Raw genomic sequence first — 266,536 nt, 5'->3', positions numbered from 1 at the left:
TTGCTGCAGATATGTATATCTTCATCTTCAGATAAAAGATATTAACCTAAAAATCCAAACCTGTAACTACCACAGCAAACTTGCCAAAGTTACTTACATAGAACCTCAATGTGCCAATATAATAAACTCATGGAATTTGCTTAGTAGTTGTTGGTTCCCTCCCCCAACCCCCCCAATTTGTATGAGCCTTGAATTATAGAGTAGTGCTAATACTTTGTCATTCTGGCTGTAGTTATTTTGGTTAGAGCAGGGGTTTTGTTTTTGTTTTTGTTTTTGTTTTTCTAAAGAGTCTTGCTTTGCTGCCCAAGCCTGATGACAGACAGCTCGTTACAGCCTCGACCTCCTGGGCTCAAACTACCCTCCCACCTCAGCATCCCAAGTAGCTAGGATGACAGGCGTGCAACTACTGCACCCACCTAACTTTTGCATTTCTTTTTTTGTAGAGATGGGGGTCCACATTGTGTTGTCTAGGCTGATCTCAACCTCCTGGGCTCAAGCAATCCTCCCACCTCATCCCACCTCAGCCTCCCAAAGTGCTATTATAGGCGTGACCATTTCTGGCCAGCTTTTTTCTTTAATCAGATCTTTCAGCACTTGCCTCCACCTTTGTAATCTCTACTGTCTCTTCAAAATTTACGTCAGTCTCAATAATAACCATTGTTTCTATTTCCTTCCAGTTTTTTTTTTTTGGTATAAGTCCATGTGGTATGAGGTGAGACACTACTTACCCTTTTATTCCAAATTGTTAAATCCCAAACTTATAAGTTGCATATGATTTACGGGAAGTCCTTTTTTAATCTTGAATTATTCTTTACTAGTAGGGTCTACTTCTAAAATATACTGTTTTCTGTGCCCATTCACCTATTTCACTGTTATAGTTTTTGTTTTAATAATTGTTAGAGCATTTTGTCACCACCTTTTTCTCTCATCAGTTCCCTCGTCTTCTTTTTCAGAATCTTATTTATTCCCACCTATTTGTTCTTTGTATGTATTTTTCCAAATCCAAAAACTATTCTCAGCATTTTTACTAAACATGCCCTCATACTATTAATTTGATAACAACAGACATGTTGACATTATTTAATCTTAAAACATAAGCTATTTATTTAAAAATTTTTAGCTTGTTGGAATTCTTCCTCATTTTTATGTTTATGATTGCTGTGGTCCATTTTGGTTCAATTTGGTGGTCAATTGGTCAGAATCGAAAATTCAGATTCAAGAAACATTTATGGAGCCCCTACTATATAAGCAATTTTACATTGGAGGTATTATATCCCTTTTATAAATCAGAACATTGATAATCTTACCATAAATTCTTGGACCCAAGACTCAAACTCTGATTTTCCTACCACAAATCCTCTTACACAAACCCTCAAGATTGCTGTCTTCTGTGCTTGCCCTCCTGCTTCCTCCAACCATCAACCCACAGGACCCACTGTTGCTATTATCAGTTTGCCATGGAAAGCATTTAGGTCTGTTCTCCTTGGGCCTAGGTATACTTCCTTATTATTACCTGGCCAAAATTCTGTATTTGCAGCCATCTGCACTAATAAGATAACCCATATGTTCCTGGCTAAATGTGTAGACTCGGTGCCAAGCATGGGCTAGGTTATACAAGTAGGACAAATTTGCAAATGTAAGTATCTTATCAAGGAAGGTGAAACAGAAAAGTCAGAGACAACAGGAAGTGTTAATAATTAAGAGAAGGCCAACTGGTTAAAGTTGGTCCAAAGGAATTTCGGCCAAAAAGCGGGTCCCATGCCCATACATTTTTAATACCAAAGGAAACAATCTATGGAAATTTACTAAAAAATATGGCACTTAATTCTGCAAGTGCTCAATGTTAATATATTTATTGTAATGGATATATTTTCAAAGTACAAAACTGAGCACTAAGTCTTATTAGATATCTTTTTTTATCACATAAAGGAGCAGTACTCCAAAAATGATTTATCTTGGCTCCCACATCACATTCAATGGATCACAGTCTTTTCACTTTTACGTGACTGCAGATTTCTACTCCTACTCTTATCTTGTGCATAGATTAACATGATAATCTTTAAATTGATCACAATTTATCCCTCATGGAACTATGAGGAAAACCTTTCTTGAACACTGATGCTGTCCATCACTGGTCAGAGGACATTGAGGATTCGCTATGATTTGGCCTCAGTCTCTTTCCAGTCCTATTGTCATAGTGTCTGCTTGCTCTTTCCAAAGCTGATTACTTGCCTCCCTGAACCTTTGTTTCTTCAGTTGTAAAAACAGTGACTAACATCTCTGGGTAGTAAAATTCACGAGGGCAACCCACAGTATATTTAAGTTTCACTGCCTATAATAGAACCTAAATAACAATGGTCTACATAAGATAGATGTTGAGGGTGTGCACCCCAGAGCTGATATGATGGTTCCATTGTCATCAAGAACCAAAGCTAGCATTTAATGACATAGAATATTCAAGAACTTCTCAAATATTTCTTTTAATATGAGCTTATTGTCTCTTAGATGTTATAAGCAGGAGTAGACAATAATCTGTTTACTTTTTGTAATGTTTTTAGCGTCAGAGTCTCACTCTGTCACCCAGACTGGAATGCAGTGGTATGATCATAGTTTACTACAGCCTCCAACTCCTGGGCCCAAGTGATCCTCCTGCCTCAGCCTCTCAGAGAGCTGGCACTACAACCATGTGCCACCAAGCCTGGCTAATTTTTAATATTTTGTAGATATAAGGCCTTACTGTGTTGCCCAGCCTGGCCTCAAACTCCTGAACTCAAGCGACCCTCTAGCCTCAGCCTCCCAAAGTGTTGGGATTACAGGCATGAGCCGCTGCACCCAGCCTATTTATTTTAACAATAGGGGAAACAACTCAAAGTTTACATCATCTAAACTGATGGCAAATTTTAAGGCTTGGCTAAAATAACAAATTTTCTCACCTAAAAAAAATCTGTAATTTTATACTTTAAAGAAGCAGAAGAGCTATTACTGAAGTCTTTACTAATAAAGCAAGATAGAATTTTATAGGAATTTTTGTTCGTTTTGGTTTGGTTGATTTTAATTCTACTTTGGTCTGTCTCATCTTTGGACAATGTGGGGAAATGTATTTCAGACAAATAAATGAACTAGCTTGCAATAAATAGAGTGTGACTGTTTGATAGACTTCCGTTCTTTCTGAATGTCTACAAAAGATAAGCTTTTTAATTTTTTTCTTTAAGCAACTTCAAAGCACTAACTCTTAGACCTAGAGATCTGTTTCCTTTTTTTTTTTTTTTTTTTGAGCTAGAGTCTCACTGTTTTTCCTAGGCTGGTCTTGAATGCCTGAGCTCAAGCAATCCTCCTGCCTCAGTCTCCCTCAGCCTTCAGAGTAGCTGGGATTACAGGCATGCAACCCACATCTAGGTAGAGATCTATTTCTATTAGAGATTCAGCTCTAATAGAGCTGAATTCTTACTGGAATTCAGCTCTGCATACTCAGAAATAAGCAAATATATGCTTGCCTCGGGGGTCTTCATTTCTGTGTGTTTCCCATAATGTCATTGTTCCACTGAGCCAATTGTGAGTCTAGTGTTTAAAAATATGCCATTTCCGTAAGACACAGTTCCCTAAACCAGTGCTTCCAACCCTTTACATGTTATAGAACACATGTAAAAAGATAAGCTTGGACTGAGTGTGGTGGCTCACGCCTGTAATCCCAGCACTCTGGGAGGCTGAGGTGGGAGGATTGTTTGGGCCCAGGAGTTTGAGACCAGCCCGTGCAATATAGTGAGACCCCCATCTCTACAAAAAAATTTGAAAATTAGGCAGGCGTGGTTGTGTACACCTGTGGTCCCAGCTACTTGGGAGGCTAAGGCAGGAGGATCACTGGAGCCCAGGAGGTCAAGGCTTCAGTGAGCTGTGATTGCACCACTGCACTCCAGCCTGGGAGACAGTGCCAGACCCTGTCTTTAAAAAAAAAAAAAAAAAAGGCCGGGCGAAGTGGCTCACGCCTGTAATCCCAGGACTTTGGGAGGCCGAGGCGGGCGGATCATGAGGTCAGCAGATCAAGACCATCCTGGCTAACACGGTGAAACCCCGTCTCTACTAAAAATACAAAAAATTAGCTGGGCGCGGTGGCGGGCGCCTGTAGTCCCTGCTACTCGGGAGGCTGAGGCAGGAGAATGGCGTGAACCTGGGAGGCGGAGCTTGCAGTGAGCCGAGATCCCACCACTGCACTCCAGCCTGGGCGACAGAGCAAGACTCCATCTCAAAAAAAAAAAAAAAAAAATATATATATATATATATATATATATATATATATATATATATAGCTTGGGAGGCTGAGACAGTGAGACAGGAAGATCACTTGAGCCCAGGAGTTCAAAACCACCCTGGGCAATAAAACCCCATCTCTACTAAAAAATTTAAAAATTTGTTTGGTGTGGTGGCACACACCTGTGGTCCCAGCTATTAAGGAGGCTGAGGTGGGAGGATCACTTGAGTCCAGGAGGTCAAGGCTGCAGTGAGCTATGATCATGCCACTACCTTACAGCCTGGCTGACAGAGCGAGACCCTGTCTCAAAAAAACACACAAGAAAAAGACTGGGCTTAGTGGCTCACACCTGTAATCCTAGTACTTTGGGAGGCTGAGACTGATGGATCACTTAAGGTCACGAGTTTGAGACCAGCCTGGCCAACGTGGTGAAACCTTGTCTCTACTGAAAATACAAAAACTAGCTAGGCATGGTGGCGCACACCTGTAGTCCCAGATACTTGGGAGGCTGAGGCAGGAGAATTGCTTGAACCCAGGAGGTGGAGTTTACAATGAGTTGAGATCCTGCCATTGCACTCCAGCCTGGGTGACAGTGAGACTCTGTCTCAAAACAACAACAAAAAGATAATTAGCATGCTGTGGTAAAAGAGAGGTGGATACTTCTGGCTGGTGACAAAACAGCCAGAAACGCGTTGCCTAAAGAGCTAGGGAAAACTGTTTCATCACTCCTGTAACCCATTCATCATAGAGTCCTACATGGGTTGGGAAGCTGCCCCCAACACAGACATCAATTACCGTATCTTGTGCCCAATCTAAGGGAGAACAAACCACTTATAATGAAAGGGGAAATTGTTATGTTGGACTTAAGGGGATAGTTAATCAGTTTTCAGCCTATAAATTTCTTTTGTTGTTTTGTTTGTTTTCTTTCAGTGAATGGAATATAAATTTCTTATGGAATGTTTAAGTATAATTGCTTTCCTAGAGAAAAAGAAATTGTGTTTTGAAACATAATATATGCATTTTTAAGGAACAACAATTAAGTGAACAGTGTGAACCCACCACAGAGTTAAAAACGAAAACAAATATCCTGCCCCTATTTTAGACAATACTACAGCCAAGCAAAGATAGTAGCTGTTTATTTCAGGAATTCCTGTCTAGGAAGATGAGGCTGTAAACCAACTAAAACAGCTAGCTCACCAGTATTTTTCTGATAATTATCTTGCTCATCAAGATTTATTTTAAAACACTTGCCTCATTTTGTCCACCAGTACAAAGCTATTATTTTTAAACTCTGCCTAATCCCAACCAGCTCCACCTTGCAATACCTGCCTTAAAAATCACCCGGCCATGTTCCAAAACTCTGTAAATACCTTTCCCTAACTTACCCCTTCTGAGAAAATATTAAGATTTTGTTAAGACGGTATTTTTTCCTTGCAGCAATATGTAAGATGTGACCAACAGATTTTTCTGGAGGTATTTTATGGGAGATTTTTACAGAGCTTTAGAAGATAACCTTACCAGTATCACTAAAGTGCACTGCCTGCCCCTCCAAATTAGATTCCTCTCTGCCACTGGTGGATTCTCCCTCCTGATTTTATGTTAGTCATTTTCCTAATTATCTCTATAGTGTTATAGATATATATCTTAATATACGATTTAGTTTTGCCTGTTTTAACCGTTATATATTTGGAATTCTATTATTTCTAATCTTTTTTAACTTAATTTTTGTAACATATTATGTTCTTGAGATTTATTCCCATTGATTAGTGCAGCTTGTGGCTCATTTTTCTTCTCTGCCATAGTCGATTCCATTGTTTGAATAAACCACAATTTATACATCCATTCAAATTATTCTTTATAAGAAAATAACACCAACTTTAGTCTCTTTTCTTTAATTTAAAAATAAATTTTCCAACATCCTTTTTTTTCTTAATAGAGATGGGTTTCACTATGTCACCCAGGCTGGTCTTGAACTCCTGGCCTCAAGGGATCCCCTCCCCCTCAACCTTGGCCTCCCAAAGTGCTGGGATTACAGACATGAGCCACCGTGCCTGGCCAGCTTTAGGCTGTACAGTTCTTTTGTTCACAATATGTGGCATATTACCCAAAATAAAGAAACATTTGAAGAGAAAAGCAACTGTGATAAATAATCAAAAGAAAAAACAGACAAGAGAAGCAGATCAAAATGATGCACTTGCAGAGGTTAGCTGATAGGCCTTTTCAAATAAGATTATAGACATGTTAAAAAATAAGAGAAGGAAATGGTGGCTTACACCTGTAATCCCAACACTTTGGGAGGCAAAAGCAGAAGGATTGCTTGAAGCCAGGAGTTCAAGACCAGCCTGAGCAACATAGGGAGACCCTGTCTCTAAATTAGTAAATAAAGGAAAACACAGAGAATTCCAAAAGAGAATTGGAATCTATATAAAAGTATCAAACGGACATTCTAGAACTGAAAAATATGAATCTGAAATTAAGAACTTATAGAGTAGTTTTAACAGCAGACTGAGTGCTACAAGTAATGAAATCAAAGGCCAATCAATTAAAAATATCGAAACTAAAGCAAAGAGAGAAAAATAATGGAAAGAACCAAGCACCGCTTGTGAGACACATGGGACAGTGTCAAACAGTCTCACACACTTGTAACTGAAGTCTCAGAATCAAGGAAAATGATAACAATGACTGAGAGTTTTTGAAAACTATTTATTGCTCACATTTTACTCCATCTGTCTTATTTTCTTTATTCCTCTTCACACACATGCACAGTACAGTTAACTCCAGTAAATTTAACATTGATGAAACTTTCATCAAATACAACTCCTAATTTCAGTGTTGTCAGTTCACTGAATAATGTCCTCCGTAGCTTATTTTCCGTCGAGTACAGGGTCCAGTTAAGATCAGGTGTGGCATGCAATTGTCATCTTAGTTCCCTTTAATCAGGAATATTTCTACAATATTTCTTTGTCATTTATGACATTTTTGAAGAAAAAAAGTTACCCCACCTCTTACCAAAAGAATATTCTTCATTTTGGATTTATATGAAACATTGAGAAAGGCAAATACATAGACACAAAAAGCAGATTAATGGTTGCCTGGGGATTAGAATGGGAAGGGAAGAGGGAGTGACTGCAGTTGGACATAAGCTCTTTTGTGGGGATGATTGAAATATTCTACCATTAGATTTTGGTGTTTGTTACATAACTTTGAAAATTTACTAAAAATCATTCATGTATATACTTTAAATGGGTGAACTTTTTGGTAAGGAAATTATATTTCAATAAAACTTTTTTTTTTTTTTTGAGATGGTGTCTCACTCTGTAGCCCAGGCTGGAGTGCAGTGGTGCGATCTCGGCTCACTGCAACCTCCACCACCCAGGTTCATGCCATTCTCCTGCCTCAGCCTCCCGAGCAGCTGGGACTACAGGCGCCCACCACCACACCCAGCTAATTTTTTGTATTTTTAGTAGAGATGGGGTTTCACTGTGTTAGCCAGGATGGTCTCGATCTCCTGACCTCGTGATCCACCCGCCTCGGCCTCCCAAAGTCCTGGGATTACGGGCGTGAGCCACCGCGCCCAGCCACTTTTTTTTTTTTTGAGATGGAGTCTGGCTCTGTCGCCCAGGCTGTGATCTTGGCTCACTGCAAGCTCCACCTCCCGGGTTCACGCCATTCTCCTGCCTCAGCCTCCCAAGTAGCTGGGACTACAGGCACCCGCCACCATGCCCGGCTAATTTTTTGTGCTTTTAGTAGAGATGGGGTTTCACCGTGTTAGCCAGGATGGTCTTGATCTCCTGACCTCGTGATCCACCGCCTTGGCCTCCCAAAGTGCTGGGATTACAGGGGTGAGCCACTGCTCCCGGCCCAATAAAGCTTTTTTTAAAAGTTAGATGCAGAGAGAAGAAAATTTCAGAAAAACTGATTAATATCCTCTAAGGTATAGGAGGAGATAATGCATTCAGGAAACAAGAACAGGAGGCTGTTGTTAAAAAAGGAACACCTGGGGACATAAAAAGAGCTCTTAGATATTGAAAACTCCAGCAGAAACAAAGAATTATACAATAAAGTTCAAGAACTTTCCCAGGGGAGCCAGGATGATGTTGAAGGGAGATCTCAAGGTGACAGGTGTAGAGTGGACCTACAGATCAACCAGTGCAGATTGGAGCTGTCCAGGGAAGAGGGTTCTCTAAGTCATTAAAATTGATAGGATACCTAGTGCGTTTGAACTTTTAAGAGGATTCCTAGGTAAAGATGTAGGCTAGATTGTTCCTAAGTACTTAGAAAACTAAGCAAGCAATAACAAAAATAGATATTTAACAATAGAGAGAACAACGTTTTGCAGAAAAGGAAAGGTAATTAAAGTATACCATATGGCTCAGCTGTTAATAAAACTTAAAAGAATTATTAGTACCATAAATGGTGAATTTTTATTATAGCAAAGTTATGATGAAGTTATACTGACTGGACTGGGGATGGAAAATGTGTTTGTGGTAGAGGCTAGGAGGAATGGGAAGGTGTGTATGAAAGATAATTAAATGGACATCTTCCATAAAAGTCAATAAGTAATGCCTAAAATTGAGAAACAAACAAAAAAAAACAACAAGAAATAGCAATATAAACATGTTACGTAGCAACATGCAGGTAATACCCAAAACAATCAGTTCAGATATGAAATGGTTGGAAGAACATGAAATATCAGTAGAAGATGGGGCTGACTGGGTGAACTGGTGTTTGGGGAACAAAACTTACAGATCTCTTAATACTATGGGCAAGGAAGCTTTAATGAAAATTAAAAAAATAGGCCAGGTTGCAGTGGCTCACGCCTGTAATCCCAACACTGTGGGAGGCAAAAGGCAGGTGGATTGCTTGAGGTCAGGAGTTTGAGACCAGCCTAGGCAACATGGTGAAACCCCATCTCTACTAAAAATACAAAAATTAGCCAGGCTTGGTGGCACAGGCTTGTGATCCCAGCTACTTGAGAGGCTGAAACACAAAAATCGCTTGAACCCGGGAGGCAGAGTTTGCAGTCAGCCAAGATCATGCCACCGCACTTCAGCCTGGGCAACAGAACGAGACTCTGCCTCCAAATAAATAAATAAATAAAAATTTAAAATAAAATTATATGAAATTAAAAATTGAACCTAGAGAAGAAAAAAGAAACACTGGTCCGTATTAGGGAAATACAGGGACATTTCTGCTTTCTAGACATCTGGCTCTGGTGATTGTTTTTAAGAAGCCAAAGAGATGTATATTTGTATTAAATTATGTACATCGAGGGTGCTTTTAATAAAAAGATCCAGTAACAGAAAATTACTAATGTCCTCATTTCTGAAATGATGTTCATAGTTCAGGAAACTTCCATTTCATGAGCAGGTGAAGAAGAGGAACCCACAAAGGAGATAAAATCTGAGTTTTAGGTTCCCCTCTGCAAGGTAGAAAAACAGATACTCACTTTATGATATTGCCAAAAGGATTTCCTTCTTTGCCAAGTTTTAAGCTTCCAAATTTTATCTTCTTTACCTCATTTTAGAAGAGAATGAGAGAAAGAAAAGGCAATGAATGGCAGTGTACTGGTGCCTGGTGAGACATTCTCCTTTTTAACTAAGCAGTTTTCCTTTCTGCTTTTTCTTTCCTCAAATCCAAATCCTTAGAGATAGGAATCCAGCATTAATAACTTTCAAGCCCCCTAGGTGAGTCTAATTAACAGTTAGGGTTGAGACCACTGCATCAATGGAAATCAGAATTCTGAAGCCAGCAAATTTGACTACCAAGATAAATCAAATATTTTCTGTCATCTTGCCTTTTTTGCCTTTTATACAAAACGTTTACAAACCTGTGATCATATACAGATACATTTCATACCCAGATATTCATTTTCAACAGGTATACAATTATTTCATTACATATCATATGAGAATTAATTTGTTCTAAGGGAAAAGTTCCAGGTGTAACACTTCTAGCTCTGTGTTCATGTACATGAAAACTGAGGTTCACAAGAATTAAATGACTTACAGATAAAATGAATATCATACCTTAGGAATCTTGAGATATGAGAATGAATACTGTCATATCTCAGGAAAGGAATAGTCACAGGAATCTAAGAATTAAGTGAAACAATCTGTCTAAAAATACCAATTTAAAAATAGCATTCATATAAGATGATTATTCCATTAGAACAGTGATTCTCAGCCAGGTGTGGTGGCTCATGCCTGTAATTCCAGGACTTTGGGAGGCCAAGCTGAGAATCCCTTGAGGCTAGGAGTTCAAGACCAGCTTGAGCAACATCACTAGACCCTGTCTCAAAAAAAATTTTTTAATTAGCTAGGTGTGGTGACATTTGCCTGTAGTTCTAGCTACTCAGAAGCCTGAGGCTAGAGGATTGCTTCAGCCCAGCAGTTAAAGGTTACAGTAAGCTATGATCACACCACTGTACTCCAACCTGGGTGACAGAGCAAGACCCTATCTCTATTAATAAAACAAAATTAATAAATTGCCTCTCTGGAGAGATTTACCAATATCTGGAGACAATTTTAATTGTCACAACAGAAGAGTGCTACTTGCCTCTAGTGTGTTGCTAAACATCCTATACAGCATAGGACAGGCCCTCACAATAAAAAATTATTGCAGCCCAAAATGCCAATAGTATTGAGGTTGAGAAACCCTGTACTAGAATACATTAATATTTAAAACACAAAATAAGTGACTTTTATATCTCAATATTACCTTTATCATCTCCAAAATTACCTCTATCAGTAAAATGAATATTCACCATATTAATAATTGGCTGAATAATTTGTTATATTGAAAGCAAAAGACATGGCTTTGAAGCAGCAGCGAGAGTTTAAGCTTGGTTTAAAGCATCAAAAGGGCCACTACTCTTTTTGAGAAGTTTCCTGGTTAGAATTTACTAAACCTAATATATTTTTCTTTACATGGGGCCCTAAGACTCATCCTATTCTTGGATGCATTACTAAGGTACTCACTCTCATTCATCCACCACCTAATGACATGACATAAATGACTCAGAATGCCCTTATGATAGAGGCAGGAGGCAGACAAATGCCTAAGCAGATAGGGACAGGTCCTCAGTGAAACCCTACCTCCAAGCAGAAGACAGTTTAAAGCCTGAAAACCAAGCTACAAGTCAAATCCATGGACCAGATTGAGAACCTGTCTTCCCATTTGACATGCTTTTCTCTGATCCCCAAGCTTCACCTATTTTACATATACCTACCCTTTCCTAATTGGTTTTCTACACTGCCATGCCCACCTTTGAGTGGTGCCTTTCTTTGCATACTCACAAACCAATCAGCATGCACTCCCTTATTTTGAGCCCATAAAAGCCCTGGACTCAGCCACACTGGGAGAGAAACCACCTGACTGCAAGGGTGGGGGACCACCCCCATGTCTCCTCCCCACTGAAAACTTTTCCATCACTCAATAAAATTCTTCTCCACCCTCTTCACCCTTCAAATTGTCAGTGTATCCTTATTCTTCTTGGATGCAGGAGAAGAGCTCAGGAACTGCCTAATGCGGGTATGAGTCATAACACAAGCAGGCCGAGTGGGCAGGGTGCCTCCAGCAGCAGGCCTAGGGCCAAGCAAGGCCCAGGCAGTTGGGGGGCAGCGCCAGCTGTGGATGTCCTCAGTCAGCAAAGTGACTGAGAAAAATCCTGCATCACTTAGAAATGGAGTACACTTTACATGGAACACTGGAGGTCAAACTCCTGCCAAATCCATCAAACCACTCAACAGGCCTGTGAGAGCCACAGCATCAAACCCAAGACTACTACATAATCTATTGTCTTGACAAAAGTAAGTAGGATGGTGGAAAGGCTACATGCTGTGTGTTAAAGACTGCTTCCTGATCTAACATGTTTAAAGTTCCAAAAATTGTTCATAGGTGCTACGTTTTATTGACATTTAACTTGAAAATGCATTTACCAGCTGGTTGTCATAACTTCCTTCCTACCCTGGAGGCAGAGGTTGTGGTGAGCTAAGATCGCATCATTGCACTCCAGCCTGGGCAACAAGAGCGAAACTCCATCTTAAAAATATATACATACATATTTTTTTTCTCAGAAATGAAACTTTCCTTTCCTTTTGGACCAATATTGACCATATTTCTTTTTTTTTCTTTTTTTTTTTGAGACACGGTCTTGCTCTGTTGCCCAGGCTGGAGTACAGTGGTACAATCATAGCTCAGTGTAGCCTCAAACTCCTGGGCTCAAGCAATCCTCCTGCCTCAGCCTCCTGAGTAGCTAGGACTACAGGCACATGCCATCATTTCCAGCTAATTTTTTTTTTATTTTTTAATTTTTTGTAGAAATTGGGTCTTGCTTTGTTGCTCAGGCTGGTCTCAAACTCCTAGACTCAAGCGTTTCTCTTGTTTCAGCTTCCCAAATCACTGGGATGATAGGCATGAGCTACTGTGCCCAGCCATGTGGGTGTTTTTGAATAATAAACGTAAAGAAACTCCAAATCAAGCATTACTTTTATATTCATGACATTGAGATTTGTATATAAAAGAAAACAGTTATAGATTATCATCTAGATATTTGTTTCCCATTTCTCCTTAATTGGGGATCTCAGGTCATTATGATTCAAAATTCAAAACATGGGAAAAATAGACAGACTTATCACATAGTGAGACCTTGTCTCTGCAGAAAATTTTAAAAATAATAATAATAAAGAAAAAAAGATTTTTTTAAAAAAGAACAAATTTTTCTGAGATTTTCCCGGGGCCCTGAAAATCCCAGTTATTAATTAGTTTGAGGTCAAAATTTAGATTTTGATTTTGGGAAGGTGTAAAAAATGTCAAAAAGGTTAAAGACTTGTTTAAAATAGAATCACAGGTCACTGTGAAAAAATACTTAGTTATCATTTAATCAAAGTAGCAACTGAAAGACTTCAAAGGCAAAATACAGAAAACTGTAGCTGTAGGAAAAACCTTACCTCTCCTAATAGAGAATGCTCAGTTTCCTTAAGTAATCAACGATTTGATAAAGACAACATGAAACGTAGAAAATTACTTTGATAATGGCTGGGCGAGGTGGCTCACGCCTCTAATCCCAGCACTTTGTGAGGCCTGGGGGGCGGATCACCCAAGGTCAGGAGTTAGAGACAAGCCTGGCCAACATGGTGAAACCCCATCTCTACTAAAAATACAAAAATTAGCCGGGCATGGTGGTGCATGCCTGTAATCCCAGCCTTTTCCTCCTGCAGCAAGCCAAGATTGAACCACTGCACTCCAGCATGGGTGACAGAGGGAAACCCTGTCTCAAAAAAAAAAAAAAAAAAGCAAAAACCTAAAAGTTAATACAAGGGGTTTTGTTTTAATACTATGTTTGATATACATGAAGTAATAGGTACTACATTTTTATTTGTACTTTTTGTGCTTAGATTCAATTTATGATTTTTATAATTTTAAATATTTACTATAGAAAACATAAGCTCAGGCCAGGCTCAGTGGCTCACACTGTAATCCCAACACTTTGGGAGGCTGAGGTAGGAGGAAGAATAAATAATATGAACAACCAATGGAGTAAGATTCCTGTGGATGAGGATGTAGAAGGGTGTAGCATAATAACCACAGGACCAGCCAAACTGATAACAAATGTCAAGTTGCCTTTTAGGTATAACAAAACCAAAAATTGCAAGTCATGCAGCCCAGGCATATGTTGGGAGAAAAGCTGAGTGTTGGCAGAAGCTGAGGCAGGGCTTGCATGTCTGACATAATGTAAAAGAGTCTTGGAATATGTCCAGGGTCCAGGATCTAAAAGCCCTTGTGGCCTTTGCAACAACAAGCTCTGTGCTGAAGGGTGGAAGGCTACCCTGATGCACCATAATCTAAGCCCAGGGCATAAAACCCCTTTTGGCTTGGATAGAACCCCGGGCTTGTGACTCTGGAATGTGTCTAGACTTGCTGGCTCCTTGCTCCTTGCTCTCCCAGGATCAATTGTATCTTGATTTAAAAGAACCTGCTCTCTATTATCTCAAGTAGCAGAGCAGATGCTAAACCGTCACAGCTGTAAATCATGTGCTTTAATGCAACACTCCCTTTTGACTCCCACATTCTCACCACCTGTTTCTTTGTTTGATCACCAATAAATAGTCTAGGCTTCCAGAGCTAGGGGCCTTCGCAGCCTCCACACTCGCGATGATCCCCTGGACCCACTTCCTCTCTCAAACTGTCTTTTTCTCATTCCTTTGACTCCGCCAGACTTCATCACCCCCACGACCTAGTGTTGGGTCTGATCACCCCAACAGGCATACACAACAGAAAAAGCTTTGACCTCTAACAACACCTGGAACCAACTATTCCTCCCCTCAAAACGAAGGATTTTCAGAAGTGAGGGGTCTCCTGACCTGGAAGACCTGGGGCTAAAATCTGCCTCAACATGCTTTACTGTAAATGGTCAAATCTGAAGCTCCCCAGTTGAATCCTGCCAAGCCAACATTCCCAAATCCTGTCTCTTGCCCTCTGATCTCATAAAACTTGCCCCAGACTCCAAAGTGGGGGACAGATTTGAGCCTGCCTTTTTGCTGCCAGTTCTACAATAAAGCCTTTCTTTTCTCAACAGCTGGTGCCATAGTTATCAGCTTCTGTGAGCATCAAGCAGTGAGCCCATTTGCTCCGTAACAGATCATACCATAAAGAGGTAATAACCACTGAGAAAGGAGATAAAGTACAGAGCAGTGAGAACGCACAATGCATGAGTTAATGAAGGGTGTTGTTTTAAGCCTCCGCATCCACAAATGCACTCATAGTCTCACAGGATGAAAGCAGGGTGTTGGTCAGGCTATAGTTCTCAAATAGGACTTGAGGAAATTTTCCAAACCCATTCAGATTGTTAGCAAAATTCAATTCCTAGCAGCTAAAGGGCTAAGGCCCCCAGTCCCTGGCTGGCAATCAAGCAAGGGCCTCTCTCAGCTCCTAGGCCTTCTGCGGTTTCTTGCTATATGATCTGCCATACACAATTTACAACATGGATGTTTGCTTTCTTTCAGGCCACCCAGAGCACGTCTCTCTTATCTCCTCTTTGACTAGCCAGGGAAAAGTCTCTGCTTTTAAAGGACTCACCTGATTAGATTAGGCCCAGCAAGGACATTTTCCTATTATTTTGTTGGGTTTGTTTGTTTGTTTGTTTGTTTGTTTGTTTGTTCATTGTTTTTTGAGACAAGGTAATGCTATATTGCCCAGGCTGTTCTCACATTCCTGGGCTCAAGGGATCCTTGGAATGGATCTCACATTCCAAGGGCTCAAAAGGCCTCAGCCTCCCAAGTAGCTGGGATGACAGGTGTACACCACCATGCCTGGATATAAAAGATGGAATCAGTGTTACTGATTTCTCTTCACTATCTTAAAGTCAACCAAAAAGGACCTTAAACAGATCTGCAAAATCCCTTTTGCTATTGTGAAAAACAAAAATTGGACAAGTAAGGATATTAATTTTAATTTTACTCAGGCTATTGCAATGGTAGAGCATCCCCAATCCAAAGATCAGAGTATCTCAGCAGGTGATTTTGCCTTAGCGTTTCAGAGAGAATGGTAATCAAATTTCAGGTGAAGTGATTTACAGTAGAGTGTTTTTGCAAGCAGGGGTAGTATCAGTTGGTTGGCTGAACAGAAAGTGTTTTTCTCTGTATTAGCTAGTTTTTCCAGGGGACAAACGATTCTAATTTCAGTAATCATGAGCCAAGGAACAAGAAGTTGAGATTCTGTGTTTGGCCTTGTCAGCAAATTCATGCAAGAGGGGAAAGTTCTCTGTTTGTCCCTGACACAGGTAAATGGTGGAGTTATCCTCAACTGTTATGGGGGTCATGAGAAAGAGTGGAAAGTGAGTCCTATCTAAGTCATGTGAAGAAAGGTGGTTATTTGCAGAAAGTCCTTTCCTGGAATGCAAAGGTTGGAGGGATTTCTTAACTTGCTGTTCTCCAAGAGCACACGACTCAGGTAAAGTTTAACACGGTCAGCCTTTTGTTCAACACTGAACAACTCAGGTGAGAATAAACCTGGGTGGGACCAAGCAAGGGCTAAGAAACAGTCTCTTGAGAACCCTCGCTGGCGCTGTTCCTGTAAAAATCAATTGAATTACCTATTGAGACGTGGTTAAAAAAAAATCAGCTGTTTCAAAGTCCTGGACATCAAGCATCTTAAAAAGGATGCCTAAAATGAAAAAGAGAAATATTAATATGAAAAGCTGTATTAAAGTAATAGCTTCAGAAGTTAAATCTGAGGGTAACCAATCCAGTGGATTCCAAGAAGTTGGTAAAACTCATTGAGTTTCTTGAGGCTAAAATGTTGATGCTCTTGGTGGTGTCCACAGTCTTAGCTACCTTTCATGTAAAGGCATGCATAACCAGTGTTTTGTCAAACTTCTTTACTGGCCTTGACAGTCACTTGTCCAGAAAGAAATTCATACTGGCCAGGTGCAGTGGCTCACACCTGTAATCCCAGCACTTTGGGAGGCAGAGGTGAGTGGATCACCTGAGGTCGGGAGTTCAAGACCAGCCTGACCAACCCCATCTCTACTAAAAAATACAAAATTAGGCGCATGCCTGTAATCCCAACTACTCGGGAGGCTGAGGCAGGAGAATCACTTGAACCTGGGAGGCGGAGGTTGCGGTGAGCCGAGATCGTGCCATTGCACTCCAGCCTAGGCAACAAGAGAGAAACTCCTACTCAAAAAAAAAAAAAAAAAGAAAAGAAATCTGTACATGGTCTGCTATGGTGATGAGTCCTGGAGTTCTTCAAGATTTATAGGAAGTCATTGGTCTTTAGCTCACAGAACTTCTTAAAATTCCAAAGAAAAAGACCCAGCGCAGCACCTGAGAAGGATTTAACTGGTCAAGTTTTAGTTCTTGGTGATGCTGAGTCACACAGAAGGGAGAAAATTTGGAAAATTTTGTTTAGAGGGTTGTAGCCAGATATTGAAGAACACTGGAAGAATTGAGCATTGGGTAATTGTTGATAATTTGTGCAAGGTAACAGGATCCAGTCCAAATTACAGGCATGTACCCAAACTGGTTTTTTCCACAAAAAGTATATAAAGTATGGGGGAAGAAAGTAACTTAAATCTGTACCAGAGAAAACAGAGTTTGCATATCCATCAATTACCTGCAATTTACAAGGAGTGCAACTAACTCAAAGGCAATGAACAGGGCTAGAGTCTGGTAACACTGTTGCAACTCAGGACTATAGTCGGAAAGAGGGGGTATAGTGCTATAGTTTTCCATTGAAACAGAAAATATCTCTCCAGTCACTCCCCTTTTAATCAAAGATGATCTTGAAGATTATCCTTGAAAACAAAATAAAGATGGTCTCATTAGATTTGACCTGATTATTTACATAGGTGCTACAAAAATTGTAATGTACCAGAGTCCTTCTTAAATGTGCTTTGCTGAAAATTTAGTAAGAAATGTCACATTAAACTTTTAAAAACTTTTTGAGCTAGGAAGCCAAGCCAAGAACTCACCATCAAATTTCACCTATAATACCTAAAAATTTGGGTGAATTCCTCACTTCTCAAAGTCCATAAAATAGCGTAATATTCACAGTCCTGCCAGGAAATGACAATCTTTACTCATTCTGTAAACCAGATAAGAGTCCAGTTTTCCTAGGTATGCTTTGTAAGCTTTACCTCCATAAAGTTAACCATAGTTCCTTAAAAGTGTCAGATCATATCTGATTAAGTAATCATTCTCAAATGTAACATTTCAAGGAAGACATTTGTTGTATAACCAATGTTTGCAATTAAATCCTGTTAACAAGGAAGACGGACTCATTGAAATTGTAAAAATAACTATATTGCAATGAAAATAAAAATAGTAAGGCCAGATGTGGTGGCTCACACCTGTAATCCCAGCACTTTGGGAGGCCAAGGTGGGCAGATCACTTGAGACCAGGAGTTCAAGACCAGCCTGGCCAACATGGCGAAGCCCCATCTCTACTAAAAATAAAAAATTAGCCAGGCATGGTGGTGCATACCTGTAATCCCAGCTACTCAGGAGGTTGAGGCACGAGAATCACTTGAACCTGGGAGGTGAAGGTTGCAGTGAACTGAGATGGTGCCACCACACTCCAGCCTGGGTGAGAGAGTGAGACCCTGTCTCCAAAAGAGAAAATAATAATAATAATAATAATAATAATAATAATAATAATAATCACTGACAGTTTCCAATTCTGGAGAAATCAGGCAAAGAGAAAAATATAAATATTTCATTGCCATTTACAAAAGCGTAATTTAATCAATTATGAGTGACAGCTTAAGAGGAGAGAGAAATGAGTTCCTTATGTTCAGAAAATATAACATTAAACATCAACAATATTCCAAATGAAAGCCACAATTATCCATCAGCTTATCCAGTCCTATGTAAGTAATTCTTGTTCCACTCAGTCTTGAGTTAGCAGTCTCAGAAATCTATCTGCTTCTGAACCACAGTTCTGGAAATTCTGACTCAGTCCACTGGTATAAATTCAGAATTGTTTATGTAATGCCATCAGAAGAGCCTGTGCCCAAGAGTACCTGGACACAGGGCTACTTTTTCACAGGGCTCTGAAAGAGTCCATCTTTGTTGATTCACTCTGGCCACAGCTATTGCAAGTGCTTCACAGAAGCATCAGAGTAAAACAAAAAACTGTCTATAGATGACAAAAGGCCTTTCCTCTACCCCTCCCCTCCCCTCCCCTTTCCTTTCCTTTCTTCAACAGGGTCTCATTCTGTCACCCAGGCCAGAGTGCAGTGGCACAGTCTCAGCTCACTGCAACCTCCACCTCCTAGGCTCAAGTCATCCTCCTAACTCAGCCTCCTGCGTAGCTGGGACTACTGGTGCACGCCACCAGGCCCACCTAATTTTTTCTGTTTTTTGTAGAGATGAGGTCTCACCATATTTCCCAGGCTGGTCTTGAACTCCTGGGCTCAAGCGATCCACCCACCTTGGCCTCCAAAAGTGCTGGGATTACATGCGTGAGCCACTGGGCCCGGCTGATGACAAAAGGCTTTAAATGGCTAGTAATAGTTATTACTAATAACTTTCCAAAGTAAAAGATCTGATGAGAGTTTATTACAAGAATAATGCAACTGGCAAAAAATGTTTCCATGGCATGCAAAATGAAATGTCAACCCAAAAAAGTTTTAGATAAAATATCTATAAACATAATGATTAATCCTATTTTCAAAGAAGAGTAGATAATACATCTACATTTTGAAAATAAGTGAATGTAATCTTCACAGAGGAGAAAATATTCAAATATAACATATAATAATCCTGAGACACAATACACCATGGATATACTAAACATATAGACTACACCGAGAATATATCAAGTTTATCAAGGAAAGAGACTCAGAAAATTTCGAGTAGATCCTAAACATCTGAATTTGATAAATCTTTGTAGGTTAATGATATGAATCCCCAGTTGAAAACCTCTGGACAAGAGGATGCTAGATTCAAATTAAAGTTGCAACTAACAACATTTTAAAAAATAACTCAAAATATGACCAGTGTTGTTGTACCTTTTTGTCTAACATCTGGGCAAAACAGCACCAAGACTCTGATAAATGGAAATATAACATGGATGGTGAGGACATTGGCAAATCTCTATGAACTTCTTATATAGCACACAATTTCTGAAGTATTTATATTAATAGCATTTTACTCATACAAATTTATCACCTCTTCTGATTTGACAACTTTTCTCAAGGAACTCATCAATAGTAACAAATTAAATAAACCTAATTATTTCTAGCGCCTCCCTTTTTATAAGATGAAAAACAAATTCCTTGTGATTTTTCAGAGTCCTTCTGGAAAATTGGTTTTAGGTGCAAAATATATCATTTAGGACTTTATATTGGGAAGGCAAAATATCAAAAGTTGTCAGGAGGTTTGAACAGTTGATTAAATAGGATCATGGGTTACTGGGAAATAACACTTGGCTACCTATTTAATCATGTGTCAGCAAAATTACATTAAAGAATTTTAAAAGTGGGGCACAGTGGCTCACACCTGTAATCTCTACACTTTTGGAGGCCAAGGCAAAAGGATCACTTGAGGCCAGGAGTTTGAGACTAGCCTGGGCAATATAGCAAGACCCTGTCTCTACAATTTTTTTAAAAAGTTAGATGGGCATGGTTGTGCACACCTGTAGTCCCAGCTACTTGAGAGGCTGAGGCAGGAGGATGGTTTAAAGCCCAGGAATCTGAGGTTGCAGTGAACTATGATTGCATCACTGCACTCCAGCCTGGGCATCAGAGAGACCCTGTTTCTAAAAAAATAAAATAAAATAGGCCGGGTGCAGTGGCTCATACTTGTAATCCTAGCACTTTGGGAGTCCAAGGCAGGTGGATCATGAGGTCAGGAGATGGAGACCATCCTGGCCAACATGGTGAAACTCCATCTCTACTAAAAATACAAAAAAAAAAAAAAATTAGCTGGTTGTGGTGGGGTGCGCCTGTAATCCCAGCTACTTGGGAGGCTAAGGCATAAGAATCGCTTGAACCCAGGAGGCAGAGGTTGCAGTGAGCTGAGATCGCACCACTGCACTCCAGCCTGGCAACAGAGCAAGACTCCGTCTCAAAAATAAAATAAAATAAAATAAATAAAACAAAATAAAATAAAAATGTAAAGTATACATAGATGATAGCACAATTGAAAAGGACCTTGGTTCTTCTTTCAAAAGTGGGCAGACTTTTCTCTTAAATAAATAATTCTCTTAAATAATCAAGGACATGATAAACTCAACATAAAGCACAGGAGATTATTTTGATAAAACACAGAATCTTTGTTCTATAGATAACTCAGAAGTTAAGAAAAATCTCTTACAACTGAGACAGAGCAGGGACCTCCTTTAGGGGCTGGCTGCCCGCTGTCCCCCTTCCCCAAGGCATGGAAATATAAAAAAATCTTGAGTTACTTCAAGGGAAATTCTGGGCACCCTGCTAGCCTTGAAAAGTAAATGAGCAACCTGAGAAGCAAGAAGGTAATAGCTTTAAACAATAGACAAGGAAGTTAGAGCCACAAGGTATTTGGTTCCCTATGGAAACTAAAGATAATATATTAACATATGTTCTTGAGTTGTTTTTCAGAAACCTGGACCCCCACCAAACAGAAAGTCCATCCTGCTGACATGTAGAACTCAGATAAGAGGGAGCTGAGGACTGAACTCTAACCACTGTTCTTTGTTCTAAATTTCTTCTTGAGGGGCTCTGGAGAGTCACAACCACAGGCTAGATCTTAACATTCTTTTCTGCTGACCCTAAGTTTTTAGACAAAGCTTTTCTTCCTTAACCAATTGCAAATCAAAGAATCTTGGAAACCACCTGTATTAGTCCTTTCTCACGCTGCTATAAAGAATTGCCCGAGACTGGGTAATTTATAAAGGAAATAGGTTTAATTGATTCACAGTTCCTCAGGGCGGGGGAGGCCTCAGGAAACTTACAATTATGGTGGAAGGGGATGCAAATACATCCTTCTTCGCATGGTGGCAGGAAAAAGAAGTGCTGAGCAAAGGGGGAAAAGTTCCTTATAAAACCATCAGATTGGCCACGCGTGGTCGCTCATGCCTGTAATCCCAACACTTTGGGAGGCCGAGGTGGGTGGATCACCTGAGGTCAGCAGTTCAAGACCAGCCTGGCCAACATGGCAAAACCTCATCTCTACTAAAAATACAAAAATATTAGCTGGGCATGGTTTTGTGCACCTGTAATCCCAGCCACAAGGGAGGCTGAGGCAGGAGAATCACTTGAATCTGGGAGGCAGAGATTGCAGTGAGCCGAGATCACGCCATTGCACTCCAGCACCTGAGTGACAGGAGTGAAACACCATCTCCGAAAAAAAAAAATCAGATCTCATGAAAACTCACTCACTATCACAAGAACAGCATGGGGGGACCACCTGCATGATCTAATCACCTTCCACGAGGTCCCTCCCCCAACACATAGGGATTACAATTCAAGATGAGATTTGGGTGGGGACACAGTGCCAGACCATATCACCACCTATGACCTGTAAGGCCATGCTTCAATATATTTTACCTTTTAAGGCAAAACCAGTGTATAACCTCCACATATTGGTATACAATTTTGCCTGTAACTTCTGCTTTTCTAAAACTTACCCCTTCCTTTAAAAACCCTTGGGTTTAGGCAAGTAAAGAAGTTGGGTCTTAAGTGTCAGCTGCCCAATTCTCCTTGCTTGGTTTGCCCTGCAAATAAACATCCTCCTTTTTCTCACTGCAAATCTTTGTGTAGACTGGCTTTCCTGTACCAGGTGAGTGGACCCAGGTTTGGTTTGGTTTTACAAAGATTTTACTAACACAGCCAAGTAATCTAAGAAGACTTTATACATTTTTTTTTTTTTTTTTTTTTGGAGACGGAGTCTTGCTCTGTTGCCCAGGCGGGAGTGCAGTGGCACGATCTTGGCTCACTGAAAACTCCACCTCCCGGGTTCAAGCAATTCTCCTGCCTCAGCCTCCTGAGTAGCTGGGACTACAGGCGCATGCCACCACACCCGGCTAACTTTTTGTATTTTAGTAGAGACAGGGTTTCACTGTGTTGCCCAGGCTGATCTCGAGCTCCTGAGCTCAGGGAATTTGCCCACCTCGGCCTCCCAAAGAGCTAGGATTACAGGCGTGAGCCACCATGCCCAACCGACTTTGTAATTTTAACAGAAAGAAAACCAAATTCAGGTTTTATGTAAGTATTATATTTTATACTAAGCCTTTTTCTAATAATCTTATAAATAAATTCATCAAATATAGCCAGCTTTGACCACCACAAAATTTCCTTTCTGTGAATCTTCCATGACTTTCTATATCCATTCAGATTTTTGCCTATACTTTACGCCTTCTCATTCTGAAACAAAGTCATTTTACTTCAGCACAAAACTACTTACAAAACTACTTTTTTTCCTTAACAAAAATCCATCCCCATATACTTTGCATAGAAAGTTGCTTTTCTCTGCCTCTATTTGCTCCTAGTAGAGTCTAATTCACATATATTGATTATAACTTCTAATCACAGGACTTATATTTTACACAGAAAACTAGGAGGTAAATAATTGCAGCTGTTTTTGTAACACATCAGCATTTTTAGCAGACGAGCAAAGCTTATGATTATACATCTTATAACTTTATAGTGATACACATCCCTAACTCACAAAAATGAGTATATTTATTAACAGATCCAAGTACATAGCCTCTAGCCTCTCAGTATTATATCAAAATGAGGCAAAAAATGTTAAAAAGATATAAACACAGCCATAAAAAAAGAACAAAGTCATGTACTTTGCAGGAACATGGATGCAGCTGGAGGCCATTATCCTAAGCAAATTTTGCAGGAATACGAAATCAAATACCACACGTTCTCATTTATAATTCAGAGCTAAGCATTTGGTAGCTGTGGACATAAAGACGGGAAAAGCCAGGTGCAGTGGCTCACACGCCTGTAATCCCAGCAATTTGGGAGGCCGAGGTGTGTGGATCATGAGGTCAGGAGTTCGAGACCAGCCTGGCCAACATAGTGAAACCCAATCTCTACTAAAAATACAAAAATCAGCTGGGCATGGTGGCGTGTGCCTCTAGTCCCAGCTACTTGGGAGGCTGAGGCAGAAGAATTGCTTGAAACCGGAAAGCAAAGGTTGTGGTGAGCCAAGATTATGCCATTACACTACAGCCTGGGCAACAGAGTGAGACTCTGTCTCAAAAAAAAAAAAAAAAGATGAGAACAATAGACACTGGGACTACTAGAAGGGAGAGAGAGGGAGGAGGGAAAAGGCTGAAAAACTACCTATGAGTTCCCACCTGGGTGATGGGATCATTTGTACCCCAAACTCTGTCCCACAATATACCCATTTAACAAACCTGCACGTGTACACCCTGAATCAAAAATAACAGTTGAAATTTATATATATATATGTATATATATAAACTTAAAGTTATACTTTGAAGTTAATGTTTCAGTAGCTTATCTTAGAAATGATCTTGGCCAGGCTCGGTGGCTCACGCCTGTAATCCCAGCACTTTGGGAGGCTGAGGCAGGAGGATCACCTGAGGTCAAGAGTTCAAGACCATCCTGGCCAACATGGTGAAACCCTGTCTCTACTAAAAATACAAAAAATTAGCCAGGTGTGGTGGCATGCACCTGTGGTCCCAGCTATTGGGAAGGCTGAGGCAGGAGAATCACTTGAACCCAGGGGACAGAGGTTGCAGTGAGCCGAGATTGTGCCACTGCACTCCAGCCTGGGCTACAAGTGTGAATTCTATCTCGAAAAAAAAAAAAAAAGGAAAGAAAAAGAAAGAAATGATCTTAATATTTTGTGAATATCCATTAACTAATTCAATTTAGCATCAATTCAAGATTTTTAGTTACCAAAAGATCTTAGAAGCTATTTCCAAGCTGACATGCTACCAAATATAATTACTGCTGAAATAAGGTTTGCCAGAATAATGATTTAATTTGATTAAACACAAATTTACAATTTTCATAATCTTAAACATCTAGTAGATTATGCTAGCTTATTTTTTTCTTTATTATCTTTTTAAAATCCAGATCCTGCACAATGTGCTAGCTTATTTGATCTGTAAACCTGTATAGGTTTAGGAAAAGCATACCCAATTAGAATAAAAATGTATGCCTGTATTGTACTTAATATAGATAACTCAGAAGACACACTGTTTTTATTAAACCCACAATATTAAACTAGCCTCACTTGCCAAATATTCACATAAATAATGTGAACTTAAATTCTTAAACCATTTAAATTAGTCTCTATAAAAGTACACTTTAACAGCACATTGAAATTATTGGAAGGTCAATCCCCTAAATTTCTGGCTATTTCAAGAATTATATAAGCCTTATTTATCTCTAAACCAATCTGAATAGAACCCTTTTAAGATATTTTATAATCTAATTTGATCATACTGAGAGTCGCAGGACGCAGACAAATGCCTAGACAAATAGGGGTGGGTCCCCGGTGAAACACCCCCTCCAAGCCAAGGACAGTTTAAAGCCTGAAAACCAAGCTACAAGTCAAATCTCTCAACTGAACTGAGAACCTGTCTTCTTATTTGGTGTACTTTCTTCTGATAGAGCCCCACCCTTTACCTATTTTACATTTATCTACCCTTTCCTAATTGGTTTTCTCCAATGTCATGCCCACCTTTGAGTGGAGTCTTCGTTTTAACCTTTTTTTACATACTCACAAACCAATCAGCATGCACTCCCCATTTTGAGCCCATAAAAAGCCCAGGACCCAGCCACACTGAGAGAGAAAAACACCTGACTGCGGGGGTGGGGGACCACCCACCAGCCTCTGTGTCCCCTCTCTTCTGAGAGCTGTTCCATGGCTCTGTTGCCCAGGCCAAAGTGTGGTGGCGCAATCTTGGCTCACCGCAACCTCAGCCTCCCAGGTTCAAGTGATGCCTCAGCCACAAGAGTAGCTGGGATTCCAGATGCTTACCACCACGCCCGGGTAATTTTTGTATTTTTGGTAGGATGGGGTTTCACCATGTTGGCCAGGCTGGTCTCAAACTCCTGACCTCAAGTGATCCACCCACTTCAGCCTCCCAAAGTGCTGGGATCACAGGCCTGAGCCACTGTGCACCGCCACTGATCTGCCCTTGGTCTCTAATAATTTTGCCTTTTCCTGGGTGTCGTATGATAGAATCATACAGTATTCCATTGTACAGATGTATCACAGTTTGTTTATTCATTCACCCATTCAAAAACATTTCACTTGTTTCCAAGTTTCAGCAGTTATGAATAATGTTGCTATAATCATTCATGCACAGAATTTGTGTGAACATAAGTTTTCAGTTCTCTTGAGTAAACACCTATAAGCCAAATTGCTGGGTCAGTTAAGTGTATGTTTAACTTTATAAGAAACTGAAAAATGTCCAGAGTAGCTGTGTGATATTGTATAATAATATATGATAACTTAAGTTACTTTGCATCCTTGTCAGCACTTGGTATTGTCAATTTTTTGTTTGTTTGGCCATTCTAATAAGTATGTAAGAGCATATTATTGTGATTTTTAATTTGCATTTGCCTAATGACTAATGACGTTGACCATCTTTTCCCATGTTTATTTGTCATCTGTATCTTCTTTGGGGAGGAATCTGTTCAAAACCTTTGCCTTTTATTTATTTATTTATTTATTTATTTATTTATTTAGAGACAGAGACTCACTCTGTTGCCCAGGCTGGAGTGCAGTGACACAATGATGGCTCACTGCAGCCTCTACCTCCTGGGCTCAAGCGATCCTGCAACCTCAGTCTTCTAAGTAACCGAGGCCACAATGGCACACCACCATGTCCAGCAAATTTTTTTATTTTATGTAGAGCTACAGGCCTCACTATGTGGCTGAGGCTGGCCTGGAACTCCTGGCTTCAAGTGATCCTCCTGCCTCAGTCTCCCAAAGTGCTGGTATTACAAGTGTAAGTCACAGCCCTCAGCCTCAGTTTTTAAAATTGAGTTTTTTTCTCCTGGCCTCAGAAGATCCACCTGCCTCGGCCTCCCAAAGTGCTGGAATTACAGGTGTGAGTCACCTCAGCCAGCCTATAATGATTCTTAAAATTGAGTAGTGTGTGTTCTCCAACCTTGTTCTTCTAATGTTTTTTTGTTTTGTTTTTGTTTTTTTGAGACAGAGTCTCACTCTGTCGCCCAGGCTGGAGTGCTGTGGTACAATCTCGGCTCACTGCAAGCTCCGCCTCCCGGGCTCAAGGGATTCTTCTGCCTCGGCCTCCCCAGTAGCTGGGACTACAGGCGTCTGCCACTACGCCCGGCTAATTTTTGTATTTTTAGTAGAGACGGGATTTTACCATATTGGCCAGGCTGGTCTCAAACTGCTGACCTTGTGATCCGCCCCCCTTGGCTTCCCAAAGTGCTGGGATTACAGGCGTGAACCACCGCGCCCGGCCTATAATTATTCTTAAAATTGAGTAGTGTGCATCCTCCAACCTCGTTCTTCTAATATTTTTTTCTGCACTAATTTCATTCTCCTTTCCTTCTCCTGCCCCAATGAAATGAATGTTATACTATTTGATGTCACCCCACAGTTCCCTGAGGCGCTGTTCAATTTTTTTTTTCAATATTTTTTGTGGTTCAGATTGGATAATTTCTATTGCTCTTCAAGTTTATAGATCCTTTCCTTTTTTCCACTCTGCTCTCAAGCTATGATTGAGTCTAGGTCTGATAATTCTGAGTCATCTTGGGCTGGGATTTGCTGTTTTTTCCACCATGAGTTGCTGCAATTTTCCTGTTTTTGTTTCTGTTGTTTTTTTCAATGTTGAGCAATTTTGTATTGTATCCAGGATGTTTTTATTATTGTGTTATGAGACTCTAAGTCTTGTTAAAATCCTCTGAGGAATGCTGGATTTTTTCTTTGTTTTGGTTTAGCAGATAGTTGTCTCAGTTACATTCAGGCCAAAGTCTAGCCTCCCTTCTATGGACCATGGAATGTAATTTCAGTTTTCAAGCTTTTGCAGAATATTTCAATCTGTTCTATCTATGTTTCCCCCAGGGGCTAAATGGGAGCTGGGTAGGGGTCTACACCACACACCAGTGCTCAAAGCCCTTGGTCTTGAAATAGTTTAGGATATGCCACCTCAAAATATGCCACTTTGGTATATTGATTATTTTGAGGTGAAGACACTTAAAAAACAACAAATGCAGAGAGAAGCTTTCTCTGAACTCCCTGTATCTGCCTAAAGACAGATACTCCAAAAGGAACTCAATTGTCATCAATCCCTTTCCCAGGAGTTTCATCAACAGAAAAGATTAACTCATCATAGGAAAGCAGGCTAGATACTATCCCCAGACAAACTTTGTCAGAAACTATCATATCTCCCATCTGTTCTTCCAAGGGCCCATCATTCATTCATCTTTATTTTTTATTTTTATTTTTTGAGACAGGGTTTCACTCTCGTTGCTCAGCCTGGAGTGCAATGACACAATCTCGGCTCACTGCAACTTCTGCCTCCTGGACTCAAGCCATCCTCCCACCGCAGCCTCCCAAGTATCTGGGACTACAGGTGCTCGCCACCACACCAGGCTAATTTTTGAATTTTTTGTAGAGGCAGGGTTTCGCCATGTTGCCCAAGGTGGTCTCAAATTCATGAGCTCCTGTGACCCTCCCACCTCGACCTCCCAAAGTGCTGCGATTATAGGCGTGAGCCACACCCGGCCCATTCATCTTTACTAAAAATCATTTAATCTCCCCAAAATGCCCACATCTCTTCTGCCCTTTCCCTTATAATGATGATATACAAGCTTCCAAATCTCACTGCTTTTTGGGTATTTGCCTTTTTTTCCTGTGATGCTCCCATGCACATAATAAATTAGCATACCTTTTCTCCTATTAATTACCTGTTGTCAGTCTGTATCCTAGACCTAGCTATTGATCCTAGGTGGGTAAAGGGAAAGTCTTTCCCTCCCTTACAGTCTTCTATTTCAGATAAGTTTTTCCCACAAACACCTTGGGAGTGATCCTAAGACTTCAACCGTCTTTGAAGTCCTCTTCTCCAAAATCTCCACAATATTCTCTGGCTCCCAGAGCTCCTTCTCCTGGTTCTCTGGCCCAAATGCCTGGTTTTCAGTCTTCCTGTGCTGTCAGACACCTCCCACAACTGGATCCATCTCTGCTATGATCTGAATGTTTGTGTCCCCTCAAAATTTGTAAGTTAGAACTTATTCCCCAATTACCATGAGGAGGTAGGGTCTTTAGGAAGTGATTAGAAGGTACAGCCCTCATGAATGGGATTAATGCCCTTTAGAAGAGGCTTGAGGGAGTCCCTTTGCCCCTTCCCCCATGTGAGGACATGGAAGATACCACCTATGAGGAACAGGCCCTCACCAGACACTGAATCAGCTGGTGCCTTGATCTTGTACTTCCTAGACTCCAGAGCTCTGAGCTATAGGTTTCTGTTGTTTATAAATTCCCCAGTCTGGTCTGGCGCAGTGGCTTACATCTGTAATCCTAGCACTTTGGGAGGCTGAGGTGGGGGGATTACCTGAGGTCAGGAGTTCAAGACCAGCCTGGTCAACATGGTGAAACCCCATCTCTACTAAAAATACAAAAAATTAGCTGGGTGTGGTGATGTGCGCCTGTAATCCCAGCTACTGGGAAGGCTGAAGCAGGAGAATAGCTTGAACCTGGGAGGCAGACGTTGCATTGAGCCGAGATCATGCCATTGCACTCCAACCTAGGCAACAAGGGCAAAACTCTGTCTCAAAAAAATAAAATAAAAATAAATAAATGCCCCAGTGTAAGGTAATTTGTTATAGCAGCCAAAGTGGACTAAGACAATCTCCAAGGCAAATCAGCAAGCTCAGCTGCTGATAGAGTCACCACTCACAGGGAGAATGCAGCTTTAGAACTGGAGCCCTACAGAGCCAATAAAAGAAAACAGAAACAATAGTTCCTCATTTGTCAGAGGGGCCTCTTTCCAGTTTTCTTTTTAAAGATAGAGATACACTCTTGGTGTTCCTTTTGCAATGTTCCAGAATTTTTCTTGCTTTGAGATAGTAGAGAGAAAAATATGTGAAACTCACCATTTTGTTGGTCTTTCTCCGAGTAATTTATCTTCTAGTATTTTCTTTATTACCTTTATTATTTATTTTACTAATCTCAGTTATTTGTTTCATGTATTCTCCCCAGAATTTTTGTTGTATTCTTTGGGAGAAATAGCATGGAATATATTTATGCCATCTTTTTTTTTTTTTTTTTTTTTTTTTGAGACAGGGTCTCACTCTGTCACCCTGCTGGAGTGCAGTGGCATGATTTGGTTTACTGCAGCCTCTACATCCTGGGCTCCAGTGATCCTCCCACCTCAGCCTCCCAAATAACTGGGACTATAGCTGTGCACTACTATGCCTGGTTAATTTTTGTATTTTTTGTAGAGATGAGGGTTCATCATGTTACCCACTGGTCTTGACTCCTGTGTTCAAGTGATTTGCCCACTTTAGCCTCCCAAAGTTCTGGAATTACGGGCATGAGTCACCTCACCTGGCCTGTGTTATATATTTTAGGGAAGTAGAAATTACTGGCTAAGTCATAAATCAATATATGGAAGTTATACATTGCTTTGGCCTAAAAAGGCAGAATATCTATACCCAAAGGATTATAAATCATGCTGCTATAAAGACACATGCACACGTATGTTTATTGCGGCACTATTCACAATAGCAAAGACTCGGAACCAACCCAAATGTCCAACAATGATAGACTGGATTAAGAAAATGTGGCACGTATAAACCATGGAATACTATGCAGCCATAAAAAATGATGAGTTCATGTCCTTTGTAGGGACATGGATGAAGCTGGAAACCATCATTCTCAGCAAACTATCGCAAGAACAAAAAAACAAACACCGTATGTTCTCACTCATAAGTGGGAATTGAACAATGAGAACACATGGACACAGGAAGGGGAACATCACACGCTGGGGCCTGTTGTGGGGTGGGGGGAGGGGGAGGGATAGCATTAGGAGATATACCTAATGTTAAATGATGAGTTAATGGTGCAGCACACCAACATGGCACATGTATATATATGTAACAAACCTGCACATTGTGCACCTGTATCCTAAAACTTAAAGTATAATAAAAAAAAAAAGGCAGACTATCTTGAAGTGGGGGCTTACAGGTCATAGGTGTCTTCAGAGATTCTTTAACTTGCAATTGATTAAAGGAGTAAAGCTTTGTCTAAAATTTGGGACCAGGTGCAGTGGCTCACACAAGTAATCCCAGTGCTGTGGGAGGTTGAGGTGGGAGGATCACTTGAGCCCAATAGTTTGAGACCAGCCTGGCCAACATTGCAAGATCCCATTTCTATTATAAAATAAATAAATAAAACAAAATGGTACAGCTGTTTTGAAAAACAGTTTGGCAGTTCCTCAAAGATTAAATGTACCGAATGGAAATAATTAAGAAGACAGCCCAGGTGGGGCAGCTCATGCCTGTAATCCCAGCACTTTGTTAGGCCAAGACTGGCAGATCATTTGAGGCCTGGAGTTCAAGACCAACCTGGGCAACACAGCGAAACCCTGTCTCTACAAAAAATTCAAAAATTAGCTAGGCATGCTGGTGAGTGCCTGTAGTCCCAGCTACTTTGAAGACTGCGGTGGGAAGATCAGTTAACTCCAGGAGGTCAAGGATGTAGTGAGCCATGATTCTGCCACTGTACTCCAGCCTGGGCAACAGCGCAAGACCCTGTCTCAAAAAACAAAAAAATTTAAGAAGAAGATAACAAGGAAAAAAAATCTTAAAAAAGAATTAGGCTGGGTGTGGTGGCTCACACCTGTGATCCCAACACTTTGGGAGGCTGAGGTAGGAGGATCACTTGAGTCCAAAGGTTCAAGATCAACCTGGGCAACATAGTGAGACCCCATCTCTCTATATTTTTTAAATTAAATTTAATTTTTTTTTAAGGCAGAGTCTCTCTTTGTCACCTAGGCTGGAGTGCAGTGGCATGATCTTGGCTCACTGCAGCCTCCACCTCCTGGGCTCAAGTGATGCACCCACCTCAGCCTCCCAAGTAGCTGGAACTACTGGCTACTTTTTTTGGTATTTTTTTGTAGAGACAGGGTTTCACTATGTTGCCCAGGCTGGTCTTGAACTCCTGACCTGCCCGCCTTGGTCTCCCAAAGTGCTAGGATTACAGGTATGAGCCATGTTGCTTAGCCTCTATTTTTTAAATATTAATTTTTTTTTTAAAAAAAGGCCAGGAGTTTGAGACCAGCCCGGGCAATATTGGAAGACCTTATCACTACTAAAAATAAAAAAAAATTAGCCAGGCATGGTGGCGCATACCTGTAGGTCTAGCTACTTAAGAGGATGAAGCTGTAAGATCACTTGAGCCCAGGAGTTTGAGGTGGCAGTGAGCTATGAGATCATGCCACTGTACTCCAGCCTAGGCAACAGAGCCAGAACTTGCCTCTAAAAAAAAAAATTTTAACATAATATTACCATATAACTCAGCATTCCTCTCCTACGTATATACGTGGAGGAATTGAAAACAAGGACTTGGCTGGGCACGGTGGCTCATTCCTGTAATTCCAGCACTTTGGGAGGCCAAGGTGGGAGTTATCACTTGAGGTCAGGAGTTCAAGACCAGCATGGCCAATATGGTGAAACCCAGTCTCTACTAAAAATACAAAAATTAGCCAGGTGTAGTGGCATGTGTCTGTAGTCCTGGCTACTTGGAAGGCTGAGGCAGGAGAATCACCTGAACCCAGGAGGCAGAGGTTACAGTGAGCCGAGATCACGCCACCACACTCCAGCCTGGGCAATAGAGTGACACTCTGTCTCAAAAAAACAAAAAACAAAACAAAACAAAAAAACACAAGGACTTAAACGAATAAGATACTTGTACATAAATGTTCATAGCAGCATTATTCATAACACCCAAAAGGTAGAAACAACTCAAATGTCTACTGATGGATGAAGGGATAAATAAAATGTGGTATATCCATAAAATGGGGTATTGTTCAGCCAGAAGAAGGAATAAGTTCTGATACAGATTACAATATGGATGAACCTTGAAAACATGGTGCTAAATGAAAGAAGTTAAATAAAAAAGAACAAATATTGTATGATAACACATATAAAATACCTAGAACAGGCAAATCCTTAGATCACAGAAAGTATATTAGAGGGAAGAGACATGGTGAGTCATTGGGAAAAAATGAGAGTAAAGTCAATGAACAGAGCTGACACTGCTCAGTGGCAACACATTGTGAAGTCCTACTATCCTGGGTATAGGTGATATTAAATAGTTCTTGAATTAGATGCTAATTCTGCCCTCTAGAAGGGGGTTCCCAATTCATTGTTCTTTATGTTCCTTGATTTGACCTTCTGGGAGACAGTTCTTCCTTTATTACATTTTTTAGTTATATGTGAAGAGGGTATTGGAGAATATGCACTCTTTGGAGGCTAACCAGTATCCTGAGCTCACTTCCTGTGTATAGAGGGCTATAGACCAAAGAGACATGTTAAGTTTTGTCTAGGCTCTTGGCTCCTTTGGCAATACAATTATCTTATAAACATTACTGCTTTCTTATCTCTTAGATTCCAATCAGCTTCATTTGCCAATGGCCATAACACAGTTCTTTCCTTGACATATCTCCATTTATCTGTCTACTTAATTCTAGGTACCTTGAGCCTGTCAAGCTTGGTGAGAGACCAACATCTTTATTCCCTGTTCATTAAGCCATTTCATCCAATTGAAAGGACTTACTGGGTGATATCTCAATCCATTTAGAGATTTTAAAGATAGGTATGACAGGGATAGGCTTGGTTTGATTTTTTTAAATTATTATTAAAGGCTTCCATTAGAAAAGTATTTGCCATTGTCAACTGTGCCAGTTCCTGAATTTCTATGTTGTCTTTATTCCTTTCCATTCCTGCTTACAAATTAGTAAATTATTTTTTGGGTATTTCTCTTTCATGAAGTGTCTTTCAAATACATCCAACATTAACCTACACATGCTATTAACATTTTGTTTTCTAGTCTCTTGCACTGGAGCTATAAACTTACTATGTTCATTATTTAACTTTTAAGTAATTGCAGGTCACAGTTTTATCAAATATTCCATAGGACACCATGGGTTATCATTCTTCCAGCTGCTAAAATCAGTTTGCTTGCCCCCATCACTTGGCCCCTAAGTCAAAGTCACAAAAGTCATGCTTTTGTTAAAATGCACCCATCTCTGGCCATAAGTTTTTGTATTAATCAATATATGCTAGGTTTTGTCAAAATTTTTTTTTCAACTCCCAAGTGCTTGGAAATTGGCAAAATCTTAGTGTGACCTCAAAGGAAGATGCGGAGGCAAAATTAATATAAGTAGAATTTGGGCCAAGCTTGAGGATTGCAACTTAGGAGTACAGATTCAAGTTGCCCTGAATATACACTCTGATTAGCAGCAGTTACAAGTGGATTTTTAAAGGAAAAGAAGAGGCAGCTCCTGACTTGTTTACCAAGAATTTACATTAAAATAACCCAAGCTACTGATAGGCTATACATTGTTGTTGTTGTTGTCGTCGTCGTTTTGCATCATAAATTCTGGGAACACAAAGATCATGGGAGAGGCAGCTAGTCAGGAACAAAATTACTTTAAACAATTGTCCCCAAGCATGGATGTAGTGTGGGAGTTGGAGGATGGAAAGCAAGAATGACCAAAATCCCATGCTCTTGTCTCTTTGGGCCTGCATACCTCCCAAAGCTCAGACTGCCCTGAGCTATTTTTCTTTTCTCATTTGTAACATAAAATAATAAAAAACGTATTTCTTGTTCATGCTGTATGTTTACTGCAGGTTATACATCTCCTAATTCTAGGATACAGTCTGATAATGAAGCAGTCATGATGCTGCACATTGCCAGACTCAAAGGCAGAGAGAAAGAGGATTCTAAACAGTCACAAATTGGCAATTCAATGCCCTGGCCCTGAAGTAATTGGCCAGAACTGGACATGTGGTCTCACTCAACCACAAGAGAGCCTGAGAGTGCAACCTACTTTAAGAAGTGCCCTGCAGGTTGAGAGTGGGAAGTAGTTGGTGAACAGCACAATCCGATTGCATATGAACTTCGTAATCAAATGTACACTAGGACTGGTAAATGAGGCCCAACTTTACTAGAGTTGTAGCCCCCATACCCAGATTTAAGAGGTCCCTTTAACAGCACAAGTGCATACTATATATACTGTGCACCTTTCTCCTAGTCTTCCAGAAAGGAAGCTGTAGTGATTTTATCAGGTAACTGTGCTAGATACAGGGGAATCCCCAAGGCTTTACTTCATATTTAACCCTGACTCTGAGATGAAACCAATTCATTGATTCTCAAATAGACTTTAGAGCATCAAGTGATAACTGAAGCTTTGATCAACAAGCCCCATAGGGCAGCAATCATGCAGGGTAGTTTCTCCAGTTTCTGAATGTACAGAGGGAGGCGAGGGCCTCATCTCCATGAAATCTCCTCCTGGGCCCCTGACTCGAAGAGTAAGTCTACTATAGGAAAAAACCAGAAGCCACTGAAATACTCTTCCTCAGAAATGAAAAGTAAGTTTTATTTCAAACCTATCAGATCTATGTTCTAGAGAATGTTAAACTCTACAGATCCATCTCAGAATCAAAGGACCATATTCATATTGACAGTTGAGCTCTTATAATGGAAGTAACCTCATTCAACTCTTCTTAGAAGTAAATGATGGACAAGTAGATAATCTTTGGCAATCCTTTCCAGTTTTGTTTACACATAGGTTTCTTTTTCCCCCTGAAGAACTAACAAGAAAAAGCCAGATTCAATTACTGTGATTTGGCAGCTTGAAACAACAAACTGGTTTTTCCTGTCCTGAGCTATAATTTCAATTAAATAGTTTTAAAAGCTATGATGGCATAGGAACAAAATATTTGGTAAGTGACACCTGGAAACCTGCAGTTTAATTCTCTAAGCACTGAAATTTTTTTCAATATTTTAACCATTTTGAGCAGAAATTCTTTAAAAATGTCTATCAACATAGTCCCTGCCCTTTTTCTTTCTTGTTTGTTGTCTTTTCATTATTTTCTCCTGGGTTTTCTAACAACCTCTGACCTTTATCCATTCAAGTCTACCAGCTTGGCACTGTCTGAAGATATTGATCTAGAGAATGTCATTTTGTGTGCATAATGTTTGCAGTGTCAACTGCACTAAACATAATTTGATCTGGCCTTAATTTCTCTGGGGCATCATAGGGAACCCCAGTTATTGTACAATATCATAATGCACTCATGCCTTCAATAGGGTTGCCACATTTAGCAAATAAAATTACAGGACATCCAGTTAAATTAGAATTTGATAATCAATGAATTTTTAAAAGTATATCCGAAATATTCCATACTTCGTTGCTTATTTGAAATTTAAATTTAACAAGGCTTCTGTATTTTTTTTTTTTTTTTTTTGAGACAGACTTTACCCTCTTGTTGCCCAGGCTAGAGTGCAATGGTGCAATCCTTGGGTCGCCGCAACCTCTGCCTCCCGGGTTTAAGCAATTCTCCTGCCTCAGCCTCCTGAGTAGCTGGGATTACAGGCATGTGCCACCACGCCCGGCGAATTTTTTGTATTTTTAGGAGAGATGGGGTTTCTCCATGTTGGTTAGGCTGGTCTCGAACTCCCAAACTCAGGTGATCTGCCCGCCTCGGCCTCCCAAAGTGCTGGGATTACAGGTGTGAGCCACCGCGCCAGGCGAAGGCCTCTATTTTATCTGACAATTCTAATTAGGTACCACTGAGATACATAGTCCTATTTGGCCCTGGCTGCCTTTAGACTATTATCTTGTTCTCATTTGAAAGAGCTGCAGACCTGGCGTACTGATTTGAATTGTTGGATGTCCAGACTTGCAGTTCAGGCTCAGCTGACATTCTTGCCCTGGTGAGCTTCTGTACCTTCCCCTTCGCCCTCTGAAGGTTGGCTGAATGATCAACTGACAAAAGTCAGATTAATAAGAGAAGAGGCAGGCTGGGCACGGTGGCTCATGCCTGTAATCCCAATACAATGGGAGGCTGAGGCAAGAAGATCACTGGAGCTCAGGAGTTTGAGACCAGCCTGCACAAAATAGTGGGAACCCATCTCTACTAAAAGTAAAAAAAAATTAGCCAGGTATGGTGGCATGTGCCTATAGTCCCAGCTACTCAGGAGGCTGAGGCAGGAGGATTGCTTAAGTGGGAGGCTGAGGCAGGAGGATCACTTAAGCCTTGGAGGTCAAGGCTACAGTAAGCCATGATCATGTGACTGCACTCCTTCTAGAGCGAGACCCTAACTCAAAAAAAAAAAAAATACTCAAAAAAAAGAAAAAAGGCATAGAAATTTATTAGTGTGCATGAGGAGAAATCACAGGGTGATTACTCTTATCCCCCATGTAGTAAAGAAGGCTATATACCATCTTTACAAAGAAAGAGAGCTCCAAGCATGGCCAAAAATAGATTATGGTGGTAAATCAGGTTATAGTGGCAAAACAAGTTACAGGAGGGAGAGAAGCAGAGGCCTGACTAGCAAAGGTGGGTAGCAGCCCTCAGAGAGACTAGATGGTGGAAGTTTCTTTCAGACCTTTAAAGGTGTCAGAATCTTAGTAAATCTTTCCTAGATCTGGACAAGGAAAGTCCTCAGAGAAAGCCTGGCTACATTAATGCAGATTCTCTACAGATGCAAATCTGCCCTACAAGAGACAGTTTTGCAGGGCTACCGGGCTACTTTTTTTTTTTTTTTTTTTTTTTTTTTGAGACAGGGTCTTGCTCTATCAGCCAGGCTGGAGTACAGTAGCATGATCATGGCTTAATGTGGCCTTGAACTCCTGGGATCAAGCGATCGTCCCACCTCAGCCTCCCTCATGAGTAGCTAGGACTAAAGGCATGTACCATTACGACTGGTACATGTTTAAATTTTTATTTTTTGTAGTGATGGGGTCTCAATGTGTTGCTCAGGCTGGTCGCGATCTCCTGGGCTCAAGCAATCTGCTGGCCTCAGCCTCCCAAAGTCTTGGGATTACAAGCGTGAGCCACCACCTCTGTCCTGCAAAGGCTACTTCTGATTGCAGGCCCTCTAAACAGTCATCTCAAAATATGTCAAAGAAGTATATTTTGGGGTGAAATATTTTGATTTCCTTCAAAGCCATTGTAGGGTTAATAATTGGTCTAATTTCAATATTGCTGTTTATTGGGAAATAGGGAGGCCCAAGGGGGAGAAGGGTGGGGAAATGGGCAGTTGGTGGAGTAGTCAGAACACACATAACATTTATTAATTAAGTTTGCCTTCCTATATGAGTACAGTACATGGCACCTGTATTAGTCCATTTTCATGGTGCTGATACAGACATAACCGAGACCGGGAAGAAAAAGAAGTTTAATTGGACCTACAGTTCCACATGGCTGGGGAGGCCTCAGAATCATGGTGGGAGGTGAAAGGTACTTCTTACACGGCTGCAGCAAGGGAAAAATGAGGAAGAAGCAAAAGCGGAAACCCCAGATAAGCCCACTGGATTTCATAAGACTTATTCACTATCATGAGAATAGCACAGGAAAGACTGGCCCCCATGATTCAATTATCTCCCCCTAGGTCTCTCCCTCAACACGTGGGAATTCTGGGAGATACAATTCAAGTTGAGATTTGGGTGGGGACATAGCCAAACCATATCAGCACCCCAAAACAATTACCATAGTAACATCGAAGATCATTGATCACAAAGCACTATACCAGATATAATAATGATGAACAAATTTAAATCTTGCAAAAATTATTGAATACTATGTAACACAGAGACACAAAGTCAGCACATGCTGTTGGAAAAATGGCATCAATAGATGTGCTTGAGGCAAGGTTGCCACAAACCTCCAATTTGTAAAAAAAAAAAAAAAAAACAAAGGCAATGTCTGTGAAGAGCAATAAAGCAAATCACAATAAAACGAGGCATGCTGTTATCATCATCTAACAGGCACATTTTGGTTTCAAAAAAAACTAGACATGTATTAAGATCTAATATGTATTTTACCATCCAGGAATTTTCTCAAGATTGTATTGCAGAAAATTTTAAAACCAGTTATTCTACTCTAATACTGTTATTTATTTTTCTTCAATATCACTTTTTTTCTAAGTATGTCTCTCTTGGACATGGTTTTAATCATTTGCAATATAAAGAGACATAGGCTTAATTTATAGCAGCCCTGAGTTAACAAAAAGAGATAATCCTGTTCGCTTATTTGATAATCCAGCTGAACCTGAAGTACTGATTTCAGCCTGTTCATCACCTGAATGGGCTGCCGTGGTTAGAGGGTTTCCAACACAGCTACTGGAAGACTTTTAAAAGGTAATGCCGTGATCCATGCAGCCAGGAAGGGGTTGGTCCCTCATAACTCTGCAATCCTCTGGGCCCAGTTTTCTTTTTCCTCTCCCGGGTGATGACACTAGGCCCACTGGTGGTACGTCTTTGGGTTTCCCTCAGTCTCAATATCTCAGTCAGGGTGGGCGAATTGGAAGAACAAGCCTTCTTGCAGACCACTGGTTGATTGGCAGCCTTTGCCATAGCTAATCTGGTTGTTTTCAGGTCAGTGACAGTCACTTTTAGGAGCAGGTTCGTTTGCTTTCAAAATCCATCTCCCCGTGCCTCTCAGGGTTCTTTGCCCCAAAGGACTTTGCCCTTCCTTACGCAGTGGACACCTTGGCACCCTCTGCAAACAGACAGTCCCGCAGAGGCCCTCGACGAGTGTCACTCCATCTGTTTCGCGCTCCTAGGAGAGGTGTAGCAGAAAGCAGTGCCCCAGGCCTCCACGCGACGGTGAAGCAGAAACCAGGGGCTGCCAGCAGAGCAGCCCAGGTGCGTCGCCTTAGGGACAGAGCTGCCAAGTGCCGAGCTGGGGCTGCCAGAGCCGAGCCGGGAACGGCATTTGACAGAGCCGAGGCGGAAGCCGGAGCATTTGGGGGACGGGACCGCGGGAACCCGGAAACGCCTGGGCTGCACCGAGCTGGCGGTGGCTACGGCGACGGGAGCCGGCGGCTCTGCGGGTCAGCGGTCGCGTAGGACCCAGCGGACTCGGCAGCCTGGGGCGCCCGGCGGAGCTGAACCGCGGCCCCCGGTGGTGGGCTCAGCCGGTCGAGCTGCGCCGGAGGTGAGTCCTTAGCGCACCTGGGGAGGGGCGGGAACCAGGAGGCCAGCGGCTGCGGGGCGGCCCGGGCAGCTCCTGGAGGAGGAGGAAGACGAGGCATGCGAGGAGCTGATGTGAAGTCTGTAGGGGTGAAGGGGACGGTATCGAAGACCTGAAATACAGTCCTAGCTAAGTAGGGGTGGGAGCAGATGAGGTGACACGCTGTTACTCCGACGGACGACGTGCGGAATGTGCTGGGTGGAGGAGGAAAAAAGGCCCGAGGAGAGGGGTGTGTCTAGCGAATGAAGACGGCAGTGTGTGCCTCAGCGCCTGGTGCGTGAGGAGCTAGTGACGGGTGGGCCCGGCTGGGGCCAGTCATTCCTTCAGTGAACATCCCATGAGCTCTCGCTCGGTGTTGAGCCCTGTGGTAGGCACAGATGCACCCGACCAGCACCTGGAGCTCAAGAAGCCGCAGGAACTTAAAGAAATGGAAAGGCTGCCCTTGGTAAGGCTAGTAAGAATACAAGGACTGTTTGAAGTGGGGTGAGATTCTCATCAGAACAGGTGTGTGGGTGCATTGCTTTATAGTAAAAGACGATCTTTTCTTATGTTCTCTTAAATGCAGTATTTGAAAATTAAGTCTTTTTGTTTTTGAAATCAACATTCGACTTTAGTAGTTAAAGATGAAATTTGGTGAAGTTTCTTACTTGGTGTTCTTATTCACTTTCACTGGTAAACTCAGGGTGTTTCAAGGGAATGACTTGTAAACTTACATTTCTGATGCTAACTTTCCTCCCAACTGTTGATTCTATCTCTTCAGCATCTCAAATTTAGTTCTCCCCTTTTTCATTCCCACTACCTGTCTGCTAAATATGCTCGTCTTTCCTCTTCTTACTTGCACTATAGCAATAACTTCCAAACTGGACTTGTCCTCAGCCTGGCACCCTTCCAGTCACTTGCCTCCATATTACTTTTAAAGCCAAAGATCTTATGACTTTCTTTTTTTGGTTGTTCCTTCTTCAGGAATACGCAGTGACTCTCTATCGGCTTCAGAATAAAATGTAAATTATTTAGGGAGGCATTTAATAAATTTTATATTATTTAGGGAGGTTTCAAATTTTTCCTTCAAAATTTGAGTCTGACGATGGCTCCAGTAAAATCAATATGATTCTTTTTTTTTTTTTTAGATGGAGTCTCGCTCTGTCACCCAGGCTGGAGTGCAGTGGCGCAATCTCAGCTCACTGCAAGCTCCGCCTCCCGGGTTCACGCCGTTCCCCTGCCTCAGCCTCCTGAGTAGCTGCGACTACAGGCGCCCGCCGCCACACCCGGCTGATTTTTTGTATTTTTAGTAGAGACGGGGTTTCACCGTGTTAGCCAGGATGGTCTCGATCTCCTGACCTCGTGATCCACCCACCTCGGCCTCTCAAAGTGCTGGGATTACAGGCGTGAGCCACCGTGCCCGGCCCCCAGTATGATTCTTTATTTTTTCCTTTTATTCTATTAAACAAGTATTACTTTTTTCCCACAAATCCTATTTTTTAGCCAAACTAGTCGTTAATTAGACGGCCAGTTTCTGAACATGCTATATGCCTGTCTGCCTTGGTGTTTGCTTTTATCATTTCTTCCTACAAAGAAGAAACAAGGAGGGCCTTCCTTGCTGTCTTTGTAGAAATTCTACTTATTCTTCAATTCCTAAAATGCCATCTGTTTCTTATGCAGCTTTCTGAAATCTGCCATAAATCCGTTCATTCTTTTTTTCTTTTTCTTTTTCTCTTTTTTTGAGGGAGTTTCACTCTTGTTGCCCAGGCTGGAGTTCAATGGTGCGATCTCGGCTCACTGCAACCTCTGTCTCCCGGGTTCAAGCGATTCTCCTGCCTCAGCCTCCCGAAGTAGCTGGGATTACAGGTGCCCGCCACCATGCCCAGCTAATTTTTTTGTATTTTTAGTTGAGATGGGGTTTCACCATGTTGGCCAGGCTGGTCTTGAACTCCTGACCTCAGGTGATCCACCTGCCTCGACATCCCAAAGTGTTGGGATTACAGGCGTGAGCCACCACGCCCAGCCCATTTTTTTTTCTTCATGTGTGCTGGGCTTTATAAATCTTACAATACTTGTTAAATTTCCATTGTAATTTGAGAGTTCTATTATCCCTACTATAATGTAAGCTTCCTAAGGAAAGAATTTGTACTTAACTACCTTTTTTTTTTTTTTGAGATGGAGTCTTGCTCTGTCACGCAGGCTGGAGTGCAGTGGCGTGACCCTCTCGTCTCACTGCCACCTCTGCCTTCCAGGTTCGAGAGATTCTTCTGCCTCAGCCTCTCGAGTAGCTGGGACTACAGGCGTGCATCACCACACCCAGCTAATTTTTGTGTTTTTAGTAGAGACGGGGTTTCGCCATGTTGGCCAGGCTGGTTTTGAACTCCTGGCCTCAAGTGATCCACCCACCTCACCTCCTAAAGTGCTGGAATTACAGGCATGAGCCACTGTGCCCAGCCTGTACTTACTACATTTTTAAAGCACTTTAGTACTTGAACACATCATGATGTATTAGACTCTTAAATATTTGTTACATTAATCATGTAATGAAACAGTCTGTTATTGTGCTCCTGGAGACAAGATGAGCTCTTGAGTTGTTATAGAAACTTACTGTGGATTTAATATTTGAAAATGCTTTTTTGTTCCATGTTTTAGTACCTCATTTGATCCTAGTAATAAATCGTTGGTGTAGGATAGTTATTATCACCGCCGTTTTATAGATAAGAATATTAAAGTTCAGACAGTGCAAATAATTTGCCCTGGGACCTACATATACGCCTTAGGCTGCCTCAATTATATCTGAAATTGATATAATTTGTGTCCTGAAACATGTGCCTTTTACTCAGTAGAAATTCAACATGTTGAACGAGTGATTGGATAAGTTACAGAATCAATGGAAAGAATCTCATTTGAAAGCCTAAACTTGTTCAGTAGCCATGAAGTATAACTTTTGAGCTTTTCCTTTCCTGAGAAGTATAGAGAGTGAAGTTTCTGTTTGATGTTAATCAACTGTGGATTTGTGTGTGTGTGTGTGTGTGTGCGTGTAAGTGCCAGAAATTTAGAGTAAGTTATAGACCTGTCTGGGTAACTGAAATAGCTTGAACATCATCACACTGACAGTTAATAATGTCATTCGTGAGTATTAATTTATTATTAAATAAGATTCAGGTGAATATGAATTGGTAGCTTAACATTAGATTTTAATCCTCACAAAAGCAATGTATTCTTAAGTATGTTCAACTTAATTATCTCTATTAATGAAGGAGTATAGTGGTTATATATTTTTAATCATTGTTTCTTTAATGTATCTTGTTATATAAATTTGAGTGTTTTATATATAAGCATGAAAATGACTTTAGAAGCTACAGTGTTGCTTAGCTTCTCTATCCAGATTGCCTGACCAGAACTCTTTCTAGTTTATCATCCGTATTGGAGATACCATCTAAAATGAAACCAAAGAGCCAGTTTAAAATAAGTTGCTGTACTTAGAGATAAGAAGTTTGATTGAAAAGGTATGCTAGGTCAGGAAGCATAGTAGAAATTAGAATTAAGATGAAGCTGAAACTGGGCCGGGTGCGGTGGCTCATGCCTGTAATCCCAGCATTTTGGGAAGCCCAGGCGGGCGGATCATGAGGTCAAGAATTTAAGACCAGCCTGACCAGCATGGTGAAACCCTGTCTCTCCTAAAAATACAAAAATTATCCAGGCGTGGTGGTGGACGCCTGTAGTCCCAGCTATTCGGGAGGCTGAGGCAGGAGAATTGCTTGAACCCGGGAGGTGGAGGTTGCAGTGAGCCAAGATCGCTCCATTGCACTCCAGCCTGGGCGACAGAGGGAGACTCCACCTCAAAGAAAAAAAAAATGAAGCTGAAACTTTGAGGTCATGTCAGATAAAATGCTAAGAAACAAGCTCATTCCACAAAGTATCTACACAGGACTTTATATCTACCCAGAGCCTAGTTTTTTCTGTAAAAGTTATATAAGTTTTTTTCTAAATTCATATATGCTATAAAACCAATTTCAAACAGCATTTCTAATAGTATTTTCTATCATGAGTAGGTTTTATAAAGGTATTCAATGAATAAGGCATTGTAGTATAATAATCACTTTATTTGATTTATATTCCTTAATCATAACCACCCTACAAAATACATACTGTTATTTATCACCATTTTATAGACAAGAGAAAGGAGGGACAGAGAGATTAAATAATTTGCTGTACTAAGTTGTAGAGACAGAATGTGAACTCAGTCTGAGACCAAAGGCATACTTTTATATACTATGGTGACTCACCCTCTAATACTTGGATGTGCTTTTTTGTTTTTTAAATAATTTTTTGTAGAGATGAAGTCTTCTTATGTTGGCTTGGCTGTCCTTGAACTCCTGGCCTCAAGGGATCCTCCCACCAGGGCCTCTGAAAGTGTTGAGATTACTGGTGTGATCAATCCATAGACATGCTTAAACACAGGCTTTACTGCAAAGACTATGGGCTTTGACTGAGATAAATCTTGGTTCATGTCTGAGCTCTGACGAGTTATGCAAGACAAGCCATACACTTAATATCTCAGAACCTCTGTTTCTTAATCTGTAAAATGAATACCTCCTTTTACAGATTAAATGAGATCTAAATGAGATAATACCTGTAAATCACCTAGCACAATGCCTGATATACTGTAGGTATTCAAGATTCTCTTACTATTTTTACTTCTCTCATGAAGTACAGTTATTACAGTTATTAGAAAACATTTAATGCAAACCAGTTTTGACCTGCATTTGTCTTTTTTTTTTTTTTTTTGAGACAGGGTCTCACTGTCACCTTGGCTGGAGTACAGAGGCACAATCTCAGCTCACTGCAACTTCTGCCTCCCTGGCTCAAGTGATCTCCCACCTTTGCCTCCCGAGTAGGTGGAACTACTGGCATGTGCCACCATGCCTGGCTAATTTTTGTATTTTTTGTTGAGACAGCTTTCACCATGTTGCCCAGGCTGGTCTCAGACTTCTGGGCTTAAGTGATCCGCCCACCTCAGCCTCCCAAAGTGCTGGGATTGCAGGCCTGAGCCACCATGTCCAGCCCCTGCATTTGTCTTTTATGTTATTACACAGAGTTGTGAAGAGATCATTCTCCCACACTAAATATTGTGGGGTTTATTTATTATTTTATAAATCAACATAGAGTAAATGCTTAATATATGAAAGGTGCTGGTATGGAGAAGCAGGAAATACAGTGAATAGAAGAAGGAAATGTATATCATTTGTCAACAAATTAGTCTGATAAAATTTATGAGTGCTATTATAAAAGGCACATGCAAAATGGCATGAGAGTATAGTAGAGTGAACGATTCAGTCTGCTTGGAAGACATATGAAACTTCACTGAAACTTGTATTTTGAGTCCTGTAAGATATGTAGAGGTTCTACAAATAGAGAAGGGAGAAGAGGTGTTTAAAAAGAGGAATATTTGTTCAGTGAATGCATGAAAGAACAAGATTGAGACAGGTAATAGTTTATGGCAGGAAATGTAGGTTGGGACCAGATTATGAGGGCTGTTTTATGTGAAGGAGTTTGGACTCTATCCTCTATTTTGTAAGAAGTCAATTAAACTTTACAAACAGGGCAAGGCACAGTGACTCATGCCTGTAATCCCAGCATTTTGGGAGGCCTAGGTGAGAGGATCACTTGAGGGCAGGAGTTTGAGACCAGCATGGGCAATGAAGCAAGACTCCGGCTCTACAAAAAAAAAAAAAAATTATCTGGTTGTGGTAGCATGCGGTTGTAGGTTCAGCTACTTGGGAGGCTGAGGCAGAAGGATTGCCTGAGCCCAGTAGGTTGAGGCTGCAGCAAGCCGTGATCACAGCACTGCACTCCAGCCTGGGTGACAGAGTCAGACTTGGTCTCAAAAAAACCCCCCCAAAAAAACAAAAACAGAAGAGATGTGATCAGACCTATGTCTTATTAAGACATCTGCTATATGGAGTCTAGATTAGAGTTGAGAGTGTCTGAAGCTTGCCCTCTTCAGTTAGGCAGAGTGGCATAAGACTTGAACAGTAAATGTAGAACAAACATAATTAATATATATTTATATTCTCTGTAGCTTAAGCTTATAGTATGTATAAACTTCTAAGACTGTGGGTTTACTTGGAAGTGGTTGCAATTTCATGTTTAGAAAAGGTGTTTGTTAAAAAAACAAAACTATACAGCATTTGGATTCGAATATTGGAATCTTGTTCTCAAGGGAAGGTGGTAATCTAACATTAATTATTTAAACACAATCAGCAGCTAGGATTTTTTAAAGTTTGAAAACCTTTGACAACAAAGGAAGATAAATTGTTCTGTAAAGGCACATGCACTGTAAGTTTATCACAGCACTATTCACAATAGCAAAGACATAGAATCAACCTAGATGCCCATCAGTGGTGAACTGGACATAAAACTATGGTACATATACACCCTGGAATACTATGCAGCTATAAAACAATGAGACTATGGCCTTTGCAGCAACATGGATGGAGCTGAAGGCCATTATTCTAAACAAATTAATGCAGGAACAGAAAACTAAATACCGCATGCTCTCAGTTATAAATAGGAGCTAAACATTCAATACATATGAACACAAAGAAGGGGACACAGTAGACATTGAGGTCTATTTAAGGGTGCAGGGTTGGAGGAGGGTAAGGATTGAAAAATTGCCTATTGGGTATTATGCTGATTACCTGGGTGACAAAATTATCTATACACCAAAGCCCCAGGACACACAATTTACCCATGTAACAAATGTGCATACCTACCCCTTACCTTCAATCTAAAATAAAATTTGGGGGAAAAAAAAAAGAATGTTTGACAGTTTGTCAGACCATAAATCCATAAAAACTGCTCATTCTATATTGTTTCAGTTAAATTATTTTCACATTAAATTTTTAAACATAATTTATGAATGCTACAAAGAAAACTATTTTAAGGCCCCTCACCATTCAGGTTTAACCTCAGGCTGAATAGCTAAACATTGTTCTCGATTACCCTTCTATGCTTTATTTATTTAAAACAGGGTCTTACTCTGTCACACAAGAAGGAGTGCAGTAGGCTCGGTGCAGTGGCTCACACCTGTAATCCCAGCACTCTGAGAGGTAGAGGTGGGCGGATCACCAGAGGTCAGGTGTTTGAGAACAGCCTGACGAACATCGTGAAACCCCGTCTCTATTAAAAAATACCAAAAAAAATTAGCTGGGCATGGTGGCAGGTGGCTGTAATCTCAGCATCTCAGCTACTCGGGAGGCTGAAGCAGGAAAATCACTTGAACTCGGGAGGTAGAGGTTGCAGTGAGCCAAGATCACGCCATTGCACTCCAGCTTGGGTGACAAGAGTGAAACTCCCAACTCAGAAGGAAGGGAGGAAGGGAGGAAGGGAGGGAGGGAGGGAGGGCAGTGATGTGATTACAGCTCATTGCTCCTGGGCTCAAGCAATCCTCCAGCCTCAGCTTCTCGAGTAGCTGGGAGTATAGATAGGCACACGCCACAACATCCGGCTAATTTTTAAAAGTTTTTTGTAAAGACAGAGTCCGACTATATTGCCCAGGCTGGTCTGGAACTCCTGGGCTCAAGGGATCCTCCCACCTTGGTCTCCCAAAGTGCTGGGATTATAGGCGTGACACACCGCGCCTGGCCCTTGTATGCTTTAATACCTAAACATTTGAAAAATCATTGGAAAATGCTAGAACCTTGTAATGTTAGTGCATGGGGAGCAACTCTATCTTAATGAGTAATTATATTTTACTTTCTGCGTATAGATATGTTTCAGTTGGCATGTTTTGATACATGTAGTATATCTGAGATTGAGCAATAAATTATGTTTGAAGGAGTCAACTTGAATAGTCTAGTATGGACAGAGACTAAAATTGGGAAATATTTTTCTCTAGCTTATAAGCTTTATATCTGATTATATATTATTAATATTTCAAGTTATAAAAACAAACATACTAATGAAAATAGTGACAATCTGTACTGTTTTGCCTTTTATGTCCTTTCTTCCCCCTACCCATGCCTACCTATGTCTTTTAAAACAGCAAAGAGGCTGGGCGGGGTGGCTCATACCTGTAATCCCAGCACTGTGGGAAGCTGAGGCAGGAGGATGGCCTGAGCCTGAGACCAGCCTGGGCAACACAGGGAGACCCCATCTTTACAAATAAAAAAATATTTAAAAAATTTAGCTAGGTGTGGTGGCACATGCCTGTGGTTGCAGCTACTCAGGAGGCTGAGGTGGGAGGATAGCTTGAGCCCAGGAGGTAGAGGCAGCAGTGAGCCGTGGCATATGCCACTGCACTCCAGCCTGGGGAACAGAGTGAGACCCTGTTTCAAAAAATATAAAATAAAATAAGAAAATAAGAAATAAAATAATAAAACAAATTGATGTTTTCCAAACTAAGCGGTAGTAGAAGAATTGGTTTGTAACACTGGCCAAGTCCTTGTTTTTTCTATGGAAATGTTACGGTTAAACATTTAGTTTTGTGAGCAAAAAGTGGTTGGGTCAGTTTTCTATGAGAAGATTACTGGAGTAGTTTCTCATTCATTTAGTATCTTTGTTGTTACTGAGTCCAGAATATATTTTAAAAAGTATTTATTGAGTGCATACTGTGTGCAAGGAATTGTTCTATGTACTCTTCAGTAAACCGGTTTTCCTAATAATTAATTTTTTAAAATATAGCAACTTAATTTCATCCAATCTTTCTCTGAAACATATTTAATGCTTTCTTCTGGAATAGACATAGAGTGTTCCCTTTGGCAGCACATATACTAAAATTCGAACATTATGGAGAAGATTAGCATGGCCCTTGCTCAAGGATGCTACACAAATTCATGAAGCATTCCATTAGGGAAGAAAAAATAGATGTAGAATTGGAAACGTTACATTTAAAAAATATAGACAGTTCCTCATATTAATTTCTTATGGCTGCTGTAACAAATTATCACAAATTTTATGGCTTAAAACAACAGCAATTTATTCTCTCACAGTTCTGGAGACCAGAAATCCAAAATTAATATAACTGAGTTGAAATCTAATTGTCAGCAAGGCCTCACTCCATCTGGTTGCTCTGGGAGAGCATCCATTCCTTTCCTCTTCCAGCTTCTGTTGGCTGCCAATATTCCTTTGCTTGTGCCCGCATCACTCTAATATCCAAGGACAGCATCATCAAATCTCTCTCTGCTTCATCTTTATATTGCATTCTTCTCTTGTGTATCTGTATTCTCCTTTTCTTTCTTCTCTTTTTTATTTGAGACAGAGTCTCACTCTGTTGCCCAGGCTGGAGTGCAGTGGCGTGATCTCGGCTCACTGCAAGCTCCACCCCCCGGGTTCATGCCGTTCTCCTGCCTCAGCCTCCCGAGTAGCTGGGACTACAGGCGCCCACCACCATGCCCAGCTAATTTTTTATATTTTTAGTAGAGACAGTGTTTCACCATGTTAGTCAGGATGGTCTCGATCTCCTCTATCTCATGATCCGCCCACCTTGGCTTCCTAAAGTGCTGGGATTACAGACGTGAGCCACAGTGCCGGGCCTCCTTTTCTTTTTAAAAATATTTTTCCAGGCCAGGTGCAGTGGCTCATGCCTGTAATCCCAGCACTTTGAGAGGCCGAGGTGGGTGGATCACCTGAGGTCAGGAGTTCAAGACCACCCTGGCCAATATGGTGAAACCCCATCTCTACTAGAAATACAAAAATTAGCCGGGCATGGTGGTGCAAGCCTATAATCCCAGCTACTCGGGACACTGAGGCAGGAGAATCTCTTGAACCCAGGAGGCAGAAGTTGCAGTGAGCCAAGATCACACCATTGCACTCCAGCCTGGGCAACAGAGCAACACTTCGTCTCTCTCTCTCTTTCTCTCTCTCTCTCTCTCTCTCTATATATATATATATATATATATTCCGGCTTTATTGAAGTGTTTATATATATACATATTAATTAAATATTTGATGGCTGATTTCCATCTGGAGAATTGTGTGATAACTGTATTTTTTTACTTCTATCCCCAATCTTCTTAGTTTTGAATCTTTACTAATGATTAGTGCCTGTAGACCCTACCTGGCTTTTACACAAGTCTCTGTTCTTTGTAGAATATCTTTAACTGTTGAAAATGGTGGGAAGTGACCATAACAGAATGAGGTAGAGCAGAATTGCATGAGAGTGTGGGGAAATGGGAGGATGGGAAGGAGTAAGTTCATTTTTACATGGCACCACACATTGAAAGGAGATCTTAGAGATATTAAGTCGTTTTGTTTTCCAAATCATGCATTTCTGTAAAGAGTACAATAGTGCTGAACGATTTTTATCTAAACATTAGAATGCAAATAGGTTTTATATTTGTATAGGTAAAGAAATATCCGAATACTCTTGGTTTTATTTGAATCTAGGAATGGAAATTTTGCAGCCTATGAAAGAACAAGTTAAAAATGGATACCACTGTAACTTACGTACAGGTGATATTTTCTTAGTAAACAGTTACCGTTACCTGACACCTTGAGGAAGAAAGAAAAGGAAAAACAATGAAAAGTTGTTTAACTTAGAATGTGATAGGAGCCTGTAAGTTATAAAGAGTTGGTTAAATGTTATTGAGCAAAATTTTGCTTTTCTTAAGCACTTAAGAGGCAACTAATTTAGGGGAGGCTATTGTTTCTATCATAAAAATTGAGTTTATTATATCTGTAGTGTAAATTACTTTCTACTTATTTCTTTCACTTACATAAAAAAGGTTTTTGGATTTTCCACGAGATTATTATGAATTTCAAGTGCAAGATATTGTTGCTCTTCTTCTTGAGTACTGTATCTACTTCTGAGGTAGTTAGAAAAGAATATATACAAATACCAGTGTCAAAAGTTAAGTCAGTTATGATGAATTTTATTTGTCATTATTTAGCCTGTAATAATAGGTTATAGTTTTAAAGTTTTGGCATCATGGAAGATAATGGACAAAAAATTGCAACTGAGCTCAGCATTTCTGTATGTATATACTTTTTTCTGGTGATTTATTTGGAAAAACCTTAAAATGTTTGTTTTTTACCCTAATAGTTGTCTCTGACCAGTGTATAATGTGACATATTTGCATAGCACTTTGTAACTTGTGTGTTTTCATATATACTCTCTTATGTCATTAACCTCTAGTAGACTGATATTGTTACTAAGGGAGTATAGTGTTTAGAAAATGTAAACATAGCTTACTCTAAAAATCATAACTTAGGAATTTAGCCCTTGTTTTTATAATAGAAGGAAAATTGACTTGCAGAATATCTAAGATACTAGGTAGTCTAAAAATGTATATGAATTTTATTTTATTTTATTATTATTTTATTTTATTATATTTTTTATTTTATTATTTATTTATTTATTTTTGAGACAGAGTCTTGCTCTGTTGCCCAGGCTGGAGTGTAGCGGTGGGATTTCGGCTCACTGCAACCTCCTCCTCCCGGGTTCAAGAAATTCTTGTGGCCTCAGCCTCCTGAGTAGCTGAGATTACAGGTGTGTGCCACCATGCCTGGCTAATTTGTGTATTTTTAGTAGAGACGGGGTTTTGCCATGTTGACCAGGCTTGGCCCGAACTCCTGGCCTCAAGTGATCCGCTCACCTCAGCCTCCCAAAGTTCTGGGATTACAGACATGAGCCACTGCACCCAGCCTGTATATGAATTTTAGTACAGTTTTAAAACATTGACTAAACATTTAGTTTTTTAGGACTTTTAGTGGCTGGAGACATATCAGCAAAATACAGATATTGTCTCAGAATGATAAACTTTATACACAGACTGAAAAAGTATACAGACTATACATTGGTGAGCCACTGGAAATAAGTCTGTAGTAATACTGATTTTAGGGTTTACCTACACCTACAAGGATGTATTTTTTTTTTTTTTTCTTGAGACAGAGTCTTGCTGTGTTGCCCAGGCTGGAGTGCAGTGGCACAATCTCAGCTCACTGCAACCTCCGCCTCTTGGGTTCAAGTGATTCTCGTGCCTCAGCCTCCTGAGTAGCTGGGATTACAGGCACACACCACCACGCCCAGCTAATTTTTTGTATTTTTAGTAGAGACGGGTTTTGCCATGTTGCCCAGGCTTTGAACTCCTGAGCTCAGGCAATCCGCCCACCTTGGCCTCCCAAAGTGCTGGGATTACAGGTGTGAGCCACTGTGCCCGGCCTGTATTCTATTTTTGAAAAGATGAATATAAATTATTAGTATATGGTGTTTTGAATATTTTAGAACTTGGTGTAGATCTGTAATGCAATTAATGAAGATATAAATAATTTATCAGTATCTCATTAATTTGGGGATGGGGTGGTAGTAAGTGTGCATTAATGAAACATATACATTATGAAATGTATATTTTTAAAATATTTAGACCTGTAAAGTAACTCGTAATTGGCTGATAAAACCTTGTAAAGCAAGGATCTTTGGGAGCTGCTTTAATAAAAATGAAGGTAACTAGTATATCACATATATTTAAACTATAGATTTTAGTGTGTTTGAAAATCTTTTTCTCTTGAGTATTAAATAATTACTGAAAATATCTTTGAACATGAAATAAGCTAATATTTTTTGTATAAAATGCAAAAGTAAATTCTAACCAAGCCATCATCCAAACTCATTAAATCCAAATGAATGGAGTTTAGATAAATGAAATTTTCTTGTATATTTTCCCCCAAGAGGTGAGAATAGATTTAAAAATAATAAAACTCAACTTTATAAATATCAAACATCCAAAAATTTAGAGGAGAATTAGTGATTAGAAAGCAAGTTCAAGATCCATTAGGGTGACAAACAAAACCCTAAAATATTTTTTGTGCACAGGACTGTAAAGGATTTATAGAAGTACTAGCAATGTGATTGCTGTATCAAATCAGTGTGATTGTAATGTCTACACTCATACCCAAAGATTATAATTATGGATCATTATAATAATTATACAATAGTTGATTATTATATGTTATATTTTACTATGTAGATATACTCAACATTTACAATTTACAAATTTATGTGGAACTTTTAGAAAAAGTTGAAATTAGATTAATAGAATTGTGTGTGTGTGGGTGTGTGTGTGTGTTTCAGGACTGGAGAGGAGTGGGGTGAAGAGAAATTGGATAATGGCTACAAAAATACGGTTGGGGGCCAGGCACGGTGGCTAATGCCTGTAATCCCAGCACTTTGGGAGGCCCAGGCGGGCGGATCACAAGGTGAGGAGATCGATATCAACCTGACCAACATGGTGAAACCCCGTCTCTACTAAAAATACAAAAAATTAGCTGGGCGTGGTGGCGGGCGCCTATAATCCCAGCTACTCAGGAGGCCCAGGCAGGAGAATCTCTTGAAACCGGGAGGCAGAGGTTGGAGTGAGCCGAGATCGCGCCACTGCACTCCAGCCTGGGCGACAAAGCGAGACTCCGTCTCAAAACAAAACAAAAAAACAGTTGAATAGAGGGAGTAAGTTTTAGTATTTGATAATACAATAGGGAAATATATTATTTATTATTTTTTTTCGAGATGGAGTCTTGCGATTCTCCTGCCTCAACCCCCTGAGTAGCTGGGATTACAGGCGCCCACCACTACACCTGGCTAATTTTTGTATGTTTAGCAGAGACGAGGTTTCACCATGTTGGCCAGACTGGTCTCAAACTCCTGACTGTGTGATCCGCCGGCCTTGGCCGGCCTTGGCCTTCCAAAGTGCTGGGATTACAGGCATGAGCCACCGCACCTGGCCTTATTTTTTTATTTTATTTTACATTTAATTAATTATTTTACATTTCAAAATAGCTAGAAGAATTGTAGTGTTCTCAACATAAAGATTAGTTTGCGGTGATGGATGTCCCAATTAACCCTCATTTAATCATTACACATATACATGTATGAAAATATCACATGTACTCCCAAAAGAAGTAGATCTGATATATCGGTTAAAAAGTACAAAAACAAGAAATAGAGGGGACCTGAGAAATCATATGAAATATTAAATTTTTAAAAATAGCATAAAAACACTTGTGGCTTATATAATATTTGGAAGCCGGATAATTGATTCCCCTGGGGGGAAGAGGAAAGGAATAGACTTAGAGTTGTTGATTAAAGGGGCCTTTGCATCCTCATAGCTTAGCTCCCATTTAGGAGTGAGAACATATGATGTTTGGTTTTTCATTCCTGAGTTACTTCACCTAGAATAGTGGTCTCCAATTCCATCTGGGTTGCTGTGAATGTCATCATTTCATTTCTTTTTATGGCTGAGTAGTACTCCATTGTATATATACCACAATTTCTTTGTTGATTAATAGACATTTGGACTGGTTCCATATTTTCATAATTGCAAATTGTGCTGCTATAAACATGCGTGTGCAAGTATCTTTTTCATATAATGACTTCTTTTCCTCTGTCTAGATACCTAATAGCGGGATTGCTGGATCAAGTGGTAGTTCTACTTTTAGTTCTTTAAGGAATCTCCACATTGTTTTTCATAGTAGTTATACCAGTTTACATTCCAACTGGCAGTGTAAAAGTGTTCCCTTTTCAACACATCCATGCCAACATCTATTTTTATTTTTATTTTTTGATTTTGGCTGTTCTTGCAGGATTAAAGTGGTATCACATTGTGGTTTTGATTTGCATTTCCCTGATAATTAGTGATATTGGGCATTTTTTCATATGTTTATTGGCCATTTGTATATCTTCTTTTGAGAATTGTCTGTTCATGTCCTTAGCCCAATTTTGGATGGGATTGTTTTTTTCTTGCTGATTTGCTTGAGTTCCTTGTAGATTCTGGATATTAGTTGTTTGTTGGATGTATAGATTGCAAATATTTTCTCCCACTCTGTGGGTTGTCTGTTTACTCTGCTGATTATTTCTTTTGCTGTGAAGAAACTTTTTAGTCATCTGTCTTTGTTTTATTTGCTTTTGGGTTTTTGGTCATTAAGTCTTTGCCTAAGCCAATGTCTAGTAGGGTTTTTCTAATGTTATCTTCTAGAATTGTTATGGTTTCAGGTCTTAGATTTAAGTCCTTGATCCACCTTGAGTTGATTTTTGTATAAGGTGAGAGAGGAGGATCCAGTTTCATTCTTCTACATGTGGCCAATTATCCCAGAATCATTTGTTGAATAGGGTGTCCTTTCCCCACTCTATGTTTTTGTTTGCTTTGTTGAAGATCAATTGGCTGTAAGTATTTGGCTTTATTTCTGGGTTCTCTATTCTGTTCCATTGGTCTATGTGCCTATTTTTATAACAGTACCATGCTGTTTTATTGACTATGGTCTTATAGTTTGAAGTCAGGTAATGTGATACCTCCAGATTTGTTCTTTTTGCTTAGTCTTGCTTTGGCTATGCAGGCTCTTTTTTGGTTCCATATAAATTTTAGAATTGTTTTTTCTAGTTCTGTGAAGAATGATGCTGGTATTTTGATGGGAATTGCACTGAATTTGTAGATTGCTTTTGGCAGTACGGTCATTTTCACAATATTGATTCTATGCATCCGTGAGCGTGGGATGTATTTCTATTTATTTGTGTCATCTATGATTTCTTTCAGCAGTGTTTCATAGTTTTCCTCATAGAGGTCTTTCACCTCCTGGGTTAGGTATATTCCTAAGTATTTTATTTTATTGTTTTGCAGCTATTGTAAAAGGGGTTGCGTTCTTTATTTGATTCTCAGCTTGGTCACTGTTGGTGTATAGCAGAGCTACAGATTTGTGTACATTACTTTTGTATCCTGAAACTTTGCTGAATTCATTTATCAGTTCTAGGAGCTTTTTGGATGAGTCTTTAGGGTTTTCTAAGTATACAATCATATTATCAGCAAACAGCCACAGTTTGACTTCCTCTTTATCAAATTGGATGCCTGATTATTTTCATTTTGAGTTTATTCTACTGTTAGGCAGAATAGTAAATTAAATTTGAATTCTTTATAGGTAACCTGTTACAAATGATCATTTGTTTGCATATATTCTACTTTTTTTTTTTTTTTTTTTTTTTTTTGAGACAGGGTCTCACTCTGTCGCTCAGGCTGGAGTGCAGTGGTGCCGCCATGGTTCACTGCAACCTCAACCTCCTGGGCTCAAGTGATCCTCCAACTTCAGCCTCCTGAGTAGCTGGGACTACAAGCATGCACCACCATGCCCAGATAATTTTTGTATTTTTTAGGAGAGACATGGTTTTGCCACGTTGCATAGGCTGGCCTCTAACTCCTGGGCTCAAGTGATCTGCCTGCCCCTGTGCCTGGCCATATTCTACTTTTCAACTTTTAAAAACATACATTATAATAAATAAAGAGCATTAATAATAACTGTATTATTATGATCAATGTTTATATTGATGTTTGGAAATGGAAGTGCAAAATTTTCAAAGTATATCCTGACCTTTAATTTTTATTTATTTATTTATTTATTTATTTATTTTTTGAGACAGGGCCTCTCTTTGTTACTCAGGCTGGAGTGCAGTGGTACACAATCTTGGCTCACTGCAGCTTTGACTTCCCAAACTAAAGGGATACTTCCTCTTCAGACCCCAATAGCTGGGACCACAGGCACAGGCCACCACGCCCAGCTAATTTTTGTATTTTTTGTAGAGACAAGTTTTCACCATTTTGACCAGACTGGTCTCTTACTCCTGGAGTCAAGTGATCTGCACACCTGGCCTCCCAAAATGCTGGGTTTACAAGCCTGAGCCACCACGCCTGGCCTAAATTTTCACTTGAAAAGAAGTTAGAGCATTGCTGTTATAATAGGGACATTATGGTCTTGTTTGCACAGAATAAACAAAAGACTTCCTTGAACAGATATGAAATCATTGTTTGACATTTTCCAGGAGAATTAGATGCCTCTGCCAAATGTAAGTTGCTGGAAACTTGCTCTCCTTCCATATAGAGATAAAGGCACCAGGATGTCCTGGAATTTTACAATAGCGTGTAGTGGGAGCCAGGGAGCCTGATGTAAGCTATATAGGCTGGTGTCTCCAGTTACTAGTAGTGACCTTGAACAAATCATCTACTTCTCTGTTCACTATTTTCTTCATTTTAAAGTGAAGAAATTATATTAGATGATTTCTAAAACATACCTCTAAAGTGCTATAATTTTATTTCACATTGGACAAAATTGAGATAGATGATTAAGAAGTCTATGTATTCTTTCCTCTAAGCTTGATCCTCTATTTGTAACAGAGATATATTATTCAATTTTTGTCTCTGAAAGTCAAATTAAATGCTTAAGATTGGTTTTTCCAATAATTATAATCTATGTATATTTAATGGTGAGTATACATATTTTACCATTAAAAATTTTATCCTTATACTCATGGTGCTGCATTGTTCGTGTTTGGAGCATATTCAGTTGAGGCATTGCTGAATTTAGTAAGCTAGACTTAATGCTTTTAGGAATATATCTCTCTGTAACTATGGTACTTAGCCTAATGTAGGCATGAAATAATGATTGTTGAATCTGTTTGAATATATTATATATATTACAATAATTAGGAGTTAAGGATCATATATATATATACAACCATACCTAAACCATGGTAGCTTGGTTGTAGCAACCTGGCAGCTTGATAGCTTGGGTTGTGAGAGCTCTAAAGAGATATATTATAAACAGCGTTCACATTTGAAAAAATTTAGGTAGAAGTTGGACTCATGGAAAAGATAGAGGTGGAGTGAAGAATAGACTAACAGAATGTCCTTAGAATTAATCCAAAGAAATCAGAGCTAGAGCCAAAGTTGTGAACAAAGCCTGGTTAGGAATGCTATTATTTGGTATGTCCTCAATCTTTAATTTTTTTAAATCAACTTTATTGAGTTGTAATTTACATATAATAAAATGTACCCATTGAATAAAATGAACCATTGTACCCCTGAATTGTAGATTTAAACAAAATCCACAATTCAGTGAATTCTGATAAATAAATTCAATCATATAACCACCACACAGTATTTCCACCACTACCAAAAATTCTTTGCTGTCCCTTTGCAGTCAACCCTCAACCCCAGCCCCTATCTATAGGTAACCATAAGTTTGCATCTGTCATTATAATTTAATTTTGCCTTTTCTAGAATTTTATATAAATGGAAAGATAAAGTATACAGTATACTGTTTTGTTTAAATTTTTTTGCTCAGTATGTTTTTTACTTTTTTTGGGTGCTTTAGTGTGGCAGTATTTTATTCCTTTTTATAGCTGAGCATTATTCCATTGTATGGATATACCACATAGGATAATTTATTCAAATATTGATGGGCATTTGGAGTATTTCATTTTTGATGTTACAAATAAAGCTCCTATAAATATTCATGTACAAATATTGTTGTGAACATGTATTTTCAAATTTCTTGGGTACATCTAAGAGTGGAATTGCTAGGTCATATGAAAAGATTATGTTATTGTTTTCTTCCTTCTCTTCCTTCCCTTAATTCTGTCCCTCCCCTCTCCTCCCCTCCTCTCCTTTCTTCCCTTCCTTTCCTACCTTCCCTTTCTTACCTGTCTTTCTCCCCTTGGTCTCCTCTTCCCTCTGCTTTCCCTCCTCTCCCCTCCCCTTCTCTCCTCTCTCCTATCCTCTTTTTGTTTTTATTTGAGAGGGTCTTGCTCTGTTGCCCAGGCTAGAATACAGCAGTTCAATCATAGCTCACTATAACCTCAAACCTCCTGGGCTCAAGCCATCCTCCTGCCTCAGCCTCCTGAGTAGCTGGAACTACATGCATGTAGCACCAAACCAGCTAATTTTTTTATTTTTTGTAGAGACGGGGTCTCAATATGTTGCCCAGGCTGGTCTCAAACTCCTGGCCTCAAGTGATCCTCCAGCCTCAGCCTCCCAAAGTGCTGTTTTCTTTTAATAAGGAATTAATAAACTTTTTCAAAGTGGTCGTACCATTTTGCATTTTCACTAGCAATGTTGAGGGCTGTTTGCTGTAAATCCCCTTTAACACTTAGTTGTATCAGTTTTTAAAATTTAGCCAGTCTAATAGGTACATAATGGTATCTCATTGTGGTCTTTATTTGTATTTCTCTAATGACCGTGATGTTGAACACCTTTTCCTATGCCTATTAGTCACTCATTTGTCTTTATTGATAAAATATCTTTGTTTTTTTGTTTTGTTTTGTTTTGTTTTGTTTGAGATGGAGTTTTACTCTTGTTGCCCACACTGGAGTACAATGGCCCAGTCTTGGCTCACTGCAACCTCCATCTCTCAGGTTCAAGCAATTCTCCTGCCTCAGCCTCCTGAGTAGCTGAGGTTACAGGCACCCTCAAGCACGCCTGGCTGATTTTTGTATTTTTAGTAAAGATGGGATTTCATTATGTCGGCCAGGCTGCTCTTGAACTCCTGACCTCAGGTGATCCACCCACCTCGGCCTCCCAAAGTGCTGGGATTATAGGCATGAGCCACCATGCCCAGCTGGTAAAATATCTTTTGCCTATTTTTAAATTGGATTGTCGGTCTTTGATTTATTGTATTATTAAAGTTCTGTATATATTCTGGATATATTGTCAGATACATGTATTGAGAATATTTTCTCCCATAATGTAGTTTGCCTTTCATATTATTTTACAGTATCTTTGGAAGAGCAGTCTTTAATTTATTATTGTTTTATTTTATTGAGGCAGAGTCTTGCTCTGTCACCCAGGCTGGAGTGTGGTGGCATGAACATGGCTCATTGCAGCCTTGACCTTCTGGGCTCAATTGATCCTCCTGCCTCAGCCTCTTGAATGCTGGGACCACAGGTGCATGCCACCATGCCTAGCTAATTTTTTGTAGAACTGAGGTCTCACTTTGTTGTCCAGGCTGGTCTTGAACTTCTGGGCTCAAGTGATCCTCCTGCCTCAGCCTCTCAAAGTGCTGGGATTACAGGTGTGAGCCACTGCACCTGGCCCATTTTTTAATTTTAATGTGTCCAATTTATCCATTTTTTTCATTTATGGTTTGTGCTTTTTGTATCCTAAGAACTCTTGGCCTATCTCTACATGATTACAGTTTTTTTCCTATGCTTTGTTATTATTGAATATTTATAGTTTCAGCTTTTGTAATGGCTATATGATCCATTTCTAGTTAATATTTGGTGTGAGAAAGTTAGGGGTAGAGGGTTATATTTTTAAAAATACATACATCTGGCGAGGCAAGGTGGCTCAAGCCTGTAATCCCAGCACTTTGGGAGACCGAGGCGGGCGGATCATGAGGTCAGGAGATCGAGACCATCCTGGCCAACATGGTGAAACCCCATCTCTACTAAAAATACAAAAATTAGCTGGGTGTGGTGGTGTGTGCTTGTAATCCCAGCTACTCGGGAGGCTGAGGCAGGAGAATTGCTTGAACAAGGGTGTCAGGGGTTGCAGTGAGCCGAGATCGTACCACTGCACTCCAGCCTGGTGACAGAGCGAGACTCTGTCTCAAAAAAAAAAAAATAAATAAAAATACATAGATCTCATTATTCCAGTCCAGAACTATTTGTTGAAAAGACTGTCCCCTTTTTTCTGTACCTTTGTCAAAGAATGTTTGACAATATTTATGTATGGTTTAATAGACTGAATATTTGTGCTCTTCTCCCCTCCGTCCCCTGCCTCCCCGAATTCACATGTTGAAATCCTAACTCTCAATATGATGGTATTAAGAAGTAGGGCCTTTGGGAGGTAATTAGGTCCTTAAAGTGGAGCCCTCATGAATGAGATTAGTGCCTTTATAAAAAGAGACCCCAGAGAACTCTATTTTCTCCCATGTGAGGATACAATGAGAACACAGACATCTGTGAACCCAGAAGAAGGGCCTCACTAGAACCCAAGGTGCTGGCACTCTGATCTTGGACTTCCAGCCTGCAGAACTGTGAGAAATAAATTGCTGTGTTTATAAGCCACCCAGTCTATGATACTTTGTTACAGCACCCTAAGCTTATAAGACATATGGATCTAAATCTGGACTATATTCTGTTCCATTGATCTATGCTTCTGTCCTCATGCCAATACCAGGTTTTGTTTTTTTGTTTTTTTGTTTTGAGATGGTGTCTCACTCTGCCGCCCAGGCTGGAGTGCAGTGGTGCAATCTCAGCTCACTGCAACTTTCGCCTCTGGGTTCAATCAATTCTCCTGCCTCAGCTTCCCGAGTAGCTGGGATTACAGATGCCCGCCACCATGCCTGGCTAATTTTTTGTATTTTTAGTAGAGACGGGCTTTCACTATGTTGGCCAGGCTGGTCTTGAGCTCCTGACCTCGTGATCTGCCTGCCTTGGCCTCCCAAAGTGCTGGGATTATAGGCGTGAGCCACCGCGCCCAGCCACCAGTTTTGATTACTGTAGTTTTATAGTAAGTCTGGAAGTTTGGTAACTTAAGGCTTTCAATTTTGTTTTTCTTTTTCAAAATCATTTTGATGGTCTAGGTCGTTTGTCTTTCCATATGATTTTAAAATAAGCTTGCTTGGTTTTTGTTTGCTTGTTTGTTTACCAAAAAAGCCTACAGCGATTTTGTTCAGAATTGAATTGCATCTTCAGTTAAATCTATGACAAAGGATGTGATCATCACTAGGAAAGCAGTCAGGTATTACACACTGCATTAAGTCCTTCCTTGAATTCAAGTAAGATCTGATAGATCTGTTTTTTTTAATTTTTTATATTTTTATTTTATTTTTGACACGCAGTCTTGCTCTGCTGCCAGGCTAGAGTGCAGTGGCATGATCTAGGCTCACTGCAACCTTCCCCTCCCGAGTTCAAGCTATTCTCCTGCCTCAGCCTCCCGAGAAGCTGGGACTACAGGTGCGCGCCACCATGCCCAGCTAATTTTTGTATTTTTAGTAGAGACGAGGTTTCACCATGTTGGCCAGGCTGGTCTCGATCTCTTGACCTCATGATCTACCTGACTCAGCCTCCCAAAGTGCTGGGATTACAGGTGTGAGCCACTGCACCCAGCCAGGTAGATCATTTTTATGTCTACCATGGTAATGGTGGTTGATAGTGTTCAGATTTTCTATATTCTTACTGGGTTTTCTTTTTTATTGTTATTTTACTAATTACTGAGAAAGGTAGGGTAAAAATCTTTAATTATGACTGCATTTACCTGTTTTCCCCTTTAGTTATGTTAGTTTTTGCTTTATATATTTTGAAGGTATGTTATTAGGCACATATATATTTAAAATGGTTATATTTTTCTAATGTATTGACCCTTTTATCATGATGAAATGTCCTTCTTTGATTCCAGAAATAAATCTTATGTAACCCATTTTGGCTGATATTAATAAAGTTTCTTTAATTTTTTTAGTTATTTTTTTCATAATATATCTTTTTTTGTCCTTTTACTTTTTAACCTATATATGTCTTCGTATTTAAAGTAAGTCTCCTGGAGTAATACTGAATTGCTTTAGGGAAAATATAGGGATTTTGAATTAGTATCATTGGGGGAAACTGAGTGAAGGGTACATATGAACTCTTGTACTATTTTTTAAACTATATGAGTCTAAAATTATTTTAAGTCTTCATAATTGCTTGTTGCTGCATTTTTAAGATAGCTTGCTTGAAATTCTTTTCTGACTATTGCAACAACTGTGTCATCTCTGCATTGTTGTCTGTTGGTTGTCCTTACTCATCCAAGTTGAGACCTTTTTCTGTTTGTTGGTATAATAAATATACTTACTTTGGATTGTTTCCTGAACTTTTTGCATATTACATTATGAGACTCTGTTTCCTATTTAAATCTTCTATGTTAATAGACAACCACTGGGGAGCGAGGAAAAGTACTGCCTCCTTGCAAACATTTGCCTTCTATAGGGCAGGAATGGTCAGCAGGGCTCTGTGCCACAGTTTCTGTGGCTGTAACCCCTAGTGGGAGGGGGAAGGGCCACCACCTCTGCTCTCATTGATTCAAGACGAGGATGGTCAGTAAAGTTCTTTCTTGCTAATTACACAGTAACCAGTTGAAAAGATTTTATTCTGAAAGACTCTTGCCTTCTCAGGCCTTTGGTTAGAGAAAGTATGTTTTTCTTGGGGCTTTTGTTGTTGTTGTTGTTCTATGCCTTTGAGCAGTTTCAGGTTTTGGGCTGCTGTAGCACCCAAAGTAGATTACATCTGTAGCAAAAAAAATCTCTAGGGAATTCACTGCTGAGTCATCCCTCAAGATCTGATGTCTCTAGCCAATTTACCTTATTTCCTTCACCTTTCAGAGTCTTCTGGTAGTTGCTTTTTGTTTCCAGTTCAAGGTGTTTGGTTGTAATTAGCAGAAAGAATAAGGTGGAGTGTGCTTATTTCATCTTGTCTGGAACAAGAAGTCTCTTGGTTTCTGTTTTTTTGTCTTTTTTCTTTTTGGTGGCAGGTGGAGGAGAGACCTGCAGGCCCCTCTTCCTTCTCCCTCTTGGTGTTTTTAAATATACTAGTTTTCATATGTTGTAATCTTATTTATTTGCCCTGTTTATTTTGTTTTTCAGGCAAATGAAGATAAAACAATGTCCGCCAACCTAAAATACGTTTCCCTGGGAATTTTGGTCTTTCAGACTACCAGTTTGGTTCTAACAATGCGTTATTCCAGAACTTTAAAAGAAGAAGGACCTCGTTATCTATCTTCTACAGCAGTGGTTGTTGCTGAACTTTTGAAGATAATGGCCTGCATTTTATTGGTCTACAAAGACAGCAGTAGGTATCTAGGTTTTTTGTTTTTAATCAATGCAGTTTATTTAGTTTGCATATATATATTGGTAACTACACATTTGCACTCTTGCATTGTCGAATGGCCTAGTGTGAAGAATATTTCAATATTTTAAAAATTTTCTTAAGACATTTTAAGTCTAGTAATAAAGCCATTTTATTTTAATCTGTATCATGATTCATATCTTCTGGTTAATTCTGTAAATATAAAATAGTTTCTTGCATTTATAATAATTTGAGAGTAAGAGTAAATTTTATAAATCTGTTACTGTTATAACTTTAGAAGAATCATAATAATTTTTTTACTAATGTAAACACTTATTTTATTTGCTTTATTGATTAGTCCAGTAGTGACTAATTTTATATAGTTTTTAAAAATAGTTCTATTGAGATAATTCATGAGCCATACAATTTATGTGTTTAAAGTATATTATTTAATGGTTTTTGGTATATTTCAATTCTAATTTTTTAAACCTGTGGTAAAGTATATACACATAACATAAAAATTGCCATCTTAACTATTTATAGTGTACACTTCATTGTCATTACTTTTACAGTGTTGTACAACAATGACCACTATCCATTTCTAAAATTTTTTTATCACTTTAAACAAAAACTTGGTAACTATTAAGTAATAACCCCCATTCTCCCTTACCCACAGCCCCTAGTAACCTCTAATTCACTTTCTGGCTCTATGAATTTGCCTATTCTAAATATTTCATATAAGTAGAATCATGTATTTGTCCTTTTAGGTCTGGCACTTAGCAAAATGTTTTCAAGATTTATTCACATTGTAACATGCATCAGAACTTTATTCCTTTTTATGGCTGAATAACATTCTATTGTATGGACGTGACACATTTTGTTTATTCATCCATGAATAAACAAAGTGTCCATTGGTGGACACTTAGGTTGTTTCCACCTTTTGGCTTTTGTGAATAATGCTGGAAAGAACAATGAGTAATGCTTCAGTAGATGTACAAGTATCTGTTCGAGTCCCTGTTTTCATTCCTTTTGGGCATATATTTAGGAGTAGAATTGCTGGGTCATATGGTAATTCTATGTTTAACTTTTTAAGGAACCATCAAACTGTTTTTCACAGCAACTGGACCATTTTATATCTCCACCAACAAAGTACGAAGGTTCCTGTTTCTTCACATCTTCACCAGCACTTAATATTTTGTTTTATTTTTTTTTTAAATAGCCATTCTAATAGGTGTGAAGTAGTTTCTCATTGTGGTTTTGACTTGTGTTTCTCTAATAACTAATGATGATGAATTTTTATGGGTTTTTTTTTGGCTTTTTGTGTATTTTCTTTCTTTCTTTCTTTTTTTTTTGAGACTGAGTCTCACTAAGTCACCTAGGCTGGAGTACAGTGGCATGATCTTGGCTTACTGTAACCTCCACCTCCCGGGTTCAAGTGATTCTCATGCCTCAGCCTCCCGAGTAGCTGTGATTATAGGTGCGTGCTACCACACCCTGCTACTTTTTGTATTTTTAGTAAAGATGGGGTTTCACCAGGTTGGCCAGGCTGGTCTCGAACTCCTGACCTCAGGTGATCCGCCAACCTCGGCCTCCCAAAGTGCTGGGATTACAGGAGTGAGCCACCACACCTGGCCCTTTTTGTGTATTTTCTTTTGAACTACATCTGACATGACTTGTTGAAAGATTGAATATGTGAAAGTCAGAAGAAAGGAGGAATCCAGCTTGAGGAATAATTGCTAGGTTTTTAGATTAAACTATTGGGTGAATGTGTGCTGCAATTAATGATATATATAAATAGATTTGGGGGGAAATTAAAGCTGCTTTTTGCATCATTTAAGTTTCAGACAGCTATAAGGCATTCCCATTGGGATGTCAAATAGTAGAGTCTATGCATATGGAGATCAAGAATTTGTCAGTTTACATTTTGCTTTAAAGTCGAGGATTGAATGAGATAACCAAGTGTATACTAGAAGAGGAGAAGGCCAAAGGCTGAGCTCTGTTGCATTCCCAATATTTAGAGGTCAGATTCCACAGGAGGAATCAGCAAAAGAAGACAGAAGCAAAATAGAAAGATAAATGGAAACGTAATAGCCAAGTTGAGATGGTAGTGTTTTTGCTGCCAAAGTACAGATGAGCAGAAGTATTCACTGCATTTAACATTGTGGAGCCAAAGATATCTTTGACGCAAATAGTTGCATTGTAGGGAGATGTGGTGAAAATGTGGTAAAACCAACTTTCAGTGAACCAAAGCATCTATAGACACACCATACAGAAAAACAGATTCCAGGTGGATTAAAGATTGACATTTAAAAAGCAAAACTTTATGACCTTACTATTGTGAATGATTTCAAACAACATACAAAAGGTACAAATAAGACATAAAGGAAAAAATAGATAATTTAGGGTATATTAAATTGAAAAACATCTGTAAATCAAATCAAGTAAGAAGACAAGTCACAAATTAAGAGAAGATATTTGTATCACTTGTAACCACCAATAATTAATATCCAGAATTACAATTACTCCTACAACTCAATCAGAGTTAATAGAAACTTAATAGAAAAGGGGGCAAAGGATATAAATAGGTAATTCACAGAAGAAGAAACCTGTATGGCGGATAAATATATAAAAAGATGCTCAACTTCACTAGCAATCAAGGAAATCAGATTAAAACCACAGGACAGAATTTCACTGCCCTCAAATTGGCAAAAATAAAAAGTCTTAATACCAGGAATTGGTGATTATTTAAAAATTGAATTTAAAAATTAAAAAATAATCAGGTTTGGTGCACACCTATAGCCCCAGTTACTTGGGAGGCTGAGGCAGGAGGATTGCTTAAGCTCAGGAGTTGGGATCTAGCCTGGGCAACATAGCGAGACCCTCATCTCTAAAAATAAAATAACATAAAATTAAGGTAATATTTTAGTTTTCTTTTCTGGTAAAACTAAGAAAAAAACCTTTTGGTAACTTTTATCTTACTTAAGAATTTTTCAACTATTATTTTGTGTTGAGGAGACGGTGAGTACCAGGTAGCAATTTTAAAGTTTTTTTTATTTCAAAAAACTTTTCATAATCAAAGTTTTCCTATTTTATATATAGAGAAAAAATTGTCTAAAGTATCATTATTGGTAAATAATTCTAGGGTTCCTTCAAATTAGAATAATTAGAATAATTCTAGGCTCCTTAGAACCCTAATTCTAGGGTTCCTTAGAATTTCTCATTTTTTTGAGGAGTTTATGTATACATCTCTAAAGGATCTTTGGCCATTTTTCATGACTGATACCATAAGATTGGCCAGCTCAAAGTTCATTTTCAGTCCGTTTCTCCCTTTCTTGACTCTAACGTGGAGGAAATAAAGGAAAAGACTTCCCGGCTTCCTTGCAGCTATGGGTAGTTATGCAACACAATTCTGTTCAATGAGAACCAAGAAGATACCTGCTAAGCTGCTGTTTCCTCTCCTTTTTTTGCTGCCTGAAACAAGAACTAGACATGCAGCAGTACTTTGATGATCTTGTTGCAATAATCACGTAGACAGCAGATGAAAATCATGAAGATTAAAAAGCCAAAATATATAGTTATATATGTTTTATATATAGTTATATATATATATTTATATGGATCTTAGAATAGTGCTTAGTTGATATTATCACATACCAGGCACATTTTGGTTTCCAAAAATTGGACGTGTATTAAGATCTTATATATATATATATATTTATATATATATATATTTATATTTATTTATTTATTTATTTTACCATCCAGGAATTTTCTCAAGGTTATATTGCAGAAATTTTTAAAGCCTGTTATTCTACTCTAATGCAGTTATTTTGTTTTTCTGCTACGGCTTTTTTTCTAAGTATGCCTCTCTTGGACGTAATTTTAATAATTTGCAATATGAAGAGACACAGGCTTAATTTGTAGCAGCATTGTATTAACGGAAAGAGAGAATCTGCTGTCTTCTTGATAATCCAACTGAACTTAGAATATTGATTTCAGCCTGTTTATCGCCAGAATGGGCTGCAGTGGTTAGAGGATTTCCAACATAGATACTGGAAGTTCTTTAAAAGATAATGCTGTATGAGAGATTCATGCAACCAAGAAGGGGTTGGTTCCTCATAACTCTGAAATCCTCTGGCCCCAGCTTTCTCTTTTTTTCCTCTCCTGGTTGATGGCACCTAGACCCATTAGTGGCACCACTTTGAGTTTTCTTCAGTCTCAATGTTGCAGTCAGGGTGGGAGAAGTGGAAGAACAAGCCTTCTTCCAGACCACTGGTTGGCAGCCTGTGCCACAGCTAATCTGGTTTGTTTTCAAGCCAGTGACAGTCACTTTTTTTTTTTTTTTTTTTTTTGAGATGGGGATCTTGTTCTTTTGCTCAGGCTGAAGTGCAGTTATGCAGTCATAGCTTGCTGCTACTTCAAACTCCTGGGCTCAGTTGATCCTCCTGCCTCAGCCTCCTGGATAGCTGGGACTACAGGTGCATGCCACAACACCCAGCTAATTAAAAACTTTTTTCTTTTTCTTTCTTTTTTTTTTTTAGAGACAGGTTCTCATTATGTTGATCAAGCTGGTCTTGAACTCCTGGCCTCAAGCAATCCTCTCACTTTGACCTCCCAAGATGCTGGCATTACAGACAGGAGCCACCGTGCCCAGCCTGACAGTCACTTTTAGGAGTGGGTTCATTTGCTTCCAGCATCCACCTTCCCACTTTTCTTAGAGTCCTTTGTCCACCCCAGGGACTTTTCTCCTCCTTTCACAGCTAGACACTTTGGCACCCTTTGCAACTTGCTTGGTGCAGGGTTGCCACAAACTTTCAATTTGGAAGAAAATGCAATATTTGAAAAGTGTAATAAAATGAAGCATAATTAAACGAGGTATGCTTACAGAGAGAGAGTGCCTGGGTCCCTGAGTCTGTATAAAAGCTTTAAATCTGGACTCACCCTATGTGAGACAAATCCCTATGGGTTGAACTAGTATTAGTTGGGTTTTCTGTTGTTTGCAACCAAACCCATTCCCTAACTGATTTACCTTCTTTTTATGATTAAAATCTTCACAATTACTAATTGGCATGAATGGCTGATGATAAACAAAATGCACAAAATACAAGTTTTTATAACATTGCTATAATAAACTAAGAATACTTGGTTGACAAATTAAAACTTTGAGCTTTTGGCTGTCATAAATTTGTGTTTGTATGTGTTTGTATATATACATATATGTAGATATATATAAGATAAATTTGATTATATATCAGAATAAAAGAATATAAGGTTTCTTAATACATTACTTTATAATATTTAACATTTAAAAAATCAGCATCATAAAGATATATTTTAGTCCTAAAAGTATCTTGACATGTAGCTCAATTTTCTTTTTCTATAGGTGAGGAAATTGAGATCTTGAGAGCAGATATGTAACTTATTCAGAGTTACTTAATTACTGATTTTTCTCATATTATTTTCTAGAATGTAGTCTAAGAGCACTGAATCGAGTACTACATGATGAAATTCTTAATAAACCTATGGAAACACTTAAACTTGCTATTCCATCAGGGATCTATACTCTTCAGAATAATTTGCTATATGTGGCACTATCAAATCTAGATGCAGCTACTTATCAGGTACTTAAAATACATTTCTTTCTTTTTTAAAAAAACTTTTTTCTTATACATAATAATTGTATATATTTATGGGGTACATGTGATATTTTGATACATGCATCCAATGTGTAATGATCAAATCAGGGTATTTAGGATATTCATCTCCGCAAACATTTATCATTTCTTTGTGTTGGGGACATTTCAGATCTTCTAGTTATTTTGAAATTTTGAGTGAATTATTGTTAACCATAGTCACCTTACTGTGCTAACACTAGAACTTATTCCTTCTATCTAACTCAATTTTTGTACCCATTAACCAATCTCTCTTTATTCCTCTCCCTGCCCTTGTATCTTTCCTATCCTCTGGTAGCTATCATTCTGCTCTCTACCTCCATGAGAACCCCCCAACTTTTTTTTTTTTTTTTTTTTTAGCTTCCACATGTGAGTGAAAATACGATATTTGTCTTTCTGTGCCTGGGTTGTTTCACTTAACATAATGACCTTTAGTTGCATCCATGTTGTTGCAAATGACAGGATCTTATTCTTGTTATATCTGAATAGTATTTCTTTATGCATTTATCCATTGATGGACACTTAGGTTAAGTTCATATCTTAGCTATTGTGAACAATGCTGCAATAAATACAGGGCTAGAGATATCCTTTTGATATACTGATTTCCTTTCCTTTGGATAAATACCCAGTAGTGGGATTGCTGGATTGTCTGGTAGTTCTATTTTAAGTTTTTTGAGAATGCTTTGTACTGTTTTCCATAGAGGCTGTACTAATTTACATTCTCAGCAGCAGTGTACAAGAGCTCCTTTTTCTCCACATACTCACTAGCACTGGTTATTTTTTTGTCTTTTTGATAATAGCTATTCTAACAGGGGGCAGGATGATATGTCACTGTGGTCTTGATTTGCATTTCCCTGATGACTAGTGATGTTGAGCATTTTTCCATATACCTGTTGGCTATTTGTATGTCTTCTTTTGAGAAATGTTTGTTGAGGTCCTTTGCCCACTTTTTAATGGGATTATTTGTTCTTATGCTCTGGAGTTCTTTATATATTATGGATGTTAGTTTCTTGTCACATGATTAGTGCAAATATTTTCTCCCACTCTACAGATTGTCTCTGTATTTTTTTCTTTGCTTTGCAGAAGCTTTTTAGTTTAATATAGTTCCATTATTCTATTTTTGTTTTCATTGCCTATGCTTTTTTTCTTATGTATTTATTTGCGTATCTTTTAAAATATGGAACACTTCACGAATTTGTTTGTCATCCTTATGCAGGGGCCATGCTAATCTCTGTATAATTCCAATTTTAGTATATGTGCTGCTGAAGCAAGCACTGCCTGTGCTTTTGAAATAACAGCCATAAAATCTGTCCTGACCAATGTCCTGAAACATTTCTCCTCTATTTTCTTCTAGTAGTAGTTTTATAGTTTTGAGTCTTATGTTTAAGTCTTTAATCCATTTTGAGTTTTTTTTTTAATATGGTGAGAGATGGGATCTAGTGTCATTTTTCTTCATATTCATATCCAATTTTCTCAGCATCATTTATTGAAGAGGGTGTCCTTTTTCTAATGCGTGCTCCTGGCACCTTCGTCAAAAATCAGTTGGCTATAAACACGTAAATGTATTTTGGGGTTCTCTATTTTGTTCCATTGGTCTTTGTGCCTGTTATTAAACAAATTCCATGCTATTTTGGTTACTATAGCCTTGTAGTATATTTTGAAGTCATAGTGTGATGCCTCTAGCTTTGTTCTTTTTGCTCAGGGTTGCTTTGGCTATTATTCAGGGTCTTTGTGGTTCCATATGAATTTTAGGATTGTTTTTTCTGTTTCTGTGAAGAGTGTCATTGGTATTTTGATGGGGATTGTCCTGAATCCGAAGATCGCTTTTGGTAATATGGTGATTTTAACAATATTAATTCTTTTAATCCACAAGCATGGGATATCTTCCCATTTGTGTCCTCTTCCATTTCTTTCATCCGTGTTTTGTAGTTTTTCTTGTAGAGATCTTTTACTTCCTTGGTGAAATTTATTCCTAGATTTTTTTTTGTAGCTATTGGAAATAAGGTTGCTTTCTTTATTTCTTTTTCAGCTAGCTTGTTATTGGTTTATAGAAATGCTACTGATTTTTGTATGTTGATTTTGTATCCTGAAACAACTGAATTTGTTTATCAGCTCTAAGAGTTTTTTTAATGGAATCTTTAGGGTCCTCTCTATATAAGATCATGTCATTTGCAAAGAGGGACAATTTGACTTCCTCTTTTCTAGTTTGGATGCCTTTTATTTCTCTCTTTTGCCCGATTTTGTTCCAGTTTTTAAAGGAAAGCCTTCCAGCTTTTCCACATTCAGTATGATATTAGTTGTGTGTTTGTCATATATGGCCTTTATTATGTTGATATGTTCCTAGGAATATTTTAAATTTTATCAAATGCTTTTTCTGCATCTATTGAGATGATCATAAGGTTTTTATTCTTCATTCTGTTGATGTGATGTATTACATTTATTGATTTTGCATATATGTTAAACCATCTTTGCATCCTTGGGATAAATCCTACTTGATTATGGTAAACAATCTTTTTTATGTGCTGTTGTAATCGATTTGCAAGTATTAATATTTGATTCAGGAGTTTTGGGTTCTCTGTTGTTCTATTCAGGAATATTCAACTATAGTTTTCTTTTTTGCTGTGTGCTTGTCTGGTTGTGATATCAGGGTAATGCTGGCCTCACAGGATGAGTTAGGAAGAATTCCCTTCATTTGATTTTTTTGGAATACTTTGAGGAGAACTGGTGTTAGTTCTTCTTTAAAAGTTCAGTAGAATTCAGAAGTGAAGCTGTCCAGTCCTGGACTTTTCTTTTCTGGGAGGCTTTTTAAGTGCTAATTGAATCTTGTTACTTGTTATTGGTCTGTTTAGGTTTTTAATGTCTTCTTTGTTCAATCTTGGTAGGTTGTATGAGTCCAGGAATCTATCCATTTCTTGTAGGTTTTTCGATTTGCTAGTATATAGTTGTTCATAATAGTCTCAATGATCCTGTGTATTTCTGTGGTGTCGTCTGTACTGTCTCCTTTTTTGTTTATGATTTTATTTGGGTCTTTCCTATTTTTTTCTTGGTTAGTCTAGTTTGTAGTTTATTGATTTTACTTATCTTTTCACGAAACCAATTTTTCTTTTATTTCATCCTTTGTATTTTCGTTTAGTTTCTATTTCATTTAGTTCTGCCCTGATCTTTTGTTGTTGTTGTTGTTTGTTTGAGACATTCTCACTTTGTTGCCCACACTGGAGTGCCATGGCGCAGTCTTAGCTTACTGCAACCTCAACCTCCTGGGCTCAAGAAATCCTCCCGCCTCAGCCTCCTGAATAGCTGAGAATATAGGCATGTGCTACCATGCCGGTTAAATTTTTTTTTTTTTTTTTTTTGTAGAGACAGGGTCTTATTATGTTGCCCAGGTTGGTCTTGAACTTCTGGCCGCAAGTAATCCTCCCGCCTGGCCTCCCAAGGTGCTGAGATTATAGCTATGAGCCACCGTGCCTGGCCTGCCCATTTTTATTATTTCTTTCCTTCTTTTAGTTTTGGGTTTGGTTTGTTCTTGCTTTTCTAGCTTCTCGAGGTATATTAGGTTGTTTATGTGAATCTTTCTAATTTTTCGATGTAGGCATTTATTGCTGTAAACTTCCCTTTTGTCACTGCTTTTGCTGTATCTCATAGGTTTTGGTATGTTGCGTTTCAATTTATATTTGTTTTATTTTTCTAGGCTGGGCACAGTGGCTCACGCCTGTAATCCCAGCATGTCGGGAGGCCAAGGCGGGTGGATCACCTGAAGTCAGGAGTTTCAGACCAGCCTGGCCAACATGGTGAAACACTGTCTCTACTAAAAATACAAAAATTAGCCAAGCATGGTGGCAGGTACCTGTAATCTCAGCTACTCAGGAGGCTGATGTAGGAGAATTGCTTGAACCCAGGAGGCGGAGGTTGCCGTGAGCTGAGATCACACCATTGCACTCCAGCCTGGGCAACAAGATCGAAACTCCATCTCAAAAAAAAAAAAAAAAAAAGAAAAGGAAAAAAAGAAAATTTTCTATTTTTGTCTGAGAAGATACTTGATATGACTTCAACTTTTAAAGATTTGTTGAGACTTACAGCCTAATATATATTCTATTCTGGAGAATGCTGCATGTGCTGATGAGAAGCATGTGCATTCCGCAACTGTTAGATGAAGTGTTTTGTGAATGTCTGGGAGTTCCATTAGGTATAAAGTGTCGTTTAAATCCTCTAATGTTTCTTTTGTTGATTTTCTTTCTAGATGATATATGCGCAAAACTGAGAGTGGGGTTGTGAAGTCCCCAATTGTTACTGTATTGGAGTCTATCTCTCTCTTTAGAGCTACTAATATTTTCTTAATATATCTAGGTGCTGCAGTGTTGGGTGCATATATATTTAGAATTGCTCTATAGTCTTCTTGAATTGATCCCTTTATCATGATATAATTACCTCTTTGTCTGTTTCTGAAGTTTTTGACCTAAAGTCTATTTTACAGAAGTATAGCTATTTCTGCTCATTTTTGGTTTCTGTTTGCATGGAATATCTCTCTATCCCTTTACTTTCAGTCTATGTTTGTCTTTACAGGTGAACTGCATTTCTTGTAGGTAGTGTGTAGTTAACGTATGGTTTTTTAAATCCATTTTGCCAGTCCATATCTTTTATGTGGGAAATTTAATTTATTTACATTCACAGTTATTATTGATACATGGGGATTATTCCTGTCATTTTGTCAGTTGTTTTCTGGTTGGTTTTCTGTAGTGTTAATGTTTGACTCCTTTCTCTTTGTCATTTGTGTGTCTGGTTTTCCAGTGAATTTTATACTTTCATGTGTTTTTATCATGGTAGATACTGGCTTTCAAGTGCAGGACTCCTGTAAGCACTTTTTTTGTTTGTTTTTGAGGCAAGGTCTGGCTCTATCACCCAGGCTGGAGTGCAGGGGCACAGTCTCGGTTCACTGCAACTTCTGCCTCCCAGGCTCAAGCCATCTTCCCTCAGCCTCCGAAGTAGCTGGGACTACCCGTGCACACCACCATGCCTGGATAACTTTCGTATTTTTTTAGAGACGAGATTTTGTCATGTTTCCCAGGGCTGGTCTTAAACTCCTGAGCTCAAGAGATCTGCCCGCCTCGGCTTCCTGAAGCGTTGTGATTACAGGCACCTGGCCTAAGCATTTCTTATACGGCTGGTTTAGTGGTGATGAATTTTGTCAGTTTTTCCTTATCTAGGAAAGACTTTATCTCTCATTTTATTTTTAAAAAATTTATTTACCTATTTTTTAATTTAAAAAAATTTATTTCTATTTATTTTTTATTTTTTATTTTCTAAAAGACAGATGTCTTGCTATGCTTCCCAGGCTGGAGTACAGTGGCTGTTCACAGGCACAGTTATGGTGCACTGCAGTATCAAATTCCTGGGCTCAACCTGTCCTCCTGCCTCATCCTTCCAGGTAGCTAGACCACAGTCGCACTCTACCATGCCTGTGCACGCCACCACGCCCTGCTAATTTTTGTATTTTTAGTAGAGACGGGGTTTCATCATGTTGGCCAGGCTGGTCTCAAACTCCTGACCTCAAGTGATCTGCCCACCTCGGCCTCCCAAAATGCTGGGATTACAGGCATGAGCCTCCATACCCAGCCTGCATTCATTTTTTAACAATAGTTTCACTGTGTATGGTATTTTTATCTCGCAGTTTTTCTTTCTTTCAGCACTTTGAATATATCATCTAATTCTCTCCTGGCCTATAATGTTTCTCTTAAAAAATCTGCTGCTAAGACTGATGGAGATTCCCTTATATGTAACTTGATGCTTGTCTCTTGCTGTTTTTAGGGTTCTCTCTTTGTCTTTTGACTTTTGGTCGTTTGACTATAATGTACTTTGGTGAAGATCTTTTTGGGTTGACTCTATTTAGGCTTTTTCACTCTTTTTTCTCTTTTTTTAATGTGACTGGCTTATTTCAAAAGACCTGACTTCAAGTTCAGAAATTCTTTATTCTGTTTCATCTAGTCTAACATTGAAGCTCTTTATTGGATTTTTAATTTCATTTATTGAATTTTTTAGTTGTATGATTTTTGTTTAGTTCTTTTTTATGATATCTCTTTGTTGAATACCTCATTTAGATGATGAATTGTTCTCCTATTTTGTTTATATTGTCTGCTTGTGTTCTCTTATATCTCACTAAACTTTGTAGATATCATTATGTTGAATTCTTTTCAGGCCTTTCATATTTTCTTTTCATTGGAATGTGTTACTGGAGAATTATTGTGTCCCTTTGGAGGTGTCATATTTTCTTGCTTTCTCATGTTTCTTGTGTACTTATATTGATATCTATGCATCTGGTATAACAATAGCTTCTTCCAGTTTTGTAGACAGCTTTCACAGGGAAAGACATTTTCCTACAGATATATGCATAATGTTGGTTGGGTAGGGTGCTTTGGCTTTGATCCTGGGTGGGTGCAGTAATATATAGTCTCTATGTGATTTCTTTGGCTATAATCAATGTCAGTGGGGTCTGTCTGGTTCCTTAGTTGCTTTGACTGAAGTTATTAGTGGAGGCTGTGGCAAGGCTTTGCTGGGGATGGGGATGCCAGGCAGGGTCCAGTGGTGGCAGTGGTGGACCAGGTATGCTGGTTCTTGGGTCCCCAGGAGGTGTATGCAGATACTAGCAGTGGTGGGTCCAGGTGGCTGGTCCTTGGGCCTCCCAGCAGCTTGTTTTAGTGCTGCTGGAGGCAGCAGTGGGCTGGGCAGGCAGGTGGGTCTTCCAGTTCTTGAGTGGCATGTGTGGCATTGGCAGTAGCAGGAGCAGCAGTAGGCCAATCTTGGGTCCCCAAGCAGTGTACATGAGTGCCAGTGGTGAAAGCATAGGGCTGGGCAATCCAATTTTCAGGCCTCAGTTTGTGTGCATGGGTGGGTGCCAGCAGTGGTAGCAACAGGTTGTGCAGGTCAGTCGCTAGCCCCCAGGAGGCATGCGTGGGCGGTAGACAGAGCAGGCTCGTTTTCAAGTCCCTGGAGGCCTGTGCAAGCAGTGGTGGGTGGGACAGGCTTGTCCTCAGGCCCCTGGATGGTCTGCGCAGGTGCTGTCTGTGGCAGATGGGACAGGTTGATACCCAGGCCCCTAGATTGCATGCGTGTGTATCTGCAAGAGTGGCAGTGGCTGTGGAGATAATTTTGTCTTTGCTTGCATGTTGCAACCTAATTTACAATAAGAAGGTTCAATTCATTTTGCATTATTGCCTAAAGTGTCCAGAGCTCTCTGGTACATAGTACAGATTCCTGAGACTGGCATTAACTGAAGCTTTAGATTCCAGTTCCCAGCCAGATGCAACCACCAGGATGCTGCCATAGTCCTTAAAATACGTTTCTAATAGTACTCTTAAGGAACAAACAAACAAACAAACATTAATAATATTACTCTTTTCTTTTTCAGGTCACGTATCAGTTGAAAATTCTTACAACAGCATTATTTTCTGTGTCTATGCTTAGTAAAAAATTGGGTGTATACCAGTGGCTGTCCCTAGTAATTTTGATGACAGGAGTTGCTTTTGTACAGGTAACTATTCAAGATAAGTATATATTTTTATCTTTATCGTGGTTTCAAAACCTTATTTATTTTGTGTGGAGAAATATGGTTCTATTGATTGTTGAAACCAACAAATGTTTTTCCCCACAACTAACATATGTTTTGAGGGCATCCTTTGTGTGACATACTACTTTGGGAGTGTAAGTAATACAGAGGAATTAATCAAAATAAAATTATATTACCTACAGAAGTGAACATTCTAATTAGGGAAATAAGACACTGCATTTTAAAGAAAGTTGATTTTTGCTGGTTATCTGTAGCATTTGAGATTATTAGCCACTCCCTTTTATTTTCTATTGACTTCACAATACCATTTTTTCCTGGTTCTTTTATCTTTCTAATGATTCCTTATCGGTTTTCTTCATATGGATCTTTTCTGTGAGACTCCCTTTAAATACTGGGGTTGCTTGCAGGTTTGTTATTTCTTCTAAGTTATATCTTTATTTTTGGAGATTTCATCTATTCTTGGGGGGGGTTAATTTTAATTTTTTTAAAAAAATTTATATAGTGACGGGGTCTCACTATGTTTCCCAGGCTAGTCTTAAACTTCCGGGCTGAAGTGATCATCCTGCCTCAGCCTCCCAAAGTGTTAAATGTGAGCCACTGCACCTGGCCTTATTATTTATTATGATGATTATTATTTTTAGTCCTCAGTGATACTTGTTCTGATGGAAGGTTTTATTAATACTTATATCTTGATAATTCCTCAGTTCATGCCATCACTTTCCCTGAAGTGTGGAATTTATATCATAAATAAATTTTTAATTTTTTTTTTTTTTGAGGTGGAGTCTTGCTCTGTCCCAGGCTGGAAGGCAGTGGTACAATCTCAGCTCACTGCAACCTCCACCTCCTGGGTTCAAGCAATTCTCCTGCCTCAGCCTTCCAAGTAGCTGGGATTACAGGTGCCTGCCACCATGCCCGGCTAATTTTTTGTATTTTTAGTAAAGATGGGCTTTCACTGTGTTGGCCAGGCTGGTCTCGAACTCCTGACCTCCTGATCCACCCACCTCAGCCTCCTAAAGTGCTGGGATTACAGGCGTAAGCCACTGCACCCAGCCTAATATTTTTAATATTTATTTTAAATGAATATTACAAAAGTATAAGTGGCATATCAAATTCATATTTTCATAAATATTGCTTAGGGTAAGCTAAAGTAGGCATTGTTTCAAACAGTAAGGTATTTTAAATTAGAAAGTTATTAATAGTTCAGGTGGAACATAAGTTTGACAAAACCATGAAAATGATAGGCAAATAACTGAAGCTTCAGGAACACAGACCTATAGGATAAAGCTCAGAGTGATTAGTGTGACACACTGGACCTTCTGAAATGTACCTACAGTTCTAGACTCATTTCTGCTGCTGCATACTTCACACTCTGAATTGCTACAACTGAGCTGCTTGTAGGGGCTATTTTGCACAGCTGAGCATTTATCCATTCTTTCTCTTGTGCCTACAATGCCTTCTCCCCTTTCTTTGCCTGGCTAACTCCTACCTTTAAGACTCAGCTCAGTCTTAAAGTCTGCCTCTACCAGAATATCTTCTTAACATCACAGGCATAACATTTAAACATTTATGCCTTCTATGCCTTCTTCTCTACCACCATAGTACTTTGTACATACCTTTTCCAAAGTACTTATAGTTAAATGCTCATTTATATGTCTGTTTACCCCTACAACTTAAGTTCCTAGAAGGCAGCAGCTGTGTTTCACTGCGCCTTCCATTCATAGTGCCTAATTAGCAAGACTTAAACAAATGATTTTTTTTTTACATGATGGTTGTCAACTGATTCTATATCCTGTAAGTACAGATGACTCCTGGGAAATCTTCAGGGATGATATTGGAGTTAAATTAGGTGTTGAAAGGTAATAATTATAATGAAATTTGCATACTGAGTACTTATGTGCCAGGTGCCCACTTGGTACTTATCCTGTATAATCTCATGTTATACACAACTGTTTAAAGTAGATATTATTCTTCTCAACTTACAAAAGAGTTATTGAAGCTCAGATAGGTTAATGAAATTGCTTATGATCCCAATCTAGTAGTGGCAGAGCCAGAACCAAATCTCCTTAAAACTTTTCACTATTTGTGTTTCAGTAGGTTGGAAACAGCAGAAAAAGCATTACATAAAAGGTATGTTAAAAAAAATACAGATGTTGATCGGTGGATAAGCACAAGATAAGTTAAGGAGTGGTAATAGTCTTCTCTGATTGGAACAAATAATTGACAAAGATATGGTGAGAGATGAAATTACAAAATACAGATTGGTCCTAGATTATATGTGGTCTTCAGTATTGAACCAGGAGCTTAGGCTTAACTGCTTTTGGCTGTAAGGCCTCACTGGAGAGTTGGAAGGGAGAGTGGCATATCAGAGAAATCCTATAGGCATGCAGGGCAGATTGGTGGGGAGAAAGACTGAAGGAATGGAGAGGAGTTAGAAAGCATGACAGGGACCTAAACTGTCAGGTTAATGGGATTGGAATGTCCCACAGCAGTGATGTAAGAGTTGTTCCAAGGGAAGAATCAGTGTGAGTGTTAGACCAATAAATATCATAGAGAATGGAGAGCAAGGAGATTAAGAAACTTAAGTTTGAATGGTGGCATTTTTAATAGATATAAAGGTATCAAAAGGTATGTTTGCTTTGAAGAGGAATGGGTACATTTTAATCATATTGGCCTTGAGGAGATAAGTTTCTGGATAGCAGCAACTGAAAATCTTGGACTTGAGCTCAGAAGAGATGTCAGTGCTTCTGTGAATCAGCTCTCCAGGGTAGAGGGGATTCCTATAAACTATGCTGTAGAACTACACTGTCCAATAGGGTAGCCACAAGCCGTATGTAGCTATTTAAATTTAATTAGTTAAAATTAAATTAAAATTTCAGTTCCTTGGTCACACTACCCACATTTCAAGTGCTCAGAGCCACTTAAATATAGTGATGACCCTATTGAGGGTGAAGATGCAGAACATTTCCATCATCCAAAGAGTCAGTTGACTAGAATAAGTATAGATTGGAGGAGAGAACACGGAAAAGAGCAGGTCGTTTCAAGAGGTAAGGAATGAATAGTCAGTAGTGTTAATTCTGTGGTGAAGGCAAGCTGAATAGAGAATGAACAATTTTATTATTAAAAAGTAGTTAACATATTGATTGAAAAGTCTTTGGTCGCTATGAAAAGTACAGTTTCAGAAGGAAAAATGGCTTTAAGAAGTCCAGTTAGGTTGGGCAGGGTGGCTCACACCCACAATCCTAGCACTTTGGGAGGCCAAGGCAGGCAAATTGCTTGAGCCCAGGAGTTTGAGACCATCCTGGGCAACATGGCAGAACCCTGTCTCTACAAAAAATACAGAAATTAGCTGGGTGTGGTTGTGTGCACCTGTAGTCCCAGCTACTGGGGAGGCTAAGGTGGATCACCTGAGCCCAGGGAGGTTGAGGCTGCAGTGAGCTGTTGTCAGGCACTGCACTCCAGCCTGGGTGACAAAGTGAGACCATGTCTCAAAGAAAGAAGTCTAGCTAGTAGAAGATCAAACTGAGGAGGGAAGAAATAGATGCAAAAGAAAATTTAACAGTAGTTACAGGGTATCAGTTGATTAGATTAAGGGTACCATCTAAGCCATAGGGTACCATCCCTGGTGGAATGATCCTGGAGTCCCTTCCAACACATTTTGTTTCCAGTGTCTTGTACTCAGAGTTTTCCTTCCCTGTCTGATGGACTGTCTTTTCCTGACAGTGTTTGGGGTTCACCTCCCAACAGCTTCCCTTTATTATGCTTGATTTAGAACACTACTTTCCAGCTGATCTCTACTTTTGCTGACACAGCAGAGGGGATGTGAGATTCTCATTCTTTCTTCTGCCTGTATTTGAGATGGTGCTTTTTAATAAATTAAACTTCAAGGAATTATCTCAAGGTAACATTGGTCTCTGTAATAGATGAAATGTAAAATATTTATTATTTCTAAGGTACTTTTTGAAATTATAAGTTAGTAATATATTATCCCTGTGAGGAAAAAAATAAAATGATTGTAAGGTTTTATGTTAAAAGCTCTCCTTTGCAATCCCAAAAATGATATTGGTTGCATTTTTAAGTTATGGTCTAAGAGTGGGCTCTCAATATGTTTATGTAAAATGTTATAGGAATTAAACTTCAATTTTATTTTTCTTCTTATTTAGTGGCCCTCAGATTCTCAGCTTGATTCTAAGGAACTTTCAGCTGGTTCTCAATTTGTAGGACTCATGGCAGTTCTCACAGCATGTTTTTCAAGTGGCTTTGCTGGGGTTTACTTTGAGAAAATCTTAAAAGAAACAAAACAATCAGTGTGGATAAGAAATATTCAGCTTGGTAAGTTTTAAATGTTTTCTAATATTATTTTAAAAATGATTATATTGTTATATTTAAAGATTTCTATATATCTTTAAATAAATGAGCCTTGCATAAAATCTGCTATTGATCCAAATATCTGGCAATGTTCTTGTCTTTTAAAACATTTTATTTTATTTTATTATTTATTTATTTATTTTTTTTTTGAGACAGAGTCTCGCTCTGTCGCCCAGGCTGGAGTGCAGTGGTGCAATCTTGGCTCACTGCAAGCTCCGCCTCCCGGGTTCACGCTGTTCTCCTGTCTCAGCCTCCCGAGTAGCTGGGACTACAGGCACCTGCCACCACGCCTGGCTAATTTTTTGTATTTTTAGTAGAGATGGGGTTTCACTGTGTTAGCCAGGATGGTCTCGATCTCCTGACCTTGTGATCTGCCCACCTCGGCCTCCCAAAGTGCTGGGATTACAGGCATGAGCCACCGTGCCCGGCCAAACATTTTGTTTTAAATGAACGCCTTTTATTTAAGAATATGAAAAACTTAGATCTGTGACATAAAGACCAGCCTGGCCAGCATGATGAAACCCCATCTCTACTAAAAATACAAAAAATTAGCCAGGTATGGTGGCGCGCGCCTGTAATCCCGGCTAATCTGGAGGCTGAGGCAGGACAATCGCTTGAACCTGGGAGGCGGAGGTTGCAGTGAGCCAAGAATAAAGTGTCTTACGTATAGTGAGCACTAAAAATGTCAACTATTTATATAAATATACAATATCAGAGAAAAAGAAAGAAATAAGGTTTGTGTGAGTTGCCTAAACTTTTATTAAATTGTAAGATAAAAATGGAAGACAAGTCAGAATTCATGATTCTAATGTGCTTCATGAATTTCTTATTTGGTGACTTCATAAGCTCCAATGCTCATAGAAAAAAAAAGATAACAGACTTAACGTTTTGAAAGGATAATTAAATAATTGCCTATCACAATTCAAAATTATAAGAACAAATTAAAACAATGTAATAGCATTTTTCAAACATCAAATTGTCAAAGATTAACATGATAAGATCCAATTTTAGCCAGAGAATAGAGAACCAGGAACTCTATTACCTATTGTTCCTAGGAGTATAGATTGATATAACCATGTTGGATTTCAATTTGGGAATATTTGCCAAAATTTTAAGTATGTGTAGGCTGTAATGTAAGAATTTCAAGTCTGGATAAGAATCTATCCTATAAAAGCACAAAGATAGATGTCCAGGATTATTGTTTCAGCCATTGGTTACAATTCTAAAAAACAGAAAACATTTAGAGGACTGGTTAAATAAATTATCGATATAATACATAGTATAGTGATTAAGATCACTTTCTCTCCTGAGCCCATGATTTACCAGTAGTGTGAGCTTGGGCAAGTTATGTAACCTCTCTGTGCTTCAGTTTCTTCATCTATAAAATAGACACCTACCTCATAGTGTTGTATGTGAGTTAACATACATGAAGCACTTAGAATAATTCCTGTTACATGCTGATACATACATATTTGCTATTATAATCCATACAAAGGAATATTATGCAACTGTTAGAATGCAGTAGATCTGTTCATACTGACATGTATATATCCTTCTATAATGTATACTTTTTTAGTAATTACAAAGTCTTTTATAAATTAAAAAACTTCACTAGGTGTGGTGGCTTGGGCTTCTAATCCCAGATAATTGGGAGGCTGAGATGGGAGGATTGCTTGAGAACCAGGAGTTTTGAGACCTGAGCAACATAGTGAGACCCTGTTTCTTAAAAAAAAAATATATATATATAAGGCTGGATGCAGTGGCTCACGCCTGTAATCCCAGCATTTTGAGAGGCCAAGGCAGGTGGATTGTTTGAGCTTAGTTATTGGAGACCAGCCTGAGCAATACTACAAAACTCTGTACAAAAAAAAAAAAAAAAAATTAGCCAGGTGTGGTAGCGTGTGCCTGTAGTCCAAGCTGCTTGGGAGGCTGAGGTGGGAGGATTGCTTGAGTCCAAGAAGTCGAGGCTGCAGTGAGTTGTGATTGTGCCTCTGCACTCCAGCCTGCTAAGTGACAGAGTGAAATCCTGTCTCAAAATATACATATACATATATATATATGTTATATATAAAACTCTTCTGATGATATTTTATATATGTGTGTGTATATATATACACACACATACATATTTTATATATATGTAATACCGTCATATAAAATACCATCAGGTGTGTTTTTGTAATTATATGCCAGCATTAATTTCATGTTTGAAATTAGACATTAAAAGGATAGAGCTGACTTAAATGGAATTTTAGAGCATTTCACATCCTTTTCACTTCCTTTCTATTGTGGAATACTTTGATTAGTTATGACTTCATTTTTAAAAATTGCTTTACCCTTGCACTCCTTAACTGCATATATTTCAAAGGTGACCCATAAGAAGTGGTCCCTGTAAGCATGAATTTCTTTATTTATAGCCTAGCAATGCTTCTGGGAATCTCTTATTCCAATAGTCATGTGATAGAATATGTTTCTGAGGTGAGATTCAACATGAACAAGGCAGTTTCTGCTCTCACCAGGTTAACTTTCTCTAACAGTGAAACTTCAGTAACACAGAATCTAATGATTTTTATGACTATTTCTTAGCTGTGATTTTTTGGATATTAGTTATTATTAGTTATACTTTCAAAAAAACCTTTATTTATTTTTTTAGAGACAGTCTCGCTGTTTTGCTCAGACTGGAATGCAGTGGTAGAATCATAGCTCACTGTAACCTCAAACTTACGGGCTCAAGTGATTGTTCCACCTCAGCCACCTGAGTAGCTAGGACTACGGGCATGCACCACCACACCTAGCTAATTTAAAAATTTTTTGTAGAGTTGGAGTCTTGCTATGTTGCCTGGGTGGGTCTTAAACTCCTGGGGTCAAGTGATTCTCCTGCTTTGGCCTTCCAAAGTGCTGGGATTTCAGGCGTGAGGCACTGTGCCCACTCTCAAAACTTCTTAATAAGGAAAAATATTGTACCCCCTGCCTGAGCTTTTATATTTGTATGTATCCATGTGAATATATGAAAAATCTAGATCTAGCAAGAGGAAGATGGAAGAACAATGACATATTCCAAATGTGAGCAATTTGCACATATTTGAATGGGCTAGCCATGTAATCATCTAATTTGTGCATTGTATTATTTTAGTGCTCCAAAGTTGATAATGTCTGTTATTTTTTGTATTCTATGTCTTTGTCTTTTTACATTTGTATGTCTTTGTCTTGTAGTCATAATATAGTACAAAGTATACTTTTGTTAAGTATACAAAACCAAGTAAAAATTTTAGAAAGTAATCTAATTTTGGCTGGGCGCGTGACTCACGCCTGTAATCCCAGCACTTTGGGAGGCCGAGGCAGGTGGATCACGAGGTCAGGAGATCGAGACCATCCTGGCTAACACAGTGAAACCCCGTCTCTACTAAAAATACAAAAAATTAGCCGGGCATGGTGGCACGCACCTGTAGTCCCAGGTACTCGGGGGGCTGAGGCAGGAGAATTGCTTAAACCTGGGAGGCAGAGGTTGCAGTAAGCCAAGATTGCGCCACTGCACTGCAGCCTGGGCAACAGAGCAAGACTCCGTCTCAAAAAAGAAAGTAATCTAATTTTATCAAAAAGAAAAAGTTAAGTATAAAATTATTTGGAATATCAGTGGAAAAAATATATCTTTTCAGACAAACTAAATGATATATCATGTAGATTTTACTTTTTTTTAGGTTTCTTTGGAAGTATATTTGGATTAATGGGTGTATACATTTATGATGGAGAACTGGTATCAAAGAATGGATTTTTTCAGGGATATAACCGACTGACCTGGATAGTAGTTGTTCTTCAGGTAAAGCATTTAAAGTCTTAGATTTAATGCTAATAAACCCTATTTTAATATAAAGAATCAAAGTAGCTCCTGATATACTGATGTGAGGGGAAAAGGTCCCTCCTGTTAGCGCTCTCGTATCTAGTTTATTCAAGGAAGTGAAAATAGAAGTGATCTTAATGCTGTAATGAAATCTTATTTTGAGAAGGGGTCTTTAATGAACTTTGTGGTATTTAAATGTAACATAATGAAAATACAAGTTTAAGAATAAAAGAGTTGAAGCTAAAGGCAAATATAACTTTTGATTTTTCTACAAGTCTTACCATTGTAGAGGAAGTCTGGGTCAGCCATTAAGACCCAGGAAGCAGATCTAGATATTTAATTCTGTGACAGTTCATAGCCTCATATTGTAGTTACATATTGGAAAACGTCTGTCAAATTCAGTTTATATATAGCTTGGAATTGTTCAAGGGTTGAGTAATTAATTACATCTTTAAAAAATACATATGGAGAATTCTAGAGGATATAAAAATGAAGATACAAGTCACTATCCTTAGAGCCTCCTATTCTTCTAGAGATATTTGAAGCCTAAGAAGCAAGGCTCCAGAAAGGAAGGTGAAGATGGCAAAAGATAGTTGTGTTTTAAAAGCAGGTAGGATATACTTCTATTTTTTTTTTTTCTTTTTGAGACGGAGGCTAGCTCTGTTGCCCAGGCTGGAGTGCAGTGGCGTGATCTTGGCTCACTGCAAGCTCCGCCTCCCAGGTTCATGCCATTCTCCTGCCTCAGCCTCCCAAGTAGCTGGGACTACAGGCGCCCGCCACCAAGCCTGGCTAATTTTTTATATTTTTAGTAGAGATGGGGTTTCACTGTGTTAGCCAGGATGGTTTCGATCTCCTGGCCTTGTGATCCGCCCGCCTCGGCCTCCCAAAGTGCTGGGATTACAGGCGTGAGCCACCTCACCCGGCCCAGATACTTCTGTTTTTAAGATAGCAGAAAAGGAAACAAGGATAAGTGAAAATTTGAAAAAAATAATTAAGAGAAAATTTGAAGCGGAGATAGGGTGAGTCAAGAGAGTTTACGTATGATGTATCTTATTCCAGCAAAGAGAAGAAGCTCCCTTCCCTTAAAAAGGGTCTGAAGATATGAGAAAAATAAAAAATGTTTGGTATAACTGGTATGAAGGATTCAATAGGGAGTAAATAGATGAATGACAACATTGCCAAGAAATATTGGGACTGAAACATTAATTTGTAGTAAGCTCAATTGGCATAATTTATGACTTTCTCTAAATAAAGCTTCCATCATAGAAGAGGTGTTTTGGAAGTTGTTACAGTAGGTAACCTAGATTTGGAAAATGATAAGTAGTCTTTGGCAGAAAGCAAAACTGTGTAGTATAGTAAAACCTCATTATTAAAGTAGCCACAATTGGGAATTTGAGAGGGATTAGGTAGAAAGTTCTTTCTACATTCTTAAAGAAAAAGCACAATTAAAACTGTGCTTTAGAAAACTTAATGTGACAGTAATGAGAGGTGGATTTGAAAGGGGAGAAACTATAGGAAAAAAGCCAAATTAAGGGGCTGTTGAAAGGCTATAAATTGACTCTGATTACTAATTTTACTCAAAAGTAAAAATATTTCACTTAAGTGACCAGTCCTCTCACATTTGTCCAAACAAGTGATGTTTAATTACTAAATTGGATAATGATAGACATTTTATTTGTAATATGGTCAAAGTCCATTATAACAAACTGCAGATTGTCCTGGTAGTTACTTTTATTAAATGCCTTTTGAAATAAGAGGGCTATTGAACAAAACCTATAAGTCTATTCGTTGTAAGAGATGTTTAAAATAAATCCCTTACTATAATGGGATTGAATTTATAGGACAAAAGCTTAAAGCTTTATTAAATACTTAAATTGTTTTGAAATGCAGTTTTATATGTGTGTTTTAAAAAATATTTTTTTAAAACTTCTGCAGGCACTTGGAGGCCTTGTAATAGCTGCTGTTATTAAGTATGCAGATAATATTTTAAAAGGATTTGCAACCTCTTTATCGATAATATTATCAACATTGATCTCCTATTTTTGGCTTCAAGATTTTGTGCCAACCAGGTAAAATATTCTTTTCTATTTTTTTAAATCCCCAAAAGTATATAGAAAAATTAGAATTCTTTGTAAGGTGATCTGATAAATTTGAAGAATTATATAATTTTAAAAATTTATTTAACTATGTTTTAAAAATATTTCAAATTAAATTCATGAAAGAAAGTCTTCTCCTGAAAAGTTTTTTATACAAATTTGGTTGGCCAGAATTTTCCCAATAAATAGATGTGAATATTTTCCCTGCAAATTAAAAAAGTGATATAGAAAAGTTAATAAGTCATATAAAGTCATAAAAATAAGTCATGTAATGACATTTTTAAAATACGGAATTTACATGACTTCCTTGAAGAAGATAGTTTATATAGAGAATGTGGCTCATGAGGAAACTCAATTAGGTGGTAGCAGGAAAAGCAATCTGGAAAGGAATTGCAGGAGGAGTTATGGGTGAGGAAGGAGACCCAGGACTCTGTAGTTTTATGGATGCTAAGGGAGGAGATAGCATCAGGAAAAATTGAGTGTAATGAATATCCATTACAGACAGCATTGAAAATTCTAGTTTTTTGTTTAATTTATAATCTCAGACTAGTGGGATTATATTTTAATTGTTTCCAGGACAACACTCTTGGTTTTCCTCCAACTTTACTCCTTTCCTGATTTTCTCAACCTCTAAACTTTGGAATCTCCCAAGGATCTTTTATTTATTTATTACTTTATTATTTATATGTTCATATTTTTGAGACAGGATCTCAGTTTGTCACCCAGGTTGCAGTGCACTGGCACGATCATAGCTCACTGCAGCTTCAAACTTCTGGGCTCAAGCAATCCTCCTGCCTCAGCCTCCCGGGTAGCTGGGACTACAGATGTGCTTTGTTGCCCGGGCTGATCTTGAACTCCTTACCTCAAGCAATCTTCCCACCTCTGCCTCTCAGAGTGCTGGGATTATAGGCATATGCCACTTTGCTGAACTCATTTGTGTTTTTGAGAGTGAAATAGGATTATGGATGGAATTTGGCACTATAAAAATATAATATCCTTTTTATATTTTTATATTGAATGTTGATGGTTTTCTTTTCTAGCAATCTAGACAATAGGTCTGGAACATACATGTTGAGATCTGTAGTTCTTATGAGACAAAAATTTAAAAGCATTTCTGTTTTCAGCTTGGTATGGAAATGAATCACTTAGCTAGTGAGACTAGACGAACAATGAACACTTGTTTCTTAATTTTGTAATCTTAATCGTATTCCCTGTTCACATGATGAGGAAATCATATGCTTTAATGTACTTTGAGAATGTTTGCACCTTGCAGATGTTTACATTTTACTTTTAAAAGCATACCTTTTTTTTTTTAAAAAAAATGAACCTTATGTAAGGCCGAGGTAATTAAATCTTTGAATTATGCAGAGAATAAACAAATAAATGAACAAGCAAACCAACAGAGGGACGAAAGAGTAGTAGTTTGGCAATGAGATGTATGTCTGCCTATAAATTCATGTTTCTGAGGAAGTATATAAGATTTGTTGGGTTGAAGATAGAAAGAGAAAAGACAATGATACTGCCATTATTGAATGAATGAATGAATGAATGAATGAATATTTTGAGAATATGCTCAGGACACTAAGCCAGATGGAGAAGATGGATTCTTTTTCCTAAAATAGATAACTAAGCCCTCTATCTTTATGCATCTTACCTTTGTGGAGAATACATTTTCAGTAATAAATCTAGTGACATTTTCTCAATCTTCATTCAATTCTATCCTAAATGTAATAATATATTTGCCTTTAGCCTCATTCCACCTCCTGAAACTGGGTTTTTGTTTGTTTGTTTGGCTTCTCTGAAATGGTATGCCTATACTTGCCTTTCTGATTGTCCCTTTGGTAGTTTGTCAATCCTTGCTCACTCTCTTGGCCATCTCATCCACTGCCATGTCATATCTGTCTTCTCTAGGAAGATAAGTTCAGATTTCACCTAAACTCTAGATCTCTTTATTCTATTGACTGTTAGACATCTCTACTGATACAATATCACTATTACCCACTTCCCTAAATTATTTTTCTTGTGCTTGTTATTTTGCTTATTGGTGTTACCATTCTTCCATTTAGGGTTGCTTATTCTTTTATCAAAAGTTTATTAAGTGTCTACTATGTGCCTGCTGGCCACTGTGCTAGCTCCTGGAAAAGGAGTGCATGAATGAGACACAATTTCTTGTCTTCAAGATCATCAAGGTTTGGTGACCATCAAGTGATTGGAAAGACAGATGTGAATAATTATAACAGTATGATCAATGCAACAATGGAAGTATACATATAATAATTCTGTTAGAGGGGGCTCAAATCCTTGAAGTGATCATTACATTCTGATAGTTTTTTCCTAATATATTTTTTTTCTGAGACAATTTTCTCTCTCAGAACCATCTAAAAATTGCTGGCTTGAGAAACAGGTGTTTCCTGACATTATTAGGTATTCAAGTAGATCCTGCTAAAGATATTATAGAAAGGATTCCTGCAGTGGATACAAAGGTAGACCATAAAATCTTTCAGTTGAGCATGAACTTTCAGTCCATGCCATTCCAAAGTTCCAGAAAGCTAAGAATAGTTCATAATGACTAATGAAGACAGTGTCTAGTAATTAATAATTACCAATATTAATGTGGTAGCAATTTCTTCAAGATACGTTATAGGATGTTTTATATTATCCTAATAACCTTATATGTATAACTGCATTCAAATCTTTTGAAGAGTTAACCATTTGCATCAAGTCAAATCTAGTTATTAATCGTAACAGATAATTACTGAGCTCCCTATATATGCTAGGCACTGTGGCTACCACAGTGAATGAAGAGCACATGGTTGAGCAGGGGAGTGGACTTGTAAATAATGCATCATTTAATGACAGCGTGCTAAGTGTTATGCTAGGGTAGTTCTGCCTAGGGGAGTGAGTCTTGGAGACATTAGACCTGAATTATTATGAATAAGCATTTTCTAAGAAGCAAAGAAACTGTGGACAGAGGGAATAGTATCTCTAAAGACACTGTCAAGAAAGTGTATGTTGTGTTCACTGAGTGGAGTGGCTGAATTATAGATTGGTTGTCATGAAGTGGGAAGGATGAGTTTGGAGGGACCATATTATGAAGGGCCTTTTAATAATGATTAGTAATTATTTTTCGTTTACAGACAATTAAAAAACAGGAGCATGGCTTTGGACTATTAGTAGAAACTTTAAATCCAAAACTAGCTTATGTCTCTATAATAGCATTTTTAAAAATGTACACATTAAAAGTTAAGATTGCACTTTGGGAGGCGGAGGCAGGCAGATCACTTGAGGTTAGGAGTTCGAGACCAGCCTGGCCAACATGGTGAAACCCTGTCTCTACTAAAAATACAAAAAATTAGCAGGGCGTGGTGGTACACACCGGTAATCCCAGCTACTCGGGAGGCTGAGGCAGGAGAATTGCTTGAACCTGGGAGGCAGAGGTTGCAGTGAGCCGAGATCACACCACTGCACTCCAGCCTGGGCGACAGAGTGAGACTCCATCTCAGAAAAATAAACAAATAAAAGTTAAGATTCAGGCTGGTCACAGTGGCTCATGCCTGTAATCACAGCACATTGGGAGTCTGAGGCAGATCACCTGAGCCCAGGAGTTTAAGATCAGCTTGGGCAACAAAGTGAGACCTCAGCTCTACAAAAAATAGAAAAATTAGCCAGGTGTGGTGGTTTGCACCTGTAGTCCCAGCTGCTTAGGAGACTGAGCTGGGATTGCTTGAACCCTGGAGGTCAAGGCTGCAGTGAGCCATGATGACAGCACTGCACTCCAGAGCCTGAGCGACAGAGTGAGACCCTGTCTTTAAAAAGAAAAAAAAAAGTTAATATTTGTAGTCTAGTTTACATATCCCATCTAAATTTGTTTCTGATTTATCGTAGACTATATCTATAGATATATAGGATAAAGAGAAAACCAAGAACTCCCTGTATTTAATGTAATTTCCTTTTGTGAAGCATCCTATAAAAATTGGTCCTGAGTTTTGCTTATTATTATCTTGGATTTTAAACTAAACTTTACCTTGGTTTAACATGACAGAATAAAATATTCCTTTCATATGTTCAACTAAAGAATTAAGACCTTTTGTTACTGAATGTATTGCATACAAAATCCCTATTTAGGTGAAATACAGAACTTAAAATATCTTTGCTTTGGAAGACAGTATAGTGCAGTGGATGAGAGTGCAGGCTGTAGAGTTAGACATACCTGAGTTTGAATCCTTTTGAAGTTATGGGACTTTAGACAAGTTATTTAAATTCTGTAAAGCTGTTTCCTCATGTATAAAAAATGAATACTAATACATCTTCATAGATTTGCTGTGAGAACTCAATGAAATAATGCATATAATCACTTAGCCAGATACCTGGAATGTAGTAAGTACTCAAGATTTGTTAGCTGTGTTACTGGAACATTTTTCCCCAAATTATAATTGTTTTTATAGTAAAGAAATAGAAGGAACTTGTTCTGCTTTTAATCTGATTTTCTCTTTTTTATTTTGTCTTCATCTTATTCAGTGTCTTTTTCCTTGGAGCCATCCTTGTAATAACAGCTACTTTTTTATATGGTTATGATCCCAAACCTGCAGGAAATCCCACTAAAGCATAGTTGTATACTATCTTTAACTGGTTTTTCACGATGGTGCACTAGGAATCTCGACATTAATCTTGCACAGAGGACTTCTACAGAGTCTGTGAAGGTATCATCATGCTGAATCTGATCATACTGTTTTTTTAAAGTTTAAGGATAAAATATGTGTATATGTAACAAAACACATTGCATCTAGAAATCAAAACTTGAAAGTATTTCCAGGGATTAGAATTAGAAGGAATATTAGAGGAAATTTGAAATCCGAGTTTAAAAAGATTTTACCTTTTTGATTGCTGCAGAAATGTCCTATGCACTCTTTGCAAGAGCACACAACAAATGTCAGATATCAATTTTTGCAAATTAGATTTAATCTTATTAAATGTTTTTATCTTACTCTTTCTGTACAGATATATCAAATCACATGAAATATTTAAAGTTTGAAAATTATAATTACCTATAAAGCTGTGAAAAAATAGAAATATAATTTGAAAAAATTTCACTTATCAGAGATTTTTATATTTATACAAAAGATTACTAAATGAAGGATTGCTAAATGTTTTTTGTTCAATTACATAAAAATAAAGTAATATTCTGAGTCTGATTTGTCAGAGAATAAATATCAAATCTAAATTTAATGTAGAGATACATACTATTTCTCCATATGAATTTTAAGATATTTTAGTGCTTCAAGACTGCTGAAAGCAATCCAGTTGCTCCTGTGCTAGATGGTAGCCAGAGAATTTTATAGTAATGGAGGTTAGCCCTTAATCTCTTCATTGCATTTCATTTCTGTAAATCAGATTAAATCCTTAATATTATTTTAAATTAAAATTTGTGTGTAATTGCCATTAAATTTTCAAAATGTAATTTAAAAGGATTAAATACTCATTTAATAATTTAAAATAATTATTGTATAATATCTACATTTGGAGAATTTTGAACTATCAAGCATATACTGTATACAGTTAGAAAGTTATTAAATGAACATTTTACTCATTGATCTGTAAAAACTTCTTTAATCTACAACTGTTGACAAAAACAACATTCAAACAAATAATAGTACAGATGTCAGTGACAGACCAAAATGACTTTTCTTGGAGACATTCCAGATTGCCATATTACATTGTTTTAAACAGCGCTATGACTTTAAATCCAAGGCTGCTCGGAAGATTTTTTTAGGTCTCTCATAAGCCTATTCTTCCCTGATCACATGAGTGGGAGAGGTAGCCAAATTTTGAATTCCCTTTCTGTGTTCCCACAAGAGCTGCTGAGAAGGCTGGGCGCAGTGGTTCACGCCTGTAATCCTAGCTCTTTGGGAGGCCAAGGCAGGTGGATCACAAGGTCAAGAGATTGAGACTATCCTGACCAACATGGTGAAACCCCGTCTCTACCAAAAATACAAAAATTAGCTGGGTGTGGTGGCACGCACCTGTAGTCCCGGCTACTCGGGAGGCTGAGGCAGGAGAATTGCTTGAACCCGGGAGGCAGAGGTTGCAGTAAGTGGAGATCACGCCACTGCACTCCAACCTGGGCGACAGAGTGAGAGTCTGTCTCAAAAAAAAAGAAAAAAAAAAAAAGCTACTGAGAAGGAGCCACCATTTTGCTTTAAAATAGTGGTTTTTTTTTCCTTTTTAATGAACACTGGAGCTGAGGATGAAGATTACATGAGTTATTTAATAAGTTGGTTCAAGGGAGAGAGAATATATTAGAAATGGTAAGATGATTTGGTGGGCAAAAATGCTTTCTATAATTTGAATATGGGTTTAATTTAATTATTAACTATAGACAGAATTACTTACTGAGTATAAGAAATATTTTACTGGCTGGGCGCAGTGGCTCACGCCTGTAATCCCAGCACTTTGGGAGGCCGAGGCAGGTGGATCACAAGGTCAGGAATTCGAGACCAGCCTGGCCAGCATGGTGAAACCCTGTCTCTACTAATAATACAAAAATTAGCCGGGCATGGTGGTGCGCGCCTGTAGTCCCAGCTACTTGGGAGGCTGAGGCAGGAGAATTTCCTGAACACACCAGGTGGAAGTTGCAGTGAGCCAAGATCGCACCACTGCACCCCAGCCTGGGTGACAGAGCGAGACTCCGTCTCAAAAAAAAAAAAAAATAAGAAAAAAAAGAAAATACACACACACACACACACACACACACACACACACACACACACAATGAATGAACAAAGTAAAATACTTCTTTTTTTTTTTTTTTTTGAGACAGAGTCTCACTTTGTCGCCAGGCTGGAGTGCTGTGGCGCGATCTCGGCTTACTGCAACCTCCCACTCCCTGGTTCAAGGGATTCGCCTGCCTCAGCCTCTGAGTAGCTGGAATTACAGGCATGAGCCACTGCACCCGGCCTATACTGTATATATTTTTAAAGACTGTTCTAATAGATATAAAACTGTAAAAAATAAGTATTTTTATATAGCTCTCACAGATTTTATTAAACAGAATTTGGCTCAAAAATACTATGTTACAAACTGTTGGGTACACTTGCCTAACGTGAACTGGCGGTGTTGCCTTGCTTTTGCAGTAATAGTCTACAGATTGCAGGTCTCATCAATTCCATCCAAAGTTTAAAAGCATTTAAAGTTACCAAATCATTAAAATCACTTTGGTGGTGATTCCAAATTGGTACCAAGCAAACTTTCTGGATGCCCAGCATGATTTTCAGTAACCACCCTTTAGAGTATTTGTTTACTAAGTTCACCACATTTTGAACATGGTAGTTTTAGACTGCAATAATATTCAGACTTACATTATTACTTACTGCTAAGTAAAATCAAAATCTTGCAAATGCACAGAATTCAAGATGAAATATAATGATTTATGTTTAGCTCACATTCAAGTATTGGTTGGTTACTTATGTATTAATGCAGTGTGCATTCACATTTAATCAGGTTTAGTCTGTTTCTATTTTAATATTTAAAAAAATTATACAAGCAAATTAGATATTAGACATGTTAGTTACAGTGGTAACACATTTTTAGGTGTCGAAACACAATTTTCAAAATTCCTAATGAAAGTTATAAAAATGTAAACAAGAACTGTAAAAATGGACAAAGTAGTCAAGTATATTTTCAAAGCACGATTTTATTAGACAGGCGTAATTTATATTTTGCTTTTCTAGTGGGTTTGAAAATGTTTATTAGAGATTGGGCTATGTAGTTTATAATTTTTAATTTATAGAAAAGTAATCATACATGAGAAGGTAGACCTGTGCCCTAGGATCATGTTACATATACAGATAATGCCATTTCCTTGTGTGTGTGATGTGTGTTTTGATGACCTCCACAGGCCTTACTGTATCAAGCTTTTATAATGATGACTCCTTCATTATTTAAATTCCTATACTTTTTATTTGTTATCACGCAACTACTTTGTTCAATGTGAAAATGTGCTAACTCACGGGAGAAGAGTGCCAATCGATAGTTCTTTTAAAAATTAAGAATATGGTATTTGGGAAGAAAAGTTTGAAATGCAACAGATGGATGTTTCCACACAGTAGTATTATATTATCAATTCTTTAATAAGTGATTTTAGAGATGTTGTAGGCTACTTTTATGGTGGAATATATAGTTTAGAGATGCAAAATTTAAATGTTTACATCAATTTATATTGAATGTCACATAATTTCATGGAAGGAAAGGTAGCTTGATATTTAGATTCTAAGATATAATCTGAAAGGAAACTAATTATGTTCTCTACACTTACTGTAATACTGATTATTCTTATATATCAAATTATTGAACTTTAAAAATTTCATTGCATAGTCATTAAACTGAGTTGGGTTTTTTCTTAAAGGGTTTAGCATCACTCATTTGATTTACACATTCACATTATAATATTTAATTATCATGGGTGTATGCTTTACATAAAAAAGGTTTATAAAAGTTATTTATGCTGTATTGAAAGTCATCTTAAGAATCTCCAGGTTATTTAAAGTAGTTATAGGAGCAGAGAACAAGCACCTTTATCAAAATCTGGTCCTATGTGCCTTGCTTTACCAAATACCTGATTTTTCTGGAGGGTGTTCCTGTAATTCACAACTTTAGACACATGGGCAAAATTAGGATTTTTAAGAATAAATACATTTCTATTTTTTTGGTTGTTTCAACATTAGCTCTTTAAATTCATTAACAAAATTAAAATAGGTATATTACAAAAGCATAAACATTTGTGAACAGTACTTAAATAAATTGTGATACTATTGCTCTATCATTGAACTTTTTGAAACTTTAACAATTGCATAAAACTGTCAGTTTGTTGTTTCATTTGTAATTACAAAATATAATTTACTGTAACTTAAAAACTTTTAAAAATAATTTGGATCCTGACTTTGTCTATATCTGTATTTCATTTATTTAGAAAGATTCTTTTGGGTTTGAGAATGTAATTTGTATATTTAAATTTTTTATGGACATAATTCAAAGGAATGTATAAACTCATCTTTTGTTAAACAGCTTTTTAATTGATAAACTTCTCTTGTCATTTTTTGGTATCCAGCTATTACCTATTTAATAGATTTATTGAAATAGATTATTTTCATAAAGAACTCTATACAAATCTTTTTCTATATTTCCTTATTTTCCTATTTACCTGTGTCTATGACCTAACCTATGAATTAGTCTTCTCTCTTTATATATCAAAAATGAATTGCTGAACTTTTTCTCTAGCTCTGTAGTATCTCTATCACTGTCACATGTGATCTTTCTTCCTTTTCTCTAGCCCGTACTCTAGCATGAAATACTGGGTCGGCCAGGTGCAGTGGCTCATTCCTGTAATCCCAACACTTTAGGAAGCCAACGCAGAAGAATCGCTTGAGCCCATGAATTTGAGGCCAGCCTGGGCAACATAGGGAGACCGTGTTTCTACAAAAAATCTTAAAAATAAAATTAGCCAGGTATGTTGGCATGCACCTGTGGGGCCAGCTACTCAGGAGGCTGAGGCAGAAGGATTGCTTGAGCCCAGCAATTTGATGCTGCAGTAAACCGTGATGACACCACTGGACTCTAGCCTGAGTGGCAGTGAGACTGTCTCAAAAAACAAACAAAACAAAAACTGAAACAACAAGAAAAGACTGGGTTTATTTAAACTAGTTAGAATTTATCTTTCTATATGTTAATAACAGCCTAACAGATTTTTTGTTTTAAATATCTCTAGGCTAGCCTCAAGGTTAAGTAATTATAGAAGTTTGGTATGTATTTTCTTCATAATTTGAATATAATTGCTTCCATTGTGACCATCAATTGAATGCATGGAGATCAATTGTGATAATATACAGGATTTTAGTCCTATCTCTACTGCTGAAGTAACCTTACACAAAATACTTTGTAAAAAATCACTAAAGTGCCAGCATTTTTAAAATGTATATTTTTCTTTGGCAACCTCTCATAAAAAGCACTGACTAAAAATATTTAATAATCTTTTTTGTATTACAGTGCTTCTTTTGTTGGAAATATATCACAATCCTCAAGTTCCAGTGCTATGCAAAAGTATCTTATAATCTGAATCTTATGGATAATACTACCTTTTTTTTTTTTTTTTTTTTTGAGTTGGCATCTCACTCTGTCACCTAGGCTGCAGTGGTGTGATCTCACTGCAACCTCCGCCTCCCGGGTTCAAGCAATTCTTCTGCCGCAGCCTCCCTAGTAACTGGGATTACAGGCCACGCCACCACGCCCAACTAATTTTTGTATTTTTAGTAGAGACGGGGTTTCACCATGTTGGCCAGGCTGGTCTCAAACTCCTGACCTCAGGTGATCCACCTGCCTCGGCCTCCCAAAGTGCTGGGTTTACAGGCATGACCACTGCGCCCAGCCAATACTGCCTTTCAAAAGAGACTGATAGTGACCAGCATTAGTAATCATACTGGTGGGGTTTTTTGGGGTGTTTTTGTGTTTTGTTTTTTTTTGTTTTTTGTTTTTGAGACAAGGTCTTCCTCCCGTCGCCTAGGCTGGAGTGCGGTGACACAATCTTGGCTCACTGCAGCCTTGACAGAACAAGCTCAAGCGATCCTCCCAGGAGCCTCAGCCCCCAAGCAGCTGGGAATACAGGTGCGCACCACCACGCCTAGCTAATTTTTGTATTTTTTTGTAGAGATGGGGTTTCGCCGTGTTGCCCAGATTGGTCTCAAACTCCTGAGCTTCAGTGATCTGCCTGCCTTGGCCTCGCAAAGTGTTGGGATTACAGGCATGAGCGACCACACCCAGCCCATACTGGTCTTTCTTACTGTTTTTAAAAAGAGAATTCCTTTAAGGCAGGACTGATTACATATACACTCTAGAAAAGAAAATAGCAAGGAAGAAATAAATTGCCTTCAATTACCAAAGATTTGAGCTTCTACTATGGCTGAGAGTGTTTTGGTCATTGCAAATTCGGGGGTTTCCCAAGTTCACCCTCAGTTCTGGCTAGAAAGATAAAACTTACTGAAAGCTATTATACTCACAGTCATATTTATTACAGAGAAAGGAAATACAAAATAAAACCAGCCAAAGGAAGTGACACATAAAACAGAGTCTAGGAGTGGTCCAAACTTGAGGCTTTCGGTGTCCTTTTCTTGTAGAGTCATGGAAGGTGTTATCTACTCCTGACTACAATGTTTGACAGTACTCACATAGTATTGCCATTCAGGGAAGCTCACCTAAGCTTTGGTGTCCAGATTTTTATTGAGAGAGGGTCTATTAGTTGGCATGGTTGGTTGATTTTTTTGCCCATGTAGTTGTCCTCTCTTTCCAACGTCTGCCCCTCCCTGGAGATCTGGTTGACATCAAGACTTCAGGGCCTCACCACAGGTTATCTCCTTAGCATAAACTGTCAAGTGTTGTCTGAGGAACTCACAATGAATAATAAAGACATTCCTATCCGTGAGAACTCCCAAAGACTTACACCAGAACTTTCTTTGGATGGGCCAAATTTCTTACTACACAAAGACCATTCATCTCTATACACATCCTTCTGAATTGATGAGGATGATACAAGCAACAACAATTCTTCTTTTCAGAGACTTAATTTTTTTTTTTTTTTGAGATAGAGTCTCGCCCTGTCACTCAGGCTGGAGTTCAGTGGCACAATCTCTGCTCACTGCAACCTCTGCCTCCTGGGTTTGAGCAATTCTCCTACCTCAGCCTCCCAAGTAGCTGGGATTACCGGTGCTCACCACCATGCCCAACTAATTTTTGTATTTTTAGTAGAGACGGGGTTTCACCATGTTGGCCAGGCTGGTCTGAAACTCCTGACCTCAGGTGATCTGCCTGCCTCGGCCTCCCAAAGTGCTGGGATTACAGGCATGAGCCATCACACCCAGCCCGGAGACTTTTAATTTATACATTGTCATTTTTAATTTTAGAATATCTGTCAAATGATTCTGAACATAACATGAATCTAGTGTGGAAAAATGTTTATAATCAGATACTGTGTTAAGAACATATATATAGAGAGAGAGAGAGAGAGAAAGCATAGTATTATCGTTTAGTTTTCAGTTCTTATGTTTAATGACAACTTTATAAATGCTGGACTATTTTAAACTACAAATTTAAAACATGGTTTATAAACCTTTTACCTGTACTGTATATTAATAAACAATTTTGAACTAATTTTAAATTAGGCATTACCTATCACCATTATAAGGAAGAGCTAAAACCTGATACCAGTTGTTATTTTGGCTCACAGTAGGGCTTCACTAGTGTTAGGATCACATTTTCCTCCCTTGGACCTGAGAATCAGGTGTTTTTCGTTTATGCATTTATTTTCATTCATTCATTTAGGATTTCTAAAATGTTAGAGGTAATTTGTTTAAAACAAATAACATGGTGTTCTTTTGGAAATATACAGTTTATCTTAGATATACACTTCCTCTTTTTAAAGGTAGAACTCACTGCAGGTTTAAAAGAATAATGAATATTGTTACAGTGTTTAGTGATAATCACTGAAAATTCACGTTAAAATATACTTTAAGCTTGTCCAACGCGCGGCCCGCAGGCTGCATGCAGCCCAGGATGGCTTTGAATGTGGCCCAACACAAATTTGTAAACTTTCTTAAAACAGTATGAGATTTTTTTGCAATTTTTTAAAGCTCATCAGCTATTATTAGTTACTGTATTTTATATATGGCCCAAGACAATTCTTCTTCTTTAAGGGTGACCCAGGGAAGCCAAAAGATTGGACACCCCAGCTTTAAATGTAGAGTATTTAAGAGGTTCAGTTAAATGTACTAAATCAGACTTGTGTGATTTAGACACAAAATCTCTGTGTGTGTGTGTTTGCTCTTTTAAAAGATACTGCATGTACAAACATGATTTCTAATAATTGAGGGTTTATTAAGTTTTTCCCTTTAGGCTAAAGTTTTATTTTATTTTATTCTGCTTGGATAGTAAATACAGCGTTTTAAAATGATGATGCTAAGTGCTTTTTAAATATATGCATGCTGCTTCAATAGGTCTTTTAAATATAGCCAAGGCAGGGTAATATTTCCTGAGTGATGATAGAATTATAGAAAATAATGAAAGATGTGTGCCCATGTTTCATTTTATAACTGTTCCAGTCATATTGCTATGAATTCTAGAATTTTAAAACCTGCCACTTATTTTGGATGTTATATATACATAATGCCTCAAATTTCCATTATTTCATATTATTTTTCTCCATTTCCCTCATGTCAAGTTTCATTTTGTTTTCAATATTTTGTTTTTATAATATTGCCATTTTAATGGCTTCAATCATGCTATGACAGATTGTGCCAATTTAGCTTTAAAAAACTCATGGGCTACCTCCATGAACTCACACATGCGGCATTGTTAAAGAACTTTTTTTAAAATTAAATTTTCTCCAGCTTTTCATTTTGCAGCATACAAAAAAGTTGAAAGATTGGTATACCACCTAAATCCAACCATTATTAACATTTTGCCACACTAGCTTTATCTCTGTTGGGACACTTTACCCCTACATACTCCAGCATGCATGACCTAAAGATATGGACATCTTCTTAATTAACCTCAGTGCCATTATGACATCTAAGAAAATTTAAATTAATTCAGGTCACTTCATCTAAGTTCAAATTCCAATACAATTGCCCCTCTGTAAACGTGGGGGATTGGTTCCAGGACCCCCACCTCGTGTATACCAAAATCTGGGCACACTCAAGTCCTTAAGAGGAAACCGCGTATAAGAAAAGTCAGCCCTCCCTATCGGCGGGTTTCACATCCCACAAATAACTGTGTTTTCCATCTGCATTTGGCTGAAAAAAAATCTGCATATAAGTGGACCCACGCAGTTCAAATCTGTTGTTCAGGAGTCAACTGTATTCCCAGTTGTCTCAAAAATGATTTTTTATAGCTTTTTTGTTTTGGAACGAGGGTAAAATCAAGGTTAATGCTTTGTATTTGATTGTCTCCTTTGGTCTAGAAGTCCCCTTCCTGCACCACCACCTGTCCCTCAATGGCTTTTTTATACCAAGAGACTGAAAATGCTACCTCTAATGACTTTTCTCCCCATGATAGTACTCGTTGAAGGACCAAAGTTACTTTGCTCCTGTTATGTGGTTTGATTTGTTCCCTTTATTCCTTTCATGTCCTTTGGACTGGAAGTCAAGTCTATAGGTTTGATTACCTTCAGGTTAAATGTATTGGGTAAAAATATTTCACAGATTTTATATTGTATCATATTAAAAGGCACAGATAATCTCGTTATTAATGTTGGTAATTGATTATTTGGTTAAGATGATGACTACCCCATTGTAAAGGTTATTGTAAAGTTCTCCCTGTGGTAAAGGTCATTTTTTCACCCTTAGTAATCTGTGGAGTAATGTTTTAGCACCAGGAGAATATTCTGTTTCCCAATGGCTTTAGCATCAATTGATGATTCTTGACTGAATCATTTATTACACTGGGGTGCAAAATGGTGATAAATTTTTTTTAGTGCTCTAAATTTCTTCTACATTTATTAGTTTATATTCTTTTTTTAAAATAAAAAAGTATATTTCCCTCCTGTTTCTCTAATACCCCTCTTTAAAAAAAAGACCATGTCTTCATGAATTTAAAAAAAATTAATATATTATAGCCAGTCGGTCACAGTTCTTTTTGATGCTCATATATATTGTGAGCCTCTAGCCCATGGAAGTCACAGCAAGCTAGCTCTTGGGTTTTTTTTTTTGAGACGGAGTTTCACTCTGTCACCCAAGCTGGAGTGCAGTGGCATGATCTCGGCTCACTGCAACCTCCATCCTCCGGGTTCAAATGATTCTCCTTCCTCAGCCTCCTGAGTAGCTGGGACTACAGGCGCCTGCCACCGCGCCTGGCTAATTTTTTGTATTTTTAGTAGAGATGGGGTTTCACCATCTTGGCCAGGCTGGTCTTGAACTCCTGACCTCGTGATCCACCCGCCTCGGCCTCCCAAAGTGCTGGGATTACAGGCATGAGCCACGACGCCTGGCCACTCTTGTGTTTTTTAAACATGACCACATTAGTCTTTTAGTCCTTATTTGCTTCAGGCACAAGAAATCTGAGGTTTACCTTATATTTGTCTTGTTCCAAATTTGGATTATCAGCTAATTCTCCAAGGAGCCCTATACCTTTTAAGGGGAGTTGGATTTATTTTATTTTTTCTTTGGACTCTTTCTAGCCAGTGAATGGAATTTATTATAGAATCCACTGTTACTGAGCTGTCATTGTTTCTAGGCCATTTTAGTGGACATAGCTAGGAAATACAATTTTAAAAGATCATGAATTCAAATTAATATTTACAATTAAAATTTAGCAACATGGCCAGGTGCAGTGGCTCATGCCTGTAATTCCAGCACTTTGGGAGTCTGAGGTGGGAGGATCACTTAAGGCCAGGGGTTCAAGACCAGCCTGGGCAACAGAGTGAGATACTGTCTCTACAAAAAAGAAAAAAAGATAAATTTTTTCGAGAAGTGTTATATGAAAAGTGTACTCTGAAAAAATCTAGCTGTCATACCTATCCTTCCATTCCTAACCATCTCTTATAAGTAATTATTGTAAGTATTTTCTTAGTTTTCCAATTTATCTTTCATATGTTTCTTTTTAAAAAGCAAACAAATATGCATATTGCTATACTTACTAGTGCCTCTTTCACAACATGGGGTCTTTATAAAATTTCTTTGGATGTTTAGAAAGGTTTGTATGTTCTAATTTATAGTGATAACATTTTATATAATGCATTTAGAGTCCCCAGTTTGCTTGTCTAGGCCTCTACTATTTAATTTGACACCTTTAAATGATGTTCTTTGACTCTTATCTAATTGTCTATGTGACTGTCAGTGAATATATTATCTCTTCATATTTTCTGTAGTCTTATTTCTTTTTGATTAGAACATATAATATTTACACACTATTTTCCCATCCTAATCCCCACCTTTGTAATAAAATTAATTAAAATTTTAAAAAAGTATATTTAATACCCTACTGATACTTACCTGAAGTCTCTCCAGTCAACTCTTGGCTGGATGAAGCTCTTCTGTAGAGTATTCAAGGAGGGCTTGTAAGTACTGTACAATATTCTCTGAGTTGTGACATGTTTAAAATTTCTTCTGGAGCCTAGATACTTAAAGTACAGCTTGGCCATGTAGAAAATCCTTGACAAACATTTCCTTTTCTTGAGTTTGTCTGAATTTGTGCTTCACTGTTGGGTTGCTTGATGTTATTATCAAGAAGTGTGGCACCACTTGATTTTTTTCCCTTTTGGAAATGACATTTTGTTTGTTGTTGATTTTTACCTAGAGACCCAGATAATTTTTTTATATTAGTTTATCTCTGATCCTTTTTATCTCATTTTTGTTCTCATAGCTGTTGTATTCCTCTTCTCTGTGTTTCTTACTTTAATTTGTGTCTCTCAGGTACCCTGTGATTTAGTTTTCATTTTTAGATGATTTTATCTTTTCAGTATATTGCCTATGTTTGTTCAACTCTCATTTTACATCTTACTATTGAGTTTAAAAATTTTTATTTGCTGTGCTCTTTTATATGTGCAATTACTTATTTAATGATATTCATGTTGGAGTGTTGTATATTATTTGCCTCTGCTTCATATTTTCTAGAGGGTAGTATTTTCTATTGATCGAAAAGTTTTCATTTTCTGTTTTTTATAATAGCCTTGTGTGGCTTTTCTATTCATGATTAAATGTGTAGGATCTTCTTGAATCAGCAATAACAGGTGGCTCTATAGAATGGAGGGTAGAAGGGATGTGGGTGACTTACTCAGTTTTTAGTTAAAGAGGACCCTCTTCTGTTAGCATGGTGAAGTGCAGTTTCTTTAATAAATTGTGCATGGTGGGGGTGGGTGGGATTTGGATTCTGTGATACAATCTTGTTTCTTTAGGAATCTTTTACTTTTGGCCACTTGCCTTTCTTTCCAAGGAATCCCACTCCCTTTCAAGGTGCCTCATGAACTGTTTTCATTAACTTTCCAAACATTGGTTTCTGCTTGTTTCTAAGCCTGATTCTTGGCCTTCTCATTAATTTTCAAAACTTCCAATATCCTTCCAAGTAATTCCCTTTTGCTTACGTTAGCGAGTACTAGTTTGTTAGTCAGTGTTAGTTTCTGTTGATCCTAACCAAAAAACCCTAACTGACATATCAGTCTCTTAGCGCAAAGTTTGTGAATACGGTCATCCCTCCATATGAGGAGGGGAGTGGGAATTGGTTGTGGGACTTCCATGGATATCAAAATCAGTGGATGCTCAAGTCCCTTACATAAAATGGCATAGTATTTGGTTATCATCCTCCACATACATCATCTCTAGATTATTTATAGTACTTAATACAATGTAATGCTGTGTAGTCATACTGTATTTTTTACTTGTATTTTTGTTGTTGTTGTTTTGTGGGATTTAAAAAAATATATTTTTATTCTGAGGATAGCTGAATCCACAGGATACTGAGGGCCAGCTGTATTCACAACCCAAATCACATACAAAGTGACAAGTTCATACACAATAGGCCTATTAGAACAGGACTGATCTCTCTTGTTTATCATTGCAGCCTTTCTAGCACAAAGCCAGGGACATTCTGGACATTTAGTATGTGTTAAATTTCTCTTACTACATTATTTCCAACAGTATTTACTGCAATCTGCAATTACCTTCCTTTTGTTTTGTAACTGTGTCCCCCACTAGAATGTAAGCTCTGTGCAGATAAATAGTGTCTCATTTATTGATGTATCCCTGACATCTAAATAAAACACTGACAAACACAGGCACCCAGTAAATATTTTTTGAATGACTGAACAATAACCAGTTCATAAGGCTGATAAAATTGGTATAGCTAGATGAAGTATGATTTTGAGGGACTATGAAAATCAAAGTAACCACACAATAAATTACCAGCCCTCTACTTCCATTCAAAATAAGCTCCTGGGAATTGAATTATGAAATCTATCATATTACTTTCTCTAAGGAACTTCAAGTTGGATGTCAACTAAAAAGTTGCAGGCAAGGCGCGGTGGCTTAAACCTGTAATCCCAGCACTTTGGTAGAACTGAGTATCTCTTGAGGCCAGGTTTGAAACCACCCTGGTCAACATAACCAGACTCTGTCTTTACAAAAGAAAAATTAAAATTAGCCAGGCATGGTGGTGTGTATTTGTAGTCCCAGATACTTGAGAGGCTGAGGCAGAAGGATTGTTTCGGAAGAGGCTGCAGGAGGCCATGATGGCACCACTGCACTCCAGCCTGGGTGACAGAGTGAGACCCTGTCTCAAAAAATAATAGGCCACGCGTGGTGGCTCACACCTGTAATCCCAGCACTTTGGGAGGCTGAGGTAGGCACATCACCTCAGGTAAGGAGTTCAAGCCTGGCCAACATGGTGAAATTCCATCTCTACTAAAAATACAAAAAAAATTAGGCAGGCATGGTAGTGGGGACCTGTAATCCCAGCTACTCGGGAGGCTGAGGCAGGAGAACCACTTGAACCTGGGAGCTGGAAGTTGCAGTGAGCCAAGATGGCACTATTGCACTGCAGCCTGGGCAACAAGAGCAAAACTCTGTCTCAAAAAATAAATAAATAATAAAAAAAGTTTCAACATGAGAATATATGTTTCAAAACAAGTACAATGAATATACTTATTGATTGGAAAACATAATTAGAAGTATCTATCAGGCTATAAATTGCTTTTCTTCTCCCTTCCATGGAAATTAGGTTTTTTTTTCCATTTTTAGTCAGTATGAAAATACAAGGAACAGGAAATTCAATCAAATTTACTTTTTAACATTTTATTTGGAAATAATTTCAAACTTACAGAAAAGTTACAAAAAGAGTACAAAGAACTCATACATTCATTTACTCTGTTTTTCCTTTTACCCTATATATTAGTTATTTATAGCTGTGTAACAAATAACCCCAAAGCTTAGTGGCTTACATCAAGTACTTTTCATCTTACACTGTTTCTGAGTCAGGATTCCAGGAGTGGCTAAGCTGAGTGGTCCTACCTCTGGGTCTCTCATGAAGTTGTAGTCTGCCAAAGGCTTGACCAAGGTTGGAGGATCTACTTCCAAAGTGACTCACTCCGTGGCATTTCGTAGGAGGCTACATACAGTTCCTGGACAACTGGATCTCTCCATAGGCTGCTTGAGTGTCCTGAAAACATGCAAGCAGGCTTCCCCAGGCTCCAAGCCCCAAAATGAATGAAAAAGAGACCTGCAAAGGAAGATGCAGTGCCTTTTATGACCTAGCCTCTGAAGTCAATACTGTCACTTCTGTTTTGATCTATCAAGAGTCACTAAGCCTAGTCTACTCTCAAGGGGAGGGGAATTAGAGTCCTCCCCTTCCAGGGAGGAATATCATTGAATCTGTGAACATATCTTAGAACTACCATACCTAGTTTCAGTACTTTTAAACATTTGCCATTTTGCTTTGTCCCTCTCTTTTCCCCACCTATATATACATACACATACATGTTACTCCCTAACCATCTGAGAGTAGGGAACATGCGGTGTATCCCTATCCCTTGTGTTTCTCTCTTAAGTTAAAGGATATTCTATTATACAACACGGTAGTTATCAATATCTAATTTTAACATTGTGATACTTTAAAGTCCACTTCCACTTGTGTAAATTGCCCTTTCTAGCAATGTTCCCATCAAATTTATTTTTAAACAATATAGTAAAAACGTAGAGGGCCACAAAGGGTGACATCGGTCAAGTAAGGTATTTTTTTTGGCAGGGAATAAAAAATGTCCTGGGTCTAGGGAGGTAAACAACCGTGAGCCAGCTGAGTTCTAGCGGGGGTCCCTGAGCACCAAAAGGACAAGACTGTTTCTGAAACACTACCTTATCTCTTAAGTTACCCATTACTTGTGGAAAATGATTTCTTTTTTACTGTTCCCTTCGGTTCCTGTCTTGATTAGAACACAGCTGGAGATTGTGCTAATAGCTTAGGACGTCTGTTTCCGTGAGCAGGTAACAACTTTTTGAAACAAATTCCCTCATCTGCTGAAGAAGGGGGACAATAACGGCCCCTATCGCCCAGGACCGTTGCGAAGATTTAGCTAGCTGGTGACGCCGGAGCACGGAGTTGTACAGGTAGCCAGCAGCACCCACACGAGCCTGCGATCACGCTGCCGGCGCCGCTACTGTAGAGCGGGCTGGCGGCGAGCGGGCGGGGCGGCATCACGCGGGAGGGGCGGGGCGCGCTCGTCGGCTGATCGCACGATTGTGACGCGCCGCCGGAGGCAGGCCGGGCCCTCAAGATGGCGGCGGGCGCCCAGAGCGGCTCGGCCCGGCAGTAGTGGTGGGACGGCACTAGCCGCTGGGGCCTGCCGCCCCGGGAGTGGCTGCAGCAGCGCCAGGAATCGAGGATGGTAAAATGACCCAGGGGAAGAAGAAGAAACGGGCCGCGAACCGCAGTATCATGCTGGCCAAGAAGATCATCATTAAGGATGGAGGCACGGTGAGCTGAGTTCCGCGCCGGCGAGCGTCCCTCGGGGCCCCCATCCGGTCTCTCCTTCAGACCCCAACACTGTCGTCTCTAGGCGCCCCGGTGCCCCCCTGCCTTCCCCCACCCTGTCCGCGGTGCCGGTGCCTCGGGGTCGCGGAGCCGCATGCCGCTGCTCCGGGAATCGTCCTCCCCTGCTCGGGCTTGCGGCCTCCGGGGCCCGTCCTCTTTCTCTCCCGCACCTGCCGCCCTCTGCTCTGGCCGCCTCTGCAGGCCCTGTGGCCTCGAACCCCACGTGCGCCTCTGCCGCGGGGAGGAATGTGCGGGGCTCCCCCGGCGGCCCGCCTGCCCGCCCGCCCGCCGCGCCCCTCCGTCGCCGCAGCCTCGCCTCGCCTTCGTCGCCAGGCCCCGCGGAGCTGTCGCCGCGCTTGTCAAGGAGCTGGGAACCATCCCTGCTCTCCCATATGTTGCTAACGGGGTGGCGTCTGGCGCGGGGATCCCGCTGCGGCCCCGTAGTACGTTCGCTTATCGTTTCCACGTCTCTCTGCGTCGGTCCTCCGGCTCTGGGCTGCTTACAGTAAACCCTGACCGGAGGTGGGCTTCCCTCACTTCCCGGAGTCGGAAGCATGACGGCGGACACCTGGGGCCTACATTCGAACCTGCTAGTTTTAAAAAAAAAAGTCATCACTGTGTGTCTTAAGATCAAAAGTACTAGAATCAGTCATGGCCTAAGGATTGGAGGAAGACACTTTGAAAGGAAGAAAGGTTTGCTTTTTAGAAACAGTTGTCATCACAGTAAACTTTGTGCAGTGTGCTGTAGTTAACCAGCAGGGGACGTAGGATTTTTAATTGAAAAAAAAAAAAACTATACTTTTTTATGCTAACTATACTTTTTTATGCTAACATTTCTCCGTTGCTACACTCTGTGGTCTTTGTTGCATCCGCTGATACCGCGTTCTGAAATAGAATGGAAAGGTGAAATATATGTTTCACTTACCTGAAGTGTGCAGAAATGGTTCCATTAATTCCATTTCTGTTTATATCTTACTGGAGCCCTGATCAACTGCTAGCACAGTACTAAATGTGTAAGTAGGCCACCATTGAGGATTTGCTGAATTCAGTTGAAAAACGTGACAAAATTGTATGACATTTCAGAACACGGCCCAGTCAATATGCCAAAGTTTAGAAAACTTGGGACATATGTAATGACTTTGGAATGTATTTTTAGTTTAAGGTTTATTACATGTTATAGCTTTGACATTTATTGAAAAAAAGAAACAAATTCCTCAAGTTCTTTTTATTGAACTTGATTAATTAAAACATTACTTTGATTAGATCAGTTATGAAGAGTCATAGCTCTTTTGACCAAGTAGGTAAGAACTATGTGGGGAGAAAAATACTGTTGCCTTTAGAAAGAGACAATATTTTACATTCTTCATAAAATCTACAAAATAGTGGCAATGAAGGATTGTATTTTGTAAGACCAAGTGATATTTAAGATCAGTATTTTTTGCAAAATGTAAGAATGAAACTGTGATTAAGAAACACAGCTTCCTTTTCCTTGGAAAGTTCAGTTTTGTTACCTTTCTTTGGGGTTTTGTTTGGTTTGCTTTACAGCAGATGCTTTCTTTCCAAATCCTGTGAGTTTTAGAAAAGATTGTTTTTAAACTTTCTTGTCCATTATTAAGGTTGTAATTAATTCTTAGTCTGCTTTGGGACACAAAATAAAATGTTTGCACCAGCAATAGGTTTCACATAGAACAAATGAAGACTTTTCTTGAGGGCTGTGAACATGGGGGCTATTATCATTTCTCATCTTTATACACTTAATATTTCATTCTCTATTCTAAGAGCACTGGGCACTCCTTTAGAATAGGGGCTTTGTTTTGTATGTTTGAATCCCACAGGGCCTAGTATGTGAATTTTAAAGTGATAAAAACACTTCTATTTTGTACTAGCACATTCCTAGATGAATTTTTATTGTAATTTTGTTTATTCTTATATGTAATCAGAGGATATATTTCAATAAATATCAGGGGAATATTTTGCATTATTTGTATTTTAATCCATCCCAGCTTTAAATTTAAAAAGTATAACTATTGCAGTCATAGAAATGATTGTAAAATGGTAGTTGCTTGTCTACCTCTCTACTTACAATAGGTCAGACTACTATTATGAACATTTTTTTTTTTTTATTTGGGACAGAGTCTCACTCTGTTGCCCAAGCTGGAGGAGTGCAGTGGCAGGATCTCGGCTCACTGTAATCACCGCGTCCTGGGTTCAAGTGATTCTACTGCCTCAGCCTCCTGAGTAGCCACCATGCCTGGCTAATTTTTTATATTTTCAGTAGAGACAAGGTTTCACCATACTGGCCAGGCTGGTCTTGAACTCCTGACCTCATGATTCACCCACCTTGGCCTCCCAAAGTGCAGGGATTACAGGTGTGAGCCACCGTGCCCAGACTGAACATTTTTTAAGAAAGGGAAAAAAATTGCCATTTGATACTCTGTTCTTGTGTTTTTTAATTCATCGTATCATAGAATATTTTAGTGCTATTGCTATTGACCTCAGAGTTTCAGAGTTTTTATAAAGTTCCGCCAGTGGGTAGATTCATTTAGTCAGATGTCTGAGGCTCTGTGGTCGGTACATGACAGGTTGTGAACAGTATTTCACATACCTGGTCAATGGTACTGATTTGATCCCCTTCTGATTTCTTCTTTTCAACAATGTTAATAAAATTCTTTCCTGTTGTCCTGCTAATGACATATATGTAAGCCTATTTGGCCAGTTTAAATATTTATAAACAAAAGTAGTAAGAGTTGTTAATGATTTGTCTGAAAATTAGAGCAGATTAGAGCAGATTTGTAGTTTTCAATGGTTGAAGAAATAAATCCTTCTAAATGAGCCAGCTTAATCGTAAGTTATTAATTTTTTTATTGAAATTGTATTTCATTGAATTGTATTTCATTCAGCTGAATGAAAAGCCAGGCCGGGATAAAGCTAACAAATAGGCTACCTATGTGAGTAGACACAATTAAGATAAATTACATTAAGGTGTGTGATTCTATATTAGGCGTTTTTAACGTGGATCTGTTCAGCCTGAAGTTGTTTGCAAAATTTTCTTTTGGCTATGCATGTTTCTTGGAAGAGTCCCAGAAGGTCCATACTTCCCAAAAGTTTAAGAGCAATTGTTCTGTTTGAAAACAGCATAAGTAACTAAAGAATAAGTTCCACAGATTATATTCAGTAAATATTTAATCATATACTGTATACTACTTCACTGATGAAAGTAACCATATTAGTGAATTTGCTTTTAAAGCATCCATATATAGAAATAGTTTTTAGGCCAGGGGCAGTGGCTCACGCCTGTAATCCCAGCACTTTGGGAGGCCAGTGTGGGTGGATCACTTGAGGCCAGGAGTCTGAGACTAGCCTGGCCAACATGGTGAAACCCCGTCTTTACCAAAATTACAAAAATGAGCCAGGTGTGGTGGTATGTGCCTGTAATCCCAGCTACCCTGGAGGCTGACGCACGAGAATCACTTGAACCTGGGAGGCTGAGATTGCAGTGAGCCTAGATCACGCCACTGCATTCCAGCCTGGGTGATGGAGTGAAACTGTCTCAAAAAAAAAAAAAAAAGTTTTTAGTTACAAGTTTTCATGTATGTAACATTCAGTGTAGGTATTTAAGACAGCTGAAATAAAAATACCTTCTGACATTTTCAAATACTAGAATTCTGTTTTGTTTTATTAAAGCATTACCACTTGTTTTTAAGCATTCCTGTTAGAGGCTAAGAGCTAAAGAGTTATTTACAGTATTCAAATTGAATTTTCCTTATCTTTTAAAATGCTCATTTTAAAATATGATCTTTATTGTTTTGGCAATACAATTGTGGGACTACATCTCTGACAAAGTGGAAAATGTATAGTTCTTTCAGAAGTTAGTGGTAAAATGACTTTAAAGATTTGATAGAAAGTAAGGCATATGTGAATTGCATGGTCGGAAGTACCTGAAAAAAGTAAAATTGATATATCATTTGAAAATGAAATGCATATCCCTGGATAAGCAGAGCACCAGATTTTTTTTTTTCTTGGCATCCCTGATTTTAATTAAATAGGAGTCAGCAACCATTTCAAAAGCGGGACCCAAGCTCTGACCGTTTGCACTCTTCACCTGCAAGGATGGCTGAAGTAGTGGCAGGAAAGCTCTCTGGGATGTAGGGCCTTTGTAGACCCAGGGAGCTGTTAAATAACCTTTGGTTGCTAGCATGCAAGCAATGAGAAGGGCCTGTGGTGCTTTTCTTTTTCTTTCTTTCTTTTTTTTTTTTTTTTTTTTTCGAGACAGAGTTTTGCTCTTGTTTCCCAGGCTGGAGTGCAATGGCGTGATCTTGGCTCACAGCAACCTCTGCCTCCCCGGTTCAAGGAATTCTCCTACCTTAGCCTCCTGAATAGCTGGGATTACAGGCATGTGCCATCATGCCCGGCTAATTTTTGTATTTTTTTTAGTAGAGACGGGATTTTACCATGTTGGCCAGGCTGGTCTCGAACTCTTGACCTCGGGTGATCCACCTGCCTCAGTCTTCCAAAGTGGGATTACAGGTGTGAGCCACTGCGCCTGGCCCCGTGGTGCTTTTCAAAAAGCCTAGAAACATCAGGGTGTTTATATTGTCTTTGGCAGGTGTGTGGCTGGCAGCATCATTAATTACTTAACTCCTTACCTCCATGGTTCAGTGTTTGGTTTAGATTGGTGTGTTTGGGGATAAATTAATATGCAGTTTTTTTCAGATTGCTATATGCATCCAGTTCATCCTCATATAGTTAGAAGACTTGCATACCAACGTAATCAGACCATCAGCAGAAATTCTACAGTTGAAATGTAACTCCTTTGCAGCTACTGAAAGTTTAAAGTTTAAGTAAAAAAATGAATAGCTTTCTTCAGGTAACATTCTGACAAGTCTATATGATTTAAAAGTTTCAATTATAAGGAACTCTGATTGTCTTTTAGCATTATTTTAAATTGAAAGTGTGAAAGTAACAGTTGACAGTTTCAGCCAGGGTACATCAAGAAGAGATGAATATGGGTGTAATATAGCTCTCAAAATTTCCAGTACTTTATAACAAAGAAATATCCCTCCCACTGCCCTGCTTTTTTAAAAAATAAATAATACATTTTTTCCTTCCAGTCGTGGGAAACTCAATAGAATGGTTCAAGAGGGACAAGTATATGCAGCATACCTGTCATTTTCCATTCAAATTTTACTTTATTTTTTAAATTTATTATTTTTTAAAATATTTCAATAGTTTTGGGGTACAGGTGGGTTTTTGGTTACATGGATAAGTTTTTTAGTGGTGATTTCTGAGATTTCAGTGCACCTGTCACCTGACCAATGTATACTGTACCCAATATATAGTCTTTTATCCCTCTCAAGCTTCCCCCCCATCCTCAAAGTCCATTCTATCACTCTTATGCCTTTGTGTCCTCACAGCTGAACTCTCACTTGTGAGAACATACGACATTTGGTTTTCCATTCCTAAATTACTCACTTAGAATAATGGCCTCCAATTCCATCCAAGTTTCTGCAAAAGACATTATTTCATTCCTTTTTATGGCTAAGTATTCAATGGTGTATATACACCACATTTTCTTTATCCACTTGTTGGTCATTGGGCACTTGGGTTGGTTCCATATCTTTGCAGTTGTGAATTGTGCTGCTGTAAACATGCATGTACATGTGTCTTTTTCATATAATGACTTCTTTTACTTTGGGTGGGTACCCAGTAGTGGGATTGCTGGATCAAACAGTAGTTCTACTTTTAGTTCTTTAAGGAATCGCCATACTGTTTTCCATAGTGGTTGTACTAGTTTACATTCCCAACAGCAGTGTGAAACTGTTCATTTGTCACCACATCCACACCATCTATTATTTTTTGATTTTTAAATTATGGCCATTCTTGCAGGAGTAAATGATATCTCATTGTGGTTTTAATTTGCATTTTCCTGATAATTGGTGATGCTGAGCATCTTTTCATATGTTTGTTGGCTGATTGTATGTCTTTTGAAAAATGTCTGTTCATGTCTTTTGCCTACTTTTGATGGGATTGTTTGTTTTTTTCTTGCTGATTTCAGTTCCTTGTAGATTCTGGGTACTAGGCCTTTGTCAGATGCACAGTTCATAAATATTTTCTCTGACTGTGTGGGTTGTCTGTTTACTCTGCTGATTTTTTTTTTTTTTTTTTTTTTTTTTGAGATGGAATTTTGCTCGTTTCTCAGGCTGGAGTGCAATGGCATGATCTTGGCTCCCTGCAACCTCTGCCTCTCAGGTTCAAGCCATTCTCCTGCCTCAGTCTCCCAAGTAGTTGGGATTACAGGCACACACCACCACGCCTGGCTAACTTTTTTGTATTTTTAGTAGAGATGAGTTTTCTCTATGTTGGCCAGGCTGGACTCAAAACTACTGACCTCAGGTGATCCACCCGCCTTGGCCTCCCAGGGTGCTGGGATTACAGGCATGCCTAGCCGGCTGTAAGTATTTTGCTTTATTTCTGGGTTATCTGTTGTCTTCCATTGGTTTTCATGCCTATTTTTATACCAGTACCACGCGGTTTTGGTAACTGTAGCCTTTTATGTAATTTAAAGTTGGGTAATGTGATGCCTCCAGATTTGTTTTTTGCTTAGTCTTGCTTTGGCTATGTGGGCTCTTTTTTGGTTCCATATGAATTTTAGGATTGTTTTTTCTTGTTCTGTGAAGTATCATGCTGGTATTTTGATGGGAATTGCATTGAATCTATAGATCGTTTTGGTCAGGATGGTCATTTTCACAATGTTGATTCTTCCCATCCATGAGCATGGGATGTGTTTCCCTTTGTGTCATTTATGGTTTCTTTTAACAGTGTTTTGTACTTTTCCTTGTAAAGATCTTTCACTTCCTTGGTTAAGTATATTCCTAGGTGTTTTGTTTTTTTTGCAGCTATTGTAAAAGGGATTGAGTTCTTGATTTGATTCTCAGCTTTGTCGTTGTTGGAATATAGCAGTGTTACTGATTTGTGTCATTGATTTTGTATCCTGAGACTTTACTGAATTCGTTTATCAGACCTAGGAGCTTTTTGGATGAGTCATTAGGGTTTTCTAGGTATACAATCATATCATTGGCAAACAGTGACAGTTTGATTTCCTCTTTTCCAGTTTGCATGCTCGTTATTCCTTTCTCTTGTCTGATTACTCTGGTTAGGACTTCTAAATTTTTTAATTACTATGGGTACAAAGTAGATATAGATATTTATCGGGTACATCTGATATTTTGATACAAGCATATGTTGATACAGGTATACAGTGTATAATAAATCAGGGATACTGGGGTAGCCATTACCTCAAACATTTATCATTTCTTTGTGTTAGGAACATGCCAATTCCACTTTTATTTTATTTTTTATTTTTTGAGACAGAGTCTCGCTCTGTTGCCCAGGTGACATACATAGTACAGTAGTGTACTCCAGCCTGGGTGACGGGGAGACTCTTTCTTAAAAAAAAAAAAAAAAAAAAAAAAAATCTGTGTTCAGACTAATGTCCTAGAGTGTATTCCCAATGTTTTCTTCTAGTCATTTGTGGTTTCAGGTTTTAGATTTAAGTCTTTAATCCATGTTGATTTGATTGTTGTACATGGCAAGAGGTAGGGGTATAATTTTATTCTTCTGTATATGGATATCCACTTTTCCCAGCACCATTTAAGAGACTGTCCTTTTCCCAATGTATACTTTGGTGCCATTGTCAAAAATGAGTTGACTGTAAATGCATGGATTTATTTCTGGGTTCTCTATTGTGCTCTATTGTCTATGTATCTGTTTTTATACCAGTATTATGCTGTTTTGGTTACTGTCACTTTGTAGTATAATTTGAAGTGAAGTAATGTGATACCTCCAGCGTCGTCGTTTTTTTTTGTGTGTGTGTGTGTGTGTTTTTTTTTTTTTTTGAGACAGAGTCTAGCTGTGTCACCTAGGCTGGAGTGCAGTGGCGCAATCTTGGCTCACTGCAACCTCTGCCTCCCTGGTTCAAGCGATTCTCCTGCCTCAGTCTCCCGAGGAACTGGGATTACAGGTACCCACCAGCACGCCTGGCTAATTTTTGTATTTTTAGTAGAGACGGGATTTCACTTTGATGGCCAGGCTGGTCTCGAACTCCTGACCTCAGGTAATCCACCTGCCTTGGCCTCCGAAAGTGCTGGGATTACAGGCGTGAGCCACTGTGCCCAGCCTCCAGCCTTGTTCTTTTTGCTCAGGATTGCTTTGGCTGTTCTGGCTCTTGTGGTTCCATATAAGTTTTAGGATTTAAAAGAAAAAATTCTGTGAGGAATGTCATTTGTAGTTTGATAGTAACTGCATTGAATCTGTAGATTGCTTTTGGTAGTATTAAAATTTTAACAGTATTGATTCTTCCAATTTATGAACATGAAATATCTTCCCATTTGTGTGTGTGTCCTCTTCAATTCCTGTCATCAATGTTTTATAGTCTATAGACATCTTTCACTTCTTTAAGTTTATTCTTAGGTATTTCATTTGTAGCTATTGTAAGTGGGATTATTTTCTTGGTTTCTTTTTCAGATATTTGCTGTTGGCATATAGAAATGGTACTGATTTTTGTATCCTGCAACTTCAATGAATTTGCTTCCATTCTGATAGTTTTTTGGTGGAGTATTTAGGGTTCTCTCTATATAAGGTCATGTCATCTGTAAAGAGGGACATGACTTCCTCTTTTTTAATTTGCATGCCTTTTATTTCTTACTCATGCCTAATTGCTCTGTTGGTACTTTCCAGTACTTTGTTGAGTAAGAGTGGCGAAAGTGGGCATCTTTGTCTTGTTCCAGATCTTTGAGGAAAGGCTTTCAGGTTTTCCCTGTTCAGCATGATAGCTCTGTGTCTGTCATATATGGCTTTTATCATATTGAGGTATGTTCCTTCTGTACCATTTTTGAGAGTTTTTATGAAGCAGTGTTGAATTTTAGTAAATGCTTTTTCATCATCAATTGAAATGATCATATTTTTTTTCCTTCATTCTTTTGAAATGATGTATCACCTTGATAGATTTATGTATGTTGGACTATCCTTGCATACCTGGATGAATCCCGCTTGAACATGATGAATGATTTTTTTGTTTTTAATTTTTTTGAGCCGGAGTTTTGCTCTTGTTGCCCAGGCTGGAATGCAATGGCGCGATCTTGGCTCACCGCAACTTCCGCCTCCCATGTTCAAGCAATTCTCCTGCCTCAGCTTCCCGAGTAGCTGGGATTACAGGCATGCGCCGCCACGCCTGGCTAATTTTGTATTTTTAGTGGAGACGGGGTTTCTTCATGTTGGTCAGGCTGGTCTCGAACTCCTGACCTCAGGTGATCCACCCGCTTTGGACTCCCAAAGTACTGGGATTACAGGCGAGAGCCACTGCGCCCGGCCGATGAATGATCTTTTTTTAAACCTCCTTCCTGAAGGAGGTTCGCTAGTATTTTGTTGAGGATTTTTGCATCAATGTTCATCAGAGATATTGTCCCATAGTTTATTTTGTTGTTCTCCATGCTAGTTTTAGGTAATTTTTCTCTTAAATAAACAAAGCATTTTCCTCCTAAAGTGCAAGCATGCTTATTAGAAAAGATATGGAAAGTTCAGAATAGCATAGTAAACAATGTGATATCACTTAAAATCATTACCCAATATACATTTTATTTACATTGAGGTCAGTATTTATTGTTTTTCAGAGTTGAAATTACCCTACCTATACAATGTTATATCCTACTTTGATTTTTAAAAAATTAGCATGCTTTAAGCCCTGAGAAGTTGTACCAAGCTTTCTGCTAGGGGCTGGGTATATGTGGTGGTGAACACGGTGAACAAAACAGGTTTAAAGCTTATCAAATCTGTGGCCAATTTTTTTTTTTTTTTTCAGAGTCTCTGTCGCCCAGGCTGGGGTGCAGTGGTGGGATCTCAACTCACTGCAACCTCTGCCTCCCAGGTTCAAGCGATTCTCCTGCCTCAGCCTTTCTGAGTAGCTGGGATTACAGGCACACGCCACCATGCCCAGCTAATTTTTGTATTTTTAGTAGAGACAGGGTTTTGCCATGTTGGCAAGGCTGGTCTCGAACTCTTGACCTCAAGTGATCTGCCCGCCTTGGCCTCCCAAAGTGCTGACATTACAGGCATGAGCCACCATGTCTGGCCTCCTGTGGTCATTTTTTGACCTTATATTACTATGCTTGTTCCATTTGATACTAGTCATCACCTCCTCCTTCCTGAAACTGCTCCATTGTCATCTGTGACACTGTATTCTCTTCACTCTCCTGATATTTTCTCACTGTTCCTTTTATCTTCCTCTTTTCTTCATCAAAGAAGAAAAACCTTCATTATTTTCCTCTGCCTCCTACTTAAAATGTTGGCACTTCTTGGGATTCTGTCTCAGCTCACTGCTGTTTTCACACTTGACACTCCTGATAATCTCATCTACTCTGGTGGTTTCAGATATCACATTTGCTGCTAATTGTTTTAATCAGTGCTCAAAGACAATACAAATGTTTCACGTAAAGAGGGCAGTTTTGTAGATAGGACCTGAAGTAAATCTGAGCCTCGTGGGGGAAAGTGCTGGGAAGCCACCAGCTTTAACTGCTAGACAACCAAGCTAAACACTTGGAAGTTGTTCTTGATTCTCCCTTCTGCTATTTATCAAGCTCCTCCCAATTTCAAATCCTGAATCCTTAATCCGTTCCCTCCCCTCCAACATTCATACTGTGCCACTGTTTTATGCCCTGGTCTCTTGTTTGAGCTGATTCAAATAGCTTCCTTTTAGATGCACCTTGCTTCTCCATTTTATCCTTTAGGAAATCACCAGAGTGATAATACTGAAGTGAGTCTTAAGACATCTCTGGCAGCAGTATAAACTTAATTTTGTATTTTCTTTCTCATGTATATCAAATCCCAAATCTCTTACATACTTTCCCTAGGGATTGTTCTGCTTTTGAGTCATGTTGATATTGTGTTTATATTTTTGCCACTTGCTTCATTTATGGTTTTTTTTTTTGGTTACATCTTTGCCAGAATAATCTTAAAACTTTCATCTGATTGTGTCAGTCTTAATATCTTTTAGTGGCTCCCCATGGCCTTCAGAATTAAATATAGACTCCTTAGCATGGAAGCTGGTCTTTGAGTACTTGTAGCTCGTCTTTCAATACACCCAACGTGCAGCCCATGCACTGGTTGTACTGAACTCGATATATGAGACCCATAATGCCTCAAGCCTTGGAAGCTTTGTACAGGCTGAGCCGTCTTTTCCACCCTATACCTCCGCCTGTCTAACTCTGTTGTGTCCTTTCAGCCTTCCTCCTGGAAGTCTGGTATTTCCCACCTCCCAAGCTCCCTTGGACTCTATGTTCCAACTGCATACTGTGCTTATGCTAATGAATTTTGTTATTGCCTTGTCTGTCCCTCTGACTTTGAAGACAGAGGCAGTGAGTACAGATGTTTGACACAGTGCCCAGTACATATATGATCTTAATATTTGTTGACTATTACATCGTTGTTACTGTTAATAATTATAGAATGTACTGTTAACTTTTTGTTAACTTTTTAAAAAATCTCGTTTTTTATAGCCTCAAGGAATAGGTTCTCCTAGTGTTTATCATGCAGTTATCGTCATCTTTTTGGAGTTTTTTGCTTGGGGACTATTGACAGCACCCACCTTGGTGGTAAGTAATCTTTTAAATTATTTAACACTGACTCCAAAATCTCTTTTACTTCAGTTTTGGAGGAAAGTGTGGCCCTTTTTCCTTTGCACGGTTAATTCTCCCACCGGTATTGTTCAGTATTCACCAGTATTTTACTGGTTGTCTTTTCCAACTGTTAACTCTCCCTTACCTTTTTTTGGGAGGGGGGTGGCGTGGAGGTGTTTGAATTTGGACTTGTCACTGGGCATGTTCAAGCAGAGGCTCTGTCACTACTCTGAGTAAAATGGAAGAGATTCTTAAACCGACGGGTTTAGAAAAGATGGTATCTGTGACCTGCATGACTCAGCATAATTTCTTTGAGGTTCATTTATGCAGCTGTATTTTTCAAAAACAGGTTTCTGTTCATTTGGGCTAAGTACCTAGAAGAGCTATTCTTTAATAGATCTAAGCTGATTTTACCCAAATTCTCCCAGGTTTGAAACTTTAGAAAAGCCCTCCCTGCCCAACCAAACAACTCAGAAGATAGCCAGTTTTCTTATATTGGTGTAGATAAGGGGAATGGAATGAGGGAAGGACTATCTCTGGTAAATATCTATACCATCTTGAAAGGAGTAATTAGGATAAATGTACAGTTTACCAAATCCTAGAGGAATAGAGTTTTAAAGTAATATACTATGTTTTCATGATGGTTTTTATAAAAAAAGTTATTTAATAGAAAAATTATGTAAGTATATTGAACTAGCCTAAGAATATTTACAATGCATATTTCTTGATATATTTATTGACAGCTGCGTAATCGTTACTATCTATACATAAAATATTGATGTTTAGCAGTTGCTTATGCCTGTAATCCCAGCATTTTGGGAGGCTGGGCGGGCAGATCGCTTGAACTCAGGAGTTGAGACCAGCCTGGGCAACATGGTGAAACCTTGTCTCCACAAAAAATGCAAAAATTAGTTGTGCACGGTGGCATATGTTTGTAGTCCCAGCTACTCGGGAGGCTAAGGCAGGAGAATCACTTGAGCCCAGGAGGCAGAGGTTGTAGTGACCCGATATCGTGCCACTGCACTCCAGCCTGGGCAACGGAAGTGAAACCTTGTCTCAAAAAAAAAAAAAACAGCCGGGCGCAGTGGCTCACCCCTGTAATCCCAGTGCTTTGGGAGGCCGAGGCGGGTGGATCACGAGGTCAAGAGATCGAGACCATCCTGACCAACATGGTGAAACCCCATCTCTACTAAAAATACAAAAATTAGCTGTGCGTGGTGGTGCGCACCTGTAATCCCAGCTACTTGGGAGGCTGAGGCAGGAGAATCTCTTGAACCCGGGAAGCGGAGGTTGCAGTGAGCCGAGATTGCACCACTGCCCTCCAGCCTGGATACAGGGTGAGACTCTGTCTCAAAAAAAAAAAAATCATTTTGAATATATAGAGCATGTTTATGAGTATTGCTATAAAAAAAAATCAGAGGGTTTTGTTTTTTTTTTTTTTAGTTTCCTAATTTCAGATAGAAATCTTTAAAAAATTAATTTACACATTTCCTGGCTTCATAATCCAAGTACAGTGATTCGGAACTTCCTCAGATGATGCAAGTTGATTATGACATTCATAACTTCATTGAATTGTAATAACCTGTTTTTGTCAAGGGTTACTAAAGTGCTGTAATAACTTTTTGGGCTCATGACTTTACATTAGCTTTCCTAATGCGCCAGCGTGCTTTTTATAATCTGTCAGTTTAACATATAAATCTGTCTGGTAGATCATCACTCCTACCATTTAAAGTACTTGAGCTTTGTAATAGTAAACAGTCCACGTGTATTTATATTATGATGGATCTAGGCACAGTCCTTTAATGTATTCAAAGTGGACTATGTTAGGCACAGTCCTAATGTATTCCACTTCGAATACATTATCATTTTTAATCCTCACAACCACCTTATCAGTGAGATATTAGCCTCATAATACAGATGAGGAAACCGGGGCTTAGAAAAGTTAAGCAATTTGATTGCTACTCTGACAGTAAGCTGCAGTGTTGGTATCTGCACCCAGGCTTCCTTGACTCCTCCAGTGCTCAGTCTTTTGGGGAATGCAGGTAGTAACTTGTTTGTACCCATGTTTTAGATAGTTGAGGTTATCAGGCAGCCCAACCACTAGCTAAGTAGGGTGATCAAAATGTGGATGAGCTGTTAGCAAGCTGTGAAAAAAAGCATTTTGTGATGTTTCCATAATTTGTTATCAGTATTTCAAGTCTGTATAGCTATTTTAAAAATTTGCTTCTTGTTTAAATTTTTTTAGGTATGTCATCGTTCGTGTAATTTTGGTACATTTTTTTCCTAGTTGGACAAAGGGAGGCTATCTTTTTTAAGAACAAGGAAAGAGTCCCCTTAGTTAGAAAGGCTTGTTTATTCATTTTTCATAGACTAATGTGCTTAATATATTCCTTTTTTTTTTTTGAGATGGAGTCTCGCTCTGTCGCCAGGCTGGAGTGCAGAGGGCACGATCTTGGCTCACTGCAACCCCTACCTCCCAGGTTCAAGTGATTTTCCTGCCTCAGCCTCCGAGTAGCTGGGACTACAGGCACATGCCACCATGCCCAGCTAATTTTTGTGCTTTTAGTAGAGATGGGGTTTCACCATGTTGACCAGAATGGTCTCGATCTCTTAACCTCGTGATCCGCCCGCCTTGGCCTCCCAAAGTGCTGGGATTACAGGTGTGAGCCACTGTGCCTGGCCAATATATTCTTATTATCTTTAATTTTTGTTTTCTTTTTCTTTTTTATTTTATTTTATTTTATTTGTTTATGTGTTTTGAGATGGAGTCTCACTCTGTTGCCCAGGCTGGAGTGCAGTGGTGCAACCTTGACTCACTGCAACCTCCACCTCCCAGGTTCAAGCCATTCTCCTGCCTCAGCCTCCCGAGTAGCTGGGACTATAGGCACGTGCCATCATACCAGGCTAATTTTTGTATTTTTAGTAGAGACAGGGTTTCATCACATTGGCCAGGCTGGTCTTGAACTCCTGACCTCAGGTGATCCACCTGCCTCGGCCTCCCAAAGTGTTGGGATTACAGGCATAAGCCGCCATGCCCAGCCTGGCATATCTACTTTTTAGAAGTGACCCTTTTATATATTTAGTATATGTCACTAATTAAGAACAATATATTAATTCATTATGGGCTTTTTAAAAAGGTTTTACTCATTTCAAGGCTTTTGGCTTACAAATTTTGTTTTTTTGTTGTTGGCTTTGTTGGCAGTCTTTCTTTTGGGCTCCAGTACTCCTCCCACTCCTCCCCAGCATTGTGTGTGAGAGGTGTGTAAAGAGGTGGGTTTCTGGGTAAAAGAAGGCTCTCCTCTTAAAAGTCTGTTAATCTTTAAACATTTCATTTCTGTTTTATGTGTTTTGAAACTCATTATAAATGGTGCATGCCACAAGAGTCAAAGTTTTTAACATTCATTTTAAAAGGAAAATGAGGATGAAGACATAATTTTATTTATATTTTAAGTCAGTATCTTTCATTTCCCTGTCCCTCCCTCGACAGTTATATCATAGTTTGTTTCAGCATTTCAGATTTCAAAGATATTCTTTGAAGTATTTTTTAAATCAGATAACCAGTTTTAGACATATTAATTTTGAATGTCTGGTTTGGGATTTATGATAGCCTTAATTTCTTAATTTTTAAAACTAATGTGACATTTTAAGACAAAAAACACTGTGTGTTGCAATTATCTTTCACTTTTAAGCTCTCATAGAACAGTCAAAAAACAAAAGCTGTGTTTTGTGGAAGATCTGCCCAGGGGAAGATGGTGAGCCTCTACCAACAAGGGGATTTAGCTAAAAAGAAGGATTTTGTACTGACAAATATTTTTAAAGATTGAAGTCTAACACTTTTGAGAGATTATGAATATATGGTTGGTCATAGTAGATGTTCAGTCAGAATCAGTGATTATTGCTTGATTATGTAACATATTAGCTAAGTGATGAGAATAACAGTAGGTATAAGGATCTGTAATGCCAAGGAGTGGATTTACCGGGTTTTTTTTTCTTTCCTTTTTTTTTTTCCATTGAGATGGAGTCTTAATCTGGCGTCCAGGCTGGAGTGCAATGGCGTGATCTCGGCTCACTGCAACCTCCACCTCCAAGGTTCAAGAGATTCTCCTGCCTCAGCCTCCCCAGTAGTTGGAATTACAGGTGCATGTCACCACGCCCAGCTAATTTTTTTTTTTTTTTTTTTTTTTGAGACAGAGTTTCACTCTGTCGTCTAGGCTGGAATGCAGTGGCACTATCTCGGCTCACTGCAACCTTCGCCTCCCAGGTTCAAGCAGTTCTCTGCCTCAGCCTCCCAAGTATGTGGGATTACAGGCACCTGCCACCATGCCTGGCTAATTTTTTTATTTCTAGTAGAGGCGGGATTTTACCATCTTGGTCAGGCTGGTCTTGAACTCCTTACCTTGTGATCCACCCACCTCAGCCTCCCAAAGTGCTGGGATTACAGGCGTGAGCCACTGCCACCGGCCAATTTTTTGTATTTTTAGCAGAGATGGCGTTTCACCATGTTGGCCAGGGTGATCTCAAACTCCTGACCTCAAATGATCCTCCCGCCTTGGCCTCCCAAAGTGCTGGGATTACAGGCGTGAGCCACTGTTCCTGGCCGATTTTACCCTTTTCACAGACCTATGGCTCTGGAAATAATAGGCCAGTGTTTGATGGTTCAAGCTCCTAGGTACACAGCCCATGTTACGGAACACTCAAAATCCACTAGCATCTCTTCTACCTAGATGGTTTTGTGTCCTTGGCTACAGAAACAGCCCCAAAGCGTTTAACATTTTAAGGATTATTTACTTTCAACATTTTTAAAGTTAAAAAAAAGTCAAGATCCATAAAATTTTTTGGAAAAATGTTACATTTTCTCTGATCACCTCTAAAGACCATTACTAAAGGATCCTGACATCAAAAATCTTTACAACATTTGAATTACTTGTTATATTTGTCTGTTAAAATTTTGTTAGAAATTGTATGGCCCCAAAGGAGAAATTGCTTTGGAGAAGAAAGTTAGGTAGCAGAGGAACAGTTTGGAAGGGTTGGGGGTTGGCCAGATAAAGAAAGGGAAGAAATATTCAAAATTGAAAGGATGTCATGTATAAAATACGAATATTGGAAAGCATAGAATATTTCAGAAACAGTGAGAACAGATTGATTGGAATGGAATACAGCTTGGCAAAGTGAATCATTAGCGATAAGATCTAGCATAGTATAAAACTTCTTATAGACGTTCATAATGTTCTTCATTCTTTCTAACACCAAACCTGTTCTTCATACCTAGAAAGATTTGGCTTGCGGTAGGTCCTTTGTGATTATTGAAAGAAAAGCATAATACATTTGAGTCCTGTAAAAAGTTTTGAGATACTAGTTTAAGGAGTTTAAATCTTATCCTTTAGCACAAGGACTGGGAAAATATGGCTAGAGGACTGAATCTTTTTTGCACTCTTTTTTTTTTTTTGTAGTTGCTTCTGGCAACTTTCTTTGTGTGTGTGTGTGTGTGTGTATATTCCTTTTCACAAGTATGTTGAATTGAACTTTTTCCTAATTATCACTTAGCTACTTAGTTAATGCATGCAGTAGAACTCTAAAAAGAACTTCTAGGAGTTTCTCAAAGACCTCCCAATAATTCTTTTCAATTAGAGAGGGCATGCCATTTTTCCTTTTTATTTTTAAATGATATTTTTATTTTTTATTTTTGTGGGTACATAGTAGGTGTATATATTTATGGGGTACATGAGATATTTTGATATAGGCATACAGTATGTAATAATTACATCAGGGTAAATGGGGTATCCATCATTTCAAGCATTTATCCTTTCTTTGTGTTATAAACAATCCAATTTTAGATTTTGTTTTGTTTTGTTTTTTGTTTTTTTGAGATGGAGTCTTGCTCTGTCACCAGGCTGGAGTGCAGTGGCGTGATCTTGGCTCACTGCAATCTGCTTCCTGGGTTCAAGCGATTCTCCTGCCTCAGCCTCCCAAGTAGCTGGGACTACAGGCACATGCCACCACACCCAGCTAATTTTTGTATTTTTAGTAGAGATGGGGTTTCACCGTATTGGCCAGGATGGTCTCAATCTCTTGACCTTGTGATCTGCCTGCCTCAGCCTCCCAAGGTGCTGGGATTACAGGCGTGAGCCACCACACCCGGCCAAATTTTAGCTATTTAAAAATGTAGAATAAATGATGGCTATAGTCAACCTGTTGTGCCTATCAAGTACTAGATCTTATTTATTCTATTTTTTTGTGCCCACTAACCATCCGCTCCCCCACTACCCTTCCCAGCCTCTGGTAACCATCATTCTGCTCTATCTCCATGAGTTTAATTGTTGTAATTTTTAGCTTTCACAAATAATTGAGAACATGTGAAGTTTCTCTTTTTGTGCCTGGCTTATTTCACTTAACGTAATGACCTCCAGTTCCACCCATGTTGTTGCAAATGACAGGATCTCATTCTTTTTCTGTGTGTATAAGTACCACATTTTCTTTATCCTTTCATTCATCTGTTGATGGACACTTAGGTTGCTTCCAAATATTAGCTATTAAGAATAGTGCTGCATACAAAAATTAGCCAGGCATGGTGGTGCACACCGTAATCCCAGCTACTCAGGAGGCTGAGGCAGGAGAATTGCTTGAACCCGGGAGGCGGAGGTTGCAGTGAGCCAAGATCGCACCATCGCACTCCAGCCTGGGTGACAAGAGTGCAACTCCGTCTCAAACAAACAAAAAAAGGAATAGTGCTGCAGTAAATATAGGAGTACAGATATCTCTTTGATATACTAATTTCCTTTTTTTGGAGGGGTATATACCTAGCAGTGAGATTGCTGGATCCTATGGTAGCTCCATTTTTAGGTTTTTTGAGTAACCTTCCAACTGTTTTCCTTAGTGATTGTACTAATTTACATTCCCACCAACAGTGTATGAGTGTTCCCTTTTCTTCACATCCTTGCCTGTCTTTTGGATAAAAGCCATTTTTAACTGGGGTGAGATGATATTTCACTGTAGTTTTGATTTGCATTTCTCCGATGATCAGTGATGGTTGAGCATTTTTTCATATACCTATTGGTCACTTTGAGAAATGTCTATTCAGATATTTTGCCCGTTTTTTAAAAATCAGATTATTAGATTCTTTTCTTACAGAATTGTTTGAGCCCCTTATACATTTTTGTTATTAATCCCTTGTCAGATGGATAGTTTGCAGATATTTTCTCCTATTCTGTGGGTTGTCTCTTCACTTTGTTGTTTGCTTTGCTGTGCAGCTTTAAACTTGATGTGATCTCATTTGTCCATTCTCACTTTGGCTTTGGCTGCCTGTGCTTGTGGAGTATTATCAAGAAATTTTTGCCCAGTCCAGTGTCCTGGAGATCACATACTATTTTTATAAATAAAATTTTATTGGAATACAGTCAAACCCATTCATTTACATACAGTCTGTGACTGGTTTTTTTTTTTTCTTTTTCTTTCTTTTTTTTTTTTTTTAAGACAGGGTATCACTCTCTTGCCGAGGATAGAGTGCGGTGGCACAATCTCAGCTCACTGCAACCTCCGCCCTCCAGGTTTAAGCAATTCTCCTGCCTCAGCCTCCTGAGTAGTTTGGATTGCAGGCGCCTGCCACCACGCCTGGCTAATTTTTTGTATTTTTAGTAGAGATGAGGTTTCGACATGTTGGCCAGGCTGGTGTCGAACTCCCGCCTCAGGTGATCCATCCGCCTCTTCCTCCCAAAGTGTTGGGATTACAGGTGTGAGCCACCACACCTGGCCTCTAAATTTATTTTTACTTACAATGAGCACATTTTTATTCAATTTCTCGCTATTGGCAGAAGAGGAATAACTGAACAAAGGGGAGCAATTCTGATCCTTCTAAAGGTTCTTCTTGCAACATGTCAGAAAGTATATTTAGCATAATGTTTCTTCTTAAAGGGAAGACCTTCCCTACCTTTCTTATTACCCACATTCCCATTCTCTATTGTTTTTACTGAGCGATAGCATTGGATAACAGAAGCATTAGTTTCTAAGTCAAACAGGAACTCAGTTGCCTCATCTGTAAAGTGATAATATTGTCTAATTCACAGTGTTGGGATTAAATAAAAGTACATATAGGCTGTAAAAATGGTAGCTGCTGTTTATTTTTCCAATTGCCTGGAATTGCCTTTTCATTTGATGCATTCCAGTGGTTCTCTTGCTGCCCACTGCAAAAAATTGATACCACATGATTTGAGAACAAGCCTTGGAAAGGATAGAATAACTTGTTATACATTTTCATAGGTTGGGATTTTTTTTCTTTATAGAATCTTTCTAGATCTACTTTGTGGCAATTAAAAATTACTTATTAATTTTCCCAATCTCCTATCCTAGATAATATATCCATCTGAAAGAGAATTGTAAGTCAGTTATTTTGGGGAAGCAGCGTAGCATAGTGAGTAAAAACATAGGCTTTGAAGTCTGATCTCTTAGGTTCAGTTTCAGTTTGCCATTTACTTACTGACTGTAATCTTAGACAAGATGTTTAACCTCTGCATATCAGTTTTCTGATAGGGCTGTTATGAGGGATTAAATGAGATAATATATGTAAAGTGCCCAATTTAGTGCCCTGTGACATAGTAAGTACCATATAAATATTTGGTTATTAATGGTCATATGCATGTCATACAAATCTGAATATGTAAAATAAATCAGATTGTAGTATGAATGGATGTTCAAAAAGGTAAATATAGAAATTTTATTACGACTGAAATAGAGCATGTGATTTTTATTTTGGTTTTTATTCTTTAGGTATTACATGAAACCTTTCCTAAACATACATTTCTGATGAATGGCTTAATTCAAGGAGTAAAGGTAGGATCAGTCATACATATATTTATGTGTATATATACATACATACACATACATGCACACGGATGAACATACATAAATACTTACGTATATATAACTATGTGAATATATGTTTGCTTACTGAGTAATAACTTAATTTTTATAATTAGATGGAGTATATTTTGAGAGATAACTTAATACTTTCTAGACTTGAGTTTTAAATTTGATCTAACTACAATATAGCCAATTATGCATAATAATAAACCACATCATAACAGATTCCCTGTTTTTATGCTGGCATTTTAATTCCAGAGATCTCAATGATTTTTGTAAGACTACAGATTGAAGAGGAAAAAACTATACTAAAAAACCCCCATCAATATAAAACTGTATCAGTAGGGTAAAGAGTTGGTTATTATATGAATTCTTTGCTCTTTCTTTTTCGTGTTTTTTTTTTTTTTTTTTTAATTTTTCTTTGAGGCAGAGTCTTGCACTGTCACCCAGGCTTGAGTGAAAGTGGTGTGATCTCAGCTCACTGCTGAGAACCTCTACCTCCCAGGTTCAAGTGATTCTTCTGCCTCAGCCTCCTAAGTAGCTGGGACCACAGACATGTACCACCACACCCGGCTAATTTTTTGTATTTTTAGTAGAGACAGGGTTTTGCCATGTTGGCCAGGCTGGTCTCGAACTCCTGACCTAAGTGATCTGCCCTCGACCTCCCAAAGTGTTGAGATTATTGGTGCAAGTACTGTGCCCAGCTCAAATTCTTTACTCTTGATTCAGTTTGACAAACAAGTTTTCTAAATAGGTAATTAGCCTGTTTTATATATACACACACACACACACACACACACACACACACACACACACACACACACAGGTAATTAGCATATGGAATTGCTATTGTGGATTTATTGTGATTGAGAATTTATTAGAGCAGTTCATATTTAATATCTACCTGGAGCCCTACAGATGATTCTAAACTATCTTGGGAAATTTTAAAATTATATATAGATAAGCAATTCATTATTTATTTAAAAGTTTGTGATAATTTACTTTAGAAACAAAGTTGTTGAAAATTTTTCTATAGGAGTAAAATGATTTATTTTTGGTTCATGTTCATAGATGTGTGGTATTCATTTTTTTCATTTAATTTTTTTAGGGTTTGTTGTCATTCCTTAGTGCCCCGCTTATTGGTGCTCTTTCTGATGTTTGGGGCCGAAAATCCTTCTTGCTGCTAACGGTGTTTTTCACATGTGCCCCAATTCCTTTAATGAAGATCAGCCCATGGTACGTGCACATTTAGATTATAGCAACTAAATATCACTTTCAGCTATTGTTTTCTTAATGTTCCTTTATTTCTTTCACTTGTGCCATCTTGGTTATAAGGTTTTAATTTTATTTTTCTAATACATTTATTCTTTCACACAGATAAGAAGGCCTCTAAAAATATAGTAGGTAATAATTCATAAAGGTTTTAGAACTAGATGACACTGTTGGAGGCATCTAGACTTCTGGCTAACTTAATTTTGGATTCCAGAAGCCAAATTTCAAAACAATATTTTGGGGACTGGATAGGATTGCTAACTTTTTTTCTTGTATAGAATGTTAAAAACAGACACAAAGTTTGTCGTTATCTATATTAGTTAGGAATAGGTTTTGCTATATATCAAAACCCAAAATAATAGTTGCTTAAAAATCAAGTTTCTCTTTTCATGTGAAAAAGGGTCTGCAGTTGAGCAGTCTGGAGCTGGTATGGCAGTTCCAGTGGAGCAGACTTTTTCTATCTTGCTATTCTTCCATACTCATCTCTCACCTCACTGAACAGAGTGGCTTCTTGAGTTCCAGCCATCAAGTCATACTACTGATAGCAAGGTGGAAGGAGTTGCTAAGAAGAGCACATCATCTTCTTTTAAGGAAATTTTACAGAATTCCCATCCCACCTCTGCTTGCATTTTTTTCGTCAGATTTCAGGGATATGCTGCTCCTAGTTACAAGAGTCTGGACTCAAGGCCACCTTGATTAAAATCAGTATTTTTTTTTTTTTCCACTCAGGAGGCAAGGGAAGGAAAGCTAACAAAAAGGGAATAATTGTCCTAAAGTCAGAGCCCAATTTGGTTGTAGATTTATAGATTTATTCTGACTAATGTTCTTTTTACTCCACTGAGTATTAATGTTAGTTCTACATCATGGATGGGCTTTATTTCCATGGTGTTATCTACAAAGGCCCAAAGGTTTATATGGGGCAGGATCTTCTTCGTGTAGATGAGATACAACTCTAATAGACCAAGCCTTTGATGAAGGGCACTCATGCACATGAAATCTTACCAAAGATTGAACATGGAATGAACAAAGAATTTGCTATGTTAAGCAGTGTGTTAGAAAAATTTTAGTAGTGATAGTCTTGGTGGAATGATATTTTGAAAGTTCATTATGATTATATGTGATTTTCAGAAACTAAACAGTATTATAATAGACACTTCTTATTCCCAGCTGTTTTGGAATTATTTATAGCAAAATATAGTTTACTCTTTAAATATTTTGTCCACTGTTTATAGTAACTGTCTATTCTCAGTTTTATAAACACTGAATACTGCCATATAGGTTTTCTCTGTGTGAAGCTGAGTTATTTGTTTTGCCAGCATTTGAAAAGCTAAAGATAACTTATGGAAAACATTTAGTTACTATATAGAGGCTCAAAACAAATATGAAGAAACTTGTTCCTCAGTCTTGTTTACTGGATTTTGTTTTTTATCTAGTGTTGTGGTGAAAAACAGTAATGGATGGATTATAATAGACTTTAGTTTGTTGCTGCTTTTGGCAGAAAAAGCAAAACCACTTACCAGTTCAACAGTTGGTCAAAAGATTTGCCTGAATACATGATCTAATTTTAAGTATTCCTGTATAGTAGCTGAGCTGCTATTGAAGGGCTCCTTCTAGCCCTATGTTTTCATATCTGTGGCTTATATTTATGGAATAGTTAATCCATGAACTATCCTAGTAAGCTGTTGACTGAAATGAGCTGCTCTTATGCTTAATTAACTTATAAAAATGAAAGAAGATTAAAACAATGGTAATTGCTCTAACCATTTCTTGTTATCTTTCATTCCTAGGTGGTACTTTGCTGTTATCTCTGTTTCTGGGGTTTTTGCAGTGACTTTTTCTGTGGTATTTGCCTACGTAGCAGATATAACCCAAGAGCATGAAAGAAGTATGGCTTATGGACTGGTATGTATGTTATTCTATACCTTTTGTATCTGCTGAGAAATGCCTTGTTTTTAAGATAAATATTATTATAAGGAGTGCAAACCTTTGCATTACAAGATTTTTGCATAAAATATATTTTGTAATAAAATTGTTCATTAGACTACATTTAAAATTGTTTTGCAGTACAAGGCTATGTAAGTTTTGATACTTTTCATTTAGGAGATATTTATAAGTCACATGTCAGAATTGAAATTATAGTGTATTTTACTTTGTAGAGTTCTTTTTAACAGAATCCTAAAAATAAGAATTATTTAGTATGTCAAGAGTTAAAAAAAATCACTACTCATTTAATGTCTAATCTAAAAACAACAGGCTAATATCTAGCTCAGGGATGAGCAAACCTTTTTTGTGGCTTTGTGGGCCATGTATGGTCTCTGTCTCATTCTTTTGTTTTTGCATGTGTATTTATGTTTATAAACTCTTTAAAAACATAAGAAACACTTAGCCAGATTTGAGCCATAGTGGTAGTTCGCCAACTCCTGAACACTGTTTTGGTAAACTAAATTATGGCAGTATAATCTGTCATCTATCAAATCTAGGAATTAAAGGAAAAAAGCCTAGTAATAGAACGACTACTATAGGCACAATAATAGATCACTACTGAATAGCCAGAAATAGGACAGTGATGCATTTCGGTAAATGTGAGACAAATACCTTTTGATAAATAAGGACTGAATATTGTGTTGGGCTGAATTAGTTTTAAAAGGGACTGATTTCTGATTCAAAGGACGTTATAATGAAGAATCATAAGATTTTTGGGGAGGAAACACCTATAGAGAGAAACTTAGAAAAAGAACTAATGATTTCTGGCCGTTCAGTGGCTCACACCTGTAATCTCAGCACTTTGGGAGGCTGAGGCAGGCGGATCACTTGAGATCAGGAGTTCACGACCAGCCTGGCCAACATGGTGAAACCTTGTCTCTATTTAAAAAAAAAAAAAAAAAAGTGAAAAGAAAAAGAACTAATGATTTCAGTTGTAAACTTGGAACATTAAATGATACGAGGCTGATGATAGCCAGGATTTTTAAAAAATAGTCTAATTAAGCTATAGTTTACATACCATAAAATTTATCCTTTTTATGAGTATAGTTCAGTGCATTTTAGTAAATTTATACTGTTGTGCAAACAACACCATAACCCAATTTGAGGTTGGTTGGTTGGTTGGTTGGTTTGTTTGTTTGGTTTTTTTGACGTAATTTATTTTCCCATAGCCAAAGTTTTGGAATTAACAATTTTCAATCTGGAGGTTCTGTGTATTTTAAGGCATGTTCTGGCAAAAAACAAAACAAAACAAAAAAAAACCTTAAATCTTCTAGAAATAATATGCATGCAGAAAAAAGGTGAGGAAGTGGCCAGGCACAGTGGCATGTGCCTGTAATACCACCAGTTTGGGAGGCCAAGGCAGGGGGATTGCTTGAGGCCAGCAGTTTGAGGCTGCAGCTATCATCATGCCACTACACTCCAATCTAGGGTACAGAGCGAGACCCTGTCTCTTAAAAAAAAAAAGTTGGAGGGGCCGGGTGCAGTGGCTTATATTCCCAGCACTTTGGGAGGCTGAGGCAGGAGGATTGTTTGAGCCCAGGAGTTTGAGACTAGCCTGGGCAACATAGTGAGACCCCAGCTATACAGAAACTTTAAAAATTAGCCGGGTGTGGTGGTGTGTGCTTGTAGTCCCAGCTACTTGAGAGGCTTAGGTGAGAGGATCACTTGGGCCTGAGAGGTTGAGGCTGCAGTGAGCCGTGATTGCACCACTGCACTCCAACATGAGCCACAGAGCGAGACCTGTCTCAAAAAAAGGGGGTTGGGTGTGGGGTGACCCCTGTGATCTTTTTTCTGAGCAGAAAGAAATGGCTACCAAGTGGAGAGAATTGAGGAGAAGGGAAATGACATGAAACAACTGTACTGACTTTTGGTCACTGTGTCACAAATGTGATCTCTGTAAATGCCCTCAAATGTCTTCAGTGACTGTCATAGTGAGAACCATTTTCCCTTTCCCCACACTTGTGCCAGAGCCCTGCCGAGATCTGGGTCCCTCTGAAACCACACCTAGGGCTGCAATAACAAAATAACCACTACATGTGAATATATATATTTTTATATATGTGTGTGTGTGTGTGTGTATATATATATAGTTTGTTTTTTGTTGAGACAGAGTCTCACTCTGTCACCCAGGCTGGAGTGGAGTGCAGAGGTGTGATCTTGGCTTACTGCAACCTCCGCCTCCCGGGTTCAAACGATTCTCCTGCCTCAGCCTCCCCAGTAGCTATGCCCACTACCATGCCCAGCTAATTTCTGTATTTTTAGTAGAGACGGGGTTTCACCATATTGGCCAGGCTTGTCTTGAACTCCTGACCTGTGATCCGCCTGCCTCGGCCTCCCAAAGTGTTGGGATTACAGGCGTGAGCCATGGCGCCTGGCCCACATGTGAATATATTAAATACCATTTAAAAAACCACCACCACCCAGTTATAGAATATTTCCATCAGCCCAAAGTGTTCCCTTAGCCCTGTTTGCCATCCATCCCCATGCTCCACCTGTGACCCCAAGCAACCAACAATTTAGCTTCTGTCACCATGGTTTTGCCTTTTCTAGAAACTTCATATAAATTAAATAATACAAAACGTCTTTTGTGTCTAACTTCTTTCACTTAGCATAATCTTTTGAGATTGATCCATGTTGATACTATAGATCAATAGGTTCTAGTTTTGTCTCTTATCTTTTTTTTTTTTTTTGAGACAGGGTCCTGCTGTATCCCCCAGGCTGGAGTGCAATGGCATGATCACGGCTCACTGAAGCCTTGGCTTCCTGGGCTCAAGCGATCCTTCTCAGCCTCCAAAGCAGCTGAGACCACAGGCATGATGCACCATGCCCAGCTAATTTTTTTCTTTTTGAGACAGGGTCTCACTCTGTTGCCCAGGCTGGAGTGCAGTGGTGCCATTACAGCTCACTGCAGTCTCTGTCTCCCCTCTACCTCCCTGCCTCAAGTGATCCTTCCACCTCAGCCTCCTGAGTAGCTGGGACTACTAATTTTTGTATGTTTTGTAGTGATGGAGTTTCACCATGTTGCCCAGGATGGTCTCAAACTCCTAGACTCAAGTGATCCGCCTGTCTCAGCCTCCCAAAGTGCTGGAATTACAGGCGTGAGCCACTGTATCTGGCCAGTAGTTTTTTTGATTGCTGTATAGTGTATTCTTATCCATTCATCAGTTGATGGACATTTGATTGATATAGCTAGATGTTTGAAATTACTAGAATTTTATGTATTTGTTCAAATAGTTGACCTTTGAAAATTGAATTGCTTGCCTTAAGCAACAGAGTTGCAAGTAAGCATTCTTGTGAAGTTTAAGTTCTCCATCCAAAAGTCAAAAATGGCATAGAAACAGAATAAAATTCCAACGTTAATCTGTATGCTTTGAAAGAATATGGTCCTTTTTCCTTTCTTTCCCTTCCCCTTTCCTTTCCTTCCCTTCCCCTTTCCTTTCCTTTGCCCTTCCCTTCCCCCTCCCCTCCCCTCCCCTTTCCACTTTCACTTTCCCCTTTCCTTTTCACTTTCACCTTTCTCCTTTCCTTTTCTCTTTTCCCTTCCCTTCCCTTCCCCCTTCCCCTCCCCTTTTCCCTTTCCTTTCCTGTCCTTTCCCCTCCCCTTTTCCCTTTCCTTTTCCCTGTTTCTTTCCTTTTCCTTTCCCTTCCCCCTTCCCCTTTTCCTTAAGCCTTTTCCCTTTTTTTTAACCCTTTCCTTCCCCTTTTCTCTTCCCTTTCCCCTTTTCCTTTCTCCTCCTCTCCTTTCCTCTTCTCTTCTCTCCTCTCCTCTTCTTTCCCCTTTCCTTTTCCCTTTGCTTTCCTTTCCTCTTTCCTTTCCAGACAGGGTGTTACTATGTTGCCCAGACTGGACTCACTCTTGGGATCAAGTGATCTCCCACCTCAGCCTCCTGAGTAGCTGGGACTATAGGCAGGTGCCACTTCACCTGACTAAGAGTGCTATTTTTATGAAGTGTTTCCTGCTGTCACATCTGCTAATTTGTAGGCTGTTGTCCAGTAGGCTAGAAGTGTCTGCGGTTAACAGCTTTGCTCTACTTGTGTCCTTTTCAACTTTAATCTTCATCTTCACCAGGCTTAAAAAATAGACTTCCTCAGAGTTTTAGAGATGTTCTTAATTTATCTGTGATTTCATTCTTCCTAACCCTGCCAACTAAAAAGATTACCAAGCTCAGTTTTGTTCCAGGGCTTAACATATTATTGATGAGAATAGGAACCTCCAAGTTCTTAAGCCTTATTTCAGCTAGCCCTTCAGTACGTATCAAGATAAACGTTCATTTAATTTTAATATTGGAAAAGTCACAGTGAAATTGGATTTTCTTAGAGCAGTGGATTTTAGACTCCTTTCACGGAGAGCACTTAAGGGTTTATGGAAATGCCCTTAACCAAGCTTGTCCAACCCATGGTCCACAGGCTGCACACATGGCCCAACAGAAATTCATAAACTTTCTTAAAACATTATGCAGTGTTTTTTTTCTTTAAGCCCATCAGCTATTGTTAGTGTATTTTATGTGTGGCCCAAGACAGTTCTTCTAGTGTGGCCCAGGGAAGCCAAAGATTAGACGCTCCTCCCCGAAGGACCAGCATGACTGGCAGTCAAGGAGGGGAGTTTGTACAGTGCCCAGACTCTCAACCCTTCCTCAACTAAAAGAGTTAAAAAATTTAAATAGAGGCGGGGTCTTGCTGTGTTGCCCAGGCTGGTCACAAACTTCTGGCTTCGAGTTCTCCCACCTTGGCCTCCCCAAGTGCTGAGATTACAGGCATGAGCCATCACACCCAGTCTTCTTAAAAAAATCTGTTTTACCTATGAATTTGCCAGCAGGATTTATTGGAACAGAGGGGTCCAAGGCTTAGAAAGTTTGAAGACAGTGTCCTGAGAGGCTATCGTTTATTTTATTTTATTTTTGAGATGCGGTCTCACTCTGTCACCCTGGCTGGAGTGCAGTGGTGCTGTCATGGCTCACTGCAACCTCTGCCTTTCTGGCTCAGAGGAATTCTGCCCCTCAGCCTCTGAAGTAGCTGAGACTACAGGTGCACACCAGCATGCCCAGCTAATTTTTCTTTTTTCTTTTTTGATACAGACAGGGTTTCTCCCTGTTGCCCAGGCTGTTTTTTAGGCAAGAATCTAATTCTTTACTTTTCCTGCCAAAGGAGAGAGTATAAGAAAAGTGGGGCCAGGCTTGGTGTCTGTCTCATACCTGTACTCCCAGTCCTTTGGGAGGCTGAGGTGGGAGGATCACTTGAGCTCAGGAGTTCGAGACTAGCCTGGGCAACATAGTGCGACTTCCACCTCTATAAAAAATAAACAAAATTAGCTGGGCGTGGTGGTGTTTGCCTGTAGCCCCATCAGGAGATCTTCAGGCAGGAAGATCTCTTGAGCCTGAGATGTCAAGACTACAGTGAGCCGTGATGGCATCACTGCACTCCAGCCTGGGCGACAGAGCAAGACCCAGTTCCCTCACTCTCGCCCCCACAAGAAAAAAAGATAAATGGCACAGGGAGGAAGAGAAAAGGGAGGGTGTGCAACAGAAGGCCTGACATAAATCAAGATTATGAAAGGAGTTATATGGTGTTGAAGAAAAAAGGTAGCCTGACTAATCTCTATCTATCCTTAATTTATTGCAGGTTTCAGCAACATTTGCTGCAAGTTTAGTCACCAGTCCTGCAATTGGAGCTTATCTTGGACGAGTATATGGGGACAGCTTGGTGGTGGTCTTAGCTACAGCAATAGCTTTGCTAGATATTTGTTTTATCCTTGTTGCTGTGCCAGAGTCGTTGCCTGAGAAAATGCGGCCAGCATCCTGGGGAGCACCCATTTCCTGGGAACAAGCTGACCCTTTTGCGGTAAGTTTATACTTTTTCCTTCTCCTTGATAAAAAAGTGCATGATTCAGTGCAGCATTAATATTTTGTTGTGGATATTTCTTTTGGGAAAACATCTTGGGTTTTTCTTTTAACATTTTGAAATACTTTTCAGAATAGTTTGGGGAATATGAAATAAATAAAAAGGACAACTAGTTGTCCATGTGTACACTGCCAAAAGGAATCTCTGCTTATTCTTAAGAATAGTTCAGTGGTTTTGATAGAAAACCTTATATCAATCAGTCTTTTTCTTGTTCTAGTCCTTAAAAAAAGTCGGCCAAGATTCCATAGTGCTGCTGATCTGCATTACGGTGTTTCTCTCCTACCTACCGGAGGCCGGCCAATATTCCAGCTTTTTTTTATACCTCAGACAGGTAAAATCCTCTTACACTAAGGTGGACTTTTCTTTCATTGTCTAGTGCTTTAATAAAAATATTTAATCTTGAGAGAACTGTAATAGAAGTGGCCTTTAAAAATGAATATCATTGGGCTTGGTGTAGTGGCTCACGCCTGTAATCTCAGCACTTTGGTAGGCCAAGGTGGGCAGATCAGCTGAGGTCAGGAGATCGAGACCAGCCTGGCCAACATGGCAAAATCCTATGTCTACTAAAAATACAACAACTAGCCAGATGTAGTGGCGGGCACCTGTAATCCCAGCTACTTGGGAGGCTGAGGCAGGAGAATCACTTGAACCCAGGAGGCGGAGGCTGCAGTGAGCCGAGATTGCGCCATTGCACTCCAGCCTGGGTAACAAGAGCGAAACTCCATCTCAAAATTAAAAAAAAAAAAAAATGAATACCATTTGGTCCACTAGACTTAACCTCCTATTCCGTGTGGCTGATGTTCCTTATGCATTTCTTATGGGGGTATTTGGTATATTATGATATTTGGCTTAGGGAGAAAGATAGTTTTCCCTGTCCATATAGGTGGTTTGAGTTTATTTGTTGGCTATAGAAGTGATGGGATGATTTAACCCCTTCACCTGCTCCAGCTTCTTTGCGATTTAGAGCATATGTAAGTAGAGCAGCTAGCCAAAATGAGAGCAAAAACAAGTTTTTTCCTCCTTGACAATAGTCTCACTAGACAGAGATCAGGCCTTTAACCAATACATGTAAAATGCACAAAATACTGCAATATTTATTTGTAAAATGATTCTGAGTTCTTGATAAGTATCTCCAATTTCGTATATCCACATTGAGGGACCCATCATGGATAAGTAGGCATTTTTAGTAGTTAAGATTTGTTGTATTTCCTCTGAGGAATTCTTTGTTTATAAATGAATTACATTTATTTTTTTCTGGCCCATTTAATGTTAATATACAAGTAGCTGCCTTAGTTTTCTATCTGGTATACATTTGTATTCATTAATGTTACTTTTTCTGGAAACCCTTCTAGATAATGAAATTTTCACCAGAAAGTGTTGCAGCGTTTATAGCAGTCCTTGGCATTCTTTCCATTATTGCACAGGTGAGTTTCTTTTTTTAGTTAGAGTGATGTCAGAGTGACCCTGGCTGGCCATCCAAACTGGGGCCTCATATAGTGATGGTATCTTGGTGGAATCAACAAAGTCAGGAGTCTGAGGTTGATAGGTTCAGAAATTCAGTTTGTTTGTGTAGCTAGTGTTGATCAGATTTTTGGGACCCACACATATTAATATAGGATATATAAATGTAAAAGCTAGTTTATTGATGGATACTAGGGTATATGCCTGGATGAAGTTAGAAGTTTCATGTCTGTTAGTCCTTGTCCTATTTATTCACTCATTCAACAAATATTTATTGAATACCTACCATGTGTCAGGCACTGGGGATACAGCAGTGAGCTTAACTAAATTCTTGCTCTTGTAGAGTTTACATTCTGGTGGGATAAGACAGAAAAATAAAAACACCAATGTAAACATATCGGATGTATTGAGAACTACAGAGAAAAAAGCTAAGGGTCATATAGAGAGTGACTTGGGGGAATGGTCTTAAGGGCACAGGGGGCATGGTTGAGAAGACCTTGCTAATGCAAGGTGACATTTGAGCAGAGACCCAAAGGTATGAGGAACAAGCTGTAGGATTATCTGGAAGAAGAGAATTCTAAACAGTACAAACAAAATTCTCAGGATAGACTGTAGCTGTCTTGTGTAAGAAACAACAGGGGGCCAGTGCGGCTCCAGTTGAGTGAACGGTTGAGAGCATCTTAGAAACTGAAGTCCAAGAGGTGGTAAGGGACCAGATCATGCGGGGCTTACAGGTCCTCATAAGACTTGAGTAAGATAGGAAGTCATTGGTGGGTTTTGAGCAGCAGAATGACATGAAAGTGTGTATCTTGGCAGCCCAGTTGGTAAACAGTTGTTGTGTGATGAATAAGATATTAATCAACACAGGAATTTGGATTTTCTGAGGAGATATTTCATCCTGGCTTCCAAACTATTTCTGTTTAACAATAAGAATACTTTTTTTTTCCTGTGACCACCATAATTCTCTCACATCACAGAACATCGTCCTCCTTCCTGTGAAAAAGCCCCACCCCTTTCTTGCTATTTGGCTTTCTGTTTCCAAGACACTATGAAGACAGTCTAGTCTAAGTTAATACTTTTTCTCACCTTAGATGTAATCTACTAGATTACAACTTAGTTTTATTCTAGGGTATTTTTAATTGACTCTTGGATGGTTCACCATTTCTCGAGTAGGATTCCTTCTGCAGGTCTCATGATTCATTCTGTTTTGGTGAGTTTAGCAACAAATTTCAAATTTAAATCCTATATGCCTCCCCAAGCCTCTGCGCATACATATACTTGGTGTTGAGTATTAGTACTATTTCTAGCTTCAGGTTTGTCCTAGAAATCATCAGTCTGGAAAAACAATGCATTTAAATATTCATTCTTAGCCATGAGAAAAGTGCGTTTTAACTTTGGAGGAAAATATACTGTAGCCTTTATATAAAAATGGCTTTAAAAAACAGTTTTTGAGGCCAGGTGCGGTGGTTCATGTCTGTAATTCCAGCACTTTGGGTGGCCAAGGTCGGAGACCGCTTGAGCCCAGGAGTTCAAGACCAGCTCAAGCAACTTGGCAAAACCCCATCTCTACCAAAAAAAAAAAAAAAAAGCCCAGTGTGGTGGTGTGTGCCTGTAGTCCCAGCTACTCAGGAAGCTGAGATGGGAGGATTGCTTGATCCTGGGAGGTCGACGGTGCAGTGAGCCACAGTTGTGCCATGGTACTCCAGTATGGGCAACAGAATGAGACCCTGTCTCAAAAAAAAAAGTGTAAGGAAAATACACAGTTAGTATGTGTAGAACTTGATGAATTATCAAAGATTAACCCAACCTTGCAATAGATGTGATCAACCTGGGCATGAGTATCTTTTTCATACATTGCCAACATTAGATTTGCTAACATTTTGTTTAAGATTTAGATGAAGAGAGCAGACTAATACTGTAATGATACATAAGAGATTGATAGCTATAAGGTCTTAAGTTCTGTTTCTTAAATGACCATGGGAGCTGTATGCATCTAATAAATTTAGTCAGTGACACTGCAGACCTAGTGATGAGTGGAGGGTGCTTTTGAGGGTATTTTTCCTCTGTTCAGCAGATGGCACCTGGCACTAGGTTACAAGATGAAAAACAGTCCCTGAGAGTGCAGAATCTGGCAGGGCAGACAGGTAAAGGAGAGGGATGTAGTTGGATTTGTATTGGAAAGATCAGTGCAGCAGCAGAGCCCTGAAGGCAGTACGACCGCAAAGGTGCAAGCAACCCTCCAACCACCATTGCTGACACAGCATGACAGACACAGTCCATGAGGATCAAGGTCCTTAAGTGACCACTTAGGTTTTGGTGCTTATGTAGAAGTAAGAATTAACACTTTATATCATTATATATGAGCTACTATGTTATTACCTGTATAGCCTCAAAGGTAGAAGAATGATGTTATATTCTCGTTTATGCAGAAATACACAATTGAGAATGACTTGTCCCCTGTTGACCTTACAAACCACTGAAAGACCAGTGTATTTCTCCCTCCTCTCCAGCAGCACAGAGCTGCTAATAGCTCTCCATTTATGCCTGTTTGCTTTATTTCTTACCCATGTGCTTTTGTTCCTGCTATTCTTTCTGCCTCCCCTTCCTCCACCCTAAGTATCCCTTTTCTGGGTCCCCATGCTCATGTGTGCATATCTGTATCATTGTACAGAATACAGTGTAGTAGAGATTTTATCTCTGTTTATTGCCTTAGTTTGTGAGCTCTAGCGGACCTCTGAATAGATCATGAGGTCAGGATTATATCATATTCATTTTTGTCACCCTAGCACCCTGAACTGCCAGGAGGTGCTAAACTAAAAGGTCATTGGTTTTTTTCCATAATGTTAAAAAAAAAAGAAAACTTTAAAAATTAATAGTAAGCACTTTAAAATTGGGAAGTGTTACGTGAAATTATGGTTATGTAGCTTCTCCCCCAAAATGATTAGATCTGGTAACCAGCTGTAGGCCATCCTTCCAGCGAGAGCCAAGTAGTTGCTGTCCCCTTTGGAACCTTTTCTTTCTGGTTTGTCATCAGCCCCATTACTTCCTGGGCACCGGTACGTATAAGAGTTCCTAACACTTGCACTAAGTAATTGTTTACATGAGAACATCGATACAGTTCTACACATTTCTTTTTTCTCAGTGCTTTCCTATCCAGCCCTCTCTGTGGGGGTGACTCCCACACTTAATCCTCCAGTCCAGTCCCTGAGCTCCTATATGACACATTGGCTGGGTATCTCAGCCTTAACATGGCCAAAATTAAAATCTGGGTTCCATCCCTTGCCTGCCACCCCTGTGCTCCTCATCTCATTCAGTGGCTTCACCACCACCTGGTTTTGGGGGCCAGAAGCCTTAGCGACATTCAGGAATCCTTTCTCCCTAACCTACGTTCAGCCCATCAAATGATACTTCCTATCACCTCTCTCTCCAAAATATATCTTGAAGCAGAGCATTTCTGATATTCTCCATTAGTAGGAACCCAATCTGAGCCATGGCCATATCCTCCATCTGGTCTCTCTGCTTCCATCTTGCCTCACTATAGTTCATTCTGCACTTGGCAGAGTAATTTTTGTAAAATGCAAATTTTATCGCATCTTACCTATAACTCACATTCCTTTGCAACCAGAATAAAATCTAGACTCCTTATTATGTCATTTTCCTCCACTCTCCACATGGTTGAGTATGTTCTGTTTCAGTCCAGGGCCTTTTCACTTGCTGTCAGCCTTGCTTGGGGTGTTCTCTTTCCCCAGATCTTTGCATAACTACCTCGCTCCCCTTAGTCAGCTCTCACTTCAAAAGGCCTTCCCTGGATCCTGGTTTAAGCAGCATCTCCATCACACTGCCCTATTTTATTTTGTTCATAGCAGCTACAACCTGGAATATCTTGTTAAATAAGCAGGCTCATATGCATCTTTCCTCCACGAGAAGGTAGTCCATGTGTTGATGGATACTTTGACTTACTCACTCATGTGACTTCAGGACAAGATTAAGAGTTGGTCTTATTAGGAATTTGGCAAATATTTGTTGACAGACTAACCAAAGCTGATGTTAGTGTTTAAGCTTAGCTGTTAATCAGCTATGCCATCTTGCTTAAGTCATTTAACCTTTGGGACTCAGTGCTGTCATCTTCAAAATGAGAGTTAAATTAAGGGACACCAAAATTTTTTTCTGTTCAAGAACACTTATATATTAAGTATTTTGTTCCATTATTATTAATATTATTGAGAATATTATAACATTTAGAATTATGCATCCTTTCCATAAACACTTATTAAGAACTTACTGGGTGCTGGGGATATAAATGTAAATAAGAGAAAAGTTCCTGCCTTCAAGAAGAAAATCAGTGTTCCCAGTTAGAGTGTTATAAGTATCGGTGTCTTTTAGGGCTTTGGGTCACAAGATAGGCTGTAGGGGAAGGAGTCCAAGAGGAGGTTCTCACAGCAGTGGGCCTGCTGCAGTAATTCTGCACATAGGACGTTACCCCAGGAAAGGGGGATTGGTGTATCTCATTGTTTCCAATTTTAATGAGTCATCTCATGGCCTTAAGAAAATATATTCTTGGCCGGGCACAGTGGCCCACACCTATAATCTTAGCACTTTGGGAGGCCAAGGTGGGTGAATCACCTGAGGTCAGGAGTTCGAGACCAGCCTGGCCAACATGGTGAAACCTCATCTCTAACTAAACATGCAAAAAAAATTTAGCTGGGCATGGTGGCACGTGCCTGTAATCCCAGCTACTCGGGAGGCTGAGGCAGGAGAATCACTTGAACCCGGGAAGTGGAGGCTGCGGTGAGCCAGCATTGCGCCATTGCACTCCAGCCTGGGCAACAAGAGCGAAACTCCATCTCGGGGGGGAAGAACGGCTGGGTGCATGGTGGCTCACGCCTGAGATACCAGCACTTTGGGAGGCCGAGGCAGCTGGATCACAAGGTCAGGAGTTTGAAACCAGCCTGGCCAATATGGTGGAACCCTGTCTTTACTAAAAATACAAAAATTAGCGGGCATGGTGGCGGGCACCTGTAGTCCCAGCTACTCGGGAGGCTGAGGCAGAAAAATTGCTTGAACCCCGGAGGCAGAGGTTGCAGTGAGCCAAGATCGCGCCACTGTACTCTAGCCTGGGCAACAGAGCGAGACTCCGTCTCAAAAAAAAAAAAAAAAAAAAACCCGAAAGAAAATATATTCTCCAGTTAATCTCATCTATAAAAAGGAAATGAGGCTAATAATGCATTCTAAGCCTTTTTTATTGAACTGGGATTTATTCTTTGAGAACAGCTTTCCACAAAGGGGAAGATACTCATTTCTGTAGATAAGTACTTACTGGCTAGATGGGTTGGTTGAAGGGCTATGAGATGACTGCATTTTATAAGTACTTTCTGGTAATATTAATGATCTCTGCTTGAGAAGTGTCAGCTTTCTTAGGCTAGCATTCCTGAAAGAACACGTGCTCCAGGGTACATGGCTGGCCCATGCCATCCTGTTCCCACTGAGCTGGGAGTTGATGCTCAGCCTTCTTCACTGCCCTGTCTCTTGGCTGAAGTGCCAGGGATTTCATCATAAGTAAAATCTATTTTTTAATAGCATTTCTTCCTTGTAATGCTCATCATCATCTCAATGAATGATGAGAACAAATGTTTTCTGCTCTGTGAGTTCCTAGAGCCATATAAAGAATCACAGCTTTTTAGATGAAAGTGCTACCTTCAGGGATGTTCTTAAAAGTAGTTTCCCAGAAGTTCTTCAACTTTGCATTATAGTTCCCTGTTCTTCTCAGACAGTTGGAGGCCACAGAGCTTTGGGTATATTTAGTTTCCTTTTTCATAATTAATTGAAAGCCAGTCTCTGATATAGTCCACAAATAAAATCATTTTTAATTATTTCTAACCCTAATTAGAATCCTAATCATTTCTAATCTTTCTGATTATTTTTTATAATATTGGCCACCAGTTCCCACCCACAAGTCATGGGTGACTTGAGATGGTCTCTGTCACCCAGGCTGGAGTGCAGTGGTGTGATCATGGCTTACTGCAGCCTCAACCTCCTGGGCTCGAGTGATCCTCTGGACTCAGCCTCCTGAGTAGCTGGGACCACAGGCGTGTGCCACCAGCCTGGCTAATTTTTCAATTTTTTGTAGAGATGTGGTCTCCCTATGTTGTCCAGGCTGGTCTGAAACTCCTGGGTTCAAGCAGTCCTTCCACCTCAGTTCCCCCAAAGTGCTGGGATTACAGACATGAGTCACTGTGCCCGGCCTAAATGTTTCTTTCAGTTGAAGTTTTTCTCAGCTAACTGCTGGCTCTGGGCAAGTTTCCTTTTCTGGTTTGGTTGCCGAAGAATGTAATTCTACATGGAACTCAGTCTTATATTCATGTGATTTAAGTGAAAGTCTTAGAGAAGAAAGCTATGAGTTCTAATTGCTCAAAAATCCTTGAAAGAATCATTTGCTTTTCACTGGCATATTTGTGATTGAATTCTTAATTGGCCATCTCAATTTAAAGAATTCAAAACTTATATTTTATGAGTTTTAAAGTGTCAGCCCATCATAAAATAGTGATTTCCTGAATTATTTTTACTTCTTTGTCTATGGACTTACTAGCTATCTTATGTAGTATATTAAAAACGTTAGTTAGAATAGCAAAAAAAATTTTTCTAATGTTCCCCAAATCACTGCTGAACTTTTGTTGACTTTGAAAGAAAAAGGAGGCACAAGAAAACCCACCCACTGATAATATTGTTCATTAACTGCTGACTATTGCCAGGCACAGTTCTAAGAACTTTATGTAAATATATCTCATGTAATTCCCATGACAAGGTTTTGAAATAGGTGCTGTTATCCCCATTTGGAAAGAGACAAAAGTGAGGCCCAAAGTGAAGTGACTTGCTGAGAGCCACACAAAGCCAAGATTATGATCCAGGGTGTTTTTCTAAAGTCTGCTGTATAGTATACTGCATTTATCCCAAATCAAGCTTATTAATTTACTGTTTATAAAAGGCATCATGGTTTCAATAGATTAACTTAGGTAAATAATATATGGGTAATCATTGTTCTATGTTAGTTTTTCTTTAGTTGTGGAAATAAGCATTTTAGACTAACTTGGACCTAAACAAGCTTTAAGGCTATTATGTAATGGGGATCTCCAAATCATTAGTTAGAACTTTTCACATTTCCATTTTCAACTACTGATTTAAGTGGTCCTCAGTAGAAATGTACTGAATAGGAAGTTGTATCTTTCAGTTTTCTAACTCTCAGTCTGGATCTATGTCAGCAGAGGGACTTTTCATCTGCTTATGTGACCTGGACCAGTGATCTCAGACATATTCAGGGCAATTATTGTTGAAAATCAGCCAAATTGTAGAAAAGTACCAATATTCCTTTTATAGTGTAGATTGAAAGAAGTCACTTTTTAAAACTTTATTCTGATAAATCTTTTTTTTTTTTCTTCAGACCATAGTCTTGAGTTTACTTATGAGGTCAATTGGAAATAAGAACACCATTTTATTGGGTCTAGGATTTCAAATATTACAGTTGGCATGGTATGGCTTTGGTTCAGAACCTTGGTAAGTATAAATATTTTAATGTTAATATTTTGAATTTTGGTGTTAGCCCTTCTGTTTTTATTTGCTTCTCAACTGAGGGGTAGACTGTAATCTGTCTCATACTGTGCTCTTTATCTTTCAAAATGTGTCTAATATAAGTCTGCCACTTGTATATTTATATATTCTCCTAGAATGGCTTGAGGATTAAAAAGGTGACCTTTTATAGCTAAATGACAGGCTGAGTTTTTGAATGAGATTATACAGCTTTTGAATCTTTAAGGAGCATTTAATCTAAATCAGTCCGTTACTAGGAAAAAGTATGTAATCCCATAGCAACAAGGCCCTGAAAGTTATTTACATTTTCTGTTTTTCTGGTTAGGAAAAAGAAAGTTGTATAACCAGTGATCATTACTGATAGCAAACCAGAAGTGAAAACAATCCAGTTATTTTGGTGCCAGCTTCATGCTGTGTCTCAGCTTTTCTGACTCAGGGTTTCCTGCAGGGGAGTTGAGTAGTGACGCTTGTTGTCAGGCTGCCCACGTAGATAGTATTATTGTGCTCAGGCATTACGGCACTGAACTCCATGGTTTGCACTAATATTTCAAACAACTGCCTCGTCTCTGTTTTGACTTGGATATAAGTAAGCATCAAGAGTGTGATGATTTGTTCTCCAAACTAGCCTTGCAAAGAGGTGCTCACAACTGAAATTACCTAAAACATTTCTTTTAAACATCAAGCCAGGAACATCCAAGTTACTTGTTCTTTACAATTTAAGGATTAGATCAAATCAGCAATATCTTCACAAATCCATAAGAACTTTGCTAAAGACTTGTTGGCTTCATGTGTTTGGAAATATTTGATGATGTTTCGTCATCTATATTATACATTATCCTCAATATAACCTCTCAATTGCCTGTAGAAATAATACCCAGCACATTTTACAGTTTGGAACATGATATCCCGATTTTACATTACACCCTCACAGCACTCTTGTGAATTAAGTTGCCGTCTTTGTATACAGGGTCAGATTGTTAAGCGACTTGCCCATAGTCACCTAGTAAGCAAGTTCAGTTCTCCTTTTCTCTACAGCCATTTCACAGTAAGAATTACTTAATTATGTAGTTTGACTTTCAGGTACAGTGGAGAAGAATTTACTGTTTTTGTTTTGCTGCTCTCCTTATAGGATGATGTGGGCTGCTGGGGCAGTAGCAGCCATGTCTAGCATCACCTTTCCTGCTGTCAGTGCACTTGTTTCACGAACTGCTGATGCTGATCAACAGGGTGAGTTGATAGGAACTAGCGATAATTATTTAAAAGTACAGAATGTTCTAATCCTGTGTTCTGTCTCCTATGTACTGAAACATAAGTATATCTTCAGGGTAGAGACTTTTAAAATTGCTTTTGATATAAACAGGAAAAGCAGATTCTAGGGTATTTATCCTTAGGTAGATACATATTCCCTTTTCTCTTACTTAGAATATGTGGCTTATCGGTTCTGTTCATGGAAAATTTACTGATGAGGCTGGGCATGGTGGCTCACACCTGTAATCCCAACACTTTGAGAGGCCGAGGCAGGCAGATTGCTTGAGTTCAGGAGTTGGAGACCAGCCTGGGCAACATGGGGAAACCCCATCACTAAAATGCAAAAATTAGCTGGGCAGGGCGGCGCATGCCTGTAGTCCCAGTTACTTGGGAGGCCGAGGTTGAGAATCACTTGAGTCTCAGAGGCAGAGGTTGCAGTGAGCCAAAATCAGGCCACTGAACTCCAACCTGGGCGACAGAGTGAGAGACCTTGAGAGACCTATCTCAAAAAAATTTACTGATGAAGGCTGGCCACAGAATATTAACTAAGCATTAAGTTTTTGCTGTGTTGTGCTAGACACCTTGTGGGATATATTCACAGACCTTTTATGAATGTCGTCCCAGCCACTTGGGAAGCTGAGGCAGGAGGATTACTTGAGCTCAAGAGTTTGAAGCTAGCCTAGGCAACACAGCAAGACTCCCATCTCTAATAAAAAAAGAGAAATCATATAGTTTCAGTGATCTGAAGATACGTAACACAGCAACATCTTTAATGTCATATGCTGTCTTTTTTGGTGGGAACGTTTAATTCTTGGGATGCTAACAGATGAGGAATACTTCTTTGAAAAGGATATGTTTTGTTTAGTCATAAGGATAAAAGGGGCACTGCAAAACAGTGGCAGTTGTCACTTGGTTGATAAATGAGGAAGGAAAGGCCCATGGCCAAAGCAAGTTGCATTTTAAATTAGAGAAAAGATCCAAAAGAGAGAAACAAAAATCAAATGCTATAAAAACAGTGTTATTGGCCGGGCGCAGTGGCTCATGCCTGTAATCTCAGCGCTTTGGGAGGCCAAGGCTGGTGGATCACCTAAGGTCAGGAGTTCGAGATCAGCCTGGCCAACATGGTGAAACCCTACCTCTACTAAAAAAAATCAGCCAGGCGTGGTGGTGCACACCTGTAATCCCAGCTACTCGGGAGGCTGAGGCAGGAGAATCACTTGAACCCTGGAAGCGGAGTTTGCAGTGAGCCGAGATCGTGCCACTGCACTCCAGCCTGATCAACAAGAGTGAAACTCTGTCTCAAAAAAAAAAAGTGTGATTTTGGCCGGGCACAGTGGCTCATGCCTGTAATCACAGCACTTTGGTAGGCTGAGGCAGGAGGATCACTTGAGTCGAGTTCACCACCACCCTAGGCAACAAAGTGAGACCCCATTTCTATAGAAAGTACAAAAATTAGCCAGGCATTTGAGCCCAGGAAGTTGAGGCTGCAGTGAGCCAAGTTTGCGCCACTGCACTCCAGCCAGGGTGACCCCCCCCCCCTTTATTTCTGACTAAAAGGGGTCTTAAAAGTAGTTGCTTGGGGACAGAGAAATGTTAACATCTGTAGTTGTGAAATCGTGACTGATTTTTAACCAGCCATGTTTTGAAGGCTGTAATCTAGGGAAATAAAGTGGTTTTGCCCACTTGTTTCTATGTGAGACCTATATATGGGTACATCGGAGCTCATGTTTGCATAGGACAGCTTACTACACTTTGTAGAGCTGATAGTTTCTAAATACTAATAGTTTTTAATGACATTGCTATAAATTGCTAGTGTCTGATAAGAACCTTGATTTTAGATTAAGTGATTTCATATTTGTACTGGTTCTAGGGTAGGGAAAAAAAAATAGGTAGTTTACTAAGTGATAATTTGTTTAAACAATGTAGGTGTCGTTCAAGGAATGATAACAGGAATTCGAGGATTATGCAATGGTCTGGGACCGGCCCTCTATGGATTCATTTTCTACATATTCCATGTGGAACTTAAAGAACTGCCAATAACAGGAACAGACTTGGGAACAAACACAAGCCCTCAGCACCACTTTGAACAGGTAATTCTCATTCAACATGATCAAATCGTATGGTTCATTTGGCTAGATTAAAGGATACTGGTTTTTGGTCATTAAAGCTTTCATGTGAAATTCTATTTGAAAATGAATAAAATGCTTAAAAACCAGAGTTTAAGGGACTGTGTTCTTCTACATACCACCTTGTGAAAATTGGCTGTGCATATTTTTTTCCACTTGAGAATGAAAAATTTTAAGTACCTAGTTTGTTAATGGCATATGTAACAAACCATTTCTCTTTACTACTAGTCTCTCTTTTGAAACTTTTCTAATATCACAGTTCTGTATGTTAACTAACTTTTCATACAAAAGGCAGGCTTATGGTAAATAACCTTTGTTTACTTGTTTGCTATATTTCCCTCCTTTCAACTGAAAATTAATGCTAAACAGTGCTGATCATTTTGGCCAATATTAGCAGCTCATCAGTTTCCTGGCTTATTTATCAGAGTTCTGTACTAATCTTCCAACCCACTAAGACTACTTTTAAATAAAAGAATGTTTGTGGGCTATACACAAAACTGGCAGTGCAAGCTTCTGCTAAGAATGAATGTAATTTTGGGCTAAAACAAAGGTCGGTTTTTCTTGGTATTCTCACTTCCAGTCACTTGAAATTATAATTACCTTCTTGAAACAAAGAAATGGTAATTTATTTTGCTACTGTAGTAAATACTGTATGCTACCTGATTTTATTTTTTTTGTTTTTTTGTTGTTTCTGAGACAGTCTCACTCTGTCACAAAGGCTGGAATGCAGTGGCACAATCTTGGCTCTCTGCAACCTCCACCTCCCGAGTTCAAGCGATTCTTTTAACATCAGCCTCCCGGGTAGCTGGGATTACATGCATATGCCACCATGCCCGGCTAATTTTTTTTGTATTTTTAGTAGAGACGAGGTTTCACCATGTTGGCCAGGCTGGTCTCCAACTCCTGACCTCAAGTGATCTGCCTGCCTCAGCCTCCCAAAGTGCTGGGATTACAGGCTTGAGCCAACACGTGCAGCCTGATTTTATTTTTGAGATCTTTCTATAAACGTTTTCCCCTTGGGCTACCAAATTAATCATAGAATAGCTGTGTTCACATTTTGTGCTGAAAGTAATGATGTAATATTTTCGCATAGGCTATTTTGCCAGTTGTTATTCCCAGAATTTTATAGAGAATGTGATAGTATCTCTTTTCTCCTAAAAAGGGAATGCCTTTTATAATTATGGCTTTAATAAAGAGAAGAGCAATTAGCTTGTAATTCATAAGTTAATACTAAAAGGTATGTAGTTTCTCCTTATGAGTAAAAGTATTTGTGTAAAAATCCTAATTACTTTATTCTTCCTCAGAATTCCATCATCCCTGGCCCTCCCTTCCTATTTGGAGCCTGTTCAGTACTGCTGGCTCTGCTTGTTGCCTTGTTTATTCCGGAACATACCAATTTAAGCTTAAGGTCCAGCAGTTGGAGAAAGCACTGTGGCAGTCACAGCCATCCTCATAGTACACAAGCACCAGGAGAGGCCAAAGAACCTTTACTCCAGGACACAAATGTGTGATGACCGAAATCAGGAAGATTTTTCTATCAGCACCCAGGTCTTAGTTTTCACCTCTAGTTCTGGATGTACATTCCATTTCCATCCACAGTGTACTTTAAGATTGTCTTAAGAAATGTATCTGCATGAACTCCGTGGGAACTAAAGGAAGTGGGAACTTAACCGGACAGTTTTCCAAAGATGTTACAATTTCTTTTGAAAAACCTTTTGTTTATTAGCACCAATTTCTTGCCATTAAGCTATTTGTTTTATTATACATCCTTTAATTAAAAACTATATATGTAACTTCTTAGATATTAGCAAATGTCTCTGCTACCATTTCCTTAAGGTGTTGAGCTTTAACTCTATGCTGACTCAGTGAGACAGAGTAGGTAGTATGGTTGTGGACCTATTTGTTTTAACATTGTAAAATTTTGAGTCAGATTTTAATATTGTAAAATCTTGGGTCAAATAATTCAAAGCCTTAATGCAGATGCACTAAAACAAAGAAATGGTAAATGAATTGTTTGCATTTAAAAAAAAACTCTTAAGAAAACTGTACTAAATCTGAATCATGTTTCGAGCTTGTTTGCAGTACTTTTAAACATATTCACTACTGTTTTTGAAGTGAGAAACTATCAGCCATTTAGAATTTAAATTGGGGTATTTAGAGCCTGTAATCTAAATGCTGGCTCAAATTTATTCCCCAGCTACTTCTTATACCACTATTCTTTTAATGTTTGCATAATCATAAGCACCTCAACACTTGAATACATAATCTAAAAATTATATAGTAAAGCTGGTAGCCTTGAAAATGTCAATGTGATATCTATATGTAGATAAATATATATAGTGGCCTTTCAGGACTGTCACAGTAACACTTTATTTACAGAGCTAATGTTTGTCCTAAATTTTCAGGACCCTAGAGGAGAGCTTTATACAATTACTGATGTGAATTTCTCTAAAGTGTATATTTTTGTGTCCAGTTATATTATTTAAAAAAGTGTTACTTTGTAAAAATTGTATATAAACTACTGTATAGTTTACACTGTTTTCATCTTGTGTGTGGTTACTGCTTAATGCTTTTTAAACTTGGAACACTCACTATGGTTAAATAAGGTCTTAAAAGAAATGTAAATATTCTGTTAATAAAGTTAAATATTTTAATGATTTTTTTTTTTAAAAAAAGTCTTGATCTGTGAGTTCCTATAGGGCCTGTTTTGGCTTTGTTACCATATTCATTTTTACAGTAACAAATCAAAGCAAAGCATTATTCATTCTTTCTTTGTATCCATTTCTTTTCCCTCACTAAAAAATGCTCTTCAAGGAAGAGAAGAGGAAAGAAACAAAAACGCAGTATGCGTTTTGAAGTACTTGATTTTCAAAGTGTAGATGCTGCATAATAGTTTATTAACAAAGCTCAAAGTTTACAGAAATAACATTAAATGCAACACTTTGATTATTAACACATGTACAATTTTACACTGCAAAACAATTGCAACTAAAAGTTTAGGAGGTAAAGAATTAGCACACTTGGAAGTCTATATACATTTAATACAAACAAATTTGCAAGCTATCAGAATGATCTCTCCTGAAAATTCAACTTTCCTTGTGTATATATATATGCAAAGAGATACCTATATTTAAAAAAAGAGAGCTACCTGTATGTCATGCATCCCATCCAAAACCTGTCACAATATTTTATATATATTACATAGTATTTACAACAAAGCCCCTTCCAAAATCACCAAGAGGCTTCTTTCCAGAATAGCAAGTGCTTTCAAGTTACTGTACCAAGTATTCTCACTAATACAGCAGTCTATCTAAATGGGGGAGGTAGGGGCAGTATCACTGCCTAATATTAGTTACTGAATTTTCAGATTAGATCCCTAGTTTAAAGACACTTGCAACTGCCAATAGCTTCAAGATACTGGCTTCGTAAAAAAAAAAAAAAAATAGCAAAGATTCTTTCTTACCATGGAACTCAGTAACATTATTACATCATTAATATCTTGAAATGTTTCTTCATCTGTGTAATCAAGTAGTTGAAAATAATTTTAAATTATCACATGAGCATTAGTACTTTACAAAAATTGATCTAGAAGACTCTTTAGAGAATGCTACCAGGTATTTTGTCAATAAGAAAACAAAATGAGGCCCTATGATTCTAGGTGAATTTTTAAAAAATTTTTCCCTAAGGAACAATTCTTAAAACTTTTAGTTACAGGGAAGAGAAGAAAATTGTACCTTCTAACAGTTATTTGTTTTGCCTAGTTTATTAACATTGAAATCAACCCAAGTTCTGATACTATAAAAATAAATGAATATTCATGATATAGTAGACTTAGTAGTAGTACCAAGTTTTAAAAGTCCACTGATACAGATTCAACTGCATAATAAAACTACAAATTGAGAAAAACTAGATAAGTATAAACATTTAGGAAGCACTGAAGTTTTAAAAACTTGTCAGCTCAAATGACTAAAGCACTTAATCTGGTCACATAAATACACTGTCCAAATTATTTTAAGTATATCAAATTTATTTGATTCATCAATAGCAAATTTAAATGCTTCAAGGAAAATATGCTATGAAGGCTTAATTCATTTCAATTATTTAAGGTAATTTTAGGACTTTTCCCTTTAAATGTCATCAATAATATATCTCAAGAGGTAATCATTTTCCCTCATAATTTTCAGGTGTTGAATTTAAAAGTTTTACCAATGAAAGTGATAAAATGAATTAGCATTCTTTGGTTGCATACTATGAGCTTATGAGCAGGTTTTAGTTTACCCAGATTTTTAATATGATCAGAATCTCCCTTATAAGGATCAACTCTTTCCTTAGAACTGAATTTCTAAAGAATAGCTTAATAAAATTCATATTATTCTATAAAACACCATGTTCACAAACCGAAAAATGTCATTTACTCACAATCTTTACCAATCCCCAAGTACAAATTTGTTCCTATAAACTGCCATAAAAGATAGCAGTACTTAAAGTATCCAGTCTAACAGCTCAAGTAAAATTTGAAACTTGCTATTTTAGGATCTGGTTTGTGTTGACACATTTTTTAAGCACCTGAGTTTCTAAAATACCAATAAAAAGTAAAACATGACACTAGAATTAATTGTTTGGTAACTGCCCAGGGAAATAGGCCGAAGATGCAGAAGGGAGCACTGTGGGTTTGGAAGATGTATGTAATGCTCCTAAAGTGCCATCTCTCTGATGGTCTGCAAATGAGGACAAAAAAAGGTTACTGGTATTCATTAAGTCTTCATACATTACATTTAATTCAACTATAGAGTACAAAAATCCAGAAATCCCTGCTTACCTGAATTACTAAATAGGTTCTGGCTGAGTCCGCGTAAAGGAATGCTATCTTCCCTTTTCTTCAGGTATTTGGATTCCAACCCTAAATTTTCACCACTTAAAAAGAAAATGGTAATAACTTATTTAACAAAGTCTTTATTAATTTTGAAGGTTTATCTCATACGTATACATACATATAAGATAATGTAACTAAGTTCTATTTATAGCTTAGCTTTGTTCAGAACACATTCTTCATGGTTTCTTAAGCAAATGGTAATTTTATACATAAACCAAAGTATCCTCAGTAAACAGTAGATTGTAATAAAATTTTAAGAGCTGGGATAAGGATGGTGGGAAAAATGAAAATTCTACAAGTGTTACAAAAATTTAAATACTAGCACATAAGTGATACATGACAGAAAAATACATGCCTTGAGAGTAACACTATTAATTTCTAACTCATATTTAAAATAAGATTTCTTTTTCCTTTGACCAAAAGCTCTTCAAAATTTTCTAGTGCTTCAAAGTAGTCATGATCAAATATTAATACACATTACACAATAATAAATTCTGGTCAAATTAATACAAATGAGAAAATCTGGGGGAGAAAGAAGGGCATTTCTGTATGTTTCCCCTTTCTACCACTGCCGTCCTTTCTAAATACATCCAATGTTAACGGTTTCCCTAGTATTGCTTGTAATAAGAAGTTAAAGGCTCTTGCAAAACGATGAGAATAAATCAATCCTTAAAATTAAATGATGGTTGCTCTTGACCCAATTTTCAGAAATAAGTGGGTGAACAGACTTTTTTCTATTTTATTTTTTTCTTTAAAGTTTGATACCCGGTGCCGCTTTTTGCTAGCTGACAAATAAAAGAACCAGAAAAAACTCAAAATCACTGAGCAGTCCTAATTTTATGGACAGATGGTTATGTTTGACTTCATACTACAAATACGATTGTCATATTCTCTGCTAGTAAAACTGCTCTGTCTATAATGATTTGATTTTTTTTTTTTTTTTGAGACAGGTTCTCGTTTTGAGGCCCAGTTTGGAGTGCAGTGATGTGACTGATCATAGCTTACTACAGACTCCAACCCCCAGGCTCAAGTGATCCCTCAGCCTCCCAAGCAGCTGGGACTACAAGCATGTACCACCATGTCTGGCTTTTTTTTTTTTTCCCTTTTGAGGCAGGGCCCCACTCTATCACCCAGGCTACTGTGCAGTGGCAGGATCATGGCTCACTGCAGTCTCGACCTCCCAGACTCAAGTGATCCTCCTGCCTCAGCCTTCCATGCAGCTGGGACTACAGATGTATGTCACTATGCCTGGCCTATGATGAATTAAATATATCAAACATTATGATATTCTACCATTAACAGGAATTTAAGGTGCTCTCCCTTGTGAACAAGTGAATTTTGATCTTTTTTAAAAATGAAGGCTTACAAATATTAACTTTTTTAAAATTATTTTTTCTATTTATTTTATTTGAGACAGAGTCTTGCCTAGGCTGGAGCACAGTGGCGCAATCTCGGCTCACTGCAACTTCTTGCCTCCTGGGTTGAAGCGATTCTCATGCCTCAGCTTCCTGAGTAACTGAGATTACACATGCCCACCACGCCTGGCTAATTTTTGTATTTTTCATAGAGATGGAGTTTCACCATGTTGGCCAGGCTGGTCTTGAACTCCCGGCCTCAAGTGATCCACCCACCTTGGCCTCCCAAAGTGTTGGGATTACAGGCATGAGCCACTGTGACCAGCCACAAACATTTTAACTATTTTAACACATCATGATCCGATGAATAAAAGCTAGAGAGCTGGGGATAAGAACCCTCTTTGAGCTATGTTAGTAATTTAGTTTGTAATGTAGAACTGGGATGGTGATAGCTCATGATAATGAGTATCGGCAGACAGGCCTTAAAGCCATTAAATTTAATACATAACTATATTAGTAATAATAAATTACAAACATGAAGTCTATCCAGAGAGAAAAGTTTGCCTGTATGAGTGGTCTGATTTAACCACAAGTCATTGAATCAACAGACTTCACTATGTAAACCCTGTTTAAAAAATAGGGAATGGAAGTCACAAAATGGCATTAAAGCTTATTTTTATTATCTATGGTAAAATCTCACAAACCTTTTTACTCATTCTCTGTATATTTCTAGCATATTAACTAGCTGGTGTTTTAGATTTATACTGAAAGCAACAAATCAGAAAAATGGAGAGCTTCCAGGGACAGACATAGCCATATAAAACAAAAACAGCTGACCATGAGGAATTTTTAAAAATTTCTATGAATATGTCTGAGAATATTTGAAAGACCAGTCTTCAGTTATGTAGGAAAATCTCTTTCAGCAAATAAAATTTTACTATCTAAGCATATCCCACATTTAAAAAAAAATGAGTAGATTGTTGGAGGAGGAAACAAAAAATATGAGAAATCTCTTTTTTATAGCTAAGAGTGAGTCAACTTAAATTCCAATGATCAGTAACTTGAAATGTCTCAGGTAAACAGGTGGGCATCACAGCTCTCAAGCACTGATAAAAATTCTTTAAGATGGCCTTCAAAATCGCAAACATTAAATTTTATGTCATTAAGCACTTACTTTTCCTTATCAGTTGAGCAAGGCATACTAATAGTTGCTCCTGACTGAACATCTCCTAGTGATGCATTTGGTTTTGTAAACTGCAAATTAAACTGAACCTGTGAGAAGGAAAAACATCTCATGTAACTGAGTTATATAGAAGTAGACAGTTTTGGCAGAAGGGGGATTTTAAACAGAGCCTTGCTCTGTTGCTTAAGCTGGAGTAGAGTGGCACAATCACAGCTCACTGCAGTCCCAATCTCCTGTGCTCAAGCGATCCTCCCACCTCAGCCTTCCAAGTAGCTGAGACTACAGGTACACGCCACGAAGTCTGGCTAATTTTTTATTTCTTGTAGAGATGGGGTTTCACTATGTTGCCCAGGCTGGTCTCAAACTCCTCGGCTCAAGTGATCCTCCCGTCTTAGCCTCCCAAAATCATGGGATTACAGGGATGAGCCACCATTACCAGGGTGAATTAGACAGTTCTATATTGAGATGGGTGGTTAAATTTGTTTTCTGATAAATCTACACCATAAAAATACAGGCTTTGGCTAAGTGTGGTGGCTCATGCCTATAATTCCAGCAGTGTGGTAGTGCACATCTGTAATCCCAGATATATGAGAGGCTGAGGTAGGAGGATCACTTAAGCCCTGGAGTTTGGGGTTACAGTGAGTTATGATCACATCACTGCACTCTAGACTGGGCAACAGAGCAAGACCATGTCTATAAAAAAAAAAAAAAGCCCACCATGCTTTAAAGAAATATAAAATCCCAGACAATCAACAATGTAACACTTACAAAGATAACAATAAGATGTCATACTCAGAAGAAAAATTAGCCAACAGAAACAGATTCAGAAATGGCAGAAATTATAGACCAGGGACACAAATGTAATTGTGTAAGAACTTAATGGAAATAAAAAGTATGAGAAAATTGAAGATATAAAAAAGAGTGAAAAGAAAATTCCAGACCTAAAATAGTCAATATATAAAATGAAAATTTCTCACTGAATAAATTAACAGCAAATTATACACTGCAGAAGAAAAGACTAATAAACTTTAAGACAGCATCAGAATCTACATAAAATGAAATAAATAATAATGAAATAAACTAAGTCTCCCTGGGACAGTATCATGTAATCAACCACGCATAATTGGAGTACCAAGGAGGAACACCAAAAAAGAGAACAAAACAGAAAAAGAAATGTGAATAATGACTAGAATTTCCTAAACTGATAAAAACTACAAACCCACCTATTTAAGAACTTCACGAAAACCCCAATTAGACAATAATACACAAACTCCATACCAAGGCATAATTAACTTGTTGAAAATTAATGATAAAGAGAAAATTTAAAAGCACCCAGAGAAAAAGGTCACTTTATATAAAGGAAACATTATATATAAACATGATTACTGACATCTTGCCAGAAAGTATTAAATCCAGGCAACAATGGAATAACATCTTCAAAATACAGACAGGAAAAAAACTTGTCAATCTAAAGTTCTATTTCAGAGAAAATGAAGTCAAAATAACAACATTATGAGACAAAAGAATAATTAATTCCTCACAGACCTGCATTGTAAGAAGCCTTAAAAACCTGTACTATAAGAGATCTTAGTTATTGAGGAGAAAGGAAAATAATACCAGATGAAAATTTAGATCTACATAAAGGAAAAGTGTAAATAGTAATGTATGGGTTAATCAAGGAGATTTTTCTTCATTGCTTAATGTCTTTTAAATATACTTGATTATTTAAAGGAAAAAAAAGTAGAGCTTATAACAAAGAAGTAAAATTTTGACAACAGTAGCAAAAAGAAGGGAAGAAATGGAAGTATATTATTGTAATGGTCTTATTTTACACGGGAAGTAGTATAATATTTGAAGGTAGATGATCAAATTGTATATTGTAAACTAGAGTAAACACAAAGAAAATAAAAGAAAGCCAAGAGTAAATATAAAATGAAAAATGAAATAAAATGCACAAAACTAACTGGAAAGACGGCAGGAAAAAAAGCAGAAAAGGGAGGCAAGAAACAGGACATATAGAAAACAAATCATAATATGGTAACACTTATTATACGCATTACATTTTAAATTGTTTAAGCCAGAATGTCAGAATGGATTAAAATGAGTCAATTATAAATACCTAAAAGAAATCACATTTAAAGACACAGGCTGGAAAATAAAAAAATAGAGAATGATACTTCATGTGAATACTAGGCATAAGAGAGCCAGAATACAGTATTAATATCAAGGTACATTCATTTTTCTGCTGAGATATGAAAAAAGAAACTCCTAAGGGTCAAAGAGAGGGAGGAAAATCCCTTTCTTTTCATTTTTCCCTGTGTTCTTTCCTGCTCCAACTCCCAGGCTACTATATGGAAGCAGAAGTGCCAGAGGTAATGGTGAGAGCAACAGTGGCAAGGGGATAACTAAAACTTTGAAGGAGGGGAATCATATTTTCCTACTAAAGGCACTGTGGCCTCATTAACAGGGGAAACATCTTCACTACTTTTCTACTCTCTTTGTCCTCTTGCTGCTTGATAACAGATGCAGATACAATTACAGGAACTGCATAGCAGGGAAGGGAAACATAGGCCTGTATTTTCTAGCCAGAAGACCAGGAAGGGGGACCCTAAGGGCACAGAAAATTCTGAGGAAATGGAGAGAAAACTCAAGGGAGAAATCCTATAAGGTGGTATATAAACTCTTAGGCTCACTTATGAGCTGTACAAATCTGACCCTAATCAGCATACCAAAGGCTCTGGGAACTGAACTATGGGGTAAACTACTGCCAAGGTCACAGAATAGCACACTTGAGACAGATCCAAACAGCATGACATGACAAAGTCTTTAAAATTTGAACTGACAGCCAGGCATGGTGGTTCACGTATGTGATCCCAGCATTTTGGGAGGCTGAGGTGGGTCGATCACATAAGGCCAGGAGTTTGAGACCAGCCTGACCAACATGGTGAAACCCCATCTCCACTAAAAATACAAAAATTAGCTGGGCGTGGTGGTGCACATCTGTAATCCCAGCTACTCGGAAGGCTGAGGCACAAGAATTGCTTGAACCCAGAATTGCAGTGAGCCGAGATTGCACCACTATCCTCCAGCCTGGGCAACAGAGTGAAACTCTGTCTTTAAAAAAAAATTGAACTGACTTAAGAATCACAACCTAAAGAAGGCTAATCAGAACTTGAACCTAACAAGACTGATTGTTTGCTTAAAAAAAAAAAAATCACATTCTCCTCAGGATTTAAACAAGATCTGGGATCTCATAATATTCTAATGTCCAGGATACAATCCAAAATCACTCAATAGAGTACTAGGGAAATGTAAGCAACTCATAAGGGAAAAGATAAACCAGAAGAAGTCAACCCCAAGATGACACAAATACTGGAATTATCAGAAAAACCACTTCAAATCACCCATTATAACCATGCTCTAATAACACTGTTCAAATGAATGTAAAAAAGTCTCAGGAAAAAAAAAAAAAGGAAAGAAAACGAAATGGAAATTTTAGAACAGAAAAAACCACCGAATGGGCCATAGTAGAATGGACAGAGAAAAGAGTAAACTTGAAGGCAGATCAATAGAAATAATCAAATCTGAAAAACAGAAAAAATAAGAATGGAAGAAAAGAACAGGAAGTTGTGGACCTTTAGGAAAATAAAGATTTATATTCATGTCTTTTGAGTCCTAAAACAAAGAAGAATGTTCTGCAGAAAAAAATATTTGACTACATGGGAGGCTGAGGAGGGAGGACTGCTTGATCCTGGGAGGTCAAGGCTGCCATGAGTTCTGTTCACACCACTGCACTCCAGCCTGAGCTACAAAGCAAGACCCTGTCTTAAAAAAAAAAAAAAAAAAAAAAAAAAAAAAAAAAAATTGAAGAAATAATGGCTGAATACTTCAAAAATCTGGGAAAAGATTCACCAAGTTTAGTAAACCCCCAAAAGGATAAAGTCAAATAAGTTCAAAATCCATGCCCAGACACATCATTGTTAAACTGTGAAAAACTAAAATACATATATATATTAAAAGCAGGCAGAGAAAATGATGCACTAGTTATAGGAGAACGATTCAAATTTACTGCTAATTTCTCATTAGAAATCATGGAATCCTAAAAGAGGCAGAACAACAGTTTTAAAGTGCTTAAGGAAAAGGATTATGAATACAGAATTATGTATCAAGAGAAAATATCATTCAGGAAAGGTAAAAGGCATTCCCAGGGGAAGAAAAAGAATTGACAGAAGACTTCCTCTAAAAGAAATGCTAATGAATGTTCTATCATTCAGGGAAATTATACTGTAGAAGAACTTAGAATACCAGGAATGAAGGAAAAGAACAACAAGAACAACAGAAATGGTAAACACTGGGTAATATAACGAACTAGTCTTCTCCACTCCAGAGTTTGTTTTTTGTGTTTTTTTTCTTTGTTTGTTTTTGAGACAGAGTCTCGCTCTGTCACCCAGGCTAGAGTGCAGAGGCGCAATCTTGGCTCGCTGCAACCTCCGCCTCCCGGGTTCTGCCTTAGCCTCCCGAGTAGCTGAGACTACAGGCGCCCACCACCATGCCCAGCTAATTTTTTGTATTTTTAGTAGAGACAGGGTTTCACTGTGTTAGCCAAGATGGTCTCGATCTCCTGACCTTGTAATCCACGCGCCTCGGCCTCCCAAAGTGCTTGGATTACAGGCGTAAGGGACCACACCCAGCCCACTCCAGAGTTTTAAATATGTATAATGGAGGATAGCAAAAATTATAGGTTGTCTGATAATGTCTCCAGTGTATGCAGATACAATACATACGAAATATGAAAACATAAGGGGGGAAAAGGCAAAGGGACTGTATGGTGGCAAGGTATGTATATTCTACTTTAAGTGGTTAAGATACTAATTCTACGCACTATGAAAAGTATGTATATTATAATGCCTGGAGCAACCACTAAAATAAAAATAATACAAAGAGATATATTTAAAGAACATTATCCCAACAAAAACAGAATACCTATTCTTTTCTTTCTTTTTCTTTTTTTCTTTTTTTTTTTTTTGAGACTTCTCACTCTATTGCCCAGGACAGAGCAGACTGGTGCAAACATAGCTCACTGCCACCTCCACCTCCTGGGCTCAGGTGATCCTCCCACCTCAGCCTCCCCAATAGCTGGGACCACAGGTGTGTGTGATCACACCTGGCCAAAATATTTTCTAATTTCCCTCAAATCTTCCATATGTCTTTCTGTTACAGATTTCCAGTTTAATTCCAGACTGGTTTAGGACTAAGGACATAGTCTATCTTGGTTAGTGTTCCATGTGTACTTGAAAAGAATAGGGCCGGGCGTGGTGGCTCATGCCTGTAATCCCCACACTTTGGGAGGCCAAGGCAGGCAGATCACTTGAGCCCAGGAGTTTGAGATCGGCCTGGGAAACATGGCAAAACCCTGTCTCTACAAAAAAATACAAAAATTAGGCAGGTGTGGCGGTGTACACCTACTGTAGTCCCAGCTACTCAGGAGGCTAAGGTGGGAGAATCACATAAACCCAGGAGGTGAGGCTGCAGGGAGCTGCGATCATGCTACTGCACTCCAGTCTGGGGGACACAGTGTGACCCCGTCTCAAAAAAAAGAAAAGAAAAAGAAAAAAAAATATTTTGAACTTAATGAAAATGAAAATACAAATGACCAAAATATGTGAAATGCAGTTAAAGCAAGACTGAACAACATGTATAGCATTAAATGTTTAGATTAACATAGAACTCTTAAATCAGAACATAATCTTCTACCTTAAGAAATAAGAAAAGGAGCCAAACAAACTCAAGGCAGTCAGAAGGGAAAAAATATTAAAAATGGAGAAATCAGTAAACTGAAAAACCAATGAAACCATAAGCCGGTTCCTTGAAAAGATCCATGAAACTGGTAACTCTTACCAAACCGATTTTTCAAAGAGACAAGGCAAAAATCACCATTATAAGTAATGAAAGAGAGGATGTTACAACAGAGTCTATAGACATTAAAAAAATAATAATGGAATACTACAAACAACTCTTCGCACATAGCTTAAAATTTAGATTAAATGATTTAATCCTGTGAAAGTCACAAACTATCGAAACTGGCCCAAGAAGAAATAAATAACCCAAATATTCTATAGCTATTGAAAAAAATTAATTCACAGCTGAAAAAAGCCTCCAGCAAAAAAATTTCCAGACCCAGATGATTTCACTGGAAAATTCTACCAAACATTTAAAGAAAATATAAAGCAACTCTATAAAATATATGCCAGAAAATAAAAGAGAAAAGATAGTTTCCTGCTCATTTTATGAGGCCAGTATTGTCCTGATTTAAATTTTTTAAAGACAGTACATGAAAAGTAAACTACAGGCCAATATCCTTTATGAACATGGATACAAAATCAAACTATCAGAAAATTAACTCCAAGCTGGGTGTTGGGGCTCACACGCCTGTAATCCCAGCACTTTGGGAGGCCAAGGTGGGCGGATCACCCACCTCTGACCTTGAGCTCAGAAGTTCAAGACCAGCCTGGCCAACATGGCGAAACCGTGTCTCTATTAAAAATAGAAAAATTAGCTGGTGCAGTGGCAGGCACCTGTAGTCCCAGCTACTCGGGAGGCTGAGGCAGAAGAATTGCTGGAACCCAGGAGGCAGAGGTTGCAGGGAGCCGAGATCACGCCACTGCACTCCAGCCAGGGCAACAGAGAGAGACTCTGTCTCCAAAAAAAAAGAAAAAGAAAGAAAAAGAAAATTAACTCCAGCGATATATAAAAAGAATACACCATGACCAGGTGAAGTTTATCCCAAGAATGAAAGGCTAATATAATCTTAAACAATCAATACAATCTGTTAACTGACAAAAGATAAGCCACATGACCATATCAATTGAAAAAGCCTTTGACAAAATTTAACAACCATTCATGATAAAAGCTCTTAGCAAACTAGGAATAGAATAAAACCCCCTTATTCTGAAAAATGGCCATCTAGCAAAAACCTACAGCTAATATGCTTATGATCAAAGACTGAATGCTCTGCCCTGAAGCTCAGGAACAAGGCCAGAATATCTGTGTAATCCCAGCACTTTTTTGGAGGCCGTGGCAGGTGGATCACTTGAGCTGAGGAGCGCAAGACCAGCCTGGGCAACATGGCAAAACCCTGTCTCTACCAAAATTACAAAAAATTAGCTGGGTATGGTGGCATGCACCTGTGGTCCCAGCTACTAGGGAGGCTGAGGTAGGATGATCACCTGAGCCTGGGAGACAGAAGTTGCAGTGAGCCAAGAACATGCCACTGCACTCCAGGCTAGGTGAAGCTAAGACTCTGTCTCAAAAAATAAATAAATAAAAATAAATTGTACTATCGGTTCTAGCCATTACAATAAGGCAAGAAAAATAAATAAAAAGCAACCACATTGGAAAGGAAGAAGTAAAACTGTCATTATTTTCAGATGACATAACTATCTATGTAGAAAATCCAACAGAATTTACCAAAAACCACTAATGAGTATAATAAATGAGTTTAGCAAGGTTTCAAGATACAAGATCAACATACAAAAATGACATACATTTCTACACATCAATGAATATTCTGAAAGATAAATAAAATAATTATACCCACAATAGCATCTAAAAGAATAAAACACTTAAGAATAAATTCAACAGAAGAAATTCAAGACTTATACACTGAAAACTGCAAAACATTACTGAGAGAAAGTAAAGCTCTAAATAAATGGAAAGACTTAATATTCATGGATTGAAAGACAAAACACTGTCAAAACAGCATTTCTTTGAAAACTGACCTATAAATTCCTTGTATACCTATCAAAATCCAAACAAACCATTTTGCAGAAATTGAGAAGGTGAGCAAACATTTTCATGAAAATGTAAAAGATCTAAAACAATTTTGAAAAGGAAGAATAGAGTCTGTAGATTTATACTACTGACTTTCAAAACTTTTAATATAAAGTCATAGTAATTAAGATGCTGTGATATTGGCAAAGGATAGGCATAAAAATCAATGAAACAGAATTGAGAATCCTGAAATAAATCCTTACATGGTCAACTGATTTTCAACAAAGGTGCTTAGACAATTCAACAGAGAAAAAGACTTTTCATAAATGGTACTAACAACTGGATATCCAGAGCAGGGGGGAAAAATAAACTTACATCCTTACTTCAAGCCATGCACACAAATTATTTCAAAATGGATCATAGATCTAAATGTAACAACTAAAACTATAAAACTTGTAGAAGAAAACAAAGGAGAAAATGTTTTCAACCTGTGGCTGGACAGAGTTCTTATATACAACTCCAAAAGCAAGATCCACAAAAGAAAAAAGTTTGATAAACTGCACTCCATCAAATATTAAAAACTTTTGTGTTTCAAAAGACACATTGAGAAAATGAAAAGGGAAGCCACTGGGAGAAAATATTTGCTAATCATATACTTGATAAAGGACTTGTATCCAGAATATATAAAGAACTTATAATTCAATAAAAAGACAACCTTGTTTAGCAATCGTCAAAAGATTCAAATAGAAATATCACCAAAGTAGATAAATTGATGTTAAATAAGCACATGAATAGATACTCAACCTCATTAGGTTTTAGGGAAATGCAAACTAAAATCACAATAAGGGGCCAGGCAGTGGCTGATGCCTGTAATCCCAGCACTTTGGGAGGCCGAGGTAGGGGGATCACTTGAGGTCAGGAGTTCAAAACCAGCCTGGCCAACATGGTGAACCCTGTCTCTACTAAAAAATACAAAAATTAGCTGGACGTGGTGGCGTGCACCTGTAACCCCAGCTACTCGGGAGGCTGAGGCATGAGAATCGCTTGAACCCTGAAGGTGGAGGTTGCAGTGAGCTGAGATTGCACCACTGCACTCCAGCCTGGGCAACAGAGCAAGACTCTGTCTCAATAAATAAATAAATAAATAAAATCACAATGAGGTACTTCTATGCATGTATTAGAATGGCTAAAATTAAACAACTGACTATACCAACTATTGGAAGGATGCAGAACAACTTGAACTTTCAGACTGCTGGTGGTAAATGGTAAAACCACTTTGGAAAAGTTTGGTAATTTCTTAAAAATCAAACATATGCCACCAGCCATTCCATTCCTAGGTACTCACCCACAATAAATACAAAGACTTGTACACATATGTTCACAGCAGCTTAATCTGTAACATCCAAAAACTTAAAACAACTCAAATGTCCATCAACTGATGAATGAACAAATTGTGGCATATCAATACAATGAAATACTACTGAGCAATTAAAAGAAAAGAACTACTGATACACATTACAGCCTGGATGAACCTCAAACACGGTATACTGAGGGAAAAGGAAAGACATGGGCTAGGCATGGTGGCTCACGCCTGTAATTCCAGCACTTTGGGAGGCCAAGGCAGGCGGATCACTTGAGGCCAGGAGTTCGAAATCAGCCTGAGCAACACTGTGAAACTCCATCTCTACAAAAAATGCAAAAAAAGGTACCTGGGCATGGTGGCACACACCTGTAGTCCCAGCTACTCAGGAGGCTAAGATAGGAGGATCACCTAAGCCCAGGGAGGTCGAGGCTGCAATGAGCCATGATTGTGCCACTGCACTCTATCCTGGATGACAGAATGAGATATTTCAAAAAAAAAAAAAAGAAGACACACAAAAAACTACATGTTGTATGATTCTACTCATATGAAATATAGAAAAGCAAATTTTATAGTGACAGCTGATCAGTAGTTGCCTAGGGCTAGAAGGAGGAGTAAGGATAAACTGCAAACAGGCACTAGGGTACTTTTAGGGTAATGTAAATGTTCTAATATTGAACTGTGGTATAGTTTCACAACTCTATAAGCTGACTAAAATTATTGAACTAATCTTAAAGTGTAAGGATTTTATGGTATATAAATTCTACCTTAATAACCTTTAAATTTTTAAAAAGTATAATGAAGAATAAAAACAAACCAAAAATTACAAAATAGCACATTAAAAACAACAGCAAACTAGTGTCCAGAATATGTAAAGAACACTTATAAAACCGTTTTATAAATGTTAAACCTCTCAAACTAAAAAAACGAATAAAAGAAAGAGCCAGGCACAATGGTGCATGCCTGTAGTCCCAGCTACTCAGGAGGCTGAGCCAGGAGGATCAGGTCAGCCCAGGAGTTCGAAGCCAGCCTGGGCAACACAGGGAGATTTCCATCTCTAAAACAAACAAATGAAAAAGAAAAAATGAATAAACAGGAGTTTTACAGAACAGGAAACATAACCTATAAATATATAAAAAGATGTTTCTCACTTTAATCAAGAAAATGTTAATTAACATTACAATAAGACAGGATTTTAGTCACCAGATATGCAAAAATGCCTTTGACGCAGTTACTTCTAACAATGTATCCTATAAATCTATTAGTACCAGGCCACCGAGATGTATGCACAAAAATACTTGCTGGAGCACTGTATGAGCATCTGGATTGAAAAAAACCTAATCATCCATAAATAGAGTATTAGTTAATTACAGTACATCCGTATACTGGAATACTATGAAGTCATTAAAAAGAAACAAAAACTTACATTCTGATACACTGCAGTTACCTATTCCATAATACCATTAAATGAAAAAAGGAAGGCGCAGAACAATTGGCAACTACTATTTATGTTTATATATAAAAACACTCATACATTTGAACATATATACATATACATGCACATACATATGGTCTTATATATGCTCTGAATATTTCTGGAATATGTCACAAGAAATTCCTAACAGTATTTTTCTCTGAGAAGAGGACTGGGGACCACAGTAGGGACTTTTAGATAGTACATCCTCTTGTACCTTTCGAAGCTTCCCATACTTACACATTATTTTTAAAAACACTTAATACCAAATAAATGAAAAATTAATTTAAACCATCTAGGTGAATTATATGGTTAACCAAACTGAATAATGCTATCTGTACACAAAATCTGTCTCTGAATACACACTGTGGGCCAAACACTATCAAGATAAAGAAATTGAGGCAACAGGGCCTTGGGGAGCCTCCAGTCACACACAAATGTTAGAGATCTGTACTGGATGACACTGACAGAAAACAAGCATTTCAGCACCTACAATTACAGAATGTCAGGAGGATAAGAGATTCCTTCCGAGAAAATAAAAATGTAAAGGTTCCTGTAGAAACTCAAACCCTAGAGAATAAAGCCAAAAGAGACCTTACAGTAATTCAGAGTAATTTCTCAACAGGTCCACATTGGCCAACTGACAAGTTCATCACTGAGAATCAAGAGATGCCTAGGACCCAGGGAGCCCAGGACCAGCCACAAGCCACCACCAGTGGATGCCGGGAACAACCTTCAGCATCCACTCTGTGCTTGGGATAGGGGCTCCCCAAACCAGCTTAAAATAGTCTCTTACTCTGCCTGCTCTGTGGGAGCTGATAAACTGAGTCACATTTCCATTCTGTTGCAGACTCAATGAAAAAGGACAGCTGTTTCTCCTCGGTTCAAGGGTTAGAATGAAAAGCTGGAGCTCACTCAAAATAATGCTGTGTATTACTGTGTCTCCTCTCCACTCCACTACTATTTTGTAGTTCATGACCTTTGTGTATGGCATTTCCAGACTTTGTTTCTTGGTCCTTAACAGTAAACAGAATTGTCTCCCTAAGCCTTCTAACCAGATTAAAACAAAAAAGATAAATCAATCATCTGACCCCTTCCTCACTGCGGAAAATCCCTCACATACTTCATAATCTCCTCGATGAAAGTTTGACCTTGAAGATCAAGAATGTAACCCAAGCCAGGCCCAGAGGCTCATGCCTGTAATCCCACCACTTGGGAGGCCGAGGCAGGTTGGATCACTTGAGGTCAGGAGTTAGAGATCAGCCTGACCAACATGGTGAAACCCTGTCTCTACTAAAAATACAAAAATTAGCCAGGTGTGGTGCCGCACACCTGTAATCTCAGCTACTCAGGAGGCTGAGGCATGAGAATCACTTGAACCTGGGAGGTGGACGTTGCAGTGAGCTAAGATCATGCCACTGCACTCCAGCCTTGGTGACAGAGTGAGACTCTGTCACAAAAATAAATGAATAAATGAATGAATGAATAAACAGTTTAGTTTGAAAGACATTACAATTTACTATCTACTGGTGTTTCACCACAAAATGTAAGCACCATAGTGTCAGGGGATTTGTCTCGTTCACTGCTGTCATCTCCTGCAACTAAAACTATGCCTGGCCACAGCAGATAATAGACATTCATTAAATACTTGTTCAATGAATGAATCTTTGGCTATCATTGTATTCAAAAATAAAAGAGAAAAAACAAGTAGTTTTGTGTATCTTGCTTTAAAATTATCAAGTATTTGTTTTATTTGTCAGAACAGCACAATCTTGTTAAATATTCTCATATATTCTTTCAGCATTATTTTGTTTCTTGCCAAATTTCTCATGTTATTTTACATTCCCACAGTTAAACATCTCCTTGAATGTATTCAATCTTGACAGTAACATTTTAAGACATCAGGAAGATCACAGGTTCAATGTCAAAAACAAAAGGGTGATTTTTAAAAACTGTAATTCAGAAGTACATGTTTTAATCAACATAGCTGCTAGCACAAAACTACCTAGATCAATGATCACCAAAGTAGGTGGTATTTGGTGCTTTAAAGTGGGTCTTTGAGTCGGGGAGGACAAAGTAGGCAGTAATTAGGACCATTCATTGAGGTCTGAGAAGAAAATCTTACAACTTTCATTTACATCCATTTTTGTCTCATTCTTTAATTCCTATTTTTGAATATATTTTATTATTAATAATATAACATTTATGGAGCACTTATCATGAACCAGGTACTATTCTAAGCAAATGCATTAATTCACTTAATAATCCAGTAAGGTAGAGAAAATTATCACTCCATTTTATAAGTGGGAAAACTGAAGTGTAAGACTTGAATGTTGTTTGTTTTTCAGTGGCTTGATCAACTTCACGTTGATAGAGGCAGGTTTTAAATCCTAACTAACATCAGATTCCACTTTCTTAACCAATAATTATATGGCATATAATATAGTATTTCAGTAGTATACGCATAAATTCACAAATAAATACACATTAATGTATTTGAGATGAGAGCGCAAATTGTTCTGTTTATTTTAGGGTTTTTTTTTCCCTGTTAGGGATACATAATTAAAAGAATATGGAGATCACCGATACAGGAAACACTGAAAGTCTTGCTCCTGTATTTAAGAACATATTTATTATAATGATTCCTCTGATTCCACAAGACCTATAAGAATGACAGTATTATTTTATGAATCATCTTTAGTCCTACCAAGTAGGCAACTGTCTCTAGTAGTACTTGTCCTCATTTTGGACATTATATATATATTCCTGGAAAGTTGTTTAAATAAAAAACAACTATGAATTCACTTATAATTCTAAAGAAAAAAAATGATCCCAAGATGCAACCACACTTGAGTATACTGATACTGATAATAAAACAATAGGCATTCCTTTGAATGCACATATCTAATTCTCTTTAATAAGCAATGCAAGAAGAGCCAATTATATGCATCTAAGTACTCTTTACATAACAGTATTCCAAGCATAAAAACTCAGGCTTAATTCTCATTTCACTGAGAACTCTCCATAGCTCCTGGCGATAATAAGGCTATGGATAAAAAGAGCACATGCCTAAGCAACACAGCCAACTTATTTTTAGAGTAGCCCAGACCTAATTTGATAGAGTTTGTAATACCAGTTTCAAAGTCCTCAATTTTATCTTTTATAGAATATTTTTTCATAAATGTTTGTCTCATTATTTAAGAAAAAATAAACCTGGATCTGAAGTTAGCAATGAAAATAAAAGCAGTGACTGATCTGGGTGGATTAAACTATTGTGAAAACAAAATTATAATACATAAAAAATATATATAAATCTAAGATAATAATAAAAATGAGGAAAAAGAAGTAGGTAGAAGAAAGCCTTAACAAATATATCAAGGGTTGGGGGGATTGCTAGTCATATCTTATCTGAGATAATGCTGTCAGAACTAAATTTTAGAATTTGATTTAAGCCTGCCCTACCAGACCTGTAAATTCTAGCAATGGACTCCAAATCATAGCTCAGACTCCAACAGTATGAATTCAGAAATCCTAGCCAGGCTTGAGAGCTGGAGGAGATACAAGTAGAAGAATGAATAAAAATGGAAAGGCTAGCCAGGCGTGGTGGCTCAGGCCTGCAATCCCAGCACTTTGGGAGGCCAAGGCAGGCGGATCACTTGAGGCCAGGAGTTCGAGACCAGCCTGGCCAACATGGCAAAACCTCACCTCTACTAAAATTGCAAAAAAATTAGGCGGGTGTAGTGGCACATGCCTGTAATCCCAGCTACTCAGGAGGCTGAGGCACGAGAATCACTGAACCCAGGAGGCAGAGGCTGCAGTGAGCTGAGATTACACCACTGCACTCCAGCCTGGACAACCAAGCAAGACTCTGTCTCAAAAAAAAAAAAAAAAAGGAGAGGTTTAGTAGAAATAAGTGAGGTTTAAACAGACGATGTCAAGATTTGAGAAATTACAGTGACTCAAGAAATATATAGGGCATATATTTCCTGTACACATAGATAGTAGATATTCAGTAATGTATTTATCTAATACACTACCTACTACTTAACAACTGACCAAAGAATAAATGAACTTTTAAAAGATGTGAAATGTTTGTATGCTAATAGGTTGCTATATTTTTTCCCAGAACAAGTATTAGTTAATTTGGCTACCTTTGTTGCTGAACCAGGGTGGCTGGTATTTTTGGCAGATATCGAATGAGGGAAGGTATTCTGGAATGCAAATGCAGAGGAGACAGGATAACCAATCCCACAGGCTGGGTAAGTCAGTCTACCATCAACCTAAAAATAAAAACATAAAGATGATTAAAGATGATAAATTAATTCTAAATAGTATTTGTTGATCAGGTGGCATTAGCATCTGTTATAATAACTAATAATTAAGAGCAGTATCTCAGAGGCCAGTCTTGTTTATCACACCACAAAACTCTGCTTTATTATCTACCATGGGGCTAGGATAACTTTGAACTAGAGGGCTTTTCAAAGTAGGTGTGCAAGCTTGGATAGAACAAACTACTAGGCCTGCCTTAGTACTGAGTTAAAGCCAAGCTTCTGAACCAACTTGTTTTACTCTAAGTCTCCTAAAAAAGCGGGGAATGGAGGAGTCTGGAGATCAATAGGCCAATCAGAGATAAAATAAAAATAATTTTTTGTGAGACTGCATAAAAACAAGATCAGTGTTCTTAAATGGACTAATTGAGACAATAATTGGTTTTGCCACTAATTTTCAATATACTGGCACCACACATTAACCAACGTTATGAAAAAGTTTATTCTTATACTGAGGCCAGTTGTAACACAAATCTTGAGAAGCATTTGTGCACACTAATGAATGCACACAAAAAAACACCTTTCACACAGCTATCATCAGTCATTCAAATTTTAAGCCAGTCAAAAAAATTTTTTTAAGTTTGTAATTCAGCTCCAGGCACTTCTTTCTGCACCTTTCTCCAATTTAACAGCAATCTTCCCCTTTCTTTAGACATCCAGTACTCTGACTTACCAGAGTAGATTAGGTTAAAAATTCAATTAGGAATCTGAATTTTAAACTTTCTGCCAATGTCCTGCAGCCAAAGACCACCAGGAACCCATGTATAGATATACAAGCTAGATTTATTGCTCCTTGCAACAAAGGAAACTGCACACCATGAAAAAACATGGGTATCTCCAAAAGTGGGTATTAAAAGGGACTTATTTATTGGATTTAGGCACATGTTAGGTGATTTAAGAAAAAGTTTAAGTGGTGCTTTGCTGTGGATTGGAAGCTACTGGGTAATTGGGATAAATGAATGACTGGGTATCTGAATAAATCCTATCTAATAAGGCAAGAGGAATGTATTAAGGTCAAAGCTGCAATTAAAGCAGCAGCAGCCATTCATGTTAGCTAGGATATGAGAATGCTTATGGGCCATATCTGTGATTTAGCAATGTTCATATTTTTGTCTGTGTTCAGGCATGATTATGAAACAGTCTTGTTTTTGTATTGACAGAGCCACAGAGTAACCTTGCCTGATGTTAATATTCCATGAAATTGTTGTGTTCAACAGCAGAGCCCCAAGGCCTATGTGTGGATGCTAGGCAAGCTCCTAGCAGCACCTAGGCCTAACTATCAGATAGTACCAAACCACCTCTGAATGTAAGAAGCTGCTTTTCCTATTCTCCCTTTTTTCTTTTTGAGACAGAGTCTCACTCTGTCGCCCAGGCTGGAATACAGTGGTGTGATCTTGGCTCATGGCAACCTCCACCTCCTGGGTTCAAGCAGTTCCCCTGCCTCAGTCTCCCGAGTAGCTGGGATTATAGGCATGCACCGCTGCACCCAGCTGAATTGTGTATTTTTAGTAGAGACAGGGTTTCACCACGTTGCCCAGGCTGACCTCTTTAACTCCTGACCTCAGGTGATCCACCCACCTCAGCCTCCCACCCAAAGTGCTGGGATTACAGGCATGAACCATCATGCCCAGCCTCCCTTTTTAATCAGGGAAAAAAAAAAAAAAAGCAGGGCTGGGCACAGTGGCTCACAGCTGTAATCCCAGCACTTTGAGAGGCCAAGGTGGGAGTATTGCCTGAGCCCAGGAGGTCAAGGCTGCCATGAGCCATGATCCCACCACTGCACTCCAGCCTTGGCAATAGAGTGAGGTCTTATCTCAAAAAAGAAAAAAATCTGGTCCTGGGAGCTAGAAAGCTTATATCTCATAACCAGTTTCTTGTAGAATATAAAGGTGACAAGCCTGCTAATAGGACTTTTTTCTTTTTTACTTTCTTTTCTTTTTCTGATAGAATTCAGTTTATGCTTAAGCCTAAACCCTGAATTCTCTCTTCTTGAAGTATCCTAAATGTTTTACGTTATGTGTTTTCAAGTTTTTCAGTATATTTGGTATTACTTTAGTTAGCACTGAAAGATTTCAATATCCACTTATAAAGAAGTGTGCTCTTGGCCGGGCGCGGTGGCTCACGCCTGTAATCCCAACACTTTGGGAGGCCGAGGCAGGCAGATCATGAGGTCAGGAGATCGAGACCATCCTGGCTAACACGGTGAAACCCGTCTCTACTAAAAATACAAAAAATTAGCCGGGCGTGGTGGCGGGCGCCTATAATCCCAGCTACTCAGAAGGCTAAGGCAGGAGAATGGTGTGAACCCGGAAGGCGGAGCTTGCAGTGAGCCGAGATCGTGCCACTGCACTCCAGCCTGAGCGACAGAGCGAGACTCCGTCTCAAAAAAAAAAAAAAGAATTGTGCTCTTGAAACTCAGCCTCTTTGTTCAGAGCAAGTGTGCCTTTGTTCCACTTCCAGGGGCAACTTAAACTCTATTTCAGTGCTAGTAACTGTAGGACTCCACTTTGTATTGGTATCAGCACCTTAAATCATGGAAGCTTCCTAACAATCTGGAAATACTTTTGTTTTAGGAAATTCACTAAGATCACTCACATCTTGTTTTAAATCTTACCACATTCAGGTTAGGAGAAATTCCACTTCTGATTGTGTTGCTGCTGGAATGTGCAGGCGGAGTAGTAGAAGGTCCCAATACATCTTGCTTTCTCACTAGCTGATTTTCATTTAGTTCTTTATTTAACCACGTGATTACTTAAATAAAAGAACAAGAAGCAAGGTAAAGAATATTGACTTTTTATTTTTCTAATCATCTTAAACATTTACAAATTATATTAAGATTTTTAAATTATAAGTTTTTACAACCACCTGACATCACAGGAGAGCAATATAGGTTCACCTAAATTTTTGTCATTAAAGTTTCTTATTTTAGAAGCTGCCACATAGGACTCCTTATTGTATTACTCTCCGAAGCACATATTTCTGCTAGTCAAGCACCTCTTTGAAAGATTTCACTTCTAGAATATCTTACAGTTTACTTAAAATTCACAATCTTATGTATGATACCCAGTACTATAAACTGAGAAAATGTTAGTTAAAATCTTAATTTTATGTTTTGGTTTCAAACAATTCATATTGTTATTATTAGGTAAACACAGCTATTAAAAAAAGGAATCATGAAGAATTTAAACAATAAATTACAGTCAACATTTTCAACAGTTTTAATTGTGGATTACTGACCTATGGGATATGGTTTTCTTTATAAAGATGATAACTCTTTTACTGGGCAGATGATATAAATTTATCATAGAAAAGGCATTACATTTAAAGCAGAAATTACTTATATATTGGCCAATGTCTACTTTTATGAATTCGAATAAAATTTCCAGGTTAAGAATAAAACTACAGCCAAGCACGATGGCTAACACCTGTAAACCTAAACGCAGCAATCTGGGAGGCTGAGGCGGGCGGATCACTTGAGCTCAGGAGTTCAAGACCAGCCTGAGTAACATGATAAAACCTCGTCTCTACAAAAAAAAACCCACAAAATTAGCTGAGTGTGGTGGTGCACACCTTAGTCCCAGCTACTTGGGGGGCTGAGGTGGGAGGATAACTTGAACCAAAGTGGTGGAGGCTGCAGTGAGCTGAGATCATGCCACTGCACTCCAGCCTGGGTGACAGAGTGAGACTGCGTCTCAAAAAAATAAAAGAATAAAACTACAAACCTCATTTACATTAACATGTAACATACTTACACTTTTCATTATTTTTTAGAAGTTGTTTGCTTTCTTCAAGTTTTTTAACTGTAGCTTCTAATTGTTCTTGTAATTTGCATACCTGAAATATATCAATCATCACAATAAGTCAAGCAAAATAAAGGTTAAATAAAAACTGAAGAATGTATTAACTAAATAATTACATAAATGGTTACTACTAATATTATTAAATGAGAATAAAGGAATTAGCTCAATTACATAATAAAGTATTTACGTGTGTATACAAACATAGACATACATGAGCAATCAAGGTATCTGAATCATGATAACTTTCCAAACTGAAACAGGTTATTACCATCTATTGAATCTAGTCATGTTCTTTTGTTGAAAAAAAACAAGACCAAAGCCATTTGTTAATGTAACAAAGCACAAATTTTAAAAATAAATGAGGAAAAAATATAGTTACAACACAAAAATTTAAAACATTAACTACCTCTTGCTCTTTAATTCGAAGAGACTGTCCAACATCTTGTAATTCCTTTTGTTCCTTTTGTAATTTTTCCTCCTTCTCAGCCAAGAGTTTTTCTTGCTGAATAGTAACTGTATTCTTCAATTTCAACTTACCCATTAAAGTTTTCAGATCCCCTTGTAACTTCTTGATAATTTCATTTGCCTATAAAAGAGCTTCATATGTATATTTCTATGTAATCTAATGAAATATTAGTCTATAAAATTTTTAAAACAAACCTTCAGAAGTTCTGCAGATAATGATTTTATTGTAGCTTCAAGCTTTCCTAGTTGTACTTGATTTTTCTCACCATTTTCTTCTAAAACCACCTGATATATTTTTTAAAAACATGAATAATTAGGGCATTTGTGTTTACTTATAAATATGACTATCAATTTCTGAGAAAAATTTAAAAGTAGACCTTTTGTTCCTGGATTGTATCAAATGCCTCTTTTGTTCTTAAAACAAGCTGGTCCTTATCCTTGATTTCCTGTTCTAAAACTGCCACTTTTGTTTGTAGCTGATTAATGTGCTTTTCTTTCTCATGGCATTCAACATCTAGTGTAGAATTCTCTCTTCGCAAAGAAAGGACTTCTTGCTTAGTCCGCTGTAGCTCCTAGAATGGGAAAAGAAAGAAATTAAGCATTATGAAAAAAGGAAGTTGCCTCATCTGGTTATTTATAATTAAGATGTCTAACATATTAAAAAACATCTTTAATAATTTTAAAGTTTTAGTACAGATTTTTTTTAAAAGCATGAATGTCTTTCTAATGGTACAGTAGCATATATCTGGAATATAATTGTAAAATATTCTACTATCTAATTCAATCATATCAAGGGAAAATAAAATAATTCTAATTTATGAATAAATTACAGTAACTTTAAAACTTTTAACAATAATTTTCTGATGTCTCCACAACTGATTCCAAGGGTAACCAAGGGTGAGAGCCACAATCTAGAATTAACATTTTTCTTTGTTGCTTACATGTACAGATTGTTTTTTAAAGGCTGATACTCTGCAGTTTATAATCTACCTTCTTCATGTATTACAAATATCTTTCCATGTCAATAAATGTTAACATTTCCGGATCTCTCTGTTCACTCTTTCAAGCAAAATAAACTATAATTGTTCATTAAAAATAGATTTTTAAAAAATCTACAATAGATCTCTTCCCAATCAGTTAATATCAACCCAAATGCTGCTGGTATAGGAAAGTCCAGGATACAGTATTCCTAGATAGTTTTAGTTCTTAACAAAAGTTTCCAAAAATAACTATACGGTATTGTGACTATAGTGGTTTTAGGAGCACAAACTTCAGTATCAAACAAAATTCAAATCCTGGCTCTTCTACTGTGTGATCTTGGTAATTACTGAAACTCCCCAAATTAAATCTCAGTTCCCTCATTTGTACAACAGAAATAACAAATACTTAATAAATTATTTCATTTAACTTTCATAAAAATCCTTATGTAAATTGCCTAGCATTTTGGCTGGCACACAGTAAAACTCAATAAATGGTAGCAATTGTTATTTTTAGGGCACTAATGCCTAAAAATTGTTACTTAAAATAGGTAACTGAATACTCAGCGGTTAAAAAAAAAAAGCTCCAAGGACTAACAATTTGCAAGTCTTATGAAAATCTTGGAGGAAATATTTTCATTAGATCACATAAAAATCAACGCAATGAGGTTGTTTATATAATGACCAGTTCCAGGGCTGAGAATGATGAAATCAGAGCATTATACTGAAGCATTTAGACTACCAATGTACCATGAAGGTTCAAATGCTTTACAACCAGTATGAAGAGTGTATGCAGGAAAAACAGAAGACATCTATTGTTGGGGCAAAACAATATGAGGATCTGAACACAAAATTGGTCAGGCTTTAGAGCTTCTAAGCATGAGACTGGTAAAATAGAGTTTGAAGTCTTGTGAGCTAGAATAACACTGGTAACTTTGGTATTTAAATACAGACAAAATCTACATGTATTTTCTAATAATTCATATGACAATAATATATAATGCTACAAAGAAGCCTGTAATCAATGCCAAAGCAACAACAAATGTGGCACTATACCAAGATTTTAAAAATTTCTGTGGGGCTGAATACCCAGGTGATGAGTTGTTAGGTGCAGCAAACCACCATGGCACATGTTTACCTATGCAACAAACCTGCACATTCTGTACATGTATCCCGGAACTTAAATAAAATAAAAAATAAAAATTTCTCTGTTGCCTGAAAGAACAAGGTAGTATTAAAGACAGTCAAATAATAGATGAGTTCTAATCCTTGTTCTTCCACTCCTTGACTATGTGACCTTAGGCAACTTATTTAACCTTTCTGTGCCTTAGTTTCATCATCTGTAAAAATAGGGCTAATAATAGTTCCTACCTTAAAGAATTGTTATAACAATAAAATGAGTTAATATATGTAAAGCACTTCAAACAGTACCTATCACATAGAAAATGCTCAGTAAGCATTAACTATTATCTTTACTATTACCATTATCATTATTATTACTAGATACTAAATTTCACATAATTGTTTGATATATGTTAAGCAGGCTGAGGAAAAAAAAACCCAGCCCTGTCAACACAGTACCCTATGAAATACAGGTGCTGTGTTACTATTAAAAACACACTGATAAATCTGACAGCTGTGCCAGTAATCTGCTCTCAAGACCCTAACTAATAATATTCAAGCTTACCTCAGTTCTGTTATGAATTAGGCTTTTTATCAAATTTCAAATTCTCAATTTTGCATTGTCTGAATGGATTACCCTAACACCACAAGAGAACTCTACAGAGCATCCAGAGGAACACCACCCACAAAAGTAACCACATTAAAATAACCAAATCAAAACGTTCTCTTAAATTGGGGGAGAAAAAAAAAAACAACATTCAATACCTCTTCAACACCAGAAAGTTTTGCTTTAAGTTCTCTAATAGTGGAGTCTCCTTTATATTTTCTTTCGGTTAAGTCTTTATTAGCTGCTTCTAACTCAGACAGTCTGTTTTGTAGCTGGTGGATGTTTTGTTGATGGAGGATTTCTAAATCTTTTTTCTGCTGTTCATGCTGCTGTTGATATTGAACCTGTGCCTATGATATAATAAAAATACAGTACCAAAATTCAAAGAAAAAAATCAGAAATACAAATAGAGAAAGATTTGAACAAAAAAAATTTGTAATTTCTTTTTTCTTTTTGTCTTAATTTTGTCATCTTTCTTTAGATTCTTGTTCTGAAAAGGGTCTATTTTCAATTATGAATTTCATGATGGAGAAAGCAAGGTCAACAAAAGCAAATTTACCACCATGATCTTGTTCATAATTTTAGCTTCTTCTAAATCCATATATGTTTAGATGCAACAGTCTTCAAGTTAAGGGAAGAAGCTATATAAGTTAAAAAAGCAAACTGCAAATACTGTATACAGGATGAACCTACTTGTGTATTAAAAAAAAAAAAAAGATTTTTGCTTTAAACACCATCACAGTGTTTCAATTTTTAATAATAAATATTCATATATATGCTTTATAATGGAAAAACACCTAAAATTGTAAAATGAGCAAGGTTGGTTCATTAGTCCAATCTTATAGTCATTTTTACCAACAATAAAATTTGAACATGGTTATAACTGTGCAATATTTAGTGCCTGTCTGAATCGTATCACAAACCTATCTTAGTAACTTTTGTTAACGAACACTATCAAATCCTAAATATCTTTTGAAAATAAAGCATATTTTTGTGGTTATTAAAGTTATACATGCTCTTACAGGCAAAAAGGAAACACAAATAACCCATAATCCCATCCAGAAAAATCACTCCTAATATTTAGGAGTACTCTCTTCCACTCATTTATATATTTATATTGACATCCACATAAACACACAATATACATATTAAATTTAATGAATGAATATCAAGCTATTTATACAATTTAATCACACTTTTTAATCCCTTAGCATTTGCACCTTCTCACACCATTAAAAAATTCTTTGTAAAGTCTTTAATAGCTACACAACATTCCATCCATGGCTACTCCATAATTCATTTAACTTCTGCCCTATTATGGACATTTAGTTCCCAATTTTTCACAATTATAAATAAAATGATGATTTTTTTGTACAGACATACATCTAAAATTCAGATTATTTCTTTATGATCAATTATAGAATAAAGAATATAAACAAATATAAAGCTTGAGGCAAGTTCCAAAACTGTATCCCAGAGAACTTATACCCATTCAAAAGTCTTAGCACTAGTACAGGGGAGTGTCTCTCTCATAAAATACCTTAGGAATTTTAGATTACTGCTTCAGGAATTTCCTCATTTTCAGAAAGCTGAAAAGGAGAGAAGAAGGAGCAAAAAGAGATAAAACAGGAAGCAGTCCATATAAAATTGAAAATGCCACCTTGGAAGAAAACACTGAAGAAGCAACCAAGAAGAAAAATCAGAGCAAACTAGTAAAGATGCTAACTGTAACTAAGAGGGTAATCAAAGACACTAAAGACAATAGAGGCCAAAAACAGTGAAAATAAAGAACTGGTTTTTATTCCAGTGATCATCAGAACCTTGGAGATTTTTGTTTAAAAAAAAGTGTGAGAACTAGCATTATAAAGTTCACATTTTCTACTTTGTTCACTTCTGAATCATTTATTTTTAGAAAAAAATACATTAAAAATTTTCCATTCTGGAGGAAAAAAATAATCATTGGAGTGACAGTTTCAGAATAATAGAGTCCAATAGAAAAGGGAGAATTTGTAGAGGTGGAAGCAATAATTTTCAAACGAATATTCTATAGAGGCTTAAATCGGAAAAGCACACAGTAGTTCTGGAAGAATATTAGATGAGAAAAATGTTTTGGGAATGGAATTATAATGATATGAATGGGAAAACAAAAATTAATAAAACATCCTATGAAGAAGTGATGAAATATAGAAGTCAGAATTAAGAAAATAATACAAGAAATAGAAGGAAGATGGGTGATTCTACGTGTTGCTAGGACTTTCCTCACAGAAAAAAAGCTTCTAGCAAGAAATTAGTGTAGAAACAATTAAGATTACTCAGTATATTTTTTTAAATGGAGGTATAAAGAAAACATGAGAAATAAGTGTAAACATAAAGAAAAATAAAAAATGCAGGAATCAAATTTGCCCTATTAAAATGCCTTAAAGATAACACAGGTTTAATGTCCACTTGAATAGATAAGTGACAAATATAGATAATACAGCCATTATTCCCTGTAACATTTGTAGAAACCATCAGTAATAGTAGAATGCAGTTTACCTGCCTCAACAGATTTCTATATAGTCACAAAATTGGCCTAATTTGAGAAACAGCACCCTGTGGCAGTGGTTATCAAAGTATGGTCCTCTGAACAGAATAATCAGTATCAGCTAAGAACCCACCAGGAAATCAAGTTCCTGGACTCCACCCCCGACTAACTGTATCAAAGACTCTGGGGATGAAGCCCAGCAATCTGCATTCTAATGCACCCTTCAAATGATTCTCACGCACACTAAAATTTTGCATTATCTAATAGCAGGAAGAGAAGTGTTGACCTGGTTTTAAAGTCCCAAAGGACTGCCTAACAATCCTATTAGAAAGTGCAATATAGAAATACAAACAAATCCTTCAGTCACTCTGGAGTTTTAAACAAATGCCCTTATGAAGAAACTTTTAGATCTAACTTGTTTCCATGGACAATAGACAAGGAGTACTCCAAAATGAGGGAGGAATAGAGTGAGGTAGAGATTGAAAAACTACTTATTGGGTACTATGTTTACTACTTGGGTGATGAGTTCAATAGAAGCCCAAACTCCAGCATTATGTAATATACCCAGTAACAAACTTGCACACGTACCCCTGAATCGAACCACAACGTCAAGAAGAACACAACTTGCTTGAAAATCAAGCCAAAAAAAAGGCCAGGCGTGGTGGCTCACGCCTGTAATCCCAGCACTTTGGAAGGCTGAGGCGGGCGGATCACGAGGTCAGGAGATCAAGACCATCCTGGCCAATATGGTGAAACCCCGTCTCTACTAAAAGTACAAAAAAATCAGCCGGGCATGGTGGCAGGTGCCTGTAGTCCCAGCTACTCAGGAGGCTGAGGCAGGAGAATGGTGTGAACCCGGGAAGTGGAGCTTGCAGTGAGTTGAGATCATGCCACTGCACTCCAGCCTGGGCGACAAGAGTGAGACTGGGTCTCAAAAAAAAAAAAAAAAAAAAGAAAAGAAAATCAAGCCAAAAAAAAAAAAAAGGTAGTAAACAGAAATTAACGAAATAGGGGGAGAAACAGTGTAGAACTAATTAATGAAATGAAAAACTAGTTCTTCGAAAACACTAAACAATAGAAAAACCATCTAGTCGCATTAAACAAAACAAATTAAGAACATAAGAGAAATAATATGGAGATTTTAAAAATCACAAGACAATATGCACGATATTGTACTAATATATTTAAACACACAGATAGCAGCCACATACAATGGCACACACCAGTAGTCCCTGCTACTCTAGAGGAGCTGAGGCAGGAGGATTGCCTAAACCTAGGAGTCTGAGTCCAGCCTGGGCAACATAGCAACACCTCATCTTCAAAAATAAAAAAATAATAATAAATTTTAAAAATAAAAACACATAGATGAAACACATGGCTTTTTAAGAAAATATAAATTAGCAAAACTCAAGAAAAAAGAGAAAATTTAAACAGACCAATAATCATGGAGAAAACTGGAAAAGAAAAACATAAATGCTTCAACTAGGTGCGTGATCCAAATGGTGTTAAAAGGCTAATTGTATCAGGCCCTCAAGGTACAGATTAATTCCCTGTTATTTCACTGTTTCAAAGAATAAAGAAAACTGAAAAATGTCCTTATTCATCTCATGAGGCTAGCATAATTCTAATACCATAGTCTATAACCCACATTTGCAATAAGCAAACTATGATGTGCAGGAAAAAGACAATCTCAGACCAATGTCACTTATGAATAAAATACAAACATCCTGGGCCAGGCATGGTGGTTCATGCCTGTAATCCCAGCACTTCAGGAGGCCAAGGTGGATGGATCACTTGAGGCCAGGAGATTGAGTCCAGCCTGACCAACATAGTGAGACTCCATCTCTAAAAAAAAAAACAACAACAAAAAATTAGCTAGACCTGGTGGTCTTTATCTGTGGTCCCAGCCACTCCAAAGACTGAGGTGGGAGGGTCGCTTGAGCCCGGAAGGTCGAGGATGCAGTGAGCCGTGACCGCACCACTGCACTCCAGCCTGGGCAACAGAGCAAGACTCTGTCTCTAAAATTAAATAAATAAAAATACAAAAATCCCAAATTAAATAATAGCAAATTGATACAATAGTTTATTAAAAATTGCTATGACTATTTAAGTATTATTCTATGAATGCAAAGATGATTCCACCTTTGGAAATCTATTGTTATAATTTACTACACTATTAAAGGGGGAAAATGACGTAATTATTTGATTAGATCCCAAAACTCATTTTATCTGACTTAGCACTCTTTGAATTAAAATTCTTAGGTAGCAAGGAAGAGAAGAAAACCTCTCTCAAATGCAAAGCAAACATCATATTTAACAGTGAGATATTTTAGTTATTTACCAAAAAAGACTGGAAAAAGATAAAAATTCCACTATTATTTTTCTGTACAAGAAAAAAAAGGACACTAATCATAGGAAGAGAAAAAATTACTATTTTTTATAGTTTATATATCTACCTGGAAAACCTAAGAGAATCAATTCCAAAACTCTTAGAAACAGTATGTAAATTTAGTAAGGTGGCTGGATATGACATTAATATACACTACTGATAAACAATTATAAATTTAACCACAGTGGTACTGGTAGGGAGTGGATGGTCTCATTTATGCGGTAAAAATCTGTAAAGTCCCTAGCCAAAAACACTGTTTAACAAGACTGCAAAAGAAAAAGAGAAAAGAGAAAAAAGGGAGAGAGATAGAGAGTAAATAAGTCTGTTTTCAACAAATAAGACCTTAATAAATGAAGAGATATATCTCTCCACTGAACGAGAAAATGAGATCAGTTCTTAACAACAGTCCAAAGACAAGCCCAAGTACAAAAAGAAATTTAGTATGTGATAAAGGTAGTACCAGGCACAGTGGCTCATGCCGGTAATCTCAGCACTTTGGGATGCCAAGGAAGGAGGATCACTTGAGGCCAGGAGTTCAAGACCAGCTTGGGCAACATAGTGAAACCCCATCTCCACAAAAAAATTTTAAAATCAGCCGGTGTGGTGACACATGCCTGTAGTCCCAGCTACTTTGGAAGCGGAGGCAGGAGGATCGCTGGAGGTTGAGGCTGTAGTGAGCCATGATCGTGCCACTGAACTCCAGCCTCGGCAACAGAGCAAGACCCTACCTCTAAAAAATAAAAATGAAATAAAATAATAGAGGTAGTATTTTAAATCATTGGGGAACAATGACTGACTATATGTTAAAAAAATTCTACCTTATATTATACTCCACAAAATTATATTCCAAGTAGATTAAAAAGCTAAATACAACAAGAAAATTAAACAAATATTAGAATATAGGAGAATTTTTTCATAATCCTGGGGTGGGAAACACTTTCCAAATGTGAAATGAAATCTTAAGCCATAAAGGCAACGACTGACAGATTTGATGACATTCGAATTAAAAAAACTGTATATGGCAAAAGATGCTGGCAAATGACAGGCTTGGAGAAATGTTTATAATATACATGATAAATAAGGTGTATATCCTTAATTTATACCAATAAAAAGTGAAAAGGCAAGCTATAGACAGAGAAAATATTCACAATGCATACATCTGACAAAGGACTCATGTCCAGAATATACAAATTCCTACAAATCAACAATAATACTAATAATAGGCAAATTAAACATGCTAACAACTTGAATGGGCACTTGAAAAGAGAACATTCAAGTGATAAATATGTATATGAAGAAGTGTTCATTATTATCAGATAGTATTACATACCCATAGAATGGCAATGTAAACCGGTATACCTACTTTGGGAAACTGGTAGTTTCTGCTAAAGCTAAACATATGCCTATATATACTACAACCTAGCCATTTCAATAATAGATATATATCCAAGAAAAATGAGTGCATGTGTCCACAAAAAGATAAGTACAAGAATATTCATAGCAGTTTAACTAATAATAGCAAAATACCAGAAACAACTCAAATGCCTACCAATAGGAAAATAAATTATGGCAGATTCATATAACAATAAAAGGAAACAATAGAAAATAGGTGAATTTCAGAAATATCATGCTGAGTGAAGAAAGCCATATGCAAACATATATGATTCCATTTACACAAAGTTCAAGAATTGGCAAAACTAATGAACGATAATGTAAGTCAGAAGTATGATAACCTCCTATGGACTACTGTTAGGACTAGGAAGCCATACAAGGGAACCTAGAGGGGTGGTCCAATTTCTGTATCTTAATTTGGGTGAAATTTACACATTTAAAAAAATCATCAAGCTGTACTCTTAAGAGCAAGCATCCAGTAAAGTACATAAAAACAACAATAAAATGTAATATTAAAGAAGCTATAAGGCCGGGCACAGTGGCTCACGCCTGTAATCCTAGCACTTTGTGAGGCTGAGGAGGGCAGATCACCTAAGGTCAGGAGTTCGAGACCAGCCTGGCCAACATGGTGAAACCCCGTCTTTACTAAAAATACAAAAAATTAGCCGGGTGTGGTGGCACATGTGTAATCCCAGCTACTTGGGAGGCTGAGGTAGGAGAATTGCTTGAACCTGGGAGGCAAAGGTTGCAATGAGCCAAATCGTGCCATTGCACTCCAGCCTGGGCAACAAGAGTGAAATTCTGTCTCAAAAAAAAAATAAAAAAAATAAAAAATAAAAAATAAAAAGGAAGAAGCTATAGTATGAAAGGTAAAAAAGGAATTCATACTACAAAGCAGTAGAAAATAACAACCACAGCTGGGCGTGCTGGCTCATGCCTGTAATCCCAGCACTTTGGGAGGCCGAGGTGGGTGAACCATGAGGTCAGGAGTTCAAGACCAGCCTGACCAACAGGGTGAAACTCGTCTCTACTAAAAATACAAAAATTAGCCAGGCGTGGTGGTGGCATGCGCCTGTAATCCCAATTACTCAGGAGGCTGAGGCAGGAGAATTACTTGAACCCGGGAGACAGAGGTTGCAGTGAGCCGAGATAGTGCCACTGCACTCCAGTCTGAGTGACAGAGCGAGACTCCATCTAAAAATAAAAAATAAAAAACAACCACACAGAAAAAGGGATGAAAAGACAATAAAAAATAATCCATAGAAGAAATAAAATGATAAAAAGTTATATTAAAAGGTGCTTATCTTCACAAAAAATATAAGAAATATAAACTAAAACTAGTACTACCTTAAGATCAGGTGGCAAATATTAAGAATTAAGAAGGTGGCAGGGCACAGTGAAAAAAAAAATAACCACACAGAAAAAGGGATGAAACGACAATAAAAAATAATCCATAGAAGAAATAAAAATGATAAAAAGTTATATTAAAAGATGCTTGTCTTCACAAAAAATACAAGAAATATAAACTAAAACTAGTACTACCTTAAGATCAGGTGGCATATATTAAGAATTAAGAAGGTGGCAGGGCACAGTGGCTCATGCCTGTAATCCCAGCACTTTGGGAGGCCAAGGCGGGCAGATCACCTAAGGTTGGGAGTTCAAGACCAGCCTGACCAACATGGAGAAACCCCATCTCTACTAAAAATACAAAATTAGCTGGGCATGGTGGCACATGCCTGTAATCCCAGCTACTTGGGAGGCTGAGGCAGGAGAATCGCTTGAACCCAGGAGGCAGAGGTTGCAGTGAGCCGAGATTGTGCCACCGCACTCCAGCCTGGGCAACAAAAGTGCAAAACTCCGTCTCAAAAAAAAAAAGAATTAAGACGGTTAAAAACAACGTGAAGAATATGGGGAAATAAGTATCCTTATACACTACCTTATCTTTAGGATTCCATTTGGTTTAGTGTTTTTGGGTGGCAAATTTGCAGTATCCATCAATATTTTATACAGATATGTTGCAGTTTCACTTCTAGAAACTAAGAGTGCTTGTTGCAGTATTGCTTAAAATAACCAAAATTTTGAAGCATTTAAATGACCACCATTTAGGCAAGTAGTTAAATAATTTAAGTTAAACCCAAAAAATGAATACTCTGCAGTCACTAAAAAGGAATATCTTAACTGATACACAATGGTATCACATTAAGCGAAGAAAAAGTTACAATCAATATATCCAGTAAGACCCCATTAGTATAGAACAAAACCAAAAACCCATTATATGGGTACATATATAAACGACATAATTTACAGTTATAAGTTTATAAACAAATATTTATAAATTGCATATTATTTACATATACATAGAGAAAAGTCTGAAAAAAATTCATCAAAATGTTTATAGATTATCTCTAGGTAGTAAGACTTTGAAAGAAAGGATTTTTATTTTTATTTTATATACTTCTGTAATGTTTGGAAATTTTAAAGCAAGCATATATTACTTTTAAAATTAACAAAATGACCAACAGCAATAAAAGATATTTTTTCAGTTTCCTTTAATGTTCTTACCTGCAAGGCTTTTTCCTTTTCATTTGTCAGTTCCTGAGAATGCTTGTTTGTCAAGGCTGCTGTATGTGACGCCCATTCGTTCCGTAACTTATCTAATTCTTGTTTTTTTTCTGCTAATGTCTACATTAGAGTTTAACACAAAATATTAAGATAGGCTCCTTAATATGTAATACTTTTAATTAGAATATAGCAATATTTACAAGGATATTAAAGAAAACAAAATTATAGCTTTTCAGGACATGTTCAAAGCCTTTTCCTACACAAAATTTTTTAATTTTAGGAAATCAACATTAGAATAAGAACAATCTTAGACCCAAAACGGCCCACAGGTCAAGATTAACTATCTTTTAATTAAAGCTTTTAATTAAATCTGGCTCTTTACCACTCAATAAAGAGGGGTAAGGGGAAGTAAGTCGATTATAAGGAATAGTTCACTTACATATAAAACCCAGTAACACGGCCCTGTGGGTCACACTGTGCAGGGGTATTTTCTGCATGAGGCCATGCAGATTATCAGATACCGATATGGTTAGGATGTCTGTTCCCTCCAAGTCTCATGTTCAAATGTAATCCCCAACAGAGGAGGCAGGGCCTGTGGTAGGTGATTGGATCATGGGAATGGTTTAGTGCCCATTCCCTTGGTGTTAAGTGAGTTCTCACTCAGTTAGTTCATATGAGATCTGGATGTTTAAAAGCATGTGGTCCCTCCTTCCTCCCACCCTCACCATGTGACACTCCTGCTCCCCTTTGCCTTCAGCCATGATTGTAAACTTCCTTAGGTCCCCACTAGAAGCCAAGCAGATGTTGGTGCCATGCTTGTACAGCCTACAGAACAATGAACCAATTAAATCTCTTTTCTTTATAAATTACCCAGCTTCAGATAGCTCTTTAAAGCAAAGCAAGAACAAGCTAAAACAGATACTCTGGCCTTCAATTTCATGGACTAGGGCAGAAATGTTGTTGCTATGACTGAAATGATGCTAAGCCTATCAGAGGAATTAATTCTAAACATAGCAAAGAAAGGGAAAGGTTTAGAGCACAGGAACTGAAAAGCCATTTAGGTCAGAGGAATGAGGCGAACAAGTGGGGAGTGGAGAACTAATATATGACAGAAATATACATATCTTATTTAATGAAGACTCGAGAGAACATGTTATATATTGGGGATACAGAAATGTTTGTGTAAAATCGAGTATGTACAAGAGAAAGTATCAGATTAAGATAATTAAGTGATAGTTGAAGGGTGGCAAAGAGGAAAGGAAATTCATGGGAAGCATGCTTTGAAAGAAAATACATAAAAGCTTGGAACTGAGTCAAGGAAGCAATTCAGCGCCAATGTCTGAATGACTTACAAAGACAAAATGAAATTTGAATTACCTTTTGTGTAAAGTCCAGTTGCCTAGTAGCATCATCTAGTGATTGCATCAATGATAATTTTTCTTCCTATTCATAAAAATAATAAAATTACACAGTTTACAATGTAATCATCTATAGCCATGCTACCCAAAGTATAGCATCAGCATCATCCTGGAAGCCTGTTAGAAATGCAGATTCTTAGGCTCCATCTCAGACCTAAATCATTTTAACAAGATCCCCATATAATTTAAAGTTTGAGATGCACTGATCTATAGCATTTGACTAGGAAGACTCTAAAAACTCAAGCAGCATCCCTATGTTGTTTCCTTGTGCCATATAGCACTTTATAATTTTCAAGACATTTCCATATATCTTATCTCATTTAAGATGGGCTAGATAGGGTAGCTATTTCCATACATGTCTACCAGTTGATGAAACCATGACAGAAGAGTTTAAGTGACCTGTCCAAAGTCACACATGATTGGTAAAAACCCTGAGACCTAAGCTTCTCAATTCCTGGTCCAGATCCATCCCCACTATATCTTGACTAAATAAAAAACAGTAAAATAAATTCGTTATATTTCATAAAACTTTATTTAGAAAACAAAAACTTATGGCAATGTATCTCTTCAATAATTTATCAAAGACCATTGATACTTATTTTGTTAAAAGAATAACTTAAATTTAAATCTTACCTTACTACATTTCAAACAGCCTGCGAGAAATTTCTTTATCTCCACATCATTTCCAGGTAAAAGTTTTAGTGAGAGGTGTGTAAGATGCTTAAAAGGATTTGTCTCTACCACATTTAAAAATGCAGGTGAGTTATCCAAAATAGCTGCTGGAGAAACTAACTGTAGCAAAAACCTTTGAAAAGAAAATGTTACATTATAACACACTTATGAGATAGTGAAAATCTCTCACTGAATCAGAAGCTTCTCTACTTAGAAAGCTCAGGAAAGGGAGCACGTTGAGGACTCCCAATGGTAAAAGATAAATTGGGCAAAAAAAAGAAAAGATGGACTGAAATGCAGTGACTACAGAAAAGTCCATGAGTTCATGAGAAGCAAAGGAGAGAAAAAGCAAAAACTAGAAACAAAAATTCACTGAGTGCCACAAAAGTAGACTACCAGCTCTTTACTCTAAAGATTGACAATTTAAATGCAAGAATTAAGCATTTATCCTTTATGAATTTTCTGAGTAATCAAATAGCCCTAATTGCTGAGGAAAAGTTCTTCTTTATAGAAGAATTATACTTAATATAGAAAAAATGATAGAGAATCATCATTTTGTTCTTCCTAATGAAATAACTGATTCAACAACAATCATCAACTGATAAAACCAATAAATAAAAGGTTGATGGTGAACTTTACAATAAAAGAATCAGGCGTTAGCACCATACACACATACAATCTTAGTCTTCCCTTGTTCCAAGATCATTATAAAAGCAAATATTTGATGCTGCTAAATATTTCGGATAACTTTAGTGCCTTTGTCAAGATATGAAAATTAAGAAATATTTCTGATTTTAATCAAGATGCCTTAAAATCTGAGATTTAATGGAGGCCTAACCCCAGTTCTAAAAATAAACAGGGATATTCATAATAAATGGAAAAGATTTTGCCACCAACTTGTGTTTCAAAGAAGAGTCTGTCTTGAATTAAATTTAATAATGTAGCGTTCTCATGCAACTTACCTTGGAATTTCTTTGGCATGTTCTTGAGTACATTGTTGAAGGAGATCTATAAATTTTTGTGGGAAAGCTAAGAAGTCTACCAGAAGACCCTGCTGGAATTTTAAACTATACAGAAGAAAGGAAAAGAAATTTTTTAAAAAATTTAATTAACTTTGTTTTGTTGCTTTTTTTTTTTTTTTTTTTTTTTTTTTTGAGACAAGAGTCTTGCTCTGTCACCCAGGCTGGCGTGCAGTGGTGCAATCTTGGCTCACTGCAACCTCTGCCTCCCAGGTTAAGGAGATTCTCCTTCCTCAGCCTCCCGAGTAGCTGGGATTACAGGCACATGCCACCACACCTGGCTAATTTTTGTATTTTTAGTTAAGACAGGGTTTCACCATGTCGGTCAGACTAGTCTCGAACTCCTGACCTCATGATCCGCCCTCTTCGGCCGCCCAAAGTGCTGGGATTACAGGTGTGAGCCACTGCGCCTGGCCAATTACTATCTTTAATTATAATTAGCATCCTGAAGGACTCTTTTTTTAAATTTACTAACGCTTGTTATAATCAAGAACTAAGCTAAGGAACTCTGATTTTTATAGAACTTATTCAATGGGAAAAAAAAAATCAATAAATTCAGCAAAAGCTTCAAACTTCACAGGTGTTTTAAGCAGAATTCTAATAACCCACAAAATATTTATTTTCCAAAACACCCTAAGTAAAGATAGTACAAATAGCCCAATATTCCCAAAGTAACTAAATCTAATATGTAGGTATGTGTTTGAAAGAGAACAGTACCAATAAAACTTAGAAACTTATTCATTAAATATAAGATCAGAAAAAAATTTAGTTACCTTTGAAAATCTTCCTCAGATATAACAAGGTTATATAAAAAAAAAGGATCCGTGTCATCAGTCAGACGAATAACTAAGTCCTAAAAGAAAGTTTGTTGTTTTTAAATGTTTTTACTAGATCTGGCTTTTTGAGTAATTTCTTCCTTCTCAGAAGTAAAGAAATCCAACAACATCAGTGTATATAGTTATATTGCAGACAGCTTTGTTTTCTAGTGCTGCTGGTTTTTTATTAGTCTTTAGAGAGTTAGAATCTTAAATAGGGGTAGACATTTTGCTCTTTGAGAGCCACATGGAGGTCTGTAAAAGTTAAGTAAGTGCTAGGAGTTGAAAGTTTAGGAATATCCTCCTATCAGAGGCTTGGGGAAATTTAGACCCAGTCCTTGCTACACCATAACATGATGAAAATTTTCTTTACCACTGAACATACCACATTCAATTTTATTTTTAGTTTCCTTAAAGTTAACTGGTATGGCATTTCAAAAGTGGCAAATATATCAGCAGAACTGACAATAATCCACACTAGAAAAAAGAAAGCTTCTGTCTCTCAGAAGACCGGGTTATCAGGTAACACGTCGCCAGGCTTCTTCCAAAAAGCCCATTCTCTCCTAGGCCAGAGGGCCACTGATATGGAACCCCAACTGTTTTCAGTCTCAAATGAAGTAAGCACCTTTCATAAAGACCACTTTCCAGGTAGCTAAGTGTACATAGTGTGGGAGATCATCATAACAGCTAGAGCTCACAAAAAGTACACCAAAATTATGTACCAGACAACACTGGTGAAAGAAAAACAGCATTAGTTACAAGATGATGTAAAACTAATAAAGAACTGGGCATTAAAGTTAAGAATACATTTGAAATAAAATCTCTACTCATGGCTACTGAGGAAATGCTAAGATTCTAGAAAAATCTAAACCACTTATGCACAAAGCTAGAAAATAAAGAGGTATGGCAGGCATAAGGAATAACATGCAAGAAGTATAATATATCATCTCTACCCTGGAAAATTAGTAATTTAGGCACCTGCTCTGCCTCTGAATGCCTTGTTCTTAAGCAGCTTCTATTTAAGTACTTCCTGAAATTCACCCAGGATGCTACTTAAAAAACCAAAGGTACTACTAATACTACTAGGTCCTTGAATGTGTTCAGGGAAAGCTATGGCACACAGAAAACAGATGCTATATTTCAGTGTTTTTTGACATGGGGTCTCGCTCTGTCGCCCAGTCTGGGTTGCAGTGGCACCCTCACAGCTCACTGCAGCCTCAACCTCCCAGGCTCAAGTGATCCTTCCACGTCAGCCTCTCAAGTAGCTGGAACTACAGGAGTGTGCCACCACATTCAGCTAATTTGTGTATTTTTTTGTAGAGAAGGGATTTCACCATGTTGCCTACACTGGTTTCAAACTCCTGGCTCAAGCAATCTGCCTACTTCAGTCTCCCAAAGCGCTGGGATTACAGGTATGAGGCACTGCCCTTGGCACAGATGCTGTATTTCTTAGTCCTCTGTTCCAGTGGCCCCCAACCTCTTTGGCACTAGAAGCCAGTTTTGTAGAAGACAATTTTTCCAAGAATTGGGGAGTGAAGGATGGTTTCAGAATGAAACTTCCACCTCAGATCAGCCATTAGATTCTCATAAGAAGCATACAGCTGAGATCCCTTGCATGTACAGTTCACAATAGGGTTTGCACTCCTATGAGACTCTAATGCCACCACTGATCTGACAGGAGGTGGATCGTAGGAGGTAACACTGGCTTCCCTGCCTGCCACTCACCTCCTGCTGTGCAGCCTGGCTCCTAACAGGCCATAGACCGTACCAGTAAGTGGCCAGGGGGTTGGGGACCCCTGCTCTATTCTATATCCTTAGTTCTGTTAATGACTCACACTTTTGAAGGTTATATAAGACTGATACTCTAAATGCCTCTCTTCAAAACGTAAAGTAAAAGATTCACACATATCTCCCTGCAGTACTTTGGTTTATTGTTTTTACATTTACACCATGAAATGCCAATTCTATAAGGCAGCAGTGTGTGTGTGTGTGTGTGTGTGTGTGTGTGTGTGTGTATGACCAACAGCAATAAAAAATATTGTTATATATATGTAAATATATATATATATATATAAAATATGCAACTTCTAAGTGCACTGGGCAAATCTAAGGAGACTGTCACCCTAACCCCCAATTTTTCACGTATGTTTTAGAAATATATGGTATAGGCCGGGCACAGTGGTTCAAGCCTGTAATCTCAGCACTTTGGGAGGCCGAGGTGGGCAGATCACAAGGTCAAGAGATCGAGACCATCCTGGCCAACATGGTGAAACCCCGTCTCTACTAAAAATACAAAAATTAGCTGGGCGTGGTGGTGCACACCTGTAGTCCCAGCTACTCAGGAGGCTGAGGCAGGAGAATTGTTTGAACCCGGGAGGCAAGTGAGCTGAGATCGTGCCACTGCACTCCAGCCTGGTGACAGAGCAAGACTCCATCTCAAAAAAAATAAAAATAAAAAAAAATATATATAGTACAATTATCCTTCAGTTGTTGTCTCAGTAGATTCCACCACCCTTGATTTCCAACAGTTACAAAATAGCCCAAAATTTAAAAGCAAAATAAATGCAATAAAATATGTCACATTCTTAAAGAACAAAACTAATTATCTACAATGTACCGAAATGATATTTCAAAAAAGAACTAAATACCAACCTTTCTGTGAACTGGATTAGAAACTGATTGTAGTTCAATGCTCATTCTTATACTTACTCTCCTGTATTAAAAGACATACCCAACCATCAGAAACATTCACATGAAATGAGTTATCACTATCATTTGTATTAACTAAAGTTTTCAGTCTTAAGCGACAAGACTTTCCACAGGTGTTCTCTAACTTATGAACAGAAGTTTGAAAAGCACACTGGATTCGAAGCTTAATTTCTTTTTGTTCTACTAGTGAGTAATCTAGCAGTGTTTAACCTAAAACTAAATTTTTCTCACCTGCAAAATGGGGACATCGTGAGGATTAAATGAAATAAACACTGCGGAGTGTCTAGCACTAGCCTGATATATGACTTTGCTGCCCTGATTGTAAAATAACATCTATTGAAAGACAAACCATCAATTTAGTAACTTTTCAACTGTAAAATGGGGATGTTTTGAGGATTAAATGAGGTAACAACCTCGTATACCCTTACTGCCCTGATTCTAAAATAACATCTAGAAAGACAAACCACCAATTTAGTAACAACTTTTCACACTAAAAAATTACCATGTCATGTAATCAAACTGATTTATGAGAGACTGATTCCATTTTAAAAACTCAGTATGTGGCCCGTCACAGTGGCTCACACCTGTAATCCTGGCACTTTGGGTGGCTGAAGCAGGCAGATCACTTGAGGTCAAGAGTTGAAGACCAGCCTGTTAACACGGCAAAACCTCATCTCTACAAAAAATACAAAAACAAGCCAGGCGTGGTGGCACCCACCTGTAGTCCCAGCTATTTGGGAGGCTGAGGTGGGAGAAATGCTGGAACCTGGTAGGCAGAGGCTGCAGTGAGCCAATACTGCACCACTGCACACCAGCCTGGGTAACAGAGTGAGACCCTGTCTCAAAAAAAAAAAAATTAATAAAATAAAATAAAAACTTAATATGTGAAGTAATATTAGAATGCTTTGAATGTTTAAAATCAAGGAAATAACATAGTCCCTACATTTATTCATACAAAATCGTATTTTCACATCCACGAATTAAATCTGCTTAATATATTCTTTATGTAATAAAACCACAGAAGTACTATCAACAAGTTTATTACACCTATTTTATCCTTGAGTAAAGTAACTTTAAGCCCTGAGAGGGAGAGACCAGTGTTCCACATCCCATGCTGTATCTTAGAGAATCCAGAATTGGACAGAGGTATATAAGTGTAAGTGCTCATAAACATTAATCAAATAGAGCACAAATGCTTATATAATTCAGAAAATAAAGGGAGAAATTAGTAAAAAAAATACCTATGCACAAGTACTTCTCAAACTATTCTGCCAGAATTAAATAACAATGGCCTTTCTTTGATGTGCAGGTAGAAAAAAGTAAACTAACAAATAGAATTTGTTCAATTTTAAGTTTTTCTTCTAAGGACTTCTTTTAAACCTTTTCCACACTGTTGCTTATCTACTACACAAGTAAAAAGTATAAACAGCAATTGAGTATTGATAGAAAAACTTGGAAACAGTTGATCAAGGCTAGATTCAACTGTTCAGATTTTTTAATGCTGACTTGTAATTTTATATGGGTTTAAAATGTGTCATTTTAGTTAAGTTTCTTGTTGAACATATGATTGGATGCTAAATCTCCGTTTGTACAATAAGGTTAAATGTTACCTCATAACTTGTATCTGTTTTCTGAAAAGGAACAAGAAGCACTGGTTTACACCAGAGAGAGGAAGAATTATTTTCAAAACAAGAGAATACACTGTTCCTATTTTTCTAGTATCTAAAGCAATGTATGTGAAACAGATTAGAGTGTTACTCCAATTCCATTTAAGCTTTCCTGAGCTGGGCACAGTGCCTCCCACCTGTAGTGCTCGCTACTTCAGAGGCTGAGGCAGGAGGATAGCTTGAGCCCAGGGGTTCAAGTCCAGTCTGGGCAACACAGCAATATTAAGCTTTCTTGGCGGGGGCGGGGGGAGGGAACGGGGGACTCAGTTTCCTAACTTGTAAGATAAGTGGATTCAACTGAAGGTCTGTGAAAACCTTTTTAGCTCTATATCATTATGTTTGGTTTTCATCTTCTGAAGTTTTCTCTAGTATAAATGCCATAGTGGTATGATACTGCAGTTGGTATTTAACTTTTTATGGTGCTTTACAGTTTTATTTATTTTAATTATTTATTCATTTATTTTTTTGAGACAGAGTCTCTCTCTGTCACCCAGGCTGGAGTGCAATGGTGTGATCTCGGCTCACTGCAACCTCCGCCTCCCAGGCTCAAACGATTCTCCTGCCTCGGCCTCCTGAGTAGCTGAGTTTACAGGGGCACAACACCACACCTGGCTAATTTTCGTATTTTTAGTAGAGATGGGGTTTCGCCATGTTGGCCAGGCTGGTCTCAAACTCCTGACCTCAAGTGATCTGCCCACCTCAGCCTCCCAAAGTGATGGCAGTACAGGCGTGGGCCACTGCACCTAGACAGTGCTTTATGGTTTTAAAAGTCCTGTCATACTTCATACATTTGCAAAAAGTACAAGAAGAATCCACTTATCAAAGTGTTCTTTACATAATCCTGGAAGAGTTATATTACTATGGCAATTTACCAGTCATATTAATGATATTGTTGCATATATTCCAAATGCCTATATACATTAGATGTTGAAAGAAAAAACGGAAGGCCTGTGAGTTAAATGAATTCCCCATGCTTAGTTAAAAAAATCCCTAGAAATATGCTGTAGAAAAATACAAGCTTTCAGAGGATATGCTAACTAAAATCACAAACCTTATTTTTTCCCTTATAATGGTTAATGTCATAAGAGCAATATAAAACAATAAAAACTCAATAAAATGTTATTTCTCATCTCAATAGATGTCATACTCAATAGATGTCTAATACTAATGACATTAGATTTAGCTGAGTTCTTTTAAATAAAAAGTATGCTAAACATCAGGTTTGCTTTAGCACAACTGGATTCTAGGCCATCTCTGACACCCAGTAGCTGTGCTCTTAAACTATCAATCAAACAAATAAAAGGTACTTTAAGCCAGGTATTGTGCCAGGTGCTAGGGATACAAACAGAAATAAACATGGTCCAGGGGCCTGGCGCAGTGGCTCACATCCGTAATCCCAGCACTTTGGGAGGCTGAGGTGGGAGGATCGCCTGAGGCCAAGAGTTCAAGACCAGCATGGGCAACATAGCAAAATCCTATCTCTACAAAAAATTTATAAAATGAGCCAGGCATGGTGGTGCATGCCTGTAGTTTCAGCTACTCTGGAGGCTGAAGCAGGAGGAGAGCTTAAGCCCAAGAGTTTGAGATTACAGTTAGCCATGATTATGCCACAACACTCTAGCCTGGGCAACAGAGTGACAGCCTCTCTCTAAAAAAAAAAAAAAGAAAAATAATTTTTGGACATAGGATGACAGAAACAAAACAAAACAAAAAACCATGGTCTTTGTCCTCAAACTGAGATGAGATTAATGACTTTTTGCTAGATTGGCTTCTGATTGTATTTTAGGGCTCCATGAGAGGGGAGGGAAGGGTTACCAATACTACTGAGTACCCGCCAGGTATTCTACACATATCATCTTATTTAACAATAATCTTGATAAGTAAATATTATCTATTTTACAAAAGAAGAACTTAAGGCCCAAATAATGGTTTAAGGTCACATTACAGAGCCCAAATGAAAACTCAGATCTTTCACCTACACCACACTATCTATTAACTGAATAATGGCAATTCATTTCAACTTAGGCAACTTTGAAGGGTCCTTATAGTGAAAGGATTTAAGACACACCTGAAAGTTATGAAAGAAAAAAGCATCTGAGGCACAAGGAACAGCAGGGGTAATAGTATAGAATGAGTATCAGGTACATTCAGTAGGTAACAAGAATGCTTGTATGACTTTTATATTGGAGAGATAAGCTTAGGAAACAAAACTGAAAAGGCAGATTAGTGTCAAATCATGGGCTCCAAAATTTTACATAATTTTCCACCAGATGAAGTTCCCTGATCATTACCACTGTCCTCAACTGAATTTCCTTTTTCTCTGACTTTAGTGTACTTATATTACTTTATGCATTTGTCACACATTAATACCTAAAATTTAGTGAACATTTATTATGCTCTAGTCACTGTTGTAAGCAGTTCATATGTAATAATTCATTCCATTCTCATAATACCATGAAGTAGGTACTGTTATTACCATCAACTTAAAGATGAGACACAGAGAAGGAAATTGTACAAAATCTGTCAATAAGTGGCAGAACTGGGACTTAAACCCAGGCAATCTGGCTCCAGAGCCTGAACTCCTAATCTGTGCTATGGTGCCTGTCCAAGGAATATCTTTTTATTTCCCCTATTAAAATGTGAGTTCCTTGAGGGACAGAATGAAAACAGGTTTTTGTTGGCTTTTGTTGTTGTTGGAGATGGGGAGGGAGGTGCGTATTTACATCCTCCACACTTAGGACAGTTCCTGAGACACAGCAGACATTTGCCAGTATTTGTTGAGCTGAACTGGCCTCAAATACTCAACCAAGGCATCTGGGCTGGGCGTGGTGGCTTACGCCTATAATCCCCGTATTTTGGGAGGCTGGGGTGAGAGGATCACTTGAGCCCAGGCGTTCAAGACCAGCCTGGGCAATACAGGGAGACCCCGTCTCTATTAAATTAAATTAAAAACAAAAAAAAAAGCCAGGAGTGGTGGTATGCACCTGTAATGGCAGCTACTCAGGAGGCTAAGGTGGGGGGAACCCTTGGGCCCAGGAGGTCAAGGCTGCAGTGAGCTGTAATCGTGCTACTATACTCCAGTCTGGGCAACAGAGTGAGACTCTGTCTAGAAAAAAAAAAAAAAAAAAAAAAAAGAGAGAGAGAGAGAAAGAGAGAGAGTGTGGGTTGTTCTTCCTATAGGTCAAGGATCACCAAATTATTCTGTAAAGGGCCAGATAGCAAATATTTTAGGCTTTGCAGGCCATAAGGTCTCTGTCACAATTACTCATCTCTGCCCTTTCTGTGCAAAAGCAGCTACAATATGTAAACAAATGAGCATGGCTGTGTTCCAAGAAAAGTTTATTTACGAAAACAGTGAGCCATCTGGCCCCTGTGCTCCAGTTTGCTGACCCCTATTATACAGATAATAGGAATATATTAAAGGTTTCTAAGCAGAGAAATTGAGTTTTAAGATTAACTGTGATGGCAATGTAACCAGAAAGAGACCATCTAGGAGTTTCCATATTGAAACCAAAGTCATGGCCTCCTTTATCTTTCTATAATCATTCTAAAACAGTGTTGTCCAATGGAGATACAATGTAAGCCACAAATGTGAGCCAGGTATGTAATTTTAATTTTTTTCTTTTTCTTTTTCAGAGACAAGATCTCGCTCTGTCATCCAGGCTGGAGTACAGTGGCGCAATCATAGCTCACTGTAACCTCAAGCTTAGGCTCAAGCAATCCTCCCGTCTTGGCCTCCTAAAGTGCTGGGACTACAGGTGTAAGCCACCATACCTAGCCTACTTTTAAATTTTCTAGAAGTCACATTTTAAAAAGACTTTTAAAAGCAGGTGAAATTAATTTTTTTTTTTTTTTTTTTGAGACAGAGTCTCGCTCTGTTGCCCAGGCTGGAGTGCAGTGGCACGATCTCGGCTCACTGCAAGCTCCGCCTCCCAGGTTCACACCATTCTCCTGCCTCAGCCTCCCAAGTAGCTGGGACTACAGGCGCCCGCCACCACGCCCGGCTAATTTTTTGTATTTTTAGTAGAGATGGGGTTTCACCGTGTTAGCCAGGATGGTCTCGATCTCCTGACCTCGTGATCCACCCGCCTCGGCCTCCCAAAGTGCTGGGATTACAGGCGTGAGCCACCGCGCCCGGCCCGTGAAATTAATTTTAATAATACATTGTATTTAACCCAATATCCCAAAAATATTGCCATTTGACACATAATATAAAGATTGAGATATTTTACATTCTTTTTTCATAGTAAGTCTTAAAAATCCAACGTGCATTTTCATACGTAAAGCACAACAATTGAGATAAGCCCCATTTCAAATGTCTAATAACCACACGTGGCTAGTGGCTACCATACTGGACAGCATTAAAAGAATGATCAACTAAACCTACAGATCTCCATATGCAGCTGCTGGTTTTGGGACCATCTCCTTGACCGGCTTGCCATTGATTTTTGACCGAATTCTGAACTATATATACTACAGTTTGACATTACTGGCAACTCAATAAGGCAATGTCTTCATTTTTTATGTTACGTTTGTACACCACTTAGTTTTCACATACGATTTCACACCTGATCCTCATTACAAACACGTGAATACGCATGTTATATCAGTTTTACAAATGAGGAAAGAACGTTCAGAGAAAAAAAGAGACAACCATTGAGTGTTAGAACTGAGAAAAAAATTTAAGTCTCCTGACCTCTGGTCAAATCTATTTACGCCCCAATAATACCACCTCCTTAATCAAAGTTGCACTTCTCTGTACGACTGGTCTTTATTTCCTCCAGTGATTGTAAACTCCATGAAGAAAAGGACTGTTTTTCCTGACCACTGTATTCCCAGTGCCCAGTAAGGTGTTTTACAAGGAGACAATATTTATTGAATGAATTAATGACGTATCTGCTTTTCTCATTTTTAGTCGGTTAAATGTAATTTACTTTTTTAAAGCAACTGATGTGAAGAGCCAAAGGACGCCACCAAATTGGTAGGTTTTTAAAAGTTGAACTTTACTGCCAACATACTTCAAAAGAGAACGGGGGCGAAAGGCTCGGAGCCAAGGCCTGAGTTCTAGTGCTGACCCTGCCGTGAACTGGCTGTGAGCCCTCACGTAAATTTTTTTTAACTTCTCTGGGCCAGAGTTCTTATCTGTCAAAAGGGAAGGCAGGGCTATAATCTTCACGATTCCGTTCATAGGTAGGGTTTTTGACATTAACTTGATGTGAGCCGGCTTCCTAACTCCTCACACCCTTCCTCCAGTCCCCTCTGCAACGGCCGACTTGGTGAGAGGTAACCACCGGGCCCTCTGGGTTCCCTATCCGCTTCCTAGGGGGGCCGACTCGACACCTAGGTGCAAGGCGGATCCCACTGGCTAGAACCGCCATCTTTCCCCATTGGCCTGACCCCAACCGCCACCCGCGGGCACTGGATGACGCGGACCTTACCTCTCCTCGCAGTCTTTGCATTTCACCTGCAACGGGACTAGTTGGTGGAACAGAACTTGGTTCATGTTTGCTCGCTGCCCCGGCTGGTGTGCGGAAAAGCCCAACAGGCCCGTCCCTCGGAACTAGCCTAAGAGACGTCCAGGTCCTGATAGAGTTTGAGTTTGGCGCTCGGCTTCTGCGGAGGAGGCGGGGAGGGAGAAACGAGGGAAAGACGTAAGAGACTTGGCCCTCGCTAGCCACCATCGGATTCTTCCGGTTCTGCGGAGGATAAGGGGAAGACGGTTGTGGTAGTTCCGGGCATTAACCTGTGTGGCAGGGGCTGAGGCAGCCATGTTTGTTAAGGGAAGGAGACCCGAAGGAAGCTTCTAACTTTTCTTCTGGTTGCCGGATGCTGGACATCGAATCGAGCCCTGAATTATGGCGACCTCCGCGACGTCGCCGCACGCGCCGGGTTTTTCAGCTGAGGGTAGATGCGGTTACTACGTGGAAAAGAAGAAACGGTTCTGCAGGATGGTGGTGGCCGCAGGGAAAAGATTTTGTGGTGAACACGCTGGAGCCGCGGAGGTGTGGTATCGCCCTACTCTCTCAAGAGTCGGAAATAAGTATCCTGGTCCTGTCGGTGCTGGAACCCGGCCCCTCCCCTCTTTGACAGGTTTCTGCTTGTGTCCCCTGGATTCTCCAGCTTTCACTTTAATAAACCCAGTTTTGCCCTCCTTGCGGAGCGATTATGAGTTCTAGTGATGAGAAATTTGTAAGTAAAGCGCCAGCAGTGACCCATTTATCTTGATCTATTTATCTCTATCTTAACTCATAGTAATGATAGGTTTTAATTTTTACCCCAAGCTACCGCTCCGTCTTCCTGCTGGAAAGTGGTGGTTTAGAAAAAGTAGTGATTGAAGTCCCGAAGGTTTCACTAGTTGTGTTCTAATTGTTATTTCATGAAAGAGAAGTACTTCTCGTGAATGCGGTTGGAAGAAACTTTCTTTTAAAAATTTAGACTTGAGGCCCGGCGCGGTGGCTCACGCCTGTAATCCCAGCACTTTGGGAGGCCGAGGCGGGCGGATCACTTGAGGTCAGGAGCTCGAGACCAACCTGGCCAACATGATGAAACCCTCTCTCTACTAAAAATAAGAAAATCAGCCGGGCGTAGTGGTGCACGCCTGTAACCCCAGCTACTCGGTAGGCCGAGGCAGGAGAATCGCTTGAACCCAGGAGGTGGAGGTGGCAATAAGCCGGGATCACACCACTGCATTCCAGCCTGGGTGACAGCCAGACTGAATCTCAAAAAAGAAAAAAAAAATTTTTTCGACTTACAGTTTTTAAGAATGCAACTTTGCTGGAATGGGAAGGAAAGATTTTTAAATATATACGAATTGACCTTTTACAATTGAGAACAAAGCATACAATTTTGTTTGATAATAGTTATGCATATAAATGTACTATCAAACACTTTATATTTGTATATATGTGTATTATTTTAGGATATATATGAGATGGGAAAATAAAAACCAGAGGAGCAAAATGCTGATAGGAAGAGAGCATGTCTTTATAGTTCCACAGAACTATAAAGAATAAACCAAAGCAATCAGCATCTGATTTCATGCTTCTGAATGTTCAGTATTATTTGCGTTATTTTATTTCTTAAGGAATTTATTCTTCTAGACAATATCCAGTGCAGATCAGTCCCCTGACACCCTTCATCTGCCACTCTCCATCGTAGTTGTAGTCTACTTCCTATTTTGTTTTGACTGGCATTTACCAAAAGTGAAGCATACTGAAACAAGGACATTCTTGTTTTGGAATATGGGAGACGTGACTTGTTGTGGGAACTCTGAATTATGCCCATAGTGTATTGACTGGTTTTGAGGGGACTGGCAAATATCCCTTGTTGAAGAATGAGAGTTACGATAGGAGAAGGATTTAGACTCCACCTTATCCAGATATATGGAAGGTGAATACAAATAGTGATGATAGTAGAATATGAATAAATCCTTACAAGCTGATTAGTATTCCTAGAGAGGAACGACATGTTGTCATTAGACCCTTGAAGAGAGACCGCAAAACATCAAGTGGAAACGCTTTTCAGGACTGCTATCTCATTTTAAATTGTGGCTATCCTCCTGAATCTGTAATTAATGATGTAACTGGATATTGTGTTTCCATCTTTTTTTTTAAGTGTCATATATAGCTGTGATGACACCACTCATTTTTATCCAGTGGTTCTCGACTGGGACTGATTTTGCCTCCAGTGGACACTTGGCAAAATGAAGACATTTTGGTTGGCAAACTGAGGAGTATCACTGACATCTAATGGATGGAGACCAGAAATGCTGCTAAACCTCCTACAAATCACGGGACAGCCGCCTGCACTCACCCCCTCAAAAGAATTACCAGCCCAAAATGTCAATAGTGCCAAGATTGAGAATTCCTGTTTCTAAATTCAACTAATAAATTTTAAATGTGCTTTTTTTTCCTATGCTACAGTTAGGCTCTGGGGGTTAGAATAGTCTTTTACATGGAGGTTAGGATTTAAAGTCAGCAAAAAGGAAGAAATAATATACAGTATTTTCTTTTTCTTCTATTGAATATATAGTATTTTCCAAAAAAAAATGAAAATTTCTTAGCTTTCCCATGAAATTCAGTGTGAATAGCTTCATGGACATGCTGAGAGGCACATTCGAACAGAAATAAATTTTTAAAAGAATAATAATAGCAGACACTTAGTCACCACTTACTCTATGTACAGCACTGTACTAGGCAGTTTTTTTTTTTTTAAACTATTAGCTCAATTTGTTCAAACCTTAGAAGGTAAGACATATTTTTGTTCTCATCTTTCAGATGAGGCAGTAAGCCTACCTACCTAAGGTCATAGGGATCATAGCTGGTAGATAGAGCTGGGTATCATACCTAGGCAGTCTGGCTGGCCTGTGTTCTTAACTGTTATACAACCCCTATTTATACAGATTCATGTGGAATATTGGGTAGAATTGCCAACATTATCAGTTTTCCTTTCTTTTTTCCCAGTTCATATAGTCATGTGCCACATAATGACATTTCAGTCAACAACAGACCACATATATGATGGTGGTCCCATAAGGTTATAATACTCTATTTTTACTGTACCTTTTCTATGTTTAGATATGTTTAGATACACAAATACATTGTGTTACAATCGCCTACAGTATTTAGTATGGTAACATGCTGTACAGGTTTACATCCTAGTAGCAATAGGCTATACTATATAGGCTAGATGTACAGTAGGCTATACTATCTAGGTTTGTGTTACTATACTGTATGATGTTCTCCCAATGACAAAATCACCTAAAGATACATTTCTCAGAATGTATTCCCAGTTATTAAGTGATGTAACTTAGGAATGAGTAGGATGTAACTGATACTAAAAAGTTGCAAAGCCAGTAAAATATGGCACATCCAAATGGTTAAAATGCCATGTTCCATTGTTTCTAAGAAACTTTATTTTTACATTTTAACATTCTAAAATCAGGATACATCTTAAAATCCATATGTCAATGGGCAGCATTTTCCAAAAAATGATAAGTATATGAGGCGATACATGTTAATTAGCTTGATTTAGCCATTCCACAATGTATACATATTTGAAAACATTATGTTGTATTAAAACCATACATAAATAATAGTGTATATTATTTTTATTGCTATAAAAATCACAATTACTTTTGCACCAACCTAATATGTGATAAATATATACAACTATTTGTCAATTAACATGAAATAGGTAGCATTTTTTTCTTTCTTGGTTGTGCATAAAATAGTCATACATATAATAGTTGATACTATCTTAGATTTCAGACACCATATGTAGGCCTTCTCTATACCCTGTTTGGAGCTATAGACCCTTGTTTGTCCAAAGCAGTATTTGTTCATATACATTTAAGCCAGCTACACTGGAGAGTTTTTGTTAAACCCTTGGGACCTGATTTTGCCAACTTTTCATTATGTCCCTGTAAGGTTTCCTTACCTTGTTTTGAGATTACAGAGACACTGCAGTTATATCTGGTATCTGTAAGCAATAAACTTGATATTTTATTTAAATAAATGTATCTCTTAATTTATTAGGAAGAAGATGCTCGGAAAAGAATCCTGTGTCCTTTAGATCCAAAACAGTAAGTGTGGATCAGATATGGGTATTTTTTTTGTGCTGGAAACAGTAATTGGCACAAATCTCATTTGAAATAATTTTCTCTTTAAATTTAGCACAGTATATGAAGATCAACTAGCAAAGCATTTGAAAAAATGTAACTCAAGAGAGAAACCAAAACCTGTGAGTGTTTGATCAGTAAAATTGAATGGTGAAATGTGGTATGTAATGCCTTGGTAGATGCTGCACATGGAATGTACTTGTTTCATAGCTGAGGAACCCAAGCTCAGGAATTATAATTTTTTTTTTTAAAGAGATAGGGTCTCACTCTGTCACTCAGGCTGGAGTGCAGTGGTGTGATCATAGCTCACTGCAGCCTTGAACTCCTGGACTCAAGCAATCCTCTCACCTCCACCTCATGACTAGCTGGGACTATAGGCAGACGACACCACACCTGGCTTATTTTTTTATTTTTTGTAGAGATGGGGTTCTCGCTGTTTTGCCCAGGCTGGTCTCGAACTGCTGGTGTCAAGCAATACTCCTGCCTCAGCCTCCCAAAGTGCTAGGATTATAGGCGTGAGCCACCAAATCCAGCCAGGAAATACAAATATTTTTAAATTGGGTAGTAGGCAAACCTGCCTGACTTTTGTTCCATAAGTAGACATTTATTATGCTGTACAATAAGGGCTGCCATGCGATCCAGCAGGTGACACCATTTCTGTCTTCCAAGGGTGCTTGGTATACAAGCTCCCTTGAAAAGGTAGTCTGGGAAAAAAGATAATCAGTGCCTCTACTTCTAAGACTCATAGAAAATCGAGACTTATGGGAGGATGTCTTGCAATAGCACCATTCAGTTACTTTTGACAACAAAATACTCCCATTCATTTTCAAATGCCTCCCAATTGAGAACCACCAGGCCAGATGGCATAAGTTTAGAAAGTATTTTTACATTAAGACGGTGTAGAAGAAAAATGGTGACCCTCACCACCACCACCTACTTAGGACGTAGCCCTTTTAATAGAAAGAGAGAACATTGGCTTTGTTTGCAAATATCTTCCTTACCTAAGTTCCAGGTTTCAGTTAAAGCAAGCAAGTGCAATATGTGTTCAGAGAAAAGTTTGAGAGAATAGATAAATTTATTAAAAATGGAAACCCTTGGGTGAGTTTCACTGCATACCAACACACAGTGGCAAGGAAATGGAGAAAAGCAGTGGAATGATGAGACGAAGAAAGAAATGCAAAGCAGTATTTATCTGATTCACTATGTAGAGTAGGACACTTGGAACCCAGGTAAAGGCATATCATTATTCTGCTTTACGTTGGGAAACTGGTGAACAATTTTTTAAAATATTGTATACTAAATAAAAGTTAGTTGGTTATAAATTTCTCCAATATAAATAGTTTTCACATTTAAAAATCTAATCTACAACATAAGTTACCTGGAGCACTCTTGGCAACCATTTTGAACTAAGAGTACACCAAATTCTAATACTTGACAGCTAGTTTTCTATTAATAGTTTTTTTCAGTTATCCAGTAAAACATTGTAATTCCTGCAGTCTTCACTCATTCCACTCAATCACCAGTTTCCATTGCAAGCAACACACATTCTGTCCATATAGGTAAAGCTAGCAACACAAAATCAGGATGTTACCTTTCTGCCTCCGTGTAACAAAAGTCCATTTACTACACATAACATAATGTCCCCAAGAGTTATTTTCACTTTTGAAACAGGATTTGTAGAAACAGTACTTTTTCATTCATCTAGATCCACACCGTTCAGTATGGCAGCCACTAGTCACATATGTCTATTTAAATTTGAATTAAAACTAAATAAAATTACAAATCTAGTTTCTTAGTCACACTAGTCATATTTCAGTGGTTACCATATTGACCAGAGCAGATGTAGAACATTTCCATCATTGTAGAAAGTTCTGTTGGACAATGGTAATACAGATCCTTACCTAGAATCTGTATTTCTGAAGCCAGACTAGAAAGATTTCATTATGTGTGTTTGTTTGTTTATTTTAGAGACAGGGTCTCCCTATATTGCCCAGGCTGGTCTCAAATTCCTGGGTTCAAGGGATCCTTCTGCCTTGGCCTCCCAAAGTGCTAGGATTACAGGCCTGAGCCACTATGCCTGGCCTTATTACATTAATTTAAATAACTAGTGTGACAGGACATTTACATTTTCAAGTTTTAATTAATATTTTAAAATAGAAGAAATCAGACTTATTGTTATAATATCTATGTCTTATCTGTTTTTGGTCATGCTGCATGTCTGATAAGCAGCATTGTGTAGTTAGTACTTTGCTGTTTTTACTTTAGCACTATAAGACAAAATTATTACAGTTCTCAGTGTATGCTGTCAGTAGTCTAGGCTGTAGAACTTTTAATAAGTTTTACAAATGAATTTCTTTAAACTGTAAGTGCTTATTCAGATAATCACCTCACTAGAATATAAGATCCACGAACACATATTTTTGTCACTTTTGTTATCTGCTGTGGTGGAGTACCCAATACCTAAAGCAAACTAGGGCCTAGAGTAAGTATTCAATAGTGATTTCATGAAGAAATGAATGGAGGAAGGGAGGATGGCAGGTACAGAGCAGGGGATAAAGGGAAGAATCAGTATTTTAGTTTAATTTTTGTGAGCTTTACATTATTAACAGTTGTTTTATGGTTTTGTTTTGTTTTTGTTAAGGATTTCTATATTCAAGATATTAATGCAGGCTTAAGGGATGAAACAGAAATACCTGAACAATTAGTAAGTACATTGACTTAATATTTAATTTTAAAAGGTATTTATAAGCTCTCTTCATGATGCGAATAAGCCATGTTCTAATTTTTGTCTCAAGTAAATCTGTTTTTAATTTAGAATGCATTTTCCTGTAGACTTAATATTGTTAGTGATGGTTAGTTCCTAGACCCAGACTAGCTCATGCCCCATAACAAAAGAAGCTACAATATGGCCCTGAATCCCCTTTGATTCTTGAACCCTTCTGAGCCTAGACTTGTTCTTGACCTTGAGGAAGTTAGGAAAATTAAAGTAGCACAGCAAAGACGGAGTAGAAGTTTAGCAGTTGGACAATTCTGATGGCAGCTTAGGGAAAAGGCTTGATAGAGAGAAAGCCTAAGCTGTCATGGGATTTGCCCAATTGGTAAACCTCTACTCAGTCTCTGTTAATGCTACTTTAAAGCAATTTTTGGCTACATTATTTAGTTTTATTTTTGTATATAGGTTCCAATTTCTTCTCTGTCTGAAGAGCAGTTGGAAAAGTTAATTAAGAAATTGAGAAAAGCAAGTGAAGGTAAGACTGCCTAAAGTTGCAAGTTCAATTATTTTAGAGTAATTAGGTGGTATATGAGTTGATACCATTCTGGTTTAAAATATGTTACTACTATTGTTCAGAATCCTACAATTACATGTTTGGCTGCTTAAGCTGTTGTGCTTATATTTGGCACAGGTTTGAATTCTACACTTAAAGATCATATTATGTCCCATCCAGCATTACACGATGCACTTAATGACCCTAAAAATGGTGATTCTGCAACCAAGCACCTGAAACAGCAGGTATGTTTAGGCTGTAGTAACTACTAAACATGGCTTTTGTTCATTTGTTATAACTGTTTTACATGTAATTATTAATAAGATTTTATTTTGTTTACCTTTTCAGGGTGCCAAATATTTTCATTTCAAAAAATATATAGAAACATATATAAAAAATTGAGGGCATGGATATGATTCTGAGTACCGTATATTAAATATTTAAAAGCAAGAGAGAAAAATTTTAAGTCAAATACAAATTATCCATGTAAACATACTGCCTTATGTAGAAATTACCTTGCTGTTTTCCCATTTGAACCAAATGTGTTTACTCTAGTTTATAAAATAATCTTGTGAAGTTTGCAGGCTTCTATTTTAGGTAACATTGAAAATTTAAAGTTACTTGGTCCAAGAAGATGCTTTGTTGAGTTTGGAGCGGGAAAGGGAAAATTATCTCATTGGGTTGATACTGCCTTAAAAGATGCTGAAAAAGTTCACTTCATCCTAGTGGAAAAGGTGACCACAAGATTCAAGGTAAGTGAAACCATTGCTCTATATTAGTAACCAAACTTGTTTTCATTTTTTGTATTCAGGAAAAAAGTGATAGAAACGTTTCTTAAAAGAAAGGAAAGGAATTTTATCTGTTTGTTGTAGCTTTTTATTAGTTGTAATTGTATTGATAACTCAAACTGAAGGTGAATTTTTTAATCTAAGTTTTGATAGTCCGTTGATCTGAATTCTTAGAATTATTTGCAGAGACAGAAAAATATATAGAAAGAACCAAGCTCAAGCTAGGAGTTAAAAGTCTTGGGTTCTATTCCTGTCTTTGCCACTTGCCCTTCATTCATTAAACAATTTTTGAGCATACTGCCAGGCCCCACCCAGGCTGAAGTACAGTGGCAGGATCCTGGCTCACTGCAGCCTTGACCTCCTGGGCTCATATAATCCTTCCATTTCAGCCTTATGAGTAGCTGGGACTACAGTCCCACGCCACCATGCCCAGGTAATTTTAAAAAATTTCTTGTGGAGACAGGGTCTCACTTTGTTGCCCAGGCTGGTCTCAAACTCCTGGGCTTAAGCCATCCTCCAACCTTACCCTTCCAAAGTGCTGGAATTACAAACGTGAGCCACTGTGCCCAGCCACTTTATTACTAATATTTAGAAAAGAGACCCAGGCAAATACATAAATGATTGTAGTAAAGTGTTAAAATATGAGAAAGGTCTGCACAGAGTACAGCATGGTTTCAAAGAAGGGAGTGACAAGTTTTATTGCAGGGAAGAGATGGAGAATGACTATGTAGAAAAGGTGATGCTTGAACTAAATCTTGACAGGTGAATTGGTGTTTGTTAGAGAGTTTGCGAAGCATTCTAGGAAGCAAGAACAGTGTAACCAAATACCTGAAATAACAGGAAAACATGGAAACATTCCTGTATAATGGGAGTACATGGTGCAAAGTAGAGTTCAGCAATGATGGGACTGGAGAGGATGGCTAGTCTATAGAAGGTCTCATATTTTATGCTAAGGAAGGAGCTTGACTATGCTGCTGTCTGGTGGGGATACAATAGAAAAAAGATTTAGTTCTTGGCTTTGAAGAAGCTTATGTCTAGTGGAGTAGACATATAAATATTTGTGTTCAGTATGCTAAGTGTGTTTTGATAGTGGTAAGTACCCAATCCTATGGGAGCATGAAGATAGAGCACCAACCTCAGTCTAGTGTGGGTCATAGGAGTTTTTGTAGAAGTGACAGTTGAGATGAGATTGAAATAATATGTAAGAGTTGGTAAAGTAGAAGGAAATTTTTCAAAGTTTATCCTGGCAGCACCATTAAAACTATATTAGAAGAGTCTGATACTTAAAGTAGAGAGATTAACAATAAAGATAATTTTTGTCCAACAATCCAAGTAAGAAAGAGGCCAGAGCTAAAGCTATTGCATTGGAATGCAGAGGAGGGCAAGAGTATGAGAAACAGTAAGATGTTGGAAGCCACAAGAGTTGGTGATTTATTAGTAATTGAATATGAGAGATGAGTAATTTTGGGTAGGATTTTTACGGCTTAGGTGACTAAGTGGTGTCCTTTCCTGAGATAAGGAATAAAGGAGGCACAAGAGGAGGGATGGTTTTGGAGACAGAAATAATGAGTTCAGTTCTGAATGTGCCCAGTTTGCTGGTGAAGTAGAGCTTTATAGTTCACAATTGAGTATCTGATGCCCATTGGAGAGGCCTGAGCCACAAATGTAGATCAGCAGGTCGTGGGCACATAGGTATAGATTAGAATGGTTGTGATCTTCCAGGAGAGCAAGAAGAGGAGCGAACCAAAAATAGTATACCAGGAGTGACAAAGATAAAGGAGCTAGTAGACAATCTTAGATAAATCACTTAAGATCTGCGAACTTCAGTTCCTTTGTCGGTGAACTGGGAATTTTTAGGGTTAAAGGAAATAATGTCTATGTAATAATTGATACACATTTTCAAATCTTTTTTTAAAAGTGTGATATTTTGAAGTTCTCATCAAAGAATGTACAATCTTAATTTTTAAATATATTCTGTTGCTCTGAATTTTGAAAACCAATAAAAATCTTTTTATTTTCATAAAGCTTTTTTAAACGTAAGAAGTGATTATTACAATAATGTTCTGTTTGTGCAGGTGGATGGAAAACACAGAAAGAAAAATTCAGTGTTTGAAAGACTTCAAATTGATATTCAACACTTGTGTTTGAGTAAGTTGTGTAACTTTCCATTGGTCTACAAATAAATCATAACTGTTTTAAACTCTGAGGTTGCTTAGAAATCCAATCATGCAGAACGGTGCTTCAGGGAAAACAGTCAAATCAATCCATTGTTAATATAGAATGTTTTATATAATGTTTAAATAGATATAAATTGAATCAAGGTTGAGAATTTTTAAAATTTTCAGTATCAAATGGAAATGAAGTGTTATATTAGGGAAGAGTTTAAAAGTTTTATAATATGTACTTATGTTGTTTCTTTGTCCTGTTTAAATTAATTTTGAGTCTGTTCAAACTATAAACTAGCCTTCTGCCTGCAGTTAACATGACTTTACCTAAACCATGAAAGAAAATGAGATATTTCTCTGCCTAGCTAATGTGTAGAAGATACTTCCTAGAATTTTAAATTGTACAAAAGAAAAGAAGTCATCACTGTGGAATTCATATTCCATACACAAAACACACACAGACACACACACACACACAAACTCCTCAATCAACCTCTGTAGTGCCCTTTTTATACCTTTTCTATTTTTCAGATTATCCAAAGAAAATAATGCAAACGTATCTTTGCAACCTCTTCCATTCACTAATTTTAATCTAGCCATGAAAAGCAACCCAGCATTTGTATAGAAATCAGTGTATTTAAAATTATTTAGCTGAATATATTAACTTTCTGATGTTATGAACCCTAAACAAATTCTTATGTTATATGTTGGGTTCCATAAAGTGATAATTTTTTGTTTGAGTCTCTTTCAGGCTAAAATTCAGAGACTCTAATTAGTTATTTCTTTTGGAAGGCCACATTAATATGTACTTTATTTCACTAGACAGTTAATTGTCATTTCCATTTCAGACAAGATTCCTGTGCTAAGAGAAGGAAAACTACCTGTAGTAGGAATTGGAAAGCATCTGTGTGGTATGGCAACAGGTATGTAAACATACTGATAATGTTTACATTAATGCATTAAGGTTTGGCCTAACCTGGCCCCAACCATTTCAGTGGTCTCTTTTGAATAGCTATCTTATGTTTACAACTCAATAATCTTTATAGAGCACTGGCCCTGTGCTTTATTAGATGCATAGCTTTCCTATTTATCTGCTCATTTTGGCCATTTTGCAGGATGAATTAAGAGTTTTGTATGTAAATACTGCATCACATTAGACCTTAAAGTTCTTTGGGTTAAATTTCAACCAGAAAAGGAAAATAAGACCATTTATGGAAACTGTATGATTCCACCCAGAAGCTACTGATTTTTTTAGAGTAGTTGCTTAGGAAGAACTCAGAAACTTCTTCTACTAAAAGACTATTGTGTTTCAGGATTCTGGGGAAAAAGAAAAAAAAAATGTTAGACCAAAAAAAAAAATCTAAGATGTCTTGTCTTAGCACTTTGATCCATCAGGTCTAGCATGGTAAAGTGGAAACAGCATGTGCTTTAGAATCAGATAGTCTAGCCTTCAGCTCTGTTGTGTAACCTTGTCAAATTACTTAACCTTTCTGAGCTTTGGTTACCTCATCTATAAAGCAAAGATACTAATGTATTAATAATTTACCAGGTTGCATGTAAAATGTCTGGCACATAATAGTGCTCAATAAATGTTAATTATTGTTACATCATCTTCCTAACTTTTGCTAGTTTCATCATCTACCCATATGGATTACTTGGAGCATCCATAGATATTATTCATATTGGCTGGAAATGGCATTGAGTACTATATATTTGTGTTGGCCTTCATAGTTTTTAAGACTATAGTTATGTACAACATAACGATGATTTGGTCAACAATGGACTCATATATGATAGTGGTCCTATAAAATTATACCATATTTTTACTGTACCTTTTCTGTATTTAGATACACAAATACCATTATGTTACAGTTGCCTACAGTGTTCAGTAACATGCTGTACAGGTTTGTAGCTTAGGAGCAATAGGCTGTGCCATACACCCTAGGTGTGTAGTAGGTTACACTACACCATCTAGGTTTGTGTAGTACACTCTGATGTTCCCACAATGATGAAATCGCCTAATGCATTTCTCAAAACATACACCAATAGTTAAGCAATGCATGACTGTACTTTTGCATACCTTATCTCATTTAAGCCTCATAAAAGTCTTCTAAAGTAAACCAGTTCCATCCTGGGGGTAGGAGGGAGTACACTTTTTTGACCTACAGTGGCCATTTCTCATGTTCCACATAATTTTTTCCCCTTGATTCACTGTATCTGAATCCTCCTTTTGTCTCTGCTGCAGTTGCTTACCCTTCTTGAAATTCCATTTTCTTCTCTTTTGCGATACTCTTATTTCCTGGTTCTTCCCCTATATCTATGCCATTCTTTCTGTTTATTTCACAGTCTCCTTCCACGTCTGTCCTTTAAATATTAATATTCAGGCCAGGCACAGTGGCTTATGCCTGGAAACCCAACACTGGAGGCTGAGGTGAGATGACTGCTTGAGGCTAGGGGTTCAAGATTAGCTTGGGCACATAGGAAGACCCCATCTCTACAGAAATTTGTTGGGCACGATAGCTTGTGCATGTAGTCCCAGCTATTCAGGAGGCTGAGGTGGGAGGACCACTTGAGCCTAGGAGTCTGAGTCTGCAGTGAACTGGGATAGCGCCACTGCATTGCAGCCTGGGTGACATAGCAAGACCCTATCTCAATCGGTCAATCAATCTCAGACCCATCTGCTACACAACTAATGTGTCTTTCCCTTTAAACTCTTTGGTACTTCCTGATATAGTCCAAACTCTTTGACATAATGTTTTAGTCTCAATCTGGCTTCAGCCTTCCTCTCTTTGCATTCCCTGTCTCCTACTTTGCTGTTCAGCAACATCAACCCTGTGTGCTTTTCCATATACTGTACTATTTCTACTATATCTGGAATTTCACCCCCATTCACCCACTCGCCCAGACAAAACAAACTGGTCGATTTTTACTCATCCTTCACCTCAGTTGTCACCACTCTCAGGGAGCTCCCTTAAATAAGATATGCCTCCTTGGTGTTATCATAATACCCTCTGCATATTTTTACCTTGTGGTATTTTAATTATCTGTTTATATATCTAATTCTTCCACCATGCTCTGAATTTTTTTGAGTATATGGTATATTACTAGTACAATGCTTGCTATATAACAGGAACACAGTGAATATTTGAATGAATGAATAATCTTGGGTACCAATTTGCTGTGTTTTCTTGTCCCTTTCTGCATATGTGGCTTTGTCCTTTAAGTTCTCTATACAAGATGAATTGAGATAGATTGCTAAAGCTCCTTCTAATTCTGAAATAACTTAATTCTTTTTTTTTTTCTTCGAGACGGAGTCTCGCTCTGTCACCCAGACTGGAGTGCAGTGGCACAATCTCGGCTCACTGCAACCTCTGCCTCCCGGGTTCAAGCGATTCTCCTGCCTCAGCCTCCCGAATTGCTGGGACTACAGGCTTGTACCACCACGCCCGGCTAATTTTTATATTTTTAGTAGAGACGGGATTTCACTGTGTTAGCCAGGAAGGTCTCCATCTCCTGACCTCGTGATCTGCCCACCTCAGCCCGCATGAGCTACTGCGCCTGGCCTGAAATAACTTAATTCTTTTAATAATATATCTGGTTATTCACATTTCTGAAAATCACTTACTTAAGTCAAATATGAATAAAACAATGACTAAATGTATTTTGTCAGAAAATAATAGTTTATGAATAATAGATTAGCTATCACTTTCTACAAATAATGGGTTTCTAATGTTGACTTAAATTCATATATTGAATTAAATTTACTAGTGAAATATCAGATCATTTAATAGTTATTTGTGATATCTTAGGGTAATAAAATTTTAAAATATGTATATGTTTTTGATTGAACAGACACAACATGACAATCTAATGATTAAGAAGATATGGGTCCTACATTTTGGGTCTTTCCAATATTGTCAACAGTGTAGGAGTTTTCGATGGGAAATAGCCATAGTCATCAAAAATTCATCTATTTAGTTTTAAAATATACTAAAATGTTTTCATTGTAATGTGGAGTACATCTGCCTCTTAAGTTTGTGTATATTAATAATTGCACCCTCAATGCTTTGCACATGAAAGGCATTCAGTAAATGTTTGCTAAATAAATGAATAAATACAGTAAGGCTACTCAGTGAGGCCTACTTTCCAGATTCTGTTCTGACCCCCTCTTTTCAACTCTTCAGTTCATCACTATTTGCTATGAGCCTCTTCAAGACAAGCATCTTGACCTAGCATCAGCCTAAACAGATTTGTCTGCCCTTCCTCCCTCCCTTCCTTCCTTCCTTCCTTCATTTTTCCTTTCTTAAACTAGAATGTAAGTGTAGGTGAATAAAGTTTTCCTATACAAGTCATTTCCTCAGCTAAGGTAGGAAAAGTGAGAGACAATTCAGGTAGCTGGGTAAAAGTTCTTCAAATTGTAGATCTTAAGCTTCAGATAGCTTTATTGGGAAGTAGACTTTATGCAGAATAAATCATTAAAGAAATTGAGAAGATAGTAAGAAGAGCAAATTTGAATGAAGTTGATAATTCATGATAGAATTATTACAAATATAAAGCTGAGTAGGTTTTTGCTGTTTTTATTGTTGGGTTTTTAAAAACAGTACTGCTTAATAAATGTAAAAAATATTTATTTTTAAAGATGATGTGGTTTGGGGGGGCCACATAATTGTGTTTGCAGATCTTGCATTACGATGTTTGGTTGAAACCTATGCTGCCAGTTTTGAGGAAAGGAATGAAGAACCTTTAGCCAAACGCATAAAGAATGATAAAACAGAAAAAGAAATTTACACTTTGGCCAAGGAAGGAAATGAAAAAAATGTCCCAGAGAAGTGGAACCCTGTGGCTGGCATTGTTATTGCACTCTGTTGTCACCACAGGTGTGATTGGAGACATTATGTGGGCAAAGAATATTTCAGGGCTCTAGGCCTTGGAGCAGTGGAATTCCACTATTTCCAGCGAATGAGTAGTTGGGCAACTTGTGGGATGCGGAAGACATCTTTGGAAACCTCAAATAGTACTACAAAGAGGCAAGATAATCAGAATGATGATAGTGAAGAGCATGATGATGGAGGATACAGAATCACAGATGATGGCGCTGATAGTTTGCCTGGGTAAGAGACTACTTTTGTAACGCATGATACTAAAGGAGAAATGTTGTATTATACTGTACTTTAGATGACTATTATCAACAATTCAGGAAAATGTATTTTATAATCTAATTTTAGAATAAGATAAAATATACACATCTTTTATTGTGGTCATAAATATAATGTGTCTTGGAAGCATGGGACAAAGTACTTAGTACATTATGGGTTAGTTAACAGTCTCTCAATAAATAGAAGTGACAAAAATAATTTTTTATAAACTTTTGCAAAATTTTAACAATGTTTTGTGTGTGTTTATTCAATTTAGGCTTCTTGGTGTTGAAGAAAAGAAGAAAATAGGGCATCTTTGTAAATTGCTGATTGACCAAGGTCGAATCCAGTATTTGCAGCAGAAGGGATTCAGTCCTGCTTTGCAGTACTATACAGACCCTCTGGTGTCTTTGGAAAATGTTTTGTTAACTGCTTTACCAAATCATTCTTCATCACCAGAAGCAACTGCTTAATGGAAAAGAAATTTGAGCATCATGTCTTCCACCAAAAAAAAATTTTTAATTATATTTTTATATCAAAAAATATATACTTTAAATAGCAAATAATATGAACTTTAAAAAATGCTGTGGCCTCATTAAACTTTGGTAATAGCTTTTCTTTTTACTTCAGAAATCCAAACATTAGAGAATTCACCAAAGTAATCCTCTTTAGAAGGGCATCTTGAATTATATTATCCATCCGTATTTATGGAGATTGGTAAAGTAGTTGAACCGTTGACTTGGTGATCTGAAACATACATAACATGTCAACACATAATTAGCATATTTCTGTTTGTATTAATTTTGGAAATTTATCTTCCTTTGATTTCATTTAATATTTTTTATTTCTCAAGTTCAAGAGGTAGTGATTGATTGTAACAAGGGCCAATCTGAGAATTTGACTTATATGTGGACATTTTTCCCTACAGATCTGGAAAGCACAATTGTGATTTTCTCAAATGCAAACAATTCAGAGATGTTCACAATTAATAAACAAAATTAATTAATGAAGTCACCTTCAAATTTCCAGAGCCATACATGTATATATTGTCAGAATCTGTCCATGACAAACACAAAACTGAAGAGCTGTTTTCAAAGAAAACAGATTATTTCACTTAATTATTTTGTTGGATAATTATCTAGTTAGAACTTCCAAAAAGATACTTACAAACATAATTCACAAATTTGAAATAACTTCTGAAGTTGATTAGCTATCTCATATCTTTTATCAGGTCATTTTTTACATATATAGGCACAAACAATAAGTATGTTCTCTTCTGTTTGGGAAAATAATTTGGAATAAAGTAGAAATTAGATAATGAAACCAAAAACCTCAAATTTAGGCCTTATTTAACTCATGACTGGTTTCTATGCACAAGCAAATATTAAACCAAATATATGGTAGGACTGTTATTCTCTTCTGCATCTTATCCCTATTTTGTTTCTGCCTTTATTTGTAAAAATTGTCTTAATTGATGGTACATTTGCCAAGACAAAGGTTCAGAATTACTAATTTTAGATATTATGATATTCTGAGATAACTATTTTTATCCTGTGGTTCTATGATTACATGATTTGTAAATAAGAAGCCTAGCCTTTAGTCTCATATGTCTTGTCAGACTGCCTCGGTTCAAATTCCAACCCTACCATCTTCAGTTGTGCGACCTTGGGCATGCTACTTAATCTCTTTGTGCCTCAATTTCCTCCTCTTAAAATGGGGATGATGATGATAACAATAATACCTACCTCACAAGGTTGTTGTGAGCATCAAATGAGATAACACAAGTAAAATGCATAGAACAGTTCTAAGCACAGAGTAATTCAATAAATATTAACTAGTAATAGTAGTGGTAGTAACTCATGAATCTATTTTTAATAACATAATAGGCTTTGATTTTATTATCTCTTTCAGTTGTTAACTTTTTTTGCCTTGTTATAAGTTTTATGTCAAATGTTATTAAAATAAGGTAGTTTGTTTAAGTTAGTTACCCATGTCCCCAATCAAGGGAACCTAAATGAAGATATATCATTAAATAATTAACCTTTTTTTATTGTGTCAAGCAATACTAATTTGTGTCATAAAATTTGTTTTGCACATTCAACAATTTATGCCCAGAAATAAACAATATTCTACAACAGGCATAATCTCATTTATGTTTCATAAAATATACATATACACCCAAGAATTATACAGGAACAGTTGTGTGGCCCATTTAGCTTAATGGTATGTTTCTGATAATGGTATCAAGTACCTTAAAGGAAGATAAGTTTGCCCTTCAACATGCCAGCCTTAGGTCAGGATTATTGTTTTCCTAACTGTTAATTTGTCTTCACGTATCATGAGAAAGTGACTATGTGGGATATGCATACAGCTATTTCTTGTCCTGCAGAATTTTCAGATTCAACAAACCTCTTCTTGAACTTTAGATTCACCTACAGAATTACCACGTCTTGCATGTTCCACAGGTGCATCAAATTTACTGCTAAGGGCCGGATGTGGTGGCTTACGCCTGTAATCCCAGCACTTTGGGAGGCCAAGGCAGGTGAATCACCTGAGGTCAGGAGTTCGAGACCAGCCTGACCAATATGGTGAAACCCTGTCTCTACTAAAAATACAAAATTCGTGGGGCATGGTGGCGCATGCCTGTAAGCTACTCAGGAGGCTGAGGCAGGAGAATCACTTCAACCTGGGAGGTGGAAGTTGCCAAGTGAGCCGAGATTGCGCCATTGCACTCCAGCCTGGGCAACCAGAGAGAAACTCCTCAAAAAAAAAAAAAAAAAAGACTGCCAAAATTAGAAATCATCTTCTGCCTCTACCACCTGATTTCTACTCGCCAACCCATCTTCTGTACTTTATTCTCCATCTTAGCACCACCATCTAACCAGTTGCCCTCTAAACCAAAAACATTGATTATAAACTGCCTTTTCTCATCTTCATTCAATTACCAATTCTGTCTCCTAATTGTCTTTTATATATTCTCTGCTTTCCAAAACTAGGTCACAATTATGACTTTTTTGCTTGTCTTCCCCCAATCTGTCTCCTTGTTATTGCTTCTATGACCTTGCTGCAATAAATCTAATCACCATTTCCTAAACATCCTCCACTGAATGTTAGTAAAAATTATTTCCTCTAGCTGAAAAACTCTGTCATTGTCTTCTTGGTTATATTCATTTTTCAAACTAGTTGTTGCATTAAGTTGAACTAAAATCCACCTTTTAAGTTAAAAACTTAACATTTTAAAATTATAAGACTATAATTTCTATTACTATTATTAGTTTTTATTAACAAATAGTTGTGCACTTTGTAGTTGTTGCATTAAGTTGAACTAAAATCTACCTTTTAAGTTAAAAACTCTTAACATTTTAAAATTATAAGACTATAATTTCTATTACTATTAGTTTTTATTAACAAATTAATTGTGCACTTTGTCCTCTTCCCCTGATCTTGGTTTAGCTTAAAGGCCCTCCTTAATTAATTATCAGAGACTAAGTGATTGAAATCTCTGTATCAAAACCTCACACATTGTTGATTAAAATCTGTATTCTCAGCCAGATGTGGTGGCATGCACTGATAGCCCCAGTTACTCCACAGGCTGAGGTAGGATGATCTCTTGAGCCCAGGAGTTCAAGGCTACAGAGCTATGATTGTGCCTTTGAATAGCCACTGCACTTCAGCCTGGGCAACATAGTAAGACCTCATCTCTTAAAAAAAACAAAAAACTGTGTTCTCTTAATATTTTTCATCCCTAGGTAAATTTTTTTTTTCTATTTATGGAATGACAGGGAAGGTCAGTTCGTGGTCAAACTGCTGTGTGTGGCAAGCTGGTAGAATGAGGTAGCAAAGCTTTAAGAATCATGTCTTCACTCACTTGGTTTTACTTCAGATGCTTAGCCAAAGGATTTATTTCCTTCCCCCATTTGAAAGACTTTGAATATCTTTAAAACCTCTCTCTCCATTTCACTTTTTTTCTTCCCACAATATTGACTAAGAGAACAGAATTTGACAGAAAACTTAAGATGGAATGAGAAATATATAAACGAATTCATCAAAAGGCAGCAGTTAGTGATACACACATTACTCTACCAAAAAACATTTAATCTGTGTTATATACAAATCTTATACCTGCTCTTCTCCGTGACTCTTGTATGTAAGTGTGCATAAACTGAAGGCCAAATAATTCCCGTTCCTCTTCTTCATCTGTGCCTTCATTGGGAGGAAGTAATACTTCCAATTTCAGTGGGTTGTCTCTGAAGTTGACAAACCTAGAAGTTCATCAAAAACCAGTATTTTTATAGGTGTCATGGAAGTGTACATTTATTTCCCTGGAGAAAGGTCAAATGATAATATACTAAATTACTCGTTTTTAACTGGTTTCAATAACTGAACACCTTGGTGAGATGTGATATATCTCAAGAATCTGTGTTTTTTCGTAAGAGAAAAAAAACGCTAGCTTTAGACAGCTTACTTTCAAAGCTTATAAAAGCAACTGTTAGTCTAGTTGCACAGGCTGGAGTGTAGTGGCACGATCTGGACTCATGGCACCCTCCACCTCCTGGGTTCAAGTGATTCTTGTGCCTCAGCCTCCCAAGTAGCTGGGACTAGAGGTGCACACCATGACGCCCGGCCAATTTTTGTATTTTTAGTAGAGACAGGGTTTTGCCATATTGGTCAGGCTGGTCTCGAACTCCTGGCCTCAAGTGATCTGCCTGCCTCAGCCTCCTAAAGTGCTGGGATTACAGGTGTGAGCCACCGCACCTGGCCTACAGCATATATTTAATGCAATACAGCTTAACTTCTAAGAGCAATTTTAACATATCTTAAATATAAAATTAGTGCTATGAACTTAGTTTCTGCATATTTTATATACCTCCATCTTACTTATCATTGTGTCTTCACCACCCAGTACAAGGCAGGTAGTTGCTGAACAAGTGAATAAATGAATTATTTTGTTATGGAAGTTTTGGGTTTTAGTGGGTATTCTCTTATTCTCAATTGTTAGAAGATTAAGCTTTGGAAGAAAAATACTTGAGGGAGCTTTCAAGATGGGTTAAAACTTAAATGTCACATCTGAAACAGTAAAAATCCTAGAAGAAATCCTAGGAAAAACTCTTCTGGACATTGGCCTAGGCAAAGAATTTATGATGAAGACCTCAAAAGCAAACATAACAAAACCAAAAATAGACAAATGAGATTTAATTAGAAAAACTTCTGCACAGCAAAAGTAATAATCAACAGAGTTAATAGACAACCTACAGAATGGGAGAAAATATATGTAAATTATACATCTGACAAAGAACTAATATCCAGAATCTACAAAGAATTCAAACAACAAGAAAAAAACCAACCCCACAAGCGGGCAAAGGACATGAACAGACATTTCCCAAAAGAAGACATACAAGCAACCTAAAATAATCTAAAATAATTTTTAAAAAGAAAAAATACTTGACAGAGTTTTGATGGTACTTAGTAAAAAGTTATATCTAGTGGTTGTTTGTTTGTTTGTTTGTTTTTAAGAAATAGTCTCTGTTTCCCAAGCTGGAGTACAGTGGCGCAATCTTGGCTCACTGCAACCTCGAACTCCTGGGCTCAAGCAATCCTCCAGCCTCAGCCTCCCGAGTAGCTGTTATAGGCATGCACCACCACTCCCGACTAATATGTCTGCTTTCTATCAGTAACATAATTGTGTCCCTTTGTACTTATTAGGAAATAAACACTTTTATGCTTTTGATTTTTATGTTGTGAATGAAGTTTTTTTAGCTGTATAATTTTCATGAAAATGTCACCAATGGAGGACATTTCCTTTTTTTTTAGGTTGGTATTATAACATTTATTAAAATAATGCTATGGGTTAATACAAACAGCAAAGAACCAAAGAATTAAAATGCAAGCTATGTAAAATCCCAGCTAAAACCCAAAAATGTCTAATGTATTCATTCATTAGCTAACTAAAAGCCGAAAAAAGACAAGACACCCAATATAATAAAGTACTGCAAAACAATTGGCAATTTTCAGTTATCAAAATTGTGGATTTTGCATTTTGTATCATTTTCTCAATCAAGAAAAAAATTCCTTTTGAATGTTATATAACATACATGTAAAACAAGATAGAAAAATACACTATAAACTTGTAACAATGGCTGTAAATATTTTATCTTACATGTTTCTCATAGGCAATAGGTTGGTTATGGTACATACATAGCATGAAAATAAGATAATAAAGAATAGACAAAAATACATGTCAGCTGTATAACATACAAGTGACACTCCCATCTACCCATGCTAAAAAATTACATAATACTGTGAGAAAAAAAGTCTTAAAAACTACATATTTTAATAAAAAACAAATTCAATAAAGAATGATAATACTGAGAACCAAAGCATTCAGAGATTTCAAGTCATGCTTTTTTTCAGTTGATTGAAAATTTTGTCAACCAAGTTTTCAAAAGTTTGTTCAGAGCCAACATTATCCATAAATGTCACACATTTATTATTTCATACATTTACTTTCTTCCACATAAAAGACCTTTGATAAACATCTAAAATGGAGGACATTTCTTAAAGCTGATAAATCCCAAACTGCTTTAGTTTTAAGGATTCTTTCTTGAATAGACCAGTGTTATATGAATGCTATTCATCAAATTATAGAATTTCAACATCGGAAAAGATTTTTAAGATATCCATTCATATAAATAACAACGGAAATTTATTAATAACAATTTCTCTACATTACTTTTTTCTGCAGCCAGAAAGAAAGCAAGGTTTTTCAGTTTTGTGCCCACAACTTTTTACCTCAGATTTGCCATTTCTTCCATGCATACTGGAATATCTTGCAGTTTATTGTTGCTGAGAACAAGAGTACCCAGATTTTTCATATTGCTGATTGTTTGAGGCAAGCATGTTATTTCATTTCGTTGCAGCCATAATGTATGTAGATTTTGCATTCTGAAAAATTAAGGTTTCTACAATTAATTACATATAATATGAAAACATTGGTTTTGGAGTTTTAACAAATAATTTTAAGAGGTAGGGGTCTTATCATGTTGCCCACGATGGTCTCGAACTCCTAAGCTCAGGCTGTCCTCCCCTCTCAGCCTCCTAAAGTGCTGGGATTACAGGCGTGAGCCACTGCACCCAGCCTTTGGTTCTTATATTAAAAATCAAATGTTGTCTTTTACAACATCTTTAACCAGTGTACTTATTGAGTTAACTGACAACACATTACCTGGTTATTAGAGAAACCACATCAGGAAGTTCATCTCTACAGTACAACTCTCTTATCATATGGCAATAAAAATGAAATCAAATCAACATATTCTAGAATTCTTTCACTATTCTCATAGGATTTCTTGAAGAACTACTGTAAATGTTACCTAATCTGAGCTAGAGTCTTAGGAGAACAATCAAATGATGAATATGCCCATTTATAGCAAAGCAGTATGCATAATGTGTAACATCATGGACTCTGGGGCCAGGCTGCCTAGGTTCAAATCCTAGCTTGCCCACTTACTAACTTGAGCAAGTTAGCTAACATTAGTTTCTTCATCCACTTGTAAAGTTCATAGAAGTGCTTGGAATATACTAAGCAAGGTAGTTATTGTGTCATATTCTTGTTAATTTCTCAGTCAGACACTTTTGGCCAGGCGTGGTGGCTCGTGCATGTAATCCCAGAACTTTGGGAGGCTGAGGTAGGTGGATCACTTGAAAAAAGCCAGTTTTTTTCTTCTTCCCAAACCCTTTTACTTACTTGGAACAAATGAAAATATTCTGTTAAAACAGTGTATTTCAAACTAGTTGGACCTATTGTGATTGATTATGCTTGAGATCCCATTTGTCTTGCTTATTTTTCATAAGAGGTTTCAAGACTTTTATCATTAGCATAAAGAGTTATTTCTTTTACCTTTCTATAGTATCAGGAAGTTGTTCAAGTTTGTTGCTTCCCATGTCCAGCCACTCAAGGGCAGGCATACTCAACACAGCAAGAGGGATTGTAGTAAAGCGGTTCATACTCAGATCAAGGTGAGTAAGTTTTAGCAGATTGCTGAGCTGAAGAAGAAAGCAAGGTTTTTCAAAATAAATGTCCACAATGTAAACTACTTAAAAGACTCACATTGGTAAAGGAGATATTTCACATCCAGGAATGTTAACATTTTACTTGGGCTTTTTTAGTCATAGTAGTCCGCAACAAATTAAAAATAAATACAAAGCTAAATAACCTCCAGGGAAGTGGAAAACTCTCATAGAAAGTTCATCTATTTGAAGAAAATTTATCTTTCGTAATAACCAGGTTCCAGGGTTTATAGAATGTGCCTGGCAAAACCTTGTTTTCACTGAGAGTAAGCACCCATTATCATGTTTTCCTTTGATCCAGTAGTTGAGAATTGTATGGGAAAACTCAACATTTAACTTCCAAATAATAGTGGTGGAGGAAAGGGGTAGCTCATGCCTTATAATCCTAGCATTTTGGTAGGCAATTTGGTAGTTAGGAGGATCACTTCAGTCCAGGAGTTTGAGACCAGCCTGGGCAACATAGTGAGACCCTGTCTCTACAAAATAATTTAAAAATTAGCCGGGCATGGTGGCACAAGCCTGTGGTCCCAGCTACTTAGGAGGCTGAAGTGGGAGTATTGCTTGGGCCCGGGAGGTTGAGGCTGCAGTGAGCCAGAATCACACCACTGTACTCCAACCTGGGCAAAAGAGTTTGACTCTGTCTCAAAAAAAGACTGGTTAATAGACTGTACAAAATCACATAGCTTTTATGATGATGGAGCCAACTCAGAAACAAAAACACATGAGTTAGAAATAAAATATTTATTGGCCCTCTTGTATGTGTAAGAAATTATCCATATGATTATCATTTTTATTGTATGCAAAGTGATATGGTTTGGCTGTGTCCCCACCCAAATTTCATCTTGAATTGTACCTCCCATAATTCCCATGTGTTGTGGGAGGGACCTGGTGGGAAACAATTGAATCATGGGGATGGTTTCCCCCATACTGTTCTCATGGTAGTGAATAAGCCTCATGAGATCTGATGGTTTTATGAGGGGTTTCCCTTTGCACTTGGTTCTCATTCTCTCTTGCCACCATGTAAGACGTGCCTTTCACCTTCTGCCGTGATTGTGAGGTCTCCCCAGCCACGTGAAACTGAGTCCATTAAACTTCTTTTTCTTTATTAATTACCCAGTCTTGAGTACGTCTTTATCAGCAGTGTGAGAACAGACTAATACACAAGGGTATACATTTCATTAAATTGAACTATTAGAAGATATAATGTATACGTATATACTATGTTTTATTTGCAAGAGCAACAATTGTTGGTGACAAGTTTGCTGGTTTGGAAGAAAAGTCTGATATACTAATTAAGATAAAGTGGGAGAAGGGAATAGTCTATTTTATTTTATTATTTTTCTTAACTTTTATCTTGTAAAGTCATTGTTTTCAAAGCCAAAGCACCATGGAAACTTCTTCACTGATTCTAAGAGCATCAAATATTTTCAAAAAGTAATACAAATGTCTTTATTTTTATATGATCAATTTGGTTTGACCAATAACAAGACATCATACCAAATCAAAGTTTGGAGGCATTCCAGTCCCATTGCTATCACCACATTGTCTGTGCTTTATGATAACGATTTATTAATTCAAAAAGCATTTAAGTAATCACTACAACCTAGGCTCTGCCCTCAATTCTGAGATGTAATACAACTCTCATCCTGGCCTTCAAGGAGATCACAGTTTAACAAATGATGTCAGTACTGTGATAATAATAGAAGTATCTTTTACACTAAATCTTTCTCCAATTAAAAACCTGCATTATACTTAAGGAACTGGTTTTCTCTAAATATTTTTTCTGAAATACATAGAATTTTCTCATTAGTTTTATTATTGTTAACAACCACACATTGAGAGGTCAACTACTGCAGATGGAAAGTACAATCATAGGCATTTATATCTTTCTAACCTCTTGTGGAAGATCACATATATCTCTGTTAACAGCCAGTTCTAGTTTCTCCAAGCTGGCACAATTACTTAGTTCCTTGGGGACAGTCTTGATTTTGTTGTAGCTGAGAATCAGTTCCTGAAGTCTAGTAAGCAGTCCTATAAAAAATAATATACAATAGAGAGGAGTTGGATATAAAATAATCTTTATAGTTTTTAAGGTATTACAGCATAACTTCTTTTTTTTTTTTTTTTGAGATGGAATCTCGCTCTTTCGCCCAGGCTGGAGTGCAGTGGTGCTATCTCGGCTCACTGCAAGCTCCGCCTCCCGGGTTCACGCCATTTTCCTGCCTCAGCCTCCGGAGTAGCTGGGACTATAGGTGCCCGCCACCGCGCCTGGCTAATTTTTTGTATTTTTAGTAGAGACGGGGTTTCACCGTGTTAGCCAGGATGGTCTCGATCTCCTGACCTCGTGATCCGCCCACCTTGGCTTCCCAAAGTGTTGGGATTACAGGCGTGAGCCACCGCGCCCGCTCTACAGCATAACTTACTTGCCAGTTTTGTATTGGCAAATTCGGACTTCTTAGTGTCTTCCCTTTTCCCAGTCTGTGTCCTGTCCCTTCTTCAAACAAGGGACAAGTTTATCCGTGCAATAGGAAAAAAAAAAAATCCAAAACTATTTTCATTCTGTTTTATCTACACAAAATCCTCAGCAATTTTCTATTTGGATTTTTTTTTCCCCATTTGAGGAATCTTCTTGTTTTGCTTTATTGCCTTCAACCTGTTGTTTCCTAAGAGGAATAGCTGAGCCGACAATATTGTTCCAAGAATCTACAGGATATTTCCAAAGAGGCTTTTCTCTCATTGAAATCTCATCTTGAATCACCTCAGTAGATCCAGAAACTTGAATCCTCTAGAAGCTTCAATTTAGATTAAATGTTTAAAATTTCTCAAGGTTGAGGGCTGTATAAAGAGGTCTTTATTCCATGTATCCAAAAAAATCTTAATAAAAAGCACATCTGCAGGTGGATAAAATAGCACAGGACTAAAAGTAATCTTTCTTACCAATCCCTGGAGGTATCTCTGAAATTGTGTTTCGAGATAAATCTAACACAATGAGGTTCTGGAATCTTCCAATGAATTCAGGAATTTTCAGCAAACCAGTTCTATGAAGTTGCCATTCCTGTAGTTGATTCAGTTTCAGCAGAGAAGAAGGGAGGGTCTACAGCAAAAGAAATGATGGTTGTTGTATATTACTTAAATTGTTTTAGTATCACGCCACCCTGGAATGTGAAATTTGACTTATACAAGCACTTTGGAATATTTGGAATTTGTTTTCCTTAATGGGTTACTTTTCCAGGTGCTTTGTGTGACTTCCGGGTTTTAAGATCTTTTTTTTTTTTCTTTTTCTTTTTTTTTTTTTTTTTTTTTTTTTTTTTGGCTAAACCTGCAAACCCCAATCATGATAGAATAAACAAAAATATTTTGATCAATAATGTACACACATCCAGTATGTCCTGATGATTCTGTTATGCAGTATTAGGCTTTCCTAAAGTACATATATGTTATTGAAAATGAGACAATCCAAAAAAATAATTTCAATCAATAATTCAAACTGCTTTTCCACTTCTGTTTTGAAATATATGAATATTTTTAAAAATTTATTTTTTAATTTGAGAATCTTAAGAGTTTCAACTATTGTGAACTCTGTGCCGTTTCCCTTTCAGCCTAAAATAGCCAGTAGAGAATATAAAGGAGCTAACTCTAACAAACACCGACATAAAACATAAAAACAAACACTGACCCAAGGGTTAGAAGCTCTTGTAAAAATTAGAGTGTGCCTAATATAGTTAACCAACTGTGAGTTTGTGTGTAAGGGGAAGAAAGAATATGAGTTAGGTGGTAGACCCGCTGAAAATACTATTATTTCCATTCCATTAATTGAGCATTTCTTTGGAAAAGCAATATTATTTTTATTAGGCAGATGGTTATCTTTTTTTATGGGAAATGAGAGGTTGCTATAAGAAGTATTAATAGGAGAAATATCACAAATGATTGAGGTTTAGGCAGGGTGGAAGCAAACTGAACTTTTGCAAAATAATTGTGAAGTTGTGTTTCTTTTCAGTTGCTCATGTTGCTCAAATTCATTTGGTGTATTATTAAAATTAGTTTCCAACTATTCTAGTCTTAATTACACAGTCTCAGAATCATTCTCTCAATTGACTCACAAAATGCAAAATGTGGAAAATCAAATATTCTATAAAATCTTACCTTCCATTCCTCTTTTTCTATCTTCAAAATGACTCTTCCATCTTCCCTGGTGACCTTTTCTCTTAGCTTGGTTAAGCTTACTCGTTCTTCCCAGATCCGCACTAGCCTAGGAAACCAGGAAATCATCTTAGTTCGTAGACAATTACATAAGTGGCATTCACTTTATATATATATATTTATATTTATTTATTTATTTATTTTTGAGATGGAGTTTCACCTTTTGCCCAGGCTGCAGTGCAGTGGCCCGATCTCGGCCCACTGCAACCTCTGCCTTCCAGTTTCAAGTGATTCTCCTGCCTCAGAATCCCGAGTAGCCAGGATTACAGGCATCCGCCACCACACCCGGCTAATTTTTTGTATTTTTAGTAGAGATCGGTTTTCACCATGTTGGCCAGGCTGGTCTCGAACTCCTGACCTTGTGATCCACCAGCCTCAGCCTCCCAAAGTGTTGGGATTACACGTGTAAGCCACTGCACCCAGCCACTTTTATATATACATATTTTTAAATGACCTGTCAAAAACAACCATTTGACTATTGGTACCTGGAAATCAGACAATAACTTATTTTGCAAGAATTATAAATATGATTAGTACCACAAATGCCCTACTTTTAAAATTTTAAAAAGTATCATAACTCTATAGATTTTATTAATAATAGCTTTTTTGAGGTCTGATACACATACTATAAAAATTACTTTTTTAAGTACACAATTCAGTAAATTTTGGTATATTCACAGATTTGTGCAACTATCATCACTATCTAATACCAAAGCATTTTATCACTCAAAAAGGAAACTCCATACCCATTAGCAGTCACTCTCCATTCTTCCCTCTCATACCTCTTGGTAATCACTAATCTACTTTTTGTATATGGATTTTCCTATCCTGGACATTTTATTTAAATGTGATCATACAATAAATAGCCTTTGTGTCTGCTTCTTTCACTTAGCATCGTTTTTTTCAAAGTTCATCCATGCTGTAGCATGTATTAGTACTTCACTTCTTTTTGTGGCAGAATGATTCCTCTGTATGGATCTACCACATTTTGTTTATCAATTCATCAACTGATGGACATTGGGTTAATTCCACTATTGGCTATTTGGAATAATGCTGCTATGAATATTGATGTACAAATTTTTGTGTGACCATGTTTTCATTTTTCTTGGGTATATTCCTAGGAGTAGAATTGCTGAGTCATATGGTAACTTTTATGTTTAACATTTTTCCTTTTTTGAGACAAAGTCTCACTCTGTCATCCAGGCAGGAGTGCAGTGGCACCATCACAGCTCACTGCAGCTTCAACCTCCCAGGCACAAGTGATCCTCCCACTTCAGCCTCCTGAGTAGCTGGGACTACAAGCATGCTCCACCATGCCCAGCTAATTTTTGTATTGTTTGTGGAGACAGGGTTTTGCCATGTTGCCCAGGCTGGTCTCAAACTCCTAAACTCAAGCAACCCGCCTGCCTTGGCCACCCAAAGTGCTGGGATTACAGGCGTGAACCACCGTGCCTGGCTATGTTTAACATTTTCAGAAACTGCCAAGCTGTTTCCAAAATGGCTGCACCATTTTACATTCCCACCAGTGGCATATCAAGGTTCTGATTTCTTCACATCCTCACCAATATTTGCTATTGTCCCTCTTTTTTATTATAGCCATCTAGTGGGGGTGAATGGTATCTGATTGTGGGTTTGATTTGCATTTTCCTGGTGAATAATCTATAGATATTTAATAGACTTTGTAATGGCTTGCAAAGAATACAGTTCAACTTCAGAATTCAATTTCATCTTACTACATGTTAATTTTATCTAGTCTTTACTTTTTACATATAAAAATGTATAAAATCTTTGTCATTCTGAAGCACATTCCTATTGACTTTTGATCTATTGCAAACGTAAGAATGATCTCAAACTAGAAAAATGCAAACTAGAAACTGGAAAACCAGCCAGGCATGGTGGCTCATGCCTATAATCCCAGCACTTTTGGAATGCTGAGGCGGGTGGAGTTCGACACCATCCTGGCCAACATGGTGAAACCCCATCTCTACTAAACATACAAAAATTAGCTGGGTGTGGTGATGCGTGCCTGTAGTCCCAGCTACTAGGAAGGATAAGGCAGGAGAATTGCTTGAACCTGGGATGCAAAGGTTGCAGTGAGCCAAGATTGCACCACTTTACTCCAGCCTGGGCAACAGAGCGAGACTCTATCTCAAAAAAAAAAAAAAAAAGGAAACTGGAAAACCTTTTGCAAAAAGCTATTTCTATCCCAGAAAATTATTCACTCATGAAAAAGAGAGTAAGTTTAGAATTGAAAATTTTGAAATTTTAGCCTGTTAAAAGGATACATAATAAATATAAGCAGTCCTCAAAGCATGAAGTTTAACTAATTTGAGTATTTGTTTGCCAGAAATCTCTTGACATTCTGAGAGTTAATACATATTTTTAGCAATTTTGCATATTAACTGATCTTCAATAAGAATTTTATTTTAATGAACAGAAAGCCAAAAGTAAACAAAGTGTTGAATTTGCTGTCTTTAAGTATTTGGGTTTGTAAAATACTTCTCTTAGTATCTGTGTATTTTAATCTATCACTTGCCTAAAATTTAATCTGCTAACAGGTGCCCTGTGGCAGTGGGACATGTGTGGCCTTCTGATCTAAACAGCTAAGCTTCCCATAGATGTGGATAACTGAGAAAAAATGTGTAATGTCAGCTATTCAATTATATAACTTATTATAAAAATAGAACTATTCAAACAATGGGTTTAATGGTTATTAATTATTACTAAGAAAGAAATGAAATTCAGAGCAAGATTTAGTAACAAGAAATTAGGAATCTTATTCCTTGACCTTTAACTTAAGGAATTAATCCAGTAACCATTATAGCCAAGTACTAGACATTGGAGATAAAAAAGCTCTGTCCTTACTGAGTTTACGGTCAGGCTATTATTAGAAAAATCTATTTCCATCTCTGTAATGATCGCTAAATTCTTTCTGGTTCTGTATTTTTATGATCTAAGTCCAGAATATACCATTTATTAATTTGGTTACCTTGAGCAAGACATCCTCCACCTGTGGGCCTTACCTATAAAATGTGAGGTTATAATTAAATGATATCTATGTATTTGCCAGCTCAAATATTCTCTAATTCCTATACAGCTTTTTCTAAAAAAAAAAAAAAAAAAAATTGAGAAAGGCCGTCTCTATGTTGCCCAGTCTGATCTCGAACTCCTGAGCTCAAGCAATCCTCCCGCCTCAGCCTCCCAAAGCACTGGGATTACAGGTGTGAAACTGCTTATTTTAATTTTGATATTCTTTCAGGTCTCTAATCGAAATTTTATAACTCTTCTAAAACCCTTTTGAGGCCGGGTGTGGTGGCTCACGCTTGTAATCCCAACACTTTGTGAGGTCAAAGCAGGTGGATCACTTGAGGTTAGGAGTTTGAGACCAGCTGGCCAACATGGTAAAACCCCGTCTCCACTAGAAATAGAAAAATTAGCTGGGCATGGTGGTGTGGGCCTGTAATCCCAGCTATTCGGGAAGCTGAGGCAGGAGAATCACTTGAACCCAGGAGGCAGAGGTTGCAGTGAGCCAAGATTGCACCAATACACTCCAGCCTAGGTGACAGAGTGAGACTCTGTCTCTAAAAGAAAAAATAAAATAAAATTTGATTCTACAGATTTTATTGTAGAATAAGGCCTTTTTCCGATACTGCCACACCAACCATTACCTAAGTACTTGATTTTTTCAAGGAGCTTGGCATCAAAAGGGAGAAAACACAATTTCTGTTTAAACTGTAGGCTTTTTTTTTCTTTCATTTTTTAGCTAAAGCTCTAGCCACTTTTAGCTGAAAGAAGCAGCATTAGATTACATTCTTACCCTTCTTACCCCTTGCCTGTGTACTGACCCCTTTCAAATCTGCTTCTTTTGTCTACTTCCTTGCCACTCAGTGTGATTTGCAGAACAGCAGCATCATTGTCTCCTGGGAGCTTGTTAGAAATCCAGACTGTTGGCCCTACTCCAGACTTACTAACCCAGAAGCGATTTTAATAAGATCCCTACGGGATTCCTACAAAGACAAGTTTGAGAAACACTGCTTTATTTCAGAGCAGAGTAAAAAAGTTAAGGACATTTCTTTGGGTTACCCTTGGTCAGTTTTAAATTTCTATGAATTTTCCAGTTAGCCTTTTCTCTGGCAATCAGCTTCTCTGTCTCAATTTAAAAGGTCTCTCAGATTCTTACCATTTTGCATCAGTTATGGTTGTTTATTTATTAATTTTTTTCTTTTTTTTTTTTTTATGAGACAGTGTCTTGCTCTGACGCCCAGGCTGGAGTGCAGTGGGTGTGATTGTGACTTACTGCAGCCTTGACCTCCAGGGCACAATCGATCCTCCCGCCTCACCCCTCTGCCTCCCAAGTAATGGGGACTACAGGTGCATGCCACCATGCCCAGCTAACTTTTTGTTTTAGAGATGGGGTCTTGCTATATTGCCCAGTCTGGTCTCAAACTTGTTGGGCTCAAGAGATCCTCCTACCTCAGCCTGCCAAAGTGCTGGGATTACAGGCACAAGCCAGCATACCTGGAAAATTATTTATTTAGTCATATTACAGGTTTTAAACCTAACCTTTGATCTCTATATAATTTACTTTTAAAGTAGTTTATACTTAATTTTAACCACAATCCAAGCTTTATAATACCGTACAATGATTTTACAATGTAATTGTTTTAAGATTAAGGGAAAGGTGCTTTGAAAAACTACATTACACAAATTCCATGTAATGTTTCTAAAAGTAGAAGCTGATTTTGGTCTAACTTAACTTTTGGAAATTACATTTTGCTAACAGAGAATCCTCCTCCCTAATCATAAAACAGATGATGCCAAAAGAGAACAAGCAGTAAGTAAGGGCAAGACTGCACACTCATTATTCCTATATAGAGAACTTCTGAAATTTCTGAAATTAAGTGATTCTTAATTAATGACAAAGATCCCTTTTATCAAAACTTTAGTCAGGCTCCACATCCTCTGCTTGACCAGGCTTGACCTTGGGCTTCCCTCTCTATCCTTGCAGAATCCACTTTGAACACGAATCTTGCTATGTCTGCACACTTACTAAAAACTAAGTGGGAAAAATTATTCCTCCCTGTCAAGATCTTTTGTTTTTATAGATATTTAGCAACACAAATCATTGCTCATCAGTAGCTTCTTGCCCCCCACCCTTGTTTACTGGAAGAATACCAATTGCTTCCAAGTCCAAGTGTTTACCAAGTAATCCAGGTGATAAGGTTTGGCTATGTCCCCACCCAAATCTCATCTTGAATTGTGGCTTCCATAATTCCCACGTGTTGTGGGAGGGTCCCAGTGGGAGATAATTGAATCATGGGGGCAGTTTCCCTTATACTGTTCTCATTCTCTCTCCCAAGATCTGATGGTTTTATAAGAGGTTTCCCCTTTCTTTTTTTTTTTTTTTGTTGTTGTTGTTGTTGTTGAGATGGAGTTTCACTCTTGTTGTCCAGGCTGGAGTGCAATGGTGCAATCTTGGCTCACTGCAACCTCTGCCTCCCAGGTTCAAGCAATTCTCCTGCCTCAGACTCCCAAGTAGCTGGGATTACAGGCACGCACCACCACTCCCAACTAATTTTTTGTATTTAGTAGAGACGGAGTTTCACCATGTTGGTCAGGCTCGTCTCAAACTCCTGACCTCAGGTGATCCACCCACCTCAGCCCTCAAAGTGCTGGGATTACAGGCATGAGCCACCATGTCCGGCTGAGGATTCCCCTTTCATTTGGTTCTCATTCTCTCTTTGCTGACTGCCATGTAAGATGTCCCTTTGCTCTTCCTTTGTCTTCCACCATGATTGTGAGGCCTCCCCAGCCATGTGGAACTGTGAGTCAATTAAACCTCTTTTCTTTATAAATTACCCAGTCTCAGGTATGTCTTTATCAGCAGTGTGAAAATGGACTAAAATAGTAAATTGGTACCAATAGAGTGGGGCACTGCTGTAAAGATACCCAAAAATGTGGAAGTGACTTTGGAACTGGGTAACAGGCAGAGGTTGGAACAGCTGGATGGCTCAGAAGAAGAAAAGAAAATGTGGGAAAGTTTGGAACTTCCTAGAGACTTGTTCAATGGCTTTGACCAAAATGCTGATAATGATATGGACAATGAAATCCAGGCTGAGGTGATCGCAGATGGAGATGAGGAACTTGTTGGGAACTGGAGTAAAGGTCACTCTTGCTATGTTTTAGCAAAGAGAATGGCAGCATTTTGCCCCTGCCCTAGAGATCTGTGGAACTTTGAACTTGAAGAAGATGATTTAGGGTATCTGAAGGAAGACATTTCTAAGCAAAGCATTCAAGAGGTGACTTGGGTGCTGTTAAAAGCATTCAGTTTTAAAAGGGAAACAGAGCATAAAAACTCAGAAAATTTGCAGCCTGAGGATGTGATAGAAAAGAAAAACCCATTTTCTGAGGAGAAATTCAAGCTGGCTGCAGAAATTTGCATAAGTAATGAGGAGCCAAATGTTAATCACCAAGACAATGGTTTTATAAGAGGTTTCCCCTTTCACTTGGTTCTCATTCTCTCTTTGCCAGCTGCCATGTAAGATGTCCCTTTGCTCTTCCTTCATCTTCCACCACGATTGTGAGGCCTCCCCAGCCATGTGGAACTGTGAGTCAATTAAGCCTCTTTCCTTTATAAATTAGCCAGTTTCAGGTATGTCTTTATCAGCAGCATGAAAACGGACTAATACACCAGGGATGAATCTTAATTTGTCTAAACCAATCAGTCTCATTCCCCTAGAAGGTAACTGGGTTAGATGTGTACAAATGATCCAATTCTGGCCAATGAGAAGTGAGGGAGAGGTTTGTTGGGGACCCTCTGTGAAAGATTTCCTTACTCTTAAAGAAGAAATAGAAAAAAATAGTTTCCACTTTTCTGAAAACATAATGATGATTGGCTGTGATGCCTGGAAGTGCATCAGACATCTTGTAACATTGAAGGAAGCTAATCTGAAGATCAGACTGACACAGGGATTAACAGCGGAAGGTGAAAAAAGAAAAAGCTGACTTTTAAAAGATGTTGAGGCTTTGCATTGACTATCTTCAGAACAGCCTCACTTCCCTATCGCTTAAACCATCTTTAGTTGAATTTTCTGTTATTTGTTAACTGACATTTGCAAATAACATTTGGTAATTTAATGTTTAGAAACAGGCAGTGGCCTGGCATGGTGGCTCATGCCTGTAATCCCAGCACTTTGGGAGGCCAAGGTGGGTGGATCACCTGAGGTCAGGAATTCAAGACCAGCCTGGCCAAAATGGCGAAATCCTGTCTCTACTAAGAATACAAAAATTAGCTGAGTGTGGTGGCATGCGCCTGTAATCCTAGCTACTTGGGAGGCTGAGGCAGGGAGAATCACTTGAATCTGGAAGGCGGAGGTTGCAGTGAGCTGAGATCATGCCATTGCTCTCCAGCCTGGGCGACAGAGTGAGACTCTATTTCAAAAAAATAATAATAATAATAATAATAATAATGATAGAAAGAGACAATGAATGAGAATTGTATGGAACTATATGAATCTATGAGGAAAGGGACTATTTTTGCAGGATTAGTAGAATACCTTTTGGAGATATCCAATCAGGAAAGTGGGTAAGATAAAATGGAGGCAGAGGAAATGAGAGTCAAATAAATATAGCCCAGATCAAGGAATCAAGTGATCCAGCAGCTCTGGCTAGAACACATGGCTATTAAAACAAATGAGAATCTGCTGTACCTTCTACTGCCAAATATTGTTTTAGGTCCTAGGGCATATAATGCTGAACATACAATCCTGAAAATTAGACTGTATGATACTAATCAAACTTTGATGAATGTTAAACAGAGTCCTATGAGGGTATAAGATAGCTACTATTTTCACATTTGTATTTTTTGTGACTTCTATCGCATAGACAAATTTAATTGAGTCAGCTGTTTTCTTTAAGTATATTTTGAGTTTTCAGTAAATAAAATTCTATATCAAATTCAATAATAAGGCATTTAGAATGCTCTTTTTTATGGTGATAATAATATGAATTTTCACTAATTCAAAATAATAAATGTGTTTTAGCATACTTGTGTTGAAATTCCTTCTCTCGCTTCAGGTCTTCATTGAGTTTCTTTATTCTTTTTTCCCAAACTTCCTTTACAGCATTGACAGCCCCAGTACAAACCACATTTTCTGTCATGATTTCTCCACATTGTCATAGAGTCACCAACTTCATTAGGTTTTGAATAGCTGAATCATAGATACCATTTCAGAAAGGACCTAAATGTACCAGAGAAAAAAAGCAATGTTTCAGACTGTTCATTGAGTACCATAATGATCATAATAGCTAATATTTATAGAACACATTCCATGCTCCAAAAACTATTTTATATACTTTACATGCCATATCATATTTAAAAATTCTCATAAAATACTATAATATAGGTGCTTTTATTGACTAATTTATAGATGAGAAAATTAAGCTTTAAAGAAGGTGAACAATTTTCTTGGGGGTCTCATATCTAATATATGATTCCTTCGTTACTATGTAATTCACAATAATGAAAAACTGCTACTAGTCTTCATGTCCAATTATAGGAAAATGGTTAAATAATGGAAATTTTTTAAAAGACTGGAATCTTGAGATATCAGTCTAATCAGGACACCATATGCACAAGTAGAAATTCAGTTAAGTGATAATATATTGGGATTGTTTCCTTTTCTGTAAAATAAATTGCAAATGGACGATGCAGTATTAAGGATTTTGACCTGAATCTCAGAAATGAAAGGAAAATACTCAATAATAGGAGAATGGTTATTTAAATTATGTTAGGTACATTTTATGGAATGTCCTATGGCCTTAACATAATCACATTGATTTTTTACCAAATTAGCATTAATAAAAGAATTTGATTCACAATTATTTGAATTATTTCCTTTCAAATTCAGGAATACAAAGACATTCACAATCACTTCTATTCAACATTATAGGAAAACCAAAATGGAAGTAAAGTAAATAGAAAGTAATGTAGTTGGAAAAGAAAGCAATAAAATTTGCAACAACATAGGGAAACAGACACTTTGCTTCATCAATGGTGGTATTACTATATTCTGTATGGAGAGAAACTTGGTAATATTTATTAAACTCACTAATTCTCATCCACACTTCTAGCAATTTATCCCTCAAATATTTTTGAAGTTATTCACAGTGTTTTTCACAACAGCAAAATATTGTAAACAACCTAACATTTCCTCAGTAAACTATAATCTACCTATATCATGGGAGATTATATAGCTCAAAAAAAGGAAAAGTATCTTATATATTCATATGCCATGATCTCCAAAATATATAATTATCCCACAGTTTATCCATTCTAATGAATGTGAATATTTGGGTCCCAGAGCTTTGCTCTTATAAGAAGTAATGTTTCTAAAATTAATGTTTTTATCTTCTTGGTGTTCCAGTGGAATTATTTCTATTGGGTACATATCTAGAATTAGAATTGCTGGATCATAGTATATGTAAATGTTCCAACTTATAAGACAGAGCCAAATTGTTTTCCAAATTGATTGTGCCCATTTATACTCTTACTACCACTGTATAAGGGTCCCTGTTGATCTACATCTACTACTGCATAAAGCCATATCCTAGGGTGGTCATAATTTGTACTTCCCTGATGATTAAGTGTTCCAAGTTAATATACAAAGGTTGTCCAGTTAAAGAAAAGATAAAATCCTGAGTGTTGTTTATGAGAGGCACACCTAAAAAATAAAGATAGAGAAAAGTGGACAGTACAAGAACAGGAAAAGATCCACTCCTAGGTATATACCCAACAGAAATGAAAACATATGTTCTCACAAAATCCTGTACATGAATGCTGATAGAAACAGTATTCATAATAGCTAAAAAGTGGCAACAACACAAATGGCCATCTACTGATGAATGGATAAACAAGATGTGGTATATCCATACAATGGAATGTTATTTGGCCATAAAAATGAATGAAGTATAGATACATGCCACAGTATAAATAAACTTTGAAAAAAATTATGCTAAGTGAAAGAAGTCAGACACAAAAGACCACATATATAAGCTCATTTATATGAAATGTCCAGAATAGGCAAATCTGTAGATTCAAAAAGTAGCTTCGTGGTACCCAGGGGATTTGTTGAGGGGGAAATTGGGAGTGACTGCTAACTGTACAGTTTTTTGAGTGATGAAAATGTTCTAGAATTAGTGATGATGATTGTACAACTCTTGAATAAAACTACTGAGCTGTACACTAAAAGAGAGAATTTATATATGAATTATATTTCAATTAATTTTTTCTTTCTTTTTTATATCTTTATTTCTTTCCTTTCTTCCTTCCTCCTTCCCTCCCTCCATCCCTTTCTTCTTTCCTTCTTTGCTCTTTTGAGACAGGGTCTCACTCTATCACCCAGGCTTGAATATAGTGGCGGGATATGACTCACTGCAGCCTTGACCTCTGGGCTCAAGTGATCCTCCCGCCTCAGCCTCTCAGGTAGCTGGAAGTATAGGCATGTGCCACCATGTCTGGCTAATCAATTAATTTTTTTGAGAACTGAGAAAGATATACTATGCAAACACTAAGCAAAAGAAGGCTAGTATCAATATATTAATAGCAGACAAAATGGACTTTAGGCACAAATACTTTACAGATATAAAAGATCAATTCATATCATAATAAAAGATTTAATCCACAAGAAATATGAAACAACTTTCAACTATATGCCTCTAATAACATGGCTTCCAAATATACAAAGGAAAATTGACAGAACTAAAGGGAAAAATCAAGGAATCCAGAATTGAAGTGGGATATTTTAACCATTCTTTCAGCAATTGGTTGCACAAGCAGTTTAAAACTTAGGAAGAATACTGAAAATTTGAACCACACAATAAATAAACTTACTTAAATGATAAATAAAGAACTATATCCTACAATGACAGAATACATAATGCTTTAAAAAACACATGGAAGAGTCACAGAAAAAAAATCTCATATTGGGGTCATAGAGCAAGTCTCAGTCAATTTCAAGGGATTAAAGTAGCATGAAGTTTTTTTTTCTAATCAAAATATAAACTTGCTAGAAATCAATAATGAAAAGATACCTGGAAAAAAAGCCTTTATTATTTCAGCTAAGGAAACATACTTTTTTTTTTCTTTCCTTCTTCTTCTTCTTTTTTTTTTTTTTTTTTGAGACATGGTCTTGTTCTGTCCCATAGGCTGGAGTGCAGAGGCGTGATCTCAGCTCACTGCAGCCTCAAACTCCAGGACTTAAGTAATCCTCCTGCCTCAGCCTTCCAAGTAGCTGGGACTACAGATGTGTGCAACCATGCCTGGCTGTGTTTTTTTTTTTTTTTTTTTTTTTTTTTGTAAAGATAGGGGTCTTGCTATGTTGCCTGGGCTGGTCTCAAACTCCTGGGCTCAAATGATCCTCCCACCTCAGCCTCCCAAAGTGCTGAGATTACAGGCGTGAGCTACTGCACCCATCCATGAAACACACTTCTAAATAACCTATAGTCAAAGAAGCTATCATCATGAAATTAGAAGGCATTTTGAACGGAATTAACAAAAATACCACAAATCAAAATGTATGGAATATAGGTAATGTAGTAGAGGGAAATTTCTAGACTTAAGTATACATTTTAGAAGAAATGAGGCTAAAAAATTTACATCCATTTCAAGAAGCTAGATACAGCAAAACAAACACAAAGAAAACAGAAGAAAGGGAATATTATAGATAAACACATACATGTATAAAATTTTAAAATGACACAATAGAATACAATAATAACAATCTAAAATCTCTCCACAAATAAAATGCTGGTCCCAGAGATGACTTCAATAGCAAATTCTACCAAGCATTTGAGGGGTAAAAATAACACTAATCATAGCATGGACTCTTCCTGAGAATAGAAAAGACTCCCCAGTTCAGATTATGAAATTAGCATACGCTTGATACCAAACCCTAAGAATGGTAATTCTAGAAAGAAAAATACAGACTAATCTAACAAATATATTACAGAGAAAAATCCTAAACCATATACTGGCAAACCATATCTGGCAATATAGGAAAAAGAAAATACTGGCCAGGCACAGTGGCTCATGCATGTAATTCCAGCAGTTTGGGAGGCCGAGGCAGGCAGATCACTTGAGGTCAGGTGTTATAGACCAGCCTGGACAACATGGTGAAACCCCGTCTCTACTAAAAAAATACAAAAAAGGCCAGGCGTGGTGGCTCATGCCTGTAATCCTAGCACTTTGGGAGACCGAGGTGGGCAGACTGCATGAACTCAGGAGTTCGAGACCAGCCTAGGCAACACAGTGAAACCCTGTCTCCACTAAAATACCAAAAAATTGTGGCCGGGCACAGTGGCTCATACCTGTAATCCCAGCACTTTGGGAGGCCGAGGTGGGGGGATCACGAGGTCAGGAGATCAAGACCATCCTGGCTAACATGGTGAAACCCTGTCTCTGCTACAAATACAAAAAATTAGCCAGGCGTGGTGGTGGGCACCTGTAGTCCCAGCTACTCGGGAGGCTGAGGCACGAGAATGGCGTGAACCTGGGAGGCAGAGCTTGCAGTGAGCTGAGATCACGCCACTGCACTCCAGCCTGGGTGACAGGGCGAGACTCTGTCTCAAAAAAAAAAAAAAAAATTAGGAGGTTGCAGCGAGCCAAGATCATGCCATTGCACTCCAGCCTGGGTGACACAGCAAGAATCTGTCTCCAAAAAATAAATAAATAAATAAATAAAAATAAAAAATACAAATTTAGCCAGGTGTGGTGGCGTGCACCTGTAATCCCAGCTACTTGGGAGACTGAAGCAGGAGAATCGCTTGAACCCAAGAGGCGGAGGTTGCAGTGAGCTGAGACGGCGGCACTGCACTCTAGCCTGGGCGACAGAGCCAGACTCTGTCTCAAAACAAACAAACAAACATAAAAAACAAAAAAAGAAAATACATTATAGCCATGTTGGGTTTATTCCAGAGATTAAGGTTTGTTTGCTTACCTTTGTTTGAGAAATCAATTAATGTAATATTCTGAATAGACTAGAAGAGAAAGAAAATATGATCATTCCAATAGATGTAGAAAATTATTAAAATTTAATATCATGTGATTAAAAACAAGTCTTAACATACTCTAAGTAGAAGATAATTTCTTTAACCTAACCAAGTATATCTAATAAAAACCTGCAGCAATCATACTTGATAGTGTAACATTGAAAGCCTTTCATGTAAAATTAGTAAAAGATGTCTGCTCTCACGACTTCCATTCAATACTGTATCATGGCTCTACCAATTGCATAAAAGCAAGAAAAAGAAACAAAAGGCTTCAAGTTTGAAAAGGAATTTAAAAAAAAGAACATTTTTCATGAGTACAATTATGAACTAGAAAATCCAAGAGAATTTACAACTAAATATATAGAATTTAGCAAGACTTCTGACAAGTCAATATTTTGAAAAATCAATTATGTGTCTATATTCCAGCAGAAAATAGATATTAAATTGTTAAAAATATACTATTTTCAATAGCGTAAAAATCAAATTCTTAACAATAAACAGAATGTAGAAAACTAAAAATTAGAGTGAAATTAAAGAAGGTCTAAATAAATGAAGAGATGTACATCATATTTATTGATCAAGACTCAATCTGTAAAAATGTCAGTTATCCCCACATTGAACTATAATCAATCTCAATACAAAATTCATTTGGAGAAGGAGAGAAGCAACCTGACAATCAGTTTCTAATTTTTAATGTCAATTCTAAGGATACAAAATAGCCCAGACGCTCTCGCCAAAGAAAACTAGAGTGGGAGGATTTATTCTACATTCGTCAAGATCTCTTTTAAAGCTATAGTACTAGATAATGTTATTGGTGCAATAGAAAAACATATCAGTGTACCTGAATAAGGAACCCCAGAAACAGACTCATATACACATAGGCACTGCAGAACATTGTGGAATTTTTTTTTTTTTAGACGGGGTCTGGTTCTGTCACCCAGGCTGGAGAGCAGTGGCATGATCTTGGCTCACTGCAACCTCCATCTCCTGGGTTCAAGCCATCCTCCCACCTTAGCCTCCCAACTAGCTGGGACTACAGGCACATACCACCAAACCTGGCTAATTTATGTATTTTTCTGTAGAAAGGGGGTATTACCATGTTGCCCAGGCTGATCTTGAACTCCTGGGCTCAAGTGATCTGCCTGCCTTGGCCACCCAAAGTGCTGGGATTACAGGTGTGAGCCACCACACCTGGCCAAGGAAATAATTTTTTAAGAGAAATTATATTGGGACAGTCGAATACCTATATATTACCAAAATTAATTCCATGTGAATTGTATATCTAAAACTGAACATAGAAAAAATAAAGCATTTAGGGTGGCAGCCAAGATGGCCAAATAGGAACAGCTCCAGTCTACAGCTCCCAGCGTGAGCGACGCAGAAGACGGGTGATTTCTGCATTTCCATCTGAGGTACCAGGTTCATCTCACTAGGGAGTGCAAGACAGTGGGCACAGGACAGTGGGTGCAGCGCACTGTGCGTGAGCCAAAGCAGGGTGAGGAATTGCCACACTCGGGAAGTGCAAGGGGTCAGGGAGTTCCCTTTCCTAGTCAAAGAAAGGGGTGACAGATGGCACCTGGAAAATTGGGTCACTCCCACCCTAATACTGCGCTTTTCCAATGGGCTTAAAAAACGGCAAACCAGGAGATTATATTCCGCACCTGGCTCGGAGGGTCCTACGCCCACACAGTCTCGCTGATTGCTAGCACAGCAGTCTGAGATCAAACTGCAAGGTGGCAGCGAGGCTGGGGGAGGGGCGCCCGCCATTGCCCAGGCTTCCTTAGGTAAACAAAGCAGCCGGGAAGCTCGAACTGGGTGGAGCCCACCACACCTCAAGGAGGCCTGCCTGCCTCTGTAGGCTCCACCTCTGGGGGCAGGGCACAGACAAACAAAAATACAGCAGTAACCTCTGCAGACTTAAATGTCCCTGTCTGACAGCTTTGAAGAGAGCAGTGGTTCTCCCAGCATGCAGCTGGAGATCTGAGAACGGGCAGACTGCCTCCTCAAGTGGGTCCCTGACCCCTGACCCCTGAGCAGCCTAACTGGGAGGCACCCCCCAGTAGGGGCAGACTGACACCTCACACGGCTGGGTACTCCTCTGAGACAAAACTTCCAGATGAACGATCAGACAGCAGCATTTGTGGTTCACGAAAATCGGCTGCTCTGCAGCCACCGCTGCTGATACCCAGGCAAACAGGGTCTGGAGTGGACCTCTAGCAAACTCCAACAGACCTGCAGCTGAGGGTCCTGTCTGTTACAAGGAAAACTAACGAACAGAAAGGACATCCACACCAAAAACCCATCTGTACAACACCATCGTCAAAGACCAAAAGTAGATAAAACCACAAAGATGGGGAAAAAACAGAGCAGAAAAACTGGAAACTCTAAAAAGCAGAGCGCCTCTCCTCCGCTAAAGGAACGCAGCTCCTCACCAGCAATGGAACAAAGCTGGACGGAGAATGACTTTGACGAGCTGAGAGAAGAAGGCTTCAGACGATCAAATTACTCTGAGCTACAGGAGGAAATTCAAACCAAAGGCAAAGAAGTTGAAAACTTTGAAAAAAATTTAGACAAATGTATAACTAGAATAACCAATACAGAGAAGTGCTTAAAGGAGCTGATGGAGCTGAAAGCCAAGGCTCAAGAACTACGTGAAGAATGCAGAAGCCTCAGGAGCGGATGCGATCAATTGGAAGAAAGGGTATCAGTGATGGAAGATGAAATGGATGAAATGAAGCAAGAAGGGAAGTTTAGGGAAAAAAGAATAAAAAGAAACGAACAAAGCCTCCAAGAAATATGGGACTATGTGAAAAGACCAAATCTACGTCTGATTGGTGTACCTGAAAGTGACGGGGAGAATGGAACCAAGTTGGAAAACACTCTGCAGGATATTATCCAGGAGAACTTCCCCAGTCTAGCGAGGCAGGCCAACATTCAGATTCAGGAAATACAGAGAATGCCACAAAGATACTCCTCGAGAAGAGCAACTCCAAGACACATAATTGTCAGATTCACCAAAGTTGAAATGAAGGAAAAAATGTTAAGGGCAGCCAGAGAGAAAGGTCGGATTACCTTCAAAGGGAAGCCCATCAGACTAACAGCGGATCTCTCGGCAGAAACTCTACAAGCCAGAAGAGAGTGGGGGCCAATATTCAACATTCTTAAAGAAAAGAATTTTCAACCCAGAATTTCATATCCAGCCAAACTAAGCTTCATAAGTGAAGGAGAAATAAAATCCTTTACAGACAAGCAAATGCTGAGAGATTTTGTCACCACCAGGCCTGCCCTAAAAGAGCTCCTGAAGGAAGCACTAAACATGGAAAGGCACAACCGGTACCAGCCACTGCAAAATCATGCCAAATTGTAAAGACCATCGAGGCTAGGAAGAAACTGCATCAACTAACGAGCAAAATAAGCAGCTAACATCATAATGACAGGATCAAATTCACACATAACAATATTAACTTTAAATGTAAATGGACTAAATGCTCCAATTAAAAGACACAGACTGGCAAATTGGATAAAGAGTCAAGACCCATCAGTGTGCTGTATTCAGGAAACCCATCTCACGTACAGAGACACACATAGGCTCAAAATAAAAGGATGGAGGAAGATCTACCAAGCAAATGGAACACAAAAAAAGGCAGGGGTTGCAATCCTAGTCTCTCATAAAACAGACTTTAAACCAACAAAGATCAAAAGAGACAAAGAAGGCCATTACATAATGGTAAAGGGATCAATTCAACAAGAAGAGCTAACTATCCTAAATATATATGCACCCAATACAGGAGCACCCAGATTCATAAAGCAAGTCCTGAGTGACCTACAAAGAGACTTAGACTCCCACACATTAATAATGGGAAACTTTAACACCCCACTGTCAACATTAGACAGATCAATGGGACAGAAAGTTAACAAGGATACCCAGGAATTGAACTCAGCTCTGCACCAAGTGGACCTAATAGACATCTACAGAACCCTCCACCCCAAATCAACAGAATATACATTTTTGTCAGCACCACACCACACCACACCTATTCCAAAATTGACCACATAGTTGGGAGTAAAGCTCTCCTCAGTTGGAAGTAAAGCTCTCCTCAGCAAATGTAAAAGAACAAAGATTATAACAAACTGTCTCTCGGACCACAGTGCAATCAAACTAGAACTCAGGATTAAGAAACTCACTCAAAACCGCTCAACTACATGGAAACTGAACAACCTGCTCCTGAATGACTACTGGGTACATAACGAAATGAAGGCAGAAATAAAGATGTTCTTTGAAACCAATGAGAACAAAGACACAATGTACCAGAATCTCTGGGACACATTCAAAGCAGTGTGTAGAGGGAAATTTATAGCACTAAATGCCCACAAGAGAAAGCAGGAAAGATCCAAAGTTGACACCCTAACGTCACAATTAAAAGAACTAGAAAAGCAAGAGCAAACACATTCAAAAGCTAGCAGAAGGCAAGAAATAACTAAAATCAGAGCAGAACTGAAGGAAATAGAGACACAAAAAACCCTTCAAAAAATTAATGAATCCAGGAGGTGGTTTTTTGAAAGGATCAACGAAATTGATAGACCGCCAGCAAGACTAAAAAAGAAGAAAAGAGAGAAGAATCAAATAGATGCAATAAAAACTGATAAAGGGGATATCACCACAGATCCCACAGAAATACAAACTACCATCAGAGAATACTACAAACACCTCTATGCAAATAAACTAGAAAATCTAGAAGAAATGGATGAATTCCTCGACACATACACTCTCCCAAGACTAAACCAGGAAGAAGTTGAATCTCTGAATAGACCAATAACAGGATCTGAAATTGTGGCAATAATCAATAGCTTACCAACCAAAAAGAGTCCAGGACCAGATGGATTCACAGCCGAATTCTACCAGAGGTACAAGGAGGAACTGGTACCATTCCTTCTGAAAATATTCCAATCAACAGAAAAAGAGGGAATCCTCCCTAACTCATTTTATCAGGCCAGCATCATCCTGATGCCAAAGCCGGGCAGAGACACAACCAAAAAAGAGAATTTTAGACCAATATCCTTGATGAACATTGATACAAAAATCCTCAATAAAATACTGGCAAACCGAATCCAGCAGCACATCAAAAACCTTATACACCATGATCAAGTGGGCTTCATCCCTGGGATGCAAGGCTGGTTCAATATATGCAAATCAATAAATGTAATCCAGCATATAAACAGAACCAAAGACAAAAACCACATGATTATCTCAATAGATGCAGAAAAGGCCTTTGACAAAATTCAACAACGCTTCATGCTAAAAACTCTCAATAAATTAGGTATTGATGGGACGTATCTCAAAATAACAAGAGCTATCTATGACAAACCCACAGCCAATATCATACTGAATGGGCAAAAACTGGAAGCATTCCCTTTGAAAACTGGCACAAGACAGGGATGCCCTCTCTCACTACTCCTATTCAACATAGTGTTGGAAGTTCTGGCCAGGGCAATTAGGCAGGAGAAGGAAATCAAGGGTATCGATTAGGAAAAGAGGAAGTCAAATTGTCCCTGTTTGCAGATGACATGATTGTATATCTAGAAAACTCCATTGTCTCAGCCCAAAATCTCCTTAAGCTGATAAGCAACTTCAGCAAAGTCTCAAGATACAAAATCAATGTACAAAAATCACAAGCATTCTTATACACCAATAACAGACAAACAGAGAGCCAAATCATGAGTGAACTCCCATTCACAATTGCTTCAAAGAGAATAAAATACCTAGGAATCCAACTTACAAGGGACGTGAAGGATGTCTTCAAGGAGAATTACAAACCACTGCTCAATGAAATCAAAGAGGATACAAACAAATGGAAGAACATTCCATGCTCATGGGTAGGAAGACTCAATATCGTGAAAATGGCCATACTGCCCAAAGTAATTTATAGATTCAATGCCATCCCCATCAAGCTACCAAAGACTTTCTTCACAGAATTGGAAAAAACTACTTTAAAGTTCATATGGAACCAAAAAAGAGCCCGCATCGCCAAGTCAATCCTAAGCCAAAAGAACAAAGCTGGAAGCATCATGTTACCTGACTTCAAACTACACTACAAGGCTACAGTAACCAAAACAGCATGGTACTGGTACCAAAACAGAGATATAGATCAATGGAACAGATCAGAGCCCTCAGAAATAATGCCGCATATCTACAACTATCTGATCTTTGACAAAGCTGAGAAAAACAAGCAATGGGGAAAGGATTCCCTATTTAATAAATGGTGCTGGGAAAACTGGCTAGCCATATGTAGAAAGCTGAAACTGGATCCCTTCCTTACACCTTATACAAAAATTAATTCAAGATGGATTAAAGACTTAAACCTTAGACCTAAAACCATAAAAACCCTAGAAGAAAACATAGGCATTACCATTCAGAACATAGGCATGGGCAAGGACTTCATGCCTAAAACACGAAAAGCAATGGCAACAAAAGCCAAAATTGACAAATGGGATCTAATTAAACTAAAGAGCTTCTGCACAGCAAAAGAAACTACCATCAGAGTGAACAGGCAACCTACAAAATGGGAGAACATTTTCGCAACCTACTCATCTGACAAAGGGCTAATATCCAGAATCTACAATGAACTCAAACAAATTTACAAGAAAAAAACAAACAACCCCATCAAAAAGTGGGCGAAGGACATGAACAGACGCTTCTCAAAAGAAGACATTTATGCAGCCAAAAAACACATGAAAAAATGCTCACCATCACTGGCCATCAGAGAAATGCAAATCAAAACCACAATGAGATACCATCTCACACCAGTTAGAATGGCAATCATTAAAAAGTCAGGAAACAACAGGTGCTGGAGAGGATGTGGAGAAATAGGAACACTTTTACACTGTTGGTGGGACTGTAAACTAGTTCAACCTTTGTGGAAGTCAGTGTGGCGATTCCTCAGGGATCTAGAACTAGAAATACCATTTGACCCAGCCATCCCATTACTGGGTATATACCCAAAGGACTATAAATCATGCTGCTATAAAGACACATGCACACGTATGTTTATTGCGGCACTATTCACAATAGCAAAGACTTGGGACCAACCCAAATGTCCAACAATGATAGACTGGATTAGGAAAATGTGACACATATACACCATGGAATACTATGCAGCCATAAAAAATGATGAGTTCATGTCCTTTGTAGGGACATGGATGAAATTGGAAATCATGATTCTAGTAAACTATCACAAGAACAAAAAACCAAACACCACATATTCTCACTCATAGGTGGGAATTGAACAATGAGAACACATGGACACAGGAAGGGGAACATCACACTCTGGGGTCTGTTGTGGGGTGGGGGTAGGGGGGAGGGATAGCATTAGGAGATATACCTAATGCTAAATGATGAGTTAATGGGTGCAGCACACCAGCATGGCACATGTATACATATATTACTAACCTGCACATTGTGCAGATGTGCCCTAAAACTTAAAGTATAATAATAAAATAAAAAAGGAAAAAAAGAAAATGAAAAAATAAAGCATTTAGGTGACAATATAGGACTTATCTTGATGTCCTTAAAGTAGAGAACACTTTTTAAAACAGAATACAAAGCATATCCATAAAGGAAAAGATATACTATATCACAATATAGTTTGAATATATGTTCCCACCAAATCTCATGTTGAACTGTAATCCCCAACGTTGGAGGTGGGGCTAGGTAGGAGGTGATTGGATCATGGAGGAGGATCCCTCATGGCGTGGTGCTGTCCTTGAAACAGTGAGTTCTTGGGAGATCTGGTTCTTTAAGTGTGTGGCACCTCCCCCTACTCCCTCTTTTGCTCCTGTTCTGGCCTTGTGGGACGCAGGCTTCCCCCTTCGCCTTCTGCCATGATTGAAAGCTCTCTGAGAAGCAGATGCCAGCACCATGCTTCCTGTGAAGCCTGCAGAACCATGAGCCAATTAAACCTCTTTTCTTTGTAATTTACCCAGTTTCAGGTATTTCTTTGTTTGTTTTGTGGTTTTTTGTTTGTTTGTTTTTTGTTTTTTGAGACAGGCTTACTCTGCCACCAAGGCTAGAGTGTAGTGGCACAATCATGGCTTATAGTAGCCTTGATCTCCTGGGCCCCCTCTGCCTCAGCCTTCAGAATAGCTGGGACTACAGGCAAGAACCAGTGTGCCAGCTTTTGTTGTTGTTGTTGTTGTTTTTAATTTTTTGTAGTGACAGGATGTCTCCACATTCTCCAGGCTGGTCTTGAACTCCTGGGCTCAAGTGATCTTCCTGCATTGGCCTCCAGAAATGCTAGGATCACAAACATGAGCTACTGTGCCTGGCCAGGTATTTCTTTATAGCAATGCAAGAACAGCTTAACACAGATTGATAAAGTGGACTACATTACAATTAAGAACCTGTTGAAAGACATCACTTAGAAAATAAAAGGAATACCATGTACATTAGTGGGGGAAGATATTGGCAATATATATAACCACCAATGGATTACATCTAGAATATATAACAAACTCCTTAAAATCAACTGAAAAAGGCAACAAAAAATACAATTGAACAGGAAATTTTCAAAAAATAAAATCCAAATGGTAGAACTTGCCCTGTGGAGAAAAAAAAAATCCAAACAACCAAAAACATATGAAGCTGTGCTCCACCTTAATAAAAACATAGTAAGATACCAATGAACATCTGTCAGAATGGCTAAAATTCAAAAGGCTGACTATACCACGTGTTGGTGAGAATTTGAGTTACAGAAATCCTCACGGACTCCTGGTATATTGGTGAAATTGTAAATTAGTGTTTTTTTGTTTGTTTTTTTTGAGACAGAGTCTCGCTTTGCCGCCCAGGCTGGACTGCAGTGGCACAATCTTGGCTCACTGCAAGCTCTGCCTCCCAGATTCACACCATTCTCCTGCCTCAGCCTCCCGAGTAGCTGGGACTACAGGCACCCGCCACCATGCCTGGCTAATTTTTTTATTTTTAGTAGAGAGGGGGTTTCACCGTGGTAGCCAGGATGGTCTCGATCTCCTGATCTCGTGATCCGCCCGCCTTAGCCTCCCAAAGTGCTGGGATTACAGGCATGAGCCACTGCGACCGGCCCCTGTAAATTAGTATTAACTATTTTGAAATACTTATGTGCTAATATTGAAGATAAGCACAGCTTATGATCCAGCAATTCCATTCAAAGGTATGTACCTAGAGGAAGGGTGTGTCTCCACCAGGAAACATGAACAAGACTGTTCCCAGCAATGTTTTACAAGATAGTAAAAAAATTAAAAATAAAGTAAAACAATGTTTTTAAAGCAATAGCTGGACACAGTGGCTCACGCCTGTAATCCCAGCAGTTTGGGAGGCTGAGGCTGGTGGATTGCTTGAGGTCAGGAGTTCAAGACCAGCCTGAACAACATGGTGAAACCCCATCTCTACTAAAAAAATATAAAACTAGCCAGGCGTGGTGGTGCATGCCTGTAATCCCAGCTACTTGGGAGGCTGAGGCAGGAGAATCACCTGAACCTGGGAGGCAGAGGTTGCAGTGAGCCGAGATCACACCATTGCACTACAGACCAGGTGACAAGAATGAAACTCTGTCTCAAAAAAAAAAAAAAAAAGGAATGGCAGTATTCATCCATTGAATTATAAAAATAGCTAGAATTAAGGGGGAAAAAACTGTGTGACACTGGAGATATGGTGAAAAGGTGAAATTTCTTCTCCCAATAAGCAAAAAGAAAGGCAATCAGAAATTGTGTTGAGGAAGACACTGTACAAGAAAACCACAGTCCATATGTAAAGCCAACAAAATGTGGCATGATTTTTTAGCATTTATTGAAGTGCAGGAAAGGAGAAGCTATTTTAACATTCTTCTTTAGTACAATGAATATGACATTGATACTGAGAAGGAAATGTTGGCTCTGCAGAAAACAGAAATTACATAGTAAAGCCTATGTATTGGTCTTAAACTTTTGAAATAAATTAATCTATAAAAGAGTAAGGAAGACTTATTGAGGGTTACAGAACAGAATATAAATGCCATATATCTTGAAAACATAAAAGTGACAGTACTTTTAACAGAATGTAGAAGAAGGAAATAAGGAAAAGTAAATGATAAGAACACCGACATTCACATCTTCAAAGTGGGGAATCAACAGATACTGTCTGTACCTTATGGAACAAGAAATAAAGATTAAAGTATTTGCTTAAAGTTATTAAGGTAATCAAGAGAGAAGCTAAAAATAGGGATATAACTCTATGGCAGTGTAAGGGAACTTAATCCCTACCTCTCATAATGAAGCTCCACAGATAATGTTTAAAGTTGGTTAAAAATAGCATGCAATTGTCTTTGAAAAAGAAAAAAAAAAAGAGAAATATGGAGATAACCACTGAAAACTAAATTCCAAAATGGTTAAAATGATTACTTCTAGGGAGCAGGACTGGTGATAGACAGGAATCGGATAGATAACATTGCTTTTCATTATTAACCTCTTCTAAATTATTGATTTTTTTAAACTAATATTATGCAGTAAATACTTGTGTGAGACAGACAAAGAGGAGAACTATATTACAGAAAAAAGTTTAAAATTTCAAGATTGATAAATAATTGGCATAGGCTGGAAATTGTTGAGAGAATCTCTAAGCAAGGCATGCCGAATTTACTCAGGAACAGAATGCGAGATCTCTTTGCTGTGAAGAAACCTTGGGATACATACACTGGTAGTCCAACTTCCTGAGCATATTGCAACCAATTTACAATTTATTGTCTCTGATTTAAGAAAGTTTGAAGTTTTTGCTAAATACTCGAATAAAAGTATTTTTAAAATCCCAAGTATCTACATGTATACATGTATTTTAGAAGACATGTAAAACAATTCATCCATTTGCTAATTCATTTCCTCATTTGCCATTAAATGTTGCTCATCCATCAGTTTTCCTATAACAACCAACTTCCCCTAGGGAAACATGAGTCAATAATGATGTATTTCTTCCTCCAGCACAGGATTGTGCTCTCTAGTCTGATTATTACCATAATAGAAAAAAAGCACATAGTGTGACAAGTGAGGTAAGCATAGAAAAGAATTGCAGAAGAATTGTTTCTTACTTCTGGGGAAATCTATCTTCCAGAGGAGCACAATTATATGAGTGACCATGAACACCCCGCAAAAAAACTTTTAAATTCTATTCCAGTTTGTTTGGACATTCCAACCAATACAGACACAGTACAGGTATCAGCAGCAATCTATTTACATGTGAAGAACAAAGGAAAAATGTTTTTGAAAATTACTTACCATTGTCAAATACTTACCACACATAACCAAAGTTAGTGACTATCAGTTAAGAGTAGATTGCAGGGGGAAATTTTTTTTCAATGTGGCTCCAAATGATTAAAATCCCCAGTCAGCTGTAACCAAGTGAAATGTAATGTCAGCCTAGTTCTAATTTTAGTTCATGGACAAAGCTGAGAATAGAAAGAATCACATGAGGCTTCTTTGCAAAGGATCAGCTGATAATGTATGTGAGTGCATTCTGTGGACTGCAAAACTACACTACAGACATTATAAAACTATCAGGCATAACTATTTCTAAGATCCTGAAAAATAATCCCTATTCAAAGTCCTTCTACTTTTCACAGCTTAATCATTTCACCGAATTTAATGCATCTATTCCATCCAAGCAGAGAAACTTGGAATATGTTGATGTATGCCATAACAAAAATTCTACCCAGTAGAGCATGGATGTGCAAATATTTGAACTAAAGACCCAGATGCTTTGGAAAAAGAAAAAATAAAGATGTGGATAAGCATGAGTAACACAGAAGCCCCAAACTTCTGCTGTACCTGGGCTTCAAATTAAATTACCTCTCACTTTGATCTCTTCAGCTTTCATAGATAGGACTTAATTCCAGGTTCTTAAAAAATAAACAATATCTTTCTTTTTTTGAATTTATAATATATGCACACGGAACAAAATTCAAAAGCTCAATCTCCACCCTCTCCATCCCCCACCCCTTCCACCATCTCTGCCTCCAGTAGGGAGGTTCTCTTCAAGCTCTCTTCTTTGAAGGCAAAGACTATTGCCAGTTCCTTGTGTACCTTTACAAAGATGGTCTGTGAATTTACAAGCTTAAATATGCCTATATCCCTTAAAAGCACACAGATGTGAAGGCATGCACACATACAAAAATGGTAGCATACTATATACATTGTTCTATACTGTCTTTTCTTCACTCAGGATATCTTGGAAACCGTTTCATATTAGTATATTTAGAGCAGCGTCATTCTTTTTAATGGCTACATAGCAGTTTAGCGTGTAGGTGGATCCTAATTTATGTAGTCATTTGGACATCTCAGCAATATTAGTGCTTTAAAAATTTATGCCTGATTATCTCACAGAAATTCTCTAACACTTCTATAATGAATTAAGTTCTAAGAGTTGTGGGACTGCTCAAGATCACAGAAAGAGTAAAGAAGCCATGGCCACAATCGAAACTCTAACTTCCCTGTCCCGAGAGTGTATACCACCCAACACATACAGAGTGCTTGGATGTGTTCATAAGTAAAAATCAAGATCTCACACCTGTAATCCCAGCACTTTGAGAGGCCAAGATGGTGGGATCGCTTGAACCCAGGAGCTGGAGACCAGCCTGAGCAACAGAGTGAGACCCTGTCTCTACCAAAAAAAAAAAAAAAAAAAAAAAAAAAAATTAAAGTAGCCAGGCATGGTGGCCCTGTCTCCATAAAAATAAAAATAAAATAAAATAAAATAAAACTGGCCAGGTGTAGTGGTGTGTATATGTAGTCTCAGCTACTTGGGAGGCTGAGGTGGGAGGATACCTTGAGCCAGGGAAGTCAAGCTGTGACGGTGCCACTGCACTCCAGCCTGGGCAACAGAGCCTTCCTTGTCTGAAGAAAAGAAAAAAAACGAGAGAGAGAGAGAGAGAGAGAGAGCCAGCGAGTTTTGTTTCAGTTAAAAAGAACAATATATTGGTACCTTGGAGAAAATTTAGATTTCTTTCTGCCTTTGGCACTACCTACAATTAAATTTTAATTTGACAGTATTTATAGAGAACCCACAAATTTCAAGGCATCTCTCTTCTCCTTCCCTTATCTACCTTTTATTTCCCATCCCCATGGAGTGACTTACACTAAAGACATGCCAGGAAGGATAGAGAAAGTGAATAGATGCCTGAGCTATTTATGACACAAATTAGCCAGAATTTTGGTGACTTTGGAGGGATGTAGAAAGTGAATGCGAAGAGACAGGCACTATATAATGAATATCTGTCTGTCATTTAGGACTGTCCAAAATATTTTGAACACCATCCACATTTTTATAATCCCCCACATCATGAATCCTACCTTTCCAAGGTAGAATTTGAGGAGGGAAAAAAAATCCCAGCCTCTCTTGCTACTGGAATGGGGTATGTGACTAATTTTATACACTACTAAGGTTCCACTAATTATATACACCAACAAAGGGCTCTGTTGGGTGACTCGTGTCGCTGGTGTCCATTTTTGCTGGCATGGGTAGCAGCAAAGGCAGTGTGTTCTGGGGTTTGTTTTGGCAGCAAAAGTTGCCTAACGTCAGCAGATGTAGCTGGTTCTGGGGTCAGCAGCAGCAACTCCCTTACTAGGCAAGTACTGTAATGTAATTCTGGAATTCTGACAAAGGCTACAACATGGATGATTCTTGAGGACATTATGCTAAGTAAGCCAGTTACAAAAGGACAAATAAAAAATTATGGAGATAGATGGTGGTGATGGTTGCACAATATTATGAATGTGTTTAATACCACTGAACTGTACACTTAAAAATGATCGAGATGGTAAATTTAATGTTATGTGTATTTTATCACACAGAATACACTCTATGTTGTTCTCACAATGGCAGAATCATCAAATGACATATTTCTCAGAATGTATCCCCGTCATTAAGTGGTGAATGACAATATTCTGGATATTAATCTCTTATTAGATATAATACTTGCAAATATTTTCTCCCATTCTGTGGGTTGCCTTTTTACTCTCTTAATAGTGTCTCTTGATGCACAAATTTAAAAAATGTTATGATATCCAGTCTATCTTTTTTTTAAGAGACAGGGTCTCACTCTGTTACCCAGACTGAAGTGCAGTGGCGCAATCATAGCTCACTGTAATCTCGAACCCCCGGCCTCAAGCAATCCTCCCACTTCTGCTTCCCAAAGTACTGGGATTATAGGCCTGATCCACTTCACCTTTTCTTTTGTGGCCTGTGCTTTTGATGTCTTATCCAATAAATCATTGCCAAATCCAATGTTGTGAAGCTTTTCACCTATGTTTACTTCTTAGAGTTTTATAGTTTTGGATCTTACATTTAGGTCTTTGATCTGTTTTGAGTTAATTTTTATACATGGCATTGGGTAAGGGTCTGTCTTAGTCTGCTCAGGCTGCTATAAAAAAAATTTTGAAATAGGTAGTTTTTTTGTCTGTTTCCCCAACCCCTCCCCCAAGTCCCTGGTAACCACCATATTCTCTACTTCTATGAGTTCAACTTTTTTAGATCCCACGTATAAGTGAAATTAAGTGGTATATTTGTGTTTCTGTTCCTGGCTTATTTCACTTAATATAATGTCTTCCACATTTATTCATGTTGTTGCTAGTGACAGGATTTCTTCCTTTTTCAAGGCTGAATAACACTCCATTGTGTACATATGCATTTTCTTTATCCATTCATCTGTTGATGAACACTTAGGTTCATTTCATCTTGGCTAGTGTGAATAATACTGTAATAAGCATCAGGGTGCAGATATCTGTTTGACATACTGATTTCCTTTATTTTGGATACGTACTTAGTACTGGGATTAATGGATCCTATAGTAGTTTTTTAATTTTTAATTTTTTTTAGGAACCTCCATACTGTTTTTCACAAGGACTGTACTAATTTACATTCCCACCAACAATGTGCAAGGGTTTCCTTTTCTCCACATCCTCTCCAACACGTGTTATCTTTTGTCTTTTTGATAACAGTCATTCTAACAGGTGTGAGGTGATATCTCACTGTGATTTTTGATTAGGGGCAGTTTTTCATATACCTGTTGGATATTTTTATGTCTTCTTTGGAGAAATGTCTACTCAGATCCTTTGCCAATTTTTTTTTTTTTTTTTTTTGAGATGGAGTCTCGCTCTGTCACCCAGGCTAGAGTGCAGTGGCACGATCTCAGCTCACTGCAACTTCCACCTCCCAGGTTCAAGGAATTCTCCTGCCTCAGCCTCCTGGGTAGCTGGGACTACAGGTGCCTGCCACCACCTCGGCTAATTTTTTTTATTTTTAGTAGAGACGGGGTTTCACCATCTTGGCCAGGCTGGTCTTGAACTCCTGACCTTGTGATCCACCCGCCTCGGCCTCCCAAAGTGCTGGGATTACAGTCGTGAGCCACCGCGCCCGGCCGATCCTTTGCCAATTTTTAAATTGAGTTCTTTGTTTTCTCATTGCTGAGTTGTTTGAGTTTCTTTTTTTTTTTTTTTTTTTTTATGAATCCCTTATCAGATGTATGATTTGCAGACAGGTTGTCTCTTCACTCTGTTGATTGTGTCCTTGGCTGTGCAAGAGATTTTTAGGGGGGAGGAGCCAAGATGGCCGAATAGGAACAGCTCCGGTCTACAGCTCTCAGCGTGAGCGACGCAGAAGACGGGTGATTTCTGCATTTCCATCTGAGCTTTGAAGAGAGCAGTGGTTCTCCCGGCACGCAGCTGGAGATCTGAGAAAGGGCAGACTGCCTCCTCAAGTGGGTCCCTGACCCCTGACCCCCGAGCAGCCTAACTGGGAGGCACCCCGCAGCAGGGGCAGACTGACACCTCACACGGCCGGGTACTCCAACAGACCTGCAGCTGAAGGTCCTGTCTGTTAGAAGGAAAACTAACAAACAGAAAGGACAAATAGTTGTAGATATGTGGCATTATTTCTGACGACTCTCTCCTGTTCCATTGATCTATATCTCTGTTTTGGTACCAGTACCATGCTGTTTTGGTTACTGTAGCCTTGTAGTATAGTTTGAAGTCAGGTAGTGTGATGCCTCCAGCTTTGTTCTTTTGGCTTAGGATTGACTTGGCGATGCGGGCTCTTTTTTGGTTCCATATGAACTTTAAAGTAGTTTTTTCCAATTCTGTGAAGAAAGTCTTTGGTAACTTGATGGGGATGACATTGAATCTGTAAATTACCTTGGGAAGGATGGCCATTTTCATGATATTGATTCTTCCTACCCATCAGCATGGAATGTTCTTCCATTTGTTTGTATCCTCTTTTATTTCCTTGAGCAGTGGTTTGTAGTTCTCCTTGAAAAGGTCCTTCACATCCCTTGTAAGTTGGATTCCTAGGTATTTTATTCTCTTTGAAGCAATTGTGAATGGGAGTTCACTCATGATTTGGCTCTCTGTTTGTCTGTTATTGATGTATAAGAATGCTTGTGATTTTTGTACATTGATTTTCTATCCTGAGACTTTGCTGAAGTTGCTTATCAGCTTAAGGAGATTTTGGACTGAGACAATGGGGTTTTCTAGATATACTATCATGTCATCTGCAAACAGGGACAATTTGACTTCCTCTTTTCCTACTTGAATACCCTTGATTTCTTTCGCCTGCCTAATTGCCCTGGCCAGAACTTCCAACACTATGTTGAATAGAAGTGGTGAGAGAGGGCATCCCTGTTTTGTGCCAGTTTTCAAAGGGAATGCTTCCAGTTTTTGCCCATTCAGTATGATATTGGCTGTGGGTTTGTCATAAATAGCTCTTATTATTTTGAGATACGTCCCCTATCTGATCTTTGACAAACCTGACAAAAACAAGAAATGGGGAAAGGATTCCCTATTTAATAAATGGTGCTGGGAAAACTGGCTAGCCATATGTAGAAAGCTGAAACTGGATCCCTTCCTTACACCTTATACAAAAATCAATTCAAGATGGATTAAAGACTTAAATGTTAGACCTAAAACCGTAAAAACCCTAGAAGAAAACCTAGGCATTACCATTCAGGACATAGGCATGGGCAAGGACTTCATGTCTAAAACACCAAAAGCAATGGCAACAAAAGCCAAAATTGACAAATGGGATCTAATTAAACTAAAGAGCTTCTGCACAGCAAAGGAAACTACCATCAGAGTGAACAGGCAACCTACAAAATGGGAGAAAATTTTTGCAACCTACTCATCTGACAAAGGGCTAATATCCAGAATCTACAATGAACTCCAACAAATTTACAAGAAAAAAACAAACAACCTCATCAAAAAGTGGGCGAAGGACATGAACAGACACTTCTCAAAAGAAGACATTTATGCAGCCAAAAAACACATGAAAAAATGCTCACCATCACTGGCCATCAGAGAAATGCAAATCAAAACCACAATGAGATACCATCTCACACCAGTTAGAATGGCAATCATTAAAAAGTCAGGAAACAACAGGTGCTGGAGAGGATGTGGAGAAATAGGAACACTTTTACACTGTTGGTAGGACTGTAAACTAGTTCAACCATTGTGGAAGTCAGTGTGGCGATTCCTCAGGGATCTAGAACTAGAAATTCCATTTGACCCAGCCATCCCATTACTGGGTATATACCCAAAGGACTATAAATCATGTTGCTATAAAGACGCATGCACACGTATGTTTATTGCAGCATTATTCACAATAGCAAAGATTTGGAACCAACCGAAATGTCCAAGAATGATAGACTGGATTAAGAAAATGTGGCACATATACACCATGGAATACTATGCAGCCATAAAAAATGATGAGTTCATGTCCTTTGTAGGGACATGGATGAAATTGGAAAGCATCTTTCTCAGTAAACTATCACAAGAACAAAAAACCAAACACCACATATTCTCACTCATAGGTGGGAATTGAACAATGAGAACACATGGACACAGGAAGGGGAACATCACACTTCGGGGACTGTTGTGGGGTGGGGGGAGGGGGCAGGGATAGCACTGGGAGATATACCTAATGCTAGATGACGAGTTGGTGGGTGCAGCGCACCAGCATGGCACATGTATACATATGTAACTTACCTGCACGTTGCGCACATGTACCATAGAGCCTAAAGTATAATAATAATAATAATAATAATAAAAAGAAAAAAAAACAAACAGAAAGGACATCCACACCAAAAACCCATCTGTACATCACCATCATCAAAGACCAAAAGTAGATAAAACCACAAAGATGGGGAAAAAACAGAGCAGAAAAACTGGAAACTCTAAAAAGCACAGCGCCTCTCCTCCTCCAAAGGAACGCAGCTCCTCACCAGCAATGGAACAAAGCTGGATGGAGAATGACTTTGACGAGCTGAGAGAAGAAGGCTTCAGACGATCAAATTACTCCGAGCTACAGGAGGATATTCAAACCAAAGGCAAAGAAGTTGAAAACTTTGAAAAAAATTTAGAAGAATGTATAACTAGAATAACCAATACAGAGAAGTGCTTAAAGGAGCTGACGGAGCTGAAAACCAAGGCTCGAGAACTATGTGAAGAATGCAGAAGCCTCAGGAGCAGATGTGATCAAATGGAAGAAAGGGTATCAGTGATGGAAGATGAAATGAATGAAATGAAGCAAGAAGGGAAGTTTAGGGAAAAAAGAATAAAAAGAAACGAACAAAGCCTCCAAGAAATATGGGACTATGTGAAAAGACCAAATCTACGTCTGATTGGTGTACCTGAAAGTGACGGGGAGAATGGAACCAAGTTGGAAAACACTCTGCAGGATATTATCCAGGAGAACTTCCCCAGTCTAGCGAGGCAGGCCAACATTCAGATTCAGGAAATACAGAGAACGCCACAAAGATACTCCTCGAGAAGAGCAACTCCAAGACACATAATTTTCAGACTCACCAAAGTTGAAATGAAGGAAAAAATGTTAAGGGCAGCCAGAGAGAAAGGTCGGATTACCCTCAAAGGGAAGCCCATCAGACTAACAGCGGATCTCTCGGCAGAAACTCTACAAGCCAGAAGAGAGTGGGGGCCAATATTCAACATTCTTAAAGAAAAGAATTTTCAACCCAGAATTTCATATCCAGCCAAACTAAGCTTCATAAGTGAAGGAGAAATAAAATCCTTTACAGACAAGCAAATGCTGAGAGATTTTGTCACCACCAGGCCTGCCCTAAAAGAGCTCCTGAAGGAAGTGCTAGACATGGAAAGGAACAACCGGTACCAGCCACTGCAAAATCATGCCAAATTGTAAAGACCATCGAGGCTAGGAAGAAACTGCATCAACTAACGAGCAAAATAACCAGCTAACATCATAATGACAGGATCAAATTCACACATAACAATATTAACTTTAAATGTAAATGGACTAAATGCTCCAATTAAAAGACACAGACTGGCAAATTGGATAAAGAGTCAAGACCCATCAGTGTGCTGTATTCAGGAAACCCATCTCACGTGCAGAGACACACATAGGCTCAAAATAAAAGGATGGAGGAAGATCTACCAAGCAAATGGAACACAAAAAAAGGCAGGGGTTGCAATCCTAGTCTCTGATAAAACAGACTTTAAACCAACAAAGATCAAAAGAGACAAAGAAGGCCATTACATAATGGTAAAGGGATCAATTCAACAAGAAGAGCTAACTATCCTACATATATATGCACCCAATACAGGAGCACCCAGATTCATAAAGCAAGTCCTGAGTGACCTACTCTCCACCCCAAATCAACAGAATATACATTTTTTTCAGCACCACACCACACCTATTCCAAAATTGACCACATACTTGGAAGTAAAGCTCTCCTCAGTTGGAAGTAAAGCTCTCCTCAGCAAATGTAAAAGAACAAAGATTATAACAAACTGTCTCTCAGACCACAGTGCAATCAAACTAGAACTCAGGATTAAGAAACTCACTCAAAACCGCTCAACTACATGGAAACTGAACAACCTGCTCCTGAATGACTACTGGGTACATAACGAAATGAAGGCAGAAATAAAGATGTTCTTTGAAACCAACGAGAACAAAGACACAACGTACCAGAATCTCTGGGACACATTCAAAGCAGTGTGTAGAGGGAAATTTATAGCACTAAATGCACACAAGAGAAAGCAGGAAAGATCCAAAGTTGACACCCTAACATCACAATTAAAAGAACTAGAAAAGCAAGAGCAAACACATTCAAAAGCTAGCAGAAGGCAAGAAATAACTAAAATCAGAGCAGAACTGAAGGAAATAGAGACACAAAAAACCCTTCAAAAAATTAATGAATCCAGGAGGTGGTTTTTTGAAAGGATCAACAAAATTGATAGACCGCCAGCAAGACTAAAAAAGAAGAAAAGAGAGAAGAATCAAATGGATGCAATAAAAACCGATAAAGGGGATATCACCACTGATCCCACAGAAATACAAACTACCATCAGAGAATACTAAAAACACCTCTACGCAAATAAACTAGAAAATCTAGAAGAAATGGATAAATTCCTCGACACATACACTCCCCCAAGACTAAACCAGGAAGAAGTTGAATCTCTGAATAGACCAATAACAGGATCTGAAATTGTGGCAATAATCAATAGCTTACCAACCAAAAAGAGTCCAGGACCAGATGGATTCACAGCCGAATTCTACCAGAGGTACAAGGAGGAACTGGTACCATTCCTTCTGAAAATATTCCAATCAACAGAAAAAGAGGGAATCCTCCCTAACTCATTTTATGAGGCCAGCATCATCCTGATACCAAAGCCGGGCAGAGACACAACCAAAAAGAGAATTTTAGACCAATATCCTTGATGAAGATTGATGCAAAAATCCTCAATAAAATACTGGCAAACCGAATCCAGCAGCACATCAAAAACCTTATACACCATGATCAAGTGGGCTTCATCCCTGGGATGCAAGGCTGGTTCAATATACGCAAATCAATAAATGTAATCCAGCATATAAACAGAACCAAAGACAAAAACCACATGATTATCTCAATAGATGCAGAAAAGGCCTTTGACAAAATTCAACAATGCTTCATGCTAAAAACTCTCAAGAAATTAGGTATTGATGGGACGTATCTCAAAATAACAAGAGCTATCTATGACAAACCCACAGCCAATATCATACTGAATGGGCAAAAACTGGAAGCATTCCCTTTGAAAACTGGCACAAGACAGGGATGCCCTCTCTCACTACTCCTATTCAACATAGTGTTGGAAGTTCTGGCCAGGGCAATTAGGCAGGAGAAGGAAATCAAGGGTATCAATTAGGAAAAGAGGAAGTCAAATTGTCCCTGTTTGCAGATGACATGATTGTATACCTAGAAAACTCCATTGTCTCAGCCCAAAATCTCCTTAAGCTGATAAGCAACTTCAGCAAAGTCTCAGGATAGAAAATCAATGTACAAAAATCACAAGCATTCTTATACACCAATAACAGACAAATAGAGAGCCAAATCATGAGTGAACTCCCATTCACAATTGCTTCAAAGAGAATAAAATACCTAGGAATCCAACTTACAAGGGACGTGAAGGATGTCTTCAAGGAGAATTACAAACCACTGCTCAATGAAATCAAAGAGGATACAAACAAATGGAAGAACATTCCATGCTCATGGGTAGGAAGAATCAATATCCTGAAAATGGCCATACTGCCCAAGGTAATTTATAGATTCAATGCCATCCCCATCAAGCTACCAAAGACTTTCTTCACAGAATTGGAAAAAACTACTTTAAAGTTCATATGGAACCAAAAAAGAGCCCGCATCGCCAAGTCAATCCTAAGCCAAAAGAACAAAGCTGGAAGCATCATGCTACCTGACTTCAAACTATACTACAAGGCTACAGTAACCAAAACAGCATGGTACTGGTACCAAAACAGAGATATAGATCAATGGAACAGATCAGAGCCCTCAGAAATAATGCCGCATATCTACAACTATCTAATCTTTGACAAAGCTGAGAAAAACAAGCAATGGGGAAAGGATTCCCTATTTAATAAATGGTGCTGGGAAAACTGGCTAGCCATATGTAGAAAGCTGAAACTGGATCCCTTCCTTACACCTTATACAAAAATTAATTCAAGATGGATTAAAGACTTAAACCTTAGACCTAAAACCATAAAAACCCTAGAAGAAAACATAGGCACTACCATTCAGGACAGCTTCTGCATAGCAAAAGAAACTACCATCAGAGTGAACAGGCAACCTACAAAATGGGAGAACATTTTCGCAACCTACTCATCTGACAAAGGGCTAATATCCAGAATCTACAATGAACTCAAACAAATTTACAAGAAAAAAACAAGCAACCCCATCAAAAAGTGGGCGAAGGACATGAACAGACACTTCTCAAAAGAAGACATTTATGCAGCCAAAAAACACATGAAAAAATGCTCACCATCACTGGCCATCAGAGAAATGCAAATCAAAACCACAATAAGATACCATCTCACACCAGTTAGAATGGCAATCATTAAAAAGTCAGGAAACAACAGGTGCTGGAGAGGATGTGGAGAAATAGGAATACTTTTACACTGTTGGTGGGACTGTAAACTAGTTCAACCATTGTGGAAGTCAGTGTGGCGATTCCTCAGGGATCTAGAACTGGAAATTCCATTTGACCCAGCCATCCCATCCATTACTGGGTATATACCCAAAGGACTATAAATCATGCTGGTATAAAGACACATGCACACGTATGTTTATTGCGGCACTATTCACAATAGCAAAGACTTGGAACCAACCCAAATGTCCAACAATGATAGACTGGATTAAGAAAATGTGACACATATACACCATGGAATACTATGCAGCCATAAAAAATGATGAGTTCATGTCCTTTGTAGGGACATGGATGAAATTGGAAAGCATCATTCTCAGTAAACTATCGCAAGAACAAAAAACCAAACACCGCATATTCTCACTCATAGGTGGGAATTGAACAATGAGAACACATGGACACAGGAAGGGGAACATCACACTCTGGGGTCTGTTGTGGGGTGGGGGTAGTGGGGAGGGATAGCATTAGGAGATACACCTAATGCTAGATGACGAGTTAGTGGGTGCAGCGCACCAGCATGGCACATGTATACATATGTAACTAACCTGCACATTGCGCACATGTACCCTAAAACCTAAAGTATAATAATAATAAATAAATAAATAAAAGAGATTTTTAGTTTGATGTAATCCCATTTGTCAATGTCTGTTTTTGTTGCCTGTGCTTTTGGATTTGTATCCAAAAAAATCATTGCCCAGATGAATGTCATGGAGCTTTTCTTCTATGGTTTCTTCTGGTAGTTTTACAGTTTTAGGTCTTATATTTAAGTCTTTAATTCATTTGTAGTTTATTTTTTAATGTAGCGTGAAATATTAGTTTTATTCCTCTGTATATGGATATCCAGTTGTCCCAACACCATTGAGTGAAGAGAGTGTTGTTTGCTGATTGTGTGTTCTTGGCACCTTTGTGAAAAATCAGTTGACTGTTGGCTGGGCATATTGGCTCATGCCTGTAATCCAAGCACATTGCGAGGCTGAGATATGTGGATTGCTTGAGGTCAGGAGTTTGAAAGCAACCTGGGCGACATAGCAAATCCCTGCCTCTACAAAATAAAAAAAGTTTTAATTAGCTGGGCATGATGGGGCACACCTGTAATCTTAGCTACTCAGGGGGGTGAGGCAGGAGGATCCTTTGAGCCCAACAGCTCAAGGCTGCAGTAAGCTATGATAGCATCACCGCACTTCAGCCTGGGTGACAAAGGGAGACCCTGTCTCAAAACAAACAAAAAATCAATTGACCATAAATGTATGAATTTATTTCTGGGCTCTCTATTCTGTTCCATTGGTCTGTGTCTGTTTTTATGCCAGTACCATACTGTTTTACTTATTTGTATTTTTAGACACAGGGTCTCACTATGTTGCCCAGGCTGGCATTGAACTCCTGGGCTGCAGCAATCCTCCTGCCTTAGCCTCCCTAGTAGCTGGAACTATAGGCATGTGCCTCTGCACCTGGCTATCATGCTGTTTTCTTGCAGCCTTTTTTGAGGCAGGATCTCACTGTGTTGCCCAGGCTAGAGTGCAGTGGTACAATCAGAACTCTTTGCAGCCTCAACTTCCCTGGCCCAAGCAATCCTCCCACCTCAGTCTCCTGAGTAGCTGGGGCCACAGGCACACGCCACCATACCCAGCATTTAAAAAATTTTTTG

General features: G+C 38.1%; 5 protein-coding genes and 2 non-coding genes across 27 annotated transcripts; 4 read left to right on the top strand and 3 right to left on the bottom strand.

Annotated features, from left to right (window-relative positions):
- Positions 1-39,705: 39,705 nt before the first annotated feature.
- SLC35A3 (solute carrier family 35 member A3) lies at positions 39,706-107,012 on the top strand. 11 transcript variants are annotated; one of them, XR_010123955.1, is made up of 9 exons: positions 39,715-39,866; positions 63,258-63,462; positions 68,926-69,080; positions 76,531-76,653; positions 80,850-81,018; positions 84,753-84,871; positions 86,828-86,961; positions 91,507-91,688; positions 93,806-96,064. XR_010123955.1 is itself a non-coding variant. In XM_054475045.2 (8 exons), the coding sequence occupies exons 2-8, from the start codon at positions 63,276-63,278 to the stop codon at positions 91,595-91,597; spliced, it is 978 nt and encodes a 325-aa protein (XP_054331020.1). In that variant the 5' UTR covers positions 39,706-39,866; positions 63,258-63,275; the 3' UTR covers positions 91,598-96,064. The 11 variants fall into 11 exon arrangements, 8 of the variants coding, with proteins under 8 accessions (XP_054331020.1, XP_063508703.1, XP_063508698.1 ...); XR_008500560.2 differs by lacking the exons at positions 39,715-39,866; positions 93,806-96,064 and adding exons at positions 40,094-40,347; positions 96,314-96,330; XR_008500559.2 differs by lacking the exon at positions 39,715-39,866 and adding an exon at positions 40,094-40,347.
- On the top strand, positions 48,635-48,741 carry LOC129023304 (U6 spliceosomal RNA). The gene has a single exon (XR_008496762.1). It is a non-coding gene; the product is annotated as a U6 spliceosomal RNA (small nuclear RNA).
- Positions 70,303-70,406, bottom strand: LOC129023037 (U6 spliceosomal RNA). Its single transcript, XR_008496643.1, has one exon. It is a non-coding gene; the product is annotated as a U6 spliceosomal RNA (small nuclear RNA).
- Positions 107,013-107,262: 250 nt separating the features above from the next.
- MFSD14A (major facilitator superfamily domain containing 14A) lies at positions 107,263-152,165 on the top strand. Its single transcript, XM_054474954.2, has 12 exons — positions 107,263-107,484; positions 119,091-119,186; positions 127,971-128,033; positions 129,172-129,299; positions 131,123-131,237; positions 136,938-137,156; positions 137,434-137,547; positions 138,569-138,640; positions 146,113-146,225; positions 147,388-147,485; positions 149,433-149,596; positions 150,937-152,165. The coding sequence occupies exons 1-12, from the start codon at positions 107,401-107,403 to the stop codon at positions 151,141-151,143; spliced, it is 1,473 nt and encodes a 490-aa protein (XP_054330929.1). The 5' UTR covers positions 107,263-107,400; the 3' UTR covers positions 151,144-152,165.
- On the bottom strand, positions 139,747-201,726 carry SASS6 (SAS-6 centriolar assembly protein). Of its 3 annotated transcripts, none has more exons than XM_054474909.2 (17): positions 201,552-201,726; positions 194,390-194,450; positions 191,696-191,775; positions 190,866-190,970; positions 189,865-190,036; positions 189,191-189,256; positions 187,814-187,933; positions 179,105-179,296; positions 176,618-176,812; positions 176,436-176,525; positions 176,182-176,361; positions 175,728-175,809; positions 174,590-174,726; positions 171,799-171,927; positions 157,035-157,132; positions 154,452-154,546; positions 139,747-140,404 (listed from the first exon to the last, which is right to left on the bottom strand). In XM_054474909.2, the coding sequence occupies exons 1-17, from the start codon at positions 201,614-201,616 to the stop codon at positions 140,244-140,246; spliced, it is 2,028 nt and encodes a 675-aa protein (XP_054330884.1). In that variant the 5' UTR covers positions 201,617-201,726; the 3' UTR covers positions 139,747-140,243. The 3 variants fall into 3 exon arrangements, with proteins under 3 accessions (XP_054330884.1, XP_054330895.1, XP_063508657.1); XM_054474920.2 differs by lacking the exon at positions 139,747-140,404 and adding an exon at positions 152,509-154,350; XM_063652587.1 differs by lacking the exons at positions 139,747-140,404; positions 154,452-154,546; positions 157,035-157,132 and adding an exon at positions 167,086-167,230 and having other exon boundaries at positions 201,552-201,719.
- A 155-nt stretch (positions 201,727-201,881) lies between these two features.
- On the top strand, positions 201,882-219,223 carry TRMT13 (tRNA methyltransferase 13 homolog). 7 transcript variants are annotated; one of them, XM_054474968.2, is made up of 11 exons: positions 201,882-202,115; positions 205,650-205,696; positions 205,788-205,854; positions 208,374-208,436; positions 208,911-208,980; positions 209,137-209,243; positions 209,583-209,750; positions 211,862-211,934; positions 212,800-212,874; positions 216,630-217,062; positions 217,364-219,223. In XM_054474968.2, the coding sequence occupies exons 1-11, from the start codon at positions 201,969-201,971 to the stop codon at positions 217,557-217,559; spliced, it is 1,446 nt and encodes a 481-aa protein (XP_054330943.1). In that variant the 5' UTR covers positions 201,882-201,968; the 3' UTR covers positions 217,560-219,223. The 7 variants fall into 7 exon arrangements, with proteins under 7 accessions (XP_054330943.1, XP_063508661.1, XP_063508677.1 ...); XM_063652591.1 differs by having other exon boundaries at positions 201,969-202,115; positions 209,179-209,243; XM_054474995.2 differs by lacking the exon at positions 201,882-202,115 and adding an exon at positions 202,204-202,302.
- On the bottom strand, positions 217,586-253,953 carry LRRC39 (leucine rich repeat containing 39). Of its 3 annotated transcripts, none has more exons than XM_063652642.1 (10): positions 253,675-253,953; positions 242,349-242,388; positions 237,401-237,593; positions 229,297-229,402; positions 228,091-228,247; positions 227,048-227,184; positions 224,984-225,129; positions 223,876-224,028; positions 221,209-221,348; positions 217,586-217,833 (listed from the first exon to the last, which is right to left on the bottom strand). In XM_063652642.1, exons 3-10 carry the CDS (start codon positions 237,511-237,513, stop codon positions 217,778-217,780), a joined length of 1,008 nt encoding a protein of 335 aa, XP_063508712.1. In that variant the 5' UTR covers positions 237,514-237,593; positions 242,349-242,388; positions 253,675-253,953; the 3' UTR covers positions 217,586-217,777. The 3 variants fall into 3 exon arrangements, with proteins under 3 accessions (XP_063508712.1, XP_054331032.1, XP_054331042.1); XM_054475057.2 differs by having other exon boundaries at positions 253,692-253,953; XM_054475067.2 differs by lacking the exon at positions 242,349-242,388 and having other exon boundaries at positions 253,692-253,953.
- Between the last annotated feature and the right edge of the window lie 12,583 nt (positions 253,954-266,536).

This window comes from Pongo pygmaeus, chromosome 1 (assembly GCF_028885625.2).
Source record: "Pongo pygmaeus isolate AG05252 chromosome 1, NHGRI_mPonPyg2-v2.0_pri, whole genome shotgun sequence".
NCBI lineage: Eukaryota > Metazoa > Chordata > Mammalia > Primates > Hominidae > Pongo > Pongo pygmaeus.
Note: the sequence above shows the minus strand (reverse complement) of the source record. Positions and strands in the feature narration are given on the sequence as shown.

Bases quoted from the DNA above. Each gene is read 5' to 3' on its own strand.
- LRRC39 (XM_063652642.1), bottom strand. From the start codon at position 237,513: ATGACAGAAAATGTGGTTTGTACTGGGGCTGTCAATGCTGTAAAGGAA. The intron at 228,248-229,296 runs GTAAGATTTTAT...CTTTTGCTGTAG, and splicing joins TAGAAAAAGAGGAATGGAAG to ACCCTCCCTTCTTCTCTGCT. The intron at 221,349-223,875 runs GTAAAAAGTTGT...ATGAACTTCTAG, and splicing joins GAAGAAATGGCAAATCTGAG to GTTTGTCAACTTCAGAGACA.
- SLC35A3 (XM_054475023.2), top strand. From the start codon at position 40,240: ATGAGCTCTCGCTCGGTGTTGAGCCCTGTGGTAGGCACAGATGCACCC. The intron at 69,081-76,530 runs GTACTTAAAATA...TTTCTTTTTCAG, and splicing joins TAGATGCAGCTACTTATCAG to GTCACGTATCAGTTGAAAAT. The intron at 81,019-84,752 runs GTAAGTTTTAAA...ACTTTTTTTTAG, and splicing joins GATAAGAAATATTCAGCTTG to GTTTCTTTGGAAGTATATTT.
- MFSD14A (XM_054474954.2), top strand. From the start codon at position 107,401: ATGACCCAGGGGAAGAAGAAGAAACGGGCCGCGAACCGCAGTATCATG. The intron at 128,034-129,171 runs GTAGGATCAGTC...TAATTTTTTTAG, and splicing joins GCTTAATTCAAGGAGTAAAG to GGTTTGTTGTCATTCCTTAG. The intron at 149,597-150,936 runs GTAATTCTCATT...ATTCTTCCTCAG, and splicing joins CTCAGCACCACTTTGAACAG to AATTCCATCATCCCTGGCCC.
- TRMT13 (XM_054474968.2), top strand. From the start codon at position 201,969: ATGGCGACCTCCGCGACGTCGCCGCACGCGCCGGGTTTTTCAGCTGAG. The intron at 205,855-208,373 runs GTGAGTGTTTGA...GTTTTTGTTAAG, and splicing joins CAAGAGAGAAACCAAAACCT to GATTTCTATATTCAAGATAT. The intron at 208,437-208,910 runs GTAAGTACATTG...TTTTGTATATAG, and splicing joins CAGAAATACCTGAACAATTA to GTTCCAATTTCTTCTCTGTC.
- SASS6 (XM_054474909.2), bottom strand. From the start codon at position 201,616: ATGAACCAAGTTCTGTTCCACCAACTAGTCCCGTTGCAGGTGAAATGC. The intron at 175,810-176,181 runs GTAGTTAATGTT...GATATATTTCAG, and splicing joins TTCGAATTAAAGAGCAAGAG to GTATGCAAATTACAAGAACA. The intron at 140,405-154,451 runs GTAAGCAGGGAT...TTTTTGAGACAG, and splicing joins GAACCTATTTAGTAATTCAG to GGTCTCATTCTGTTGCCCAT.